The 288,358-nt window shown below is 43.8% G+C and overlaps 12 protein-coding genes across 20 annotated transcripts; 1 reads left to right on the top strand and 11 right to left on the bottom strand.

Annotated features, from left to right (window-relative positions):
• Positions 1 to 6,166: 6,166 nt before the first annotated feature.
• LOC115203161 (AFG3-like protein 1) lies at positions 6,167 to 16,957 on the bottom strand. The gene is made up of 17 exons (XM_029767584.1): positions 16,572 to 16,957; positions 15,547 to 15,634; positions 15,322 to 15,390; positions 15,084 to 15,205; positions 14,467 to 14,616; positions 14,204 to 14,278; positions 13,830 to 13,954; positions 13,357 to 13,627; positions 12,930 to 13,067; positions 12,511 to 12,664; positions 12,212 to 12,319; positions 10,464 to 10,589; positions 9,985 to 10,095; positions 9,609 to 9,724; positions 9,229 to 9,429; positions 8,947 to 9,141; positions 6,167 to 6,788 (listed from the first exon to the last, which is right to left on the bottom strand). Exons 1-17 carry the CDS (start codon positions 16,698 to 16,700, stop codon positions 6,594 to 6,596), a joined length of 2,373 nt encoding a protein of 790 aa, XP_029623444.1. The 5' UTR covers positions 16,701 to 16,957; the 3' UTR covers positions 6,167 to 6,593.
• Positions 16,958 to 17,548: 591 nt separating this feature from the next.
• On the bottom strand, positions 17,549 to 35,449 carry LOC115203160 (differentially expressed in FDCP 8 homolog). Of its 3 annotated transcripts, none has more exons than XM_029767580.1 (12): positions 35,267 to 35,449; positions 30,865 to 30,990; positions 28,724 to 28,821; positions 28,347 to 28,508; positions 26,045 to 26,186; positions 25,548 to 25,712; positions 24,908 to 25,035; positions 24,444 to 24,557; positions 23,875 to 23,955; positions 19,544 to 19,684; positions 19,287 to 19,396; positions 17,549 to 18,982 (listed from the first exon to the last, which is right to left on the bottom strand). In XM_029767580.1, the coding sequence occupies exons 2-12, from the start codon at positions 30,974 to 30,976 to the stop codon at positions 18,889 to 18,891; spliced, it is 1,347 nt and encodes a 448-aa protein (XP_029623440.1). In that variant the 5' UTR covers positions 30,977 to 30,990; positions 35,267 to 35,449; the 3' UTR covers positions 17,549 to 18,888. The 3 variants fall into 3 exon arrangements, with proteins under 3 accessions (XP_029623440.1, XP_029623441.1, XP_029623442.1); XM_029767581.1 differs by having other exon boundaries at positions 28,347 to 28,496; XM_029767582.1 differs by lacking the exons at positions 30,865 to 30,990; positions 35,267 to 35,449 and having other exon boundaries at positions 28,347 to 28,496; positions 28,652 to 28,770.
• Positions 35,450 to 42,417: 6,968 nt separating this feature from the next.
• LOC115203159 (tubulin beta-3 chain) lies at positions 42,418 to 48,470 on the bottom strand. The gene is made up of 4 exons (XM_029767579.1): positions 48,242 to 48,470; positions 44,448 to 44,556; positions 44,102 to 44,212; positions 42,418 to 43,809 (listed from the first exon to the last, which is right to left on the bottom strand). The coding sequence occupies exons 1-4, from the start codon at positions 48,296 to 48,298 to the stop codon at positions 42,737 to 42,739; spliced, it is 1,350 nt and encodes a 449-aa protein (XP_029623439.1). The 5' UTR covers positions 48,299 to 48,470; the 3' UTR covers positions 42,418 to 42,736.
• Positions 48,471 to 54,826: 6,356 nt separating this feature from the next.
• Positions 54,827 to 58,891, bottom strand: LOC115203158 (melanocyte-stimulating hormone receptor-like). The gene is made up of 2 exons (XM_029767578.1): positions 58,564 to 58,891; positions 54,827 to 58,397 (listed from the first exon to the last, which is right to left on the bottom strand). Exon 2 carries the CDS (start codon positions 58,370 to 58,372, stop codon positions 57,353 to 57,355), a length of 1,020 nt encoding a protein of 339 aa, XP_029623438.1. The 5' UTR covers positions 58,373 to 58,397; positions 58,564 to 58,891; the 3' UTR covers positions 54,827 to 57,352.
• A 9,431-nt stretch (positions 58,892 to 68,322) lies between these two features.
• LOC115203157 (transcription factor 25) lies at positions 68,323 to 100,694 on the bottom strand. 2 transcript variants are annotated; one of them, XM_029767576.1, is made up of 19 exons: positions 100,335 to 100,694; positions 99,768 to 99,905; positions 99,551 to 99,619; positions 99,243 to 99,364; positions 99,042 to 99,107; positions 98,874 to 98,956; positions 91,974 to 92,104; positions 91,278 to 91,377; positions 89,732 to 89,825; positions 89,499 to 89,591; positions 85,792 to 85,897; positions 85,521 to 85,680; positions 85,231 to 85,318; positions 84,896 to 85,054; positions 81,264 to 81,354; positions 79,155 to 79,234; positions 76,653 to 76,728; positions 69,370 to 69,559; positions 68,323 to 69,044 (listed from the first exon to the last, which is right to left on the bottom strand). In XM_029767576.1, exons 1-18 carry the CDS (start codon positions 100,548 to 100,550, stop codon positions 69,392 to 69,394), a joined length of 2,040 nt encoding a protein of 679 aa, XP_029623436.1. In that variant the 5' UTR covers positions 100,551 to 100,694; the 3' UTR covers positions 68,323 to 69,044; positions 69,370 to 69,391. The 2 variants fall into 2 exon arrangements, with proteins under 2 accessions (XP_029623436.1, XP_029623437.1); XM_029767577.1 differs by having other exon boundaries at positions 68,323 to 69,039.
• An 806-nt stretch (positions 100,695 to 101,500) lies between these two features.
• On the bottom strand, positions 101,501 to 104,555 carry LOC115203156 (cytochrome b-245 light chain). The gene is made up of 6 exons (XM_029767575.1): positions 104,319 to 104,555; positions 103,815 to 103,884; positions 103,484 to 103,558; positions 103,234 to 103,317; positions 102,928 to 103,009; positions 101,501 to 102,547 (listed from the first exon to the last, which is right to left on the bottom strand). The coding sequence occupies exons 1-6, from the start codon at positions 104,374 to 104,376 to the stop codon at positions 102,350 to 102,352; spliced, it is 567 nt and encodes a 188-aa protein (XP_029623435.1). The 5' UTR covers positions 104,377 to 104,555; the 3' UTR covers positions 101,501 to 102,349.
• A 5,197-nt stretch (positions 104,556 to 109,752) lies between these two features.
• LOC115203155 (diphosphomevalonate decarboxylase) lies at positions 109,753 to 114,427 on the bottom strand. Of its 2 annotated transcripts, XM_029767572.1 has the most exons (10): positions 114,229 to 114,426; positions 113,865 to 113,935; positions 113,645 to 113,759; positions 113,396 to 113,542; positions 112,988 to 113,187; positions 112,793 to 112,867; positions 112,481 to 112,699; positions 111,322 to 111,437; positions 111,139 to 111,247; positions 109,753 to 110,585 (listed from the first exon to the last, which is right to left on the bottom strand). In XM_029767572.1, the coding sequence occupies exons 1-10, from the start codon at positions 114,302 to 114,304 to the stop codon at positions 110,505 to 110,507; spliced, it is 1,209 nt and encodes a 402-aa protein (XP_029623432.1). In that variant the 5' UTR covers positions 114,305 to 114,426; the 3' UTR covers positions 109,753 to 110,504. The 2 variants fall into 2 exon arrangements, with proteins under 2 accessions (XP_029623432.1, XP_029623433.1); XM_029767573.1 differs by lacking the exon at positions 112,481 to 112,699 and having other exon boundaries at positions 114,229 to 114,427.
• A 369-nt stretch (positions 114,428 to 114,796) lies between these two features.
• LOC115203154 (programmed cell death protein 5) lies at positions 114,797 to 128,631 on the bottom strand. 2 transcript variants are annotated; one of them, XM_029767570.1, is made up of 7 exons: positions 128,440 to 128,631; positions 120,696 to 120,725; positions 119,904 to 119,947; positions 119,526 to 119,587; positions 119,306 to 119,397; positions 115,947 to 116,018; positions 114,797 to 115,869 (listed from the first exon to the last, which is right to left on the bottom strand). In XM_029767570.1, exons 1-7 carry the CDS (start codon positions 128,503 to 128,505, stop codon positions 115,822 to 115,824), a joined length of 414 nt encoding a protein of 137 aa, XP_029623430.1. In that variant the 5' UTR covers positions 128,506 to 128,631; the 3' UTR covers positions 114,797 to 115,821. The 2 variants fall into 2 exon arrangements, with proteins under 2 accessions (XP_029623430.1, XP_029623431.1); XM_029767571.1 differs by lacking the exon at positions 120,696 to 120,725 and having other exon boundaries at positions 128,440 to 128,630.
• A 146-nt stretch (positions 128,632 to 128,777) lies between these two features.
• LOC115203153 (5-hydroxyisourate hydrolase) lies at positions 128,778 to 131,196 on the bottom strand. Its single transcript, XM_029767568.1, has 4 exons — positions 130,973 to 131,196; positions 130,491 to 130,630; positions 130,058 to 130,193; positions 128,778 to 129,826 (listed from the first exon to the last, which is right to left on the bottom strand). The coding sequence occupies exons 1-4, from the start codon at positions 131,024 to 131,026 to the stop codon at positions 129,737 to 129,739; spliced, it is 420 nt and encodes a 139-aa protein (XP_029623428.1). The 5' UTR covers positions 131,027 to 131,196; the 3' UTR covers positions 128,778 to 129,736.
• A 1,366-nt stretch (positions 131,197 to 132,562) lies between these two features.
• Positions 132,563 to 202,254, bottom strand: LOC115203152 (RNA-binding Raly-like protein). The gene is made up of 7 exons (XM_029767567.1): positions 201,970 to 202,254; positions 178,801 to 178,876; positions 143,643 to 143,693; positions 135,653 to 135,822; positions 135,177 to 135,290; positions 134,379 to 134,530; positions 132,563 to 133,772 (listed from the first exon to the last, which is right to left on the bottom strand). Exons 1-7 carry the CDS (start codon positions 202,007 to 202,009, stop codon positions 133,734 to 133,736), a joined length of 642 nt encoding a protein of 213 aa, XP_029623427.1. The 5' UTR covers positions 202,010 to 202,254; the 3' UTR covers positions 132,563 to 133,733.
• A 20,104-nt stretch (positions 202,255 to 222,358) lies between these two features.
• Positions 222,359 to 241,427, bottom strand: LOC115203151 (C-type lectin domain family 18 member A). 4 transcript variants are annotated; one of them, XM_029767562.1, is made up of 12 exons: positions 241,144 to 241,427; positions 240,171 to 240,262; positions 228,729 to 228,959; positions 228,372 to 228,469; positions 228,087 to 228,208; positions 227,309 to 227,416; positions 226,655 to 227,137; positions 225,533 to 225,639; positions 225,255 to 225,384; positions 225,016 to 225,112; positions 224,369 to 224,460; positions 222,359 to 222,893 (listed from the first exon to the last, which is right to left on the bottom strand). In XM_029767562.1, exons 1-12 carry the CDS (start codon positions 241,268 to 241,270, stop codon positions 222,856 to 222,858), a joined length of 1,725 nt encoding a protein of 574 aa, XP_029623422.1. In that variant the 5' UTR covers positions 241,271 to 241,427; the 3' UTR covers positions 222,359 to 222,855. The 4 variants fall into 4 exon arrangements, with proteins under 4 accessions (XP_029623422.1, XP_029623424.1, XP_029623426.1 ...); XM_029767564.1 differs by having other exon boundaries at positions 227,045 to 227,137; XM_029767566.1 differs by lacking the exon at positions 226,655 to 227,137.
• A 4,488-nt stretch (positions 241,428 to 245,915) lies between these two features.
• LOC115203150 (fibulin-7) lies at positions 245,916 to 257,542 on the top strand. Its single transcript, XM_029767561.1, has 8 exons — positions 245,916 to 246,387; positions 250,367 to 250,526; positions 251,398 to 251,568; positions 252,395 to 252,520; positions 255,653 to 255,835; positions 255,959 to 256,096; positions 256,509 to 256,644; positions 256,729 to 257,542. Exons 1-8 carry the CDS (start codon positions 246,322 to 246,324, stop codon positions 257,090 to 257,092), a joined length of 1,344 nt encoding a protein of 447 aa, XP_029623421.1. The 5' UTR covers positions 245,916 to 246,321; the 3' UTR covers positions 257,093 to 257,542.
• The last annotated feature ends 30,816 nt before the right edge of the window (positions 257,543 to 288,358 follow it).

The following is a 288,358-nucleotide window of genomic DNA, read 5'->3' as shown; positions in this document are numbered from 1 at the left end:
TATATTGGTACAGGTGCTGTTAGGCCCGAGACTAAGTGGAGGGCCGGCAAACCGTGCCAATATATGCTCCAAACACCGGCTTCGAAGGCATTATCACTTTTATACAACGGGTTACCAACATATTATGGGCTCTCCAGAGGGTGGTGCGGTCTGCACAACGCATCACCAGGGTCAAACGACCTGCCCTCCAGGACACCTACAGCACCCGATGTCACAGGAAGGCCAAAAAGATCATCAAGGACAACAACCACCCGAGCCACTGCCTGTTCACCCCGCTATCATCCAGAAGGCGAGGTCAGTACAGGTGCATCAAAGCTGGGACCGAGAGACTGAAAAACAGCTTCTATCTCAAGGCCATCAGACTGTTAAACAGCCATCACTAACACAGAGAGGCTGCTGCCTACATACAGACTTGAAATCAGTGGCCACAAATGGATCACTATTCACTTTATTAATGATGTTTACATATCTTGCATTACTCATCCCATCTTGCCTATGACACTCGGTCATTGCTCATCCATATATTTGTACATATTCTTAATTTTAATCCATCCTATTACTTAGATTTGTGTGTATTGGGAAGTTGTTGTGGAATTGTTAGATTGTTGTTGCTATTGCTGCACTGTCGGAACTAGAAACACAAGCATTTCGCTACACTCGCATTAACATCTGCTAACCATGTGTACGTGACCAATAGAATTTGATTTGATATTCAAACAATGATTGACAATTTCATTAAAAACCTTATTTGCATTCATTTATTCCTAATATTTCATCCTTCCACAAGATATACTCCTGTTACAAATCTAGGGTTGCTACCCAAACCGGCTGGTTGTTCGTTCTATCGGTTTGGTTGCCAGAGACGCAATCCAGTCGTTCAGCCTTTTTGTTTTGTATCTATGAACGTGACCCAGTTGTTCATTCTAAATGTTCCATTGCCATACATTCTTATCCCTTGCTTGCTAGCTGGCCAACTACGGCTAATTTACAGTCACGTCAAAAAGTAGCAACATGTATAGGAACCACAGGAGGCTGTTGAGGGGAGGACAGCTCATAATAATGGCTGAAATGGAGTGAATGGTATCCTTGGCAGCAGATAATGGGGATCCATAAGTAATACAAATACCATTTCATTTATGCCGTTACAGCCATTACTATGAGCCCATCCTCCCCAATTCAAGGTGCCACCAACCACCAACACACAGAGGCATGGACTGTGTACACATAAATGCCAAAATAAAGGAAACCTGAGGAATGAGTAAATGAGGAATACAAAGTATATAGAAAAAAGGTGCTTCCACACAGGTGTCGTTCCTGACTTAATTAAGAAATTAAAATCCCATCATGCTTAGGCTCGTGTATAATATTGCTGGGAAAGTCATTATTTCTGGCTACCATCCACAGGGCAGGCGTGCTCAGTGAATGGTTTGATGAGCATTAAAACGATGTAAACCATATGCCATGGCCATCTCAGTAACCAGATCTCAACCTAACTGAACACTTACGGGAGAATCTGGAGCGGCGCCTGAGACAGCATTATCCACCACCATCATCAACAAAACAATTCCAAATTATGGAATTTCTTATGGAAGAATGGTGTCACATCCCTCCAGTAGAGTTCCAGACACTTGTATAATCTATGCCAAGTTGAATTGAAGCTGTTCTGGCTCGTGGTGGCCTAGCACTCTACTAAGACCCTATGTTGGTGTTTCCTTCATTTTGGCAGTTACCTGTACACTACTGTATATAAATCAACACAAAATGTGCCCCCTGTTCCTACGGAATGGAATTCCACATCCAGTATAACCAGTGGCACCAATACCCCTGATTTAGGTCATCATTACAGCACTGTGAGGTCAGACAACTAATAATAACTCATAGTTAAGCATTCACACTGGGTCATAAATTCTTGTTTTTATTGGTGAATGTCAGATGTTGATAATATATCACATACAGTGGGGGAAAATAACAACAACAAAAAATCCAGAAAAACGCATGTCAAAAATGTTATAAAATGATTTGCATTTTAATGAGGGAAATAAGTATTTGACCCCTCTGCAAAACATGACTTAGTACTTGGTGGCAAAACCCTTGTTGGCAATCACAGAGGTCAGACGTTTCTTGTAGTTGGCCACCAGGTTTGCACACATCTCAGGGGGGATTTTGTCCCATTCCTCTTTGCAGATCTTCTCCAAGTCATTAAGGTTTTGAGGCTGACGTTTGGCAACTCGAACCTTCAGCTCCCTCCACAGATTTTCTATGGGATTAAGGTCTGGAGACTGGCTAGGCCACTCCAGGACCTTAATGTGCTTCTCCTTGAGCCACTCCTTTGTTGCCTTGGCCGTGTGTTTTGGATCATTGTCATGCTGGAATACCCATCCACGACCCATTTTCAATGCCCTGGCTGAGGGATGGAGGTTCTCACCCAAGATTTGACGGTACATGGCACCGTCCATCGTCCCTTTGATGCGGTGAAGTTGTCCTATCCCTTTGCAGAAAAACACCCCCAAAGCATAATGTTTCCACCTCCATGTTTGACTGTGGAGATGGTGTTCTTGGGGTCATAGGCAGCATTCCTCCTCCTCCAAACACGGTGAGTTGAGTTGATGTCAAAGAGCTCCATTTGTCTCATCTGACCACAACACTTTCACCAGTTGTCCTCTGAGTCATTCAGATGTTCATTGGCAAACTTCAGACGGGCATGTATATGTATTCTTGAGCAGGGGGACCTTGTGGGCGCTGCAGGATTTCAGTCCTTCACGGCGTAGTGTGTTACCAATTGTTTTCTTGGTGACTATGGTCCCAGCTGCCTTGAGATCATTGACAAGATCCTCCCGTGTAGTTCTGGGCTGATTCCTCACCGTTCTCATGATCATTGCAACTCCACGAGGTGAGATCTTGCATGGAGCCCCAGGCTGAGGGATATTGACAGTTATTTTGTGTTTCTTCCATTTGTAAATAATCACACCAAATGTTGTCACCTTCTCACCAAGCTGCTTGGCGATGGTCTTGTAGCCCATTCCAGCATTGTGTAGGTCTACAATCTTGTCCCTGACATCTTTGGAGAGCTCTTTGGTCTTGGCCATGGTGGAGAGTTTGGAATCTGATTGATTGATTGTTTCTGTGGACAGGTGTCTTTTTTACAGGTAACAATCTGCGGTTAGGAGCACTCCCTTTAAGAGTGTGCTCCTAATCTCAGCTCGTTACCTGTATAAAAGACACCTGGGAGCCAGAAATCTTTCTGATTGAGAGGGGGTCAAATACTTATTTCCCTCATTAAAATGCAAATCAATTTATAACATTTCTGACATGCGTTTTTCTGGATATTTTTGTTGTTATTCTGTCTCTCACTGTTCCAATAAACCTACCATTAAAATTATAGACTGATCCTTTCTTTGTCAGTGGGTAAACGTACAAAATCAGCAGGGGATCAAATACTTCTTTCCCCCCACTGTAGCAAACTTCACAATTCTGGATGTATTTTAGTGTTGACTTTTTTTCATTGAAACAGTCATATACACATTCCTTATAGTGCTTTAAGCAAGATCACTAGATAAGCTGAGCCACAAGAACCAGCAGTCTGTCAATCAGGCAGAAAAGCAGGATTGAAATTTAAACACAGTTTAGGCTACACCAAGACATCTGGAATGTACTGTAAAAACATTGTGTCTTTTTTGTTTATGCTAACCCACACAACTAGGCATAAAAGTAGAAACATATTTTTTCATACATATGGTCTGGAGTGTAACAATGTTCATTTTATGTATAAATCCATGAATCAATGTAGGTAATTGCAGAGTTCCAAAAACTGTCAGAAATACTGAGATTGAGTGAGGTAGTGACACCTTTATTTTCAGCAGTAAAAGGTAAAAAAGAAAATACCTTCAGAAAGTGCAATGCAGATCGGTATGACATCATCTCATTACTTCTCCCAAAACCATCTATTCTGAGAAGTGAAAACCAAAACCCCTCTACAGGGTTTCTCCGGGGGCATGGGAGTAAGCACGGCTCGGCTGGCGTCGCTATGGAGATATACAGTACTAGTCAAAAGTTTCTACATTGTAGAATAATAGTGAAGACATCAAAACTATGAAATAACACATATGGAATCATGTAGTAACCAAAAAGTGTTAAATAAAAATACATTTTGTGTTTTGGTTACTACAGGATTCCATTGTTTTGAAACAGGGGACTATTTCTGTCTGTAATAAAGCCCTTTTGTGGGGAAAAACGCATTATGATTGGCTATGCACACCCAGGCCCACCCATGGTGCGCCCCTGCCCAGTCATCTGAAATCCATAGATTAGGGCCTAATGATTTTTTGGGAATCAACATATTTCCTTATATGAACTGTAACTCAGAAAAAAAATTGAAATTGTTGCATTTATATTTTTGTTCAGTACACACACACACACACACACACACACACACACACACACATCTCAATACTTCACAAAAGACGTGTGAAGTTCATCTGTTGTCAGTTGACTTGAGTTATAGCAACACAGAGAGCATAAGAGGTGAGGTAGTGTACACTAGCTGTACTCAGAAATAAAGCTTGTCAGAAGCTGTTTTCCTGTGGGGGAAAGTGGGCAGGTAGAGGTGTGGCTGTTGTTTTTCGTAAAAGACTGAAAAATGACATTTGGAAGACGTGTTTTCTTCAATTAGGCCTAGTAACAGTTTGAACCTCAACCAGAAAGAGGATAAAATACAATGTAAATGTCATACTGTCCCAGTGTTACAGTCTGATCTGCATGGACTGGATTTCTGCTGAGCTTTCTGAAAACCCTCTGCAGTCACATGGCTGTTTAGTTAACAAGTGTCAATGACTGAAGAGAGACATGGGAAAATGAAAACGTCGCTGAAATTCAGTAAGGTCAGAAGGTAGCAAAAACGTTGAAGATTAAATGCAACACGCACGCAGGGCGGCAGGTAGCCTAGCGGATAGAGCGTTGGAACAATAACTTAAAGGTCACTAGTTAGAACCCAGAGCCGACAACGTGAGAAGAAAAAAAATCTGCCAATGTGCCCTTGAGCAAGGCACTTACCTAATTGCTCCAGGGTCGCCGTTGATAATGGCAGACCCTGGCTGTGACCCCACTCTCCGAGGGTGTCTCAGGGGGAATTGAGATACGCAAAAAAAACATGTCCAATTCACACATGGTATTAATACACACTTGTTCATGTGTGAAAGAGGACATATAAGCACCCACCAAATTATTCCAACATGAAATCTAAAAGAAAACATCTCATATGAGATATGTACACGAGGGACGGGAAACTTTGATGGGGGTGGGGGCCACAAAAAAACCTGATCTCTTCATGAGGGGCCGCAGTTGCTCACAGGTCTGCATACCTACATCAATCCCGTTCCAGAGTACAGGCCTCGGTGTAACGCTCATTCCTTCGACGATAAACGCAAATCCAACCATCACCCCAGGTGAGACAAAACCGCGACTCGTCAGTGAAGCGCACTTTTTGCCAGTGCTGTCTGGTCCAGCGACGGTGGGTTTGTGCCCATTGGCGACGTTGTTGCCGGTGATGTCTGGGGAGGACCTGTCTTACAACAGGCCTACAAGCCCTCAGTCCAATCTCTCTCAGACTATTGCGGACAGTCTGAGCACTGATGGAGGGATTGTGCGTTCCTGGTGTAACTCGGGCAGTTGTTGCTGCCATCCTGTACCTGTCCCGCAGGTGTGATGTTCGGATGTACCAATCCTGTGCAGGTGTTGTTACACGTGGTCTGCCACTGCGAGGACAATCAGCTGTCCGTCCTGTCTCCCTGTAGCGCTGTCTTAGGCGTCTCACAGTACGGACATTGCAATTTATTGCCCTGGCCACATCTGCAGTCCTCATGCCCCCTTGCAGCATGACTAAGGCACGTTCACGCAGATGAGCAGGGACCCTGGGCATCATGTTTTTCAGAGTCAGTAGAAAGGCCTCCTTTTTAGTGTCCTAAGTTTTCATAACTGTGACCTTAATTGCCTACCGTCTGTAAGCTGTTAGAGTGTTAACGACCGTTCCACAGGTGCATGTTCATTAATTGTTTGTGGTTCATTGAACAAGCATGGGAAACAGTGTTTAAACCCTTTACAATGAAGATCTGTGAAGTTATTTGGATTTTTACGAATTATCTTTGAAAGACAGGGTCCTGAAAAAGGGACGTTTCTTTTTTTGCTGAGTTTATAAAAACAATATATTTTCAACGTGACAAAGATGTGACGTCCATGGTCTCTAGGGCCTTACAATGACCACACAGGCCCTGAAATGCACTATGGTCAGGATAAAGGAGGAACATAGTACAGCAGGGAATCTCTAGGGAAAGAAAGGAATGGCATGGTGGAGTGGATATCCTTCACAGATTGATGAATCTCATGCCCTGCAAAACCAAAATACAGGAACACCTTTTTGCATTCCCATATGAATAAAAGAAGTCTACATGAGAATTTGCACAATCTAGGCTGTTGGAGCAGACACTAGATGTTCTGGGGGGGGGGCAGTGCCCCATGTCCCTCCAGTGGCCTGGTTGGGTGGAGGCCAGGTCAGACGTGGTGTCAGTCTACAGGTAAAGAGCCTGTTTGCATTGCTGCTCCTAGGGAGGCTCTTCCATCCCCCTGTCCCTGTTCCAGTTCTTGAGGCCCTCTGGAAGGGAGGTGTCCTCCTCCATGGCCCCCGTCCCCTCCACAAACTCCTCATACGTAGACTTCTCCTCGTTGGGGCGAGGACCCAGCAGCTTCAGAATATCAGCCTTGTCCAGGACCTCCTTCTCCAGGAGACGCCTCCCCACCTGGAGGGGAGACACATGGGAGCAGATGGAGGTTAGACCACTTTTCAACCATGTTCTACAGTTGAAGTCGGAGGTTTACATACACCTTTGCCAAGTACAATTAAACTCAGTTCTTCCACAATTCCTGAAATGTAATCCTGGTAAAAATTACCTGTCTTATGTCAGTTAGGATCACTACTTTATTTTACGAATGTGTAGTATTTGGTAGCATTGCCTTTAAATTGTTTAACTTGGGTCAAACGTTTTGGGAAGCCTTCCACAAGCTTCCCACAATAAGTTGGGTGAATTTTGGCCCATTCCTCCTGACAGAGCTGGTGTAACTTAGTCAGGTTTGTAGGTCTCCTTGCTCGCACACGCTTTTTGAGTTCTGCCCACAAATCTTCTATAGGATTGAGGTCAGGGCTTTGTGATGGCCACTCCAATACCTTGACTTTGTTGTCCTTAAGCCATTTTGACGCAACTTTGGAAGTATGCTTGGGGTCATTGTCCATTTGGAAGATCCATTTGCGACCAAGATTTAACTTCCTAACTGATGTCTTGAGATGTTGCTTCAATATAGCCACATCATTTTCCTTCCTCTTGATGCCATCTATTTTGTGAAATGCACCAGTCTCTCCTGCAGCAAAGCACCCCCAGGGCATGATGCTGCCACCCCCGTGCTTCACGGTTGGGATGATGTTCTTCGGCTTGCAAGCCTCCCCCTTTTTCCTCCAAACATAACAATGGTCATTACGGCCAAACAGTTCTATTTTTGTTTCATCAGACAAGAGGACATTTCTCCAAAAAGTACGATCTTTGTCCCCATGTGCAGTTGCAAACGATAGTCTGGCTTTTTTATGGCGGTTTTGGAGCAGTGGTTTCTTCCTTGCTGAGCGGCCTTTCAGGTTATGTCGATATAGGACTCATTTTACTGTGGATATAGATACTTTTGTACCTGTTTCCGGCAGCATCTTCACAAGGTCCTTTGCTGTTGTTCTGGAATTGATTTGTACTTTTCGCACCGAAGTACGTTCATCTCTAGGAGACAGAATGCGTCTCCTTCCTGAGCGGTATGACGGCTGCGTAGTCCCATGGTGTTTATACTTGTGTACTATTGTTTGTACAGATGAACGTGGTACCTTCAGGCATTTGGAAATTGCTCCCAAGGATGAACCACACAAGGATGAACCACACAATTCTTTTTTTTCTGAGGTCTTGGCTGATTTCTTTTGATTTTCCCATGATGTCAAGCAAAGAGGCACTGAGTTTGAAGGTAGGCCTTGAAAAACATTCACAGGTACACCTCCAATTGACTCAAATGATGTCAATTAGCCTATCAGAAGCTTCTAAAGCCATGACATCATTTTCTGGAATTTTCCAAGCTGTTTAAAGGCACAGTCAACTTAGTGTATGTAAACTTCTGACCCACTGGAATTGTGATACGGTGAATTATAAGTGAAATAATCTGTCTGTAAACAATTGTTGAAAAAATTAGTTGTGTCATGCACAAAGTAGATGTCCTAACTGACTTGCCAAAACTATAGTTTGTTAATAAGACATTTGTGGAGTGGTTGAAAAACGAGTTTTAATGATGTCACATCCTGACCTGACCAGTAAAAGGGGTATTTGTTATTGTAGTTTGGTCAGGACGTGGCAGGGGTGTGTTTGTTTTGTGTTGTCGGGGTTTTTGGGTATTGTTTTATGTTTTGGATTTCTATGTTCGTATTTCTAGTATTTCTATGTTAGTTTTGGGAACGACCTCCAATTAGAAGCAGCTGGTTGTCGTTGCTTCTAATTGGAGGCCATATTTATATGGGTTTATTTTCTCTTGTGTTGGTTTGGTGGTTGTTTCTTTGTATAGCTGGTAGCCTTACAGGACTGTCGTTCGTTGTCTTGTTTTGTTTAGTGTTCACGTTTAGTAAATAAAAGTATACGTATGGACACTTACCACGCTGCGTATTGATTTCTCCTCTTCTCAAGACGAAGCTTATGACAAATGACTCCAACCTAGGGGCATGTAAACTTCTGACTTCAACTGTATATACCTTTCTGATACATTATCGATGTGATTGGCATCCTATTTCTCCCCCTCTTAGGGTTAAGAGATTTGGGCCTCCTCTCTTGATATCTCACTCCTCTGCCACCATCTCTCTCCTACATACCCCTCCCTCCCCCTCACCTTCTCCACCACATCTCTCTTCTCAGTGATGAGCTGGTGTGTGCGTTGGAAGGCAGCGTCTATGAGTGAACGGACCTCCTGGTCTATGAGCTGGGCCGTGGGCTCGCTGTAAGGCTTCTCCATCACCATCTCTCCCTGCCTGGGGAGCTCAAAAGACACCTGGCCCACCACCTCACTCATCCCAAACTGAACCACCTGAGAGAGGGATCGAGGGGGCGAGAGAGAGCGAGGTTAATTAGAGAGAGTGTGTGTGTGTGTGTGTGTGTGTGTGTGTGTGTTTACCTGTGCGTATGCAGACTGCGTGACCTTCCTGAGGTCATCCTGTGCCCCTGTGGTGATCTTCCCAAAAAAGACCTGCTCTGCCACACGTCCTCCCAGCATCATACACATCCTGTCAAACAGCTGCTCCCGCGTGAACAGGTACTGCTCCTTAGGAAGGTACTGAGCATACCCCAAACCCTTCCCCCGGGGGATGATTGACACCTGGGACAGGAGAGGAAACCAACAGGTAAGATCCTACATTCTGCTCAGGGTGAAATTGAGGGATAGGTAGGGTAGGTAGAACAGGGACAGTAAGGACAGAGAAGAGACAGTGGGTGGGGATAAAAAGGTATTAGAAGAGGAGAGAATGCTATTGAGGAGGGGAGGAGATGGCCACACACCTTGAGCAGAGGGTCAGCGTGTTCCAGGTACCAGCCCACCACAGCATGGCCAGCCTCGTGGTATGCTACAGTGGTCTTCTCTAATGGCTGTAGTACCTGGGTCTTCTTCTCCAGACCTGGGGGGAAAGGAGGGCATGTTTACAACCACAAAGTGTGTGTGAGTTTCATGTCTCAAGGCTGCACTTGTGTGTGTTAGGGGAGGGGGCTTGGTTACTTGTTCAGGAGTGAAAGAGTGGCCTCACTGGCCCCGACAGACAGGGCAGAAAGGTCATGTCAACACCAGCCAGTCTGACAGTTACATTCCAAAGATGAAATCCCTGTTTGAGCCCTGACATCCACTCTCCCCACAATCCCCCAGTCAGTGACAGTAGCTTACCTCCGATGACCCTCTCGATGGCCTGCTCAAAGTGCTTGACGTTGATAGACTCGTTAAGGTAGCGTGCTGCTATCAGGGCCGCCTCATTACACACGTTGGCAATATCAGCTCCTGTATGTTGAAAGAACCATGTACTGTGTTAATTTCATCATTACTTTTAAAGGGATAGTTTGGGACTTTGGCAAATCCCTTTATCTACTTTCCTCACGAGCAAATTCTAACTAGATTATCGCAAAGACTGGAAGTATTTGGGTAAAGCTAGCGCAAAGACGAAGTCTCACTAATGCTAGTTAGCATTGGCCTGCAAAGCCACCTCTAACTTCCTTCCTACTGGACACAGAGACATAAAAAATGGTATCCATGAGTTCATCTGACTCTACGGAAGGAGATAAAGGGCTTCATTTCCAAAATCCAAACTATCCCTTACACAGCTAGCTGTCAACGTGCACACAGACAAACACACCTGGCCCTGCACTCACCAGTGAAGCCAGGTGTGAGGGCAGCTAGTTTCCTGGCCAAAGCTTCAGATTCTATACTGGAGTCCAGCTTCAGAGGCCTCAGATGGACCTTATAGATGGACGCTCTGCCCTTTATGTCTGGTGGACCTGAGAGGAGAAGGGGAGAGAGAGAATTTGAATTAGTGTAGGGATAGAAAGGGAAAAAGAAGGGGGATCAGGTTTGACAGGGAGGAAGTGGAACATATTTATGGGGACGGATCACTGGCCCAGGCAGGAGAGGGAAAACATTGACACCCTAGTCAGAAGGCCCAGTGGAGCAGCTTGCCTCCTTTCCCTAATGGTTACTGTCCCCCGGTTACATAACCTTTCGGTTTATAGAAGCTCTCACTCGGGCTGCAGTTAGTTTCCATGACAGACAGAAGAATGCAGGCCAGTGAGGCCAGGCCAGAGCTGCCTACCATTGTACAGCTGGACTGGACTTGGGGGAAAATGGATCCCAGCCGTCAGAAATAACCTAGATCAGCCATCTCACCTCACTCACAAAGAGTACAACCACATGACATAACATGTTACTGCAATGTTGGGCACAACTCAAATCAGACCGCTATCGACACAGATAAGGCAATTAGGCAAGTTATGACATCACTGATAATGGCAAAAACATTTTGCAGTCAGTGCTTTTGCACCTGTACTTTTGCCAAGAATGTGACCAAAAATATGTCTGTGCACTTAAAGTTCTCACTTCTAAAATGGCTTGATTACAAGGACTATTTGCGAGTAAAAAAACCACAGGCAAGCTTTTACTGCATTGCTGAGATGGGGTTCAGTCAAATTCTAATCATGTCGGCAAGGGCTGTAGGAAGTGGTTTCACGACCCAGGGAAAGGTGACAAAAAAGCCTTAACCACATTGATTTCAGCCAGGGTTGTATGTGACTAGAATATGGAGACTAGACAGTGGTCTCACATAGATAGACCAGGAGTTTTTCACTGACCACATGACCCAACCGCGAAAAACTCTGGCTCTAGTTAGAATTTATAGTGCAGGGTTTTTCCTGTTCAGGTTAAACTCATTTCCCTAAACTCACAGGGCCAGGCTAGCTCGTTGCTATGGTAATGGGGGTCAGGAGAGGTGGGACGGCACTGGACAGGCATGGCGTGCTAATGTCATGAGATATGCCGGCCGGCTCGGGCTGGGTAATCCCTCAGACTGCACTGAAGATGCTAATCCAATGACAGGGCAGAAAAGCTCCTTCTGTTTGTGGGCTGTTGACCAGAGAGGAAGAGTTGTCAGAGAGCAGAGCCAGAACAACACCAGAGCAAAGAAAGCAACGCTAATGCCACATTAATACACGTAAACCATGTTTAATCCAGGTAAACTACGCTCTTTGAGTCACAGTACTGAACACACTGATAAAGTACTGTTAAAGTAGCTTTTACTGTAGAAATAAACATCATTGTGTATACCCTATAGCGGCTAGGTAGCAGCATCTACCCAACTCCACATACTGTGACGTATATCTAGAATGCACTGTATGTGTGAGGTACTGATAGAGTTGGACTCTGAAAGAGGGGCCAATGAATTGTCTGATAGTCTAACAATGGCTGTGTTGATCTGTGGCGACAGGTAGACAGATTAGGCCCTGCTAAAGTTAGACTATCTGTACCTACTACAGTATTTAGATCATTGATATAATGTAGAGCTATGACAGAAATAAACAGTTCCAGGCCACACAGATGTTATTTATGGAGTGGACTGACTGTACCGTACCTATGTAAATCTGTCTGTCGAAGCGCCCAGGTCTCATCAGCGCCGGGTCCAGGATGTCTGGTCGGTTGGTTCCAGCCAAGACAACCACGTTAGTGCTGGTGTTGAACCCTACAGACCCAACAGAGAAGTGATGGGAAAAAACAGTTGAGATTGTATGGAAGGGTCACATAATAAACAGGACACATAACTATGATTAATTAAACATGGCACATTCATTGAGTGTCTTTGGGAATCATTTCCCTATTTTTGCTTCATTTAACCTTCAATTAACCAGTGTAAGACCACCAAACCAGACCTACCATCCATCTCCACTAGAAGCTGGTTCAGTGTGTTCTCCTGCTCACTCTGTCCCCCAAAGTTCCCTCTGCCTCTCTTCCTGCCCACAGCATCTATCTCATCGATGAACAGGATGCAGGGAGCGTTCTTACGGGCCATAGCAAACATATCCCTCACCTGGAAAAAGGAAAGGCATGGGTTACATTACTGGGTAGGTCCACAGCACAACAAATCAACACTTTAGCAAAGTTGATCATGCTTATTGTATAAAACTCATGCCAATACAGTGATTCAGAGAGTCATGTATTTATTCCCATAGAGGAGTGAAACAAGTGCGTGACCTCAAAGCAAATATTTAGACAAAGAGAGGAAAAGCTAACAGAAATCCACCCTGTAATCCAACTGTCCCTCTTCCTCCCCTCTCCCCTCGGGTAGTACTCACCCTGGCTGGGCCCACGCCAACAAACATCTCCTGGAACTCAGATCCGTTGACGGTGATGAAGGGGACATTGGCCTCTCTGGCTGTGGCCTTGGCTAACAGGGTCTTCCCTGTGCCGGGGGGACCCGACAACACTGCACCCTGGGAAGCGCATGGTCATAGCTGGTATAAGTGGGCACTCTTGTGAGTACTTGGAGGTTAGAGTGCAGTGGTGACTGAGATGCAAAGGAAATGTCTATGTAAAACAGCCAATTAACTATAATCTCAGCTCATCACACTGCATAGACAAATTCAACTGCACAGTGTTTTCCTGACATGGCCATGAAATCCAACACACTGCTATTTTTTATCTTGGTGAGCATCATCCTGTACAACAGGGTAATCTGAGTAGTGTTTCAGATGCTGGTAGGGTATCTAAGGAAAGAGTTACCTTGGGGATCTTGGCCCCCAGGTCCTGGTACTGCCGGGGGTTCTTCAGGAAGTTGACAAACTCTAGGATCTCCAGCTTGGCCTCTTCGCAGCCCGCCACATCCTTAAATTTCACGTCAATGTTGTCCTTCATGATTTTGGCCTTGGATTCGCCCATGCTGAAGGGGTTGCCCCGCCCTCCGCCACGGCCTCCTGCCATTGGTCCCTGGCGCATGGTGAAGAGCAGGAGGCCAACCAGCAACATGGTTGGAAGAATGCTCATCAGGAAAGTACTACATATAAATAAAAGGGAGAGATTAGCATTAAGGGGCCAATCAATCTATCAACATCTCCAGGGTCAGTGAGCGCTTGATAGAGAGGACCTTCAAATGAGTTCCAACCCCACAGCTCCTAATCTGAACAACATTCAAATAAAGTCTTCCTGTTCCCACAGCTCTTCATCCATCCCATGGCCTAGATCTCATGATGTCTCACCCGTCACTCTCGCTTCCGTAGATCACAGGTACTCTGTGTGTAGAGTCCAGGCCCATCTCCTGCTGGGCCAGCTCCAGGTTGCGTTCAAACGTCTCCACGCTGCCGATGTTGAACCACAAGTAGCTCTGTGACACACAGAGAGACAAGGGGATGTGAACACACTTATAACTGTTGGCATTCCTCACTGGTTAAACTCTAAGCAAAACATTATGGAACGTAACCACATAAGACTAAATAATACATCTAAATCCAAATGCTTATCTTACTAACTTGTAAACTCTATACATGTCTTGAAATCCAAAAAAAGGGGACCTATGGATAGTGTAAAAAAACAAGACTCCCAAATGTCTCCCCTGTGATTATTTGGTACACACCACCTCTGACGTATTGACTCCATGCACTGGGATGACTCTGACACACTGTTTGTTGACTACCTCCAGACGGTCCACCTGACAGAGAACACATCAGACACATCAAAGAATGAAGACCTCAGATTCACTGTTCCACACACAAACAATGACAAAACAGCTCCAGGCATGAAAACACATGCAATAATACTTTACTTATGGGTCTTATAAAACGTTATTACATAGTAACTAGTGAAGAACTGTAATCTAGTATATCTCCTGTCTCTCACCAGTCTTCTGGCCAGGTAGCTATTTACAAAGTCCTTCCAGGAGACTTCCTTCCCAGTCTCTCGGAAGTAGAAATACAGGAACGCGGAGGCCATGCCGGCGAATCCGATCGCGACATTGCGCATGGTCTTCTCATCCCAGGGGAAATCATTCTGTCACATTCAGAGAAAACAATGAGGGGAAACAGGGTGGAAATGATGTATACAGAAGTCCATCTCATCAACACACGCACAAGCGAACACACACAGACACAGTGTCTGAATGGAAGCAGGCAGAGTGGGGCTCTGGCCACCGTCTGCCTCCCTCTCATGCCAACTGTCAACAACCCCCCCCCCCATTAGTAGTATGATAAAAGGTGACCCTTTATCCTCTTACACAGCAGCCCTTTATAAATAGAACTCTACTTTTTTTACTTCCCTCTCTCATCTATTACATAACAGGCTGCTACACAAGGCATTATTGACTGGCGTGTTTATATAGCGTCTCTGGTTCAGATCAGGTAGCTTAAGGGGTGGAAAATCAAATGAGTGATGACAGAGTGCTGTTGTTGTGGAGAAAACAGGCACACCTTGTTTGTTTACATGTCTGATCTGTAGAAAGCGGAGGCTTTGAAACAGACCTGGAAGCGTGTCCACCAGTCTGATTCATCCTTCCTTCCGCCTCTCCTCCTCTCTCTCTCGCCACCTCCATTTGGTCCCCCTTCTCCTCCGCCCTGAGATTCTGGCTCTTTGGTCTTCTCATCTAAACAAGCAAAATGACACAGGAAATTAAATCACAGACAACTGGCTGTCCATCATTGACATCCCAGTGTTAACAGTGGGCCAGCAGAGAGACAGGATATAGGCGATCAGTCATACCTCCGGCCTCTTCAGATGATTTGTTCACTCCAGGAGTGTCCTCACTCTTTGGGAAGAACTTCTCAAATCCTGAAGCAATTAAAACATGGAATTAGCATAGGGATTGAAGATGTAGGACGCAATCAAACAACAGCAACAATGAATTGCACAGTCATCCTTAATTGCCATGGTCATTACATGCACAGCTGATAACATCAACATATTCCTGGTGTTAGAGTGATTTACCTCGTGGGGGTTTGGAACTGAGCAATCGAGCCAATGTGAAAGTGCATTGATTTAATCCCATGGGATTGATTCGTTTTAATGCGGAACACTGAGGAGAGAGCAGGATTGGATTAACACAGCCTACCTTGAATCTCGTATTTGAAAGAGTTAAAATATCTGCATTAGGCTACTGATATTCAACAATACACAGTTGAAGACAATTCAGATGTTATTCACTGAATATTCTAATTATGCTCCCAAACATTTAAATGGGTATAGCAGCCGACTTTCTTTTTATTGTTTACTCTCTGTTAGTCAGCCCCTCTACAAAACATTTTTGGGTGTGCATTATTTTTTATATTCACTGAATATACAACACATCCACACATCATAATAACTGATTATTATTACAGTAAATAATATTAAAGTCCTTAATAAACAGATTAACTCATTGAACTGATGTTAGTATATAAAAGCATCGATTTGGCAAAAGGCCCTAGAATGTTTCACGCAATTTGGGTCAAGGGTGGAATAATACGAAAAGCTCCGATACCGTTGCGACGGGATGCAATTCGTCAAATTTACGTCAAATGTCGATTTTTTTGGTGCATTTTATCTAACCCTAACACATTGTCCTAACCTTAACCTTAACCCAATTATCCTAAAATGATAAGATAATTCTCCTAACCTGCTGAGTAAATTATCCTAACCTGCTACGAAAAGTCAAATCTGACGTTAATTTGATCAAAACTGGAGAGATCGCTTCTAGCCATGACCATGTGCTGCAGCTGAGACGCCCCCTTCCCCAGAACGCAGCAACTCGCTATGTTATGAAATGAATGAGGGGAAAAAAAGTTTCATAAGCAAGGAAGGGATCTTTATGCAAGAAACTCTTTATGACAAAGTTCATCAAGTAAAGGCAAACAAGGCTTAATCATGCATTTGTAAATATATTGTAAATCTGGCATCAATGTTGTGTGATATCATTACATGGTTATTTTGCAAGTTGACGGCAGACGGAATGATTTAAAGAAATGACACCCCACCTTCGATAATGCGCTAACGTTACTGTAGCGAAAAGCTGCAGGGATGGTGGCGCAGCCTCTGCCCCAAGCCTGCACCCCGTTCCGCAGGGGCCAAACACTCACTGAAAGCAGCCCCATCATGCGAACCATATTTAGGCTGAAGCAGACAGAGTATCCCCGCTGTTGCGGTAGACCGACTCCCGAGGCTCACCAGTTTAAAACTAGCTACGATTACACAGAGTGAGATAAACCAAATCATCAACCTTATATAAGCCTGACGTAAAATAATGTAAACAAAAAATAACATTCACAAATATGTATCTATGCGTCTATCATTGCTGTCAATCATTCGTTTTGTGAGTTGTACAATAAGGAAATTCGATTAATTCTAGTTAAATTATTCACATTTTAGTGTATTTATGTTCGTGCATACCCACGACCTCATCCGGTCCCTCGAAGGACCAGACCGCTACTTTGCGATTGGTCAATATGCGTGGAACGATAACAAGTGAAGTTTATGAAAATGAGGGAGTTCTATTAACCCAAGCTGCGGTGCACATGTCTATGAACGAGCAAAAGCGGTGGAGCGCCCTTCTCAAACTTTACAGTAATCTGTGAGGTTGTCAACAAGGTGGCAAGGTCCATACATGTACATTTCCTGTCCATAACATATGTTCGAATTTTCTAACTAGTTTTCATTGGGATGGGAAGGCAGATAAAGCGTTTTTATAAAAAATAAATCACTTGTGCATGTGAAAATACCGAATCCTACTCTTTACTCCACGTGCTTGATCTAGCCTCGGCGATGTCACTTTTCTTTGGAGCCGACTTCACCGTGGGCTTTGAACCACGGAGGTGGGAGGCAGTCCGGTTCCGAAACGAACGCACACCTGTCCAAACTCCTGCCACCAGGGTAACCCGGGCCAGATAATTGAATCCCCTCATTCACTGGTCACATTTTCCACGATGATCATCGGACAGAACCAATCTCTCAGCTGTTTCTTTTTAAATACAGTTTACTGTTGGTACACTGTTCAAAACAGCATTTAGTATGGCCACGGTACATAGTAATATTTGCATTAGCCTCTGCCACAGGCCTGGAGCCGAGGGCTACATTGGCAAAGGCTGCCACAGTTTCAGCTAAAACACTCCTCACAACAGAATTTATTAATACACTATTCATGCTTAACGTCACATGATCTTAGATTTCATGTTTATATCTGGATTTTCACTAACACATGGAACATTACACTTGCATGTTATCAAGATCATTACCTAGAGACAAACATAACACAGCCAAACACTCATTATTTTAAAACAAATAATTTGTCAACATAAACATTTACACGCTCATGTGTCCAGAAGTATCATTCGTCAGCTCAAAAAATGTGCCATACTTTGAGGCAGGCTACAAAACACCACACAAAAATACTGTTAAATTGATGACTTGATCAATGGGTAAATGCACAGTGTTCAATTAGAATTCCAGCACACAATGTCAACTTAAGATATAGTTAAATCAGCACATCATAATGAGCTCTCCTTGACTTTACCCTCTTGACATTGTTTACATGACTGCCCAATAATTCTACTGTAAAAAGGTACTGCATTAAAGTTGCCTAAGACATAACATACAAACCACATGTTCTCTTCTGAAGTGTTTCAGGCAGATCATTTTGTGGTGTTCAAACAAATAATCAAAACCAATTTTAGTGTCATTGTCCATCACGTAACACATTGTTTCACAACAGGGGGGGTGAAATACCTAATGCCCATAGGGAAGTAGTTTTGAAGAGCTACGACCTAACCTCATTAGAAATACCTGGCTCTTGTTATCGATGTCAGTTAAGGCCTGGAGGTGAATGGTAGTTTTGTTAAATTAATTTGTTAAGATGAATTTGGAATTTAACACCTACTTCAGGGTAGTTAAAGATATTAGAATGTTAAGAGGTAAAGACAGTTATGTGACCCACATTGCAGTTCATGCCTGCAGCATGATGCCCATACAGTACTCTCACACAGTAACACACATACTGTACAACATTGGTTTAGTGCTCAGGGTGCGTTTCTGTGGCTATACAATGCAGCCAGTCTCAGAGTATCACACTTCATTACCGGATCATATTAAACTCTAGTATCCTGCTACCATCTTCCGTAGTCCACTGAACTGGAACAAAGTACCTTAAACATCCCCACAAAAAAACAGAGAGAGAGAGCAAGAGGGAAAGCTAGTCATGTTTGTGTCAGAAAAATGTCTTGATGGTTCTCAACATAAGAAAAAGTGCCATGGTCGCTCCCACAGGTGGTCAGTCCCAGTGACAGGGTTAGATCGACAGGGCTACGTGTCTTTCGGATACGGCGGATCGTCATGCTTGCGTTCGGTCATCCGGGCACATTTCGGGCAAGTTGTGGAATTGTCATAGAAACAGTCCCTAAAGAGAAACAGCACACAGGAAATAGCCAAGTGTCAACCAATCACTGATATTATACATGAACACATGAACACTACATATGTCTTATAAACGTGTCTGCCAGTGGAGGCTGGTGGGAGGAGCTATAGGAGGAATGGCTCATTGTAATAGCTGGAATGGAATAAATGCAACAGAGTCGAACATGTGGTTTCCATATGTATGATGTGTTTGATACCATTCCATTTATTCCATTCATTACAATGGGCTCGTCTTCCTATAGCGCCTCCCATCAGCCTCCTCTGGTGTCCACAGATAAGGGACTGACCTGTGGAAGACAGCAGAGCAGTCGTGGCACACTGAGGTGTGGCTGTCAAACGGGAACAGGATGTCTCCCTCCTTACACAGCTCACACACAAAGCCTTTGGCTTGGCACCGCTGGAGAAGGAAAAAGACAGGGCACAGGTCAGTATCACAGGTCTCTACAGCTTCAGCAAAACATCTGCCTGTTCCATTGGTTTTCTCCCCAGAATGATTCGGGTTCTTCCTCACCTTTGTGACAGACAAGTACTGTATACAACTCACGTCACAGTCCAGTTTGATGTGCTTGGCAAAGGTAGTGTGGATCTCTGTGAGAGAGCAGCTGAGTCTGCCACTGGAGATGTCAATCAAATCCTGCAGCGAGTACATGTCATTGTTCTCCACAAAGTGCTGGCGATCATGGAGCTGAGAGAGGAAAGGAGATTCAAATATATAGAGAGACAGAGGGAACTGAAACATTTCCATATCCATTAAATTAGGTTAACTGACTCTAAACCAACTGAATGTTAACTAACAGAATGTAATAACTAAAAGCAATGCCTAAATTTGAGCCCCTTTCACTGTAAAAACAAACCCTAACTTTGGACAATATTTTCTAACACTTTTTCACATTTGCATATGAACTAGAATAATCCCCTCTGGTGCTGTATGTATCATAACTGCTCACAACTAAACCTACATACGACTGTATGCATGTAAGAATGTACAGTAGCTGTGTAACGTCGAGTTCACCCATTAACTCACATAACTTGCATATTGACATTTATATGTGGCCTAGCATTACCAAGACCATTACCTCTACCTAAACTCCCTGTCTTTCAAAGATCATTTGTAAAAATCCAAAAAACTTCACAGATCTTCATTGTAAAGGGTTTAAACACTGTTTCCCATGCTTGTTCAATGAACCATAAACAATTAATGAACATGCACCTGTGGAACGGTCGTTAAGACACTAACAGCTTACAGACGGTAGGCAATTAAGGTCACAGTTATGAAAACTTAGGACACTAAAAAGGAGGCCTTTCTACTGACTCTGAAAAACACCAAAACATGATGCCCAGGGTCCCTGCTCATCTGCGTGAACGTGCCTTAGTCATGCTGCAAGGAGGCATGAGGACTGCAGATGTGGCCAGGGCAATAAATTGCAATGTACGTACTGTGAGATGCGTAAGACAGCACTACAGGGAGACAGGAAGGACAGATGATCGTACTCGCAGTGGCAGACCACGTGTAACAACACCTGCACAGGATCGGTACATCCGAACATCACACCTGCGGGACAGGTACAGGATGGCAACAACAACTGCCCGAGTTACACCAGGAACGCACAATCCCTCCATCAGTGCTCAGACTGTCCGCAATAGGCTGAGAGAGGCTGGACTGAGGGCTTGTAGGCCTGTTGTAAGGCAGGTCCTCACCAGACATCCCCGGCAACTATGGGCACAAACCCACCGTCGCTGGACAAGACAGGACTGGAAAAAAGTGCTCTTCACTGACGAGTCGCGGTTTTATCTCACCAGGGGTGATGGTCGGATTCGTGTTTATCGTCGAAGGAATGAGCGTTAAACCGAGGCCTGTACTCTGGAGCGGGATCGATTTGGAGGTGGAGGGCCCGTCATGGTCTGGGGCGTTGTGTCACAGCATCATCGGACTTTGCTTGTTGTCATTGCAGGCAATCTCAACGCTGTGCGTTACAGGAAGACATCCTCCTCCCTCATGTGATACCCTTCCTGCAGGCTCATCCTGACATGACCCTCCAGCATGACAATGCCACCAGCCATACTGCTCGTTCTGTGCATGATTTCCTGCAAAACAGGAATGTCAGTGCCATGGCCAGCGAAGAGCCTGGTACTCAATCCCATTGAGCACGTCTGGGACCTGTTGGATCGAAGGGTGAGGGCTAGGGCCCTCTCCCTTCTCCAGCGCGCCAGTGGCTATCGAAGACGGTTACGATGCCAAACTGCAATCAGGTCAAGACCCTGGTGAGGACGTCGAGCACGCAGATGAGCTTCCCTGAGATGGTTTATGAGAGTTTGTGCAGAAATGCTTCGGTTATGCAAACCCACAGTTTCATCAGTCGTCTGGATGGCTGGTCTCAGATAATCGCGCAGGTGGAGGTCCTGGGCTGGCGTAGTTACATGTGGTCTGCAGTTGTGAGGCCAGTTGGACATATTCTCTAAAACGATGGCTTATGGTAGAGAAATTAACATTAAATTATCTGGCAACAGCTTTGGGGTGACATTCCTGCTGTCAGCATGCCAATTGCACACTCCCTCAAAACTTGAGACATCTGTGGCATTGTGTTGTGTGACAAAACCGCACATTTTAAAGTGGCCTTTTATCATCCCCAGCACAAGGTGCACCTGTGTAATAACCAGCTTCTTGATAATGCCACACCGGTCAGGTGGATGGATTAACTTGGCAAAAAGAAATACTCACTAACACATTTGTGCAAAGCATTTGAGAGAAATACGCTTTTTGTGCACATGGACAATTTCTGGAATCTTTTATTTCAGCTCATGAAACATGGGACCAACACTTTACATGTTGCGTTTATGTTTTTGTTCAGTATTTATAGCCAAGCTATCATTGCTCATCGTTATTCCTTGTGTTAATATTTTTTTTCTATTATGATTATAAACATGTACATTACCGGTCAAAAGTTTGGACACACTTACTTAGTCAAGGGTTTTTCTTAATTTTTGTATATTTTCTACATTGTAGAATAATAGTGAAGACATCAAAACTATGAAATAACACATATGGAATCATGTAGTAACCCAAAAAAGTGTTAAACAAATCAAAATATATTTTATATTTGAGATTCTTCAAATAGCCACCCTTTGCCTTGATGACAGCTTTGCACACTCTTGGCATTCTCTAAACCAGCTTCATGAGATAGTCATCTGGAATGCATTTCAATTAACAGGTGTGCCTTCTTAAAAGTTAATTTGTGGAATTTATTTCCTTCTTAGTGCGCTTGAGCCAATCAGTTGTGTTGTGACAAGGTGGGGGGAGGGGGGGGGGGCTATACAGAAAATAGCCCTATTTGGTAAAAAAACAAGTCCATATTATGGCAAGAACAGCTCAAATAAGCAAAGAGAAACGAAAGTTCATCATTACTTTAAGACATGAAGTGCAGTTAACACAGAACATTTCAAGAACATTGAAAGTTTCTTCAAGTGCAGTCGCAAAAACCATCAAGCGCTATGATGAAACTGGCTCTCATGAGGACTGCCACAGGAAAGGAAGACCCAGAGTTACCGCTGCTGCATAGGATAAGTTCATTAGAGTTGCAGCCCAAATAAATACTTCAGAGTTCAAGTAACAGACACATCTCAACATCCACTGTTCAGAGGAGACTGCGTGAATCAGGCCTTCATGGTCAAATTTCTACAAAGAAACCACTACTAAAGGACACCAAAAAGAAGACGAGACTTGCTTGGGCCAAGAAACACGAGCAATGGACATTAGACCGGTAAAAATGTGTCCTTTGGTCTGATGAGTCCAAATTGGAGATTATTGGTCCCAACCGCCGTGTCTTTGTGAGACGTGGTGTGGGTGAACGGATGATCTCCGCATGTGCATTTCCCACCGTAAAGCATGGAGTAGGAGGAGGTGCTTTGCTGGTGACACGGTCTGTGATTTATTTAGAATTCAAGGCACAGTTAACCAGTATGGCTACCACAGCATTCTGCAGCGATATGCCATTCCATCTGGTTTGGGCTTAGTGAGACGATCATTTGTTTTTCAACAAGACAATGACCCTCCAGGCTGTGTAAGGACTATTTTACCAATAATTCGAGTGATGGAGTGCTGCATCAGATGACCTGGCATCCACAATCCCCCCCGACCTCAACCAAATTGAGCTGGTTTGGGATGAGTCGGAGCAGCCAACAAATGCTCAGCATATGTGGGAACTCCTTCAAGACCGTTGGTTAAGCATTCCAGGTGAAGCTGGTTGAGAGAATGCCAAGAGTGTGCAAAGTTGTCATCAAGGCAAAGGGTGGCTATTTGAACAATCTCAAAAACAAATAAATATATTTTATATAACACTTTGATTACTACATGATTCCATATGTACTATTTCATAGTTTTGTTGTCTTCACTATTATTCTACAATGTAGAAAATAGTAAAAATAAAGAAAAACCTTTGAATGAGTATGTGTTCTAAAACTTTTGAACGGTAGTGTGTGTGTATATATTTTCTTTATTGTATTCTGCATTGTTGGGAAGGGCCCGTAAGTAAGCATTTTACTTAGTCTACATCTGTTGTTTATGAAGCATGTGATAATTTAAACTTGATTTGATTCTTATAGCAGTATGTTATTAATAAAAGGCCAGAGGGTGGCGCTGTTGCAGCACATACTATCAGCCATGACCTCAGCAAAAATTGGTTCCTCTGGGTTGTTTAACAATAAATACTGCTGCAAGACCCTTATGCAAGGCACTGGACACAAATGCAATATCCTTTATACAGATTTTGGAATGTGATATTTATGTGATATTACGGCTGTGGTGAAGATGTCGTGGGGGTGCTGGGAGGATATCGGGGTGATGTGATGATGTGTTGATATTGCGGGGATGTTGCTGACCTGCAGTAGCAGCCGTGCCTCCATGGCCTCCTTACAGGTGATGAAGTAGGGCTTCATCAGTAGGATGTCCTGACGGAGCTTCTGCAGGGAGGAACACATTCACACACTAGCCATCAGTCACACCCTGATTCCACGGGCCAATGTCAGACACAACATGTTCTTTGGGAAATCGCTTTTGAATGTGCCCCACACCCCATACTTCTAATTTCATGGAACTATTTTTATTATATACCATAAGCAAGCGTTTTTCCTTCTCTGGCCCTCCAATCTCCCCAATGACAGAAACAGCTGTCTATCTGCCTCAGTATTCTAACCCTCACCACAAAACACACTGGCACAAATAGAACTGCTGACTGGTGAGAATCTCCTGAAAACAAAAGCCAGGTCTACTGTTTGATAGTACAGACAAGGAAGAGCTCCCAAAACAAGTTCTATAGCAAACCCAGACTTCATCCCAGTTTATATGGAGTGGAAATAGAGGGCAAACCAAAAACTGTACAAAAAGACAAAAACACATTTTAATGAATTTATGGCACAAAAAGAGTCCCTGTTGCTGATATGTCACCTACCCTGATCTCCACTAGTTCCTCCACAAAGTTGAAGAGCAGTGGGTTGACCTCCCTCAGTTTCAGTACAGGCCGGGGAATCATCAGGGCCAGGTAACGCATGGAGGAACGACATACCTGACCAGAGAGCAGGGGACACACCGTTAGATAGAACTGCACAGAATGCAAATAGTCAAACACAGACGCTAAGAAAACACAACAGTGTTTTAATGTGTTCTGTCTCCATGTGATACACTGTGATAGGGTTCTATGCTCTCAACATCATAGGATCATTATTATTCCTGGCTTCAGGCCTGCTTCTTCAGTGATCTTTATCCATTACACGGTCACCAAAGGAAACAGCGGTGCATTCTCTTACCAGCTGCTCATAATGTAATATAATGTAGAGTTTGTTGAAGTTCCTGGTTGGGTAAAAAAACTATATTGATATGGAAAAACAGTGTTCCATTAGCATCTCTCTTTGGTACCTTGCGTGGCTCAAACTCCCAGTTGTGGATGACGCGTGCAGGGATGACAGCGGTGTCATTCCAGTGGCAGGTGCTACAGTAGTACTGGCCCGTGTAGTCACACTGCCTGGCCTCGCTGGGTACGCCCCCTACAGGACAACACAACACAGTGCAGCATGGGGCTCCGTGAGCGATTATAACACCACACAACTCTCACTGACGTAACTGTCTCAGAGACAACTCTCACAGTCACACACACAACTCACTGATCATGCAACTAACACTGTCACACAACACATTACAAAACAAATATTTTCCTAACCAAAACATAATTAAACTCTTAATGAGATACTACAACTCAACATAGCTGAGAATGACTAAGTGCTCTAGCTAAATCTCTTTAGATCCCCACAGAGGAACACTAAGACTTATTGGGCTCCAGGTTTATCTTGTATAGTACAGTACAGGTTTAGTCACAGTCTGTGAGAGGAGAAAAATGTCCACACAGCCCTACAGGCCATTGACCCAGAGGTTAGGCATTGCTTTTATAACTCTGTGTTATTAATACAACAAGGGTCCATAGAGTTCATGCCCATATATTTCAATTTGTGCTGACTGCTAATTGGCTATCAAGTCGATCTCATAAAGGCTGAACACTCACTTAGTGACACAGGCGTGCGGCACTCGGCACAGCGGTAGTCCTGCCGGTCCAGCCCGATCTCTGGGCAGATGCTGAGCTCGTACTCTGACTGGTGGCTGACCTTTGACCTCACACAGGGCTTGTTGATGAGGTTCAAGCACTTGCTATGGCAACGGTAGTAACAACCTGCGAGAGGAACAACCCATATAGTCAACAGTTACTACTGTTTTAAATTCAATATATGACTTAAGATTTTGGAGAGAAAGTTGGCCATACAGTACACCAATTCATTCAATTTCTCTCTCCAACTCAGTTAATTCATCAGGGCCACCGTTGACCAATAGAAGGCCTCAGGAGGGCAGTGTTGCCTAGCAACTGAACGCTATTCAGTTTTGGTTGCTTAGCAATGCTCTCTCTTTTATATGTTTACCCAAGTTCAACCATACAGCTGTAACAACTCATTGTCCATGAGGTTTTACCACTGAGAACATTTTGGCTTAGTTTTAATGCACTCCTACCTGCGCAGGTATACCAGGTCTGGATGAGGCCCCAGATGATAGTGCTGCACTTGTCACATGTCTGTTTCACACTCTTGCTCTTCTCCTTGGAGAAACGATGCTCCAATAGCACCCTCAGGTTTGGCTCATCCTCTTCAGGGTCCTGTTGAGTGACAAGGAGCAGAGCCAATCAGAATGCAGCACAAGAGCACAGCATTGTGTCAGAGGCCAACACTACAGTCTCTGTTATTAATCAACTGGACGAGTTCACTGCAGCACTTTCAACCCACACATTCTCAGTGTGTGAATGACACCAAAACAACCCATATTTAAAACAATTCAGGCAATCCCATCAGAATCCAGACACAGCATGAGATATAAGGGGTGGTTTCACATGTTCTTTTTTAAGTTAGATGTGACACAAACACAGAGAGAGTCTGACATAAAATGAGGAAACATGGACACGAAGAGCAAAACTAGACTTACAGTGCCTTCAGAAGGTATTAATACCCCTTGACTTATTCCACATTTTGTTGTTACAGCCTGAATTAAAAAATCTTTAAATTTATTTCTCCTCTCTCCCCATCTAAAGACAATAGCCCATAATGACAAAGTGAAAACATGTTTTTACAAAGTTTTGCAAATATATTGAAAACGAAATACAGAAATATCTCATTTACATAAGTATTCAGACCCCCCGAGTCAATACATGTTAGAATCCCCTTTTGCAGTGATTACAGCTGAGTCTTTTCGGGTAAGTCTAAGCACTTTGCAACCTGGATTGTTCAATCTTTTAAAAATTCTTCAAGCTCTATAAAGTTGGTTGTTGATCATCGCTAGACAGCCATTTTCAAGTCTTGCCATAGATTTTCAAGCTGATTTAAGTAAAAACTAACTGGGCCACTCAGGAACATTCAACGTCATCTTGGTAAGCAACTCCAGTGTATATGTAGCCCTGTGTGTTAGGTTATTGTCCTGCTGAAAGGTGAATTTGGCTCCCAGAGTCTGTTGGAAAGCAGACTGAACCAGGTTTTCCTCTAGGATTTAGCCTGTGCTTAGCTCTATACCGTTTATTTTTATGCTAAAAAGAACTCACTAGTCCTTGCCGATGACAAGCATACCCATAACATGATGCAGCCACCACCATGCTTGAAATATGTAGAGTGGTATTCAGTGACGTGTTGTGTTTGCCCCAAACATAACACTTTGTATTCAGGACATGAAGTTAATTTCTTAGCCACATTTTTTACAGTTTTACTTTAGTGCCTTGTTGCAAACAGGATGCATGTTTTGGAATATTCTTATTCCGTACAGGCATCCTTCTTTTTAATCTGGCATTAAGATTCGTATTGTAGAGTAGCTACAATGTTGATGATCCATCTTCAGTTTACTCCTATCAAAGCCTTTAAACTCTGTAACTGTTTTAAAGTCACCATTGGCCTCATGGTGAAATCCCTGAGCGGTCCCCTTCCTCTCCGGCAACAGAGTTAGGAAGGACGCCTGTATCATTGTAGTGACTGAGCGTATTGATATGCCATCCAAAGTGTAATTAATAAGTTTACCATGCTCAAAGGGATATTTCAATGTCTGTTTTTTTTTTTTTTTTTTTACTCAACTACCAATAGGTGCCCTTCTTTGCAAGGCATTGGAAAACCTCCCTGGTCTTTGTGGTTGAATCTGTGTTTGAAATTCATTGCTTGACTGAGGGACCTTACAGTTAATTGTGAGTGTGGGGTACAGAGATATGGTAGTCATTTAAAACAATTATGTTAAACACGATTATTGCACACTATTATTGATTCCATGCAATTTCTATGACTTGTTAAGCAAATGTTTACTCCTGAACTTATTTAGGCTTGCCATCACAAAGGGGTTGCATAGTTATTGACTCAAGACATTTCAGCTTTTCATTTTTAATTCATTTGTAAACATAATTCCACTTTGACATTATTGGGTGTTGGGTGTAGGCCAGTGACCCAACATCTCAATTTAATACATTTAAATTTGGGCTGTAAAACAACAAAATCTGGAAAAAGTCAAGGGGTGTGACCACTTTCTGAAGGCACTGTATGTTACACACTAATATTGTATTGACATTTCAAGAGGTAGTGAATGATTTGTGAATGGCTTTCATGCATACACAGTTCACAAGTAAGTGCTCTGAAAACATTATTATTATTATTTTTAAGTTGGTCGACTCGTCTACGTAGATACGACTACCTTCTTGCCATCTACCTCCCATTACTAATTTCTTACCCCCTTAACTCATGGCCTCTGGGTAGTTCAATACATCCCTCCAGCCTCCCCTCTCCCCTGGTCTTACCTTGAGCTCCTGTAGTTTGAGGCGTAGGTGGATGAGTTTGACCACAGTGTCCTTCTGTCTCTCTGAATGCTCAGGCAGCTCTAGGATTAATCTCTTACACTCCTCTATGGCCATCTTCAGCTGCTCAATGTCCAATGCTACAAACGAGTCCTGCACAGGGACATACAGTAGAAACACACAAACACACATAAGTCCATGCATGGGCAGACACGGGCACCAAATCTCACATTAACACATACTGATTGCCATTTAAACTGCACATAGACAAGTGTATCCATCACAGTCGTGTTTTCACTAAGAATTACTTTTCATGCAACCACACTGACTGGTCAGTGGTTCACCAACATCCAAAATGGCCGTATAAGGATTGTCCTTACGACAGGTCGAGAGAAGTGGTCCTCTGCCAGTCCCAGGTCCATGGCTCGGTCCAAACTCTGGCTTCGGCTCGCAGAGGAGAAGAGCTCAGGTCTCAGCTCTGAGGAAAGACAGACAAGAAGTACTGTAAGCATTGTTCTCCCTCTCGCACACACACACAAACAACCTTTTACAGAACACACATTAGTCTAAAAGGAGTTTCACTCTGAGTGGATAAAGCAGTCAGAAGATACTGTTTTTATATAAAATACGTGCTCTGTTTAAAACCAGAGGGAAACAGGGAAGGACTACTGCCTTTGAAGTGTTAAAGGTTACTAGGTAACAGACTTAAGGCTATACAGCCTCAAGATTAACAGGCAGATATGACTAACCTAACAGTCCCACTGTACGGATGTGGGTATGGATGTGGGCCAGACATCAGCTTACGCTCCCAGTTTCCACCTCACCTATTGGATTTAACAAAGGCTATCGTCCCTGATTTGCAATAATCTTATTCTTCTTTATAAAATTATTTGGGACACGTTTATGCTACTTCATTAAAGGGTTTGACAACAAAGAACTTAGAATTATAGTACAAAGGCAAGTCATGGCAGATAGAAGCTTTATTCTCTGACACCAACTCAAACGTGGGATTCTGTATTACCAGACTAATCACACAGATCAAAGCATTCTGACAATCTGATAAAGAAAGTTCTCCTTGATTTAGCTTGGCTCCCAACTTCAGCACCAGAACATACACAGTTCAGCTCTTCAGTCATTAAATCAAAGGGAGTGCTGGTAGGCCTGGGGGCATGCAAACTGATCAAATATTTAAAGCCTTAGAGGAACCAGAGAGAGGCTTTAAGTCATTTTGTGTAGTTTTGTGCCAGGGTACAGAGTACCAGATATTGGATGAGGGCTAACCTCTTTGAAGCTCTAAGCTTCTACATCGCCAAAGACCACTTCCTGATAAAAATGTGCTTCCCAAAGCTTTTACTTTTGGCTGTAACAGACGCCTCAACACAGTAAGAAACGGATCTATTAGGGCTAAAGATCCAGAGGGACAAGATTCCCCTCCGATCATCATAACACACACACACACACATACATATACACACATATATATATACACACACATACACATATATACATATATACACATATATATATATATATATATATATATTATGAAAATACAGAGATGCTACATGACATTTGCAATTACATCAACAGTTAGCCTGGACCACAAACAGATGTCTACCCCCGGCAAGAAGCATTTTGGATGTCTAACAACTGACTAGTTCGTCAGATAGACCTAAAGAAAGAACATATCATTACAAACAAACAACATTCAGCAGGTAGTAGTCTCAAGTTAGCCTGTATCAAGTAAACCCATAGCTAATCTCCCTATCTAGGCCTGCATATTGTTTGTACCTGCATACACCTCAGATGGCATCATGGTAGTGAGAGACAAGATATCCTGAGTCGCTGGCTGCCAGAGAGAGCTGGAGAGGCAGACAGATGCAGCTGAAGCCTAGACAGTGTTCTAGTGAACTAAGCTAAGTGTAGGCATATGATTACAGGAATCGTTCTGAACCACAGTACTACCTAATGCTCCTGTCTCAGTTCCTCTCATTACTTTTGGCCCACAACTACAGATCCAGGGTCAGTTGGTGTTGTTGATGAGCTCATAATGGTTAGGGCGCTGTTGCAAGAGTGGTACTAAATCAGATATTAAGCAACAGAGATATGGAAAAAACAGCAGCCTTCTTCCTCTTTCAGTCTATGCTGTTGTTTAGCTGTACAGTCAGTCACATCATTTCAAAATGTATAGATTGTTCCATCTCTTGCAGACTATAATTCTGCAGACAAAGCTTGCTCTGGTACAGGTTGCAGCTCTAATCTTGCAGATGCAGCCTGGCTGCACAGACAACATGAACTGACTTCACACCAGGCTACTGCACTACTGCTGCAGTGTCATCAGGTTGTCGGCCCATCCATTCCCCAGGCCTTTGCTGAGATGAGTAAGACACACAGAATCTGCCTCTGCATTCTCTTCTCATCACATGGCAATCACATTCAGCACTGGTGTTAATTCATTTCACATGTATACTGGGACCCATCAATGAACTAGGCTACTACCCAACCCACCAGTCAAACTCACCATCTTGAGGGGGGGTTTTACCCCCTGGGGGGCCGCCCTCCTCCTCCTCCCCCCGGTCAAAGGGGTTGAGGCGGGCTTGGCGAAAAGAAGCAGGTCTCTCATGATATTCCATCTCACTGGCTACATCTGTGGGAGACAACACATGGGCAAACAGTCATGAACCAGAAGGACGAGAGACATGGACTAGGCAACGTTCCACCAAGCCGGGGGGGGGGGGGGGGGGTCGCTCTCATTTGACACTCCCTCAAGGACAAAGTGGTTATTTTCTATCCAGTCAATAAGGCTGTATTGCCTTTTATTGCTTTGGTATTTGATACTGTGAGTGTTGATCTTCCCTGTTTTATAGATGAAGGTGAGCTACCATAAGCATGAGGACATGGGTACAGAGGATTGGTACTCAGGCATGGTTGATGTGCCATGTTATGATGTCTTGTAGGGATCAGATATTGACACATGTAATTTGAATTATCACAACAGACACATAACCGTAGCACAGTCATCAGAGCTGCAGGATCAGCTCAGATGAGCGACCGCACTGTCTGAAAACAAGCAAGACCCCCATTAAAAGTAATAGTTTAGGGGGTTGTCACTGTTTTTGCTTTGACTTAAAGCCTAAACATGTCCACAAACACTATTTTATTATTTTACATGCATTTTAGAAGGTATTTTATCAGAGGTGGGACCAAGTCACTATTATTCGAGTCACAAGCAAGTGTCAAGTCACAAGATGAGCCTCAAGTCGAGTCCCAAGTAGAACGGGTCAAGACTCGAGTCAAGTCCAAGTCGTGCATTCTAAGAGCAAGTCAAGTCTCAAGTTAAAAAAAATAAAACTATCGACGCAACGCCTTGTTCAACTACAAATCTTTGTTTATTTATTGAGTCTACAAAGCATACCTTTTGATTATTTTGTCTACAGCACATTCTGATGATGTAATTGTAAAATAGGGACCTTGCAGCAGTCATAAGGGCGTGACATCAGCAGAAGACACTCAACATGCTCGGAGTGTAGACCTATTTACATGTCTTGGTGATCCAATGGTGAAAGCGCCATATCATACAAAATATACAAATAGATTTACCTAATATACACCGGCAATAGCCCAAAAGAAATAGCCTCAGGGCAGGTTAAGCCTGATACACTCTGAACAGACACTCTGAACAGACACTCTGAACAGACACTCTGAACAGACACTCTGAACAGACACTCTGAACAGACACTCTGAACAGACACTCTGAACAGACACTCTGAACAGACACTCTGAACAGACACTCTGAACAGACACTCTGAACAGACACTCTGAACAGACACTCTGAACAGACACTCTGAACAGACACTCTGAACAGACACTCTGAACAGACACTCTGAACAGACACTCTGAACAGACACTCTGAACAGACACTCTGAACAGACAAGACACTCTGAACAGACACTCTGAACAGACACTCTGAACAGACACTCTGAACAGACACTCTGAACAGACACTCTGAACAGACACTCTGAACAGACACTCTGAACAGACACTCTGAACAGACACTCTGAACAGACACAGGTAGAACAGCCTCCCCTGAGAAAGCAAATTGAATCTAACAGGAGCTCAAACAGGTAGGCCTGCATTATATAAGCACTTGGCACCCAAGACCATACAATTAGCAATTACAACCAATAAACTGGTTCTAAAATGTAAAAGGACATTTCCACATCCGTCTTAAATCAGACTTAATGATTATTCATGATATTTCAACACCATGCATTCATGGAACAATCATTTGTTCACGCACAACAAACATGACAGAGACATATGACACAGACACACTGAACTCCGACATAACCCAGGGAATATGAACAAAGGAAACCATACATTTAATTAAATAAACAGAACTTCTACCTCATGAGTCTTACGAACGTCCACGTGCACTATACACATCGCGCCAACTCACAGCAGAGTAACTAACGGTTGGCTAAATGAAATGGTATCGATCGTATGTTCATCAAACCAGAAACAGAAATGTCTACGTGTTACAATAAACGGTATGGGATAGAATTATGAAACTTTAGCAATTATTTTAGTATTCGATGGAATATAGATTTACCTCATAGGACCAATGCATTTCAACGTGTGAAAGCAACAGCAAACGTTTAAACAACAGGAAAACGGGGGTGGGTATAATTTGTGGAACGTTCCAACAGGAATCTGTAACAAAAACTTTGTAAAGTACAAGGTTGCCAACAAACGCATACAAAGTAGCACGATCAATTCACCTAGCTTCCGAATAGGCATCAACTCACCACGTAACTTATTCTTAATGTTTGTCCATAGGCTACCAGAGTGTGGACAGACATTCTTCGGAATAAAACATGGTGAGTGAAAAACTTAATGAAATAGCCCACTCCCTACCCGGTATCTTTGGCTGGCCCTCGCTTCATAATCGTTGCCAAACCCACTGGCTCCAGGTCATCTACAAGACCCTGCTAGGTAAAGTCCCCCCTTATCTCCGCTCACTGGTCACCATAGCAGCACCCACCTGTAGCATGCGCTCCAGCAGGTATATCTCTCTGGTCACCCCCAAAGCCAAATCCTCCTTTGGCCGTCTCTCTTTCCAGTTCTCTGCTGCCAATGACTGGAACGAACTGCAAAAATCTCTGAAACTGGAAACACTTATCTCCCTCACTAGCTTTAAGCACCAGCTGTCAGAGCAGCTCACAGATCACTGCACCTGTACATAGCCCATCTATAATTTAGCCCAAACAACTACCCCTTCCCCTACTGTATTTATTTATTTATTTTGCTCCTTTGCACCCCATTATCTCTATTTCTACTTTGCACTTTCTTCTACTACAAATCTACCATTCCAGTGTTTTACTTGCTATATTGTATTTACTTTGCCACCATGGACTTTTTTGCCTTTACCTCCCTTATCTCACCTCATTTGCTCACATCGTACATAGACTTATTTTTCTACTGTATTATTGACTGTATATTTGTTTTACTCCATGTGTAACTCTGTGTTGTTGTCGAACTGCTTTGCTTTATCTTGGCCAGGTCGCAATTGTAAATGATAACTTGTTCTCAACTTGCCTACCTGGTTAAATAAAGGTGAAAAAAAAAATGACAAAAAAAAAAATCTTATTCTGCCGCTATACAACCTTGTATGCGTTGTTTGTTGGCAACCTTGTTATTTACGAAGTTGTTGGAACAGATTCCTGTTGGAACGTTCCACAAATTATACCCACCAGGTAAAAAAAGCGCTCTTCACTAGCAGGAGTTTGGAGAGCGCAAGTGAAAATCCGCGCAGGAGGCTATGGTGCGTCTTCGCCACAGTAATAATACATTTTAACAACAAATTCCCAATGCCAGCTTCATAAGTAAATTACCAATTTCAAGCAATAGTTACATACCAAAACACCAGTAGGCCTATGATAATAAGTGTTGCCCCATTGCTGGTAAGTTTACAAAGTAAACCGTTAATATTCTTGATCACCAATTTTTTTTGGCGCTGCATATTTATTATGACAATCGTCTCTTCCTACAATTAGACGTTTGCGCTGCACTCGATCGTATAGTTGCACAGCAAATCATCAATCGCTTCTCTAGCTCATCCGACCTGTGATGACTGACAGTTTGCTAGTCCAATCAGAGTGCCGCGTGTGCGTTTCACTAGCCAATCTGTTGCAGGTATTTTGCAAGGGCGACGCTGCAGCTTCTGTCTCTGGCTGCTTGTGGAAGTCAATCCACGTATACCTTGTGCCACAAAATGAGTGACAAAACATTAGAAAACCTGGCCAGATAATTTTAATTCATGAATCTCTGGCCAAAGTCGAGTCCTTTTATTTTCTATTAAGTCATCAAATTTGTTACTTGAGTCGAAGTCACTGAGTCCACGACTTTGTTGTATACAGAAAATTGGTATACAACCCGTATAATTGTATGACTATTTTAGGTTGACAATTCTATTAAATCATTTTTGATATCACATGCCTTACTTTTATTTTTCTGCATAACTAAAATCAGGAGTATGCCTCAACTGTCGTTTATTCAATTTAGACTGTTTTGGATATCTCCCTGACCAATATGGCTGCCATATCACTCCATACTGGAACTTCAAGGGTTTATACACAGTAGCCCTCTATCTAGTAATTTAATAGGATCTCAATTAGCTAGTTAGCTAACGTTACCTACGAAACGAAAGGGTAGCACGTAAGAAGGTTCCGAGTTTTAAAACAGTGGAAGAGTTGCATTAGCCAGGCAGCCAGCAACTTTAAACGGCAATGTTATCAACAATGTTAGCTATAAAAACTAAAATCACTGTAAATATTAATAGCTAGCTAGCTAGCTAGCAAAACTGTCGTTAGCTTAGCTAGCTAGACTACTTGCTAGCTAACATTCCCTAGACAGATACTTACCCCATTGTCGACCTCCAAACAACAAGATTTCATCCGTATATGATTGATGTTGGACACTTTAAACGCTGTGCATTCAATTTTATTCGCAAATATATCCTGTATCCTTCTTGGGTTTTCTGTCATCAGCATCACACAGAATGATGCCAATGTTTTCTCTGGATGTGTCAGCGCAGGAATTACTGCTCTGCAGCGATACCTCGCGAGCAGTTTATGTAACAACAGCCATGACTGGTGTTTTGCAGGCAGTATTGGTATGCACTTGATGCATGCGTGCATGATACAACATTCATAAATCAACCTGTATAACGTGGCATTTTGTTTCTTGTATCACTAGCTCTGGTTTAACGCCTCAAAAAAATGAGCTACACAAACCTGACTAGCATTTGGTGAAGATTGCTTTGGGACAGTGCTTTTTCGGGTTATTATCTGTTTGTTTTAAACCAACAGGGTCATCGTCAGCTCATGAATGCCAGAGCAAGAATGGAAAAGATAAATCTTGCTTTTGTGTTGGAGGGTCACATTATAGAGCCACCTCTCAAGTAGCTCTTCTCTCCTCTATAATGTGTTAACAGAACTAGATATGGCCTTTACTTTGCTAACAGTGTCAAATACTTTTCCTCTACCATTTATGGCAGTGTTATCTGGCTATAGCTTCCTTCCTGTGCCCCTCTATTATCATCCTTCCTCCTTGTTTCCTTTAGCAGGAGAGAACAAATAGTACCATCGAGGAAGATCTATCTAATGTAATTATTTCAACTGTTGTACTGAACTCTCCCAATTTCTGCTGGATCTTGCTGCTGGATTATCTAAAGCAGGAAGCACCATTCCCTCGGTCAATAAGAGCACAGTGGTCAGATGACGCAGATGCTAAATTACAGGACTGTTTTGCTAGCACAGAATGGAATATGTTCAGGGATTCCTCCGATGGCATTGAGGAGTGCACCACATCAGTCACTGGCTTCATCAATAAGTGCATCAATGACGTCGTCCCCACAGTGACTGTACGTACATACCCCAACCAGAAATAATGGATTACAGGCAACATCCGCACTGAGCTAATGGGTAGAGCTGCCGCCTTCAAGGAGTGGGACTCTAACCCTGACGCTTATAAGAAATCCTGCTATGCCCTCAGACGAACCATCAAACAGGCAAAGCGCCAATACAGGACTAAGATTGAATCATACTACACTGGCTCCGACGCTCGTTGGATGTGGCTGGGCCTGCAAACTATTACAGACTACAAAGGGAAGCACAGCCGCGAGCTGCCCAGTGACATGAGCCTACCAGACGAGCTAAATCACTTCTATGCTCGCTTTGATACAATGCAGATAGCCCGGTTAGCCACTGTGCTGGAGCACTGGCTGGTTGGCCCAATTGAGGTAGTATGTACATGAATATATAGTTAAAGTGACTATGCATATATGATAAACAGAGAGTAGCAGCAGCGTAAAAAGAGGGGTTGGGGCGGGGGGGCACACGATGCAAATAGTCCAGGTAGCCATTTGATTACCTGTTCAGGAGTCTTATGGCTTGGGGGTAAAAACTGTTAAGAAGCCTTTTTGTCCTAGACTTGGCACTCCGGTACCGCTTGCCATGCAGTAGTAGAGAGCTGGGGCTGGGGTCTTTGACAATTACTCCCTGTTCACCCACGACTGCATGGTCAGGCACAACGCCCTTGTGGAACGGTCGTTAAGACACTAACAGCTTACAGACGGTAGGCAATTAAGGTCACAGTTACAGTGAGGGAGTTTGCTACAGTGGGGGGAAAAAAGTATTTGATCCCCTGCTGATTTTTTACGTTTGCCCACTTACGAAGAAATGATCAGTCTATAATTTTAGTGGTAGGTTTATTTGAACAGTGAGAGACAGAATAACAACAAAAAATCCAGAAAAACGCATGTCAAAAATGTTATAAAATGATTTGCATTTTAATGAGGGAAATAAGTATTTGACCCCTCTGCAAAACATGACTGAGTACTTGGTGGCAAAACCCTTGTTGGCAATCACAGAGGTCAGACGTTTCTTGTAGTTGGCCACCAGGTTTGCACACATCTCAGGAGGGATTTTGTCCCACTCCTCTTTGCAGATCTTCTCCAAGTCATTATGGTTTCGAGGCTGATGTTTGGCAACTCGAACCTTCAGCTCCCTCCACAGATTTTCTATGGGATTAAGGTCTGGAGACTGGCTAGGCCACTCCAGGACCTTAATGTGCTTCTTCTTGAGCCACTCCTTTGTTGCCTTGGCCATGTGTTTTGGGCCATTGTCATGCTAGAATACCCATCCACGACCCATTGTCAATGCCCAGGCTGAGGGAAGGAGGTTCTCACCCAAGATTTGACGGTACATGGCCCCGTCCATCGTCCCTTTGATGCAGTGAAGTTGTCCTGTCCCCTTAGCAGAAAAACACCCCCAAAGCATAATGTTTCCACCTCCATGTTTGACGGTGGGATGGTGTTACATTTACATTTACATTTTAGTCATTTAGCAGACGCTCTTATCCAGAGCGACTTACAGTACTGAATGCATACATTTCATACAATTTCATACATTTTTTTTTCTGTGCTCTTGGGGTCATAGGCAGCATTCCTCCTCCTCCAAATACGGCGAGTTGTGTTGATGCCAAAGAGCTCCATTTTGGTCTCATCTGACCACAACACTTTCACCCAGTTGTCCTCTGAATCATTCAGATGTTCATTGGCAAACTTCAGACGGGCATGTATATGTACTTTCTTGAGCAGGGGGACCTTGCGGGCGCTGCAGGATTTCAGTCCTTCACGGCGTAGTGTGTTATCAATTGTTTTCTTGGTGACTATGGTCCCAGCTGCCTTGAGATCATTGACAAGATCCTCCCGTGTAGTTCTGGGCTGATTCCTCACCATTCTCATGATCATTGCAACTCCACGAGGTGAGATCTTGCATGGTGCCCCAGGCCGAGGGAGATTGACAGTTCTTTTGTGTTTCTTCCATTTGTGAATAATCGCACCAACTGTTGTCACCTTTTCACCAAGCTGCTTGGCGATGGTCTTGTAGCCCATTCCAGCCTTGTGTAGGTCTACAATCTTGTCCCTGACAACCTTGGAGAGCTCTTTGGTCTTGGCCATGGTGGAGAGTTTGGAATCTGATTGATTGCTTGCTTCTGTGGACAGGAGTTTTTTATACAGGTAACACGCTGAGATAAGGAGCACTCCCTTTAAGAGTGTATAAATTACAATGTCCGTACTGTGAGACGCCTAAGACAGCGCTACAGGGAGACAGGACGGACAGCTGATCGTCCTCGCAGTGGCAGACCACGTGTAACAACACCGCACAGGATCGGTACATCTGAACATCACACCTGCGGGACAGGTACAGGATGGCAACAACAACTGCCCGAGTTACACCAGGAATGCACAATCCCTCCATCAGTGCTCAAACTGTCCGCAATAGGCTGAGAGGCTGGACTGAGGGCTTGTAGACCTGTTGTAAGGCAGGTCCTCACCAGACATCACCGGCAACAACGTCACCTATGGGCCAGGGGCGAAAATCTGATATCAACTTTGGAGGGGACAATTACATTAAATTTTCTCAAGAGCAATTCTTGAGGGGGACACCAAAAGTAGTGCTGTAACACATAGCCTACGTTGTAATATGGTAAATGTATATTGAGGAACCAAAGAAATAAGGTGTTTGCCGTACTCCTAACTACCGGTACCCAAAACTACACAACTAATCACAACAGCAATACCATTGCCTTTAACAAATCTTAGTTCAGTCACCAGTTTAAGTTGAGAGTGGGGGTATCCATGGCATTTTCCAATTATGTTCCTATTTTACAAGTAAAAAAAATTGAGAACCTTTCATAATGTTGCTAAACAAAGACTCAACAAACTTACCTGAGACTCCCTGTCTCTGCCAGTCTGTCCCTGCATATCTGTCCCCAACTCTGCTGTCTGTGTGCCATCTGTTGCCTGCTCTGCCTAATGACATCATTGTGAAACATTTCCATTAGAATTTCATTTCTTTCTTATGAACATTTTATCAACTAGTCTTTGAGATATTAGGCTACTAGGGTTCTTACTTTGCGTTTTGGTGTACTGAAAAATACTCTGATGTCCGTCTTTTTTCTGCCATTTTTCTACCTGGCTGGCTACACACACAGTATGTAGGTTATTTACAGTAGGAGATGGGCTTCTATCATCTTATCTTCTATCATTCTATATGGGCTTCGATCTAAAAGGTAGCTAGCAAATGTGAAACGGATTGCAGTGACAAGAGTTGACAGCTGTATGAGTTCACCATTTACACAACATATGCTGCAACCTTTTGTAATTTTAATCGTTTGTTTCATATTGGCTGGCTTCTAACAATAGCTGAATTTGCAAAGCTAGCGAGCACCAATTCAGTGGTGTTTGCTATAATCTTTGCTACCCGGGTTAAATAAAGGTGAAATAAAATATATAAATAAAAGTTCCCTTGCGACAATTTAGCTTTTGCAACGAGACCATTAAAAATATTTAAAACAATGGTAGAAGAGAGTGTAGTTCTGTTCAGTATATCGCTAACCTTATCACAGGGACTTTGAAGCACTAACTTACATGCTGATCTTGGAATAAATTGACGATAGCAAAGATTCCATCTTTGACGACGCTACGTAAATGGAATAGGTACTAGCTAGCTTAATAGTTAATATTTGCGCGCTAGCTCTGCATATTCAGCTAGTGTGTGTGCGCGATTGACTGGATTAACCTCACGTCAGTTACGTGCATTGAGTGCCTTTCAGACAGTAGATACGACCTCTACGTTACCTAGCAAGCTAAGGAACTGGCAGTGGATCAAACCATTGTGAGGCAAAGGGTGGGGGGGTCGCAATCTTTTGAAACTTAAAAACACGCTATTAAGTGTCTATAATCAGCACAATTGCTTTCATTGCGTATTATTAATATTATTTAAATTACATAGTTATGTTTCGGTGATATATTGGGGGTGACACATCATATTTTTCCCAGGATGGGGGGGTCGTGTCCCCCCCGGGATTTCCGCCCCTGCTATGGGCACAAACCCACCGTCGCTGGACCAGACAGGACTGGCAAAAAGTGCTCTTCACTGACGAGTCGCGGTTTTATCTCACCTGGGGTGATGGTCGGATTCGTGTTTATCGTCGAAGGAATGAGCGTTAAACCGAGGCCTGTACTCTGGAGCGGGATCGATTTGGAGGTGGAGGGCCCGTCATGGTCTGGGGCGTTGTGTCACAGCGTCATCGGACTTTGCTTGTTGTCATTGTAGGCAATCTCAACGCTGTGCGTTACAGGGAAGACATCCTCCTCCTTCATGTGGTACCCTTCCTGCAGGCTCATCCTGACATGACCCTCCAGCATGACAATGCCACCAGCCATTCTGTTCGTTCTGTGTGATTTCCTGCAAGACACGAATGTCAGTGTTCTGCCATGGCCAGCGAAGAGCCTGGATCTCAATCCCATTGAGCACGTCTGGGACCTGTAGGATCGGAGGGTGAGGGCTAGGGCCATTCCCCCCAGAAATGTCCAGGAACTTGCAGGTGCTTTGGTGGAAGAGTGAGGTAACATCTCACAGCAAGAACTGGCAAATCTGGTGCAGTCCATGAGGAGATGCACTGCAGTACTTAATGCAGCTGGTGGCCACACCAGATACTGACTGTTACTTTTGACACCCTCTTTGTTCAGGGACACATTGTTCCATTTCTGTTAGTCACGTCTGTGGAACTTGTTCAGTTTATGTCTCAGTTGTTGAATCTTATGTTCATACAAATATTTACACATGTTAAGTTTGCTGAAAATAAACGCAGTTGACAGTGAGAGGACATTATTTTTTTTGCTGAGTTTATTTACAGCATGAGGAAGCTGGAGGTGGCAAGGCCCTGCTTTATCCTATTTTTCTAGAAGACTCCTTGTCATTGTATTACAATACACTGTCCCCGTTTCCACTAAAAACAACTTCAGAAACCCTGAACAGTGTAGCAAAATAAGATGTTGTATAATATTATTCATGTTTAATATCCCCAAACAAATCAATTACAAAGTAAGCTTGAACATGTTTATTGTGTTATGTGGGGATGCATTTTTTAGATTAGAGAGGCTATGACAGGGTCTGTGTGTTCTGTGATACTGTATAAAGAGCTGCTCTGTTCAGGGCCCCTTGCCACAGGCTCTAAGTGCTGAGGCATCGCCAGCATGTGATCCACCCAGCCGACTGGCCCCATACATTGTAGAAGAGAGAACACAAACAGCCTCCATCTCTCTAACCAGCGAGTGAGTCACTGCTCTTCCTGTTTCTTCAAGAAGTGCAGGTGTTCTCTTGGGATTGTTGATTCATTTTTGAATGTGTCAAATTTGCAGCACTCTCCACATTTTACCTGTTCCTCCTTGTCCTGCAAATCAATTGGCTCTAACCGTATGCACTAGAGTTCCAGCCTCCTTTTAGAACAGGGGTAAGCAACCAGATTTTGATCCAACAAGGCACCACACCTGACCATCTAAACTAATTGATCAGTTCAGTGATTGCCTAAATCCAACTCACCTGGTCTTCCAGGTCAGTTAAATACAAACAGGAGGTGCCTGCGACACTCCAGGACCAGGATTGCCTAGCTATTCTAGACCATACAGATACGTTTGTAATTGGAAGGCCATCTTGTAAATCAGAGGTGTCAAACTCATTCCATGAGAGCCCTAGTGTTTGCTGTTTTTTCCTTTCAATTAAGACCTAGACAACCGGGTGAGGGGAGTTCCTTAATAGTCAGTGACCTTAACCTAAAGTCAAGGGAGGAGCAAAAACACCCAGCCCTCTGTAGAATCAGTTTGACACGTTGTAGATCGTCCACCATCTTAGCTCCTCACAGCCTGTTCTATCCAGACTCCACCCATGCTGCCCAAGGTGTGCCTCAACCTCCAGGGGACTGAGATCCAGTATTTTTATCCAGCATCTAGGTCACCTCTACATGGGACAGTCATGCAGTGGAGTCCAAGTTCAACAAGGCCCTGCTTTATCCTATTTTTCTAGAAGACTCCTTGTCATTGTATTACAATACACTGTCCCCGTTTCCACTAAAAACAACTTCAGAAACCCTGAACAGTGTAGCAAAATAAGATGTTGTATAATATTATTCATGTTTAATATCCCCAAACAAATCAATTACAAAGTAAGCTTGAACATGTTTATTATAAGAAATTAGGGCTATTCGTCATCAGTTTATGAGACACTTTATTTCACCCATTCAACTTAGTGGTCTGTCTGGGAGGTTTTTATCAACAGGATAAATCAACAGGAGGCCATGAGTTGGTCAGAGGGCTAAGGGAAGTGGGGCTAACAGTTAGCAAAGACACAGTGAGAGCAGGGAGGGGGATATAGGAAGGGAGTGTTATACAGTACAGTGTACATGAGGCAGATAATAATCCTGCTACACACCGACAAAGCTCTGTCGGCTGGGTTTACACAAGCTTGGCTCCTCTTCCAAGGTGTTCACCGGGCCTGGCTCTCTGACTCTTCCTCATCGTCTTCATACATCTCTCCCTCCTCCTCGGTGGTGGCATCCTGGTACTGCTGGTACTCTGACACCAGGTCGTTCATGTTGCTCTCTGCCTCGGTGAACTCCATCTCGTCCATGCCCTCTCCGGTGTACCAGTGCAGAAACGCCTTGCGGCGAAACATGGCGGTAAACTGCTCGGAGATGCGCTTGAACAGCTCTTGGATGGCCGTGTTGTTCCCGATGAAGGTGGCGGACATCTTGAGACCGCGGGGCGGGATGTTACAGACAGCCACTTTGACATTGTTGGGGATCCATTCAACGAAGTAGCTGCTGTTCTTACTCTGGATGGCCAACATCTGTTCGTCCACCTCCTTCATGGACATCTGACCACGGAACACCATGGCCACGGTCAGGTAGCGTCCGTGACGCGGGTCACAAGCGGCCATCATGTTCTTTGCGTCAAACAACTGCTGGGTGAGCTCAGGCACAGACAGTGCATTGTAGCACGCACTGCCACGCGCCGTGAGGGGGGCGAAGCCAGGCATGAAGAAGTGCAGACGGGGGAAGGGCACCATGTTGACAGCCAGTTTGCGGAGGTCAGCATTGAGCTGGCCGGGGAAGCGGAAGGAGGTAGTAACACCGCTCATGGTGGCCGACACCAGGTGGTTGAGGTCTCCGTAGGTGGGCGTGGGGAGCTTGAGCGTGCGGAAGCAGATGTCATAAAGCGCCTCGTTGTCAATGCAGTAGGTTTCGTCTGTGTTCTCCAGCAGCTGATGGATGGACAGGGTGGCGTTGTAGGGCTCCACCACAGTGTCTGATACTTTAGGGGAGGGCACCACGCTGAAGGTGTTCATGATTCGGTCAGGGTACTCTTCCCGGATCTTGCTGATGAGCAGGGTCCCCATGCCAGAGCCTGTGCCCCCTCCCAGGGAGTGGGTGAGCTGGAAGCCCTGGAGACAGTCACAGTTCTCACATTCCTTCCTGACTACGTCCAGTACTGAGTCCACCAGCTCTGCCCCCTCTGTGTAGTGGCCCTTAGCCCAGTTGTTACCAGCTCCACTCTGACCTATAGGGCAACAACACACTTCAAGATAGAGCTTCAGCAGTTATCAACACTGCATTTGTACAGGAGCTACACATTTACATCATTTTAATGACATTTGGGAGCATTTACTGTAAGTAAATAGAAGCAAATGTCTTTAAAGGAAATATTACATCAGACTATTTATGTTGTTAGTGATAATGACAGAAGAGACTGTAAATGGCAGATTGTGGTCAGGCAGTAACAGCCACTCTTCTAATGCCATCACTGAGCACTGTGGCCATATTTAACCCACGTTGGACAGACTGATACTGACCGAAGATGAAGTTGTCTGGTCTGAAGAGTTGTCCGTAGGTCCCAGAGCGAACACTGTCCATAGTTCCTGGCTCCAGGTCTACTAGGATGGCCCTGGGGACGTACTTAGAGGCTGGGGAGACACAGCAGATGTTGTTACCTGCAACGCCCTAATAAATACTACTGTATATCACAGTCAAGTTCAGGACAATAGGATTAAAGTGGATATTCTAAAGTCTAGATAAACCCCAAAGAGTGAGACAATGTTCAACTGAAACAGGTCATTACAAGTATTGAGCAACAGGGCTTTTAGTGTTGTGTTGTTTATGGGATTGTGTAGATGTGTATTTAGTTCCAGTATCACTCACATGAGGCCTCATTGTAGTAGACACTGATCCTCTCCAGCTGCAGTGGGGAGTCGCCCTCATAGTTCCCTGTAGGGCTGATGCCATGTTCATCACTGATCACCTCCCAGAACTGCACAACACAAAGACAAACATTACCAGTAACACAGTTCTATACAAGCAAAGTGGATGGAAACTTCAGATTTATAGTCGGGACCATATTGAACTATCACTTGGAGGTGAAATTAGTGGGGGGCTCTAGTAAAAACTGTTAGTAGTGTGGGCCAATGTAAGTTGGGATAGTGGGCGTCTAGGCTTTGTCTGCCATCCGTCCTGGGTTCTGCTTCATTGATCCATGACCCCATTTAAGCCAACAGTTAGTCCAGCTGTCTCCACCCTCCCCCAGGGCCTTGAGTCGCTAGACTCATACTGAGGTAGAGGCCCTCTCAGGGGGGACGGACTCCATCTGGAGGCTCTCTCTGCTCACACACACACACACACACACACACACACGCTAGGTAAAGAGACAAAAAAAAGAGGACACTGCCTAATGAAGTCCCCTTGATCACTTAAAATATGTATACTGTCACTGAGTGTATAGGCCAGTGTGTATGTATCAGACAGAGAGAGACAGAGCCCTATGAAAATCTAAAATAGAAACAGACAGACACCCGCAGGCCCACAGACAGCACTATCAAGGGCAAACACAGGACATGTACTTGGAAGGAGGATGCCAAATGGCCATATCAAGTCACAGATTAGATATTGTCCATTTTACAGTTTCTCATTACTATGCAATGTGCAAAGTGCTGTTCTTTAATAAGCAAAAAACACCATCTGGGCATTCACAAAAACACCGAAAAGACACTGTACGCAATAACAATGGTCACTCAAAAGCCCCATAGTGATCCCATACTGGTATCAGTGTGTTGATCCCATACTGGTATCAGTGTGTTGATCCCATACTGGTATCAGTGTGTTGATCCCATATTTGTGTCACTCAACAGCGAGCCAGATGAAGTGACATTTACATGTTTTATTTCACCTTTATTTAACCAGGCAGGCTAGTTGAGAACAAGTTCTCATTTACAACTGCAACCTAACCAAGATAAAGCAAAACAATGAGACACAAACACCGATTTACACATAAACAAACGTACAGTCAATAACACAATAGAAAAGTCTATATACAGTGAGTGCAAATGAGGTAGGATTAGGGAGGTAAGGCAATAAATAGGCCATAGTGGCAAAGTAATTACAATTTAGCAATTAAACACTGGAGTGATAGATGTGCAGAAGATGAATGTGCAAGTCGAGATACTGGGGTGCAAAGGAGCCAAAAAAGAAATAACAATATGGGGATGAGATAGTTGGATGGGCTATTTACAGATGGGCTATGTACAGGTGCAATGATCTGTGAGCTGCTCTGACAGCTGATGCTTAAAGTTAGTGAGGGAGATATGAGTCTCCAGCTTCAGTGGTTTTTGCAGTTCGTTCCAGTCATTGGCAGCAGAGAACTGGAAGGAAAGGCGGCCAAAGGAGGAATAGGCTTTGGAGGTGACCAGTGAAATATACCTGCTGGAGCGCGTGCTACGGGTGGGTGCTGCCATGGTGACCAGTGAGCTGAGATAAGGTGGGGCTTTACCTAGCAAAGACTTATAGATGATAAGCAATGACTTAAAGATTAATCCAATATGGTGTCAGTGTGTTGACAAAAACAACCTTTCCTCTATCCAGACTGCTGTGACAAAGGGCACCACACCCAGTATGAAGACCATCTTAGGTCTGAGCTCTGACAATGGTGTCCCTCTTCCTCTCCCCAGGTGCTGTACTCCCTCCTTTCCCTCCTCTGCAGAAGATACTCTTTAAGTTCTCTAATTATCTATCCTGTCCCAAACAGATGTCCCCTGCCATCTAAATCGGTAATTAGGAGTTCCACTTGTTCCTTAATTATGGCTCTGTAACTCAATCTGGCAATATCTCTTCTAGGGGACAAACAAAGAAACAGAAAATAAATAAGAAAGGGAGAGAGATTAAAGGTAAACCGCTAGCGATAGAAAAATACAGCATTAGATGACTAAAGAGTCTGTAGGGAATTTGCTCTCTCATTCTTAGTTACTATCGCTACACTAGCAAAAGTGTAGAATTCTTCCGTTGTCATCGGACTTCATCCTGTACTGCATTAGCAATGGCAGATGTGTGGTGCTAGTAGACAGACTGCCACATCATAGTTGAGCATCAGAATGAGCTCACCATTGCAGTATATCAGATGACAAAAAGTCCCACTCCCAATACATTCTCTCCCCCTCCCCATCTCTCTGGGTTTCTCTTTGTTGGGAGTAACCTGAGCATTATGAACAAGTCATTTTCACAACAACTGCCCCATTAGACAAACGGTGGTCAGAATCAGCAAAAGAGCTGAGTCACCATTGAAATACTCCAGAGGGGAGTGAAGGAAAGTGGATACATGACACGTTCACTTGTTCAGCTGTGGTAAAACAAGTATGTTTCAGCTGACGCTGTAGTTGTAGATTTGGTTCTGGGTAATGATGATTATGGTAATGAGGCTGATTATGATGATGAGGTTACGTAGCTGTCCGAAATCACTACAGAGCCTCCTGAGGCTCAGAAAAGGCTGCCTTTAATCTTATGAATAATACATGTCCCATCAGGTTGACAGACAGTATCATTAGCCCCCCATGTCTTTCACTCTGAAATGATTGCCATTTATGATTCACCATGTTGAACAAATCCATGAGAAATCGTCCAGTAGACTCTCATAGATCATAGTGAACTAATGTAGTCTATCCCCAGATGGTCAAAACACAACAAAAGAGAGGAAGAACTGTAGACCTGTTTAGTTTTAGATGGCCACGTACAGCCAGCCAATCAGGTGATGTAAGTGCAGGTGATGCCATTCAAAACAGAGCAGCAACAAAATAAAAAGCTGTCTACTGTAGGCTAAAAAAACTGTCTCAGTCACACACAGTAAAAAATGCATTACAGCTTTAGACAGAAAAGCTTTCAGCATTTAGGCAATATCCTTCCTTAAGACTCACTGTGTAATAAACCATCAAAACGGACGGCAACCCAAACCACTAGTCCGTGCGATTGCAGTGGTAACTTTGGTCCAGTTATCATCATTTGAGCCTCCATTAATACAACTTTGATGTACTGATCCAGTCAAATAGGTCATGTGTCTCTCTATATAGGCAATCAACTACTACAGCTACTGGAGGCTGCTTTGAGAAAGAGAGTTATACTTGTCATTGTGACAGTGGCCTGTAAATTGTGTTCGGGCCCTAAGTGGAGTGTTTGCGCAGCTGGACAAGCGCCAACAGTCCGAGCCTTTGTCTGGCCCCCTGCAGTCCACCCGAGGGCGTGGTGGTTTTCAACAGTGTCTCACCACGCCTGTCTGTGCATGACACACTCGCAGTTTAAAAAAGATGGTGGATCTCTGTCCGTTAACCATTAAAACAAATGGTCACAGTTCCGGTCTGGTTAAAGTGTGGGCTCTCCCTGTTTACTGAACTGACTGTGTATGAACCAAAAAAAAGGAGCGAGTGAAATCCCCCTCTTCCTTTCCCGTCTCGGAGTTTAGTTCCATCTACTCATCTCTTTCGCAATCTGCGACACAGGCGGGGATCCCAAACTATTCAACTAACCTAACGTTACCGAGTAAACCCGCTGCCCCACAACTTCGGTGTAACAAAAAATATACGTATGCATTACATTAAAAAAAGATTACACCACAAAGCTTAAAATGGCACAATAGCACTTGCGTAAAAATATTTGAAATAGTCATATTTTGTTTATACCTTGGCTCCGATCTGGTTGCCACACTGGCCGGCTTGAAGGTGAACGATTTCCCTCATCCTGTCCTCTGTGAGTTATGTATGTCTTCTTGCGGATGTGGGCGAGTTGACTGGTGTGGGCGAGTTGGAGAGGGCGCTGGTCCCAGTCGCACACGGAAGCAAAGGGATTGGTAAGTGCTGAGTGGAGGTTTTATCTTGCGCAGGTCTGCTGTGTGGCGAAACGGGTACTATGTTCCTTCCACCAATTTCTGACGTAATTTATGTCCTGGAGAGAGACGGTCGCTGACCAATGGCAGACACCTGCGGCAGAGCATCCCAGTGCGAGTCAGGGGAAAACTAACGGGACGTGGCTGACTTGTAGACCGATATTTAATTTTCGAACTGGTTCAAATTTGGTGAAGGTAAAAACCTCTTAAGGTTTTAAGTAACAAGAACATTTCCCAGGACATAGACATATCTACTATTGGCAGAAAGCTTAAATTCTTGTTAATCTAACTGCACTGTCCAATTTACAGTAGCTATTACAGTGAAATAATACCATGCTATTGTTGGAGGAGAGTGCACAGTTATGAACTTCAAAAGTTATTAATAAATCAATTAGGCACATTTGAACAGAAATACAATGGTTCATTGGATCAGTCTAACACTTTGCACATACACTGCTGCCATCTAGTGGCCAAAATCTAAATTGCGCCTGGGCTGAAATAAGACAATATGACCTTTCTCTTGCATTTCAAAGATGGTACAACAACAAAAAATATGTTTGTTTTTTTTCTTTGTATTGTCTTTTACCAGATCTAATGTGTTATATTCTCCTACATTAATTTCACATTTCCCCAAACTTCAAAGTGTTTCCTTTTCAAATGGTATCAAAATTATGCATATCCTTGCTTCATATCCTGAGCTACAGGCAGTTAGATTTGGGTAAGTCATTTTAGGTGAAAATTGAAAAAAAAGGGGTGGATCCTTAAGAGGTGGTAAGGGTCAGTAATAGATTTTGGCTAGTCGTGGCTGTCAAAGGGATGCCGGTCAGAAACACACAGACACACCACACCATCAACAACACTACGACCACGACCACCAACATTTGAAAAATCCCAGAGTCACGTGAAAGCAACAACACAGCTTAGTTAGATGTCAGGGAGATGAGAGAGGAGAGAAAATGATCTTAAATACTGAACAGTGTTACTGATTATTGCTCTGTGTGCACATAGTCTTGTGGCATGGTGCAGTTTTTCTATAGACTAGGAGATCACTCACACCTACGTATCCTTAATGACAGAGATGAACAATTTCTGACAGCAAAATATTTTTTTACCAAAGTGAGTCCCATATTTGTAATCTCAGAAACATTATGATTCAGTATCGGCAGATTCAGAGAGGAAGAAGAATGGACCACGTTGAACACTGATGACCACAACCTTGCTGTGGCCCTTATTAGCATGAACACTGCAATCATTATACAGTGAATAGTCTGGTCCAAGGATGTTTATCTATGCTTCAACTCTCTGCAGTCTCTGCCCGCTGAGATGTGTATTGATTGCTGAGTCAGGTAGCAGTTGTGGTTAAGTGCTCTGAGGAAGACTCCAGTGGCGCTCCTCATGGACAGATGGCCTGCCTATGAAGAAGGTCCTGTTTGTGTGTGTGTGTGTGCACGTGTGTGTATGAGACATCTACAGTACATGCATACAGTACATCTCACACTGTAAGTTGCGTCTGTCCCAGTAGCTGTGTGTTCTGATTTCCAGGAACACGATTGTGATGAGCCATTCATCTATTTGGCCGTTTAGGCCTGCTTTGTCTTCACACAGAGCCTGTGGAGAGGATGACAAGCCAACACCCGTGAAACCAACAGCTGAGGAACCTCTGCTCAGAGCACAGAAACCAGTATGAGGCAGCCACCACAGCCCCCCCCCCCTCGTCTCTGCCCCCTCAGTGTCTGCCAACCACTGCTGCTTAGCAACTAAATCCACACAATGTGAGCGAGCCTCCGTCGCTAACCAGCCACATAGTGTGGGATAGCTGTTGATTTCCTGTTCATCTGCTAATACAGCTGAGCTAACTGTGCTTTAGCAGAGGGGCGTTCACCTGTTAGAACATCAATAAACCATAGTGTCCCTGTAAAGATGACGCTAACACCAATAATTACGCTATTGACCACACTGCCATAGACAAGGGAGTGGAAAGCTAGATTAGAGGGATTCTGTATGGAATCTCACTGGGTTAGAAAATTCTGAGTTGGTACTTTAATTAGACATTGTGAATAGTAGTCCTACTTTCACTGCTCTGGGTTACTGGTAGTCTGCTATGACTCTGTTGAGGATTTAATGAGAGTTGAATCATAGATTATGTCACTGTTCTTTAATCCCAAAAGTCTCCACATCCTGTGGGTCTGCAAGACCACGTCTGTAGAACACTGGCCTATGCACTGCCAATTCTGGGGATAATGAGAAAAACTGAAGCTAAATGTTTTGCCAGCACTGGTCAAGAGTTGCTTGTCCGCCCCTCCCATGTCTCAAAGCCAATATGGCCATCTAGTGGTCAGAAATTGCCAGAGCCTCTCTAACATGTTTGATATAAAGGGTCATAATAGTGGCAGGGGGCACAGAGTGTAGTGAAGCTGATCAAATCGATGCTACTGTCATATAACACTTCTGTCAAAATGATTAAATCATGCCTCTCATAACTTATATATCCTTCTCTGACTCTGCATTATCCCAGTAAGGTTAGAGAGGAGGATTGCCATGATGAGTCACACAGCACCAGTTGACTTGATGACAGGGTTATCTGGTCAACAGTTATAAAATGGCAGTTCACATCATGAAGCACTGTTGACGAGACAGTATCCATATTTGAAAGGCCTTAAGTGAGTTTACGACTCACTTAATTTGTTGGCTGGATCTGAGGGCCTCTCTTCTTCTAGACAAAACCACTTCTTAGAAGTATTTTGAATGTCCGATGGGAAATAAATTGTAAACCAATAAGTCTGAAACAACCTCTCATCTCAGAAAGGGACTGAATGTGGAGTTTTTGAAACAACCTCTCATCTCAGAAAGGGACTGAATGTGGAGTTTTTGAAACAACCTCTCATCTCAGAAAGGGACTGAATGTGGAGTTTTTGAAACAACCTCTCATCTCAGAAAGGGACTGAATGTGGAGTTTTTAAAACAACCTCTCATCTCAGAAAGGGACTGAATGTGGAGTTTTTAAAACAACCTCTCATCTCAGAAAGGGACTGAATGTGGAGTTTTTAAAACAACCTCTCATCTGGAGTTTTTTAAACCCACACAAACAAAATTCAACTGGGCACTTGGTATGACCCCATACCTAACGTTTTGTCTCCCTAAGCGTTTCAAACTGTCCTTTATCTAACCTCTCTTAAAAAATGAGCATACTAGCTAATTTCAGCATTTGTCAGTAATGTCTCACTTTGTAATTAACATATTGCTGAAGAGAATACTGTAGTTAGATTTTCATGGAAGCTCCCATGCACAGAACTCAAACAAATACTTGTGTGCTATTTTTTTGATTGGGGCCGTATCATACAGTGTACAGTTTCATACTTACGTGCAGTTCATTGTATAGACCATTGTTGAAAATATAACCTATACGGGGTTAGGCAGAAGGCATCAACAGGCAAGTAAGAATGTTGGTTACCTAATTTGATTCCAGTGTGACTAGGAGACATTGGGCTCAGACCAGACTTTCTTGGGGAAAACACGCACATGGAGCCTATACAATCAGGTCCTTGTCAGGATTTCAAGCGCTCATTTAGATGCCAGCCACTAAATGATTACTGCACCCATCTCATCCCAACCTCAGTCATCCATCCATAACCCCTACATGCCTAATCGCCTCTATCGATCTTCTCTGATTGGATGTGGTGACCTCAGAGGCATGGCAGGGTGATTATGTGCATGCAGAGACACAAGTACATAAGGGGTGTGTTCCAGATACACATTTTCTGAGAAGTTTTCTGCATAGACCCTTATATAATGTGTATGTGGTTCCTGAGATGTTGCACTTCTACTGTCATTGTACTGATATTCTGCACAGACCTGCATAGAACCTGTGTACCTGGAACGCACCCAAGGTCAACAGGGGTATGATTGAGGTTACACTATGTCCACATTGACTTCATCATGTACTACATTGTACTACACTAAAACCAAAACTATTATAAAGCACTATGATGAATTTTAGTTCGTAGAGGAAATATTCTTCATCTATAGGACTCATTTGTCAGGAAGGGGTTTAAGTGTCCTCCCTTGGGTTGCAACAATGAGGGCAAGCATGTTGGTTCTTCAAACCAAAGCAGTGGAAGATGTGAACAGAGCGGCTTTGTGTAGCAGAGCTAATGGAGAAGACATCAGTTGAGTGTCAGCCCCCTCCCCCCATTGCTTCAGTGAAGTGACAGGAATTCCTATTTGATGCCTAATATAGGGCAAAACAAAAAAATGTTTGTTGATATGAAAGCCCTCTTATTACAGTGCATTCCAGGCGCTCAGTCCTCCCAAAATACACAGCCTACCCCAGGGCCCACAACGACCGGCTACCACGTGGTGGACGGGGGGGGGGCTGAAGTCCGTGGGCCTCTGGCTCTGTCTCCTACTTCTAATGAGGATGTTAGGATACTATGTCCATCCAAACAAACAAATCCACAAAGTTCCAAAGGTTACAGTATCATCAGCACACTCTCAATCTCAGATGCTGCTCAACCAGTTTTCTGTTTATTTGATAGAAGGCTCCTGTCACATCTTTGCATACAGCATATGACTTTGGTTGACTTTGGTTGCCAATTGAAGTCATTCAACAAACAATAGTGCAAAGGAAATCTAGAAAGCTCACAGACAAACACGCTTTTCTTTTCACCCCGAAGGAAAGGAACTAGGTGATCGGTGAAGGTTAGAGTTCAAAGGCTTTCATTTTAAAACGGGGATCAGAAAATGATCCAACTTAATTAAGATGCCCATAAGCAGCTTTTAATTTTTCCCATCAGTTTAAAAATGTCTCCTTCCATTAAAAAGCACCCCGGGGTCAGCTAGTTGAATGGACCTTGTGTCTCAGTGGGCAGCTTAACTAAAAATAAATGCATTTTGCATACATATCTCTCCATATTTAAAATCCCTTGAAAAAATGTTTTGTCAATCCCATGACAGCAAGTATACAGCTTTATAGCCTGGCTCAAAACAAACTGTCCTCCTCTCTTCCTGGTCTTGTATCAGCCAGGCTAATACAGCTGTATATAATTGTATTCTTGTATTAAAAATAGTGTCATCAAATATATTGATACCTGAAATAGAAAAATGAAGTAATTATTATCTTTCAAAAGGATTTAATAATATATTAAAAGTGATTGAAGCTTTCTTTGGAGGACTTGTAGGCCTAGATAGAGAAGAGCAGTGGACTGTAGGCCTAGATAGAGATCTCTCCTCTTGTCTGAGAGGAGACAGTTAGACAGACGGTCAGCCCAGGTTACACTGAGGACAGAGAGCTTGTGGGCCTTTATATGGACAAGAGAGACACATACAGTATTTCAGAGGGAACTAAATGAATTCTCACATAACATCACTTGTGGCTTGAGAAAGGTTGAAATTACACTTTTGAACCAAAATAGTTTTTTTATATAAAAAAAAATATCCACAGGATCACATACTGACTAAAAGAAATGAGGATTGGCATCAACAAACATTACATGATTAAGAAATGTAGGACATGACATGACACTGTACATAAAATAACAAGAACAATAATATTTTAGGATTAATTATGTTATTATTAGTATTGCAATAATAATAGTAATGATTAATTATCAATATTACAACAATATTATAGCAACAAATGATATCATGACAACAATAGTGTTATAATTATATTGTTATCATGCGTACTATCATTGTCCTCATTGCTGATGCTGTTATTAAATAATACACCATCACGAGCTGAAATAACAAATCCCAGAAATGTTCCATACACACAAAAAGCGTATTTCTCTCAAATGTTGTGCACAAATTTGTTTACATCTCTGTAAGTGAGCGTTTCTCCTTTGTCAATATAATCCATCCACCTGACAGGTGTGGCATATCAAGAAGCGGATTAAACAGCGTGATCATTACACAGGTGCACCTTGTGCTGGGGACAATAAAAGGCCACTTTAAAATGTGCAGTTTTGTCACACAACACAATGCCACAGATGTTTTGAGGGAGCATGCAATTGGCATGCTGACTACAGGAATGTCCACCAGAGCTGTTGCCAGATAATTGAATGTCAATTTCTCTACCATAAACTGCTGCTAACGTTGTTTTAGAGAATTTGTCAGTATGTCCAACCAGCCTCACAACCGCAGACCATCAGTAACCACGCCAGCCCCTCCACATCCGGCCTGGGTGGTGGTTTGGCCTGGCTGGCAAGTGGTTGGGCCTATGCTCTCTAAGGCCCACCTATGGTTGCATCCCTGATTGGCTGGGCCTGGCTCCCCAATGGGTGGGCCTGGCTGGCAAGTGGGTGGGCTGCACCCCTGCCAAGTCATGTGAAATTCAACTGACTGATTTCCTTATATGAACTGTAACTCAGTAAAATCTTTGAAATTGTTGCATGTTGCATTTATATTTTTGTTCAGTAAATATTAGTACAACTTGACCATAGCAATATGTTGAAATACAGTAAAAAGTTATCAAATGTACACATTTACAATGAGATAAGTTTGAGCCTTGGTTCTGACACACAGCCATAAAATAGCATGGATTGTTTAAAGGGATGAATATTGATACCCTCTTGAGGCTTTTGAAAATTTTCGAAATATGTTGAAACATTCAAAGTGTTCAGTACATCCATAACACAATTAAAAAACATGGCTAGTCTACATTACATGGGCTACTTGTGACATAAACATTGAAATAAACATTTTTCTTCTGTCTATGCATACATTATTATTTGCATTAAAATGGTGAGGATAATCTTAAAATATCTGATCTGTTTCAAGATTGGATTTCATGTAAAAAGTTGTATTCCAAAAGTTTTTTTTCAATTTATAGGCCATTTTCGTCAAAGGCCTAAGTGGGCTAAGTTAGGCCTAAATCATACCGTGAAACTTCTTTGTACATACTTGGAAATTAAATGTAAACAAATAATGAGTGAATAAATAAAAATGCAACTCTCTATATAGACCAATTAGGCTATTATTGGACTTCACAATGCACTAATTTTATTTAATCAAAACGTGACAGAATTGTTTTCTTGTACAGAACACAACTTAATGACTCATATTTGTGCATCTTTCTTTGACTCCATACAAAGCATTAGGGCTAGTTTATATCAGTATGCCCATAGACTTTTTTCTTCAACAATAGCCTCTTTCAAACAACATTCTGGGAAATTCTTTCCTATTTTAAACAGAACACTTGCTATATCTTATTTAAAGTCTATTTCCAGTGTCGGCTGTACAATTAAAGCACAAATTACTATTTGTCCTACATAGTACACTGTAAAATAATCATGTTTTTATGCTAATTTACTGGCAGCCATTTACCTGTAAATTATTGTAAAAAAATGTACAGTATGTCACGATAAATTCCAAAGCAACTTTGGTTTAACAGTAATGTACTGTTAAACCAAAGTTTCTTGGTGCCTGAGAAAACTGGACCCGCAGCTTTTACACACATTGGCATCTTTGAAAACGTTATGTCAGTTGCTGTTATTTGGAGATGATAACTAAATAGCAAATTTGAGGGTGTTAAAATCACAGTGTTGAGGTAAAAAGTGTTGTGAGTGTTATATCTGAGTGTTGATTCTGGTGGGGATAACACCAGTGGGATTAAAATTTAAACCACCCACAGTGAATAAATTAAGTTACTTGAATCACAGTGGAATCAACACTGTGTGGTGTTGTTGTTACTCGGCTGTGTTGAGTTAATTTCCGTTAACTCTCTCAGATTGAAGACATGGGAGGGGCCATCATTATCATATTTCCCAGCATGCCTTGTTGCCAGTTGCTTTTTAGAATAGTTTGTTTTAATATCTAGGCCTATGTTTCTGCATGCACATTGATTGATAAATTGATCTTATACTAAACAAAGATAAATAAAATAAAAAATCTAAACTAATCCAATCTGTAAGTAGTTGGCCTTATTTCACCCGTTATTGAAATGGTTGTTCCAGTTCAGATGGTTAAGGAAGTCTCATTTATCAATCTTCCCTACCTTGGCAGTCATTCTAACTGCAGTTGTTGCTGTTGGATATCCTAACTCTGACTGGATTCCAATAGGAATTATACAACACTTCGAAAGCGAGTGACTAAGGTAACTTGCTAATGTGGCCTGTACTGGGCACAGACTTAAATTCAATCTACTCCATGTTGGTTCAACATAAATTCAAAAAAAGTAATGTATGTGTATTGACATAAATAATTACATTTTTATGATCAAATATTCACTTAGTCACTCACTTGGTGAAGGCTAGATGACTGAAAGCCATCGAATGCAACAATCATGTCTCTGTCACTAACAAACACACAGCAAAAAAGTAACCCTGGGAAATAAATGTGCAGTCTTTACACCCTAAAGTGTTAAAACAACACTCCAAAACGAGTTACTGTAACACCACATATGTTAATTAGCTAACACTGAGAAAGTGTTAGCAGCATCAGCTCTTATAAGGTGTTAATTTAAGTTGGAATCTTCAACACCCATTGTGCTAGGGACCAATCACTTTTGGGGTGTTGATTTATCAACACTTTTAAAAGTGTTAGTTTAACACTAGGCTATTTGAGATGGTTACATATGATTTCTAAGAAAGTGATACATTTAACACTGTGGAAGTTACAATTCTGATCACACATTTGCTGTGTATAATTAGATTAGATGCTTTAGATTATGGTTCAAGCATTTGTTCGACACGCAAGTATGGCATATATGTATGGCTTGGCCTGCAACATGGAAGAGGCCAGGGGTTGGTAAAAGGTCCCATACGTGGCACTGTGCCGTTGTGCGCAATCCAACCTGAGGTCTCATGGTTTATTAACTATGTATTTCAGTTAATTCAACAGCAATGGCAGGCATTCGCCTAATAGTGCCGCAAATATCAAATAATCTGTTATTCCTGAACAAATCCTGCAGTCACGTGAACTTCCATGGAAATAGACAGTCCAGTATGGAATCGTACCGAAAGGTGACGCAGGAGCAGAAGAGCAGCTCCTTGAGTGTCTTGCGCAGCTCCTGGCTCCTGTAGGCGTAGATGAGCGGGTCGATGAGCGAGTTACAGATGATGAGGATGAGAAAGAGGTTGAAGTAGCTGAAGAAGCAGGTGCAGAAGGGGGTCGTGGGGCAGGTAAGGATGAGAATAAGGTGGAGGAAGAAGGGTCCCCAGCAGAGGATGAAGACCCCTAGCAGGATGGTGAGCGTGATGGCGCCCTTCATGCTCGTGCCCTGGCGTCGAGACTTGTAGATGGCCATGATGCGCCGCGAGTGCACGTGCGCCAGGATGAACATGTGCATGTAGAGCACAGCGGTGAAGACAAGAGTGATGCAGAAGAAGGTGACGAGGCATACAATGACGGCGGTGTGCGAGTGGTAGACTATGAAAAATATGCTGGCGGTGATGCTGGTCAGCCACACCATCGCGATGATGGTCACGGCGCGCTGCGTGGTCATGATGCTGTGGTAACGCAGCGCGTAAAAGATGGTGATGTATCGATCCGCGGCGATGGTGCACAGGAAGGACAGCGACGACACCACCGAGCTGCAGGTCATGATGTCGATGACGTTGTCCAGGTGCCGCAGCATTTCAGGTGTGACCACTAGCAGCCCGTGTTCGGTGAGCAACATGACTATGGTCTCCACTACGTTGGCGACACTGACCAGCATGTCGGAGACGGCCAGGCAGCATATGAAGTAGTACATGGGCGAGTGCAGATTGCGGTTCTTGATGATGGCCAGCACCACTAAGATGTTCTCCACCAGACTAATGAGGCCCAGCGTCAGGAACAGCTCCTGTGGAATGCGGAGCGAGCAGGTCGTAGAGTTCTGCTCCCTGGCGCTGGTGTTGTTGTCGGTGCTGTTCTCGCTGTACATGGTGAGGGCGCTCAGCTCCATGTGGTGGTGCATGATGAAGTTATGTTGAGACGTGTTGTCCGTCATGTCTGCTGCTCTCTGCTGTAGTAGGCTATTGGATAAGGTGGAAAGAAAAAGCCTTACAATATTTTCTTTGTGGTCTCTATAGTGTAACAGAATGAACTAGTTATTCTATAGGCATCATATCCTATTCAACTGGGCTGTGACCTCAGGAAAAAAGAGCACAGAATGTGTGAGGTGAAGGTAGTTTAGCTCACGTTTATGTCGCAACCCTGAAATTGGAGTGATGTTTTCCCACAAACGGAGGTCTCCAGAACGAACTTTAACACAGAGCGAAGAGTACAGATGCTCACAGTGGAGAATCATCCATGTGAAATTGTCTCTTTCCCAAGTAACTGTTTAGATTCAAAGGTTTATCCAACTGTATTTTGCACATAGCCCATGTATGGTATTTCCAAGTGATGAGAATCCTAGTCTGAGTCTGAAAACAGCTCATTGGTGCTGGATCGCATGAGAGAAAATCCTCTACCATTTGGACGTCCAAGTAGGCTCCAAGCAATCCTAATGTGTGAACTGAAGCCTATCCAAGTGAGCTCTCAGGCGCATAAAGTGACAGTGTGTTCTTAAAAGGGTCCACCGCCTTTCTAACTCCTCCTTTCTCATAGTGAAAGCCAACCGCATGATTCTTAGACTGACACAAACTCTAATGAACGCGTGATCCCGCATGGAAATATTTAACAAGATTAGGGAGTAAAATGGATGGAGAGAGTGTAGTATTGATATACTTACTAATCGCCTGAGCAGAGCATAATAATAATAATAATTCAAAGACATAGTTGAGAACATGTTCCTCCAGCACTAAAATGGAATTTACCGCGCACTGTGCACAACTGATGTGACCAATTGATTTAGACAATGCATACTTCACGTGCCTCAAATACACAGTGTGCAAAACATTAGGAACACTCCACACACTATGGAAGGGCTATTATTACACATGCATCTGCCTCGGCCGTGTATCTTGTCTAGGATGTGGTGGTCATGGTATACACTGAGCAGACAAAACATTAGGAACACCTGCTCTTTCCATGAGATAGACTGACCAGGTGAATCCAGGTGAAAGCTTTGACCCCTTATTGATGCCACCTATTAAATCCGCTTCAATCAGTGTAGATGAAGGGGAGAATACAGGTTCAAGAAGGATTTTTAAGCCTTGAGACAATTGAGACATGGATTGTGTATGTGTGACATTCAGAGGGTGAATGGGCAGGACAAAATATTTAAGTCCCTTTGAGCGGGTATGGTGGTAGGTGCCAGGCGCACCGGGTTGAGTGTGTCTAGAACTGCAACCCTGCTGGGTTTTTCACGCTCAACAGTTTCCCGTGTGTATCAAGAATGGTCCACCACCCAAAGGACATCCAGCCAACTTGACAACTGTGGGAAGCGTTGGAGTCAACATGGGCCAGTATCCCTGTGGAACGCTTTCGACACCTTGTAGAGTCCATGCCTCAACGAATTGAGGCTGTTCTGATGGCAAAAGGGGGTGCAACTCCATATTAAGAAAGGGATTCTTAATGGCAACCGACAACAATGATCAGTTAATTAAAAAAAGGACACGCTGCACTCATGTATCTGTATTCGGACGGGAACTTTACGCACAGTTCGCAATTGTAAATGCATTCATGATTATGACTCAAACTGTTGCAGTATTTTTCTTCTTCGATATAATTGCGAAATACATTTGTAATTACAATAAAGTTTTAAGAATAAATGTTGTAAAGGCTCGCAAACATGATGTTTGTTGTCTGCCAAAACAGCGGTAACGCGCGCTATTAACCAAAACAAATGGGAGGGGATTTGGATAGACAAACCCGATTGAATGGGTTGGTCCATTACGCATGAGGGTTTTTGTAGTGACCTAGTTGCAGCAGAGCCACTTGGCATTTTGACAGGTTTTGTGTGTGTATGTGTATGGGGGACTACCTGTCCTGCGTACCGAACTGATTAAAACAGAAGGGCGGGCTCTTTTCTCCGCTGCATTGAATCGTATGTTTTTTTCTACTTCATTACAATCTCTATTTGATGTTTTTATACCGTGTCGTTGAGCAATCAAGAAAGCGTTTTTTTCCAACTTCAGAAACCCTTCGCAACACTACAAGCGGAGCCTCAGGTTCATGATGACGCAAGAAGCTGCCCTTCAGGGAACACGTAGGCTACAGTAGCCTGCCTACACATGGACAAATTGAGTTCGTGTGTTGAACCTCATCCCAGCCAGCCATTAACAATACACAGGGATCCATTCAGGACGGAGTTCCGAACTCATGAAGCAACATCACTTTAAACTAAACCAAACCTAAACCATAACAAAATTAAATATATAATTTAGTTGACAATGTTCATAAAATATGTCCAAAACAAGATATATTTGTTCAAACTTGTGACAGCTGAGAAGTGAATACTTCCCGCTGGAGGAAACCACATAAAGAGTTCTGAACAAAGTGACAAGTGTAATGGCTCCAGCCTTTGAAACAATCCTTCTCAGTGCTTGCATAACCAGCCTCTTCCTCTAGCGATTTCATGGGAGATATAACACACACAAACTGCAGTTTGTGCAAAAGGCAGCACTCTTTCACCTGTGGAGAGCAGCAGTGTCAACTGTAAACAGCCAGACTGTCCATAGTTAGAGTGTGATAGTGGGAGATAAGGAGAATCCTCCATTCACTCAGGGCCAGACCCAGATCTGTATCAGCCTCTAGCTGAGGAGCACCACTCCTACCTGGGACTACAACTTCAGACCTGACCAGACTGACTCAACATCTGGGCCTATCACACACACTCTGCAAAAGGGGCAGCCAACTCCCATATGTGTGTCTGGACTGTCACTGTCTGTCAAAGAGAGAGACACGAGGGGTTGGATGGGGTAGGGGGGACCCAATAGGACAGATGATAAGTGATGTGGCCAGTGGCGACCTGTCATTCAGGGCAGGTGGAGCAGAGCCCCACCTGTTTTGAGCCCCACCTGCTTTGAATGTTATTTTGGCATTAATACGATGTAAAAATGTAAACCATGCAAAAAAAAATAATAATAATTGAATTAAGAAAGCTGCATTCAAACGTGGTCTCTTTTTTGCTTTCTTGAGTAAGGCAGCTCCGAAATGCAGGTGTTTCAGCCTAACTCAGTGCTTTCTGTGGTGGTGGGGCAACCAGTGGAAAATATGGAGCTTAGGGGCTGGTAATGTTCTCTAATTGAGCTGTGATTGGCTCAGTGTTCGGTCACTCATGGGGACACCTCGTCACCACAAAATCTACAGGGAGAGCTCGAAAATTCAACCCCCTTGGGTGCTGCCATAGAGTTACATTACAATTGCCCACCCAGTAGCTCTTTTCCAAGCTTAAAAGGATAAACATTTAACATTGGCCATGCTGTCAATCCATAATGACTTCTGCCGTGCTCAAAACAACTGTAAACTCGGAACTGGAAAATCTCAGACTCAGTGAGTTCAAGACAACTGGGAACTCGGAAAAAAATGAGCTCCGACTGGGAAAATACGCTTTGAACAGTCATCCAACTCAGAATTGCATGTCGGGAACTCAGGCCTCTTTCTAGAGCTCCGACCTGAAGATCACTGACGTCATCATGATTCAATCTTGTTTCTTTTCCAAGTTCCCAGTTGTCTTGAAAGCACCAATAATCCAGAGAATGTCAGACTTTAATGACAAAATTTGCCCACGAAGGACCGCCGCGCCACCTTCCTGTTCAAGTGAGCACAGTACAGAGAGAATGCCAAGAATGTGCAAAGCTGTCATCAAGACAAAGGGTGGCTATTTGAAGAATCTCAAATATAAAATATATTTTGATTTGTTTAACTTTACTGGTTACTACATGATGCCATGTGTTATTTCATTTTTGTGATGTCTTCACTATTATTCTACAATGTAGAAAATAGTAAAAATTATTTTTAAAAACTTGAATGAGAAGCTGTTCTAAACCTTTTGACCGGTAGTGCACTTTAACCCCAGTTCAACCTCAGTACACCGTTAAAGGTCTATTACAAGTGCTGATCAATGCTCCTGCTGTTTCACAGGCTGTTTCTTAGAACAACGTCTCATAACCCAATATAGTTATTTTACAGTGGCCTTGAACTAACCATGTAATAGTACATCCCAGCAGGTAAAACTGTACCAGCTTTAACTTTAGAATTATAAACACTTAGAATCAGGGGTGGACTTGGAAGAAGTCTGGGAATTCACCATTGTACAAATCCCCCCCCACACACACACATTTTTACATGACAAAATGATTTCACTTTGGAAACTTTTTAGAGCATTCCCCACAATTCCACCCATGCTTATAATAAACCATTATTGCATGCTTCCTAAACCATTCGTAAAACATAATTATCACCTGTCTACATAACTATAGGTGAAAAGGACAATATGTATAAATCATTTAAACTTTTCTACCCACAGTTGGCAGAAGAAAGAAATATGGAGAAGGTTACAAGGAGAAACTGAATAGATCAAGATTTACTGAATTTATCGATTTCCCTGGATTTAGTTATTTACAGTTCTGAATGTTCAGTAGTTTATCTAATCCAATAGAGAAAGATTTACTCACATTGATTTCTCTAGATTTATCGATGTACTGTGATGTAGGCCTTCAGTTAATTCTGAATGTTAAGAACCTTTGTCTTGCCCCAGAGGGAGATTTATCTTACAAGTTATAGATATACACTACTCTTCAAAAGTTTGGGGTCACTTAGAAATATCCTTGTTTTTGAAAGAAAAGCACATTTTTGGACCATTAAAATAACATCAAATTGATCAGAAATACAGTGTAGACATTGTTCATGTTGTAAATAACTATTGTAGCTGGAAACTGCATATTTTTTTATGGAATATCTACATAGGCGTACAGAGGCCCATTATTATCAACCTGTGTTCCAATGGCACGTTGTGTTAGCTAATCCAAGTTTATCATTTTAAGAGGCTAATTTATCATTAGAAAACCCTTTTGCAATTATGTTAGCACAGCTGAAAATTGTTGTTCTGGTTAAAGAAGCAATAAAACCGTCCTTTAGACTAGTTTAGTATCTGGAGCATCAGCATTTGTGGGTTCGATTACAGGCTCAAAATGGCCAGAAACAAAAAACTTCCTTCTGAAACTCGTCAGTCTGTACTTGTTCTGAGAAATGAAGGTTAGTCCATGTGAGAAATTGCCAAGAAAGTGAAGATCTCGTCCAACTCTGTGTACTACTCCCTTCACAGAACAGCGCAAACTGGCTCTAACCAGAATAGTAAGAACAGTGGGAGACTCCAGTGCACAACTGAGTAAGAGGACAAGTACATTAAAGTGTCTAGTTTGAGAAACAGACGCCTCACAAGTCCTCAACTGGCAGCTTCATTAAATAGTACCAGCAAAACACCAGTCTCAACTTCAACAGTGAAGAGGCGACTCCGGGATGCTGGCCTTCTAGGCAGAGTTCTTCTGTCCAGTATCTGTGTTCCTTTTGCCCATCTTAATTTTTTTTGTTTATTGGCCAGTCTGAGATGTGGCTTTTTCTTTGCAACTCTATAAGGCCAGCATCCCGGAATCGCCTCTTCACTGTTGATGTTGAGACTGGTGTTTTGCGGGTACTATTTAATGAAGCTGCCAGTTGAGGACTTGTGAGGCATCTGTTTGTCAAACTAGACACTTTAATGTACTTGTCCTCTTACTCAGTTGTGCACTGGAGTCTCCCACTGTTCTTACTATTCTGGTTAGAGCCAGTTTGCGCTGTTCTGTGAAGGGAGTAGTACACAGAGTTGGACGAGATCTTCAGTTTCTTGGCAATTTCTCGCATGGAATAGCCTTCATTTCTCAGAACAAGAATAGACTAATGAGTTTCAGAAGAAAGTTCTTTGTTTCTGGCCATTTTGAGCCTGTAATTGAACCCACAAATACTGATGCTCCATATACTCAACTAGTCTAAAGAAGGCCAGTTATATTGTTTCTTTAATCAGCACAACAGTTTTCAGCTGTTCTAACATAGTTGCAAAAGGGGTTTCTAATGATCAATTAGCCTCTTAAAATGATAAACTTGGATTAGCTAACACAACGTGCCATTGGAACACAGGAGTGATGGTTGCTGATAATGGGCCTCTGTATGCCTATGTAGATATTCCATTAAAAATCAGCTGTTTCAAGCAACAATAGCAATTTACAACATTAACAATGTCTACACTATATTTGTAATCAATTTTATGTTATTTTAATGGGCAAAAAAGGGCTTTTCTTTAAAAAACAAGGACATTTCTAAGTGTCCCCAAACTTTTGAAGAGTAGTCTCTCTGATAGTCCCATCCACCTCTGACACCGAGGCTCACATAGAGCTGGGAATGTACTTCATATCACAGTGAACACTACCGACCATGTTGCTTGTGGGGACATGTCTTAGCAGCGAAGAGGGTAGATCTCACATGAACACCCCTCGTGACCAGGCACTGCAGTAGCTCCAGGTAAACTCTGGAACAAGGCTCTCGTTTGAGCAGCAGTCTACTAACTGCACCCACAGCATTACACCATGTGGTTCTATTCAAAAACATTACAGAGTGGATGTATGTGTGTTGTTGATGTGGGTGTCTTTTAAGCGGGTACGGTTTTGAGTGTGTGTGTGAGCGGCGGTGTACCCTTTGACTCTGCTTTCATTTATACATCCTCTGATAGGAAACAGCATATTTCTGGACTATTTCAAGGGAATGAAAACTAGGCAATTACGCAAATGAGTATCATGGGATGGACTTGGACTCTTTTAAACCCCCAGGCAACATCTCACTTATCAAATTACTTGGAATAATCAACAACACACAACCAAAAGACGGAGGAAATAATGCATCAAAAGTAATACGGAACAGTGGTGGAAAAAGTACCCAATTTGTCATACTTGAGTAAAAGTAATGATACCTTAATAGAAAATGACTCAAGTAAAAGTGAACGTCACCCTTTTGATGCATTATTTCCTCCGTCTTTTGGTTGTGTGTTGTTGATTATTCCAAGTAATTTGATAAGTGAGATGTTGCCTGGGGGTTTAAAAGAGTCCAAGTTATTGTTCTTGAAAGACCATCTGGCAAAAGGAAGAGACCATCCCATGATACTCATATTTTCGGCAACTTTTACTTTACTACATTCCTAAAGAAAATAATGTACTTTTTACTCCATACATTTTCCCTGACACCCAAAAGTACTCGTTACATTTTGCCAGGAAAATGGTCCAATTCACACAGTTATCAAGAGAACATCCCTGGTCATCCCTACTGCCTTTGATCTGGCGAACTCACTAAACACAAATATTTCGTTTGTAAATTATGTCTGAGTGTTGGAGTGTGCCCCTGGCTATCCGTCAATAAAACATTTTTTTTGCCAATTGTGCCATCTGGTTTTCTTAATATAAGGAACTTGAATTGATTTATACTTTCACTTTTGATACTTAAGTACATTTTAGCAATTCCATTTACTTTTGATACTCAAGTTTATTTAAAACAAAATACTTTGAGTTTTACTCAAGTAGTGTTTTACTCTGACTTTCACTAGAGTAATTTCTTTTAAGGTATCTTTACTTTTACTCAAGTATGACATTTTGTGCTTTTTCCACCAATGGGAGACAGAACGTTTAGTTGAAAATAATCTAGAATATTCCCCCCAAATAAGGAGTGTAGCCAGCTAAAGGAGGACACGTGGCATCTTGAATTCATGAGAAATGACTGAATACAACACACCCCATTTTAACTAATGAAGTTAATACTGAATATCATAAAGCTTCGGTGGACAGATATTCCGTTAGAAACAGGTTAGTTAAGGTCACCAACAAGATCAAAGCAATGCTGTCAAAACAACTTTCGACACCCACGAGACCAGACAGAGAAAAAGAGTGCTCATGAATGCAGGTGGCAAAATATGACTAATAAATATCCTGGTCATTCCAGGGTCATAAAAGGACACTCGGGGTAGAGAGTAATTTCCCTAGTAAACTGATATTGGAACAAGCACCAATAGAACATACAGTTGAAGTCGGAAGTTTACATACACTTAGGTTGGAGTCATTAAAACTCGTCTTTCAACCCCTCCACAAATTTCTTGTAAACAAACTATAGTTTTGGCAAGTCAGTTAGGACATCTACTTTGTGCATGACACAAGTAATTGACACATGACACAAGTAACAATTGTTTACAGATTATTTCACTTATAATTCACTGTATCACAATTCCAGTGGGTCAGAAGTTTACATACACTAAGTTGACTGTGCTTTTAAACAACTTGGAAAATTTTAGAATGATGTCATGGCTTTAGAAGTTTCTGATAGGTTAATTGACATCAGTCAATTGAGGTGTACCTGTGGATGTATTTCAAGGCCTACCTTCAAACTCAGTGCCTCTTTGCTTGACATCATGGGAAAATCAAAAAAAATCATCCAAGACCTCAAGAAAAAAATTGTAGACCTCCACAAGTCTGGTTCTTCCTTGGGAGCAATTTCCAAGCGCCTGAAGGTACCACGTTCATCTGTACAAACAATAGTACGCATGTATAAACACCATGGGACCACGCAGCCGTCCTACCGCTCAGGAAGGAGACACGCTCTGTCTCCTAGAGATGAACGTACTTTGGTGCGAAAAGTGCAAATCAATCCCAAAACATCAGCAAAGGACCTTGTTGAAGATGCTGGAGGAAACAGGTAAAAAAGTATCTATATCCACAGTAAAACGAGTCCTATAACGACATAACCTGAAAGGCCGCTCAGCAAGGAAGAAGCCACTGCTCCAAAACAGCCATAAAAAAGCCAAGCTTTAACTTCCTGACTGATGTCTTGAGATGTTGCTTCAATATATCCACATCATTTTCCTCCTCATGATGGCATCTATTTTGTGAAGTGCGCCAGTTCCTCCTGCAGCAAAGCACCCCTACAACATGAGGCTGCCACCCCCGTGCTTCACGGTTCGGATGGTGTTCTTCGGCCTGCAAGCCTCCAACTTTCTCCTCCAAACATAACGATGGTCATTATGGCCAAACAGTTCTATTTTTGTTTCATCAGACAAGAGGACATTTCTCCAAAAAGTACGATCTTTGTCCTCATGTGAAGTTGCAAACCGTAGTCAAACCGCAGTTTGCAACTGCATATGAGGACAAAGATCGTACTTTTTGGAGAAATGTCCTCTTGTCAATTAGCCTATCAGAAGCTTCTAAAGCCATTACACCATTTTCTGGAATTTTCCAAGCTGTTTAAAAGCACAGTCAACTTTGTGTATGTAAACTTCTGACCCACTGGAATTGTGATACAGTGAATTATAAGTGAAATAATCTGTCTATACACAATTGTTGGAACAATTACTTGTGTCATGCACAAAGTAGATGTCCTAACTGACTTGCCAAAACTATAGTTTAACAAGAAATTTGTGGAGTGGTTGAAAAACGAGTTTTAATGACTCCAACCTAAGTGCATGTAAACTTCCTACATCAACTGTATGTAAGATTCTCTATTGCAGGGTTTCCCAAACTTGGTCCTCAGGACCCCAAGGAGTGAACGTTTAGTTTTTTCCCCTAGAACTACACAGCTGATTCAACTAATCATCAAGCTTTGATCATTTGCATCAGCTGTGTAGTGTTAGGGCAAAACCACAACGTGCACCCCTTGAGGTGCCGAGGACCAAGTTTGGGAAACACTGCTTTATTGTAACGGGAACCTGAGAGGCAGTGTCCTCAGATTGAGTAAGGGCAGATGCATTAGCAACAACTGACTGACTGCATATCAGATAATACCTACCAGTTAATCTTCTCAGCATCAAAGACTTCAAGAGAAGTGAAAGGACAGATATTTTTGGATGGTAGACACAGATAGCCTTGTAATTTCTAGACTGATTACCACTCACCGTGCAGCAAACACTCATGATCAGGCGGCTTGGGAGGCTAAGACAAAGAATGAACCCCCTATTGGCCTGGAAAGAGATGAATTATGAAATATAATGTATTTTTACTCAAGTCAATATTGAACCATATGCACATCAAGTTTATTGTCTTTACATTAGCTTGTGTAATAAATGATTTCTAAGCAGAGTATTTACAGTAGTGGGTTGGATATCATGCAATCCTTTCCTGACATTAACAGATGACTTGGGCCAGGAGTTTTTCCTGCCAACGTGACCTCATTGGGACCAACTTCGGGCCCTAGTTAATAAACAGCCTAGAATTGAATTCAGGTAAGGTCAAAAATATCTCTTTATAGAGAATCACAACAGAGAAATATCCTGATCAGTTTGAATTTTATCCTCAAAATCAGATTGAATATAAAATGCTGTTGTCTTAGCAATGATGAACAGGGTTAATTGGGAGTTGAAGTTAAAAATCAAAGTTGTTATGGCCAATATTAAAAATGTAATAAGAAGTTAAGTCCATTTGTTCCACTCATACTTTTATCAGACGCTCATTAACCTTTAACCTGACTCTCATCAACCCGTATAGCAGTAGACTGTCAATGTGTGTACGACGTTGGGTTGCTAAGACAACACCATAGGGATTTATTCAATCATAAATGATTCCACTTCAGATATACTGTAGCAGTAGGGCATCCTTATCCTTCTGATGAAACACAATATTCATTTTTTGATAAGCAATGTTCTTTTAAAAAAGATTTAAAGAAAAACTGAAGAGGGAGTTTCTTTCTTGATGAATGCAGCCTCCTGATCTTCTTGATCAGTAAGAACAACTGTCCTGAGGAAAGAGAATGGGACAACATGAGGAAGGAGAGTGGGCTGATGGACTGTCTTGACGATGACAGGAGGAAGAGGTGATACTACTGTGCCTATATCAGAAAGGGAGAGTTTGTTTGATGTTTGGGTCATATAGATGACCTGCCATTTCTTTCTTTAAGGTTACAGTATATCTGTTACTGCTACCCTCACTGAATCTATTCCCTCACTCACTCTTCATCCTCCTACCTCCCTGCTATATTCCATCTCCATTCATCTTAATCAACCTTTTATTTTCTTCTATCTATTCGCATCTCTATGTAGCCCTCTCTCAAGTCTCACTCCACCTCTCTCTGTGTCCTCCTCATCTCAGTCCCACTCCCCCTCGTCTCTGTCAGGGTTGTTGTCTCTAGGTGGCTCCTGAAACTGGATATTGGCCAGCATGTCCCTCATGGCCACCATCAGACGATTTACTTCCTGGTTCAGCTCCCGACCTGCCTGAGCTACTTCCTGGTCATCCTGCGGCATCGGCTCACCCTGCAGAGACAGTGACTAGAGAGTGAGCAGTAATTCTAATCATCACTGAACATGACAATATGGAAGTGTGTGTGTGTGTGTGTGTATACACTGCATTCGGAAAGTATTTAGATCCCTTCACTTTTTCCACATTTTATTACATTACAGCCTTATTCTAAAATGGAATAAATAATTTTTCCCCTCATCAATCTACCCACAATACTCCATAATGACAAAGCAAAAGAAGTTATATATTTTTTTAAGTATCACATTTACAGACCCTTAACTCAGTACTTTATCGTAGCACCTTTGGCAGTGATTACAGCCTCAAGTCTTCTTGGGAATGACACTACAAGCTTGGCACACCTGTATTCCTCGGGTTCAAGTCGGGCTCTGGCTGAGCCACTCAAGGACATTGAGACTTGTCCCGAAGCTACTCCTGCATTGTCTTGGCTGTGTGCATAGGGTCGTTGTCCTGTTGGAAGGTGAAACTTCGCCTCAGTCTGAGGTCCTGAGCACTATGGAGCAGGTTTTCATCAAGGATCTCTTTATTTTGCTCCGTTCATCTTTCGCTCGATCCTGACTAGTCTCCCACTCCCTCCCACTGAAAGACACCTCCACAGCATGATGCTGCCAGGTTTCCTCCAGACGTGACGCTTGGAATTCAGGCCGAAGAGTTCAGTCTTAGTTTCATCAGACCAGAGAATCTAGTTTCTCATTGTCTGAGAGTCTTTAGTTGCCTTTTGGCAAACCCCAAGCGGGCTGTCATGTGCCTTTTACTGAGGATTGGCTTCCGTCTGGGCACTCTACCATAAAGGCCTGATTGGTGGTTCTTGGTCACCTCCCTGACCAAGGCCCTTCTCTCCCGATTGCTCAGTTTGGCCAGGCAGCCAGCTCTAGAGTCTTGGTGGTTCCAAACTTCTTCCATTTAAGAATGACGGAGGTCCTTGTGTTCTCGGGGACCTTCAATGCTGCAAAAAATGTTTGCTACCCTTCCCCAGATCTGTGCCTCGACACAATCCTGTCTCGGAGCTCAGACAATTCCTTTGACCTCATGGCTTGGTTTTTCCACTGACATGCACTGTCAACTGTGGGATGTTACATAGACAGGTGTGTGCCTTTCCAAATCATGTTCAATCAATTGAATTTACCACAGGTGGACTCCAATCAAGTTGTTGAAACATCTCAACGATGATCAATGGAGGGGCCTCCCGAGTGGCGCAGTGGTCTAAGCCACTGCATCGCAGTGCTAGCTGTCAGTCGCCAGGTGTACTGTGTTTCCTCCGACACATTGGTTCGGCTGGCTTCCAGGTTAAGTGGGCATTGTGTCAAGAAGCAGTGCGGCTTGGTGGGTTGTGTTTTGGAGGACGCACGGCTCTCGACCTTCGCCTCTCCCGAGTCCATACGGGAGTTGAAGCGATGAGACAAGACTAACTACCAATTGGATAAAACGACATTGGGGAGAAAAATTGGTAAAAAAATATAAAAAATACATAAAAAAGGATGATCAATGGAAACAGGATGCACCTGAGCTCAATTTCGAATCTCATAGCAAAGGGTCAGAATACTTATGTAAATAAGGTATTTGAAAAAAATATTTAAAAATGAATTTACAACAATAAAAATGTTTTGTTATTATGGGGTATTGTGTGTAGAAAATGTATTTAATCCATTTTAGAATAAGGCTGTAATGTAACAAAATTGAAAAAGTCAAGGTGTCTGAATACTTCCCGAATACACTGTATGTGTTACTTAAATTCACCAGGAAAAGCACAATACCATCTCTTAAGAACACCACATTACTCTCTCCTGTCTCACTCAGGTTCAAAATCTTTCAAATGTTGTAATAAGGTATCACGCGTAAACAAATGAATTTTAAGAGACAAACAGGAGCTTTGTACGACCCTAGGTGACATACAGTAAGTATGTCAGTGTTTTGTGTCGAAGTGTTTTGGGATTTTCACACAGAACATACATTTATTAGATTCATTTCATTTCCAACACGCCTAAATTGTGATTTCAGACCTGTTGGATAACACTGTAGCTATTCTAACAGTGCAATAAAACAACTGCAAGCAGACAGCATCTCTTCCTCCTAAACTGTCTCGTTCTTATCCTAATTGCATCTCTTCCTCTTCCTAATCAGATAAGTCTCAAGATGGTTTAAAACTAGCTGCATAAAAAAAGGTGGTCCCTCTTGGTTAAAACGCTGGGCATATGTGTTTCTGTTTGTCAGTGGATGTTTCTGGAACTTGCATGGTCAGTTGTGGCACAGGAGGACCTGAGGACACTGGAGCGCCCAGGTTGGTGGTCCACATTAGTGATTATCTTTACAATTAGCCACATGTCCTCTGATCACTAGCATGGATAGCTACAGTCCGAACTAGCATGGACATTGGAGAGTGATTATAATAGGAGACGATGCTTTGCTTCCTTCACACCACGTCGCATCTCACTGCACAAGGTTACATGGCAACACACTGCCAGTCAGTGTGGGACACCTCATTAAATATAAAAATCACTCCCACACATGTATACTGTCCATTGATGTTTTGATCATGTGGATCTTTTTTTATAGACAAGTGAATGTTCTGAAGTAGGTCAACATGACGAGAGACAATGTGGTGTGTAAATATGGGCTATCCTCTGGTTGCTGGTGCCAGACTGAGTGCTTATCCTCTCCTCTCCAGGGGTGTTTGTCACCATCTGTCTCTTGTGTATTTCACCCTGTGTGACACTACCCACTCTTTACCTCCTCTCCACTCTGCCTGAGAAGCAGGGGGCAATGGGGCAGACAGTACATTCCCTCCTTGTTGGTTGCCATGGACAACACTAAGTCAGAGAGGAATCAAGACTCTCTCTTGAAATGCAACAGTTGTCTGTTCTGCTTCAACAGGACTCAAGTAACGCACCATTAAAAACAGTGCATCAAAGAGAGGCTATGTTAGCCAATCCATAGCAGTAAACGGTTTCAAATCAAGTTAGACCATACAAAACACGGAGTCAAGAGTTCTTGTACCAAAAGCCAAGTTTGCCTCGTCATCCTGTCTCCACGATCTGTGCTGTATCAAATGATAAAGCCAAACTTTGTTCGGCCTCGTCACAAAGTGTTGGTTGTAGATCGTCATCAGATTGTGTTATCGGTCATCAGATAGAGATCAGAGTCAGAGTCACATAACATCATCAATGGGTCAACATTGCTCGGACCTGTCCAAAACGCACCAGTAAACACTATTTCAAGAGCATGTTCTTACATTTACATTTTAGTCATTTAGCAGACACTCTTATCCAGAGCGACTTACAGTAGTGAATGCATACATTTCATATGGAATCGAACCCACAACCCTGGCGTTGCAAACACCATGCTCTACCAACTGAGCTACACGGGGCCATATTGGTTAGTTCCAACAGAGGAACCCGTTTTTCTGTGGCAAAGTTACGCTACTGTAGACTTAATGTGGTTAAGCTGCTGTAGATCTAGTGGAGTAGGAAACTACTCAGAAGCACTTTCTCAGGCTTGGCCACGGAGCAAATAGGCATGAAATGAGTCGTATGGTTAATCCATTCAGAAACCTCCAGAGTGTTAGGGAATATCTACCTAAACCTAAATATCTACCTAAAGCTAATCAATGTTCCCTTCCATCCTGTCAGAACCCTTGTGCCAACAGTAGCCCAGGATGTCTCCATTAGCTCAGCCCAACAGTAGCCCAGGATGTCCCCATTAGCTCAGCCCAACAGTAGCCCAGGATGTCTCCATTAGCTCAGCCCAACAGTAGCCCAGGATGTCTCCATTAGCTCAGCCCAACAGTAGCCCAGGATGTCTCCATTAGCTCAGCCCAACAGTAGCCCAGGATGTCTCCATTAGCTCAGCCCAACAGTAGCCCAGGATGTCTCCATTAGCTCAGCCCAACAGTAGCCCAGGATGTCTCCATTAGCTCAGCCCAACAGTAGCCCAGGATGTCTCCATTAGCTCAGCCCAACAGTAGCCCAGGATGTCTCCATTAGCTCAGCCCAACAGTAGCCCAGGATGTCTCCATTAGCTCAGCCCAACAGTAGCCCAGGATGTCTCCATTAGCTCAGCCCAACAGTAGCCCAGGATGTCCCCATTAGCTCAGCCCAACAGTAGCCCAGGATGTCTCCATTAGCTCAGCCCAACAGTAGCCCAGGATGTCTCCATTAGCTCAGCCCAACAGTAGCCCAGGATGTCCCCATTAGCTCAGCCCAACAGTAGCCCAGGATGTCTCCATTAGCTCAGCCCAACAGTAGCCCAGGATGTCCCCATTAGCTCAGCCCAACAGTAGCCCAGGATGTCCCCATTAGCTCAGCCCAACAGTAGCCCAGGATGTCTCCATTAGTTCAGCCCAACAGTAGCCCAGGATGTCTCCATTAGCTCAGCCCAACAGTAGCCCAGGATGTCTCCATTAGCTCAGCCCAACAGTAGCCCAGGATGTCTCCATTAGCTCAGCCCAACAGTAGCCCAGGATGTCTCCATTAGCTCAGCCCAACAGTAGCCCAGGATGTCTCCATTAGCTCTGCCCAACAGTAGCCCAGGATGTCTCCATTAGCTCTGCCCAACAGTAGCCCAGGATGTCTCCATTAGCTCAGCCCAACAGTAGCCCAGGATGTCTCCATTAGCTCAGCCCAACAGTAGCCCAGGATGTCCCCATTAGCTCAGCCCAACAGTAGCCCAGGATGTCTCCATTAGCTCAGCCCAACAGTAGCCCAGGATGTCTCCATTAGCTCAGCCCAACAGTAGCCCAGGATGTCCCCATTAGCTCAGCCCAACAGTAGCCCAGGATGTCTCCATTAGCTCAGCCCAACAGTAGCCCAGGATGTCTCCATTAGCTCAGCCCAACAGTAGCCCAGGATGTCCCCATTAGCTCAGCCCAACAGTAGCCCAGGATGTCTCCATTAGCTCAGCCCAACAGTAGCCCAGGATGTCTCCATTAGCTCAGCCCAACAGTAGCCCAGGATGTCCCCATTAGCTCAGCCCAACAGTAGCCCAGGATGTCTCCATTAGCTCAGCCCAACAGTAGCCCAGGATGTCTCCATTAGCTAAGCCCAACAGTAGCCCAGGATGTCTCCATTAGCTCAGCCCAACAGTAGCCCAGGATGTCTCCATTAGCTCAGCCCAACAGTAGCCCAGGATGTCTCCATTAGCTCAGCCCAACAGTAGCCCAGGATGTCTCCATTAGCTCTGCCCAACAGTAGCCCAGGATGTCTCCATTAGCTCAGCCCAACAGTAGCCCAGGATGTCTCCATTAGCTCAGCCCAACAGTAGCCCAGGATGTCTCCATTAGCTCAGCCCAACAGTAGCCCAGGATGTCTCCATTAGCTCAGCCCAACAGTAGCCCAGGATGTCCCCATTAGCTCAGCCCAACAGTAGCCCAGGATGTCTCCATTAGCTCAGCCCAACAGTAGCCCAGGATGTCCCCATTAGCTCAGCCCAACAGTAGCCCAGGATGTCCCCATTAGCTCAGCCCAACAGTAGCCCAGGATGTCTCCATTAGCTCAGCCCAACAGTAGCCCAGGATGTCTCCATTAGCTCAGCCCAACAGTAGCCCAGGATGTCCCCATTAGCTCAGCCCAACAGTAGCCCAGGATGTCTCCATTAGCTCAGCCCAACAGTAGCCCAGGATGTCCCCATTAGCTCAGCCCAACAGTAGCCCAGGATGTCCCCATTAGCTCAGCCCAACAGTAGCCCAGGATGTCTCCATTAGCTCAGCCCAACAGTAGACCAGGATGTCTCCATTAGCTCAGCCCAACAGTAGCCCAGGATGTCCCCATTAGCTCAGCCCAACAGTAGCCCAGGATGTCTCCATTAGCTCAGCCCAACAGTAGCCCAGGATGTCTCCATTAGCTCAGCCCAACAGTAGCCCAGGATGTCTCCATTAGCTCAGCCCAACAGTAGCCCAGGATGTCTCCATTAGCTCAGCCCAACAGTAGCCCAGGATGTCTCCATTAGCTCAGCCCAACAGTAGCCCAGGATGTCTCCATTAGCTCAGCCCAACAGTAGCCCAGGATGTCTCCATTAGCTCAGCCCAACAGTAGCCCAGGATGTCTCCATTAGCTCAGCCCAACAGTAGCCCAGGATGTCTCCATTAGCTCAGCCCAACAGTAGCCCAGGATGTCTCCATTAGCTCAGCCCAACAGTAGCCCAGGATGTCTCCATTAGCTCAGCCCAACAGTAGCCCAGGATGTCTCCATTAGCTCAGCCCAACAGTAGCCCAGGGTGTCTCCATTAGCTCAGCACTCCCACAAATGTTTTGAGATTATTATGATGACGTCTCATCCCGCTGACCGTGGCCTAGCAACAGCGTGGGCTAGTGTATGTGAGGAATCTGGGAGCCCTGAGGAAGCGACAGACCAGGTTCTTTGACTCTCGGTACACTTTATGAATGTTTTCATTGTCTGCTGAAGCAACATGCCAACTGAAATATCCTGTGAGTTATAATCTTTTTTTACACTTTTCCGTGTGTGGGAGGTCATATGCCTCAACAGCTGATGTTCCCTATTGGTCTCCCATTGGGAAAGGCACGGTGGAGATGCTAGCTATATTATCATTATGAGACTGTTTCCCATGCCATTTTATTCAAGGTCCTTGCCCTATGTTAAAACACACAGACACACACACACACACACACACACACACACACACACACACACACACACACACACACACACACACACACACACACACACACACACACACACACACACACACACACACACACACACACACACACACACACACAACACACACGTTGGTTTATGAGGTCATTAACGGGAGATGGGACATTGGGGTCAAAGGACAAGCAGTCATGATATTCTATGAAGCAGGGGACCTTTTCTTAGATTTGCCATGCTGGGGGGCATGCAGCTCTGTCCTCAGGGACCACAGTGTCTGCTGATGTCCTCTTCCTCTGCTACTTCTTTGTCAAATCCATATCCATTAATGTCACTGATTGGAATCAGAGTTTTCCAGATCTAAATAATCAGGCACGGACTTGAATGAAAGAACCCAGCCATCTGCCTGACACTGCAGCTCCCGAGGACCATGGTTGCACACCCCTAGTCTACTGTAGCTCACCCTCGGCCTAGCTCACTCACTTACCTGCAGGTTGAAGTTTGGCAGCAGAGAGCGGAAGAACAGTGACAGGGTGCTCTCATTGGAGGCTCCCACACTCTGCCTGCAAACACAGAGACAAGTGAGAAAAGCTAACAAGATAACACAAGCATGCAATACATTTCTCACACTCTTCTGCTGATAAGGATTCTCCCATGACCATAAATTATATCAACCATCATATACAGTGAGGTCCATGTTTTGTTGTTTTCGCTCTGTACTCCTGCACTTGGAATGTGTGCATAGTCAACGCATTTTAGAGAACCAAAAGTATTGGGCAAATGTACTTATATGTGTATTAAAGTAGTCAAAAGTTTAGTAATTGGTCCCATATATTTGGTCCTGACTACAACAAGCTTGTAATACTCCAAACTTGTTGGATGCATTTGCAGTTAGTTTTGGTTGTGTTTCAGATTATGTGTGCCCAACAGAAAGACATGATAATGTATTATTAACCATTCCAACAAAGTGTCACTGTCTAAGTACTTTTGGACCTCACTGTAGATCATTATAAGTAGGTCCAATAGTTTCTCTAAACCCAAAGAATGCTCTGCTTTTATGTTGCGGTTACAGATCCAGTGCTAAATTGTAACCAGTAACCCCCCCACCCATTAATAAAAATCATTACTTCAACCACTTACACATCCCAGTTATTTATCAATCAAAACACTTCTCCGTGGCCATGTTTGTAAAGCTTATGAGGAACAAGCAACCATCAGGCAGAAATAGTAGGGCTGTCCTCAGACATGGGTGGGCTGTCATTCTAAGTAGTTCTCACCAGAGATCATCAGGACAGGGTACAGTATGTACAGTGTGCTCCACACAACAGCCCTCAGGACATTAGGAGGTCTTCCCCACTTAAAACAAATGCTACACTTTCTCTTGACTGGGGGTCAATTTGTCATGTTATCCGTTGTCACCGTATTCGCCTCTCTGATGGTTTGATGCCTCCCTACCATCCACCAGTGACTCTGCTGGTTAACAGCTATCACAAGATGGGAAGGAAAGAGGCCTCACCCAGGAGCCAACAACACTCCTGTAACCACATGCTATTTCACAGAAACTGATGACAGCGAGAGGGGAGAAGAGAGAGATTGAAGAGAGGGATATGTGGGAGGGAGAAAAAGAAGGGAGGCAGAGAAGGAAGGGTGTGTCAGGGATAGACCATTGAGAGGAGAGATGCAAGCTGGTGAAATCAAGGCTATTCTTTATGCAAAATTTACATCAATGGCTGGATTCTGGATTTTTTGTTGTTATTCTGTCTCGCACTGTTCAAATAAACCTACCATTAAAATTATAGACTGATCATTTCTTTGTCAGTGGGCAAACGTACAAAATCAGCAGGGGATCAAATACTTTTTTCCCTCACTGTACACTACCATTCAAAAATTTGGGTTCACTTAGAAATGTCCTTGTTTTTGAAAGAAAAGCAAAAAATTTTGTCCATTAAAATAACATCAAATCAATCAGAAATACAGTGTAGACATTGTTAATGTTGTAAATGGAAACGGCTGATTTTTTATGGAATATCTACATAGGCGTACAGAGGCCCATTATCAGCAACCATCACTCCTGTGTTCCAATGGCACGTTGTGTTAGCTAATCCAAGTTTAGCATTTTAAAAGGCTAATTGATCATTAGAAAACCCTTTTGAAATTATGTTAGCACAGCTGAAAACTGTTGTGCTGATAAACGAAGCAATAAAACTGGTCTTCTTTAGACTAGTTGAGTATCTGGAGCATCAGCATTTGTGGGTTCGATTACAGGCTCAAAATGGCCAGAAACAAAGAACTTTCTTCTGAAACTCATCAGTCTATTCTTGTTCTGAGTATTCCATGTGAGAAATTGCCAAGAAATTGAAGATCTCGTACAACGCTGTGTACTACTCCCTTCACAGAACAGCGCAAACTGGTTTTAACCAGAATAGAAAGAGGAGCGGGAGGCCCCAGTGCACAACTGAGCAAGAGGACAAGTACATTAGAGTATCTAGTTTGAGAAACAGACGCCTCACAAGTCCTCAACTGGCAGCTTCATTAAATAGTACTCGCAAAACACCAGTCTCAACGTCAACAGTGAAGAGGCGACTCCGGGACGCTGGCCTTCTAGGCAGAGTTGCAATGAAAGAGCCATATCTCAGACTGGCCAATAAAAAGAAAAGATTAAGATGGGCAAAAGAACACAGAGGAACTCTGCCTAGAAGGCCAGCATCCCGGAGTCGCCTCTTCACTGTTGACGTTGAGACTGGTGTTTTGCTGGTACTATTTAATGAAGCTGCCATTCTACACTATATTTCTGATCAATTTGATGTTGTTATTTAAATGACAAAAAATGTGCTTTTATTTAAAATACAAGGACATTTCTAAGTGACCTCAACATTTTGAACGGTAGTGTTTATATTTTGTGTACTATGTAAAAACCTGCACTGGTACATACCCTACCTTGCACAAGATATGTATAATGGCACAAGTTAGGACATGTTTGGAGGGTTACCTCTCAGGCCGGGTGTATGAGGCCACTGAGTCCAGCGGGGGGAGAGGATCGAACCCCATCACCGACTGAGTGGTCACCTCCTGGGAGAGAACACACACAACTCACCATTACAGTAAACATATTGAAGGCCTATCCTCACTACCACTCTGTTACTGATGTAATTGTCATGCATCCAAAACATCAACGTTGATCTTGTTTGTGTTATGAGGACCTCTCGATGAGGAGGTCCAATCATTATATTTGATTGGGTTCTTCATGGAACCAATAAGGTTCCATGCCAGTTGTTAATTCTCTCTTTGAACTAGAGGACTACATTCTCAGCATAATTTGGCATGCTCTGTACTGTAGTGGTTGTGTACGTGTATGCTACTCTCCTGCAAACCACATTTACTCTGTGGGACGTTTCATGTTATACAGATATAGGATATACAGTTGGGGAAAAAAGTATTTGATCCCCTGCTGATTTTGTACGTTTGCCCACTTACAAAGAAATGATCAGTCTATAATTTTAATGGTAGGTGTATTTGAACAGTGAGAGACAGAATAACAAACAAAAAAATCCAGAAAAACGCATGTCAAAAATTTTATAAAATGATTTGCATTTTAATGAGGGAAATACGTATTTGACCCCTCTGCAAAACATGACTTAGTACTTGGTGGCAAAACCTTTGTTGGCAATCACAGAGGTCAGACGTTTCTTGTAGTTAGCCACCAGGTTTGCACACATCTCAGGAGGGATTTTGTCCCACTCCTCTTTGCAGATCTTCTCCAAGTCATTAAGGTTTTGAGGCTGACGTTTGGCAACTCGAACCTTCAGCTCCCTCCACAGATTTTCTATGGGATTATGGTCTGGAGACTGGCTAGGCCACTCCAGGACCTTAATGTGCTTCTCCTTGAGCCACTCCTTTGTTGCCTTGGCCATGTGTTTTTGGTCATTGTCATGCTGGAATACCCATCCACGACCCATTTTCAATGAGCTGGCTGAGGGAAGGATGTTCTCACCCAAGATTTGACTCTACATGGCCCCGTCCATCGTCCCTTTGATGTAGTGAAGTTGTCCTGTCCCCTTAGCAGAAAAACACCCCCAAAGCATAATGTTTCCACCTCCATGTTTGACGGTGGAGATGGTGTTCTTGGGGTCATAGGCAGCATTCCTCCTCCTCCAAACATGGCGAGTTGAGTTGATGCCAAAGAGCTCCATTTTGGTCTCACCTGACCACAACACTTTCACCAGTTGTCCTCTGAATCATTCAGATGTTCATTGGCAAACTTCAGACGGGCATGTATATGTATTCTTGAGCAGGGGGACCTTGCGGGCGCTGCAGGATTTCAGTCCTTCACGGCGTAGTGTGTTACCAATTGTTTTCTTGGTGACTATGGTCCCAGCTGCCTTGAGATCATTGACAAGATCCTCCCGTGTAGTTCTGGGCTGATTCCTCACCATTCTCATGATCATTGCAACCCCACGAGGTGAGATCTTGCATGGAGCCCCAGGCCGAGGGATATTGACAGTTCTTTTGTGTTTCTTCCATTTGCGAATAATCGCACCAAATGTTGTCACCTTCTCACCAAGCTGCTTGGCGATGGTCTTGTAGCCCATTCCAGCCTTGTGTAGGTCTACAATCTTATAACATTTTAAACATGCGTTTTCTGGATTTTTTTGTTGTTATTCTGTCTCTCACTGTTCAAATAAACCTACCATTAAAATTATAGACTGATCCTTTCTTTATCAGTGGGCAAACGTACAAAATCAGCAGGGGATCAAATACTTTTTCCCCCCACTGTACAGTGTACAGAATGAATGAATACAACTATTCATGATCATGTGGTAAAGCAGTAAGGAAATTATACTATGACTAGATTAGTCACTCTATTCCCCTATATACTGTGTGCTACTATTGACCAGGGTTATGGCTGGTCAAAAGTCATGCAATATAAGGGGATAGGGTGCTATATGAGACCCAGACATAATAATAGAGTAAAGCTGGTTGCCAAATCTGTTTCTGATTGAACAAACAACAAACAGCATGACAATGGATGACTGGGCTAAATCAGAAACAGAACTGGTGACCAGGGTATAGTAGAGTGGCTGTTGCCTGAGTCTCTCACCAGCGGTAGAGTGGAGGTGGCCTCTTTGATTTCAGACAGGATGACGTGGCGATGGATGTTCAGGGGGGCACTCTGGTACCTCTGCTTCCTCCTAGGGGGGTGGAGGAGACAGGAGGGGAAACCAAAGTCAGAGACACATAGGCCAGGGCCTCCCAAGTGGTGCAGCAGTCTAAGGCACTGCACCGCAGTGCTTGAGGCGTAACTACAGCCCCGGTTCGATCCCAGGCTGTGTCACAGCCAGCCGTGACCGGGAGACCCATGAGGTGGCGCACAATTGACCCAGCTTCGTCCGGGTTAGGGGAGGGTTTGGCTGGCCGGGATCACAAAAAAGGGGTAAAAGTACAACAAATATATACTGCTCAAAAAAATAAAGGGAACACATAAATAACACATCCTAGATCTGAATGAAAGAAATAATCTTATTAAATACTTTTTTCTTTACATAGTTGAATGTGCTGACAACAAAATCACACAAAAATAATCAATGGAAATCCAATTTATCAACCCATGGAAGTCTGGATTTGGAGTCACACTCAAAGTTAAAGTGTAAAACCACACGACAGGCTGATCCAACTTTGATGTAATGTCCTTAAAACAAGTCAAAATGAGGCTCAGTAGTGTGTGTGGCCTCCACGTGCCTGTATGACCTCCCTACAACGCCTGGGCATGCTCCTGATGAGGTGGCGGATGGTCTCCTGAGGGATCTCCTCCCAGACCTGGACTAAAGCATTCACCAACTCCTGGACAGTCTGTGGTGCAACGTGGCATTGGTGGATGGAGCGAGACATGGTGTCCCAGATGTGCTCAATTGGATTCAGGTCTGGGGAACGGGCGGGCCAGTCCATAGCATCAATGCCTTCCTCTTGCAGGAACTGCTGACACACTCCAGCCACATGAGGTTTAGCATTGTCTTGCATTAGGAGGAACCCAGGGCCAACCGCACCAGCATATGGTCTCACAAGGGGTCTGAGGATCTCATCTCGGTACCTAATGGCAGTCAGGCTACCTCTGGCGAGCACATGGAGGGCTGTGCGGCCCCCCAAAGAAATGCCACCCCACACCATGACTGACCCACCGCCAAACCGGTCATGCTGGAGGATGTTGCAGGCAGCAGAACATTCTCCACGGCGTCTCCAGACTCTGTCACGTCTGTCACGTGCTCAGTGTGAACCTGCTTTCATCTGTGAAGAGCACAGGGCGCCAGTGGCGAATTTGCCAATCTTGCTGTTCTCTGGCAAATGCCAAATGTCCTGCACGGTGTTGGGCTGTAAGCACAACCCTCACCTGTGGACGTCGGGCCCTCATACCACCCTCATGGAGTCTGTTTTTGACCGTTTGAGCAGACACATGCACATTTGTGGCCTGCTGGAGGTCATTTTGCAGGGCTCTGGCAGTGCTTCTCCTGCTCCTCCTTGCACAAAGGCGGATGTAGCGGTCCTGCTGCTGGGTTGTTGCCCTCCTACGGCCTCCTCCACGTCTCCTGATGTACTGGCCTGTCTCCTGGTAGCGCCTCCATGCTCTGGACACTACCCTGACAGACACAGCAAACCTTCTTGCCACAGCTCGCATTGACGTGCCATCCTGGATGAGCTGCACTACCTGAGCCACTTGTGTGGGTTGTAGACTCCGTCTCATGCTACCACTAGAGTGAAAGCACCGCCAGCATTCAAAAGTGACCAAAACATCAGCCAGGAAGCATAGGAACTGAGAAGTGGTCTGTGGTCCCCACCTGCAGAACCACTTCTTTATTGGGGGTGTCTTGCTAATTGCCTATAATTTCCACCTGTTGTCTATTCCATTTGCACAACAGCATGTGAAATTTATTGTCAATCAGTGTTGCTTCCTAAGTGGACAGTTTGATTTCACAGAAGTGTGATTGACTTGGAGTTACATTGTGTTGTTTAAGTGTTCCCTTTATTTTTTTGAGCAGTGTATATTAATAATAATAATAATAATAATAAAATAAAAAGAGACATAAGCCAATATGCCTCATTTCAGGAGGACCCCTCTCTATGTAACCTCTCTCTTCTCCACTCGTGAGGGGTCATTCAGATGACTCTGATTAACATGGGGTTAACAGATATACAGTACAAACACTGACCCTAACCTCGGCAGCCTAGGTGCAAGTGGGAAACGGAGAAATCGATTGACAGACCGTTAAGCAGGGTGAGAGAGGGGGGAAAAAATAAAGGGATATGTGGGGTGAGAGAAGGAAAAGGAAAGACAACGTGGGAGAGGGTTAAGTAGGGATGAGCGAGCAGAAGGAGAAAGGGTTAAGAGGAGTTAAGAGTAAATGTTGGTGGATAAGGCCCATTTGAGGCAAAGGTAGATGATTGATTGGACTACAATGGTGGATCCTACTGGGTGGTGGGGATGAGGGGTAGGCTTAGAGAGCTTGGGGGTGTACATTTTATTCCAGGGTTAGGTTCAGACTTTTTACCTTGGCTTTGCTCCTTTGATATTTCTTTTTGATCCTAACAAACTCTCAAAGCCCTGCCGGTGACAAGCATACCCATAACATGATGCTGCCACCACAATACTTGAAAATACAGTGGGTTTCACTCTGTGTTGTGTTGTATTGGACCCAAGCCTGTAGTTTTTAATTCAGGCAAAAAAGCACAATACTTTGCCGTGTTGTCTTCCAGTACTACTTAACGGCCTTGTTGCAAACAGAATGAATGATTTGAAGTCGACTGTACCACAGGCTTCATTCTTTTCACTTTGTCATACATGTCAGATATGTGGAGTGAATGCAATGTGGTTTATCCTCTGTATTTTCAAAGTTATGTGCTTGCAGCATCATGTTATGGTTATGCTTGTCACCTGCAGGGACTGGGGAGTTTGTCAAGACCAAAAGAAATGTGAAAGGAGCAAAGATAAAAAGTTAAAGGAAACCCTGTCTCAGTCTTCTGAACACATAACCCTGGGAAAGACTTTTATATTTCAGCAGGACAATTACACAAATTGTAATGCCGTATTTGTAATGCCAAAGACACACCAGAATGGCTTTCCAAGAGGTGTTGAGTGTTCCTGAATGGTCCAGTCTCAGTCCTAATTTAAATCTGCTTGAAAATCAGAGACAAGGTTTGAATATTGCTGTCCATCAATGACTTCCAACCAAATTTACTGAGCTTGAGCGAATTTGGAAAGAAAACAATGGATATATGTAGCCCTAACATCTGTTCAAAGTTGGTAGATTCCTATTCCAAATGTTTTTTCAGCCAAATGTGCTTCCACCAAGTATTAACCCTGGGGTGTGAAGACATATGCAATCCAGACATCTTATTTTAATTTTATTAATTTGATAAATGTTCTATAATTTTTCTTTCACATTGGAAATGTAGAGTAGGTTGAGTACAATGGTAGAAAAACGATGTAATTTATTTTTGTATTTCATTTTAAGGCTGCAAAATGTGTAAACTGTGCAAGGGGTAAGTAGACCTTCGGAATGTTGGAGGTGAACTAGCCTGGAATCCACACTGAACATTGCTCCACTGAATCAATGAATATTACTTATTGAACAGAAATACTCAGTGTGAATTCCAGGATAGAGGTGAATGGGGTAACAAGGAACGGTTTGGACGGTTGGAAAGGTAATAATGCCAGTGGTCTAGAGTCCAAGTGGCTCTTACTTGTTTTGGCAGTCCTCCACCAGAGGGTCTTTAGTGTCGACTCGTCGTAACACCTCCCTCACACACTCCTCCAGCCACAGCAGGACCCCTCCCTCCCTCCACAGGGTGTGTGTCCGCCCCACGTACAGAGACACCAGTTCAGCCAGGGCAGGAGACTGCCTAGAAAGAGGGAAAGAGATGGGAGGAAGGAACAATTCAATTTGTCACTCTAATACAATTTCATGCCAATAAATAATGATTCAATTCCATTAGGCTGACTGACACAGAAGATGTGCATAAAGGGAAGACATGACAGACAGGGAGACATGATGCCTCGGTTGAAGCAGATGTTTTACCCCAACTGGCTTCTGGGTCCAAAGAAGTCATGTGACGATACAGCAGCGTCTGGCTGCACTGTGCACAGGTCCAACAGAGGCATCAACACTGGGGAACACACAAACAAATCAGGCATAGGTCTCTTTTCTCTGTGTGTGTGTGTGTGTGTGTGTGTGTGTGTGTGTGTGTGTGTGTGTGTGTGTGTGTGTGTGTGTGTGTGTGTGTGTGTGTGTGTTCTATATAAGCATCCATGGTGGAACACATTCTGATGGCTGTCCCTCTCAGGCCTGTGTGTGTGTGTGACTTTAACCTCCAGGGAACATGATGAGAGCGTTCTGCAGCAGCAGGTCAGCCTTGTGTTTGAGCCTTTCCCTCTCCTCTGACTCAGTCTGATCCTCCTGACTCAGGTGGAAGTGGCTCAGAGCCACAGAGAAGGCAAAGTTTGGCAACTGGGACAGGTTCCTGTGCACCTGGGAAACACACACACACAGGAATCAGACAATACACACACAGAAATCACACACACACTGGTATGAGGTCACACACACACAGGGAAAATCTTGCGCACACACTCGTCTCACCTCCCAATCCTGGTATAGCCGGAGGAGAAAGTTGTACTCTCGTGAGCGCAGGGAGAGGAAGTCAATGAGCAGAAGCATACAGAGGGGATCACTGTCGGGGTCCAGACTTGGGAGAGAAAGGATATGACGGAATAAAACACACAACAGCTCCTCTTCTTCAATGAATACTTAATTCAGTTTCGCCTACATAACTAAGACCACATAACTGCTATATAAATAAACATTACAGAAATAAAATAAATGGTTTCTTTATTAACAGCGGACCCATGACAACCCGTGACCAGAATCTGTGTCATTGCTGGAAACACTCAATATCCTGGGGATCCTAAATACAGTGACACTATACATAATGGAAATGGAGGCACTGTGCTTTTACTGGTATTTCAAGCTTCATTCAGTAGTGTTGCTGCAGGTAGAAAATCCTAGGAAATGTTATTTAATTGACACTGTCTCCAATCAATCAATGCCTGGTTGTGCGTGTGATATTATTATTTACTATAATTTGGCAGGGAATACTATTTGTAGATCAGTGATTCTACACCTTATTTTGCTCAAGCTGATCCTCTCCAACAGACTTGGAAGTTGTAGCTAAAAATTGGTCAATTAGGGGCAGTTAAAGGGTTGATTAAATGAAACCAACCATTGAAATACACTGTATGTAATTCAGGGGGTATCCCCAACAGATCCAAACCCGGATCCAGCGACTATAAAATCAACACCTGTTGGCCTGACAGTCACTGGGTTTGTGGATTTGCGTTTGAGTCCCGGTCGGGGCTACCCTCCAAATTCACTACATTGGTGTCAGAAGTGGGATGGTGCCCATGAGGCCATCGAGTGTCATGTACTCGTGAGGGAGTTGGTATAGCTTGGGGACACACTCTCCCGAAGGAAGGGGGTAGTGAAGCGACAATAACCCAACACCTAGCGAGCTCATCAAGAGGTTCGGGGTTCGGACCTCTTGGGAGTAACAGGTGAAGGGGTTGGCTTGGCAGTCGCTGGACCCGGGTTCAAGTCCCAGTCAGATATTGATTGGAGACAGCTTGTGTCAATGAAATAACATTTCCTAAGATTTTCTACCTCCATCAACACTATTGGATAATGCTGGAAATACCGGTAAAAGCACAGTGAATCCATTTCCGCAACAAAAAGCAGGGCCCTGTATGTGGTATATGACAGAGCTGCTGCGGGCAGCAGGGCTGTTCATCTGGTATTCCTATCAGTCATCTACTGAAGCAGAGATAAGGACCTCCTGATCATAACACAGCAGGCCTGAGAGGGACAGCCGTCACAATGTGTTCCACCGTGGATGCTTATACAGAGCAGACACACACCACCATGAGGGGAGGAAGCCGGTGTTTGAGGGGAGGAAGCCAGTGTTTGAGGGGAGGAAGCCAGTGTTTGAGGGGAGGAAGCCAGTGTTTGAGGGGAGGAAGCCAGTGTTTGAGGGGAGGAAGCCAGTGTTTGAGGGGAGGAAGCCAGTGTTTGACGGAAATCATAAATAAACACTGAGTATACAAAACATTAGGAACACCTTAATATTGAGTTGCACCCGCTTTTGCTGAAAGTGTTCCACACATATGCTGGCCCATGTTGACTCCAATGCTTCCCACAGTTTTGTCAAGTTGGCTGGATGTCATTTGGGTGTTGGACCATTGTTGATACACATAGGAAACTGTTGAGCGTGAAAAACCCAGCAGCGTTGCAGTTCTTGACACACTTAAACAGGTGTGCCTGGCACCTACTACGATACCCCATTCAAAGGCACTTAAATCTTTTGTCTTGCCCATTCACCCTCTGAATGGCACACACACAAGTCATGTCTCAATTGTCTCAAGGCTTAAAAATCATTCTTTAACCTGTCTACTCCCCTTCAATAAATGACATCAATAAGGGGTCATAGCTTTCACCTGGTCAGTCTATGTCATGGAAAGAGCAGGTGTTCATAATGTTTTGTACACCATGCCCACCACATCCTAGATAAGATAAAGGTTAAAGGCCTAAGACACAGGGCCGAGGCAGATGAATGTGTAATAATAGTGTGTGGCCTGTCCCATGGGTGTTGTTCTGTCCTACTGCTTAGACAGGTTTAATGACCAGTAATGGAATGCAGCCACCCTGATCCATTTAGACGAGTCATTCCTGGGTAAGATATGGACATCTGACTCAAGTGTTATGTTTGTTTAGTTGATATGAAGTGTGGTAAGACCTTTATTATTATAATATATGAGAAGGAATCTTTATAAGAGGAAATTTTAGATAACAATTGGGATCGGGCACAGATTAGCACAGCGCAGCCTTGTGCCATTTAATAAACTACAAATATCACATCATTAATATATTTAATTTAATTGATTTAACAATCTGTTTTTATACTTTATATATATATATATACACATGCACACACTACATATATATACACACATGCACACACTACATGCTTGTCGAACATCCCATTCCAAAATCATGGGAATTAATATGGAGTTGGTCCCCCTTTACTGTTATAACAGCCTCCACTCTTCTAAGAAGGCTGTCCACTAGATGTTGGAACATTGCTGCGGGGACTTGCTTCCATTCAGCCACAAGAGCATTAGTAAGATTGTACACTGATGTTAGGCAAATAGGCCTGGCTCGCAGTCAGCGTTCCAATTCATCCCAAAGGTGTTCGATGGAGTTGAGGTCAGGGCTTTGTGCAGGTCAGTCAAGTTCTTCCACACCGATGTCGACAAAACATTTACGTATGGACCTCGCTTTGTGCACAGGGGCATTGTCATGCTGAAACAGGAAAGGGCCTTCCCCAAACTGTTGCCACAAAGTTGGAAGCAAGTTAAGATTTCCCTTCATTGGAACTAAGGGGCCTAGCACGAACCATGAAAAACAACCCCAGACCATTATTCCTCCTCCCCCAAACTGTACAGTTGGCACTATGCATTGGTGCAGGTAGCGTTTTCCTGGCATCCGCCAAACCCAGATTTGTCTGTCGGACTGCCAAATGGTAAAAGCATGATTCATCACTCCGGAGAATGCATTTCCACCGCTCCATAGTCCAATGGCATGAGCTTTACTCTACTCCAGCCGACGCTTGGCATTGCACATGGTGATCTTAGGCTTGTGTGCGGCTGCTCTGCTATGGAAACCCATAGCAGCTTCAGCACTTGGCGGACCTGTTCTGTGAGCTTGTATGGCCTACCACTTTGAGGATGAGCCGTTGTTGCTCCTAGACGTTTCCACTTCACAAGAACAACACTTACAGTTGACCGGGGCCGCTCTAGCAGAGCAGAAATTATATAAACTGACTTGTTGGAAAGGTGGCATCCTATGACAGTGGATTGTTGAAGTCACTGAGCTCTTCAGTAAGGCCATTCTACTGTCAATGTTTGTCTATGGAGATTGCATGACTGTGTGCTCGGTTTTATACACCTGTTGCAACATGCAACAATTTCAAAGATTTTACTGAGTTACAGTTCATATAAGGAAATCAGTCAATTGAAATAAATGTATTAGGCCCTAATCTACATAAAAAAAATTATAATATTTAAATGCACACACTATTTGTCTTGATCTGCACTGTTTGTCTTTCTTGTGCGAATAAATAAAAAACAGTCCGTCGCTGTACTTCTTTCCATTATGCAATTCACACCTTCCCTCTACCCCGGACACCTGGGGTGCACACTGTGCGCACACACACACACACACAGTCTCCCATGTACCTCAGGATGAGTCTGCAGTACTCCAGGGCTGTCCGGGGGCATCCCCTCCTCTCCAGGAACATCATGTGCTTATAAACAGCCAAGTAGAATGCCCTGCAGAGAGGATAAATATACAGACAAAGGAGAGACATATAAACCTTATCAAATCATAAATTCAATGGAACTTTAAGAGAAAGGCCCTTGCATAAAAGCGTTTGTGGATTGACCTGAATAGCAGAGATTTATTATCTAACCTGTTTTCTGGTCGCAGGTAGTCCAGTCTGCTGGTTCCTGACGTCAGGCTGCACACAGGGTGGAATGCACACTCAAAGCTGTACAGGGCGCGCTCTGGAACACACACACACACACCACACAGTCATTTATCAAAGACAAGTGAAAATATAGAACTTTAGCCAGCACTACCTGGCTGCTAAACAGTCTCAGTGATTCTCAATTGGTAGATCACCATACCCTCCTCCATGCTCCTTCCACCTGCCTTTGTTTGTCTTTTGTAAAAACATAAATGTCTCCCTCTGCTGGAAGGCATGAAAACAGCTTTAAGTGAAACCACTCACCTTCTCCCTTGCAAGTCCCAGTGTCAACTACTACATCAACAAGACTAGCTACCTAGAGGTAGCAGCATTTCTCATTGGTCAAAACACTGGTAGGATCCCAATGTACTAAGCCCTTGCAAACTAAGACTATACATCTGTATAAAAAAATTCTAGAGCTGCTGTAATGAGTTGATTTGAGTAGGACCTCATTAACATGATCAGGAGCAGTTGACAGGACGAGAGGGGCGACACCCACAAGAATCTTGACATGCACCTTCAAATGACTATATCTGAACAATCAGTGGGTTGTTTGAATGTATTGTGTACAGTGCAAACATGTGGCTAGATAACCAATAAATATTTAGATGGGTTCAATTCAGTTACATGTGGTTGAAAATGTACTTTCACATTGGAGGTCAGAGAGAAGTCACTGTAAATGGAAGCTGCTTTTGCTTGCCCTCTGTATTGATGTGATTTAGCCCTGACCAAAGCATGCTCTGCTCAAACCTTAACTGTATTTATCAACTCATTTATAGATGATGATAGCAGGCTAGTAGCGACAGGCTTGGAGTAACAGTATGTTAACATTTCCTGCCTAAATGCATTACCTGAGGAATCTGAAATACCCTACTTTGCATGCTGGCCCCTTGTTCTTTTTTCCCAATTTAGAGTCTTTCAGAGAATAAACATGCTGTAGATACAGCAGACTCAATTTAACTATTAAACCTTATCTAGATCAATTGCATAAGGCAGAGGTTCTTAAGCTTTTTCAGCGCAAGACCCAAACAAGAAATTTACTGTCCTCGAACCACCCAAATTAAGAAGAAATAGTGTGTGAATAAATGTTTACTCCTAACTCGCGACCCACCACTCACATGCTCAGGGCCTACTTCGGGTTCCAAACCATAGTTGAAGAAACCCTGGCATCAGGTAATATATGACATACTAGAGCAGTGTGTGGTATAGGTATGTGTATCAAATAACCTATTAAACAGAGGACACCGATGTTTATCAAGAATAATGTTACATAAACTTATTCCAACTATTTATCTGGGACCTAGATTAAATTGTATAAGGGTCCAAGGAAACATACCAAAGGGGTCTCAAGACACATTTACAAACCTTGAGCAAGAGGATACAGCAGAGAGGATCCCCAACTAACCAATCAGAGCTTTGAGTATGACCCTCCTTGCCAACCAGAGCAAAGACAGGAGTCCCACTCACCAATCAGGTCCCTGACACTCACCGATTAGGTCCCTGGCCATTTCCTGGTCCTCCTGTATGCGGCAGACATCAGAGAGTTGCAGCAGGGAGTCAATGTGGTAGGGGTTCATCTGTAGCAGGGCCTGGGGAGAGGGTAGGGTGGGGGTGGACAGGGTGGGGGAGACAGGGAGGGGGTGGGGGAGACAGTGGGAGAGGAAGACGGGGAGAGAGTGGGGTGGACAGGGGGAGTTTGGGGTAGACAGGGAGAGGGAGACAGGGAGAGGGGGGGAGGTTGTGGAGACGGGGAGGTTGGGGAGACAGGGGGACAGGGGGAGAGTGAGGGACATGGGGGAGGGATGGGGAGACAGGAAGAGGGTAGGGGAGACGGGGAGGGAGATGGGGGAGGATGGGATGGACAGGGGCAGGGTGGGGAGGGTGGGGAGGGTGGGGGTGACAGGAGAAGGGTGGGGGGGACAGGTGGGGAAGACAGGGAAAGGGGTGGGGGAGTTATGGGGGAGACAGGGAGGAGGATCACCGTTTGTCTAAAGATTAGAAACCATGTATGTCCTCAACCTGAAATTTCAACTGAATTTACCTCTAGTTTCTCATGCCGTGACCTAGAATCTTAGTCAGGATTTATCTAGAATCTAAATTAATGCGTATCAGTTGTCCTAGATATTTGAGACATGCATCACGGCTTTGCTGATCAATCTCCCTGAGTCCGTGGGTGTAGCCTTACCACAATGTTGTTGGGATCCATGGACTCCACTGAGTCCAGGAACTTGAACTGAATCTGCTGGTAGTCCCGGCTGTGCTCGAAGGTGAAGTACTGTAGACCATCCCTGGACTCCCGTAGGGTCATTGAGATACCTGAGGGGGGAAATATTACGGACAGTATTATTCTATGTGAGTTTCATGCAATGACGTATATAAACCCTGGATTGCTGATGCTATGTATTGCCCATTCAGATGCTAAGTTTCTACAACTGGGTCCTGGACTTCCTGAAAGGCAGCCCCCAGGTGGTGAAGGTAGGAAACAACACCTCCACTTCACTTATCCTCAACACTGGGGCCCCACAAGGGTGCGTGCTCAGCCCCCTCCTGTACTCTCTGTTCACTCATGATTGCATGGCCAAACACACCTCCAACTCAATCATCAAGTTTGCGGACGACACAACAATAGTAGGCTTGATTACCAACAATGATGAGACAGCCTACAGGGAGGATGTGAGGGCTCTGGGAATGTGGTGCCAGGAAAATAACCTCTCACTCAACGTCAACAAAACAAAAGAAGCTGATCATGGACTTCAGGAAACAGCAGAGGGAGCACCCCCCCTATCCACAGACAGGACCGCAGTGGTGAAGGTGGAAAGCTTCAAGTTCCTCGGCGTACACATCACTGACAAACTGAAATGGTCCACCCACACAGACAGTGTGGTGAAGAAGGCGCAGCAGCACCTCTTCAACCTCAGGAGGGTGAAGAAATGTGGCTGGGCACCTAAAACTTTTACAGATGCACAATTGAGAGCATCCCGTCAGGCTGTATCACCGCTTGCTACGGCAACTACACCGCCCGCAAACTCAGGGCTCTCCAGAGAGTGGTGCGGTCTGCCCAACACATCACCAGGGGCAAACGACCTGCCCTCCAGGACACCTACAGCACACAATGTCACAGGAAGGCTAAAAAGATCATCAAGGACAACAACCATCTGAGCCACGGCCAGTTCACCCCACCATCATCCAGAAGGTAAGATCAGTACAGGTGCATCAAAGCTGGGACTGAGTGACTGAAAAACAGCTTCTATCTCAAGGCCATCAGACTGTTAAATAGCCATCACTAGCACATTAGAGGCTGCTGCCTATATACATAGACTTGAAATCACTGGCCACTTTAATAATGTTTACATATTTTTAACATTACTCATCTCATATGTATATACTGTATTCTATCCTACTGTATCTTAGTCTATGCCACTCTGACATTTATATATTCTTAATTACATTCCTTTAATTTGTTTGTATTGTTGTGAAATTGTTATATATTACTTGTTAGATATTACTTGTTAGATATTATTGCACTGTTGGAGCTAGAAACACAAGCATTTCTCGACACCTGCAATAACATCTGCTAAACATGTGTATGTGATCAATAAAATGTGATTTGAAGCCACCAGTCGGCAATATTGGCCTTCCCTAGTAGGAGCAGTCCTCCACATGAATGAATGGAATTCGACAGTATTTCAATTAAAAGGACAAAATGACATGTATTTAAATATTTTGTTGTTGTAGTGGAGACAGTAACATTAGTACCACCAAAAAAAATGCTTTAAGGAAAATGTTATATATTTTTTCATTTTTATGTTTAGCTCACATAATACAACCTAAAGGTATGCATTAGAGTGTCTGTATTAGAATAAATCCAAAACGAATATAGACAATAATAAATGCATTTCAAGAGCTTCCAAAATCCAACATTTTTACAATTGAGGAGGAGTACCAAGATGGCTGCGCGGTGGCTTCAATACAGCGCCCCATCAGTCATCCAGGATCTATACACATTATTGGTTAAATGTGTATACAGTTGCAGTATGTTGAAATTGCATTAATTTGATATAGATGTGCATGTGGAATAAAGATAATGATAAGTCAATTCGATATAGATATACAGTGCATTCGGAAAGTATTCAGACCCCTTGACTTTTTCCATATTTTGTTACATTACAGCCTTATTCAAAAATGGATTAAATTGTTTTTCTCATCAATCTACACACAATACCCCATAATGACAAAGCAAAAACAGGTTTTTAGAAATATCACATTTACATAAGTATTCAGACCCTTTACTCAGTACTTTGTTGAAGCTTACAGAGATTACAGCTGAGTCTTCTAGGGTATGATGCTACAAGCTTGGCACACCTGTATTTGGGGAGTTTCTCCCATTCTTCTCTGTAGATCCTCTCAAGCTCTGTCAAGTTGGATGGGGAGCGTCGCTGCACAGCTAATTTCAGGTCTCTCCAGAGGTTCGATTGGGTACAAGTCCAGGCTCTGGCTGGGCCATTCAAGGACATTCAGAGACTTGCCCCGAAGCCACTCCTGTGTTGTCTTGTCTGTGTGCTTATGGCTCTTGTCCTGTTGGAAGGTGAACCTTCACCCCAGTCTGAGGTCCTGAGCGCTCTGGAGCAGGTTTTCATTAAGGATCTCTCTGTACTTTGCTCCGTTCATCTTTCCTGTGACTAGCCATCCAGTCCCTGCCACTGAAAAACATCCCCACATCATGATGCTGCCACCAGAATGCTTCACCATAGTAATGGTGCCAGGTTTCCTCCAGACTTGACGCTTGGCATTCAGGCCAATCTTGGTTTCATCAGACCAGAGAATCTTTTCTCATGGACTGAGAGTCTTTAGGTGCCTTTTGGCAAACTCCAAGTGGGCTGTCATGTACTTCCATTTGGCCACTCTACCATAAAGGTCTGATTGTAGAAATGTTTTGGTATCCTTCCCCAGATCTGTGCCTCGACACAATCCTGTCTCGGAGCTCTACAGACAATTCCTTCAACCTCATGGCTTGGTTTTTGCTCTGACATGCACTGTAAACTGTGGGACCTTTTATAGACAGGTGTGTGCCTTTCCAAATCATGTCCAATCAATTGAATTAACCACATGTGGACTCCAATCATGTTGTAGAAACACCTCAAGGATGATCAATGGAAACAGGATGCACCTGAGCTCAATTTTGAGTCTCATAGCAAAGGGTCTGAATACTTATTTGAATAAGGTATTTCTGTTTTTTATTTTCAATTCATTTCTAAAAATCTGTTTTCACTTTGTCATTATGGGGTATTGTGTGTAGATTGATGAGGAAAAGTTAAGGGGTCTGAATACTTTCCGAATGCACTGTAGATATTTAAGTGGAATAAAAATTGCAATCTGTCCCACTCATTCTATGCCCATGTACAGTCAGTATAGCACCCTAGAATTTGAATGAACACACTTTGGGCTAAGGAGAAGTGGATTCAGAGGGAAGCATTTCATAGTGACACAGCAGTCATGGTGTACCACATACAAGCTAAGGCATTGAGACTACTCAAAATGTGAGAGGTAAAATATAAATAAATTACCCATCTATATTTTGGGAGGGAAAATATATTTCCCAGACCAAATCTCCAGTCAGGTGATTGCATAAGACTTGAGTTTGGGGGAGCTTTAACACCCTGAGGAGTAGGGTGTTAAAGATGACATAACAGAGACTGACATAACAGAGACGGATTCTTCTCCAACCTCAGCTCTGGGTTAAACAGCCCAGTATCCCACAACACCCGGGGTACTATGGACCCAAATATCAATGGAGTCTTTCCCAAACATCAATAGCGTCTTTGAGCCAGAGGGCTAGGCAGCATTTGATTAACGATATGCAGTGATTGGACTGTTTTTTAACAAGACGTCATAGGGCAACGTTTAAGAACACAGCCTTTAGTGTGATCCTACCCAGAAAAGCTGTCTCTGTCAACAAGGCTTCAGGCTGCTCACTGCTGTTAACATGCACTTTTTTCTGCTGCTACTTTTGATTGGTTACATGCTACCCAAACTGAACCAGGATTCTTAGAGTCCGATGAGAATTCCAAATGTGATAATGGAGATACACTGTTGCCTTGTTGCGCAACACAGAGGCGCCAGCCCAGGGAGACGGGAGTTAAATAAAGCATAATTGATTAAATCCTAATAAATAGAAACTGGCCATTCAAAATGTATTTCAGAGAACTGGAGCTACAGTATAGTGAAGTCTGGCGCTATAGCGTGGCTGGCCCTTAAATGTACACTACACAGAGAGCTAATTTCAAAAAACATGCCTGTCAATCTCTCCTGGCTCAAAGTAGAGGAGAGACTGGCTGCATCACTACTTGTCTCTGTGAGAGGTATTGACATGTTGAAAGCACCAAACTGTCTGTTCAACAGCTAACACAGCTCAGATACCCATACATACACTACAAGACAGGTCACCAGGGGTCTCTTCACAGTCCCTAAGGCAGGGGTCTCCAACCCTGTTCCTGGAGAGCTACCCTCCTGTAGGTTTTCATTCCAACTCCAGTTGTAAATAAGCTGGTTCAGTTTACCAACCAGCTAATCATTAGAATCAGGTGTGCTAGATTAGGGTTGGAGTGAAAACCTGCAAGACGTTAGCTCTCCAGGAACAGGGTTGTAGAGTCCTGCCTTAAGTTCAGAACAAGGTTGGGAAACGCACAGTACTTCATAGAGCCAAGACTACATAGAACTCTCTCACATCAGGTAACCCAAACTAGCAGTAAAATCAGATTTCAAAAACATAACACCCCACAGCACAACGTGGACTGCGAAGAGACACACACACACACACACTGTAATATTGTATTGTTGTAAATTTTAATGGTAGAGCAGTGTGAATGTGTACAGTACACAATGTTTGTTTTGATGTATTGATTTATTTATGATGCAGACTATTGTTTTGATGTGTTGTTTTGTAGGGTTGGGCAGTGTCCCGATTTTCATACCGTCTCTGTAACATATCGGGATATACGGTATTACCCAAAATGCACATTACATTTACATTACATTTAAGTCATTTAGCAGACGCTCTTATCCAGAGCGACTTACAAATTACACATAAGGGGCGCCATTTCAAATAATAATGAATATAAATAAATATATATATTTTTTTATTTATTTACACACACAACCATTTAGTCAACATGGATATTGATCCAGGAAGGGATTGAATGTCTCTGCTGTAACCAAGAAGCATGATCTTGACATCTAGCAAGAAAGTTAGCAAACCAAATGCATTATTGGATCCCTGAGCTGGATATAATTTACTGACACATCTTAGATTTCTTATAGTTATACTGAATTTATAGTTATACTTAAATGATATTTATAAGCAGTGGAGTAGTACGCACCCTTAACGAGGCGGAGGTGCCCTTAACCCAAAAAAGTGTTACTTCTTTTTGGTATTATTAATTTCTGAATGGTATTGAAAATCATACCGTCGGTATATTGAAATATAACGTTTATACTGTATACCGGGCTTACTTTTCTGTTTCTGTTTGGACCCCAGAAAGAGTAGCGGCTGCCTTGGCAGCAGCTAACAGGGATCCTGCCATGCCTCTCGATTGTTCGCATGAACTTAATTTATGCCATCATAGTTACAGTACATTAGTGTATGAGGAAGGGCTGACCCCATTTAGTCAACTGGTCGACTGTTTAATCGACCGAGATTTCTTTAGTTGAGCAGAAGCACATAAACATATGTGTGTGTATATATATATATATATATATAACAGTCATGCTGTACAAGACACCTGTCTGATTGGCGCCTGTTTCAGTGGACTGATCCATTGTGGAGGCCGTGGGGATGGCACAGTCCTTCACTCTAAGACATGTGACTGAAATTGTATTTGGTTATATTATGTAAGAACAATAGTGCAACAAAAATAAAATAATATTATTTTATCACAAATGTGGTTTCTCCTGCGTTGACCATGTTGCTAATAACAAAGCCGGCATATTGGTGTTGATAACAATGCGACAGAGGCAGCAGCAGAGTTAGGAGACAAGAAAACAGTCCTTGCCTTAATTGACTAAGTGAGGAGAGAGGAAACCCCCACTTAATTAGGTCTATAATCAATAGCCTAACTGTTAAACATGCCTGGCTTTATAAATCACCATATATATCTACAGAAATAAGGCAGTTCCTGCTTCTGTTGAGTGTTTGAGTGTTTGAGTTACGGTGTTTGTCTATCATAATCACGTCAATAAATTGGTTATAACAAACTCTGAACACCATAAGACAAACACCGTAACACAAACACTCAAACAGGCAACAAAAGCTTATTTCTATAGATATATATGGATGATGATATGCTACAGGTCAGGCCCTATTGGTCACGTGCATGCGAAGCATACATGTGTCACGTAGAGATAGAAAGGGTTGAGGGAATAGGGAATGTTTTTCCTAAACAAATTAGGGATTTCTGTAACATAACTTTTCAGTCAGAAATGGCTTCAGCAACACACTGTTGATGTGTGTCTTAAATATTTCATGAAACAGTTCGCTTAAAGCATCAGACAAGCTCAGTGCATATAGTTGATTTCATTAAAACACATAGGATGTGTCTATAGTATATATAAATATATACATATATATATTTTATTTGTTTTTCCTTTATTTAACTAGGCAAGTCAGTTAAGAACAAATTCTTATTTACAATGATGGCCTATACCAGCCAAACCCGGACGACGCTGGGCCAATTGTGCGCCCGCCCTATGGGATTCCCAATCAAGGCCGGTTGTGATACAGCCTGGATTCGAACCGGGGTGTCTGTAGTGACGCCTCTAGCACTGAGATGCAGTGGCTTAGACCGCTGCGCACTCGGGACCCCAAAATATATGGGAAAATGCACCTTTTCAAATTTCGACCAATCGATTTGTCGAAAGAACAGACGACTCTTGGTCGACCGATGTTTTGTGACTTTGTCATGGGAGACACTTAGTTACATTTGCATCCACAAAAATATTTCTGTGAAATGTTGCATAAATAGTATGTATTCACAAGGCTTTCAGCATTCTGAGCGGCTGCCGAGTGTGAGAGGTTGAGTGTAGGTCTGACCTGGGCGACTGAAGCGTGGCCAGGTGTCTTTAGGGATGGTCATCCAGGTGCTGCGATGGAACTGTCTCTGTCTCTGACGAGGTCTGAGGAAAGAACGAAGAGATGGCCAAACACTGTAACCTTTAATAGTAGCAGTCGCACTGATAAGGAGTTCTGTGAAGATCTTACCTTTGATCTCCAAGAACTGCTCGAGCTCCAAAGTATCTCTTCAACTCCGTCTCAGGGTTCAGGTTCCTAACAAACAAAAGAGGGTAAGTCCCAATAAAATTGATCACTGATAAATGACTGCCATAAATGATGTGTATTCTGATTGGATGACGTTACCCCACGGAGAGTCCTGATGTTGTGCTGTGCTGTGGACCTCCTCACCTGTGTTCCACATAGAGTACAGGCCTGTTGTCTGAGCCTCCACAGCCCTCACTCTGCAGGGTCAGTCCATTAGACTGCTCTATGGTCTCCAGCAACGCGTCGATGTCATCCCCAGCTACCTCCTGACAACCACACATAAGACAGAGTAGCCTATGTGAATGAGTGAGACGGCATCAGGGCAGCACCCCCATAGCCTCAATACACAATAAAATGCTGCTAAAGCAAGTGGTTAATATGGCATTGTGCACAACAGTGCCCTCACATTGGGGGACATATGTGTAAGTGATTTGTCAAGATGGACTGTATACCTGTTTATCTCCTGTAGTGTTCTTTTTCTTCTTCTTTTTCTTCTTTTTCTTGCTCGCTTTATCTCCGGACTGACAACATAAAAACTTTTAAACAACTCTTCAAAACATTTTGACTAGATCAATCATGCATAATAACAACAAGACTGAAGAGGAAGGGGCTCACAATACCCCATGATACTGTGGAGGCTACAGTGTATCAGGGGCGTCCGTCTCTCACCTTCGCAGCACCTGTCTCAGGCTGGGCATCTCTCTTCTCTGTTTCCCTGCTGTCACTCTTCTCCTTGCTTTCATCACCATTCTGTTCTTCTGGCTTCACTGTGTCTTCATCAGTCGTGGCTTTCTCTGCATCACATATCTGCAGCGACATGGTTCCAGCAAGAAGAACGGAAAGGTTAAGGTTAAGGTTGTATATCAGAGACTAAATCTCTACATTGCACATAGTTTTAATTCATCTTTGGTCAGTCTCTGCCTTTTTTTCTTGTTCTTGCGGGAGCATTGGGATTCCAAACCATCCTAGTGACATTCATATGGTCAAGGCAAGAGGGTGTACTGTATGACTCCTGTCTGGCCAGGCAAAATCGGTTAGTCAGTATAATGCTGGTTTGATTTGTTGACATTGTCTGCATATGTCAATATGTCCTGCTGCTTTTTTCATTGACTAGCATAACAAGCTAGCTAGCTCTGTCACACAGTTATGTAGCCTAGGGGGTGGAGCTACGTGGCAGTTAGCGAGACATTTCTTAAACATTTTGCAATGTGTGTTAGAAAAAGATAAACACTCCACCAGTTCGTAAATGTTGCTTAAGTTTTTCTTATTCTTCTTAGCTTTTCTGATGCTGCTCTTAGCAGGCTGGAGAACAGCTTCTGCCAGTTCCTCTTCCTCAACATCCGCAGCCTGCTCCTCTGGCCCTGGCTCTTCACCTGGGACAAGATCCCCAAGGTCCAGGGCCTCCTGCCCCCGCTGTTTCCCCTTCAACCTCCTCAGAGCACGACTCGACATCTTCCCGGGACAGAGTTGTCACGAAGATGGGCTATGGTTTAATTTGGGATTTGACCCAGCTCCAGCCATAAACAACATGAGAGCAAAATCCGCATGCCAAAGAGTTTATTCTACGGGTACTCCATGTAGACAATCTTGGTGCATGCCAACTATTTTCGTTTTGATAATCAGAGTTCGCTGCCGTTAACCTTTGTACCACTAGGTGGGAGTAGTGCGTAAGGACAAACGCTCTGAAAATGCCTGAAATTAGTTAACACAAAAGGGAACTAACGACTTTCAACATTTCAACTATTATTTGCATGCTGGAGAAGCGGCAATCACTGTCAAGGCTGTTGCTGTAAAGCCAGTTAATGGTTTCAAAGCCTATGACCAATGCATCTTTTTGTTGTTAACAAGGGTTGCCCTGGGTCTATCAATACCTTTTATGTGTTATGGTGTCAAGAAATGGCCATTATAACTAATAAATTAGACTGAGTATAACACAGATAAACAAATAAGGAAGTTGCACCTGTTCCTGCTGCTGTTATGATGTAATGGTTGCCAAACCCAGAGCACTCAAGGAAACACACATTGCATTCCTCATTCTTGAGGTAAAGGTCAACTGTGACCATAGGAATGAAGAAGGTGCTTCATGTGGAGGAAAGAAATGTACATGTATGTCACAACAACTGGAAATGTCTTTAGGGTATATAAACATAATCTGTATAATCTGTTATAACTAATGTATGACATCTCTGTGGCTGAGTATGATCTGAATAGTGCAGGAATTTCCAGGGTGTCGTAATAAAGTGTGTGAGCGCCTTTGCGTGTTGCGCTGTGAGAAGGAACGGTTAAATGCATAGGGTTCATAGGAACTATTAGAAAAGAGGAAATGTAGAACTTGAGACATGACACGTAATTGTCATTCCAAACCCACAGTTCATCAATGATGAAACAGACACAAACATTCATTGTAGTTATATGGTAAACGTGCACATTTTAAATAACTAGAATAACTATGTTTATTTTCAGATTGTATCAAAAGCATAACAAGCATAAAATATAGACATACATTATTTTGTAGAGAGGTGAATACACAACTGTCCATAATACAGCTAGTTGGCCACTGACATAGTAAACCGGCCAAAAAGAGAAAGAGATAACGCAAAACAGTGCTTGCTTATAAACAATTAACATTCCAGTGTAAAAGAATTCAGTATATTCTGAGGATACAAAATGTATAAATAGCTCTTCATTCTCTTTTAAAATCATTTCATTATGTCTGTGCCAGTAAATGTGGTGGATTCTCATCTACATCTATTCATCCAATTACTCACAAAATAACTTACTGTCACAACAAGAATACTAACTTTTCCATTTACATTCCAAAGCCTTTTGGGGACCAAAATGATTGTAACTGAAAGAGTTGTAGCAGGTGGTGCAGAGATATAGGACACAAACCTTTTGCAGTAACTAAGGCACAGCAACATCTCAGTTCAATACAATCCCTTATACATCATCAAACATCAGCAGCAGTGTGTCCTCTCCACAACCCTCTACTCTCCGAGGCCTGATTCCTAACTTGATACCAATCCATAAAAAATTCCCATTGACGCCAATGCCCAATTTACACAAAACCTAAGTTACGCAAGCTTATCTATCTCAATTTAGGATTCGGCCCTCAGCCAATGGCAGTCGGAACTGAGCATGGCCTGGGTGGGGCTCCACTGTAGATCTGTTTTGGTTGGGGCTCAGTGGAACCATAAGCTAACCTGAGTGAGCTTAGCCCAGCAGGCCTGAAGGAAGGACAGTAAGGGGATCTATTCATCGTTGGCAGTGACAGCGATGGGGTTGACATAGGCAGCCGCCTCCAGGTCCTCTGCCCGTTTCCTGCGCATCTCTGCGGGTGGACGTGGTGGAGGGTTCTGGGGAGGGAGCTTGATGCTCTCTCCCACCGGCTTACGGGCACTCTCCTTCCTGGGCAGGATGGGCTCCCACTGCTCCCCTCGGATGGCCGCCTGGAAGACATACAGACACAATAGACAAAAGATCATTCAGGCTCCCTCAATAACATAGATAAATGGGTTGCTTTGGTGCTGCTCTCTAGAAACATGCATGCAGTGAATTCCCAACAACAATAGGTGATAACAGCCAAGTCACTCCCCTGACAGCCTGGGTTTCTTAACTAGCTAATAATGACTCAATAAAAATACCAGAGGGCAAACAAACGCTTCCTTGTAAATCAAGGGCAGTAGGTTCATACAGGAAACTTGAGTGTTGCATCAACTGATAGCATCAGCTGATATTGCACCAATTAGATTTATCAAACTACCTTTATATGGCGGTCAGACAACAACACTACTTGAGTCAAATACTTTCAAATACTTGAAATACTAACCGCAAGGTAGATGAGGCTAGCTATGCCGAGGCAGACACAGCCAAGAACAGTTGCAAGGATGAAACCACCAGGAACGCAGATCCTATAAACACACACACAGATACACAAACACACACACACACAGATACACAAACACAGACACAGAAAAAGAGTGTTACAAAGGCAAGGCACTGATAACATGCAATGTGATATTTAAACAATGAAGATGGTGTTGAGAATGACTGCTACAGCTGGAAGGAGACAGTGAAGGGAAAGAATGTTGTCTCAGCCCAGAGATCTGACTAGACTGACACACAATGTACTCACGCTGCATGTAGAAACGCTCTGACATAGTAGTTCCTGGTCAGTGGGCCGAATGACTTCACACAGACAGTGAAGCAGTACTGACCCCTGGAAGAATCACAATATTAAGACTTATTTATCGTGAACTTTCAAACTTTCAGTGATGAAGACTTGCTTATGACTTGCTTTCAACTGGTGGAATCATATCTGTTGCATCACTGTTAGAGTGACATTACAGAAACGTTAGCTTGGTATGGTGTATGTGGGTACTCACGTTCTTTCTACACTGGTGCCCTTGTTTCTCTTGCCCCTTGGGTACTCTAGTAGACAGACAAACACCCCTGCAGCTCTGGGCACATCAGTCAAGGTTACTCAACAACAACAGGTACACGTGGACCTCACTATACAATGCAAATATACATTTGGGTCTCATCTGGACATAAATGCACAAATAAGATAAATTATGGTGTAGATGCCTGTAATGCATCTACAAACATTTCCTTGTGACGTGTCAAGGGTAAATCAGCATTTAATCACGACAATAGATACCATTTTGTGCATGGAATTATACCGTAAGAGACAGCTCTGCCCCAGTGAAAGGATACATAGCATAAGCAGCAAACTCCCAGTCCCTGAACTGGCCGGCCACCCCCACTATGCCACCAGTAAGGAGAACTGAAATGAGGAAGTAGGAAGAAGAAAATATTTAGTTTATCAAAACAGTTCCTGCAAGTCACAGATGAAGACACTTTTTTTGTATCCTGTAACTTTCAAATCGAAATGTGCCAAGAACCAAATAATTTGTACACTTCTTTTCCCCAAGTTTATTTGATTTAGTGTTTTATACAAATATGTTTTCTTTTTACAAATATTCTCACTACCAATATAATTTAATGACTTGTAATAATTTTGTCTGGAACAATTTATACATTTTGTTTTTGGTCGGTTTTAATGAATAATGTTTGTTAGGCATACAATTCTGGAAAAACACATATATTCTTATACAGTAATAACTCAAACTAATGGGATTACACATTCCTTTAACAGTTGATACCATTATACAAATACCAAACTCAGATGTCTAAACTTGGCAAAAGTTCTCTACTCACTGAGCCCCGCCGCCAGAGCCTGTTCATTGGCCCACATAGCCCATTCTATTTTCCCCATTCTGTCTCCGTTCGGACCCGACAGAACCCCTCTCTGTGCTTGGCAGTTATCCAACTGATTGCGGTTGTCACGTTCGATTATTATGGAAAGTGAAAAAGTATAAATTTTGGAGGAACAAAGGTGGGTGGTAGCAGCCGCCTGGTCCGGCCCTCGGTCTCGTAACGTCTGAGCGGAGCGATAGAAAAAAAGGTTGGGGATGTGACCTGGGAGGAGTAAACCTTAACCAGAGAGGAAGAGGCGAAGCGAGAGCACAAACTCCGCCAAAAATCTGTATTATACAAGCAGATGACGTTGTTTCGTTTCTTTCGCTCACCAAGTTGTTGTATGGAGGCAAATAAGCGTTTTGAATTTGGTCCACAAAAAATGTAATGGCTTATTTGCTACGTGAGGTTTATTTGATCGAATAGAAATTTCGTAATGCTTAAGTTATGAGTGTACTAATATAAATAGGACACGTGACATCACGGCAACTTTGAGAAAAAAGCACTTTATATCAGTTGTTTCGAGATGGCTATGCATGTGGCTAGCAGCATCTCTCTCAATTGAATAACGGCGGTTTGACGTCAACAACCCTCATCTAATATTCAAACATTTTTTAAATTATGAGATGTATCCACCAATCCAAAGAGAGGATAGGCAGAAACTGGACAGCCACCTATGCTTATTAATCTGTACTGCTTTGTGGACAACGACTCCATGTTAGGGCAGAGAGACAAGTATCTCGAGTATGGTCCAAACACTAAAAAGACACACCCTATCCCCTAAGCCCTCAAATTAAGTGTACACTTCTGATGACGTGTTTTATTTCTACAATTTCCAAAAGATAACCAAACAAAAACAGATGTACTTTTTATGAGACGTGTTTGTGCCGTCATGTGCATATACCTTGTCTACTGCTGTCTTGGCTAGTTCTTATTGTTTTATTTCACTGTAGAGCCCCCAGTCCCGCTCAAAATGCCTTATATAGCTCTTTTGTCCCACCCCACACACATGCGGAGACCTCACCTGGCTTAACTGGTGCCTCCAGAGACGAAACCTCTCTCATCGTCACTCAACGCCTAGGTTTACCTCCACAACTCACATCCTACCATACCCTTGTCTGTACATTATGCCTTGAATCTATTCTACCACGCCCAGAAATCTGCTCGTTTTATTCTCTGACCCCAATGCACTAGATGACCAGTTCTTATAGCCTTTAGCTGTACCCTTATCCTACTTCTCCTCTGTTCCTCTGGTGATGTAGAGGTTAACCCAGGCCCTGTAGCCCCCAGTTCCACTCCTATTCCCCAGGCGCTATCATTTGTTGACTTCTGTAACCGTAAAAGCCTTGGTTTCATGCATGTTAACATCAGAAGCCTCCTCCCTAAGTTTGTTTTATTCACTGCTTTAGCACACTCCGCCAACCCTGATGTCCGAGCCGTGTCTGAATCCTGGCTGAGGAAGGCCACCAAAAATTCTGAAATTTCCATCCCCAACTACAACATTTTCTGCCAAGATAGAACTGCCAAAGGGAGTGGAGTTGCAATCTACTGCAGAGATAGCCTGCAGAGTTCTGTCATGCTGTCCAGGTCTGTGCCCAAACGGGTAGAGCTTCTACTTTTAAAAAGCCACCTTTCCAGAAATAAGTCTCTCACTGTTGCCGCTTGTTATAGACCCCCCTCAGCCCCCAGCTGTGCCCTGGACACCATATGTGAATTAATTGAACCCCATTTATCTTCAGAGTTTGTACTGTTAGGTGACCTAAACTGGGATATGCTTATTAACACCCCGGCCGTCCTACAATCTAAGATAAATGCCCTCAATCTCACACAAATGATCATGGAACCTACCAGGTACAACCCTAAATCCGTAAACACGGGCACCCCATAGATATCATCCTGACCAACCTGCCCTCTAAATGCCCCTCTGCTCTGCTCAACCAGGATCTCAGCGACCACTGCCTCATTGCCTGCGTCCGTAATGGGTCCGAGGTCAAACGACCACCCCTCATCACTCTCAAACGCTCCCTAAAACACTTCAGCGAGCAGGCCTTTCTAATCGACCTGGCCCGGGTATCCTGGAAGGATACTGACCTCATTCCGTCAGTAGAGGATGCCTGGTTATTCTTTAAAAGTGCTTTCCTCACCATCTTAAATAAGCATGCCCCATTCAAAACATTTAGAACTAAGAACAGATATAGCCCTTGGTTCACTCCAGACTTGACTGCCCTTGACCAGCCCAAAAACATCCTGTGGCATACTGCATTAGCATCGAATAGCCCCGTGATATGCAACTTTTCAGGGAAGTTAGGAACCAATATACACAGGCTATTAGGAAAGCAAAGGCTAGCTTTTTCAAACAGAAATTTGCAACTTATAGCACAAACTCCCAAAAGTTCTGGGACACTGTAAAGTCCATGGAGAATAGGAGCACCTCCTCCCAGCTGCCCACTGCACTGAGGCTAGGAAACACTGTCACCACCGATAAATCTACGATAATCGATAATTTCAATAAGCATTTTTCTACGGCTGGCCATGCTTTCCAGCTGGCTACCCCTACCCCGGTCAACAGCTCTGCACCCCCCACAGCAACATGCCCAAGCCTCCCCCATTTCTCCTTCACCCAAATCCAGATAGCTGATGTTCTGAAAGAGCTGCAAAATCTGGACCCCTACAAATCAGCTGGGCTAGACAATCTGGACCCTCTCTTTCTTAAATGATCCGCCACAATTGTTGCAACCCCTATTACTAGCCTGTTCAATCTCTCTTTCGTATCATCTGAGATCCCTAAAGATTGGAAAGCTGCCGCGGTCACCCCCCCTCTTCAAAGGGGGAGACACTCTAGGCCCAAACTGTTACAGACCTATATCTATCGTACCCTGCCTTTCTAAAGTCTTTGAAAGCCAAGTTAGCAAACAGATCACCGACCATTTAGAATCCCACCGTACCTTCTCCGCTATGCAATCTGGTTTCTGAGCTGGTCATGGGTGCACCTCAGCCACGCTCAAGGTCCTAAACGATATCATAACCGCCATCGATAAAAGACAGTACTGTGCAGCCATCTTCATCGACCTGGCCAAAGCTTTCGACTCTGTCAATCATCGCATTCTTATCGGCAGACTCAACAGCCTTGGTTTCTCAAATGACTGCCTCGCCTGGTTCACCAACTACTTTTCAGATAGAGTTCAGTGTGTCAAATCGGAGGGCCTGTTGTCCAGACCTCTTGCAGTCTCTATGGGGGTGCCACAGGGTTCAATTCTCAGGCCAACTCTTTTCTCTGTATATATCAATGATGTCGCTCTTACTGCTGGTGATTCCTTGATCCACCTCTACGCAGACGACACCATTCTGTGTACTTCTGGCCCTGCTTTGGACTCTGTGTTAACAAACCTCCAGACAGGCTTCAATGCCATATAACACTCCTTCCGTGGCCTCCAAATGCTCTTAGATGCAAGTAAAATTAAATGCATGCTCTTCAACCGAGCGCTGCCCGCACCCACCCGCCTGTCTAGAATCACTACTCTGGACGGTTCTTATTTAGAATATGTGGACAACTACAAATACCTAGGTGTCTGGTTAGACTGTAAACTCTCCTTCCAGACTCACATCAAACATCTCCAATCCAAAATTAAATGTAGAATCGGCTTCCTATTTCGCAACAAAGCATTCTTCACTCATGTTGCCAAACATACCCTCGTAAATCTGACCATCCTACCGATCCTTGACTTCGGCGATGTAATTTACAAAATAGCCTCCAACACTCTACTCAGCAAATTGGATGCAGTCTATTACAGTGCCATCCATTTTGTCACCAAAGCCCCATATACTACCCACTACTGCGACCTGTATGCTCTCGTTGGCTGGCCCTCGCTTCATATTCGTTGCCAAACCCACTGGCTCCAGGTCATCTATAAGTCTTTGCTAGGTAAAGCCCCGCCTTAGCTCACTGGTCACCATTGCAGCATCCACCCGTAGCACGCGCTCCAGCAGGTATATTTCACTGGTCATCCCAAAAGCCAACTCCTCCTTTGGCTGCCATTCCTTCCAGTTCTCTGCTGCCAATGACTGGAACGAATTGCAAACATCACTGAAGCTGGAGTCTTATATCTCCCTCACTAAATTTATGCATCAGCTGTCAGAGCAGCTTACTGATCATTGCACCAGTACATAGCCCATCTGTAAATAGCCCACCCAAGTACCTCATCCCCTTTTTATTATTTATTTTTTGCTCCTTTGCACCCCAGTATCTCGACTTGCACATTCATCTTCTGCACATCTATCACTCCAGTGTTTAATTGCTAAATTGTAATTATTTCGCCACTATGGCCTATTTATTGCCTTACCTCCCTAATCTTACTACATTTGCACACACTGTATACAGACTTTTCTATTGTGCTATTGACTGTACATTTGTTTATCCCATGTGTAACTCTGTGTTGTTTGTGTCTCATTGCTTTGCTTTATCTTGGCCAGGTCGCAGTTGTAAATGAGAACTTGTTCTCAACTGGACTACCTGGTTAAATAAAGGTGAAATTAAAAAAGTAGCACAATTTGAATTATGGGGAGTTTCAGGCCCCGGAGTGAACATAATTGTACATTCGCAAAGCCGATTAAAAACGAGGGCTGAGGTGCTTACGTTTCAAACTTCCCTTACTTGGCTAATCATTTGGACCGCCCTCCAAGATGGCAACGGGGATTCCCCCAAGGGCATAAGGTGAGGGTAAGTGGACGAGGGTGTGTCTTTTAAGTGTTTGTACCGCAACCCTTGTCAGTCTATCCATAATCTTTGCTTTAACTAACTTTGCTGCCTGATATGATTTGGTCAAGGGGGAAACGTTCAGCTGTTGTAATATGGAGCTTGCTCAACTTGCCCGGCTGACATAAATTGTCCAACTTGCACTTAAAACTCGGTCCTGGGGCCCCCACTGGGTGAACATTATTTGAATCCACTACACAGTGGATTCAAATAATCAAAGCTTGATGATGAGTTAGTTATTTGAATCAGCTGTGTAGTGCTGGGGGGAAGGGGCACAGGACCATGTTTGGAAACCCTGACTTAAAACAATGGGGGATGAACCAGAAAGATCAGTTTTAGGCTACGCCTATTGGAATTCCTTACGGTATCGTTGTTTTCAGTAAAACATTTTTAGCTGGGCCAACTTTAGAGCAGACTCAACTTGCCCGACTGCTCAGTTCACTTGCCCCGGGCAATAGGCCAACCCTTAAGGTCCCTGCTACAACCAGGTTGTAGAGTTTTTGTAGTTTTACCTGGTTACCACCAGGAGAGAAGAAAAATGGACCCACCACTCTGGGACCTGTGGTGCCACCTCCGCTATATATCCAGCTCTCATACTAAAGCACTGACATTGTTCTCAATACTGTCATTTATAATCCTTTAAGGGTTTTAACAATTTTAATTAGATTGTCTTATGATTCACTCACTCTAAAAGGTTACTGTTAAACCATTATACTTTAATAACATGTACATAGTCTACTTCGAAAATCAACATAGATACATTTGAAATAGTTTTCTACAGTTATCAAAGTACTAGAACATTTCTGATCGTTCTCACAAGGCATCCCCTCATCTTAAAATTAGAAAACATTTCATCCAAACTCGCAATAGGAAAAGTGTCCGAATGAAGCACTAGTCAACAGTGTTAGAGGTATTCAGCCGGGTGTGGTTGTTTCGCTCCAGTTAAAGGGGCAATCCTTAGTTTTGGCAAAAAGCTGAGGGATGGGGCTGGAGAAATGTAAACACTCAAAATTATAGACAGAGCTATAGATAAAAGGACTTACCATCCATGAAATCTAAATTATAGTTATAACCATGTTTTAAATGTTTGTTTACATTTACTTTGTTTACCAACATTGTAGTAAAACAAGCTGATATTTTGAGTTCTGATGGGGTATGACAGTTTAACTAAGCTCATGAGGTATTTACAAGTTATATTCTTCAAGAATCAATGGTTACATATAATTAATTTATAAGTCCAAAAATGTATATAGCAACTGCAGATTGCCCCTTTAATGACTAAGTCTTTGCATATGTATCCAATTGATTGAATTTGAATTGTTGATTGTTAATATGTCTGGTCTTTCTTTTCACCAAAGAGTTCTGTCTCTGCCCAGCTGGGAGGCTGGCTTGTATCATGCACTCTCCTTGGGCAGCCCGTCAGATCCAAGCAGATGCTCACTAGGGTCCTCCACCACGCGAGGTCCAGGTCCAGCCTTATACACAAATCAGAAATAATCACTCAGACAAACCAACTTAATATCACATCAAAATGTAGCAGATCCAAACATAATGTGTATGTTTATAGGATCTGCATTCCTGGTGATTTCCCGTAAGCTGGTTGGAGAGAGCACCAAGCTCGCTCCCCAAAACCCTCCACTATGCCAACCCGCAGAGATGCACAGGAAACGGGCAAAGGACCCAGAGGGTGCTGCCTATGTGTATGTGTCTATGTATGTATGTATGTATGTATGTATGTATGTATGTATGTATGTATGTATGTATGTATGTATGTATGCATGCATGTATGCATGTATGTATGTATGTATGCGTGTATGTATGCGTGTATGTATGTATGTATGTATGTATGTATGTATGTATGTATGTATGTATGTATGCATGCATGTATGTATGTATGCGTGTATGTATGTATGTATGTATGTATGTATGTATGTATGTATGTATGTATGTATGTATGTATGTATGTATGTATGTATGTATGTATGTATGTATGTATATATGTATGTGTGTGTGTGTGTGTGTGTGTACCTTAGTGCTGATTATATAGCTGATTCCCTTCACCATGGGCTCCATACCAATGGCCTGCTTCAGCTCCTCAGATAGTGTTGTCGGGGCTACCGGAAGACCCTTTAGAAACCTGATGTGGGACAGGTAAAGTCACAGGATGGAGTGTTGTCTGACTGCTTGAGTGTGTGTTTGTGAGAAACTCACTGTCCTCCATTGATCTCTGGTGGGAATAAGTGTTTGACCACCTGGACAAACTCTTCCACATTCTGCTGAAGAGTGTAGATCACTGCATTGGGACCTGCATCAAACGTGTATGCCACCTGGTGGAGAAGAGAAAACATCATCGGTCACTGCTTATACTCAGGAAAAGAACTCTGGACCAAAGTTATAGCTTTGTTACAGCAGTGTTATAACAGTGTCAGCAGAAGGAGGGATGTGATGCTGCACTAGTCCTCTGAGACTCATGAAGAAGTACTAGGTCATAGACACGGTACAGAGGTCAATAGAACGCAGACCATGGGGGATAGAAGAAGGATGCCAGATTGGTGCACATTCAACAAATCTGATCTAACAAAGTGGATATTCGTCAAATCCGCCATGATCAATGTATTGTAACAGGCCCACAATGTGTTTACAAAGTCCGATTTGGATATACTTGATGGTTTTCAATGCATAACATTTAGAAGTAGTTCCTTTTCAGGTTCAGAAGAAGTGACTGCTAAATGCTAACTCCCGTTCGTATAAGCTGGTAGCATAGAGAAATCAGTGGTGGTAGTCAAAGTCATTTTTTAACTGTAATGCAGTTGATTGGTGATGATGACATGAACATGTATTGAAGTTGACATCAATACAAGCATTATACTCCGATTTTTACCACAACATTGTGTGAAATACACATAAACAATAGCCTAAATGTAGGCTAATTTCGCTTAGGGGAAATAAGGACATTCTGGATCTTTCCATGGCATTTCCACTGTTTTGGTCAGGCTCCATTGACTTCTTTACCAGATCTATCCTTGGGCATGTTAACACATTTTCTATTCCTCTTGAACTGTAGAAATACTACCAGTTTCATATCTTTATTTCATTATCTCAGAATATCAACAATTACTGCACCTTGTTCTGCTTCTTAGCTTAGACCCATTTTTACATTACATTTTAGTCATTTAGCAGACGCTCTTATCCAGAGCGACTTACATTTCATACATTTCATACATTTTTTTTTTGGTACTGGCCCCCCGTGGGAATCGAACCCACAACCCTGGCGTTGCAAACACCATGCGTTGCAAACACCATGCTCTACCAACTGAGCTACAGGGAAGGCCAGGAGGGATGAAAGGACTAACTCCCTGATGGTGCTCACCTTTGTTTCCCTGTAGTGACGGTTATAGCGGTGCACAAGGTTGATAACGTGGCGCGACACGTCGTTGAGGTAGAAGATGGGTGGGTAGGTGTCCAGGCAGGTGGCATGGAACTGATTGCTGTCCTTCATGGTCAGCTCAGCGAACGCAGTAAAGTCCCTCTTATGTACAGCCTCAATCATCTCCTTCATCCTGGCTGGGACCACAGAGTCTGCCCGGTGCTGAGGGTGAGAGCGCAAGGGTTAAGTGTAAGGGTTAATAACTTTGTGTGTGTGTGTGTGTGTGTGTGTGTGTGTGTGTGTGTGTGTGTGTACCTTCAGGAGACTGCTCGTCTCTACACTAGTTTGCATGCCGGAAGTGCTGCCAACTGGTTTCCGCTCAGAACTGACCTAAAAAGAGAGAGGGAGACAGAGAGATGGGGGTGTTGAGATTATTAAAAAGACATGGGAGAAATGTATGTCAACATTTGCTCCAGAAAAAGCCATCTTCAGTAATGATCAGAAACCTACCACCAGTACAAGGACCCTGAGCTCAGGCCAGTGAGTCTCTGGCTCCACCTGCTGGGCCAGACTGTCCTTGCCATCTCCTTGTTGGCCCATAATCCACTGGACGAAGCCCCCATACATACTCCTACAGGCACTGCCTGAACCCTGCCTAGAAACCACAGACAACTCCCCCTCCACTCCCATCACCCGGGACAGGGTGTACACTGGAACAGGAGAATGGAGTGAAGAGACAAGATGGAGAGACAAAAGGAAAAGAAGGAGTAAGGAGAAGAGGGATGGGGAGATGGAGACATTACTTAAGTTCCCAACATTTAAAAAGCATAAAACTAGTTTCACACAAGCTTTTACTTCATTTGATCCATTTAATGCTGTGTTAGGTACAAACCATTATGATAGGACACAGTCTCTTACCCAGACAGGCATAGCCGGCAGCAGAGGAGGCCAGTCCGGCTGCAGTTGGGAAGTTGTTGACAGAGCAGATGTGGACTTTATGGGACAAACCGGCTGCGTCTACATCAGCCTCCCCATCACTACGTCGCTTACGGGCCAGGCGCCGAACTGAGGAAGGAAACCACCAACAACAACACATCATTTCTTGTCCTCCCCTTTGCCCTCTCTTACTCTTCCCCCTCTATCATATCATTGCATATAATGACTCACTCTCCCTAAGGCAGGACTGTAGTCTGGGCTGGGTTATGTCCTCCTCTTTGCCGTTGAGCCAGATACAATCCTCCTGGAACGACCTGCTGCACGCCACTGTTGTGGTCGTTTTGAGCTGGGAGGAATAAGGACACAAGGCAGAAATCGTTTTTGTTGTTTTAACAAAACAGTAATATTTAGCCACTTCCTGAGTGTCTGGTGTACAGTATTACAGTCTTACCTGGTCTTGATGTAATGTGACACTCAAAGATGAATTTATGGGTAGAATCAACTCTTCATCCCTCTTCCCCCCTTTGAAACAGCAATAACAACAAAGCATTTACAATTTAATACATAGTTATTTTCAAAGATTGTACAGAGAAGATTCCTTTCACATCATTGTGGCAATACATTTGTCATGTACCAATGCACACACACCAAAGCGTGGCTAGAAGTGGCTACAGTGTTGCAAGCAAGCACTTCAATGATTCAATCACTGTTACAGTTTTACATTACATTAAGCTAGATGTGGTTGCCAGTGTTCTTTGGTTGACAGTCAGACGATCAGATGTCTGTATTGGATTATACGAAAATACAATACTCACAGTATTTGATGACAGCGATATTCACAGGCGCACTGCATGTTACCATGGTGAGCTTGTTGCCGCTGTCCTCGGGCATTTTGATAAAGTAAAATCAGGAGCAATAAAATAACAAAAAAATACTATAAACGCAAGACTGTCTACTATTTCGAGATCCACTGACACAGTAGTCTGCACTTTACAAAACGTCTCTGTGGATTGGAGGGGGTAGAGCACATGACTAAACCTCCCACCAATCAGAGCCACTCATGTTCCGTGACTGAAACAAGGCAGCCAATCCTTTTGATCAGACCACGGTCGCCTGAAAATGAGGCCAGAGCCACATTTAGGGGGCGTATCATGATCACAGCCAGAAATGCAGTCGTGACCGGATATTATGAATGATAGTGCGGGGTATATTTACCATGTACCGTATATTAACAGCTCTTGTGTTATGTTTTTCTTTTATATGAAATTATGGTTACAGAGGAAAGAAAAACACACACCCTGTGTATTAATGTAATCTAGTGTATAATTATTGTTATTATAACAGGAACACTTGTTTTATGATCAAGAAGAATGACTCCTTGTCTGCTTTATCAACGCTGACATTGATTTATTGGGGTGAACATGAAACCAAATCTCCCATGAACTTATCTCCAAATATTCAGTAACATCATGCTTGTAAGAACATCAATGTACTGTCAGATATTGAGAATTACCTGTGGCAGGTGTACAATAGAATCAACCATTCATATATCTGTGGTCTCACCATACACCTGTTCAATACAAGTGAAGCAGGAAGTTCTTCAAGTGCTGTTGTAGACTAACGATTGAGAAAATGTAACAAATCCTGCTACAAATACATGTCTCAGCCTCTTAATGCACATACTGCATACATTTCAGCAGAGTATTTGAACCTAGTGAGTCAAAGCAACTATGTAATGTCAGCCTATACATTAGGATAGCCTAAGACACTACCTAGGAGGCCTTGTAAAGAAGATTGACTACATTTTAATACAAACTATATTTTTCTTACACCATTGCTCTTAAGTGACTATACTTTTTTATGAAAGCAAATGTAGTGCAAACCCATATGACCAATCAATGAGTCTTCAAGCACTCAGCTCAAAGACAAAATATCATGATAAAACTGTTGATTATTTGTGGAATAAGCATTCAAATGTAAGGTTTTTTAATTTTTTAAATGTAAACTGTTGGATACAGGTCAGCAAAAATTTACCAAAAAAAATGAATATACCCATGTGCTCTGTCCAATCTGATGGTTTCACTATTTACTGAGTTGCAGCAGACAGTATTCACAAAGCAGTCTCTAGAAAAATGCATCAGCAGTAATATACCCTAAGTTGAATTTTGTTCTGCTTCTTGTGGTGGAGAAAAAGTAAAATGTGGTGAAAATGGATATAAGAGAGAATATAGTAATGAGTTCCAGATGCACACAGGGGCTGATGTGATATCCCTGGGTGCATCACTAATGCAGGGCCCTTGGCAAATCAAAGATGGCCGCCAACGAACAGAGCCCTGCTCCAACCTATCCAGTCCTGAATCCCGCCCTAAGCCAGCCGTCTGACTGGCTCCTGAGCTCCTTTCAACGCATCAATCATCATCCTCATCATCTGAGTCCATCACCTTTCGTCGGTTGAACTGTGGGGAGGAGAGGGGATGCAGTCAGTTAAAAGTCTGTCTGAGATTGTGATATTGTATTTGATCCGTGGACTCACCTTGACAGTTGTCTTTTTTTCTGTTTGCTGACTAACTTTTTCTAGGATGTCGATCAAACCAGTCTCTGAAATCTGAAAAGAGACTATCCAAATGTAAGGAAGAGCCAATAGCAGATGGGTCAAGTCAGTGCTTTTCATAGGGAATTTTTCTTAATGTTTGAATGATAAGAAAAAAATCTGAAATTGCATGTGAATTCACGGGGCAAAATATGGTCCTGCGTTTGAATGCTCGGGGGCAATGCAGTCACTAGTGAAGAGAAAGAACCAGCAGGCTGTCTAAGTGGTTTTTTTTCAGGTCGCGTAAGTCAAAACAGTGTAAAAAAATATACACTGCTCAAAAAAATAAAGGGAACACTTAAACAACACAATGTAACTCCAAGTCAATCACACTTCTGTGAAATCAAACTGTCCACTTAGGAAGCAACACTGATTGACAATAAATTTCACATGCTGTTGTGCAAATGGAATAGACAACAGGTGGAAATTATAGGCAATTAGCAAGACACCCCCAATAAAGGAGTGGTTCTGCAGGTGGTGACCACAGACCACTTCTCAGTTCCTATGCTTCCTGGCTGATGTTTTGGTCAATTTTGAATGCTGGCGGTGCTTTCACTCTAGTGGTAGCATGAGACGGAGTCTACAACCCACACAAGTAGCTCAGGTAGTGCAGCTCATCCAGGATGGCACATCAGTGCGAGCTGTGGCAAGAAGGTTTGCTGTGTCTGTCAGTGTAGTGTCCAGAGCATGGAGGCGCTACCAGGAGACAGGCCAGTACATCAGGAGACGTGGAGGAGGCCGTAGGAGGGCAACAACCCAGCAGCAGGACCGCTACCTCCGCCTTTGTGCAAGGCGGGGCAGGAGGAGCACTGCCAGAGCCCTGCAAAATGACCTCCAGCAGGCCACAAATGTGCATGTGTCTGCTCAAACGGTCAGAAACCGACTCCATGAGGGCGGTATGAGGGCCCGACGTCCACAGGTGGGGGTTGTGCTTACAGCCCAACACCGTGCAGGACGTTTGGCATTTGCCAGAGAACACCAAGATTGGCAAATTCGCCACTGGCGCCCTGTGCTCTTCACAGATGAAAGCAGGTTCACACTGAGCACATGCGACAGACGTGACAGAGTCTGGAGACGCCGTGGAGAACGTTCTGCTGCCTGCAACATCCTCCAGCATGACCGGTTTGGCGGTGGGTCAGTCATGGTGTGGGGTGGCATTTCTTTGGGGGTCTGCACAGCCCTCCATGTGCTCGCCAGAGGTAACCTGACTGCCATTAGGTACCAAGATGAGATCCTCAGACCCCTTGTGAGACCATATGCTGGTGCGGTTGGCCCTGGGTTCCTCCTAATGCAAGACAATGCTAGACCTCATGTGGATGGAGTGTGTCAGCAGTTCCTGCAAGAGGAAGGCATTGATGCTATGGACTGGCCCGCCCGTTCCCCAGACCTGAATCCAATTGAGCACATCTGGGACATCATGACTCGCTCCATCCACCAACGCCACGTTGCACCACAGACTGTCCAGGAGTTGGCGGATGCTTTAGTCCAGGTCTGGGAGGAGATCCCTCAGGAGACCATCCGACACCTCATCAGGAGCATGCCCAGGCGTTGTAGGGAGGTCATACAGGCACGTGGAGGCCACACACACTACTGAGCCTCATTTTGACTTGTTTTAAGGACATTACATCAAAGTTGGATCAGCTTGTCGTGTGGTTTTACACTTTAATTTTGAGTGTGACTCCAAATCCAGACCTCCATGGGTTGATAAATTGGATTTCCATTGATTATTTTTGTGTGATTTTGTTGTCAGCACATTCAACTATGTAAAGAAAAAAGTATTTAATAAGATTATTTCATTCATTCAGATCTAGGATGTGTTATTTTAGTGTTCCCTTTATTTTTTTGAGCAGTGTATATAATATACACTGAGTGTAAAAAACATTAGGAACACCTGCTCTTTCCATGACATAGACTGACCAGGTGAATCCAGGTGAAAGCTATGATCCCTTATTGATGTCACTTGTTAAATCCACTTCAATCAGTGTAGATGAAGGGGAGGAGACAGGTTAAAGAAGGATTTTTAAGCCTTGAGACATGGATTGTGTATGTGTGCCATTCATATGAGAGGGGACGCAGTCCCTATGTTGTATTGTTGTCTCTACCTTCTTGCCCTTTGTGCTGTTGTCTGTGCCCAATGTTTGTACCATGTTTTGTGCTGCTACCATGTTGTTTTCATGTTGTGTTTCTACCATGCAGTGTTGTCATTTGTTGCTGCTTTGCTATGTTGTTGTCTTCGGTCTCTCTTTATGTAGTGTTGTGTTCTCTCCTGTCGTGATGTGTGTTTTGTCCTATATATTTCTTGTTGTTGATCCCAGCCCGTCCCCACAGGAGGCCCTTTGCCTTTTGGTAGGCCGTCATTGTAAATAAGAATTTGTTCTAAACTGACTTGCCTAGTTAAATAAAGGTAAAAATAATTTTAAAAATTGGGTGAATGGGCAAGACAAAAGTTAAGTGCCTTTGAACAGGGTATGGTAGTAGGTGCCAGATATTTGCAGTGCTGCTGGGTTTTTCACGCTCAACAGTTTCCTGTGTGAATCAAGATTGGTCCACCACCCAAAGGACATCCAGCCAACGTAACAACTGTGGGTAGCATCGGAGTCAACATGGGCCAGCATCCCTGTGAAATGCTTTTGACACCTTGTAAAGTCCATGCCCCGATGAATAGAGGTTGTTCTGAGAGCAAAAGGCGGTTGCAACTGAATATTAGGAAGGTGTTTCTAATGTTTGTACACACACATAGTTGAAGTCAGAAGTTTACATACACCTTAGCCAAATGCTTTTAAACTCAGTTTTTCACAATTCCTGACATTTAATCCTAGTAAACATTCCCTGTTTTAGGTCCGTTAGGATCACTACTTTATTTTAAGAATGTGAAAATATCAGAATAATAGTTTACATACACTAACAACAATTGTTTACAGACAGATTATTTCACTTATAATTAATTCACTGTATCACAATTCCAGTGGGTCAGAAGTTTATATACACTAAGTTGTTAGTGTATGTAAACTATTATTCTGACATTTCACAATCGCAGGAAATTAGCTTTAAAACTGCAAAAAGTTATTTCAGTTCCATGGAGAACTTTGTAGAATTGTAGGAAATTGGCTTAAAAATGTACAAATCTCTCTACACCGCCAAGATGGGGGCCTCTAAAATGTTCTCGCCCCCTACCTCACCCATAGCCTAAGCCCCACTTTTTTCAGTTAGGGATTGTTTTCTAAGCATTAACAATCCTAATTTTGTTTAAACGTAAGTTCAATGATATATGTCCACATATGCTTTAGGTCCAGTTCTCTCACCTTTCCTCCCAGCTGGCCCATGCGGGCCATCTGTATGAGGTAATTCTCCACGGCTTTGGCCTTCTCTGGCTTCACCAGAGACAAGTTACTCACTGCAACGCAACAAAACATAGCAGGCTTTTAGGCAATGGCGCCACCTATTGCTAACCAGGCGTAGGTACTGAAAGTTCCAATATCAGATCAATGATTCATTCAAAGCAGGGGGATATGAAAGACCTACATCTGGCGCGGGCGGACTGGTCTAGAACCTGAGCCAGTATGGAGTTCCTCATCTCTGTTTCCCTGTGAAAAGACAGTACAGAAGATTATAGTTAGGCCACAATGGCTACGTTTACACATGCAGCCCAATTGGGCTGCCAGTGTAAATGAAGCCAATTGTTTTATCACATTGACTAACTTTATAAATAGTCTGTTACATAGTTCTTCATAAACCAGAGCTGCAAACTGCAGGTCAAGACATGCAACATTAGCAAACTACTGTGAACTAAACCAACAACAGGGGAGACATCTGTGTCTCTGAAATGTTGCTATACTCAGCGCTGAGTTGTGAATGCATGACAGGAATACAAGTTTAGATGGATAAATAATGAAGACTAACCTCTGTTTGGCCTCCTGCTGCCCTTGCTGGTCATTTGAAGAGTCCTGGGAAGGGAGGGGAGAAAAGAGGCCACACCTTTCTTTAGTTGTTTAAAAAGATGTATTTTTTACAAGAGAACAGACCAGCCAACAGGCTACTGTATCACACAGCCATGCTGAGAGTGCACATCAGCTCTCTATTGAAGAAGTGTAGCCTAATATTGACATGAATTTTTCACACCCTTGGCAAAGGGACTAGATCTTTGAACAACAGTTTAACCTGTACCAAAACGTGATTCAGAAAACAACCCGTTGCCCCCTCCCCTATCCTTACTCCTTTGGAGTTTGCAGATCTGAAAGAGCCTATTGGTAGACTGGGTGGAGCCATCCCCGTATTGATTACACCTGCCCAGTTCCTTCAAATCTAGCCTACCTCAAGAGGGACAGGGATGGGGAGTGGGACACAATTAACTGTAGTATAGTAGAATACAAAGTTAATATTTACAGGTTTCTGGAAAATATTTTTTATACAAAGCTTTCGAAATAATACAAAAACATTTAAAAAGAAATGTTAACATATAAGCTTCACTCAAGCTTGACCATGTCCCAAACCATTCAGAACACATCATAGTTCTGGCATTCAAACATTTTGCTATTCCTTTATTGCAAACATACTTGGGTCACATTACTCAAGGAGCACAGACAGAACTGGCAGACATGCGGCATTGCTCAGTCCAGGTCATTAATTATACAGCCTTTTGCCATGTCACCGTCATCACACAATGTGCAGTACAGTAGCTGTACAGCAGCTTACCCCTGGATTCATTTGGTTCCAAGACAGACTCTGAAAAATTAGCAACTCAAACTCAATCAAAACATCTCTGTTGGAGGAAAGGATTCCTAGTGTGTCTATGTCCATCCCATTCCCAATCTTTTGATTGATAATCTCTGTCATCATGTTACTCATATGTCATGACGTTGGCCTCTTTGGGTACAGGAAGGACAGTTGACCCCCTCCCCTTTGTTCCATCACCCAACCTACCTTCCCCCCCAACCCAGGGTTGTAAAAATTCCAAGAGGAGAATCTACTACAACATGTTTCATAGAGAGACAAAGGAAATTCTTCCAACTCATAGAATTGGAGAACCTAGCGACATGTGTGTTCTGGAGAAGATATGGAAGATTGATGAAGACTCCAGCTACGAACTGATCCGCTTGGTACAATTTTGTGATACTCAGAAGAGACAATATAGCCATATTACCCTAAAACGGTCTACATGATAGCCTCAGCGATGAGACTGAATCCACATGGGTGTATACAATGTATTATTAAGGATAAAGCTATTTGTAATACATTGAGATGCTATGTACTGATGTTAATGTGATAGAATTATATTTCTGTAACCAAGTCTAGCTCAGTCATAGGCACGCCCCCAGGGACACATACAGGACCAGGCGTCATTTGACAAGCCTGTTCTCTGGGTACTATAAAAGACCCCCTGATTTACATTTCAACAGACCAGGCCTACACTCCATTGCGAGTTGGCTCATAGGTTTGACCATCCAAGTACTCTACTGAAAGTGAACTATACCACGTGGTTAACTTTTACTATCGAGACCGACAGAATAAGAACAAGTCTTTGATATTAATTATTAGTCTGCAGCTAAGTAAATTATATCATCGAACGCGAAGACCAACCACATCCATTCTATGACGACATTCATGAATGTCGCTCTGACAGATCCATTCTAACCGAGAGAGAGAGAGAACGCTGACAAACTCTCCATCAGAACAAAACTCTCCAACAAGAATCCCGACGACACATGAGCGTAAATATATATTGATTGCAAACGTTCTCGAATGAGTGAGCCTTCAATTGTCAATTGTTAATATTAATGAACTCTGTGTAACTTCTCAGCTTACCGTTTTATGACCCATTGTCTAACAGACCAGCCATGCTTGTTAGCCAGTAGGGCCCATTCCCCTACCAATCCTGTGTGACGATAATTACTGTTTGTATTTTTTCTGTTAATTACTTAGTGTAGTAAATAAATGATTTTAAGACAATTGATGTATGGATGATTTTAGTAAAGACTGGGTTCGTGCAGATAACCAAGAATTTACAACTTTCATGATGAGACTGAAACAACATACGGGTTAAGATTGACTGCTATCGATGTAAAATATTACTAAGTATTTTAAGAGTTTATTCAGAGGATAACAGCTCTATAAACGTTCTTCTGTGGTGCCCCGACTTTCTAGTTAATTACATTTACATGATTAGCTTAATCAGGTAATATTAATTACAGAGAAATAATTGTATAAGTTAGCATGTCATATCACTTAATCCGGCATAGCCAAAGACACGACACATATTTAGGTATAACCCATTCATAGACACTAACTACCTTTAGCGCCTATTGACAATAGTATCTTCTAGCCGGGGGAGTTTTGTTAAGAGCCCCGACACTCGTTGCGGATGTTCAAACGCATTGCTTGCGGTACGGTTTTGGAAACATAAGTAACGTGTCTTTCATATATGCGAGAAATAATAATAAATACAAAAAAATAAAAGGTTAAATTACTACACACCTTATTTTTATTTTTTATTATTAACCTTTATTTAACCAGGGTCTCATTTCCAATGGTGCCCTGAGAACAACAGTTCAAGCAATGTGAACAACAATTCCAGCATGATCACTACAAAGTTACAGTTACAACATTTCAAATTGTTACATTCAAAAGGTTAGTAGAAACAAATATATACAATCAATCAAAACCAGTGCAGTTTTCATAGGCCACATTTTTTATTATAGCCATAAATTCACCTTTTGGAACCAAATAATCAAGTTTTAGAGTGACCTGTAGGTCATTCCAGGACTGAGGGGCATAGTAACTAAAAGCAGCCTTCCCTAACTCAGAGGAGACCTATGGAATCTCTAGTACCAACCAGTCTTGACAGAGAGTATTATACTTACCAGATTTCCTATTTAGAAGTGAGATGAGGTAGTATGGGAGTTTCTGGAGAAGTGAGATGAGGTAGGATGGGAGTTTCTGGAGAAGTGCTTTATATATTAACATTAGCCAATGTTGGGTCCTTCTGTTACTCAGAGACTCCCATCCAACAGAACTATATAAGAGAAAATGATGTGGACAGAAATGATAACCAATGATAAAACGAAAGGCTGAGTGGTAGACTGTATCTAGAGGTTTTAACACAGAGGTTGCCGTATGCATGAAGATGGAGTCGCCATAGTCAATTACTGGGAAGTGTTGCTTGAACAATCTTCCCCCTATCTTCAAAAGTGAGACAATTTATTTCTATACAGGCAGTGGCGTTTATACTTGTCACATATCAGTTTGCAAACAATGTAAAAAAAAAAGGACTTAATAAAGCTGCATACGAACATGGTCTCTTTTTTGCTTTCTTGAGTAAGGCAGCTCCGAAATGCAGGTGTTTCAGCCTAGCTCAGTGCTTTCTGTGGTGGAAGGGCAGCCAGCAGAAGACATTGAGCATAGGGGTTGCTAATAGAGGTCGACCGATTAATCAGAATGGCTGATCAATTAGGGCCGATTTCAAGTTTTCATAACAATCGGTAATCGGTATTTTTGGGCGCCGATTTGGCCGATTTTTTTCTTCTTTTTTTACACTTTTATTTAACTAGGCAAGTCAGTTAAGAACACATTCTTATTTTCAATGATGGCCTAGGAACGGTGGGTTAACTGCCTTGTTCAGGGGCAGAACGACAGATTTTTACCTTGTCAGCTCGGGGATTCAATCTTGCAACCTTACGGTTAACTAGTCCAACGCTCTAACCACCTGCTTTACATTGCACTCCACGAGGAGCCTGCCTGTTACGCAAATGCAGTAAGAAGCCAAGCTAAGTTGCTAGCTAGCATTAAACTTATCTTATAAAAAACAATCAATCAATATCACTAGTTAACTACACATGGTTGATGATATTACTAGTTTATCTAGCCTGTCCTGCGTCGCATATAATCGATGCGGTGTGCATTCGCGAAAAAGGACTGTCGTTGCTCCAACGTGTACCTAACCATAAACATCAATGTCTTTCTTAAAATCAATACACAAGTATATATTTTTAAACCTGCATATTTTAATTTCTTTTAACTAGGGAAAATGTGTCACCTCTTGCAACAGGGTCAGGGTATATAGAGTGTGAAGACTATTTCTTCTTAAAAAAGACAGCCAACTTCGCCAAACGGGGGATGATTTAACAAAAGCGCATTTGCGAAAAAAGCACAATCGTTGCACGACTGTACCTAACCATAAACATCAGTGCCTTTCTTAAAATCAATACACAGAAGTATATATTTTTAAACCTGCATATTTAGCTAAAAGAAATCCAGGTTAGCAGGCAATATTAACCAGGTGAAAGTGTGTCACTTCTCTTGCGTTCATTGCACGGAGAGTCAGGGTATATGCAACAATTTGGGCCACCTGGCTCGTTGCGAACTAATTTGCCAGAATTTTACGTAATTATGACATAACATTGAAGGTTGTGCAATGTAACAGGAATATTTAGACTTGGGATGCCACCCGTTAGATAAAATACAGAACGGTTCCGTATTTCACTGAAAGAAAAAACGTTTTGTTTTCGAGATGATAGTTTCCGGATTCGACCATATTAATGACCTAAGGCTCGTATTTCTGTGTGTTATTATATTATAATTAGGTCTATGATTTGATAGAGCAGTCTGACTGAGCAGTGGTAGGCAGCAGCAGGCTCGTAAGCATTCATTCAAACAGCACTTTACTGCGTTTGCCAGCAGCTCTTAGCAATGCTTCAAGCATTGCACTGTTTATGACTTCAAGCCTATCAACTCCCGAGATTAGGCTGGCAATACTAAAGTACCTATTAGAACATCCAATAGTCAAAGGTATACGAAATACAAATGGTATAGAGAGAAATAGTCCTATAATAACTACAACCTAAAACTTCTTAACTGGGAATATAGAAGACTCATGTTAAAAGCTTTCATATGTTCTCATGTTCTGAGCAAGGAACTTAAACATTAGCTTTTTTACATGGCACATATTGTACTTTTACTTTCTTCTCCAACACTTTGTTTTTGCATTATTTAAACCAAATTGAACATGCTTCCTTATTTATTTGAGACTAAATTATTTTATTGATGTATTATATTAAGTTAAAATAAAAGTGTTCATTGTTCATTCAGTATTGTTGTAATTGTCATTATTACAAATATATATACACATATATATATATATATATATATATATATAAAAATCAGCCGATTAATTGGTATCGGCTTTTTTTTGGTCCTCCAATAATCCCGTATCGGCGTTGAAAAATCATAATCGGTCGACCTCTAACAATGAGTTTGCCCCACAAAGATTTACATGCTAAAATCGCCACTGTATAAAGGAAATCAATCTTTACTTGCAACTTTTTGTTTTTTTAAAGGCCAACTTATCATCAATCCAAATGCCTAGCTACTTATAAATGGAGAACTAGCTCAATTTGGGCTCCTCTCAAGGTCTTTAGAATCAATTTTACAAGACCTGGAGAAAAACAAATTTGGTTTTATCAACATTCATTTAAGATCGGTGATGGATTCTTGAATTGAATCAAAGCCAAGCTGAAGGTCATGAATGGCTTGCTGCACTGAGGGGGCACGTTAATAAATTACTCATCTGCATAGAGATGTAAGCCCCAGTTATTATTATTCAGGGACAAACCAACATTATTTATGTAAATAGTGAACAGTAAAGGGCCTAGTATTGAGCCTTGTGGCACTCCTTTGGTTATGTTAAGAAAAATAGTGTCATGACGTTGGCCTCTTTGGGTACAGGGCTATCAGTTGACCCCCTCCCCTTTGTACCATCCCCCAACCTTGCACCCCCACCCAAGCCCTGTGTGAAAGGGTTGTAAAAAAACTCTAAGAGGAGAATCTCCTACCACATGTTTCATAGAGAGACAAAGGAAATTCTTCCAACTCATAGAATTGGAGAACCGAGCGACATGTGTGTTCTGGAGAAGATATGGAAGATTGGTGAAGAATCCAGCTACGAACTGGTCCGCTTGGTACAATTTTGTGATACTCAGAAGAGACAATATAGCCATATTACCATAAAAATGTTTATATAATAGCCTCAGCGATGAGACTTGCATCATAATGGTTGTATAACATGTATTAATAAGGATAAAGCTATTTGTAATACATTGAGATGCTATGTACTGATGTTAATGTGATAGACTTGGTTACAGAAATACAATTCTAACTCAGTCATAGGCACGCCCCCAGGGACACATACAGGACCAGGTGTCATTTGACAAGCCTGTTCTATGGGCACTATAAAACACCCCCTGATTTACATTTCTATAGACCCGGCCTCCACTCCATTGCGAGTTGGCCCATAGGTTTGACCATCCAAGTACTCTACTGAAAGTGAACTATACCACGTGGTTAACTTTTACTATCGAGACCGACAGAATAAGAACAAGTCTTTGATATTAATTATTAGTCTGCAGCTAAGTAAATTATATCAGTCTGCAGCTAAGTAAATTATATCATCGAACGCGAAGACCAACGAAACATCCATTCTATGACGACATTAATGAATGTCGCTCTGAAAGATCCATTCTAACCGAGAGAGAGAGAGAGAGAGAGAGAGACCGCGGACAAAACTCTCCATCAGAACATAACTCTTCAAAAGGGATCCCGACGACACATGAGCGTAAATATATATTGATTGCAATTGTTCCCGAATGAGTGAGCCTTCAATTGTCAATATTAATTGTCTAACAGACCAGCCATGCTTGTTAGCCATTAGGGCACATTACTATACCAATCCTTTGTGACGATAATTACTGTTTGTATGTTTTCTGTTAATTACTTAGTGTAGTAAATAAATGATTTTAAGACAATTGATGTATGGATGATTTTAGTAAAGACTGGGTTCGTGCAGATACAACAATTTACGACATTTGGAATGAGACTGGACGCGAGGTAAAATACACCATTCAAACCAGAAGATAATCGGCCTATATTATAATATAGGAAAGTTATATTAGGAAAATTATAACTTTGTAATCGGAATATTTTTCTTGGTGCCCCGATCTCCTAGTTAATTACAATTAAACGATTAATCAGTTTAATTGCGTGATAATAATTACAGGGAGTTAATTGATAAACCTATCTTCAGTTTAATGGTACCCAAAGACACGACAATAGACTGAACTCAATCAGAAGATATACATTTACTTCTGTCGTGCAGTTGCCTGGAAACCGGAGGTTGAATTGCATTGAATCCTACGTTGGGCAGAAATTTGCATTTCAGTCAAGAAAGTTTCCTCCCCCGACCTCTACAAGCCAGAATGTTGAATAAAATAATATTATAGTGTACTTAACCGGTTGTCCGTGCAGTTGGTCCTTTTGGCAGTAGTAATGTGAAACAATATATCCACAGGAAAGTATAATTACATAAATGTTTCAAAGTGCTGGTAATGTGTTCAGACTTCTATCACATGAAGCATGAGGAGAACAATGTAAACACATGCACGAGCTCGGCAAGTACGCACACATCTCGTGCATGTGTTTTTATCTTCTGTGAATGTTTCAGGTGATTTGCGCTTCAAACACCTGTGCGTAAACGGAAGACGGACACCACAAACTTGTTGTCACTGAAAAAAAATACTGTCAGCTGCAACTGTTTTAAAATGTATTTTAATGTGATATGAAAGTTGAGGGCTTTGTGTTTCTAGAACCATACTGCAATTGAGAATCGATTCAAGTTTTGATGGCTGTTTTGGCTGCCAGAGCTAACTCGCCTCTAAACAGAACATGTAAGGTCCTTGGACTAAAAGGAGTGATTTTAGGCTCATTTAGTCCAATATTGGGCTAATCTAGGTATATCTATTCAGTAAAGTGTTTTGCTTAATGAGCTTTAGAAATCAGTACCAAACAGGCTTGCTAGATAATCCAGACAGAGGGCGGGCTACTAACAATGATGTTCAGTTGATTGCTACAAACTAGGTCTGAAAAACTGACATTCACACTACTCTCGCACATGTGCACCTAAACACCTGGGCACATGCACGCGCACCAGGGGAGCGGTAGGGCGGGCACGCGATTCTCAACGCCTGAGGAGTGGGAGACGCGAGCGCCAAAATCAACTAGTCATTGTCCTGTTCATAAATTAAATGTATGTTTATCTCGCCTATTCGTTGAAGTGTCTGCTATTCATAAATGTTGATTAAATCACATCATATAGCTTACTAGCTAGTGGTAGTATAACTCGTGTCTCGCATGAGTTTACTAGCTAACGTTAGCTAGCTATCAAGCTACAGTATCTTATTACTAACTACTTTAGCTAGTAAACTAGGTACTGAATTATCTGGCAGCTATGCAATGAACAGTAATAGAGAATTCGTTAAAGATAGTGATAGGTTAAAATACTCTAAACTTGAGCTATAAGGCTAACACTAGCTAGCTAGCGACAGAATGAACAGTGGATCTCCATATATGGTCGGAACTATGCATTTTTGGTCCCCTCAGGTTCTCTCCTTACCCCATGTTTTGACTGCAGTTCGGCCATGCGTTGCTGCCTGATAGCCTCCAATTCGTCGTCTGCCATTGTTTTCGAATGTATAGAAAATAGGGCTTATCAGTGGTAAAATAAGAAAATCTGTCACTTCACGAGTCTTGTGGAACTGTTTCGTTAGGGGCCGGGCCCTGCTTCAGTATAATGTAATCGATCTCAGAATAATCCAATATGCATCCAGAATAAAGCAATCGAGCCACAAAAGGATGATCTCGTAGAAATGATGAGTGGCTGGAAACTAGGCCTGCCCATCAACCAGTCACACTTACAACATAAAATATAATTAAATTAGTCATACATAAACATAAGATTGTAATAGTTTATTTTGCTATCTAGATTTTCCAAAATGAATTTCAGGACACCAAAATAGGTAATCAATATTCTGAAGGAAATGGCACACATCACAACCCCACTGTCCAATAAAGCTTAGAAATTATGTTAACATCAGATCAAACATAAAAAAAGTGTTTGCTGTCATCTATTGGTCCAAAAAGGCAAGTGAAACAAATGACTGGGATCTCTCAGAGAGCCTTGGATGACAGGAGCACATAACAACTGTTACTGGTAGAAATGTACCACATAAAGGATATTGTTCTTGTGTTCTGTACTCAATAACTATAATAGTATAACTAGTATTACAGAAGAGTGCTTTCTTCGGTACATTTCTACCTACAATAACTGAAGGATGACTTTCAACCACCTGAATAGGCCCAGGTGACAGGTGCGGGTCACAGTCAGCCAGGGGCGCGTTCAGCAGGACACAACGCTTTGGAACGTTCAGATGTTTATTCTTCATAACATATTTCTTCTATCTGACATGTAGAATAAGGAATCATGTAGACTCTGGTCATGGCATTTCTATCTGCAACGTTCAACAATGTTTCATCTCTCGTGGACAGACTACGTAAACATAAATGGTCCCGTACATCTGGCATGATAAACGGGATGAGTGAGATAATGAGCAGCATTAGTTCCGGTGCTTTGGACTAATCACGATTTCACAGGTGTTAGCATCTTTCAAATTTTGGAAGGGGAGGAGACATTTGAACCATAGACTTGCCCGTAACTTGCAAAGAGAGAAGGGTGGAGCTCTTCGTTCCAGTTCCGATCTCTTCCCTTAATACATATGGACCCGGAACTTAATTAATCAAGCATCTGACAATTAAGCAAGACGTTAGTTCTGGGTTAACCGAGATTTGACAACGTTTGACAACTGAATGTGGCCCAGGTGAGAGATGGTGAGTGGGGGTGAGTGACAGACTCTCTAGCTCCCCCGGTAGGTAGTGTAGGAGAAGCGGCTGCAGAGCAGAGGAATATGGAACTTCTGACTGTGGTCCGTTATGGTGAAGACTATCTGCAGATAAACACAGACCACCAATGTGTTAGTAACCACTCAGCCAACCAATAGAAGCTACCGAAACATTTAGCGTTCAGTTAGTGATCGCATCGTTGACAAGGAAATAAACAGAAGCTGATTCTGTAGATATAAAGAAACATTTATGACTAACTTCATATGTCCAACAGTCATACATTTAAATGCACCCATTCTTTATGATAAAAGCATTGAAGACTGTCTTCAACTAACCTCGACGTATGGGTAGAAAGAGGTCTCTCCCAGACTCTCCCAGTATTGGCCCGTCTCAAAGCGCATCTTGTACACCGCTGGAGTGAAAGTTTCGCTGGTGATGAGTCCTGGGCAGCGCCCATCATCATTAGTAGTGCTGAGAAGAAATTATTTAAAATTATATAAAATACTGAATACATTGGACATTGGTTTGATGTGATCCTGAAATAAGCCTTGGCTAATTAACATTACTACCGGTATATATTCATATTTGATAATATTATGCAGCCCTACTGAAAGAGGCTGTAGAGGTGAATCTGAAATTGATAAAATAAATACTAAATGTGTATTTGTCTACTATATTGATTATTATGGAGCTGCTAAGAAATGATTGTGTTAATTTCCTTTCTATGTCTGTTAACTGGTGCTGCAGCACTCTCTGTGATGAGGTTACCCTGTGGTGAGAAGGTTCCAGAGTGAAGTGGAGGGATCCATGCGATGCAGGCTGAGGGCCATGCGGGCTCCAGGGACGCCCATCCCGGTGTTCAGGACGTGAGTGGTCAGTGGGCTGTATGGAGCTGCCATCTCTGCACACTACAGCGCATACACCGAGAGCATAGTGAGTAAACATTATGGACATATGGCTACTGTAATTTTGCACACTATATACAGAAAGCTGTAGGTTAACTGTAGCCTATAAATGATTTATTATTTGGGTTAAAATAGAAGGTAGGCCTAGCTGAACCCTTAATATCTATGAGCTGAACTAACCCAACATTTGTTATATTTTCCCATCTTTTACTTTCGCTTTATTACTTTATTGAATTTCATAACAATCCTGCAGACAAACGAAGTCACACGTCAATAATTTCGGTTTATAATATTGTAATACAAAAAACACTATTTCTGAAAATCAAAAGCAATATATTAGCCTACCGTGTATTCACCCAAAAGATGATCCTTTATGTGCTGTAATCTGCTGGTACTCATGCGCGCTGATTTCAAAGTCGTCCCAAACCAGTTTCCCCCTCTAGTGAAAAGTATGGCATTTACGGTGAATTAACTGTAACAGATTTTAAGCACAAGTTCAAAACTCACGAGGTTATTCATATGACTAGGGCTGCTCTGTTTGCTGTTGCAACTTACATATCTCGTTGGGAGGAACATCAGCATTTGTTAATGGTTAAGAGTATGCAAACATCCCAGTCACAATTGTCCTTTTAACGTTTTTGGAAACAGGCTTGGGTCAATGTGCGTTTTAGCACACTAGATAAGTCCTTAATAATGATAATAGTGAGGATTGTAGGCCTAAATGTCATTATTAGCATAATTGTGTAGCCTAATATCGGTTCAGTCAGGGTGAATAACATAGCTTAAAAACATCCCAACACTGCTCTATGAGTTGCTTTATTTTCCTTTCAATCCAGTTTAGAAGCTAGTTATATATAATGTACAGTACATTCAGAGGAATTCAGATCCCTTGACTTTTTCCACATTTTGTTAGGCCTTATTCTAAAATTGATTACATAGATTTTCCCCCTCATCAATCAACACACAATACCCTATAATGACAAAGCAAAAACAGTTTTTGTTAGAAATTTTAGCAAAAATAAATAAAAACGAAAAAATGTAATTTGCATAACTATTCCGACCCTTTACTCTGTACTTTGTTGAAGCACCTTTGGCAGCGATTACAGCTTCGAGTCTTCTTGGGTACGACACTACAAGCTTTGACACTACAAACATTTGTTTTTGCTTTGTCGTTATGGCGTATTGCGTGTAGATTGATGAGTAACATTTTTTATTTAATACATTTTTGAATAAGGCTGTAACGTAACAAAATGTGGAAAAAGTCCAGGGGTCTGAAAACTTTCCAAATGTACTGTATGTAAACTTTGTTGAAACTCCACTGTCTGTATTCTGTCTCTAAATGTTGTCTATCACTAGCAGCTGCAGCACCATATCATCAAGTAAAATTCGGAGTATGTTTAAATGTACTTGGCGAATAAAGGTGATTCTGAAAGATAAAAAGCATCTTGCTTTCCCCATCCTCTCTGTAACACTCACATACTGTATACACACAGTTTACACACATTCCGCTGTGTCTGATGTTGAGCTTTACAATGTTTGTTGTTCAGTCAGCATTAGTTACACACACTACAGCATTGCCTTTTATCCTGTTTCCCTTTATTACACACACAGACACGGGAACCAAACAACTGATTCCTATTTTCCCTAACCCTTAACACCAAACCCTAAACTTAAACCTGACTCCTTACCCTAATTGTAACCCTAACCCCTAAACCTAACCCCTATGTCTAAAATAACCAATTTTCTTGCGGGGACTGGCGAAATGTCCCCACTTGTCCAAATTTTCCTTCTGGTCCCCACAAGGATAGTAAAACCAAACGCACGCACGCACGCACGCACGCACGCACGCACGCACACACACACACACACACACACACACACACACACACACACACACACACACACACACAATGATAAAGAAAACACTCCCAGAGATGTTTTTAATCAATATGAAAATACCTTTACTACTGTGACAGTGTGAGTAGTGTTTCCACTTGGCTTCTTCATGAATGCAAACAGAACTAACAAAACATCTAACACCACTGGAATTATAATAAAACAATTATCATTGTTGTTTTCTTCTCGCTTTAAAAAACATGAACAAATAAAAAACCCTAAAACAAAATGCTGGATTAAAATCGTACAACTGACCAAATACAGTAAAGTTTTACAGTAATACACAATATTACACATGGACCGGGCCGGGGCCACTCCTCAGCTCATAGCGCCAGGTACATAGAGGAAGAGATGGGCTACTGTTTCCTCATACCTTATAGAGACAGGTAGTAATACAGCAGAGAGATAACATTACACAGACATAACCGGGGGGATTTTAACTGATGGACAAGTATAAACTGATGAGCTCATGCTCTGGTACTGATATGACATACAGATAACAAAATAACTCAAGTCACTGAAAAACTATGATTGTGACATCTATAGTATGCTCATTTAAAAAAACCTCAGTCTCTCAATATGCAGGTCAAATTTATACGGACTGGTAATCAGAATGTTTTTCAGGAAAATATGAAGACGTGCTAAAAAGAGCATAAGAAAATTATAAATATGGAAATTATTTCACCTTCCTGTTCTGGTTAATAATTACACTCTACAGATAAAATGTGTTTTGTTTGTGTGTTTGTGTGTGTGTGTGTGTGTGTGTGTGTGTGTGTGTGTGTGTGTGTGTGTGTGTGTGGTGAGCTGATCTCAGTGGGGAATATCCGAGGGAGATACATGGAGTTGATTTCTGATAAACTGTAATTACAGTGTGTGTGTGTGTGTGCCTGTGTGTCTGTGTGTGTGCTGTTCACACATACAACATATGCCCTTACCAGACAGAGAGAGGAGGAATAGATGATTTAGAACCTAAAGAGGCTAACGAATATAATGGCAGGATTTATTAACTCTGAACACAAAGTGATGTGCGCAGTAGTGTGTCTGTGTGTATTTCCGTTTGATGTATATGTGGATGTAGAATACAATGTAACTGGTTGGTTAGACAGGAGTGGAGCCTCTGAATCAGTTGTTGGCATGGTAACTTCTTGACAAGACAGATGTTCTCTTCCTCTATGTCTGGCGCTCCTCCGTTTCTTCTCTGTTTCCATCCTCACATCTCGTCCTCAGGGTCAGAGCTGTGGTTATTCATCTGTAACACACACACTCAATCAGCAACAGTGTGTCAAAACACCGAAGAGTGTTTTGTTCAGGTAAGGCCCCCCTCTCCAGGGTGATTATACACAGTGATGAGGAAGGTCTGGAGGATAATAGTCTTCTATATAAACACCCACTCATCTGTCAGGGTAAGAGCTTCCTGTCCTGCTTTCATTTGTCCTATTTTCAATCTCTCATTCTTTCTCTCTCTTGCTTTTACTCTCAGATTTTCTTTGTGTGTTTGAGTTGAATGTCAGTTATGATTGTGAACTGTGTGTGAGATGAACCCAGAATGAGATCTTCAAGTGGCATGCTATTGATTTGTTTATATTACTCAAAATGGCTATGGATTTGATGCTCTTGCCAGTGTTCTCTTTGTGTGTATTTGTGTATGTGTGTGTTTGTGTTTGTGTGTGTGTTTCTGTGTGTGTATGTGTGTGGAGATAAGCACTATTTCTGTTGCATGGCAAATCACTCTGACAGCTACTAAATCACAGCCAACCATAGGACATGCTTAGGCCCTCATGTCGCTCTGAGACAAGGAGAAAGAACTCCCACTCACATCCAGAGATTCTCCACACACAGACATCAAGCCAGTTACCGTGTGATCATCGTCGCTGGCCTCCCCCAGTTCGGGGCTCTCTCTCTGGATGCAGCGGCGTGGGGGGGACAGGGGGGAGGGGGAGCGCTCACCGCTGCTGGCGGAGGGGGAGTACGGTGACCCAGCCAGGCTGCCCTCCCTCACAGGAGACCCTAAAAAACACGGAGAGAGAGGGAGTGAATAGGAGTGAACATTCACTAAGTTCCCTCTACAGGGCAGATCAGTGTTGGTGTGCCTGTGCTCACTTTCAATCTAAACCATTGATGGTCAACTGCAATGCACGATTTGACAGACGAGAGGAGAGAACAAGAATGACCGGATGAGGGAGAGATGGGGCGATAGAGAGAGAAATAGGAGAGGGGAGAGGGAGACAGAAAGTAGAGATGAGGTACAGTAGTGGAGGAGGATCGTAATTTACGTTGGAATAAATAAATATGGAGATGAGATCAGTCAACCACCCAAAGGCATCGTGTACAGATAAGAGATAGAAAGGATGAGATGACACACACATTTCTTTTTTTATTTGTCGGTATGGTATGTGTGTCGTAGAAAGGAGAAAGATGCAGTTTGTCCATGTGGCCACATGAGGGCAGCAGCAGCTTCAACACTTCCCTGAAGGGCTTTGTATTTATTCTCCTATAAGCCTTCTTTCGCCATCTCCTTATCTCACTGTCATTCTTCTTCGCTGATTCGTAAGAACTGGACAGGTTAAAGCACACACTGTGGCTTCCCATATCATGCTTTACTGCTGTTTCACCTGTCCACTCCTCTGTCTCTCTCTCTGATTGGTTGTCTCACCTGTGTGGTCCTGCCTCTGTGTGTCCATCCTGTCCAGGTTGTCGAGCAGCCCGTCAATCTGTGTCTTTATCAGAGTCAGCTCCCTCTTAATGACCTGCAGCTCCTCCATCCGCACTACAAGGAGGGAGAGGATGAGGGAGGGAGAGGGACGAGAGATATAGAGAATGAGAGAGGGGGAGAGAAGGAATAAAAGGATCCAAAGCAAGTTTCTGTGAGTGTGTTGGTAATAAGGACTATCAAGGTGATGAGGGTGGGTATTAGAACAGCATATACACTGCCTATTGGTTCTGCTCTGTTGATTTGGGCTAATAATGCAACCTGATTGGCTAGGATCCATTAAGGAAAGAGGCTGCTATAGAAGTGTTGTAATGAGAGAACCATCTTGAGTGTAGTGTGTAACTGTGTGTGTGTGACTGTGTGTGACTGTGTGTGTGTGTGACTGTGTGTGTGTGTGTGACTGTGTGTGTATTACTCACACTTGGCCCTGTTGGAGCTGGTGGAGTGGGCTCTGGAGCTCTTGGAGGGGGGCCTGTCTCGGCTGCGTCTGTGCCCAGAGGAAGTGGAGGAGGAGCGGGGTCGTTTGGCCAGGCTAGGTCCCTGGGACAGGGGAGGTAGGGAAGCTGGCACACGCTGGTAGTCATACATCCTGAAGAGGGAAACATCCACACACACCACCTACTAGTACTTTGTGTAGTATTGTCAGTGTGACTAGATGTGTATGTGTACGCATGTCAGAAAAGTACAGTGACAGGATGTTTGTGAGTGAGTGTGTGAGCAAGCAAGCATGTGTGTGTGTTTGCGTGTATGGACAGTGATGTCTATCACCTGGTTGGATGGATGTGTGCACGGGTGGGTGTGTGTATTTGTGAATGTATGTCTCCTATGATGAAGGACACAGGGGGAGAGGGTTGACAGGATGGTGTAATACGATCTGACAAGCAGAGAGAATATACACACACATACAGAATGTGTACACAAGTGAGAAAATAATAAGAAATAGTATCTGATAAGGTGAGGCAGAGGATATCCCAGATAGGGAATGAGGAAATGAAGTTGAGCAAGTTGAAGACCCCTGGTACTCCTCACACAACCATTATAGTATTACCCTACAGGTTGAAGACCCCCGGTACTCCTCACACAACCATTATAGTATTACCCTACAGGTTGAAGACCCCTGGTACTCCTCACACAACCATTATAGTATTACCCTACAGGTTGAAGACCCCTGGTACTCCTCACACAACCATTAAAGTATTACCCTACAGGTTGAAGACCCCTGGTACTCCTCACACAACCATTATAGTATTACCCTACAGGTTGAAGACCCCTGGTACTCCTCACACAACCATTATAGTATTACACTACAGGTTGAAGACCCCTGGTAGTCCTCACACAACCATTATAGTATTACCCTACAGGTTGAAGACCCCTGGTACTCCTCACACAACCATTATAGTATTACCCTACAGGTTGAAGACCCCTGGTACTCCTCACACAACCATTATAGTATTACCCTACAGGTTGAAGACCCCTGGTATTCCTCACACAACCATTATAGTATTACCCTACAGGTTGAAGACCCCTGGTACTCCTCACACAACCATTATAGTATTACCCTACAGGTTGAAGACCACTGGTACTCCTCACACAACCATTATAGTATTACCCTACAGGTTGAAGACCCCTGGTACTCCTCACACAACCATTATAGTATTACCCTACAGGTTGAAGACCCCTGGTACTCCTCACACAACCATTATAGTATTACCCTACAGGTTGAAGACCCCTGGTACTCCTCACACAACCATTATAGTATTACCCTACAGGTTGAAGACCCCCTGGTACTCCTCACACAACCATTATAGTATTACCCTACAGGTTGAAGACCCCCTGGTACTCCTCACACAACCATTATAGTATTACCCTACAGGTTGAAGACCCCTGGTACTCCTCACACAACCATTATAGTATTACCCTACAGGTTGAAGACCCCCTGGTACTCCTCACACAACCATTATAGTATTACCCTACAGGTTGAAGACCCCTGGTACTCCTCACACAACCATTATAGTATTACCCTACAGGTTGAAGACCCCTGGTACTCCTCACACAACCATTATAGTATTACCCTACAGGTTGAAGACCCCCGGTACTCCTCACACAACCATTATAGTATTACCCTACAGGTTGAAGACCCCTGGTACTCCTCACACAACCATTATAGTATTACCCTACAGGTTGAAGACCCCCTGGTACTCCTCACACAACCATTATAGTATTACCCTACAGGTTGAAGACCCCTGGTACTCCTCACACAACCATTATAGTATTACCCTACAGGTTGAAGACCCCTGGTACTCCTCACACAACCATTATAGTATTACCCTACAGGTTGAAGACCCCTGGTACTCCTCACACAACCATTATAGTATTACCCTACAGGTTGAAGACCCCTGGTACTCCTCACACAACCATTATAGTATTACCCTACAGGTTGAAGACCCCCGGTACTCCTCACACAACCATTATAGTATTACCCTACAGGTTGAAGACCCCTGGTACTCCTCACACAACCATTATAGTATTACCCTACAGGTTGAAGACCCCCGGTACTCCTCACACAACCATTATAGTATTACCCTACACGAAAACAGTGCCACTGGATTTGGAAGTCTCACCACATCATGTGACAAAACACAAACAAAATACAAGTGACTAATGAGTGTAATGACTACTAATGACTGAACATACTGAAGGATAGGAGAGGTATGGAGGGATGGAAGGAGAGGAGAGGTATGGAGGGATGGAAGGAGAGGAGAGGTATGGAGGGATGGAAGGAGAGGAGAGGTATGGAGGGATGGAAGGAGAGGAGAGGTATGGAGGGATTCAAGGAGAGGAGAGGTATGGAGGGATGGAAGGAGAGGAGAGGTATGGAGGGATGGAAGGAGAGGAGAGGTATGGAGGAATGGAAGGAGAGGAGAGGCACGGAGGGATGGAAGGAGAGGAGAGGTATGGAGGGATGGAAGGAGAGGAGAGGCACGGAGGGATGGAAGGAGAGGAGAGGTATGGAGGGATGGAAGGAGAGGAGAGGTATGGAGGGATGGAAGGAGAGGAGAGGTATGGAGGGATGGAAGGAGAGGAGAGGTATGGAGGGATGGAAGGAGAGGAGAGGCACGGAGGGATGGAAGGAGAGGAGAGGTATGGAGGGATTCAAGGAGAGGAGAGGTATGGAGGAATGGAAGGAGAGGAGAGGTATGGAGGGATGGAAGGAGAGGAGAGGTATGAAGGGATTCAAGGAGAGGAGAGAGACGGAGGGATTCAAGGAGAAAATGGGAAAGGAGATGAGATGTGGAGGAGGGGAGAGATCTACTATGTGACAGAAGTTAGATTTGGATCAGTCTCCACTGTCAGTCCCCCCCTCTCCTCCCTCGTTCCCCCATCGCCTAGCTCCGTATCCCTATCTACAGCTAAATCTAATTGGTTCTGTCAGGGCCAATCAAAAGCTCTCTGGCAGCGCAGCGGAGCAGGTGACAGGAGAGAGTGTATCACACACTCGCTTTATAGCAGTTACAGAAACATGGGAGAGTGTATATTATGTGTGTGTGTGTGTGTGTGTGTGTGTGTGTGTGTGTGTGTGTGTGTGTGTGTGTGTGTGTGTGTGTGTGTGTGTGTGTGTGTGTGTGTGTGTGTGTGTGTGTGTGTGTGGAGAGGCCAGAGGCTGTGACAGAGAGAGGTGGCATTTTAATCATGTTGATTAAGACAGTCATTGATCTCCACCCCCAATACCTCCCTGGAGAGACGCGACCACTCACTGGTCATCCATCATCAGCCAGGGGGAAGGACACATGTCAACCTACTGGTAAAGGCTAAAAACTAACCAATAAGACTCCCGAAAAGGGTCACAGGAGCACAGTCAGCCAATCAGATTCCTCCGAGGGGTCAGAGCTAGGCAATCACACACAACACACACTTTACAGGAGTCAGCACTCCAGTCAGATAACAATAATGGGCTGTAAGTCAATTTCGTCTCAGCTTGACTGGGACCTATGTTAACCTGTAGGCCCTATAACCACAGCTTTAATGAAAGTCTTCCACTCTGAAATGAAGTACAGGACTGTCTACCTGGCTCCAGTCTACAGTATTTAAGGGCTGGCTTTCATCCTAACCTCTTAATAAGCTCTGCCACCTAATTTAATCCTGTGAGACTGACTGAGTCAGACTGAGTCACATTCCAACCTGAATGCCTTTCATATGGTATCTGCTTATAGCATCAGAGAGCAATTAGGGCTGAGAGCCAGACAGACAGAGACCTGGGCACTGGCTCCAGCTCTTAAAAACTGAGAGAGAGGAGGGAGGAGGAGGGGGAAAAGGAAAGTAAGAAAGAAAGCAAGAGAGAGAGAGAGAGAGAGAAGGACACATCACCCTCCATACACACCAAGAAGATCCTGCACCACCAAAACCCACCCCAGGAACCATAGCCCTGTTCTCCTGTGCCCTGAGTGTAGCCTACAGCAGAGCAGGGCTCAGAGACTCATGGACAGATTGGTTAGTGTTTATTTACATGTCCTAAGTAAGCCTGAGTGGCCTTTACATAGGCAGGGCTGTGTGGAGATAGCCACCCTCTCTGCAGTAAGGCTCCAGGCAGACTGCTGAGGAGAGAGAAACACACTTTAATCCAGCTGCAAACAGGATGCCAGTCGGGAAGCCTTGAGGTGTGATGTCAGTTTGGGTTCAGTGATTGAGCTGCAAGTCGCTGAGAGAGACAATACTTTAGCGTTCAGTTGAGGAACGTGTGTTACCCCTTTACCTAAATCTATCTCACACTTCAGTTCCCCTGTCTCAGGAGAATGTATTACCATTATATAACCAGATACAGCCACCTCACTGTGCATGAAGTATATCAACCGGCCACCAATGTAGTGAGAGGGCTGCGACCGTTGCCTTTGAGCCGAGACGCTGTGAGACTAAAGACTTCTGGGAGTTTAAAGTCCTTTAGTGGAGTTTGCAGAAGGAGATAGACAGTGTGATGCTACAACGACTTTGAAGTGTAGTTTCAGAGAATAGGAGCTGGTGAAACAGACAATGAGAGACTGGATGTGTGAGGATTAGAGAAAACAGAGCGAGAGTGTGTTTAAGTGTTTGTGTAAGTGTGTGTGCGTGTGCGTGTGTTTGTGTGTGGATTAGAAGAGATATTATAAGAGAGGCTTTGTCTCTGCTAGAGCTGTTATCGGTGTGTGTAGAGGCAGACATTTTCTCATATGCACACAAACAGATGCAGACTCACACGCACACACACACACTAACACACACAAGCTGTCGATGGAGCTAGCCAGCCACATAGGGCAAAATCATGTACCGTGTTTGAAGCAAATTGAAAATCAGTGGTGAGGGTTTTTTCCTTTGTGAAGACAGAAAAATGCAGAGCGCGGCAAAACAACAAAATGCAAAGAAAAGATGACAGTGTCAACTCACAGCTACAGTACTGTGTGTGTGTGTGTGTGTGTGTGTGTGTGTGTGTGTGTGTGTGTGTGTGTGGGTGTGTGTGTGTGTGTGTGTGTGTGTGAATATGTTTAACTAGAAGTCCCCACAAGAATAGTAAACAAACAAATATTTGACCAAATGGGGACATTTTGTTCGTCCCCATGAGGTCAAATGCTAATTCTAGGGGGTTTAGGGTTAAGGTTAGAATTAGAGTTAGGGTTAGAATTACGTTAAGGATTAGGGTTAGGAGCTATGGTTAGTTTTAGGGTCAGGAGCTAAGGTTTAGGGTTAGGATTAAGGTTAGGTTTTTGGGTTAAGTTTAGGGTTAGGGTAAGAGTACGGGTTAGGGTTATGGTTAGGTTTAGAGATAGGGGTTAGGGAAAATAGGATTTTGAATGGGACTGAATTTTGTGTCCCCACAAGGTTAGCTGTACAATACTGTGTGTGTGTGTGTGTGTGTGTGTGTGTGTGTGTGTGTGTGTGTGTGTGTGTGTGTGTGTGTGTGTGTGTGTGTGTGTGTGTGTGTGTGTGAGAGAGATAGAGAAAGGGAGGTGGAGGTGTAATCTCTATGTTGGACAGCCTGTTTCTCTAACCATCATCCTTATACTCTCTTATTTTCTTTCTGCATGTTTGTTTAAACTGAAGATAGAAATACAAACACAGAGGACGTCCTCAACTCTTCTGTGCATGCCTACATCTACAGCATCTGAGTACCTCACACAGAGGACAACAAGGTTGTTCAGAGTGTGTTTGTGTGTGTGTGTGAGAGAGAGAGAGAGAGAGAGAGAGAGAGAGAGAGAGAGAGAGAGAGAGAGCACTCTTTATTCAGATGTGCTGAGTGCTGTGTTTATGAATGAGCCATGTCACCTTCAGTGTGCCTGAGGGAGGTGGAGAGCTCCCACAGCAATTACCTGAGTGACTGACCTGGGTGACGAACCAGACAGAACCGGACTCAACTGGACTTGGCATAACTGAGTCAGACTGAACAGGACTGGCCTGGGTTAAGCCATGCGGAACTGGACTAAACCGGACTGATATGGACAGAATCCGACGGGATCAGAGATCATCAGACTGAAAGGTATTGAGCAAGACTGGAGTGGAGTGAACGGGATTGAACTGTGAACTGGGTAGGGCCGCACTAAACTTAAATGAATTGTGTTGAACCGGACTGACTGTCAAATTCTGGCTTGGAATCTGAACTGAGGTCATGATCTCTTGGCTGGAGCTGTAGTGAAAACACCCCACAACTCCATGTCAAAACACAGTACCATCTACAGTACTGTAGCGCTGGAAAGTCAACTTAATGGCAGTTTTCCAGCCTAGAGTTAATTCTCTATATGCTTCAGTTACTGTAATGTAGCCACCCTGACCCACGGCCGAACATCTGCTGTGAGCCACAGAAAACTAACCTGAGCTTTAATGGGACTTGTAATATAAGCTGCTGCACTAAGAACAGTTTAAGCTGATTCATAATTATTAGAGACTCAGCTAGGGTTAGAGTGGCTTACAACCTGACTGGATTCCTTATAGAGGCCACACAGCACATAGCAACTCTCTGTGTGTTTACATTTACATTTAAGTCATTTATCCAGAGCGACTTACAAATTGAGTTGATGTGTGTGTTTTGGGAGTGTTTATCTTTGTGTGTGTGTCTATGTGTGTGTGTGTGTGTGTGTGTGTGTGTATGCTTGCACATGATCTGTGTTCGTGCACAGGATGTATGTGTGTGTGTGTGTTTGTCTATGTGTACACTACCATTCAAAGGTTGGGGGTCACTTAGAAATGTCCTTGTTTTTGAAAGAAAAGCAAATTTTTTGTCCATTAAAATAACATCAAATTGATCCGAAATACAGTGTAGACATTGTTAATGTTGTAAATGACTATTGTAGATGGAAACGGCAGATTTTTTTTATGGAATGTCTACATAGGCGTACAGAGGCCCATTATCAGCAACCATCACTCCTGTGTTCCAATGGCACGTTGTGTTAGCTAATCCAAGTTGATCATTTTAAGAGGCTAATTGATCATTAGAAAACCCTTTTGCAATTATGTTAGCAAAGCTGAAAACTGTGCTGATTAAAGAAGCAATCAAACTGGCCTTCTTTAGACTAGTTGAGTATCTGGAGCATCAGCATTAGTGGGTTCAATTACAGGCTCAAAATGGCCAGAAACAAATAACTTTCTTCTGAAACTCGTCAGTCTATTCTTGTTCTGAGAAATGAAGGCTATTCCATGCGAGAAATTGCCAAGAAACTGAAGATCTCGTACAACGCTGTGTACTACTCCCTTCACAGAACAGGTCAAACTGTTTCTAACCAGAATAGAAAGAGGAGTGGGAGGCCCCGGTGCACAACTGAGCAAGAGGGCAAGTACATTAGAGTGTCTAGTTTGAGAAACAGACGCCTCACAAGTCCTCAACTGGCAGCTTCATTAAATAGTACCAGCAAAACAACAGTATCAACTTCAACTTGTCCTCTTGCTCAGTTGTGCACCGGGGCCTCCCACTCCTCTTTCTATTCTGGTTAGAAACAGTTTGACCTGTTCTGTGAAGGGAGTAGTACACAGCGTTGTACGAGATCTTCAGTTTCTTGGCACTGTATTTCTGATCAATTTGATGATATTTTAATGGACATTTTTTAAATTTTCTTTCAAAAACAAGGACATTTCTAAGTGACCCCAAACATTTTAACGGTATTGTATGTGTGTGTGTTTGTTCGTTTATATACGTGTGCCTCAAACACCTGCCAGGCCGAGTGGAGCGAAGATTTACCAAGGTACGATTAGTGGGCAGTAACAGGCAGCTCTATTAGCAGAGACACATGACTGACAGTTCAGTGACAGACAGGGGGAGGGGGAGGAGGGAGAGGGCCAACAGGAGACAGGGGAGACAGGAGGGTTAAGTGTGTGTTTTAGACTTTTCCTCTGTCTGACTCTGAACATTCAGGGTTTGTGTGAGAGGGGCTGTGCAGAGCGGGCTGACAGTACCTGTCATAGAGGTCCTCCTGATAGCACTCATAGTCCAGGTCATAGTCAGATCTGCAGAGAGAGAGGAGGGGGGGGAGGGGAGGGGGGATGGAGAGAGAGAGAGAGGAGGGGTGATAGAGAGAGAGGGAGAGAGAGAGGGGGATAGAGAGAGGAGGGTGGGATGGAGAGAGAGAGAGAGAGAGAGAGAGGAGGGGAGGATAGAGAGAGAGGGGAGGGGGATGGAGAAAGTGAGAGAGAGACAGTGAGTTGACAGTGGCCTGACACAAAGGCTCACAACTATCTTCACAGCTGACTGACAGAGGTATTACTGACACACATGCACGCACACGCACGCACGCACGCACGGCGCACACACACACACACACACACACACACAAACAAAGTCATCCATCCTCTGCGAGAGCAGAACGTTAAGACAGGCTGATGAAAAACTGAGAGATCAAACAACATCTATCTATGATACAAGCAGCCTTTCAGATCTGTTCCTTATAAGGTGAGCTAAATATACTGTGCCATCAGAGATATTCCACTCTGTAAGCAGGCTGCTGGAATAGAGTGTACATAGTTAGAGCAGGGCTCTGGCAAGTGGAAGGAATATGCTGTTCATGATTTCTAGCCAGCTGGAAAAAGACATTGGAATTGTTGTGCCACATCACCCAAGGTGGAAAATCCATAGAAATTGTCCTGTGTTATGCATCAATGACCACAGGCTGTGCACTCTATGTGTTTCTACATATTCCAGCTCATTTACTGTGAAGTTGGATGGACTGTCAGGTGTGTGTGTTTTGGTGTGTATGCACCCATCTGTGTATGTGCCTGTGTGTGTGTGTGTGTGTGTGTGTGTGTGTGTGTGTGTGTGTGTGTGTGTGTGTGTGTGTGTACATGTTTAACTAGAAGTCTAGTTTGTGCATCTCTGTGTGTGTTTGTTTGTGCATCTCTGTGTGTGTTTGATTAGACTCAAATTGCTCACACCTTTGCCTACAATATATGGGCAGAGTTTGCTGTAGGTTGTAGTTTCTAGATTACCCTATACGGTTTGGTGTGTAGAGAGGACCAGGGCAGAGAGAGGAGTGACACTAAGCCTAATGGTAAGTAGCTCGTACCCTGGTGTGTAGTTAAATAGAGCTCAGCATTTCTCTGTGTGTTTAATCCCTGCCTGACCACTGATACCCCAGCCCTGAAGTCTACACACACACACACACACACACACACACACACACACACACACACACACACACACACACACAAACATAGACATTATCAGCAAATACCCTCCACTTTTGCTTCTGTAAAACTTTCAACCATAGAGAAGCAGTGCATTTATAGGTGCCTGAAAGGTGACTCATGTACCCATACTAATTCCTATTTATTACACATATATTAATACACTGTATAAATAGAACCATCAGCATGGCCTCTACTGAATCTAATACATGATCACCTCAAAGTGAGTAGCATACAGTACGTGGGCGATACAGATGGTATCAGCAGGGTTCATCAGAGTCTCTCAAACAGATGGATCAAACCAGACACACACACACACACACACACACACACACACACACACACACACACACACACACACACACACACACACACACACACAAACAAAATCACACCCACGTACACACACAGAGGAATGACAGACACATAACACACTCTCATCACGTCCACACTCACACACACACACACACACACACACACACACACACACACACACACACACACACACACACACACACACACACACACACACACACACAGACAAAATCACACCCACGTACACACACAGAGGAATGTCAGACACATAACACACTCTCATCACGTCCACACTCTCTCTCTCTCTCACACACACACACACACACACACACACACACACACACACACACACACACACACACACACACACACACACAGACAAAATCACACCCACGTACACACACAGAGGAATGTCAGACACATAACACACTCTCATCACGTCCACACTCTCTCTCTCTCACACACACACACACACACACACACACACACACACACACACACACACACACACACACACACACACACACACACACACACACACACAGACAAAATCACACCCACGTACACACACAGAGGAATGTCAGACACATAACACACTCTCATCACGTCCACACTCTCTCTCTCACACACACACACACACACACACACACACACACACACACACACACACACACACACACACACACACACACACACTTAAAGCCCCTCTGTCCTATCTGTCTCTGCAGGGGACTGGTGAGTCTGAGTGCTGTAATCATGCTGTTGACTGGAGGAAAGTGATGTATCAGTAAACATGTCAGGAAGTACAGCAGGAGACTAAACGTAACACTTTTTCACAGCTAAAAACATACAGTACACACATGCATGAGTGCAGACACACAGACAGATGTGCTGCACACACATACACACACTTTCTCTCTCTCACTCTGTATGTAAATGTGATTCAGAATGTAGCAACCCTGTCTCTGAAGTGTCGAGATAGCTAGCAGTGTTGGTATAAAAGTGTGTGTTTGTGTACCTGAGGTGTGTGTGAATTCCTAATGAATTCTCCTCCAGCTACCCGCAGCCAAACTGTTTCTGGTTTTCTCCCCTCGTCTGAAGACAGTTGGTTTTTCTGAGCTCCAGATTCTGACAGCTTCAAATAATCTGTAATAAGTGTCAACATTTACATCTCATCACGCTCTTCCCCAACTGTGTTTTATGATTTAGCTCGAGGTCTGATCAATTTGCAGAAAGCCTTCTGTTATTCTAAATACCGGTAGGCCTTTCATGTGAAATGGAAGACATCAATGTTTCCCTACACTCTGGTTGAAGGTTTCTTTCCATGTCCAAATGTGTGTGTGGGTCTGCACAGTACAGGGTTGGCTGTGTGGATTAGGGTTTATGTGCGTTGTACTACTGAACCAAAACAAAACCACTCTACTTAGCCAGTTCCAAGACCCTGACAAAACTGTTCTACTTAGCCACCATTGAAACTGAACTCAAACAGAACCTTTCCACTCAGTCTGCTAATAGGACCCACCTGAACACAACACAACCTCTCAACCTCTACCCGCAGATTCCCTGTACTCAGCAGAACACCATGAGCTAACAGATCTGGCGGCCAACAGAAGTTCTGTGCTCAGGCAGGGAGGAGAGACGGAGTGAGCAATCGGGAGAGAGAACAGCGCCACGGTCCCCGGCACAGATGAGGGGCTCTGTGTTCTAATGGGGAACTCGAGCGGAAGACAGAGAAAATAACAACTATTTGCCAAACTCTCACAGCAGGAAAACTAAGACAGACTGACTCACTCTAACTCTCTCTCTCCCTCTTTTTCCTCTATCATTTTCTTTCCCTGCAGCAATGTTCTAGTTGGTAATCTGTGTCATTTAGCACTGGGAGGAGAGAGAGAGAGTCAGAACAGAAAACAATTTCCATTTCCTCTTCCATTATCCAAGCCATCTTCTGTTATTAGAGTGGCTAAACTCTTCAACCAAGTCTGAGACAAGCAGACAGACATGTCAGGTATTAGTGCCTTCCTGCAGTTTGAAAACACAGGAGACCACATAGTGCATTACAGTATCATCATCCTTTTAGCTGAGCACTACGGAGAGGCATTGTGATTGCAACACCACCTGCCTGGGGAAAAGACAGATTCCCTGCTCCAGAAGGGTCACCATGACATAAAATGACTGCTGTGAGACCATAAATCAGTTGTATTCTCCTAATGGGGTTGCGGGGGAACTTCAATGGGGTAGCCAATTTTGTATATATTTTTGAATGCAATGAATTGAAGGTTATTTGTTGATGTAAAATTTTAAATGTACCAATATTAAGGTTTTAAGGTTTAAGGTTAGATTTGGCGTGGGGTGGGATTTTGGGGGAAAAAATGGGGTCCCCAGAAATTATGGTGAAAAAATGGGGTCCCCGCTGAAAAAGTTTGAATAATACTAGACATAAACAGTATCTATTAGAACCACAGCACATTTCTCGACCATAATGTTGAGCGATTAGTGCTTTTTGAGATCGGTTTGGTTTTGGATCGATTCTATGAAAAAAAATCAACGTTTTTGATTTCGGTTTAAAAGGATATATTTTTTTATTAATTGCACTATGTGTTATGTGGGTTGAATGCTGTAACAACAGATAATAAAACAAGTCCCATGATGGTAGTGACTGCCGATTACGGCTTATCACTTATTAACCATCGTTTATTCACATTCATTTTATAAAATACTTCAGTTGTGTATATTACATTTGTTTTATTTGATGACTTTATTATTTAATTCTAAGTCATTCTCTCATCTCCATAGAGCTGCTGCCTATGCTGTCTGACAAAATCACTATTTTGGAGTTTTTCAAAGTAAATAAGGCATACTTTTATGACTGCTGAATACCAGCTATCACTCACTTATATCATGTATTTTCAGAAAGAGATACCTAGCAAAATGTTGGTTAATCGCTCAGCACTACTCATCCAGCAACAACCACCTGGAGTAAACCAATCACACTCTGGATTGTCTCTTTAATGACATAATGGTCTCTGGAATGGAAGCTTTGTTGCATTGACAAAGTCCTTTCTGAAAATGATTATTTATTTAATGTGATTAGTGATTCATGTTAAGGTAAAAATGTAAAAAATGTCAACCCTGTTACGTGAACTGAACTCTTGTTTTAATACTGTATGGTGAAACTATTCCTTTTCAAATAATTTAATCAAAAGAAACATTGAACATCTAATAGTCAAATCCTAGTTTAAAAGCAGGTGGTTGTACTCTTTTTGGCCATTTTTGGGTGTTTTGTGAAAACTGAGTGGGTCGAGCATAACACGTCAACCCTGTTACCCATACATTGGTCACCGGTCATTCAGGGCAGGTGGGGCTGTTTTGAGCCCCACATATTTAGCAAAAAAAACAGGCTTGCCTGTTTTACATGTGATTTTGGCATTAATACGTGTCACATATTAGTTTGCAAACAATGCAACAACAAAAATATATAATTTAGTTAATAAAGCCGCATACAAACATGGTCTCTTTTTTGTTTTCTTGAGGAAGGCATCTCCAAATCCAGGTGTTTCAGCCTGCCTCAGTGCTTTCTGGGGTGGTGGGGCAAGCCAACAGAAAATACAGAGCGTTGCGCTATGATTGGCTCAGTGTTCTGTCACTCATGGAGACACTACGTCACCGCCAAGTCTAAGGGAAGAGCTCGAAAATTCAAGCCCCTTGGGTGCTGCCATAGAGTTACATTAAAAGCGCCCATCCAAGAAGGCTCAAGGTCATTGGCCACAGATAAAAAGACGTCAAATCATGTTATATCTACAGTGGCTTGATTGTACTGATCTTAGCTAGCAGTCATCATCATGAATCAAGTCGACAAACTACTGCCAAATCCTTTTAAATCCTTGTCAATCCTTGTCATATGAAGATAAATAATGAAGAGAAATTATAGATACAACGTATCGGTGCTCATTGGGCATAAACATTACACAACAAGTTGGAAATCGCTAATTCAACAATAAGTGGTTTGGAAGGAATCAGTGGCTAACTGCAAGTATAGCAAAGCAATCATTAGCCTGCTATTCAGTGGAATGGCTGTGTGGTCCCAAGTCTAAGATTAAGGGTCTCTTTTCCTCATTCAACATTGGCCATGCTGTCAATGAAGCATGATTTGTGCCGTGCTCAAAACAACTGCTAACTTGGAACTGCAAAATCTGACTTTAGTGAGTTCAAGACAACTGGGAACTCGGGAAAAACGAGCTACAACTGGGAAAACACGTTTTAAAACTTTCATCCAACTCGGAATTGAAAATCGGGAACTCAGGCCTCTTTCTAGAGCTATGACCTGAAGATCACTGACGTCATCATGATTCACCTTTTTTGTTGTTTTTGAGTTCCCAGTTGTCTTGAAACCACCATAAATCCAGAGAATGCCAGACTTTGATGACAAAGTTTGATGACAAAATTTGCCCACGAAGGACCGCCGCGCCACCTTCCTGTTCAAATGAGCACAGTACAACAAGGTGAGTCCAAAAATGTATTGTATGCTGCTGCATAAATTATGTAATATGCCAGGGAGATATGTATACTATAGCTAAGAAAGTAATACTAAGTGTATGTTATGTAGTAAGCTGTTAGTAGCCCATGTGCATCACCCTAATAATTTTGTATATTTTCAACTATACATTTTTCTTACTGTTCTGACTTGGTGGTGCACATAGCCTATAACCTGATTTTGAGAAATGTAATCATTAAATATTGTAAGAGCTTTCATTGTCTGCTTATATGCCCCCTTTATTTATCCAATGGTTCTGACTTGGTGTACAGGGAAAACACTAAGAATGGCCCATGTTTTGAATTATATTGCTGTACATTTCAAAAGTGCTGAACAAATAGTTATATTGACTACGTCTGTCCTACCTCACTCATTAATGTCTTAATTGAAATTACAGATTGCCTCTTGTACTCTTGTTGTCCCCTTATGCCATAACTTGTACATCTCAATTGTCAGTAGAAACCACATTTGTTTAAGCAAGTCAGCCATATTAGCTATGTAGATGAGGCTGAATGAACTGTTTCTCTGCCAGACAAGGCTTCGCTGATAGCCAGGTGTAGCATTGGTATAGTGCAACATATGTATTGTTTAGTGTTGTGTTGTGTTGTGGCTTTGCTGGCATGCATCCCACATGTTGTTTTTTTGCCCCACCAAGATTTACATGCTAAGTTCGCCACTGTAACCACAGGCTAGACATTTTTTAACAATCTCATTTGTTTTGTGAAGCTTGCATTCAATTGCCCCTGCACACAAGAAGCTTCCCTTCCCCCTGTCGCAAGGGTATTTATAGCTCTATAGAGCTGCTGCCTCTGCTGTCTGACAAAATCCCTATTTTAGTAGTTCTTCAAAGTTAATAAGGAATAATGTTATGACTGCTGAATACTATCAACTATCAATCACTTAGATCATGTATTATCGGATAGAGATACCTCGTGAAGCAACTGCTCTCTATCTCTCTCGAGCACACGTTCTTCTGTCTTCTGTCTTTGTCTCCCACGCATAGATCGGACAAGTAGGCGCGCAAGGGATGGTGGTCATTGTAGTTAATTGCCACGTGTTCTGTGCTAAACTAGTAGAATATTGGCCTGTTGGAAACTACAACTACCTACTACATTACACAGTTCGGGCTTGATCTGATTTATTTCTAGAGAAAATACGCATTGAGCTCACAGAAAAAAATGTGAATTCTAATAACTGAACCAACGTTGGTCAATTAATTGTTTAAAAAACAAAAAATAACTGACATTTCTGTTAATCGCTCAGCACTACTCAACCAGCAACACAACCACCTTGATTAAACCAATCACACAATGGTTCTCTTTAATGACATAATGGTCTCTGAGTTTGTGAGTGGAAACGTATTTGAGAGAGAGAGAGAGAAAGAGACAGAGAGAGAAAGAGAGAGAGAGAGACAGAGAGAGAAAGAGACAGAGAGAGAAACAGAGAGAGAAACAGAGAGAGAAAGAGACAGAGAGAGAGAGAGAGAGAGAGAGAGGCAGAGAGAGACAGAGAGAGACAGAGAGACAGAGAGAGAAAGAGAGAGAGAGAGAGGCAGAGAGAGACAGAAAGAGAGAGAGAGAGGCAGAGAGAGAAAGAGAGAGAGGCAGAGAGAGACAGAGAGAGACAGAGAGGCAGAGAGAGACAGAGAAAGAGAGAGAGGCAGAGAGAGACACAGAGAGACAGAGAGAGAAAGAGAGAGAGAGGCTCAGTGAGCACAGCCTTGCCATTGAGAAGGGTAGACACAGGAAAACCTGGCTCCCTGTAGAGGAAAGGCTGTGCAACCACTGCACAACAGCAGAACCTGAGACGGAGCTGCATTTCCTGACAAAATGTAAAAAATATAAAACAATTAGAGAGTGTCATTTCCCCAAATTTGAAATCCTTATTCAAGGTTTTAAAGACCTCTCTGATGAGGATAGGCTACCCATCCTGTTGGGGGAGGACGCAGAGAGCTGTGGGTTGGCAGCGCACTACATTGCTGCCTGCCATAAGTTGAGGGACAGTGTCTGACAGACCAATAAACCTGCACATGTCCTCAACTGTATGATTATTGTTATTGTTGAATGTATGGTTATATTGCCCGTTGGTTATTGTTGTTACTGTTGTCCCGTTGACAATTTTTGATTCTCATTTTTATTTATTTTTTATATTGTAAATATCCAAAGTAAGCTTTGGCAATATGTACATTGTTACGTCATGCCAATAAAGCGAATTGAATTGAATTGAATTGAATTGAGAGAGAGAGGCAGAGAGAGACAGAGAGAGAAAGAGAGAGAGAGAGGCAGAGAGAGACAGAGAGAGACAGAGAGAGAGAGAGGCAGAGAGAGACAGAGAGAGACAGCGAGAGAGAGAGGCAGAGAGAGACAGAGAGAGACAGAGAGAGACAGAGAGAGACAGAGAGAGACAGAGAGAGAGGCAGCTCAGTGAAGGGGCTGTTGTCAGTGTGCTCCCTCTCCAGCCTCTAGGTAACCAGGCTGCTCGTTATGGCACACACACACACACACGTGTCACCATCGTTACGCGCATCTGCGCATAATGACACTCACCTGGACTCCATCACCTCCTTGATTACCTGCCCTTTATATGTCACTCCCTCTGTCATGTTGGTGCGCTGTTCGTGTTTCTTGTTGGGTTTGTTTATTTCTTAAATGTATTCACGTCCTGAACTTGCTTCCCGACTCTCAGTGTACTGTACATCGTTACAGCTGTGTGTGTGTGTGTGTTAAAAGGCAGTGCAGGGACAGCAGGGTCACTAAAGGCTGATTCATTTATTTTCATTATTTCTTGAGTGCCCTGGCAATCCATTAGACATGGCTGGCTACAAATCATCTCCCCTTGCTGGTCGCATAGCATGTGTGTGTGCGTGCAGATGTGGAAGGTGGAGGTGCTGTCTGTGGTTCTGTGGCATTGAGACTTCCCCTGTTAACACACAGCGTATACTCACACATCCCTACACACACTATATGTTGATATAAACAGGATGCCATGATCACCAGGTCCTCTATACCAGGCGGTGTCAGAGGAAGGCCCTAAAAAATGTCAAAGACTCCACCGACCCTGGTCATAGACTGTTCTCTCTGCTACAGCACGGCAAGCGGTACTGGAGCACCAAGTCTAGGTCCAAGAGGCTTCTAAACAGCTTCTACCCCCAAGCCATAAAACTCCTGAACATCTAGTCAAACGGCTACCCAGAATATTTGCATTGACCCCTCTCCTCTCCACACCACTGCCACTCTCTGTCATCTATGCATAGTCACTTTAATAACTTTACATGTACATACTACCTCAACTAACCGGTGCCCCCGCACATTGACTCTGTACCGGCACCCCCCTGTATATATTATTTTTTACCGCTGCTCTTTAATTACTTGTTACTTTTATCTCTTATTCTTATCCATATTTTTTTTAACTGCGCTGTTGGTTAAGGGCTTGTAAGTAAGCATTTCACTGTAAAGTCTATACCTGTTGTATTCAGTGCATGTGACTAATAACATTTGATTTGATTTGATCAATCCCTTTGATCAGAAAACTGGCCTCATGAGTATGTGCTCATTGCTCTTAGGGGATTAGCCTAGGGAGGAACATGTGCCCTCATCTACTCTCTTCACACTAACAGCCAAGTCATCCCATGGCATAAGGACACAACCTTACTCTCACTCCAACTCCCCTAGAACCAAACACTCATAAATATCCTGCCCTCCTCCCCCCTCTCATTCTGTCCCAGTAGTTTGTCGTCATCAGTGTAATGGTGTGCGTCAAGTGTTCATATTGATCTGTGTTTGACGAGCCCCAGAGAAGAGTGAGCACAGTCCCACATCATCCACAGGATGGATTGCAGCTCACGAACAAATGCACACACGTACGCACGCATGCTTTCTCACTTTCTTCCCCCTTTCCCTCTCCCCCCTCCCTTTTCCTCTTATTCTCGCTCTCTGGTTTTCGCTGTGATGGTTAATTGCTCATCTGGCTGGGGAGTGGGGCAATGGGCCAGACAGAGCACATATTTCTGAATGTATTCCAGAGCACCAAGCCCAATCTGCCCCCTCTGTCCAATCACACGGCAGGGGGGAAGGGTCAGAGGGCATTTTGCCCAATCACACGGCAGGGGGGATGGGTCAGAAGCCACAGAAGACTGATTTCAGCGTAATAATTGTTCTGCTGTTCCGGGTCGTTCCATGAAATGAGACCCTTTTGCGTCCCTTTGATATTTTAAGTAGAAATTGTGCCCCAATATTGAATTTTAAAAGCCTGTTATATTAAATTAAGTTTCTTAAATATAACCCACATGGATAATTCAATAAATACGATTTTTTATATGAATAAAGACTTGCTAAAGTGCCAAAATTCAGCATTTTGACATTTCACTCTGTGCACCCTCTGTGACATCTACGAAGATTTGAACTCACTCTAAGGGGCAATCTGCAGTTGCTTCATCCATTTTGGGACTTCTGGATTAATGAAATGTTCCCATATTGAAGAATATAATTTATAAATGCCTCATGAGCTTAGTTCAACGGTCATACCCCATCAGAACCCAAAATATTACGTTTGTCACTCCAATGTTTGGAAGCACACACTATACAGCCTCAAAACATGGTTAAAACTATCATTTTGATATCATGGATGGTCAGTCCTTACTTCCATAGCTCTGTCTATGAATTTGAGAGTGGTTATATTTCTCCAGCCCTATTCCTCAGATTCTTACTGAAACAGGGGTGGAGAAGAACTCGTAGATATTTTGTTGCTTTGACAAAGTCATTTCTGAAGAGTATTATTTATTTCATGTAATTAGTGATTCATATTAAGGTTAAAAAAATAAGGTCAACCCTGTTGCTGTCACGCCAAACCTTTGCTCCCCCTCCCTGGCGCATGCAGGCGCCAGGCTCCCCAGCATTACGCACTCCTGCCACCATCATTACGCACACCTGCCTTCCCCCGTCACGCACATCAGCAATTATTGGACTCACCTGGACTCAATCACCTGTGTTATTACCTCCCCTATATCTGTCTGTTCCCAAACTTTGTTCCGTGCTTCAGCATTAATGTTCGTATGTCGTTATGTTACACAGTGCCGATGCTGTCCCTGTCCTGTTTACTGTCTGTGCTATATTAAATGTTGACTCCCTGTACCTGCTTCTCATCTCCAGCGTCGGTCCTTACAGCTGCATGAAATGATTTATTGTTTTAACATGGTGAAACTATTCCTCCCAAAAAAATCTAAAGAAACATTGAACATCTAATAGTCAAATCCTATTGTAAAATCAGATGAGCTGGTTCTACTCTTTTTGGCCATTTTCTGGTGTTCTGTGGTGGGAAACTGAGTGGGTCAAACATAACACGTCAACCCTGTTACCCATAGACAGGCTAGAAATGGTTTAATTTAATTTATATTGTGAACCTTGCATTCAATTGCCCATCCCTGTTGCACACAAGCTTCCATTTATGACTGATTTAAGATTAAATCGTCAACCCTGTTATGGTCAACCCTGTTAAGGTCAACCCTGTTAAGGTCAACCCTGTTATGGTCAACCCTGTTAAGGTCAACCCTGTTATGGTCAACCCTGTTAAGGTCAACCCTGTTATGGTCAACCCTGTTAAGGTCAACCCTGTTAAGGTCAACCCTGTTATGGTCAACCCTGTTAAGGTCAACCCTGTTATGGTCAACCCTGTTAAGGTCAACCCTGTTAAGGTCAACCCTGTTATGGTCAACCCTGTTATGGTCAACCCTGTTAAGGTCAACCCTGTTATGGTCAACCCTGTTATGGTCAACCCTGTTATGGTCAACCCTGTTAAGGTCAACCCTGTTACTTTATTTGGCACTTAATAAGCACTTACTATAGTATTATTTATTTAACCTCTTGAGATGGGAAAATGTGTTTTTTATTAAGTTGAATATGTGCTCTTCATGACGGAATGTAAAAATTAAGTAAAATAAAAACAAACATTTCCCCCCACCAAGTGACACAAATTTTCCCCCACCAAGTGACACTACTCAAAAGGGACTAATTTCGTAGAACAATCCTTCCACTGTTTGCTCTCTTCCTCCCACCTTCCACCCCTTCCTCCCTCTCTCTTTCAACCTCCTCCTCCTTCCCTCTCTCCTTCCACTTCCTCCTCCCTCCCCCTCTCCTTCCACTTCCTTCTCCCTTTCTCATTCCCACTCTCCCCTCCCTCCCTGGTGTATTAGTTGTGAAGTGCTGTCTCCCTCCCTCTCTTCCTGGAGGCCCTAGTAGGCAGGTATCAGGTGATTTATGTTCAGATAAAGTTCCCACTCCGACCTGAGCCGTGCTGTGCTGGTGTAAATCATATCAGTCTAATGCAGGGGAATGGAACTAGCCTCTTAAACACAGGGGAGGAGCATCAGCCCTGAGTTATGACTGCCAACGGTCAGAGACTCGTACAATCATGCTCACACTCAACTCTTACAAGAGAATGTCCAGAGAGCCCAGTCCAAGTCTCCAGTCTGACACAGAAAGGAGAGTGTGATAGAGGAATGGAACACTCTGAAGCCTTAACTCAGGTGTGTTTTACTGAGCTTGTTGCGCCTCACTGCTCTCTGCCAGCTCTACACTTCTCTTTGATGTACTGAGCCTTTCCTGCTGGCCGTGCAGGACATTTCCGCTTCTTGCTACTAACGTGGACGTAGTGGAGGTAAGAGACATCAATCTCACTGCTGTGGCTTGTCCAGTGCTGTACGGGCACGCTAGGTTATAGAGTTGGGGGAAACACTATAGCTGGCTGTTTTAGCTGGCTGTTTCTCAGAGTAGAATGGTGGTCAATGCATCTCAGAGTAGAACGGTGGTCAATGCATCTCAGAGTAGAACGGTGGTCAATGCATCTCAGAGTAGAACGGTGGTCAAGGCATCTCAGAGTAGAACGGTGGTCAAGGCATCTCAGAGTAGAACGGTGGTCAAGGCATCTCAGAGTAGAACGGTGGTCAAGGCATCTCAGAGTAGAACGGTGGTCAATGCATCTCAGAGTAGAACGGTGGTCAAGGCATCTCAGAGTAGAACGGTGGTCAAGGCATCTCAGAGTAGAACGGTGGTCAAGGCATCTCAGTGCCAATCCAGAAGGCAGGGGGGGTGGAGAGAGGGATATGAAGAAGAGAGAGCAGGGTAATGCCCTTGTTGACTGTTTCGGTGTGACTGTTTACCTGAGTACTACCTCAGAGACCAGGGAGAGGGTTCTCTTTCACCTCCCCATGTCTCTCTCTCTCTCTCTCTCCACTGGGGCTGTGTTTAGAGGGCTATTAGAGAAAAGTGCTGACCGCTCCTGCGTTGGTAAACGGGGGATTTAGCAGGGCTCCTCTGCGCTCTGGCACAACTATCTGTACTGTACACTCTGAGATTAGACTGTGCACAGCAGGGGGGCAGAGTATCATGCAGTGTCAAACACACAGTGAAGAACAGTACACACAGTGAAGCACAGTACACACAGTGAAGCACAGTACACACAGTGAAGCACAGTACACTGACATTTTTGCACTGTATATAGTTTAGTACTGAACACAGTCCAAGTGGGTGCATTCTATAGGCTCCTACACAGAACATTTGAGATCAGAATTTTAAACACCCACAGTGTTCCATTTAACACTTTCTTAGTGTGTATATCTAACCCACCAAAATAGTGTTAAAGTAACACTTTTCAGAGTGTTGATAAACTAACACCCCAAGGGTGTTCTGTCCCTAACACCATGGGTGTTGCAAATTCCAACTGAAATTAACACTTTATAAGAGCTGATGCTAACACCTGTGGTTATGCCTAATTTGTATAATAATTTCCCAGGCTGCCTTTTAAGTGAATTTTCTAGGTACCAGTACCACCCATGACAGTGTTTGCTAGTGACAAAGACATCATTTTAGCATTCGATGGCTTTCAGTCCTGTAGCCTTCACCAGGTGAGTGCCTAAGTTAATATTTTATCATAAAAATGTCATTATTCATGACAATACATTACTTTTTTTGACAATATCATACTTTGACAGCCTAGTTTTACCCTAACACAGTGGTCTGAAACAGCTGGTTTGCAGGCCACATTGGCAAGTCATATTATGCTGTCTTGCATGGTGTAATATACAGTGCCTTCAGAAAGTGCTTCTACAAAGTATTGACTCAGGGGTGTGAATACTTATGTAAATGAGATATTTCTGTATTTAATTTTGTAAAAACATTCTCTCACTTTGTCATTATGGGGTACTGTGTGTAGATGGATGATAAAAAAAAGGCTGTAACACAACAAAATGTGGAATAAGTCAAGGTGTATGAACACTTTCTGAAGGCACTGTAATTCCTATTGAAATCCAGCCAGTTTAGATATTCAACAATTTGAACTTTTAATCACCCACAATCTGCCATTAGAATGACTGCCAAGGAAGATTCTTAAATTAGACTACCGAAACTATCTAAACTGGAAGAACCATCTCAATAACGGATGTGTCACGCCCTGACCTGAGAGAGACAGTTTGTTTCTGTATGTGGTTAGGTCAGGGTGTGGGGTGGGCATTCTATGGTGTCTATTTCTTTGTTTTGAGCCGAGTATGGTTCCTAATCAGAGGCCTATCGTTGTCTCTGATTAGGAATCATACTTAGGCAGCCTTTCCCCACCTGTAGTTGTGCGATGTTATTTTTGTACAGCTTGTTAAGCCAACAAGACGTGACGGTCGTTTTCATTGTTTATTCTTTTTTGTTTGTAGTGTTCTGAGGTAAAATAAATACAACGATGAACACTTACCACGCTGCGCTTTGGTCCACTCCTTTAGACGATCGTGACAGGGTGAAATAAGTCCAACCACTTACAGATTGGAAAAGTTTAGAAAAATTTATATTGTTTATGTTTGTGTAGTATAAGATCAACTAATCAATCTGCATGCAGAAACATTGATGTTAAGACAAAATATTTTTAAAAATCTATCTGCAACAAAGCATGCTGGGAATTAAGATAACGAGGCCCTTCCAATGTCTTTTTCACTCTGAGAGAGTTAATGGAAATTAAGTAAACACATTCAAGTAACAACATCACCACGTGGTGTTGATTCCACTGTGATTCAAATAACACTTCATTTATTCACTGCAGGTGGTGTCAATTTCAATCCCACTGGTGTTAATCCCATTAGAATCAACACCCTCATATATAACACTCACAACACTTTTGACCACTTTTTTAAAACCAAGATTTTTTAACACCCACACATTTTCTGTGTATGATAAAAGCCACATTTAGCACAGTGAGAGCTATACGGAGGTGGGCTCAGAGATAAGAGCTCTCCACTCTGTTTGTTTCTCCCTACCATTCTCTCTCCAACACTGCCCCCTCCACGAATCTCCCCTCTCTTATCCCTTCTCTATGATCTCCTCTCAATCCTCCCCTTCCCTATTTTCTCCCTACTTTTCCCTCTCCTGTCCCCCTTTCATTCCATCCCCCTCTCCTCTGCTCCTGTCCTCTCCCTCAGTATGGTCCCTGCAGTGTATCTATCTGTGGGACAGGCCTAATGGACTCTAGTTGGATTAGCAGAACATTGAATAGAGTCAAACTATTTCACACTGACTCATCTGATAATCTGTTGATTCTAGCCAGAGACTCCAGGCAGATAGACAGATACACACAGAGACAGACAGCTGCAGAGATACAGCAAACCTGGAGGGGAGGGCATTTCCGCATCATCAGCCAGAGCCAGAGGAATATGTTATTGTTTTGTTGCTGTGGCCTTTCCAACTTTGCACCATGTGCCCAAGAATGGTCCCTCGTAAGCCCTTGATCACCCACTGTGAGCCCTGGGTAAGAGACCGGCCCAGGCTGGTAGTGCTCTGTGTGGTGCTAGCTGTGCACCCTGCCCAGCACTACTATTACCAGTACCATGCTGCAACTAAACTAAGCATCCAGCTGCAGAGCTTTACAAGGCAAGGTGTTTTCAGTCTGGGCTTTCTGTGTAATTCTCTCCTTTTTTGACATGCTCTCCATTTTTCTCCCTCTTTACAACTCAATGTTTTTCTATAAACTCTACCACTTTCTCCCCCACCCCACCTCATATGCCCCTTTCTCTCGGCTTTCCTCCAATCTCTGTTTTCATCGTTCTATCTCTATATCTCTCTTATTTTGCCATTTTCAGAGAAAAAGCATAGAGGAATCCATGCGCTGCCAGTGCAGCTTACAATTTCTCCTGCCTTCTTTCAGATGGTATATCTGCCCCTGGCTCTCTCTCTATCAGTCATATCCTCAGCCTCTATCCATCTCCATCATCTCGTCCAACACCATACATCAAACCACAAGGGAAATGGACTGATAATGGAAAGAGAGAAAAACCTCCCAGAGAGGCTCTGTATCTCATATAGTCATCATCTCTCATGGAGTCTCTCTCCCTGAGTCTTTCTCTAACATAGACAGAAAGATGAACATCAGTGGGCACTGTGCATGCTAAGGGATAAAGAATTCCCTCTTAAATAATACACTAACCTCAATGCTTCTGTCTGACTGTGTCTGAGTTGCAGAGTGACATATGGTGACTTCAGGTTTTAGATGTGAATGAGCAACTAAGGCCGTGTCCAAAATCTGTCTTGTCTACTACAGTCGTGGCCAAAAGTTTTGAGAATGACACAAATATACATTTTCACAAAGTCTGCTGCCTCAGTTTGTATGATGGCAATTTGCATATACTCCAGAATGTTATGAAGAGTGATCAGATGAATTGCAATTAATTGCAAAGTCCCTCTTTGCCATGCAAAAAAACATTTCCACTGCATTTCTGCCCTGCCACAAAAGGACCAGCTGACATTATGCCAGTGATTCTCTCGTTAACACATGTGTGAGTGTTGACGAGGACAAGGCTGGAGATCACTCTGAGTTCGAATAACAGACTGGAAGCTTCAAAAGGAGGGTGGTGCTTGGAATCATTGTTCTTCCTCTGTGACGACTTCAACCGAAGGTGGTTCCTCTCCCTGTTCGGGCGGCGCTCGGCGGTCGGCGTTGCCAGCCTAATAGTCATCACCGATCCCTTTTACCTTTTCTGTTTGTTTTGTCTGTGGTTCTTTCACACCTGTTTTCATTTGCCTTAATTTCTGTTTGTATAATTACCCCTGTTTGCCTGCCTAGGTTTGTGCAGGATTGGTTCTCACGTATTATACATAGTGTGTATAAGTTTAGGAGCGTTGTTTTTTGTTTCCCTCTTTCAATGAGTAACTGATTTTCTCTGTTGTCAAGAGCGTTTTGTTTTGGTATTGTACCTGACCTGAATGTTTGTGGGACTTGCCTATTAAATACGCATCGCGGACATCTCTGCTCTCCTGCGCTTGACTCCTTCACCTACCTCTACACAATCCCGTCACATCCTCTGTCAACCATGCTTACCTGCAAGGAAACACGTGCCGTCATCATTGCTTTGCACAAAAAGGGCTTCACAGGCAAGGATATTGCTGCCAGTAAGATTGCATCTAAATCAACCATTTATCGGATCATCAAGAACTTCAAGGAGAGCGGTTCAATTGTTGTGAAGAAGGCTTCAGGGCGCCCAAGAAAGTCCAGCATCGCCAGGGCCGTCTCCTAAAGTTGATTCAGCTGCGGGATCAGGGCACCACCAGTACAGATCTTGCTCAGGAATGGCAGCAGGCAGGTGTGAGTGCATCTGCACACACAGTGCGGCGAAGACTTTTGGAGGATGGCCTGGTGTCAAGAAGGGCAGCAAAGAAGCCACTTCTCTCCAGGAAAAACATCAGGGACAGACTGATATTCTGCAAAAGGTACAGGGATTGGACTGCTGAGGACTGGGGTGAAGTCATTTTCTCTGATGAATCCCCTTTCCGATTGTTTGGGGCATCCAGAAAAAAGCTTGTCCGGAGAAGACAAGGTGAGCGCTACCATCAGTCCTGTGTCATGCCAACAGTAAAGCATCCTGAGACCATTCATGTGTGGCGTTGCTTCTCAGCCAAGGGAGTGGGCTCACTCACAATTTTGCCTAAGAACACAGCCATGAATAAAGAATGGTACCAACACATCCTCAGAGAGCAACTTCTCCCAACCATCCAGGAACAGTTTGGTGACGAACAATGCCTTTTCCAGCATGATGGAGCACCTTGCCATAAGGCAAAAGTGATAACTAAGTTGCTCGGGGAACAAAACATCGATATTTTGGGTCCATGGCAGGAAACTCCCCAGACCTTAATCCCATTGAGAACTTGTGGTCAATCCTCAAGAGGCGGGTGGACAAATAAAAACCCACAAATTCTGACAAACTCCAAGCATTGATTATGCAAGAATGTGCTGCCATCAGTCAGGATGTGGCCCAGAAGTTAATTGACAGCATGCCAGGGTGGATTGCAGAGGTCTTGAAAAAGAAGGGTCAACACTGCACATATTGACTCTTTGTGTCAACTTCATGTAATTGTCAATAAAAGCCTTTGACACTTATGAAATGCTTGTAATTATACTTCAGTATTCCATAGTAACATCTGACTAAAATATCTAAAGACACTGTGGCAGCAAACTTTGTGATAATTTATATTTCTGTCATTCTCAAAATTTTTGGCCACGACTGTACTTACTAAAACTGTACTAATCGTACTAAATAGTGTTTAGAATGTACTGTTTAGTAAAAACGTATGTAGTAAGCAACAAATATCAACATACTAGCTTCATCTATACTGAGAATGTGTAATCTAATGTACAATTACATTGTTTTATCGCCATATGTTCATTTTGGTACAGCCACTCCCCTTACCTGATCATCAGCTGTTGTCAAACACACGTGGGTCTGAAAAGACGATTCTCTTCCTAAATAACATGCAGGCATTTCATTCTAGATACAAACCTGAAAGGAGTATGGCATCCCGGTGTTTAAAGCATACTCAATCGAAATGTGACATAGTATAAAACATCATATTTTCAAACACCAAATCACCCTACTATTTAGAATGCAAGTATGGATTGTGGACACGACCCAAGAGATGTCCCTGCTCAAAGTGAACATAAATATCCCCTCTTTAGGAAATAATTAGATATTTATTTCAATGAAGGATGAAATAGAATGAAGGATGAAATGGGTAAAAGGAGATGGAACTAAACATGCTGCTGGAGAAAGGCTGGTACATTATGTGAACTAAACATCACAGCAGGCCACATTATGAAGAAAGAAAGAAAGAAAGAAAGAAAGAAAGAAAGAAAAGAAAGAGAGAAAAAACTAAATACTGAAAATTAAATACTGGTAGCTACAGGTCAGTATGACCCAGACATAGATGAAGAGAGGTGTGGGTGGAGGAGGAGGAGGGCAGTGAGGCAAGGGATTTCAGACCAGCCTGTTCTCCTAATACAGCACACACTCTGGGGAGACCCTCCGGACAAGGCTAATCTACTCTCCCCCTCATTCAATCACTCTCTCTCTCCCGTTCTCATCTTCTCTGGTCTTCTCTCCTTTACTCTCCCCCCTCCAGACACACATTTTCCCACCATATTGAGAAGAACAGTCAGAGACACACAACACGTCTACAATTCAAGACGTTAGGTCCTGAGAGAGACATCAATAACACACCACAATGTTTTTATTTGTATTTATTTAACCTTTATTTAACTAGACAAGTCAGTTAAGAACAAATACTTATTTACAATGACGGCCTACCCCAGCCAAACCCTAACCAGGACGATGCTGGGCCAATTGTGCCCCGCCCTATGGGACTCCCAATCATGGCCGGTTGTGATACAGCCTGGAATCAAACCAGGGTCTGTAATGACGCCTCTAGCACTGAGATGCGGTGCCTTTGACCGCTGCGCCACTTGGGAGCCATGTAATCTAGTGCTCAACATCCATTACTGACCGACCCACTGGTCAGCAGCAGAGGGACACAGGGTGGTCTGGCTGCTGAACATAGGCTCTGGACGATCACAGCAGCATCTTTTAGTACATAGTGTAAATCTCCCTGTTACATCAGTGCATGATTGATGCAAAAGTCTGAGACACGGATATGGATCTGAAGAGACGATTTGTCCCTGAGAGAGTAAGGGAGTGCACCACAAGAGGCAAGTGATGTATTAAGTCAGGATAAATGCAGTATTCATCATTAGCTACTACATTAGCTAGAGCCAGACTGAGTGAATGAAATAAAACCTCAACCTGTGTCTGCTCCTCTGTACTGAGTAGGCCTGACTGATGCCCCTTCACAGTTCGACTAGAAGAGCACAACTAAAATAGAAGTTAAAGATGTCGATAGAGAGGAATGGGAGTGTGCTGCATTGATAAGGCATTGGAGCTAGAGTAAACGCTGGGCCTGGAGCAGCACAGATAGGGCAGACTCAGCTGTGCACTGGAACACAGGAGACTGGGACAGAAAGACAGACACAGAGGAACAAAGGAAAGAGTTTAGGATAGGAGGTTGTCTGTAGGGTTTGGGTCTTGAACATAGAATGCAGGTATGCAAGCACGGACACGACACACCAACGCGTGCACACACACGCACGCACACACACACACACACACACACACACACACACACACACACACACACACACACACACACACACACACACACACACACACACACACACACACACACACACACACACACACACACACACACACACACACACACACACACACACTGGGGGGTTATTGCTGTTTCCTGAGAATGAGATGACAAACCAACTGAGAATGACCATCCAGTGTGGTGTGGGTGTGTGTTTGTGCAGAGAGTCAGATTGTCCTCTCTCTCTGTCTGAGTATTGATGGTTAACAGTGGGGGGCCCTATCCTTTTCCCACAGTGGGAGCCCCTGCCCCCTGCTCCTCTGACATTCACCTGCTACTGTCTCACCAGTCACTCCCCTCTCACTGCCCTGCTCTACTGTGTTGTGAGGGAGCAGGACTGTTACTGCTTATGCATCCTTATTCCACATAGAACCCACCACTGGTGTGCGTGGCTAAAGAGCTCTATTTTCATACAATCAAACAAATGTAAATGCCTGGTGTTTGCTAAACGGGATTGGCACTTGGAACCGGTGCTATGGTCAGACGACATAAAAATAAATCTCTTTGGCCATGCACACCAGTACCTACTGTAAAATATGGTGGTGGATCTTTGATGTTATGGGACTATTTTGCTTCCACTGGTCCTGGGGCCCTTGGTAAGGTCAACGGCATCATGAACTTTACCAAGTAAAATCAACATTTTGCAATGGCCATCTCAGCCTCCGGATTTGAACCCCATTGAAAACCTGTGGTTTGAATTTGCAGTCCATACGTGCAGACAAAGGATATCAAGGATCTGGAAAGATTCTGTATGGAGGAATGGGGGTCTAAGATCCCTCCCGATGTGTTCTCCAAACTCATACAACAGTATTGTTATCCCAGCAAGGTGAGGTATTGAAAACAGGGGTGCCAATAATAATGACCCATATCTTTTTGAGGAAAAAAAACATTACTTGATATAGACATTTTCTGAGCAATTGTATTAGAATAAAATATGATTTGAGAGATAATGTAACAAATGCTTTTTACAGAGGTAAAATATTAAGAGAAGGGGGGAATAGAAAAAGAAAACAGGAGATGAGGAAGAGAGGAGATAAAAGAAAAGAGAGAAACAATTAAGTCAAAAAGGAGAGAAGAAGAGGGAACAAGAGGTCCAAATGACTCCCTCCATAGTGTGTGTATCAAAGCGGTACTGTGGTCCAGTGTATGACAGTATATTTTAGAGAGAGAGAGAATGAATGCTGGGCAACAACAGCTCTGGCATGTTTAAACAACAGATTAGCATTAATCTGCCTTTCAAATCAGCCCAGGTTACAGGTGTTTACTGTGATTACCAACCAAACGCTATTATTATAATTACTCACTCAGGCTCCTGGCAGAGAGAGAGAGAGACAGAGGGGAGAGAGAGGAAGAGAGAGAGGGGGATATATGCATACCATCCTGCCTTTTCTTGGTGGAAACACCTGCAGGTAATCAGATTAAATGATAGATTGAACTAATCTCTTTGTGAAACAGGAGAGGACGACAGGAGGCTGCAAACAAGAGGGTGCTTTACTCTAAACACTCGCAACAAAGGAAGTACATCTTAAGGCATGTTGTCACAGCTGTTCGAAGGAGCGGACCAAAATGCAGCGTGTTCATAGTTCCACATATTTATTAAACTGAATGCAATACACTTAAATACACAAAAACAACAAACCGTGACGCAGAGAGGAAAACACACTATTCAAAAGATAATAACCCACAAACAGGAAGAGAAAAACCCCTATTTAAATATGATCTCTAATCAGAGGCAATGAGGATCAGCTGCCTCCAATTAGAGATCAACCCCAAACAATCCCAACATAGAAATAGACAAAGTAGAACTTAAACATAGAACCCAAAACACCCCCTGTCACGCCCTGCCCTACTCTACTATAGAAAATGACATATTACTAGGGTCAGGACATGACAGTATCCCCCCAAAGGTGCAGACTCCGAATGCAAACAAACAAACAAAAAAACCACAAAACACAAAGGGAGGGTAGGGTGGGTGACTAATGTCTACGGCGGCGGCTCTGGTTCCGGGCTTAGTACCCCCATCGCCCGCTGATCCCCCCGCTTCTGTATGTCCAGAGGAACCAGACCATGGATCATCGCCGGAGGCTTCGGACCGCCAACCGTCGCTGAAGACTCCGGGCTGCAGACCGCCGCCGGAGGCTCCTGACTGGGGAGCGTCGCCGGAGGCTCCGGGCTGAGGAGCGTCGCCGGAGGCTCCGGGCTGAGGAGCGTCGCCGGAGGCTCCGGCCTAGGGATGCGCACTGGAGGTCCGATGCGTGGGACTGGCATAGGTGGCGCAAGACTAGTAACACACACCTCAGGGCGAGTGTGGGAGCAGGCACAGGACATACTGGGCTATGAAGGCGCACTGGAGGGAGAGTGCGAGGAGCAGGAATCGGTCTCACCGGACTGGGGAGATGCACTAAGTGCCGAGTGCTCACAGCAGGCACTGGCTGTACCGGGTTATGGATGCGCACTGGAGGTCTGGAGCGTATGGCTTGCACAACCCACCCTGGCTGGATGCTCAACTCAGCTCGACAACTGCAGGGTGCGGGCACAGATCGCACCGGCCTGTGAATGCGCCCTGACGACACAGTGCGCATCAATGCACAACGCGGTGCCTGCCCCGTCACTTGCTCCCCACAGTAAGCACGGGGAGTTGGCTCAAGTCTCCACCCTGACTCTGCCAAACTTCCCATGTGCCCTCCCCCCCCAAAAAATTGGGGGAATGCCTCTCGTGCTTCCTTCGTTGCCTTGCCTGTTGATCTCGTCGCTGTACTTCCCTCGCTGCTTCCACCTGTTCCCATGGGAGGCGATCCATTCCGGCCTGGATTTCCTCCCACGTCCAGGATCCTTTTCCCTCCAGTATGTCCTCCCATGTCCACGACTCCCACTGCTCCATTCCACGCTGCTTGGTCCTTTGTTGGTGGGTTATTCTGTCACGGCTGTTCGAAGGAGCGGACCAAAATGCAGCGTGTTCGTAGTTCCACATATTTATTAAACGTGAAACTGAATGCAATACACTCAAATACTTGAATATACAAACCGTGACGCAGAGAGGAAAACACACTACTTAAAAGATAATAACCCACAAACAGGAAGAGAAAAACCCCTATTTAAATATGATCTCTAATCAGAGGCAATGAGGATCAGCTGCCTCCAATTAGAGATCAACCCCAAAACAATCCCAACGTAGAAATAGACAAACTAGAACTTAAACATAGAAACAGAAAACATAGAACAACCCAAAACACCCCCTGTCACGCCCTGCCCTACTCTACTATAGAAAATGACATCTTACTAGGGTCAGGACGTGACACGTGTGTTTGTATCAGAGACATTCCTCTTTTCGTTTTTCACAGACTAGATTCATCTTTCTGGAGGCGGAGGGCCGTTTGGTGTGGGATGAGACTGCATGGCTAGAGACCATCTGGACATCTGCAGACAGAACCCACAACATCCTCAGGCTAACTTTGAGATAACTTTCATCTAACTTTGGCAAAGAATCCAATATGTTTTGCTCATTGCCACAGAAGAGGGTTAGTTAAATCTAGAGAGAGAATGAAGGGCCCGTTATGGTGTCATTATTGTCGTCTTACCTCAAGAAAGAGAGCTTTTTGGCCACTCAGAGCTTCGGTACCCTCTTCCACTGAGAGAGAAAGTGGAATGATTACTGTATTTGACAATGATAAAGCACCAGAGTCATCTCACTAAAACACCCCCTATGTATGGAAGAGGAGCACAGTCTACAACATCTCGTACTGCTTGTCTGTCCTAAACAATGTACCTCAGATGGCATCCTAAAAGCCTTTGCTCCCGAGAGACCCCCCCCCCCCACCCCCTCTCTCCAAACCACCACTTTCTCAGTCCAAAACCATCATACATTCAACTGACTTAACAATCAGGTATAGTATGACCCCGCTGTAACCATGGTGACGCATGACCCTCATAATTTTCAGCGAAGATTATGAGTGTGTGTGTGAGCCTCCTCTCCAGTCCCAGTCAGAGCTTTGTCCCTTTACGGTCTGTCTGAGCCCAGGAACAAGGGACAGAACAGTAATTGGACATTTCAAAGATGAAAAGCATTCATTAGGATGGTTAGTGTTAATTAGGAGCATTAGACAGTAGTAAGGTGACGAATGACAGTGGGGGCGACAGTGGAGGGTGGGTGTGTGTGTGTGTGTGTGTGTGTGTGTGTGTGTGTGTGTGTGTGAGAGAGAGAGAGAGAGAGAGGATACTGTTCAGGGAGATCAGGATGTTCTCTGTTAGAGATACCTTAAAATGTCAATTAAAAGGTTGTCAGAAACTGGCGTCTGTAATTATTCAAACTAGCCCTTTTAATATAGCATACCCAGACAATGGAGAGTTTAGCTTTTTCATGTCCCTCTAAATTGTTCTCAAATGATCTAGCAACCCTAGTCTATGACTATGTCCAAATCTTCCTAACTTGACTGAACTACTGAGGGTGAGACCCCATCTGTGAACCCCTCTACACATCCTCTTTAAGACAGAAACCAGCCCCGGCTCCTTCAGTTCCTGACCCTTTAAGAAGGACAGTAAAGCATCAGCTTAACACTAGAGGAGAAAAAGGGGGGAAAAAAACATCTAGGGCAAATAATAAGCTGTCAATCAGAGCAACCTCAGGAGAGCTGTCAGGGGTTTAGCTGTGATTGACAGCTGTGACATTTGCTGAGTCGACCCCACACTGCAGTCTGAGATCCTCACAAGAGGAGACTTCCACCTGGGTCAAGAGAGCTCTCTCTCTCTCTCTCTCTCTCTCTCTCTCTCTCTCTCTCTCTCTCTCTCTCCTCTCTCTCCTCTCTCTCCTCTCTCTCTCTCTCCTCTCTCTCCTCTCTCTCCTCTCTCTCCTCTCTCTCCTCTCTCTCATTTCAGGGGCTTTATTGGCATGGGAAACATATGTTTACACTGCCTAAGCAAGTGAAATAGATAATAAACTAAAGTGTAATAAACAATAAAAAAATGTACAGTAAACATTACACTTATGTCAAATGTCATATTATGTTTATATACAGTGTTGGAATGATGTGCAAATAGTTAAAGTACAAAAAGGAAAATAAATAAACATAAATATAGGCTTTATTTACAATGGTGTTTGTTCTTCACTGGTTGCTCTTTTCTTGTGGCAGCAGGTCACAGATCTTGTTGCGGTGATGGCACACTATGGTATTTCACCTAATAGATATGGGAGTTTATCAAGACTGGATTTGTTTTCAAATTCTTTGTGGGTCTGTCTAATCTGAGGGAAATATGTGCCTCTAATATGGTCATACATTTGGCAGGAGGTTAGGAAGTGCAGCTCAGATTCCACCTCATTGTGTGGGCAGTGTGCACATAGTCTGTCTTCTCTTGAGAGCCGAGTCTGCCTACGACGGCCTTTCTCAATAGCAATGCTATGCTCACTGAGTCTGTACATAGTCAAACCTTTCCTTAAGTTTGGGTCAGTCACAGTTGTCAGGTATTCTGCCACTGTGTACTCTCTGTTTAGGGCCAAATAGCATTCTAGTTTGCTCTGTTTTTTTGTAAATTCTTTCCAATGTGTCAAGAATTGAACGTCTCTTTTCTGGATTTTGATAATTAGTGGGTATCGGCCTAATTCTGCTCTGCATGCATTATTTGGTGTTTTACGCTGTACATGGAGGATATTTTTGCAGAATTCTGGTGAGCAGACCACAGATCTCACAACCATAAAGGGCACTGGATTCTATAACTGATTCAAGTATTTTTTGCCAGATCTTAATTGGTATGTCGAATTTTATGTTCCTTTTGATGGCATAGAAGGCATTTTGCCTTGTCTCTCAGGTTGTTCACAGCTTTGTGGAAGTTACCTGTGGCGCTGATGTTTGTGTGCTCCAGGGCAACGATGTCTAGATGGAATTTGTATGTGGTCCTGGGAACTAAACCTTTTTTGGAACACCATTATTTTTGTCTTACTGAGATTTACTGTCAGGGCCCAGGTCTGACAGAATCTGTGCAGAAGATCTAGGTGCTGCTGTAGGCCCTCCTTGGTTGGGGACAGAAGCACGAGATCATCAGCAAACAGTAGACATTTGACTTCAGATTCTAGTAGGGTGAGGCTGGGTGCTGCAGACTGTTCTAGTTCCCTCACCAATTCGTTGATATATATGTTGAAGAGGGTGGGGCTTAAGCTGCATGTCTCTCTCTCTCTCTCTCTCTACCTATATTGTCTGTCTGTCTGTCTGTCTGTCTCTCTCTCTCTCATATACACGTACACTTTTTTCACAGCACAGAACACACGCACGCACACACACACACACACACACACACACACACACACACACACACACACACACACACACACACACACACCTGTCCTAGAGCTAAGAGAAACCCACTGAATGCCAAAACGTCCTAACACACCTTCACTGAGAAGTCTGACTAAAAAGCGACAGAGAGAAGGGGGTGGGTGGGTTTAAAGACAGAGCTGCTGTAGAATACAGAGAGGAGCAAGGAGGCCTGCTGCTATCAGAGCCAGATAACAAATAACAGCCATTAACAGAGAGCTGCACAGTGTCTCAGGGCTAATGCAGCGGAACTAAAAGCACAGATATGGCCCACCCCTACTGCAGCTCTTCCTTTGTATATGGAAATGTACTGTGAAGAAATATGAGTGTATGAGTGTGTGTGTTTAGGTTTTTGCGGGGGTACAAGTGGTACACAGATAGTGTGCATAGTGTGTGTGTGTGTGTTGTCTGAAGGACATCTATGTGTTCATTGGTAGGCACCTCAGGTCTGTAAGTGGGAATACATGGAGTGTGAAGCAGGAGAGCAGGGGGGGCTTTGAGAAGACAGGGTGTGTGTGTGTGTGTGTGTGTGTGTGTGTGTGTGTGTGTGTGTGTGTGTGTGTGTGTGTGTGTGTGTGTGTGTGTGTGTGTGTGTGTGTGTGTGTGTGTGTGTGTGTGTGTGTGTGTCCTTTGTGGTGGCCAAAGATCACCTGGGGTCAAACCTAATTTTCCTGCAGCATTAATTACCAGATGCACACACAATTACCAGACGTGTGTGTGTGTGTGTGTGTGTGTGTGTGTGTGTGTGTGTGTGTGTGTGTGTGTGTGTGTGTGTGTGTGAGCGTGTGAGCATGCGAGTGTGTGTGTGTGCCTGCCTGTAGGGTTAGATTTTTCCCTGGTGTCAGTACTGTAGTCCTGGGTACACGCATCTCTGATGGGGTCACTGGCACCACACAACAACACACACACATACATTCACCCCCATTACCCCACAGTGCTGACTGGGAGCTTTTACAGGACAGGCCGCTCAAACGCTGACACACTCAAACTCCCTCTGTCTCACTCTCTCCCTCCCTCTATTGCCCTTTTACTCAATTCCTCCATCACTCTCTCCCTCTGTCCGTCCCTCACTGGATTGAACTGGATATTATTTTTAGTGTGTTATCATTTCTGATCAAGCACTCTTAAAAGCATGTCAGCTCCACTCTGGTGACCTAAGCACCTCTGACAACAAAGACAAAACAAGCTCCAGCTCCTCCCAGCAGCCTCCTCTGGTGCTGTAGCCACAGTGTTCCAACAGGAGCTGAAGTATTCTCCTGAAGTTGTTATAACCCAGGAAGGTTAGACTGTGTCTTTTCTCTCCTTTTCTTGTCCTTGACATAACGATGAATGAGAGAGATGTAGGAATGTATTTATGTTCAGGCTTTTATGTGCACTGCCTTCCCTTGATATTTCATGTTAGACTACAATAGAAGCACCTGGCCATGTTTCCTCAGTCTTCGGGGATGTTCTGAAAGTCAGTGTTTATTTATGAGAGAGAGAGAGAGAGAGAGAGAGAGAGAGAGAGAGAGAGAGAGAGAGAGAGAGATCACCCACCCCGGGCCTCTCTCAGAGCAACACTAAGGCCCGCAGGTCTCAAATCACACCTGTCTGACTCATCATAAATCCATATGTAGCGCTCCTGTTAACTTTTCAGGACGTAGTCTTTGGTTGTGTACAGGTGACAGGGTTGTGTACAGATGACAGGGTCGTGTATGTGCCTGTTTGTTTGTGTAGTTGGAAAGGGAGTGTGCGCGAGAGAGATTCTGTGTCTGTTTCGCCTGGGTGTGTGTGTTTTTGGGTTATGGTATGTAGTGTACTGTGTGTTCGTGTGTGTGTTTGTGTTTGTATTTGGGGCCAAGATATACATCTGTATGTATGGAGAAACATTTAACAACGTGTATCATGTGTGTGTGCGCTCGCGTTGACTTAAGTGTGTGTGCGTGTGCATGCAGTGTAGTGTGTGTGTGTGTGTGTGTGTGTGTGTGTGTGTGTGTGTGTGTGTGTGTGTGTGTGTGTGTGTGTGTAGCAGGGAGCTGGTTGGGTCCCCTTGCTGCCCTGGGGCTTCAGAGCCCATTTCCCGTTGTGCAGTGTGATAAGTTTCCCTGTCAGATCCTCCCAGCACCACTATATTTCTGATAAGCTCCGCTGCTAGTTTTCCAGACCTCTGGCACAGAGATCAATTTGAGATTGATTCGGAATGCCCTGCTGGGCCGAGCTGGGAGATCAATTTGAGATGGATTGTTCACGCCAGGGGGCAAACGGCACACAGCTCTCTCTCTCTCTCCCTTACTTGCTTTCTTTACCTCCCGTCACACTGCCCCCTTTCTCCTCATCCCTCTCTCCCTCCCTTCTGATCTATCTTTTTCTCATCCTCTATCACTCTCCCCATTTTCTACATTGCTCTTCTCTCTCTCTCTCTCTCTCTCTCTCTCTTTCTCTCTCTCTCTCTCCCCCCTCTCTCTCTTCTCTCTCCTCTTCCCCCTCTCCCTCTTCCGGGGTGTGTATGTGTGTGTCAGGCAGACTGAGGAGCAGTAGGGGTAGGAATGACTCCATTAGCTCAGGGCCAGCTCCTGTGGAGTGATAAGCCTCAGGCCACCACAGATAACTCATCTGGCTTGGTAATGTACACACAAACAGACCACAGAGAATACGAATGGATACCCCCTGGCCTCACAAACACACAACCGCACACGCACAAGGAATCACACACACATAGCATAGGCCAGTTCCATTCTCCCCAGACAAGTGACCATGGTCAGCCAACCTCCTAGCCTGTCACCCCCACTGGATTCTGAACTTATCTCCACACAAGTCATCAGGCCCAGGGCAGACCCATCTCCATCCGTTTATCCCTCCATCCCTTCACCCCATATCCACTCCTCCATCCTTTCCACCAATACATCCCATCCATCGCTGCATCCTACCACCCCACCATCCATTCACCCCATCCGTTCCTCTAATTCCTTCTCTCTGCCTCTCTTCTCTGGCCCAGTGACCAGTGCTATTACCACATGGAAACCTCCTTCCTCTATCTCTATCTAGACCCTGAAATTATCTCTAACTAGATCCTGACCTTATCTCTAACTAGACCCTGACCTTATCTCTAACTAGACCCTGACCTTATCTCTAACTAGACCCTGACCTTATCTCTAACTAGACCCTGAAATGATCTCTAACTAGATCCTGACCTTATCTCTAACTAGACCCTGACCTTATCTCTAACTAGACCCTGACCTTATCTCTAACTAGACCCTGACCTTATCTCTAACTAGACCCTGAAATGATCTCTAACTAGATCCTGACCTTATCTCTAACTAGACCCTGACCTTATCTCTAACTAGACCCTGACCTTATCTCTAACTAGACCCTGACCTTATCTCTAACTAGACCCTGACCTTATCTCTAACTAGACCCTGACCTTATCTATATCTATACCCTAAAGTTATCTCTAACTAGACCCTGACCTTATCTCTAACTATATCCACATCTTATCTCTATCTACATCCTGACCTTATCTCCACACCACCTCTGGAGCCCACAACACTGACTGGGACTGTTACTGTAGACAGCACTGACCCTTACCCTCAGTCTAAGGATGTGGAACACTGTACAGCAGGAAGGCTGCATCTATGGAACAAAGGAGGAGGAAGACGAGTGTCCGAGCAGTGTAGTGTGCAATGTTTGGGCCATGTGATCTCAGAGAGCCCTCATTTACCTATTGACCTGACCCTGTTAGCAGTCAGGACCATACTTTATCTAGACAAGCACAGGGAGAGAAGACGTGAGACAACAAATCCCAGAGACTAACCTTACACCCCTGGCTTGTGGACCACCAGGGAAGGGGGCTGATGTCATGAGCTGTAGCCCAGTATGTGTGCCCTTGGCTGGGTTGCCCATGCAGCCAGAGTCCCTGCAGGGAGATGGAGCCTCCACATCTGGGTGCCTCTATAAGAGCCTGTCACCACTCTATTAATCAGACTGTAACCTGGACACCCGGCCTGGGCTGAACAGTAACAGGACCCAGCGCTATGTGACACCTCATTACACTAAAGGTTTTATTCTCTCTCATCCCGGGAGTGACCACCCTCACCTCCCAAATACCACACTAGATATTATATTATATTAAACCCACCACACGCCTACCCTCCTCTTCCCCTTCTACTGCCCTTTTTTCCCAAGAGTGGCCACCCTCATCCCAAATAACACACTCGCTAATCCCCCATGGCACCTTCCTACCCCGTGCCCCCTCCCTGCCCTCCCAGAGAGCTCGGGCCCTAACCAGCCAGTCTAATAGGGCGGTGTAGTATTTTAGTGGGCCATCAGCCCCAGCAGCTGTAGATAGTTCATGCCCCTATGCCCCCCTTGCGCCCACCCCCCTGACCCCCTTTCCCTTTCTGAGCCTGTGACAGATGGGTCTGATCTATTATTACCCCCCCATCCAATCGCCAGCCCCCCCCCCCCAGTAATGAAAACAGATGATGCCACAGTAGAGGAATGGAACGCAAAGAGGGAGAGCAGAGTGAAAATACACAGGACCAGATGCCTAGCACACACTGCCCTGTGTTCAGACCCTCCTCTCCTGCCTCCTCTCATTCTCTCCACTGAGGGAAAATGGAGTGGACAGTAATGGTCGGTGTAATTCCAGGGTCCAAGCTGGACCTTCATATTTACAAGTGACTGCTTACATGGCCACAGAACAGTGCTGATGAGTGTTGAGGGTTTAGAGTTGCAGTGACTCCCTATGGCCTCAGATGAAAAGGCAGGGAATTCTTACTGTAAATGTCCATGTTAAAACGTTGAGCATATACAATAATTACACAATATCAAATGTGATTGTAATACAAACTGATTCTACATGTCTTCGCTTTCACAAACACATGAAAAGCTATAGTTTGGAGCATTTTTTGTTCCTAAATACGTTACAAATGTATTGGAAACAGGTTATCAAGTCCTTTTACATGCCATGGAACATGTTAGAATGGCAAATGGAAAGTGTTCATTTTGTGAATTTCCAGTAGGGAGAGGTAATAAGCAACATTTGTGGCTCTATGCGAAAAACAAGGACTCATTTGAAGTGTAGTTAGTCTTCACTCCCCTGGGCAGTTGTTTCATCCTAGTGATTCAGGGCTCTGAACTACAAAGATGTCCTATTAGACTCCCAACATTCCTCAACCTTTATAAACTCACTTACTAAAACATCTGCTGTTCCATAAAAGCACAATTAGAGAGAAGAGCTGTTTGCTCATACAATCATTTACTGCTTACATGCTCCCTGCGCTGCCTCAAACTTCCAGCTCTGTGTGCCATGGGAATGTGTGTGCGTGTGCGTGTGCGTGTGTGTGTGTGTGTGTGTGTGTGTGTGTGTACAATCGTATGTGTGTAGAGAGAGAGACTGTTGGCCTTTCATAGCACCTGAGTCTCTGTGTACAGGACAAACAGTACAGTGAGCTTTTGTAGCAGTGCACTGGTGCGAACGAGCAATGGCAGCTGTATCTCTGCCTGAAACAGTGTGAAACTGTGCCCCCATCCCTCATCCCACAGCTGGGCCACGCAGAGCCACACAGCCCCTGTCACCGCCTGCAATCCTGGAGGAAACAAACGATGACAAAACCCATCCACTGTCAGGGTCATCCAAGAGCACTGTCTTCAGTGAGACAGATGACAGAGAGCGAGAGAGAGCGAGGGAGAGCAAGAGAGAGAGAGAGAGAGAGAGAGAGAGAGAGAGAGAAGAGAGAGAGAGAGAGAGAGAGAAAGGCTATAATATGACGTGATGTGTGTGACCAGGTCTGTTGCTAGGTGTTTGATGTCCATTCTATTTGAAGTGTCACACTGGACTACATGTATGAGTTGTGTCATGGTGGGAATGATGCCTGCCTGAATGTCAGGTGTCTCTGCTCTACATTCCATCACTGAAGTGTGCCTTTGCTATGTTCAAAGCCATGTCTATGTCTGTTATCCCAGGTGTGTTACATGTCTTGTCCAAATCAGTGGAGACCACTCTGTTGGAGAGAGGTGAGGGTGACATGTGTAGGGGGGAGGGGACTGGGGTAGTGTGGGAGGGGGTGGGCTTGGAAAGAAAAGGGGCTCCATTGGTATGAGAGGACAGCGGGTTGAGGGTTAGGGTTGTGATTGTGATTGAGGCTATGGTTAGGGTTGTACCAGGATGTGGACATGAAGCTAGGGTTAGGGTTGTGATTGAGGCTATGGTTAGGGTTGTACCAGGATGTGGACATGAAGCTAGGGTTAGGGTTGTGATTGAGGCTATGGTTAGGGTTGTACCAGGATGCGGACATGAAGCTAGGGTTAGGGTTGTGATTGAGGCTATGGTTAGGGTTGTACCAGGATGTGGACATGAAGCTAGGGTTAGGGTTGTGATTGAGGCTATGGTTAGGGTTGTACCAGGATGTGGACATGAAGCTAGGGTTAGGGTTGTGATTGAGGCTATGGTTAGGGTTGTACCAGGATGTGGACATGAAGCTAGGGTTAGGGTTGTGATTGAGGCTATGGTTAGGGTTGTACCAGGATGTGGACATGAAGCTAGGGTTAGGGTTGTGATTGAGGGTTAAGTTTGCACCGGGAGTTGGACATGAAGCTAGGGTTACGTTAGAGTTGTGGTTGAGGCTAGGGTTGAACTGGGATGTGGACTTGAATCTAGGGTTAGGGGTTAGGGGACAGGGCAGGTCAGACAGAGAGAGGGTGTGGTAGAGAGCAGAAGGAGGTGTGATGCAGATTAAAGGCACCTAAAGGGCAGGGTGTGGGCGGAACATTCCTGCTATAACCACATACGATACACCAGGGTGAATCCCATCCTTGGGACGATCCCTGGAGCTCCCCAGGATGGACAGGGAATACTGGCATCACCATAGTAACCACACAGTTTTAAAACGAGAAAACAGAACATTCTGCTCCATTTCACTCCATTGTAAAGGGTGGCAATATATTTGACCATGAATGTATAGTGTTGCTGTCCTGATATGACATATATTCCTCCAGCTATCTCAGCACAGTTACCATAACTCTGGTGTAGCTGCAGGGCTGCCTATCCAATGGCTAACAGTTAACCATAATCAGATCCAATCACATGCATGCACTTTATCAACAGATTGATTAAAACATTGACTAAGACAGCCCAGATAGAACATAATCAACTCAGGGCTTGGCGTTCTATGGAAAATAATGCATGACGTGGAAGGTGTGCTCCCCAACGTGTAGCGGAGTGGAACTGACCTTCCACGGAGTTGCATTATTTTCCAGAGAACGCATAGAGCCCTGAGTTGATTGTCCCTTTTATACCATGACTATAATTTAACACATTTGCTGCTGTAAATGTGTTCAATCTCCACTGCAGTAGGTAGCAAGTTTACTAGATAACTACAGTAGTTGCCTTGGTAACCAAACAAACAGACTTGCTAGTTTAGCTAACTAAACTGTTGTGGAAAATTTGATCCAAAGATTAAGGCAGAGCTATTTAATTGTATAATAGAAAAATCTTCAATCAAGCAGCTGCATGGGAGATCTATGTCTGATTTCACAGGGAACAACTCAAATAATAAATGGCTACATGTCCCTTAATAGGAGGTCATAATACAATCATACTGTTTACACAACAGTTATTTTCTAAGAGCAACAATTTTAGGGCGTCGACATAACAGGAGTCTATGCAAGGCATAACATCACAGTTCAAAACAGAATATGTTCCTTGAGAAGTTACAACAGCTCATCCCAGATTCTGCTACAACAAAACCATCAGTCCTAGCTTGCTATTAGGAAAATTGAAATCAACAATGCCAACAATGTTTTTAAAGTGACTTTTGCTTTCAAACATAGAACATGTAAGAATGAACTAAAGCCATTTAATTCTACCCTGCAAATATACCGTGCCTTATAGGGAAATAATGCACGCTCTAGAATGTCCTTCAAGCCAATCAGAAACGAGTAGTCAACAATTCCATGGTATAAATTATTATATAGGATAACAGATATTGCATTGGCAAATATGTGTGTGTGTGTGTGTGTGTGTGTGTGTGTGTGTGTGTGTGTGTGTGTGTGTGTGTGTGTGTGTGTGTGTGTGTGTGTGTGCGTTTGTGTTTCTCTGGTTTATCCCCATTTTTCAACAGGGGCAAACACACCCAGCAGCAACCTTATTTCTTTACCCACAACCAATCACCAGCTGGGATATTTACCACGGCAACAGGGGTGCTGCTGTAGGGCACACATAACAGAGAGAAGAGTGTGTGTGTGTGTGACACGCAGGTTGGCAGTCTAAAGGGATGTGAAAGTGTATAAACTGATATGAGACTCACCCGTATGGATTGCTGCTGGGTCTCTTGCTGCCGGTCTTGGAACGGCTAGACTTCAGCTCTCCACTCATGCTAATGTCTGTAAAGAACAACACAACCAGTCAGGTATGAAAAGGCATGGCACAGTATGGCATAACTAGCTCCAGCACTCCGTACACCAGGCTGTTTCTGCTTTAACCAACCATATCTTTTCTGTTTTTACTCTAGCAATTTACTTTGTTTTTGTCTTCATGTGGCATGAAAAGGACAGTGGTTGGCAGAAACAGACTGGCACCCAGGCTGTCTATCTACACACTGACACTAACTGTGTCTCTGTTGGCGCCAACCAGCATCAGAAACAAACATTTCTGTACATCAAGAGACTCTTGTTACAGCACATTAGCTCACTGGCGTTGAGACACATGGCACTGGTCATTCCGACTTGCACACACACATTCACACACACACAAACAAATACACACACACAAACAAATACACACACACACAAACAAATCATCCCCACGGCTCAATTATACAGGAGCCATCTTGATAATTGCACATGCCAGAGCAGCTCTCCCTCCATGGCGTGTGAGGGCGGATGGTGGTTCAGAGAAGAGGGAAGAGAAGAGAGGCCATTCTAATATGGGCAGATGGGAGAGGGGACTAAAGCGTGACTGAGCCGGCTGCAGAGAGAGAGATGTGATGGGGGAGTGTGCATCTTTGTGTGTGTGGTGGGCTTGTATTATTATCCTTGTGGGTACTGGAAAACCCCAAAAGTACCCACAAGGATGGTAAAACAAGGAAAATTCCCAGGTCCCCATGAGGACAAAGGCTATTTTAGATTTAGGGTTAGGATTACAATTATGGTTAGAATTATGGTTAGGGGTTAGATTTATGGTTAGTAGTGTGTGTGTGTGTGTGTGTGTGTGTGTGTGTGTGTGTGTGTGTGTGTGTGTGTGTGTGTGTGTGTGTGTGTGTGTGTGTGTGTGTGTGTGTGTGTGTGTGTGTGCATTTGTGTAGGTTTGCCCTCCCCTTTTTATCTCCTGACCAAGCCTATTTGCCTGTCTTCCAGGGTCTGGGTGTGACCTAGGTCTCCTCCACCTAATGGCCCGGCTCGGGCTCTCCCTGCTGGGGTCGGCAGGGTGGGTCAGGCTGGCAGAGTGGCAGTACTCTGGAGCTCAGGCCCAGGGCCGGCCTAGCCTCCCACAGTGACAGCATGTCTTATAAACGGAGCTGTGTTGCCTAATTGCCCTCCGTCTGTCACAGGGAAATGTATGGGCTCTCAGTCTGCAGAGCTTTGACAACGCACCCCGCTATCCACTGCCTCCTGTCCACATCCAGTGGCACACATGGGTCAACAACCACCTACAGACAGATACAGTATGCACAAACAAGTAAAGTATACACACTGATGGTAGGAATATGCCTTGGTAAATGACATTTCTAACTATTTTATGTCTTCTGAAGAGACATTTAGAAGAGCATTTGAAACCACCCCCCAAGCCCACAGCTATACCCTATCAAAATGAAGTCAGAATAAGCCATTAGTAGCATTGAGATGCATCACTATAACATTAACCCCACAGGCTTCAGTAGTGACTACAACAAGGCTGGGGGAATACTGTACCTCATGTTATGTTTACTGAGCTAATCGATTACATGATAAAGCCTTGAGAGAGACAGAGAGAGAGAGAGAGAGAGAGAGAGAGAGAGAGAGAGAGAGAGAGAGAGAGAGAGAGAGAGAGAGAGACCATGCATCCTGCTCTACAGGAGACCAGCCTCAGGAGAGAGGGATGTGCTGTTTGGTAAACACACTACAACACAAGGCAATTCGATTTCCCTACTGCCTTCTCCATTGGAACACAAAGCAGGATGCCTCTCAACGCTAAAAAATACAACTACAAAGCTTTCAATGTCTGCAGGGGATAGAACATGATTAGCGTGCCAATAATTTTGACTTTGTTGTTGATGTGTTCTTTTGTTTGGCTGTTTGAGAGACTTTTCGACTCGTAAGCAACCTGACCAGTGGTGAGTGGGTGGTTTGAAGTACAGTAGACCAACATGGAGCCTAGAGGAAACCCATCACTCTCACCAGTATGTTGCTACATTTTCATTCAATTTCACATCTTGCAACTCTCAGTGTCTCATCTCGCCATAACTCTGCACTACAGAAAACTCCTGGATAGTTTTTGATCATTTCAAAGTTCTCATTTTGAGTGGGCAAGACTGCTGCCAAGCCACTTGGTTCCGTATAGTTAAACCTAGAATAGTGGAAATGGGGAAGAAGAGGAGAAGATCTTCATGTCTCTGAGATGGGTGAATGAGGCAGACTCTGAGCTTGGGGAATGAGATAGGCTATGAGCTGGGAGAATGAGACAGGCTCTGAGATGGGTGAATGAGGCAGACTCTGAGCTAGGGTAATGAAACAGGCTCTGAGCTGGGGTAATGAACAGGCTCTGAGCTGGGGTAATGAACAGGCTCTGAGCTGGGGCAATGAAACAGGCTCTGAGATGGGTGAATGAGGCAGACTCTGAGCTTGGGGAATGAGATAGGCTATGAGCTGGGAGAATGAGACAGGCTCTGAGATGGGTGAATGAGGCAGACTCTGAGCTAGGGTAATGAAACAGGCTCTGAGCTGGGGTAATGAACAGGCTCTGAGCTGGGGTAATGAACAGGCTCTGAGCTGGGGCAATGAAACAGGCTCTGAGATGGGTGAATGAGGCAGACTCTGAGCTTGGGGAATGAGATAGGCTATGAGCTGGGAGAATGAGACAGGCTCTGAGATGGGTGAATGAGGCAGACTCTGAGCTAGGGTAATGAAACAGGCTCTGAGCTGGGGTAATGAACAGGCTCTGAGCTGGGGCAATGAAACAGGCTCTGAGATGGGTGAATGAGGCAGACTCTGAGCTAGGGTAATGAAACAGGTTCTGAGATGGGTGAATGAGGCAGACTCTGAGCTAGGGTAATGAAACAGGTTCTGAGCTGGGGAATGAGACAGGCTCTGAGATGGGTGAATGAGGCAGACTCTGAGCTTGGGGAATGAGATAGGCTATGAGCTGGGAGAATGAGACAGGCTCTGAGATGGGTGAATGAGGCAGACTCTGAGCTAGGGTAATGAAACAGGTTCTGAGCTGGGGAATGAGACAGGCTCTGAGCTGGGGTAATGAACAGGCTCTGAGCTGGGGCAATGAAACAGGCTCTGAGCTGGGGTAATGAGACAGGCTCTTAGCTGGGTGAATGAATATGTGTGACTAGGCCATTGTTTTACTATGTAGTAATGTGGGACAAGTTAAGAGGGAGAATTGTATGATTGAGAAAATAGAGGCTGGTAGACTACACATGATAACTCTGAAAAAGCTGACAACAGGAGGGCCCTTCCAAGGCCTCTCTAATCTAGGGAGGAGAGGAGAGAACGGCTAGAAACTGCCAAGGCTGGTAGAAAAGTGATAAAACTGTCTGTGTGGTGTGTGTGTGTGTGTGTGTGTGTGTGTGTGTGTGTGTGTGTGTGCGTAGAGGGAGTTATAAAGACTGTTCAAATTTCGGTTGACTTTAGAACGTTCTCTGAATAAAGCTTACGAACCTTTTGCAGAATCTGAGTCTTTGCCTATTATTAAACCCAGGGTCTTACAAACCTCGAGGATTGGTCAAAGCTTAAAAAATTGTTTCGTTATCATCATTGGGATTCAAAATTCTCGTGACAGAGCTGGGGTAATGAAATGGGCTCTGAGCTGGGGTAATGAAATGGGCTCTGAGTTGGGGGAATGAGACAGGCTCTGAGCTGGGGGAATGAGACAGGCCCTGAGCTGGGGGAATGAGACAGGCTCTGAGCTGGGGGAATGAGACAGGCTCTGAGCTGGGGGAATGAGACAGGCTCTGAGCTGGGGGAATGAGACAGGCTCTGAGCTGGGGTAATGTGACAGGCTCTGAGTTGGGGGAATGAGACAGGCCCTGAGCTGGGGGAATGAGACAGGCTCTGAGCTGGGGGAATGAGACAGGCTCTGAGCTGGGGGAATGAAACAGGCTCTGAGCTGGGGGAATGAAACAGGCTCTGAGCTGGGGGAATGAGACAGGCTCTGAGCAGGGGGAATGAGACAGGCCCTGAGCTGGGGGAATGAAACAGGCTCTGAGCTGGGGGAATGAGATAGGCCCTGAGCTGGGGGAATGAGACAGGCTCTGAGCTGGGGGAATGAGACAGGCTCTGAGCAGGGGGAATGAGACAGGCCCTGAGCTGGGGGAATGAAACAGGCTCTGAGCTGGGGGAATGAGATAGGCCCTGAGCTGGGGGAATGAAACAGGCTCTGAGCTGGGGGAATGAAACAGGCTCTGAGTTGGGGGAATGAGACAGGCTCTGAGCTGGGGTAATGTGACAGGCTCTGAGTTGGGGGAAGGAGACAGGCTCTGAGCTGGGGGAATGAAACAGGCTCTGAGCTGGGGGAATGAGACAGGCTCTGAGCTGGGGGAATGAGACAGGCTCTGAGCAGGGGGAATGAGACAGGCCCTGAGCTGGGGGAATGAAACAGGCTCTGAGCTGGGGGAATGAGACAGGCTCTGAGCCGGGGGAATGAGACAGGCTCTGAGCCGGGGGAATGAGACAGGCTCTGAGCAGGGGGAATGAGACAGGCTCTGAGCTGGGGAATGAGACAGGCTCTGAGCTGGGGGAATGAGACAGGCTCTGAGCTGGGGGAATGAAACAGGCTCTGAGCTGGGGTAATGAAACAGGCTCTGAGCTGGGGGAATGAAACAGGCTCTGAGCTGGGGGAATGAGACAGGCTCTGAGCTGGGGTAATGTGACAGGCTCTGAGCTGGGGTAATGTGACAGGCTCTGAGTTGGGGGAAGGAGACAGGCTCTGAGCTGGGGTAATGTGACAGGCTCTGAGTTGGGGGAAGGAGACAGGCTCTGAGCTGGGGGAATGAGACAGGCTCTGAGCTGGGGGAATGAAACAGGCTCTGAGCTGGGGGAATGAGACAGGCTCTGAGCTGGGGTAATGTGACAGGCTCTGAGCTGGGGTAATGTGACAGGCTCTGAGTTGGGGGAAGGAGACAGGCTCTGAGCTGGGGGAATGAGACAGGCTCTGAGCTGGGGGAATGAAACAGGCTCTGAGCTGGGTGAATGCACGCGTAACTGTAAGTCGCTTTGGATAGAAGTGTCTGCTAAAATGGCATATATTATTATATTCCCAGCTCCTGAACAATTAACAGATTACCAAACCATATTCCCCACCCCTGAGCAATCTACAGACAACCAAACCATCTTACCCACTCCTCAGCCATCTCAAAAATACCAAAAAGGCTGTGCTTACACAGGCAACCCAATTCTGATGTTTTTTTTTATTCGTCTTTTGACCAATCACATCAGATCTTCTCATATCAGATCTTTTTCAGAGCTGATCTGATTAGTCCAGAGAGCAACTAGGGGGGAGGGGGAGGGGGGATCTGAATTGAGCTACCTGAGTAAATGCAGCAAAAGTCTTCCCCACTCCTGAGCCATATACAGCAGACCACACTGCATACACCTCCCTCTGAGCGAGACCAACTGTCACTCATCAGGAGCTGCCAATCAGTGGGAGCACTATCTGGGCGCGTTCTGCTGCCAAGTTGGTAAATTGCATCAACAAATGGTGAATTCCTGCCAGTTCACGCTGGGTTAAAAAAAGTGTTACAGTTGTCCACTAAAAAAATGACACTGCTGACTGAAGTGGAAACGGCTTCAAATTGCTCATTGAACAAAGGAATATTTGGGGGAGTGTTGTGCTAATAATTGCCATCTACACGGGAGGTGTGAATTGCAGACAATTACCACGTGCCATGTGCTCAGATAGAAGCCATAGCTATTAGCCCAAACAAACAAAACCATGTTTTAAAGTGGCACTCCAGTCAGCTTTTCACCTCATTTATCACCTGATTTACAAACAGTAGCAGTGCCTGGGTAAAATAACTAGGGAAGCCTATTACATGTACAGTAACAGACAGTTACATGATCTACAGCATGGTCAAGCAAGTTAATGTTTCCCACATTTTCGGACCACTAAACAACTATTGATTTAGAACCACAGAGAGTTATCGCAAGTCGCAAGGAAAACAGGAGCTGCCTCCACTATTCCAGCACCATTTCAACATCATCAAATAACCTCTGCTTAGTCTAGTACAGTGACAACAAAAATATACCAAAAATAATTTTGTCCAATCAACATAAGCTAAATATGATGTGGCTTTCCATGGTTCTGATTTCTGTGCATGTGTGTGTGCGTGCGCGTTCGTGCAAGTAGAGAAACATGTTGACTCACCCTACTTGTAGAGAAACGCCAATGCCATCCTCCTCTCTTTCATGTTGACGAAACGGTCTATGACTGTCATACAGTACATGCTTTTATTTGTTGTTGTCCTAGGTTACCTGCTAAAATGCTTGCTCACTAGCCTAACTTCCTTTCATAGGCAACGTTAGCTAGCTAACATTAGCCTTCTACATCCAACAATTTTCTGTCAATAACTTTCAGTGGGATTTGATAGGAGTGATGCCAAATCCAAGCTGGCTTCCCTTGACACATTTTTTTGGTGTGCCAGGACCATTCACAGTTGAGCTCGCTCAGTATAGCTCAATGCGGCTTGGCAAATTTTGTATACTATTTTTGTCAAGGGAGGCCAGATGCTCGCTGGCTTCCCATGCCTTCAATGCTACGGGAGGCAACAATGTCATACTTGTTTGGACCAGACAGCATCAGATAGATGGCCTACACATATAGAGACATAGGCGCGCTTTCTCCTGTGATATACATTCAGCCTATTGCGAATTGAAGGAAAATTATGAAACACAGAGAGACGAAAGATACATTATTTTATGTTTTTTTCTTGATACATTTTTTGAGGAAGCCTGGCTTCCCTTGGCATCCATTAATACACACCACTGTTTACAAAACAAAAGGCACATCTCAATAGGTGGTCCAGGTAAGTCATGACATTGCAGTGGTGAGGTGGGGCTTTCCTCTTTTGTTCTCTACTGCTCCTCTATTGTTCCTCAAGCAAGGGGGAGGCCGATGACATCACGGGTTCCCATCAACCAACTCATTGAAAGCCCTACTCCTTGAAGTTTACAGTTGTCTAAAAAGCACAATTTTACTCAAAACATAATGTTTTACCCTTTAGTGTCTGCACTTTACTGTATTTATACTAGGGATATCACTTTTCAACAGTAAACGTTCATAAATTGCTGGAGGATGTCTTTAAAATGTATGTGCATCCAGGTGTACTTATGTGGGTGATTCAATTTATTTGAATGACATTATTTCCCTTTCCTGCAGTCAAATGACCAAATCGCCCTCTAGTGGCTTCATGGGTGGAATATTATTCACATTTTTCATAAATCCATAATTAATAAACATGATTAAAAAACTAACGCCAAAAATCTGGTGTTTCTATATCAAAAAGTTGTGTTATATTTCAGTCTTCTGTGATGTATGTAAAGTGTAATATTGGAATGCAAACTCAAAATGTAACACATTTCAACTTTATATCTGACATGGTACAGGTGTGTTATTTTTTTTTAAGACCATAACCATCTGTGTGATGTGTATACTTTTGTTTTAAAGTAGATTTGTTTGACCACCAAGAAACACTGTTTGAGCCTGATTTAGCCCACTGCAGATTAACAACGTGTGCTCCATTTGAAGTAGAAATCATTTTTTACATAAAACGTTATTACATAAAACAAAACATTTAATAATTTTAAGACTACAGGAAATAGATTGACTGCTATGTTAAACAACTGCAGTCATGGCTGCTTTGACTGTAGAAAAACCGGGTCTCTTAAAATACATCCTCCAGGGATTTATTTTACTTTTCCTGTTGAAGATAAAAGTTTCCCCTGATCGACTTCTCACTTCCGTCTCTGCATTTAGCTATTCAGATATTCTGTATCTTTATTGATTTTGTAAGAACAGACATTGCAATGTTTTCAGCTGATGGCAACCTACAATGGTGTTATGCAAAGTGTGCTTGTCAAACATGATGTGAGTATTTTTTCCTTCCATAACTAATGCTACGATGAGAACATGTACTATATATAAATGGCTTGTAACAGAGTCAAATGCAATATGACAATAAAACTCTATTGGTTTCAAGGAACAACAATAATGACAGGGAGAGATGAAAGGAAACAAAAGCAATACAATGCAATTAGCTTTCCCACTGTGAAGTCAATCCAAACACATTCCAGGATGCCTCTCAACACTAAAAACATCTAAAAACACTACCACAAAGCTTTTAATGTCTACTGGGGATAGATTTTTGACACTTATGTGTTCTGTTGTTGTTGTCTAAATGGCAGGCTTCCAGAGGTGGTATTAGCACTATGGGGGTGGAAGAGCATTATGTGTTGAGGGGTTTGTAAACAGAGGACCCACCTGCACAGCGGAAACAGATTGAGAGTCTATTAAGGGAAAACCAGGGAGGATTCTAACAGACTCAAAGGGACTCAATGTGGTCACATACACATACATGGATGAGGCTATAGGACAGTCACCACAGTGCAGCCAGTGCACACACGGGTTGGCCTGGCACCCTGAGCAGATTAGTCAACACAGAGTCAGGATGTGGGATGGACACACAAACACGTGTAGGGTTGCAAAATTACAGTAACTTTCCCAAAATTCCGTGGTTTTCCAGAAATTCCGGTTGAAAGATTCCTGAAATCAGGAGAGAATGAGCAGAAATTCCGGAAACCTTCAACCAGGATTTCTAAAAAAACCTGGGAATTTGGGCAAAGTTCCTAGGATTTTTGAAACCTACACAGATGGCACTTTAAAACATGAACACAGGCCTACAGTAAAAAACAAACAGTCATCGACAAGATGTTCTATGCATATTTTTCTATTCAATTCCTGGAATTTCTGATTAGAGAACAACAGCAGGGGTAGGAATTAACTATTGTAACAAACATTAACTCCACTTTTTCAGTCCCACTATTAATGTAACATGGAAAACACACAAATTCCAATTCACTTCCTAATCTGACAAAATGAACACTGCATTGACCTCGATTCTGATTATCCCTTGTTCATGAGTTTATCTCCACAATCTCTGTGTTGAAGTCTGTGAACATGATGACAAAGAGGCCAGACAGGGTGGAGGACTCGGTATAGAATCTCATCAACCACAAAAGAGAAGCGTCATCAAACAAGCGGCTGCAGCCAGTGACTGTCTGTCAGTGTGACCAAATTGTAGCAGAGGTCACAAAACCAAGGTCACATGAAATGAGTTGTAATCATAACCACAGGATTATAAATCCATAATCCCTACTGCCGTGTACTGACTGAATGTTGGCTCCTGCCTCTCCCACCGACCTCTAGTCTGCCTCACCACCAGCTATGGTAAATGCTCATATTTAAAGACAGCTTAATCACATTACCTGGAAGAGAGGAGGATATGCATAAGCAAAAACATCCTACTTGGAATTAGGCTTTATTTTTTAATAGTATTCTACTCAGGCAAATACTGTGACCTCTTAAACCCGGAGTCAATGAGCTGTGGAGTGGACTGGAGTGACATTTTGGCAGTTTTGTGTGCTCCAGGAACAGATGAATTGTGGGGGATCCTGCACAGCGTGGAGCCCTGTGTGTTTTTGGCAAGTGGCACCGCCTATCACACACACACGAGGCTGGCATTCTGCAGTGGCAGAGTGGGTAGTTTGTCAAACGGGACTGTTAAAGCACAGCCCACCTGTCTGTTCATATCATGCTGACAAGCAATTCAACGTCTCTACCATCGTGCTGTTCTCAGATCTGACTTCCTGGATCCATCCCATCTGCTTTCTCTGACAGCAGTCCTGGTCCATTTGATCTCAGATCAGAGTCTGCTGACAGGCTTCTTACTGACGATATCACAAGCTGAGCAATCACCAACATCACTGTCATAACAATAGGCCTAACAAAGCAGCATGACGGGGAGTGGGCGTGAGAGGGAGAGAGAGGATGGAGAAAAAGACGGGGGTGCGACAGTTGAAAGAGAGAGAAAGGGGGTAGAGGGAGAGAGAGAGAGAGAGAGAGAGAGAGAGAATAGGTTAGAAAGACAGTAGAGGAAGTACATCACAGCGTTCCTGACAGTTGAAAGAGAGAGAAGGGGGGAGAGAGGGTGAGAGAAAGAGAGAGAGAGAGAGAGAGAGAGAGAGAGAGAGAGAGAGTATAGGTTAGAAAGACAGTAGAGGAGGTACATCACAGCGATCCTGACAGTTGCATTATTTCCTTTACAAAACATCACATGAAAAAATCACATTAAAAAAACACATGATTTTCAGACACGTGTGAACAAATCACATGAATTGTTAATTATTTTGACATTTTCATGGTTTTCGAACATGAGTAACACATCGACGGCCACATTTTCAGGTTAGCCTACTGTAACTATAAATCTCTTCTTATGTCATCATAGAAAGTGTGCATGTTCAAGATAGCATGCAAAGGTCGCAGGTCTGTTGAGATCTTCACAATGTCTATAATAATCTGCGCAGAGTCTTGAACAGCATTGATCACTTGCGCTAGGCCTATGTACTTTTAATGTCATCTCAACTACAATCCAGGGCATTTGGTTGTGCTGTTAGATGAAGCACAGTGATAACACATTAAGTTGTATAAATACAAAATATCTGCCAGTTGTATTCCCATTTCAACTTTATTGTGCTTTTAAATGGTTGAAAGCGCAGTGATAACACATTTTGATAACAAGTAAACAAAAAAATCTGTTTTTCCTTTGGAATTTGGTTGTGCTTTTAGATCAGGGGTAGGCAACCCTGTTCCTTGAGTGCCGCAGGTACTGCAGGATTCTGTTCCAACTAGTCACCACACCTGACCAACTGAGCTAACTGATCAGTTCAGTGATTGCCTAAATTCAACACACCTTGTCGTCCAGGTCGGTTAAATCAAAAACATGAAGTGCCTGCAGAACTCCAGGACCAGGGTTGCCTACCTGTGTTTTAGATGGTTGAAAGCATAGTGATAACACATGGGGAATTCAACAAACTTCTGGCTGTCTTTTAGAGTGGGTGAATAAAGGTTGAAATCTCATTGATCAACGTCTCAACCAAATATTACCCAAATGTTGACGTTGAAATGACGTGGTGTGCCCAGTGGGGACATATTCTATTCTCTCCTCTTCTAATAATTTATGTTCAATGAGGTTTTCTTCTATTTTTAAGTTTTGGCATATTCATTCCAGCACCATAGCACCCTACATTTCACTGCTGGTTTGCTTCTGAAGGTAAGCATGGTCAGTCCAGATGAAGCTGAAAATAAACATGTGAAAATAAAAGTCATGTTTGTAGAAAAAAAATCATGAGGAAATAATACATGAAAATGAACATTAACATGAACATTAACATGAACATCAACTGTGTGACATGTTCATTTTCACACCACTTCCAGTCTCCCATCCAGGGACCAACCAGGACCAACTGCATAGCTTCAGAAGCAAACCAGCTGCAGGGTGCTATGTTGCTGGAATGAATGTGCCAAAACTTAAAAATAGAAAAAAGGCAGCAAAAGCCAAGGCCAGGGCAACCTAACCAAAGATAGGGAAAATTGTCAGGAAAAAGGGAGCCGTTTTATTGAATTGCGTTATCATAACAAATGTTTCACTGCAAATGTTTTTTTTTCATCCATTTACAAGGATGAGGGATGGGGCTGGAGAAATGCAACCACTCTCAAATCCATAGAATACACTGTTGGGTGCAAGGACTGACCATCCATGATATCAACATATCATTTTTAGGCTATACAGTGGTTGTTTACATTTACTTTGTTTTCAAACATTGGAGTAAATCAAGCTTATATTTTGGGTTCAACTAAGCATGAGGAACATACATTGCCTTCAAAAATTATTCATACCCCTTGACTTATTCCACATTTTGTTGTGTAACAGCCTGAATTCAAAATTGATTCAATATTTAAAAAAAGATCTGCCATATAATACCCGATGCCCATAATGACAAAGTGAAAACATGTTTTTAGAAATATTTGCAAATGTATTGAAAATTAAATATAGAAATATCTAACTTACATAAGCATTCACACCCCTGAGCCGATCCATGTCAGAATCAAATTTGGCAGTGATTACAGCTGTAAGTTTTTCTGGGTAAGTCTCTAAGAGCTTTGCACACCTGGATTGTACCATTTTTGCACATTCTTCTTCTTTAAATTTTCCATGATCTGTCAAGTTGGGTGTTGATCTTTGCTAGACAGCCATTTTCAAATCTTGTCAGATATTTTCAAACCAATTTAAGTCCAGACTGTAACTACGCCACTCAGGAACATTCAATGCTTTCTTGGTAAGCAACTCCTGCGTATATTTGACCTTGTGTTTAAGGTTATTTTCCTGCTGAAAGGTGAATTTGTCTCTCAGTGTCTGTTGGAAATCAGACTGAGCCAGTTTTTCATCTATGATTCTGCATGTGCTTAGCTCTATTCCATTTATTTTCATCCCCCCACAAAACTCCCTAATCATTGCTGATGACAAGCATACCCATAACAGGATGCAACCACCACCTTGCTTGAAAATATGAAGAGTTGGACTCAGTCATGTGTCGTGTTGCATTTGCCCAAAACATAACACTTTGTATTCAGGACATGAAGTTAATTTCTTTTCCACATGTTTTGAAGTTTTACTTTAGTGCCTTATTGCTAACAGAATGTATGTTTTGGAATATTTTCATTCTGTACAGGCTTCATTCTTTTCACTTTGTCATTTAGGTTAGTATTGTGGAGTTACTACAATGTTGTTGATCCATCCTCAGTTTTCTGCTATCACAGCCGTTAAACTCTGTAACTGTTTTAAAGTCACCATTGGCCTAATGGTGAAATCCCTGAGCAGTTTCCTTTCTCTCCGGCAACTGAGTTAGGAAGGACGCATGTATCTTTGTAGTGACTGGGTGTTGACACACCATCTAAACTGTAATTTATAACTTCACCATGCTCAAAGGGATGTTCAATGTCTGCTTTAAAATGTTTTACCCATCTACCAATAAGTGCCCTTCTTTATGAGGCATTGGACAACCTCACTGGTCTTTGTGGGTGATTCTGTGTTTGAAAGGCACTAATTGACTTCGGGACCTTACAGATAATTGTATGTGTGCGGTACAGAGATGCGGTAGTCATTCAAAGATCATGTTAAACACTATTATTGCACAAAGCGGGAGTCCATGCAACTTATTTTGTGCACATTTTTACTCCTGAACTTTATTTAGGCTTGCCATAACCGGTGGTGTAAAGTACTTAAGTAAAAATACTTTAAAGTACTAATTAAGCAGTTTTTGGGTGGTATCTGTCTGTACTTTTCTTTACTATTAATATTTTTGACAACTTTTACTTATATTTCACTACATTCCTAAAGAAAATAATGTACTTTTTTACATTTTCCCTGACACCCAAAAGTACTAGTTACAATTTGAATGCTTAGCAGGACAGGATGGTCCAATTCACACACTTATCAAGAGAACATCCCTGGCCATCTCTACTGCCTCTGATCTGACGGACTCAATAAATGATGATGTCTGAGTGTTAGAGTGTGCCCCTGGCTATAGCCCCTGGCTATCCGTAAATAAAAATTAATTTAAAAAATCATGCCATCTGTTTTGCTTAATATAAGGAATTAGAAATTTGATACTTAATTAAATTTGAGCAATTACATTTACTTTTGATACTTAGGTATATTTAAAACCAAATACTTTTAGACTTTTACTCAAGTAGTATTTTACTGGATAACTTTCACTTTTACTTGAGTTGCTTTCGATTAAGGTACGGTATCTTTACTTTTACTTAAGTATTTTTCCACAACTGGCTATAACAAAGGGGTTGAAAACTTATGGACTCAAGACATTTCAGCTTTAAATTGAAGAACATTTTTAAACATAACTCCACTGATTATGGGGTACTGTGTGAAGGCCAGTGACAAAATAAATCTCAATTTAATCCATTTTAAATTCAGGCTGTAACACAACAAGATGTGGAAAAAGTCAAGGAATGTGAATACTTTCTGAAGGCACTGTATATTCCTATATTCTTCAAGAATCAATGGGTACATATCATTAATTTATAAGTCCAAAAATGTATGTAGCAACTGTGGATTGCCCCTTTAACCGGAAGTGACCTTCATACAGCAGAACCATGTCCCCATTTCAGTGTGACCCATTTACCTGCCCCCCAAAAAAAATTCTGTCCACTGTTCCACAAATGTCACTCAAAATCTTTCCCTTGTCCCGTATTTTGGTTTTTAAGATTTGGTCACCCTAATTCCAACCGGTAGAAACATTGCAAACAGAAGAAATTCTTATTTTACAATGATGGCCTAACCCGGCTAAACCCTCCCCTAACCCGGATTACGCTTTTTTGTAAGGGTGTATGTAGTGAGAGTCGTTAGAGTAGATCCATTAGAGAAGAGGTGGTATGAATAAATAAACACAGCAGCACCAGCATGCTCACCAGACAGACCCCTCGAGACTGGTCCACCCAGAGCACATCTCCCCACAGTGCCACCCTGCCCTCCCATCTCTCCCTTCACACCAGGGAGAGCCCTACACGGCTAATATCTCTCTAAAGCTCTCAGAGGGCAGAGTGTGTGGTGTCCTTACAGCATACAGTATACCTGTATATTACTAGAAAAAGTCATATGGAACGTTGAATGAAGTATGTCTAAGAATGCGATGAGAGAGGTACGGCCAGGCAGCTTGTATCAGAAACTCAGCCGCTCCAGTGGTTCTGCTCTTTGTGTATGCTGCGTTGCCATGCCCCTGAGCCAGTGTGTGTGTGTATGTGTGTGTGTGTGTGTGTGTGTGTGTGTGTGTGTGTGTGTGTGTGTGTGTGTGTGTGCGCCCATGGCTCCCTGTCTCTATGTGAGCTGACTGACAGACTAACTGACTGATTGACTGACTGGTTGACTGACTGATTGACTGCGTTCAACACTAGGGAACTAGGTGGGGCAATTCTATGGGAAAGGAAGTGTTATTTATTGAATCTCAATTAACATAAATGATTCAAAGAGGAGACAATAGAATAGAGGCTGTGGTACGTCCCCATTAGGCACACCACGTCATTTCAACGTGGAAATGATGGTAATATTTGGTTGAGACGTTGATCAATGAGATTTCAACCTTTATTTACCCACTAAAAAAGACAGGCTGAAGTTTGTTGAATTCCATGTGTTATTACTATGCTTTCAACCATCTAAAGGCTCAACCAAATTCCATTGTAAAAAGAATGTCATATTCCTGGTTTAGTTGTCATCTAAATGTGTTATCACTGCGCTTTCAACCATTTAAAAGCACAATAAAGTTCAAATTGGGATACAACTGGCAGATATTTTGTATTTATACAACTTAATGTGTTATCACTGTGCTTCATCTAACAGCACAACCAAATGCCCTGGATTGTAGTACATAGGCCTAGCGCAAGTGATCAATGCTGTTCAAGAGTCTGCGCAGATTATTATAGACATTGTGAAGATCTCAACAGACCTGCGACCTTTGCATGCTATCTTGAACATGCACACTTTCTATGATGACATAAGAAGACATTTATAGTTACAGTAACTTTAAAATGAGACCATGGATGTGTTACTCATTTTAAGGTTGAATAAATACTGTTACATTAGTTTGTAAGATGCCTTAACTTTAGGCTATTTACTGTATTACAAAAGTCATATTGAATTGTGTTTGGATGACAAAGCAACCAAACATCAACATTTGAATTATATCTAATGCTTGGATAGGTTATTCTGAGCCACTGGCTTAATCATATTCTTTAACTTTCATTTTTGGTTTAGTTGGAGATGTGAATCCAACATAAGCCTATCATTGTTAACTTGTTGGCATGTTAATAGGCTACTTACAGTATTTCAAAGTGTAATTGAATTGCTGTTTGTTATCAATGCAAATAAATAAACATTTGAAGGAGATTAGTATTTTGTACCACTGATTTAGTCTGGCTTTAATTCCAGTTTGTCTACTAATTAATCCCTTATATGTTGGATTCATGTTTCCATCTCAACCAATAATCAAAGTTAAAGAATATGACTAAATTAATTTAAATTGCATTTAAAGTTTGATTTGATTTAATTTAGTCCTATTTTTTAACTTTGGGGATTTTGGGTTGAGATGGGGATGTGAATCAAACATATCAATTAATACATTTGTAGACAAACTGGAATTAAAGCCAGAGTAAGTCAGTGGCACAGATGGAACTATCTAAGCAGATCTCCTTCAAATGTTGATATTTGGTTGCACTGACAACCAAACACAATTCAATATCCAGTTTGTCTACAGATTAATCATTTATATGTTGGATTCATGTCTCCATCTCAACCAAAAAGTTAAAGAATAGGACTAAATCTAATCAAATTTTAAATGCACTTTAAATAAAGCTTGATTTGATTTAGTCGTATTCTTTGTCTTAGATTTTTGGTTCTGATGGAGACATGAATCTAACATATCAATTATTAATGTATAGACAAACAGTGAATGTATTTAGTTATTAAGAGATCTCTCCATAACCATTATCACTATAGCACATTGGTAGTAGTCAGTGACAAATATAAATATGGATTTGGTTAAAACCCTGGATGGGAGAACAAAGGAATAGTTGTAGATCAACTCTCCAGTAGGAGGTGCTTCCCAGCCTACAGTTTCTTTCTGAAAGTGGATATAATGTTGAAGATCTAATGTTGTTTCAAAGGTTCAACATATTTTGCACAAGGCTGGTCTATGTTGAAAATCGGTTACAATGATGGCATAATGGTGTGGTTGAAATTTCACCCTCAAAACAAGTTTATCTTGATGTTTAAAAAAAATCCTATGTATTATCCACGTAGATCCCACGTCAAAATATGGTGACAAATTACATTGCTGATTCAACCAGTTTGTGGGTCCTAAGTTCATGTGCTTAGTATACTAAGCACATGAGAGAAGAGCATATGGATCAAGTTCTATTCCAGATCTCTCTCTATCTTTCTCGCTCTCTGAGGACTCTTCCTCCCTCTCTCATCCTCTCACTCTGTCTCTCTCTATCTTTCTCGCTCTCCGAGGACTCTTCCTCCCTCTCTCATCCTCTCACTCTGTCTCTCTCTATCTTTCTCGCTCTCCGAGGACTCTTCCTCCCTCTCTCATCCTCTCACTCTGTCTCTCTCTATCTTTCTCGCTCTCCGAGGACTCTTCCTCCCTCTCTCATCCTCTCACTCTGTCTCTCTCTATCTTTCTCGCTCTCTGAGGACTCTTCCTCCCTCTCTCATCCTCTCACTCTGTCTCTCTCTATCTTTCTCGCTCTCTGAGGACTCTTCCTCCCTCTCTCATCCTCTCACTCTGTCTCTCTCTATCTTTCTCGCTCTCCGAGGACTCTTCCTCCCTCTCTCATCCTCTCACTCTGTCTCTCTCTATCTTTCTCGCTCTCTGAGGACTCTTCCTCCCTCTCTCATCCTCTCACTCTGTCTCTCTCTATCTTTCTTGGTTATTTTACTAAATAATTTTCTTTCTATGTTCCAAGCTCTACAACCCTTAAAGGTACAATGCATCTGTTTTTTTTGTCTCAATATCGAATCATTTCTAGGTAACAATAAAGTACCTTACTAACTAGACTTCCATCCAATTGGTGACAGATTTGAATGTGGATACAAAAAAAGTATATGTGCATTTTCCCACCAGAGGTTTCAATCAAACTGACTTTTTAGGCGATAAAATGCTGAATGTGATGACAGTCAAAATGAAAGCACTTTTACACTTAAGGCCTAGATTCAATCAGATCAAGAGTTAACCTGCGATAGCAGACGACAGTATAGCGATGTTTTGGCAGTGTCGGCTGCCAAATCACTCGAATAAGAAGTTCAAAACGAGAAAGCGTAGGATATATGGAAATAATGACTCTTAAATTGAAAAATCATTCAACTAAATAATGAGGATTTCTATCATCCTAATCAAGGTGTAGATTATATCTCAAATTCCTGTGTTCCAACTTGTAAACAAGGCTGTTAATTCGACACCGTGCCGCCAATGGTAATGTCCACTTTAGGTATAATGCCTAGAGCCACTTGTGGATTTGACAGCTGTAATGCAGTTCCACCTAAGACATGGTCAAAACAACTGCCATGTGGATGTTGGCTAAAGCTCCAGAGTGGGCGGCGGTTTAAGGCACGGCATCTCAGTGCTTGAGGCATCACTACAGACACCCTGGTTTGAATCCTGGCTGTGATTGGGAGTCCGATAGGGCAGTGCACAATTGGCCCAGTGTCATAAGAATTTGTTATAAACTGACTTGCCTAGTTAAATAAAGGTTAAATTCACTACTGTTCAAAAGTTTGGGGTCACTTAGAAATGTCCTTGTTTTTGAAAGTAAAATTAAAAATTAAAAAAATAAAAAGAATTGTCCATTAAATAACATAAAATTGATCAGAAATAGTGTAGACATTGTTAATGTTGTAAATGACTATTGTAACTGGAAATGGCAGATTTTTTTATGGAATATCTACATACAGTAGGCATACAGAGGCCCATTATCAGCAACCTTCACTCCTGTGTTCCAATGGCACGTTGTGTTAGCTAATCCAAGTTTATCATTGTAAAAGGCTTATTGATCATTAGAAAGCCCTTTTGCAATTAAGTTAACACAGTTTAAAACTGTTGTCCTGATTAAAGAAGCAATACAACTGGTCTTCTTTAGACTAGTTGAGTATCTGGAGCATCAGCATTAGTGGGTTCGATTACAGGCTTAAAATGGCCAGAAACAAAGAACTTCCTTCTGAATCTCGTCAGTCTATTCTTGTTCTGAGAAATGAAGGCTATTCCATGCGAGAAATTGACAAGAAACTGAAGATCTCGTACAATGCTGTGTACTACTCCCTTCACAGAACAGCGCAAAATGGCTCTAACCAGAATAGAAAGAGGAGTGGGAGGCCCCGGTGCAAACCTGAGCAAGAGGACAAGTACATTAGAGTGTCTAGTTTGACAAACAGACGCCTCACAAGTCCTGAACTGGCAGCTTCATTAAATAGTACCCACAAAACACCAGTCTCAACGTCAACAGTGAAGAGGCGACAAAGGGGTGCTGGCCTTCTAGGCAGAGTTCCTCTGTTCAGTGTCTATGTTCTTTTGCCCATCTTATAATAACATTTTTATTGGCCTGTCTGAGATATGTATTCTTCTTTGCAACTCTGCCTAGAAAGCCAGCATCCCTGAGTCGCCTCTTCACTGTTGACTTTGAAACTGGTGTTTTGAGGATACCATTTAATGAAGCTGCCAGTTCAGGACTTGTGAAGCATCTGTAATTTTAATGGACAAAAAATGTGCTTCTCTTTCAAAAACAAGGACAATTCTAAGTGACCACAAACTTTTGAATGGTAGTGTATATACAGTTGAAGTTGGAAGTTTACATACACCTTAGCCAAATACATTTGAAGACAGAAGTTTACATACACTTAGGTTGGAGTCATTAAAACTCGTGTTTCAACCACTCCACAAATTTCATGGAATAAACTATAGTTTTGGCAAGTCAGTTAGGTCACTTCGACTTTGTGCATGACACAAGACATTTTTCCAACAATTGTTTACAGACAGATTATTTCACTTATAATTCACTGTATCACAATTCCAGTAGGTCAGAAGTTTACATACACTAAGTTGACTGTGCCTTTAACCAGCTTGGAAAATTCCAGAAAATGATGTCATGGCCTTAGAAGCTTCTGATAGGCTAATTGACATCATTTGAGTCAATTGGAGGTGTACCTGGGGATGTATTTCAAGGCCTACCTTCAAACTCAGTGCCTCTTTGCTTAACATCATAGGAAAATCAAAAGAAATCAGCCAAGACCTCCACAAGTTTGGTTCATCCTTGGAAGCAATTTCCAAACGCCTGAAGGTACCACGCGTACTGTTTGTACAGATGAACAAGTATAAACACCATGGGACCACGCAGCCGTCATCCCGCTCAGGAAGGAGACGCGTTCGGTCTCCTAGAGAGGAACGTACTTTGGTGCGAAAAGTGAAAATCAATCCCATAACAACAGCAAAGGACGTTGTGAAGATGCTGGAGGAAACAAGTACAAAAGTATCTATATCCACAGTAAAACGAGTCCTATATCGACATAACCTGAAAGGCCGCTCAGCAAAGAAGAAGTCACTGCTCCAAAACGGCCATAATAAAGCCAGACAATGGTTTGCAAATGCACATGGAGTGTATGTTAACTTCTGACCCACTGGGAATGTGATGAAAGAAATAAAAGCTGAAATAAATTTCACATTCTTAAAATAAAGTGGTGATTCTAACTGACCTAAGACAGGGGAGTTTTTACAAGGATTAAATGTCAGAAATTGTGAAAAACTGAGTTAAAATGTATTTGGCTAAGGTGTATGTAAACGTCCGACTTCAACTGTACATTTAAACTCAGTTTTCACAATTCCTGACATTTAATCCTAGTAAAAATTCCCTGTCTTAGGTCAGTTAGGATCACCTCTTAATTTTAAGCATGTGAAATGTCAGAATAATAGTGATGAGAATAATTTATTTCAGCTTTTATTTCTTTCATCACATTCCCAGTGGGTCAGAAGTTTACATACACCCAATTAGTATTTGGTAGCATTGCCTTTAAATTGTTTAACTTGGGTCAAACAATTCAGGCAGGCTTCCACAAGCTTCCCACAATAAGTTGGGTGAATTTTGGCCCATTCCTCCTGACAGAGCTGGTGTAACTGAGTCAGGTTTGTAGGCCTCCTTGCTCAACATTCTTTTTTAGTTCTGCCAACAACTTTTCTATAGGATTGAGGTCAGGGCTTTGTGATGGCCACTCCAATACCTTGACTTTATTGTCCTTAAGCCATTTTGCCACAACTTTGGAAGTATGCTTGAGGTCATTGTCCATTTGAAAGACCCATTTGCGACCAAGCTTTAACTTCCTGACTGATGTCTTGAGATGTTGCTTCAATATATTCACATAATTTTCCATCCCTCATGATGCCATCTATTTTGTGAAGTGCACCTTTCCTTACTCATGATGCCATCTGTTTTGTGAAGTGCACCAGTCCCTCCTGCAGCAAAGCACCCTCACAACAGGATGCTGCCACCCCCGTGCTTCACGGTTGGGATGGTGTTCTTCGGCTTGTAAGCCTCCCAGTTTTTCCTCCAAACATAATGATGGTCATTATGGCCGAACAGTTAAATTTTTTGTTTCATCAGACCAGAGGACATTTCTCCAAAAAGTATGATCTTTGTCCACATGTGCCATCCCAACCGTGAAGCACGGGGGTGGCAGCATCCTGTTGTGAGGGTGCTTTGCTGCAGGAGGGACTGGTGCACTTCACAAAAGGCTCAGGTGGGTTGCTGGGTTGAAGGCTCAGCTGGGTTGCAATCCGTAGTCTTGCTTTTTTATGGCGGTTTTGGAGCAGTGGCTTTTTCCTTGCTGAGCGGCCTTTCAGGTTATGTCAATATAGGACTCGTTTTACTGTGGATATAGATACTTTTGTACTTGTTTCCTCCGGCATCTTCACAAGGTCAGCAGGGTAGCCTAGTGGTTAGAGCATTGGACTAATAACTGGAAGGTTGTGAGATCAAATCCCCAAGCTGACGAGGTAAAAATCTGTCCTTCTGCCCCTGAACAAGGCAGTTAACCCACTGTTCCTAGGTTGTCATTGAAAATAAGAATTTGTTCTTCACTGATTTGCATAGTTATTAAATAAAAAATGGTCTGTTGTTATGGGATTTATTTGCACTTTTCACACCAAAGTACGTTCACCTCTAAGAGACAGAACGCGTCTCCTTCCTGAGCGGTATGATGGCTGCGTGGTCCCATGGTGTTTGTACTTGCGTACTATTGTTTGTACAGATGAATGTGGTACCTTCAGGCGTTTGGAAATTGCTCCCAAGGATGAACCAGACTTGTGGAGGTCTATACATTTTTTTCTGAGGTCTTGCCTGATTTATTTTGATTTTCCCATGATGTCAAGCAAAGAGGCACTGAGTTTGAAGGTAGGCCTTGAAATACATCCACAGCTACACCTCCAATTGACTCAAATGATGTCAATTAGCCTATCAGAAGCTTCTAAAGCCATGACATCATTTTCTGGATAAAACACAGGTGAATCATGTTTTTGACTGCAGTTGGCTTTTAATAATGTCTTCTCCCCCCTCGCCCTTTCTCTTTTTTTACATACACGCATTCAGTTACTAAGACGTGCAATAGAAATAGCATCTTTCCCTGTGCACCGATGTAATCCCCCTCTCCACAGTTATTGACAACCCTATTGAAGGCTCAGCTGGGTAGAAGGTTCAGCTCTACTCCTCAGGTCCTGAAGACTCTCGCTCTGTCCTCTCTGCTCCAGTGAGAGAGAGCTGACCCTGTGCCCTTATACTTCCTCCTGGGCTGCTCTGGTCTTGGCTGAACCACAGGATCGAACCACAGGAGAGCCTGTCAAGCACACAGCCTGATGCCTCAGAGAGTCCAAATCCAACACCACTCTGTTGGCCAACACACTATCACAGTTGCGGACATCTGTCATAATGCAATCTCATGCACCCATGCTCACACATACTGTAACATGTATGTGGACACACATAAGTGATCTGTTTCTACCTCTCTGTCTGTCTCTCTCTCTTTGTCTATGTCTCGCTCTCGCAAGCACCCACACCCAGATAAATGACAGACACATAACACGCTCTCATCACGCTCACGTCCTCTCAAACACACCTCTCCAGTCCTTGGCTAAGCTCAGCTGTGTTCGGAGAGTAAACAGCCAAGTTCCTGTCACCTCAACTCAGGATCCTTTCACTACCTCACTCACTCCTTCGCTCTCTCTCTCCTTCTGTCGCTCGTTCCATTAGACGGGGTTATCCTTCGCTAGGCGTATGGGTCGGCATGAGGAAATACCAGAGGGAGAGAGAAAGGGGGGATAGAGTAAGGAGAGGGGAAATAGGGACGGAGGGATTTAGGGAATAGAGAGGCAGTGGGAGAGAAACCAAGAGAAAGTAGTGAGGAAGGAGAAAAGATGTGAAAGAAAGGGGAGTGAAAAGTAGAAAAAGGGGGGTGAAGAAAGGGATAGACGGGGAGAGACAAAAACAGGGAGGGAGGTATAAGGTAGAAGGGAGGTAAACGCGGAGAGAGAGTGAGTAGGAGATGCGTACATACACACTGAAACATACTGACACAGACACACATAGAGGGGTATCTATAGCCTGGCATACTCACATCGTGGGCTGCGATGGTGCTCACTTTTGAACAGGGTCATATCAGGGACGCCAAACAAAAGAGGGCGGCTGTGGCTTTCAGACTGGAGACAGACAGATGGCTGGATGCTTTCCCTGCTTCTCTCTCTCACAATCACTCTCTTTTCCTCTCTCCTTATGTCCTCTCTTTCTCTCTTCCTGTTTTGGCTCTCTCTCTGCAGGCAGGCAGGCTGTGGACTGACGACTGTGTTACTACTGAATCAATGACAGAGCAGTTAGAGCAGCACCAACAGTATGTACCATCTGTCCCTCTGCAGCGGGGGTGGACAGAGGAAGCACTGGGTTAGCCCATTAGCTCCAGCAGGCAGGGGGGGTTAGTGGGAGTGTGTCAATTTATTTTTCACAGCAACAGGAGCCTGGCTGGGGCTCAGGGCTTATAGAGTCTGCCCAGGCAAAGAGAGAGCTGCCAAGAAGTGTGTGTGTGTGTGTGTGTGTGTGTGTGTGTGTGTGTGTGTGTGTGTGTGTGTGTGTGTGTGTGTGTGTGTGTGTGTGTGTGTGTGTGTGTGTGTGTGTGGTGAAGAGAGGGTAACTCTATCCACAGCCGGGGGCTAAGGGAGTGAAGGGGGACAGGGGAGGGCAGGGGTCTAAGAGAGGAGCATGAATCTGAGGACACAGCAGAACAGAGATGACGAGATGACGAGAGGAGCTCACCACTGACCTCATATCACACAGGGATGGCATTATACACAGGCACTCCCACACACCAAACACACACACGTCATACAGAGAATGTGGGTGTTGTGGGTGACAACTGGATGAGTTAACAGTGGAGATACTTGAGTATGAGGGGAAAGAGGGAGGGAGAGAGGACGGGGAGAGCGAGTGATAGAGAGAGAGGGGGGAGAGGGAGCAATAGAGGGGGGGGAGAAAGAGAGAGGGGGAGAGACTCACCTCCCTGTTGTGGAGAGAGCAACATTAATTAAGCCTTATCTAAAACAGAGTCATTCTACTGAGGCTAAGACACACACACACACACACATGCACGCAATCAAATGCTGAACACACACTCATACACATACAGTATAAACACAGGCAGTGTCCCTCGAGTGCAATGTGATTAGGGTGAGGAGATAGAGATTACAGACAGGTATAGCAGACCTCTGGTGTTTGTTTCCCTCCACTTGATTAACCAGTAATTTACTCAACAACAGAAACACGTCAATTTAAATTTTTACTTTTTTTTATATCACCTTTATTTAACAAGATTGGCCAGTTGTGAACAAGTTCTCATTTACAACTGCAACCTGGCCAAGATAAAGCAAAGCAGTGCGACAAAAAACAACAACACAGAGTTACACATCGGATCAACAAAAGTACAATCAATAACACAATAGAGAAATCTATATACAGTGTCTGCAAATGGAGTAAGGAGGTAAGGCAATAAATAAATAGGCCATAATAGCGAAGTAATTACAATTTAGCAAATTAACACTGGAGTGATAGATGTGCAGATGAGGATGTGCAAGTAGAAACACTGGTGTGCAAAAGAGCAAAAAAGTAAATAAAAACAATATGGGGATGAGGTAGGTAGTTGGATGGGCTATTTACAGATGGGCTGTGTACAGCTGCAGCGATCGGTAAGCTGCTCATATAGCTGATGTTTAACCTGTTGGGGCTAGGGGGCAGTATTTGCATGGCCGGATAAAAAACGTACCCGATTTAAACTGGTTACTACTCTTGCCCAGAAACGAGAATATGCATAATTAGTAGATTTGGATAGAAAACACTCTAAAGTTTCTAAAACTGTTTGAATGGTGTCTGTGAGTATAACAGAACTCATATGGCAGGCCAGAACCTGAGAAGATTCCATACAGGAAGTGCCATGTCTGACAATTTGTTGTCTTTCTGTTGCATCTCTATCAAAAATACAGCATCTGTGCTGTAATGTGACACTTTTTAAGGCTCCCATTGGCTCTCTAAAGCCGGCAGAAAGTGGAATGGGGTGTCTGCAGTCTCTGGGCGAAGAACAGCAGGAGAGTTTGTGAGTGGTCAGCCTGGGGACAGTGAGACTGAGATGCGCGTTCACGAGAATTCTCAATTTTTTTCTTTCAGCCTTTGAATGAATACAACATTGCCCGGTTGGAATATTATCGCTATTTTACGAGAAAAATAGCATAAAAATTGATTTTAAACAGCGTTTGACATGCTTCTAAGTACGGTAATGGAATATTTAGAAATGTTTTGTCACGAAATGCGCACGTGCGTCACCCTTCGGAGAGTGACCTGAATGCACTAACAAAACGGAGCTATTTGAATATAACTATGGATTATTTGGAACCAAAACAACATTTGTTGTTGAAGTAGAAGTCCTGGGAGTGCATTCTGACGAAGAACAGCAAAGTAATCAAATTTTTCTAATAGTAATTCTGAGTTTAGTGAGTCTCAAACTTGGTGGGTGTCAAAATAGCTAGCCGTGATGGCCGAGCTATGTACTCAGAATATTGCAAAATGTGCTTTCGCCGAAAAGCTATTTTAAAATCTGACACAGCAATTGCATAAAGGAGTTCTGTATCTATAATTTTTAAAATAATTGTTATGTATTTTGTGAACATTTATCATGAGTAATTTAGTAAATTCACCGGAAGTTTTCGGTGGGTATGCTAGTTCTGAACATCACATGCTAATGTAAAAAGCTGGTTTTTGATATAAATATGAACTTGATTGAACAAAACATGCATGTATTGTATAACATAATGTCCTAGGAGTGTAATCTGATGAAGATCATCAAAGGTTAGTGCTGCATTTAGCTGTGGTTTTGTTTTTTGTTACATATATGCTTGCTTTAAAAATGGCTGTGTGATTATTTTTGGCAGGGTACTCTCCTGACATAATCTAATGTTTTGCTTTCGCTGTAAAGCCTTTTTGAAATCGGACAATGTGGTTAGATTAACGAGAGTCTTGTCTTTAAAATGGTGTAAAATAGTCATATGTTTGAGAAATTGAAGTTACAGCATTTTTGAGGTATTTGTATTTCGCGCCACGCGATTCCACTGGCTGTTGACTAGGGTGGGACGCTAGCCCAGGGAAGTTAAAGTTAGTGAGGGAGATATAAGTCTCCAACTTCAGCAATTTTTGCAATTCATTCCAGTCATTGGCAGCAGAGAACTGGGAGGAAAGGCGGCCAAAGGAGGTGTTGGCTTTGGGGATGACCAGTGAGATATACCTGCTGGAGCGTGTGCTACGGGTGGGTGTTGTTATGGTGACCAGTGAGCTGAGATAAGGCGGAGGTTTACCTAGCAAAGACTTATAGATGACCTGGAGCCAGTGGGTTTGGCTACAAATGTGTAGCAAGGGCCAGCCGACTAGAGCATACAGGTCGCAGTGATGTGTGGTATATGGGGCTTTGGTGACAAAACAGATGGTACTGTGATAGACTGCATTCAGTTTGCTGAGTAGAGTGTTGGAGGCTATTTTGTAAATGACATCGCCGAAGTCGAGGATCGGTAGGATCGTCAGTTTTACGAGGGTATGTTTGGCAGCGTGAGTGAAGGAGGCTTTCTTGCGAAATAGATTTAATTTTGGATTGGAGATGCTTAATATGAGTCTGGAAGGAGAGTTTACAGTCTAACCAGACACCTAGGTATTTGTAGTTGTCCACATATTCTAAGTCAGAACTGTCCCGAGTAGTGATGCTAGTCGGGCGGGCGGGTGCGGGCAGCGATCGGTTGAATTGCATGCATTTAGTTTTACTAGCGTTTAAGAGCTGTTGGAGGCCATGGAAGGAGTGTTGTATGGCATTGAAGGGTCAATGCAGAGGGGACCCCACCAGACAGCTCCACAGTGTGGACACTCATACTGTCACGCTCTGACCTAGGAGAGCTGTGTTTTCTCTGTTTAGCTAGGCCAGGGTGTGATAGATGGGTGGGCATTCTGTTTGTATTTCTATGTTTTGTTTTCTATGTTTTGGCCGGGTATGGTTTCCAATCAGAGACAGGTGTCTATCGTTGTCTCTGATTGGAGGCCATACTTAGGCAGCCTGTTTTTCCTTTGGGTTTTGTGGGTAGTTGTTTTCCGTTTTGTCAGTGTACCTTACGGAACTGTTGTCAGTCGTTTTATTGTTTTGGTTCGAGTTTCTTCATTAAAAGTTTAAATATGAGCACTATACACGCTGCGCTTTGGTCTACTCATTCTGACGTTTGTGACACATACAGTGCCTTCAGAAAGTATTCACACCCCTTGGCTTTTTACACATTTTCCAAAGCCCAAATTTAAAATGTATTACATTTAGATTTTGTGCCACTGATCTATACACAGTACCCCACAATGTCAAAGTGGAATTTTGTTTTTTGAAATGATTACAAGTTAATAACAATGTAAATCTGAAATGTTTTGAATTAGTAAGTATTCAACCCCTTTGTTATGGCAAGCCAAAATAATATATGTTCAGGAGTAAACATGTGTTTCTGGTCTGGCTGTGTTGTTGTCCTGCAGTAGCCAGCTTGCTAAATCTGACCCTTTCCTAAGCCATGGATGGAGATGGGGATTTGGCCTTGTGGTTTTGACTTAATTCTCTGTACAGGCCAATGATTATGACGGCGAAGATTATGAGACGATTGAAGTTCAATATGTAGCCTAGTAGGTTCAAGTTAACTAGCTAGCTAACTTAGCTGGTTCATTGTTGCCCATGAAAGGAAGTTAGTTTTTGTTGTCCTAGGCTACCGAGCTAAAAGTGTACTTACTCTATGATAGAGCCATAGACCATTTTGCCAACATGAAAGAGAGGAGGATGGCATTGGCTTTCAACTAGTCTACAAGTAGGGTGGGTCAAACTTTTTTTTTACTTGTGCACACACACACACACACACACACACACACACACACACACACACACACACACACACACACACACACACACACACACACACACACACATACATACATAGAAATCAGTACCATGAACAGGCACATGATATTTAGGAACATTGATTGGACTCAATTGATTTTGGTATCTTTAAGTTTGTCTTCACTACATTAAACTAAGCATATATAGTCTAGTTGTTTGATGATGTTGAAATGGTGCTTGAATAGCAGAGGCAGTGCTCCTGTTGTCTTTGTGCTGACTTGCGGTAACTCAGTGGTTCTAAAGCAGTAGTTGTTTAGTTAACTGTCGAAAACATTAACTTGCTTGACCATGCTGTAGGTCACGTAACTGTTTGCTACAAGCAATATTTGCTTTGTGGAGTTCCCCGGACAGATGTTGCTCTCCAGGTTTTGTAAGAAACACATGTATTCCTCCTCTGTGTGACTGTCTTTTTGTTGTCTCGGTCTTATGGTATATCACAGTGGCGTATGAACGAATGGGTTATAGAGCAAACAATACAATTATCACAACATAGGGTGTAATATGGCTTTTTTACTGGCTTGGCTTGGCTTCCCCAGTGATTTTACTGCTCTGTGTGAAATAATAGTGGTTAACATGATTTTTGAATGATTACCCCATCACTGTACCCCACGCATACAATTATCTGTAAGGTCCCTCAGTCGAGTAGTGAATTTCAAGATTCACGTACAAAGGCCAGGGAGGTTTTCCATGCCTCACAAAGAAGGGCACCTATTGGTAGATGGGTAAAAAAAAAGTAGACATTGAATATCCCTTTGAGCATGTTGAGGTTATTAATTAGACTTGGTCTATCAATACACCCAGTTACTACAAAGATACAGGTGTCCTTCCTAACTCAGTTGCCGGAGAGGAAGGAAAACGCTCAGGGATTTCACGATGAGGCCAATGGTGACATTAAAACATTTACATCGTTTAATGGCTGTGATAGGAGAAAACTGAGGATGTACAGAATAAAAATATTCCAAAACATGCATCCTGCTTGCAATAAGGCACTAAAGCAATACTGTAAAAAATGTGTCAAAGAAATAGACTTTTTATCCTGAAAAGCATTATGTTCAGGGCAAATCTAACACAACACATCACTGAGTACCACTAGGACAACCAGTAGGACAATAACCTAAAACACAAGGTCAAATATACACCGGAGTTGCTTACCAAGACGACATTGAATGTTCCTGCGTGGTCTAGTTACAGTTTTGACTTAAAATCTTGAAAATCTATGGCAAGACTGTCTAGCAATGATCAACAACCAACTTGACAGAGCTTGAAGAATTTAAAAAAATATGGGAAAGGAGAGAGAAAAAAATATTGTACAATCCAGATATGCAAAGCTCCTAGAGACTTACCCAGAAAGACTCACCGCTGTAATCGCTGCCAAAGGTAATTCTAACATGTATTGACTGAGGGGGTTGAATACTTATCTAATCAAGATATATTAGTGTTTAAGTTTCATTCATCTTAAAAAATATATATAATTTTTCTTCCACTTTGACATTACAGAGTATTTTGTGTAGATCGTTGAAATAAAAATACAATTAAATCCATTTTAATCCCAATTTGTAACACAACAAAATATGGAAAAAGTCAAGGGGTGTAAATACCTTCTGAAGGCACTGTATGTACATGCATCTATGCAGATATAGGCAAGCAATCTTGCTCACGTGCACAAACACACACACACACACACACACACACACACACACACACACACACACACACACACACACACACACACACACTGTATAAATCAATCCATGAAGGCTGAGCCTAGGATAAATACTTCTGCTGTAGCTCCCTGCATCATTAATATCACTTAGGCCTGTGTTTACAATCATCATAACCATTAACACCAAAATCAACTGAATCAATCTGTAACCATCAGCATCGTTAATAGTTGTTCCTTTGTTTAGTGTACTGTTGTGTATACAGGCCTGTAGAATGTAGAGCTGATGGTCCCAGGGTAGAGGCTTTCATCTAGGTATTTAATTAGGCTATTAAAAAGTCAACACAGAGTAGACTGGCTTTAGGCTGAGAGGCTGTTGTTGTCAACACTAAATAACACTTTGTAAAGCCGTAAGAAAATCTCAGATTTCTACTGATCCGTATGATAACAGTTGGGTTTGTTTGCTTGACTTGGGGTTGTGGTTTGGGAGGGAAATGGTAAACACACACAGACACACACACCCACACACACCCACACACACACACACACACCCACACACACACACACACACACACACACACACACACACACACACACACACAGGTATTAAAGGGTAGGAAGCATGAGTTTTTACTCACCAAAGTAACAACACAGTTTGGTCAAAGACTTAGTAACTTAGTTGTAGTCACAATCTATATAGTTACCTATAACTACAAACATAGTTATGTTTTAGCGTTTTTACATATTTCTTAGCTTATTTCCGGATATTGTTGGAACTACCCACAATGAACTAATTCTCAAAGTCATATGGAGAACCGTTGCTACCTAGCTAATTCCAGCTGGCTAATGTTCACTACTAGCCATGCTAGCATGTAATTACATTCCAAACCAAGTGGTGGCGCTGGTGAGCTACAATGTACATCCACAAAGAAGAAACCATATAAATGAATGTGGAAAAACTGCAACTTTCTCTCCTGTGCATTTGATAGTGGAAGCTGAGCGAGTGAGTGTTGTAGTAGTTTTGTTGTTTGTAACTAGTGCAGTAATACCCACAAGGACTGGGTTACTACTTATTTGTGGCCCACTCATTTGTGGTCCAAAAACGAGTAGCAAGCTTTGAAGTCGGAATGGTTTGTCCGGTTGAAACGAGCAGATTGGAGAATGGGAACCATGCACATGTCTACTGTATGCGATGCTCATTTCACCCCGGAGGACTTTTGATGGCTTAGTATGACCAGTGGAAGGCAGGATTCGGAATTAGAATCTAACCAAAGTTAGTTATAACTAAAGTTAGTTATTTTAGCCTGCTAGCTAGCCTAGCCAGCTAACTAGCCTAGCTAGCCAACCACCACGGTCGACATTGCTAAGTAGTTAGTCAGAAAACAACCAAAGATGGGGTTAGTTATAAATATCTTGAAACAACTAGTCTAGCACAGGCAGAAACCCACAGAACACAACAAAAAAGCCAGCAGATATAAAGAACAGGGGGACTTCAGAAGGAGCATCAGCTTGCTGATCCAATATCGATATAGTGAAGTAAATCCACATTGAATTTACCCGGTTTATCTCCACCACTGCTGACACTCGCAATGTACCGGTAGGTCTGTAGGAAATAGAGGTCGGGCGAGAGGTGGGCGTGGTGGGAGAAGAAGGAGAGAGGGGTAGGAGACAAAGGAAGAGAGGCAAAAAGGAACAGGCATTGGGAGAAGGTGGGACAGAGTGTGAGTGAGGGAGAGAGTTGGAGAGGCAGTGAGACAGAGTTAAGGGATAGAGGGAGGTGAAGGTGAAGGATAGGGAGAGAGGAGGAGAATTGGCATGATAACTCAGAGGTAGTGTGGAGGAGAAAGAAAGTGGAGAGAAAGAGAGAGGCACAAGGGAAAGAGAAAAATATAGAGGAGTGTGGGGGAAGGAGAGCAAGCACTGAGGAACAAGGCCAAAGAGTAGGGGAAAGGGAGGGAGGGAGGGACGTAATATGACCAGGGAGTAGGAAAGGAGGGCAGTGGTGCTTGCTATGTCTGGATGCATCTATTCTCATCATAGGGGAAATCAGAGCCAGTCGCACACACACACACACACACACACACACACACACACACACACACACACACACACACACACACACACACACACACACATAAGTAAAAAAGTTAGCACATGCACAACTGAAGTCGAGTGTTCACAGAGGTATTACTGAGTCTTGACATAATAATCTTCTCTTTAAATGCACCACTACTCCCCTCCCAGCTGCTACAGATCAGAAAAGGCAGCTCATACATTATCATTGACTACCTTTCTCTTTCATTTCCCTTCCCTTTCTCTCTCTTTCACTCCCCCTTCCATTCTTTCTCTCTCTCTTCCTCACCCTCTAACTTTTACCCCTCTCTCACACATTCTCTCCGTTTCTGTCTCACTCTGTCTGCCTGTGTCTCTTGCTTTTTGTTTTTCTCTCTCTCTCCCTCCCTCCACCCCCCACTTTCTGTCTGTCTACCTCCATCATCTCTGGCTGGTGTTCTGTGTGCGAGTCTCATTATGTCCGGTGCAGAGCTGCCATCTCAAGTGGACAGAGAGTCAGAGTCTGGGTCTCTAAGCCATGACCAACCATCTGTTAAATCTTGCCTGGACGAGAGGGGAGTATGTGTGTTTGACTGTGTGTGTGTGTTTCAGATTGACGCCACTTGATCAAAGAGCGGGGGACGGGACGTTGGGTAACCGTGGCAGCAGTGAGTGTTGGAAGGGCTAATTGGAGAAGGACTGCAGCCAAGCTTTCATTCCACTAGAAAGCTCTAACCAAGTGATCCAACCCAACCTCCCATTCACTCTACAGTCCACACTACAGTACCTCCCTCAGTACAGCCCACTACACTGTACATGCAAACCTGCACTGTATATCACCTGCTGTCCTGTAGGGCTGTTTATGATGGAGTTTCACCCTCCATACTGCAGCCCTTACTACACTGTCATTAATAAGACAACGGCCCTGCTTGAATACATCCTAAGTGCATCATTCCTTCCCTCTTCCTTTGACTGATCACTGATCTGACAAGACTGGGTCTGTAAAACCTGTAATGGAACTCTGCCTTTCACCCATCCAATCGTGTTAGATCAGTGATTACTCAAGGAAGATAAACAGGGTTACAGAATATAACATATGGACAAAGCCCACTGCAGCACAGCGGGACTGACATCTGAAGTTACACTACAAACCCATGAGATGTATATATGGTTGTATACTGGATAGATGGATGCACGTGAATGTTCAAGGGGATTTTGATCAGAGTCCTGTAGGCATTGTGGAGGTGCACCCTGGGATATGGGACAGTCAGACTGCCCAACAACACTTTCCAAACTTGTGATGTGCTGAACAAAGAGAGCAGGCCCAGCCAAGCTCCAGCCGAGCCAGGCCCAGCTAGGTCCCTCAGTGGAGAATCCATCATTTAAAGAAAAGTGTTTCATGTGATGACGAGTTAGCTAGGGGGAGGCAGGCAGATTAAACTATGTTTTGGCGTGGAGAGAGATGGAGAGATTTCTTAATTTACATTTTTGGGGAATTGTGTGTATTGTTTTGTATTGCTAGGTATTACTGCACTGCTGGACTTAGAAACACAATAATTTCGCTGCACCTGCGATAACATCTGCAAGTATGTGCATGCGACCAACACGATTTGATTTGATTTGATTTGAGAGAAGGAGAGGCAGTTAACTTTGCATTAGCACCTTCTTGGTCGCGACAGAGGGCTGGCTGGGTCTAATGAGACAGAGGCAGTGAAGAGTGCAGCGGAGAACGCTTTAGAACAGAGTAGCGTTCACTGACACCCCATTTATCATCCTCCGCAGCCCTGTCTCTCTCTCTGTCACGCCAGTGCCTGGTAGGCTCTCCCTCCCCTCCCGGCCAGGACGATAACACTCTAACCAGACATCTCTAACAACCAGCGCCACGGCCACAGAGCCTGATGAAAATCAGAACGGAGGGAGAGAGGAGAGGAAGAGGGGGACAGAGAGAAAGAGACACTATGTGGGAGAAAGGGAAAACAATATACAGCCAAATTGAATAGATATTTGATGGGTTTCATCTGCAAACACAGAAAATTAGAGGTCAAATACAATTAGTGAGTTGTTTTTCAGAGTGTAAGGGATATGTCCCTACACAGTGGCTCACAGGGAATCGCACACTGAGGAATGCACACACAGATGCACACATACACACGCAGACACACACGCAGACACACACACACACACACTGATCCACTGAGACAGCAGCTCTGAAAGAGAAGAATCTCTCTAATCCTCGTAGCAGAAGTGATTATCTGATTCTGCCGGCTCATCTCTCTCCTTTCCCACTTTATCTCTCTCTTTTTCACTCTCTCTGTGCAGAAGAAGAGAAGGATGATTAGCTGGGGAGAAGTGCGGCCCACTAATATAATAAGCAGGAAAACTCTTTTTCTAAGTGGGAGGAAGATATTAGGTGCCTTGTAAGTCCAATTTGCTGCCACCATCAAAACTAATGATCATCTCTGTCTATGCAAAAGAAATCAAAGCGCTGATTATGTGGAAGAGGCTCTCGGTCTCCGAATAGTGTTGGAAATGTACATGCTTATGGATGGAGGGTTTTGTGTGTTCTGAATAGCATACTTGTGAAAGCACACAGAAAGGACACAGAAACTACATGTATGATAGTGGCTCTAACACTTATCAAATTATTTTTATTTATTTATTTATTTTACCAGGTAAGTTGACTGAGAACACATTCTCATTTACAGCAACGACCTGGGGAATAGTTTCAGGGGAGAGGAGGGGGATGAATGAGCCAATTGGAAGCTGGGGATGATTAGACAGCCGTGATGGTATGAGGGCCAGATTGGGAATTTAGCCAGGACACCAGAGTTAACACCCCTACTCTTACGATAAGTGCAATGGGATCTTTAATGACCTCAAAGAGTCAGGACACTCGTTTAACATCCCATCCGACACTCGTTTAACATCCTACACAGGGCAGTGTCCCCAATCACTGCCCTGGGGCATTGGGATATTTTTTAGAGCAGAGGAAAGAGTGCCTCCTACTGGCCCTCCAATACCACTTCCAGCAGCATCTGGTCCCCCATCCAGGGACTGACCAGGACCAACCCTGCTTAGCATCAGAAGCAAGCCAGCAGTTGGATGCAGGGTGGTATTAAAGCCATATACCACATCAACCTATATCCTAATCATTTGTGTTTCTATTGCACATTTTTGGTCGTTGCATTTTTGCGTTGATTTAATCAAGTTTGTCCCAAGGGTTTCTGCTTGTGTTGGCTGATGGTTCTGTGCATGAATCATATTGTTAGTTGCTCTGGATAAGAATGCCTGCAGAGTAAATGAACAGGAAAGTAATGTGAATGAGATCCAGGTCTATGTGTGTGGTCCTTTACCACACACATACACACACACACTGTGAAATCATCTCAAACCAGTGTCACTCTTTTCATTGATGGATAACCTTTCACAAAATAGCATTCATTCTCTCTTTCTCTCTCTCTCCCTTTTTGTCTGATCATCAAGTTGAAGGTTGCTCAGTTACAGCTGCCCACTGTTGAAGCTTTTCCACCTGCCTGGTTTAATAGTTTTACACCTTCATCCTCTCTGACGCGTCTCTATTCTCGCCACAACCTAACGATCCACTCCTTCTCTCCCTGCTGTAAGTGATCTCAGCACTGTCAAGGTCAGCTGCAGTGTGTCCACACTACGCATGAGGAGCCCTTACCAGAACTCACTGTAAAGGAGAGTGAATATAGCAAAAATATCTCATAGTTTCCCATCAAAATTTGATGTATTAATGGATGAACGTCTGTGTTTTATGAATTATTTCCGCGTGGTTACAGAGTTAAAACAGAAACAACTCAAAAGGTTACGTTTAGGTAATCATTCTGAGTGGTTAAGGTTAGGGCTATTGTAAGGGGTGTTAAACTGGCGGCAGAGAAGTCAGACGCAGGAGAGAAATAACTGTTTCCAACGCCGCAGTTTATTACAAAAAACCCACCGGAAAACATAATAATAAAAATCAATGTGTAAACATAACCCGACGCACACCAGTACAGACGTACACAAACACTTACAATAAACAATCTCCGACAAGGACAGGAGGGGAAACAGAGGGTTAAATACACAACATGTAATTGATGGGATTGGAACCAGGTGTGAAGGAAGACAAGACAAAACCAATGGAAAATGAAAAATGGAAGATCGGTGACATCGACCGCCGAACACCGCCCGAACAAGGAGAGGCACCGACTTCGGCGGAAGTCATGACACCTATGGTTTGGGAAAGCTTAAAACAAAATAATTAAAAACAATGCACTATTACTATCAGGTATCATCAGTATTCACAGTATTTTAGCGGCTTGCTAGAGCATTGTGAACTGCCATAGCGCGGTGGTCTAAACAGTGTGTTCTGGCACCGAGCATCAACAGTTTGCTCAGTGCTGGGCAATCGCCTACATTTTTTGGGGTGAGCACTGAGGAAGGCATATATTGACATTCTCAGGACCTCTTCAGACGTCCGAAATCGCAGTGTGTTTCTAGTGATCAGTCTGCAACAGTCTGAATAGTGAGGGATGTATGAGGAGAGTGGTGGGATGAATATGGGGAGTTGTGAGTGTTTGTGTGTTTGCTGTGGAACAGGAATCAACATACAATCAGATAAAAAGAAGTATTGAAAATATGAAAAATGAAAATGAGAAAATAGGGACAGAAGGAGTAATGGAAAGAATGGGGCTGTTTTCTTTGGATATTCAAATAGCCAGTTTGTCCAGCGTTTTTGTCTTTCTCAGACTGAATGGAATTCTCCTTCCCTGCCTCTAATCTGACCTAATCCCACCTCAATAATCCTGTTGGTCTTCATTGATTTTGGCTAAATAAACTGTGAAGTCACTGTGTGTGCGTGTGTGCTTGTGTGTGAGTTTGTGTGTGTATCTGTGTGCTTGCACGGGTGTATATGTGTGTCTTTTCCCACCACTCTATTCTCCTCACGTCAAGACACCCGGTTTAAAATGTGGTCTTTCCAGCACTGAGGGGAAATCAATATGGCACGACGCTAAATACAACAGAGACGACTAGCTCCACACAATAGAGAGCTGAATTAATGCCCCAGAAAAGAGCAGGAATCTCACCACAGAGTGGAGCTCTATCCTCATACCAATGGACCTTTGATCAAGACTACAGTGTTTAGCTACTCTATCAACGCATGGATACTCTGTGGTATGAGTTGGTGAAAGACAGGGAGGGGGTCACTTTGGAAGAGGAGAGAGAGAGAGAGAGAGAGAGACCGAGACCCATACTGAGTGAGAGTACTTGGAGTGGTGACTGATGCTGTTCTTCGCTGCAGGGAGTAGAGTAAGAGAGCTGTGTAAAGTCATGCCAACCACTCCTCCTGTCCAACCGCCTGCACAAACAAACAACAACAAACTCTGTCAGCCTTCTTTCACAATCAACTCATGAAGAGGATCAAAGACAAATAAATGTTTCAAAAGATTTATCTGTCATCCAGCTCCATTCTTGTCTGCTCCTCTCACTCGTAGGTCAGAGTAGGTGGGTGGGTGGTATCCCTTTACACAGGATTACACCCTTTCATCCTCTCTTTCCCTCCTCATCCTCACCCTTCCTCACCCCTCTCCTTCCCGTTCCTCCCACTTCGACTAACGATACCCCACCCCCCCTCCCGTCGCACTGCATCGCCCTTTGAAGTTAATAAGACAAACTATCAGCCGTACCCATTTTAATTAGAAAACGGACAGAATGATTACATTTTTAATTGAAGCTGTCATTTTCAATTAAGATATGACGTCCTTGAGAGGCCCTCTCATCTCTCCCTCTGTTATTTATTCATTTATTGGCACACTCCCTCGCTTTTCTACTCCTCTGCCAGATCCCCTTCTCCCCTCTACCTCTCCTCTTCCCCAGAGCTAAAGACCCGACTCATCAGTTGACCAGGTGCACCTCTCCACTGTAGAGGACCATCCTCTCTCTCCTCTATGCCCCTTTTCCACCCTTCCTCTCTCTCTCTCCAGTCCAAGTCCTCTCTCCTCTTATCGCTTCTCTTTTCCCCTCCCATCTCCTCTGTTTCTGCCTCACTCTCCGCTCCATGTTTTTGTTTCCTCCCTCACTCCTCCATCTCACTCCTTCTTTCCTTGCTTCTCCCTGTCTCGTTTCTCCTTCTCCTCCACATCCCACTTTCACTCTACTCTCCTCGTCTATCCCTGTATCCCTCCCCCTCTCCAAAACTCCTCATCCTCCCCTCCCTCCTCTCCGATAAATGGTTCTAATCAGAGAGCTGAAGAGATACATTAGCCTCTCTGGCGTGTCTGAGACGAGCCCTGTCTCTCCACCTCGCCATCTCACGAATCAGCTCCACACACACACACACACACACACACACACACACACACACACACACACACACACACACACACACACACACACACACACACACACACCACACACACACACACACACACAGCGTTCCAAGTTAGACTGCATTTAACAGAAGTATGCTTGCATCTGATTTGATTTGATTTGATCGGAGCCTGATGATTATTTCGTATCCTCCTTGAGGCCATTAAGTGTTTATAAATCAAATGCTAAGGAATACTTTACTGGGAGGAAGTAAACAGCAGGTCAAATCTATTATCTTCACAGTAGAGGCTCATAGACATTCTGAAATGTTCTCAATGTCCATAAAGACACTGGGACTTAACGTTGGAAAAACAGAAAGTCATGATAGATGCTCATTAAAATAAATAGATGTTACACTTTGCTTATGAGAATGATGAGTTCTATGAGTTGCAACGAGCCTAGTCTGTCTCTCATGGCTTACTATCATCAGGCAGAACTAATGCATCTAAAGCAAACCAATCTACTCTCTTTCCCATGTCCCACTCCAGTGCATGTTGAATGTCTTGGCCTGAGCTGAACACGACCCTCTTATAAAGAGTGTGCTTAGAGGTCCCATCCAGGTTAGCTGCTGTAGATTCTGAGGACTGGGGATGCCATTTTGAGATGAAACCTGCCGCCGTAATGGAGAACATGTAAACAGAGGGAGAGTAGGTTAAATGGTTAATAACAAGACAAAATGGTCACTGACTGAAAACGTACTGTTCCTCCTCCCTCTCCGTTATCGTCCGACGTCTTCCCCTTCCTCCCCTTCCTCCCCATCCTCCCCATCCTCCCCTTCCTCCCCTTCCTCCCCATCCTCCCCATCCTCCCCTTCCTCCCCATCCTCCCCTTCCTCCCCATCCTCCCCATCCTCCCCTTCCTCCCCATCCTCCCCTTCCTCCCCATCCTCCCCATCCTCCCCTTCCTCCCCATCCTCCCCATCCTCCCCTTCCTCCCCTTCCTCCCCATCCTCCCCTTCCTCCCCATCCTCCCCTTCCTCCCCATCCGCCCCATCCTCCCCTTCCTCCCCATCCTCCCCTTCCTCCCCATCCTCCCCATCCTCCCCTTCCTCCCCATCCTCCCCTTCCTCCCCATCCTCCCCATCCTCCCCTTCCTCCCCCCTCCTATTGCCAGACACACAGTAGGTAGAGTGGGCAGTTCTTTTCTCTCCATCTTGTGGTGAGGAGGCTCTCAAGAGCTGCCAGGGCCATTCTGTCCTCACAGCACAATGCTGCTTTCTCATTAACTCTTATCAAAGTTCATCTGGCATCCAAATGCAATGTGCCGGGCGCTCGGTCTGCAATAAAGAGAGGGAGAGAGGAGTAGACAAAGACAGAGGGAAGAGAGAATAGAGAGAACATGTTCCCATAATGTAGATAAAGGGCTAAAAGATATTGGTTTAATGATGAGGGGAACTGTAGCGTATTCACAAGCTCCCTTTGAATAGATTCAGTTATTGGTTTGGGCTAAAATTAGTTACTGTTCCTATTAGGCAGTGGGCCTTGATAATTCTCTCTCCCCATAACCATATAATTGGCTTTGTGTGTATGGATTTGCAGGGCTGGGAAATAAATGAGAAATGCATTAGTACCTTAGAGAGAAATAAAGATGCAACCTTATCAACCTATCCTATAGAGTGTTTCTCTGAGCAGTGGTGTGTTATTTACTCTTCAACTAGTTCTCCCAAACACAATGAGGTTATACAGGGGACAAGGTGTTCACATCTGTGTGGCTCTCGGGGGCAACAGTCTCTGATGCTGGCCCTTAATTTGGCAATCAGGGCCATTGATTGGTTGGAGAATCCACTCACCTGGTGTCTCAGGTCTTAATCAGTTAATAAAAGGTAGGGTTGAAAACCAGAACAAACTGCATCCCCCAACGGCTGGAGGGACATAGGTTTATGATAACTCTGCAAATGTCTATCCCCTACCATCAGCCTCCCCATAAGAGTCGTAATCAGACCCCCCCCCCCCCCCATCCCCTTCGCCCTCCCTCCTCGCAGGTGGGCATTGGAGCCCTCATTACCATTGGAATGTAAAAGGCTTTAATTGACTACCGATTGCAGCCTTCAGTAGCCCTGCTGCTTTGAGATACTTATACACACACACACAGAGAGAGAGAGAGAGAGAGAGAGAGAGAGAGAGAGAGAGAGAGAGAGAGAGAGAGAGAGAGAGAGAGAGAGAGAGAGAGAGAGAGAGAAACACCTCCAGAATAAATGAGCCATAGCGGAGGAGAGGAGAGGAAGGGTTGGGTCTGAAGGGGAGCTCAGTTATCTGTGAGCTCTGAGTAATTGGCTCTATTGTTGTGTCTGATTATCAGCCGCTGGTTTAACCAGACTAATCTGGAGCTCTCCTCCCCGCTGAAAGGCCCACATATCTCCTCCACATGCCGCCAGCTACCACTACGCTGCTATTCAGGTACTTTATTCTTCTTCTGTGAAAGAGAGCAGTGAACGGCGTCACCATTTGTACCCCTGGCATCCTCCATGGTGATTCACGCGGCACTTCGTTGTGTAGATAAATATCTGTAGGAATCAGAGGAGACTGTCTGATCCCATAAACACCACAGGAGCGTTTAATCATGACGGATGGTGTCTGTGGGAGTGGATCCATGCAGCTCAGACCAACCCCCGCTGCATTATGAAGTCCACAAACCCAAATACTTAAACGTGTTCAAATGAATAAGTCCTGAGACTCGGTGTAACGTTAAATCAAACTCCGCTAGAGTTATGCATGTGAGAGAATTCATTTGTGTGTGTGTGTGTGTGTGTGTGTGTGTGTGTGTGTGTGTGTGTGTGTGTGTGTGTGTGTGTGTGTGTGTGTGTGTGTGTGTGCGTGCGTGTAAGAGCTGTGGGTTGTGGGGATGCTGCTCTTCCCCTGCTCCCTCTTTAATTGGCTCCTGGCCCATTGGCCTCGCTTGAATGGAGAGTCATTTAGAGACTTTCCCTCTCACACACAACAGTAATTGTCATCCTCCTTCCGCTCGCTGCCCCGGGAGAAATTGCATTCCTGTTTCCTTACAATGGTGGGTCGGTGGCGGAGTAGGGCAGTAATATCACTATTACCATGACAATGGGAGCTAATTCCACTGGCACTGCTTCCATTCTAAGGCGAGCTACGGCGCCAGCTTATCAGAGGGCACCATGAGACCAGCGGGCTGCAGGCCGGCCAGCCACGCTAACACTGGCTCTGGGATAGGGCTCTGTCTCTCACATGGAGCATGGGTGCACAGTCACACACACACACACACACACACACACACACACACACACACACACACACACACACACACACACACACACACACACACACACACACACGTGCAGGCACTCTCGTACACACAGACACTTATAGAACATGGGCAAACACACTCTTTCTGTAACATGCATGATACACACATACACGAGTATATCCAGTGCACGCTATGGCTGGGTGATCACATTCATTTGGTTATTTCAAATGTACATTTTTGCGCGATATTCCAAATGTCTGTATAACATTTTCATTTTAATGAGCATTTATGTCCTCTTGTTCTCATGCTGTTTGGTCTTGTCTCCTTTCCTCGTTCTGTGCTGTGTCAGAGAGGAAGAGGCGAAGCTAGAGGTTTGACTCTCTCCAGAATCTGTCCAAAATAAACCCAATGCGTTTCTATGGGCTTATTTTGGACCTAAGCTTGTCACCGTCCTTCCCGCCTATGGGACAATGACTCCCATTGTTAGGGCGGAGACATGAGTATCTCATCATTATATACAGATCTCTGGCGGTGTGCACCGTCCCATTTACACACACACCAAGCCCCTTCCCCTGCCTCTCAAAACAAAGATGAGATCACTTCTTCCTCTCTGATAAGCGGTTTCAACACGCTATTTGCATTTGAGGTTTGGTCCAACAGAATCAGTCATATGGACACCGAAACACATTGAGACATTATTTTACTGTAATAGAGTAGAAGGTATTGATACTCTTTTTATGTCTCAACATTTTTTTAAACTGGAGTCTCGATGAGCATTGATTCTGGAAATGTAATGCTCTGCACAGAATGCCAGTGGACAGGCTAACATGCTGGTCAAACAGTTGGAGACGGACAGAAGGATGCGTTCATAACAATTGAACGGTTTTGCCTTGTAAGCTAGCAAATACTGTAGATCCAAGTTGGCTAAACCTGAAATATAAAGATGAGTTTGAGGCCTGTGTTAATTTTATATAATGCCTGCTACAATAAGTTAGTCATTATTAGTGAATGTACATTATGCATGGTTTTTAACAAAAACGGCTTTCTCATAGACAGACTTGAAAGCCAGATCAGTGATTATTGAGAGAAAAAAAGACAGTTAAACTATTTAGATAAAATAATTATATTTAGCCTAGTCATCATTTCACAAGCCCTGAATTCATTAGATTATTGCTGACTGTTTGAAATGCAGTGGATTTGACCTTTAATTGTACAACAAAGCTTAGCTAGAAAAACCTTAAAATAATCTAGATACTGTATACCATGAATCGCCCATAAGTGAAAAAAATGGATATGATTTGTAGGCCATATCAGCCAGCCCTAGTGCACCCACACACTTTACATGCATACATGTAACTGAAGACTCAGTCGCAGCACACGCATTGTCATGTAAACAGTTAGAAGCTCTAAAACCAGTTTCATCTGCATTATGGCAGGCACGTCTATCACACAAAGACATGAACACAGTATCTACATTTCTCTCTGCATCTACAATCAATACCACGTTATCAGTTTGTTCAATGTAGAGCAGAACAACCCTGACTATGACCTACTGTAAGTCAAAATGCCTCCCTGTATTCTTGACTATACTGTAAATTCAGTGATTGCTCAAGTCTGATTGCTGTGTGGTGAATATGGGTGATTGTACTTCCATTTTAAAAACAGCTATTTCTGTAGTTTTGTCTTTTGTACCAATCAGCTGTTGAGTGGCAGAGCGACTATGCAGTGGGCTTGGCATTAACACCACTGATTAATGCAGGTATGGTAAACACACACACACATACACACACTGTTATTGCTCGTCTTCTTCCTCCACTGCCCACCTGTTGACCTTCTCCCTGCTTTGTTCATTTGCAGGATTCCACTGCAGCACTGCAGGTTGGTTTAATCCCCCTCTCTGCAGCCGACTCCTCCCCTCATCCTCCCACCCTCATCCCCCTCTCCCCTCCTAGCGCCAGACAGCTGAACACACTCATCCCTGGTCCATAGGGATTCCTGGACACTGTCTGTGATGTCACCTCAGAGATGCTCCCAACACACAGGAGTAAAACTGGCCTCTTCCCAAACTAGTGTAAAAAGACACAGTGCAACGTTCACAAACTATTCCAAACAAACACTCACATACTAGAACACAAGTTCCACTAAACATCACACACACTCACAAACACAGAGACCAATAGAATTACCCAGTCTGGAAAAATACCCCACAACACATTGTAGCAAACCATTTTAATTCACTTACTGGATGATTGAGAAAACAAGAATAGTGGTTGTCATGGTACTGTACATTCAGTGCTTTGGGGAGAATTGTACAATCAAACTGACAATGCAGGGAGGCAGTTATGGCAAACATCACAAATTAATCATAATTTAGCTAAGTCTGAGAAAAGAATATGCAATACAAAAAACAGTACAGTACAAAACACAGATGTGTGCTGCCATGGACCATCTACAGTTGAGCTCAAACTCTGTTGGTTTGGAAGTTCTCCCATTGTGTGCTTTTTTCCTGCACTGGTTAGACAGGCCCAGTCCTGACCAGCAACAGGGGATATGTGCAATATGTGTTGGCGTGAAAAACACTGGATGAAATAAGACCAATAAGACCAGCTTCTGCTTGACACACACCCAGACCGGGTCCAACGAACGGCCCAAACGACCCGCCTCCCCAGCCCCTCCAATGCTGTGCTCTCCACCCTTGAGTGCCGGGTTCATCACCGGCCAACCTCCCACAGGGCAACGTGCTCTGGAGCTGTGGATGTACACACACACACACACACACACACACACACACACACACACACACACACACACACACACACACACACACACACACACACACACACACACACACACTGTATCTGGGTAATTGTGTGGACCCCTCAGGCTCCCTGTGCTTTCAGCTTATCATTTTATTGCCAATTAACAGAACACATCAATGCAGCTTCACAATTATACCTTCAGGGGGTACGAGATAGAGGGAGTGTGTGTGTGTGTGTGTGTGTGTGTGTGTGTGTGTGTGTGTGTGTGTGTGTGTGTGTGTGTGTGTGTGTGTAGGGGAGCTATTAATCACAGTCAAATCCATTCATTTCACTCTTTGTTGCTCCAATGAATCTTTTGTTTTAGTTAGAGTGCTTGTGTAGAGGGAGTTGAGTAAAACCTGCTCCCCTCTAGTCCAGCTGTGTTCTCATGTGTTCTGTTTTCACCAGGCTTATCACTCCACTTTGAGCTCTGGTCAGGTCCATTCCACACACACACACACATACCCACCTACCCACACACTCCTCTCCAATCCTCTTTACTGACCCTTCTCTACACAAAGGCCTCTCGCTCTAAGAAGCCAATGGTTTTCCATCAAGATTAAGAGCTTTTAAACGGTCAGCTGTTAAAAATGTCCAGCAACACTGACTGGATTAGGATGGCCCTGGATGATCAATATGAGATTGCAGAGCTCGCCACCTGCCTAGAACACACACAATTAACCAAAACCAAACAAACAATACCACCCTCCAATTCTGACTCCATCACACTGGTGAATTATAGAGGGGAGAAATGTGTGTGTGTTTGGTTCCATTGTAGGCCTGACGTATATCGATCTCTAAAAGGCTCTTTATGAGGAGCCCTGAGTGCCATTGATTCCAGCTGAGTGTATCATTAAAATGTGTGGGCCGTGTCACACAGCCTCTCCCTCATAAACACAGATGGTAAACACTGCACCCAGATCAGGAGTTAGGGCTGTGATGTGTTTATGTGTTCTCTGCTTGGGTTTTATACTGAACACTCACTTTGACTCCAGCATCCCTCAGCCAGAGAGACCAGGTAAAGATTTAGGGTCCTGATGTCTTTCCCTTGCATGCTGATCTAAGGTCAGAATGTGGGGATCCTAGATCTGTGTGTACTGGTAACTTCTACCGATAGTGTTTGAACTCCGCTCTGTCTGTCAGGATTTTTTACGAGCTACTGTCAGTCTCTCTTAATCTGTTGTCACGGTGATGTCAATGTCCAACAGATGTTTTAAACCACCTGCAGGTTTAGAGAGTTTTAATATATATCAGTGAATGCTACATCTAATGGTAATGAGTCTGGATGCAGTGTGAGGACAGATTTCCTTGATTAGAATATCTCAGCATCTCTCTGTGTTTCTCTCCACCTCTCTCTCCCTCCCTCTCTTTTCACCTCTCTCTCTGTCTCTCTGTCTCTGTCTCTCATAGAGTTGTATTCTCTCACCGTACTGGCAGATGTATCGGTTGCGTGTTTTACAGCGCTGGTCGTTCCAGTTGAAGGCGCTGGATGCCTGCAGCTCCACACAGTTCCCAAAGCTGCAGGGAGAGAGACACGAGAGAGAGGAGAGAGGGAGGAAGAGTGAGATGGAGAGGGGACACAGAGACATCTGGTGGTCAGACAGAAAATGACAGTTCTGCTTTCAAACACAGTAGCCTCAATGTCCAGGGCCCGTATCCACAAAGCGTCTCAGATAAGGTGTGCTGATCTAGGATCTGTCCATATAATCATATTCATTTTGATCTAAATGAAAAAACTGATCCTAAATCAGCACTCCTACTCTGAGATGCTTTGTGGGTATGGGCCCAGGCTTCTCTCCTCCTGACAGAGGGTGAGGTGATGATGTTAGGCTACGTGAGACTATACCTGTGTTCCACACAGTATAGAATAACCATGATGGTAACAATATGTTCATTCCAGTGAAAAATACAGTGGAGTCGCATTTGCAGTGCCTCATTCCACCTGCTTACTGTTGATTCTGACTACAATAATATTATTTTATGATTATCCAATCAACAAGATGACATGATAATACAAAGTTATAATTGTTGTTACTATTATCATCAAGTTGTCAAAAGTTATGACTCTCTCACCCCTGGTTGTCAGGCTGTCCAAAAGCGAAGCTGCTGTATGTGGGGATTTCTCCTGAGTTCCAGCGGAAAGAGTCCTTCAGAGGTTTATATGTCAGCCCTGGACACAATACACACAACCTTACAGGACGCTTATCCTTATCTCACCTTGACACATCTCAGTGCTGCTCACACAAACTCCCAAAGTCAGTTTGTCTAAGCTATTTGGCTGTACGTAGAGAAGGACAGTGAAAGTGACGTACCGATCCAGAAGTTGCGTGTCTCAAAGTCGGGGTCTGTGACCTCGTTGCTGGTCTCCAGCTGGCTGAGGTAAAATGCCAGGATGTCCTGAACCTTCTGGTTGTGGATCTGGGCCAGAATCCCCCCTCGCTCCTGGGGTCCAAACACACACCACAACATGGGTTACACATATACACACACACACACACACACACACACACACACACACACACACACACACACACACACACACACACACACACACACACACACACACACACACACACTCTCTCTCTCTAACCTGACAGCGGGTCTTGGCTCCATAGTAGGTGTTGACCTCTGGAGACACCATGAAGCACTCTCCATCTATCCTCATGTCACAGCTGTGGAAGGGAAACTGCTGCTTCTCTACAGAAACATAAGCAACACACATTAGGCCTGGAGACACTAGGCATTGACCATCCATCTTGGCTCAAACTTAGTGTACAGACCGCAGTCCCTTCTGGTCACAATAAACACTATGACCTTTTATCATTTCCATTTGCTCAACTCCTGCGTCCTCTCTCCTCCGTCCTCACTCGCCTCCTTTTGAAAACGTTCAAAGTTAATCGAGGAGAGTCGGCGAGCAGAGTGAACGTGGATGAAAATGTGCTTGCTTGAAATGAGATGGTCCTTCTGCAATCGCGCGTCAATAGGCAAATTACGTTTACAGAGGTGGATCCCAAAATAAATGTGTAAAATTATCAAAATTAATGAAGTTAGTTGTGCAAGACATTTTATAGACACAACTATAAGTAGCATATTGTTTTTAAATGTGTGCATGTTCTTAGTCTCTGACAAAACAAAAGCTGATTCAAACGGGGGTGTGACAGATTTCAAAACTCTTCCATGGTAGGATACATGAGTATCCTCGATGAAAGGTGGCTATCGAGGAGGGGAGGACACTCTTCCTACTGACAAATTGACACACTGCTCGACGACATGACCACTTACCGGTTTCCAGGTCTAGGAGGAGAGAGGATGGAGGAGAGAGGACGGAGAAGAGAGGACGGAGGACGGTCTTTTGCCCAAACAAGAAAAACCCCTGAGATGCATATGGCTTGATAACACAGTAAACATTGGAATCCATACTGGCTCAAACTAGCAGATACAACTTGAATCTAATCAGGCTGAAGCTTAATAGAAAAGAGGGTGCATTGGCTTAGATACAATGATGATAGGAGTCTGGTTCATTCTGGTTTAAAGTAATGGTGTGAAAGTAGCACATTGGCTAACTAAACGTATTCCCACCAGGGTTAGGGTCAATTCCATTTAAATTAAAACAGTAAAGAATTGGAATTGGAATTTCAATGTACTTCCTGAATTGACTGGAATTGAAATGGAATTGACCCCAACCCTGATTCCCACACACATACACACTCACCTGCACACTCAGCACCCCCATAACCAACATCACACTCACCTGCACACTCAGCACCCCCATAACCAACATCACACTCACCTGCACACTCAGCACCCCCATAACCAACATCACACTCACCTGCACACTCAGCACCCCCATAACCAACATCCCACTCACCTGCACACTCAGCACCCCCATAACCAACATCACACTCACCTGCACACTCAGCACCCCCATAACCAACATCACACTCACCTGCACACTCAGCACCCCCATAACCAACATCACACTCACCTGCACACTCAGCACCCCCATAACCAACATCACACTCACCTGCACACTCAGCACCCCCATAACCAACATCACACTCACCTGCACACTCAGCACCCCCATAACCAACATCACACTCACCTGCACACTCAGCACCCCCATAACCAACATCACACTTGCAGGAGCACTCCTCTTCCTTGTAGCGGCCGTGCACACACTTCACACTGCAGCGCACTGAAACACACACACACAGTCACACACACAGTCACATACAGTATATCGACCATGATGCGCCTACAGAGATACCTGAACACACACTGCAGAGCATGGCTAGTCAGACACACAGAGAGAATAATGACTGTAGTAGACTGTCAGACTGGTAAACACAGGCACATAGACTGGTACCCTGACAGAATCGTCCGGTGAACCTAGGTCCACAATGACACTGGCAGGAAGAGATGTTCAGACGACCATGCTGCCCACAGCTCATACGACATGGGTTCCTGGGGGTCTCTGGAACACAGATACAATTTTCTAAATACCTATGCTTAAAAGTCTTCATTTTTCCATGAATAAATTTAGCCTCCAGTTGGGGCTTGTTCTCTGACAAGGCCATCATTGCATGGTAAGTGGTTAAGTGTTGGCTATACTGTTAAACCGGATTAAGTGAAAACCCCTTCACATGACAATACTTCAGTGATGCAAAAAATACACTTAACGTCTTTGGCTCACAATAGATGATGAACTGTCATCCTCAATAGAGGTGATACGTCGCTTTTAGTGCACTAAAGAGATTCTAAGACAACAATCTGTAGAGAACAGAGTTGGTTGAAATAGATACTACTTTGAGTAAGGAACAGCTAATATGATTAAAATGCTAACATTTTTCACAAATTTAAAGGTAGACCCAGCTATATGCAAAAAGTAAACAGCATAGTGGGTCAATTTCCACAACAACTAAGAGCGTTGAAGTGCGAGGCTAAACTTCACCGCTGTTTTGGTCCCGTGGCTCCCACGCTGTAACAGTGTGAAGCAAACCCATGCACATGCGCAGATACTGGGAGACTGGGAGAGAAAAGTCTTGCATCTCACTCATCGCAAAGTCTGCGGTGCTGCTCATGGCAATATCATTTCACTGAGTCTACCTTTAAATGAATGAGAGTGTTCTCTATAGGGGTCTCACCACAGAGTCCTCCCACATGGTCCCACAGTCTGAAGCAGCCTGACATGGAAGAGGTGCAGAGAGAACAGGAGAAACCAGCCACATAGGGCACCACCAACCTCCCATTCACCTCCCAGTTACCCCTGCAGAGAGACATATATCACACACGTATACGTGTACGCACATGCACGCACACACGCATGCGCACGCACGCACACGCACACACACACACACACACACACACACACACACACACACACTATAACAGGAGAAGTCTGACATCAGGTATATTAGTAGTGTTCTTACCCAGGGGAGTATGCACAGACAAACAGTTCCCAGAGAGCATCACCCCTCAGACACAACTGTCTGGCACAGCCCACATTACTGGAGGTGGCCCACACCAACTACAGCAGAGAGGGAGAGCGACAGAGAGATCGACAGAGAGAGATCGAAAGACAGGACAGACACACAGACAGAGTTAGAGAGAAACAGAGTGGGAAAGGGAGTATATTGGCAACACAATGTATTAGCAAGTGGGCAACACAAACTCAGTCACGCCAATTAGCCAAATTGAAATGGGAGTTGAATTGAGACTTCTTGTTTTGACACCAAGTTACTTAGGGTTGCTGCAAAGTTGACAGATCCAGTACTGTTAACCATTACCTGTGTGTAGTGTTGGCAGGTAGCATTCTCTCTGCATTGCCCACTCAAGTACATGTAGTCCCTCCCTTCCTCGAACCATGAGTCAATGACATTAGCAAATGAAATTGTGGCATGGGCTGAGTGATGGGTGTTCCAGCCAATGTGGCGGAGCTGTTGGTCCTGAGGAGAGGGGTCTGTGTGGCAAGACTCCGCCCTCTCCTGGGCAAGTAGAACCAGCTTCTCACTCCAGTTCTACAGATATGGGGAAGGGGGAGAACACACACACACACACACACACACACACACACACACACACGTTTAAGCTAATACAATGGGGAACACACTTCCAATGACTGAGGGTGACAGACCGACTTCCTCTCTTTGTGACCTGAAGGGCCCTTTTTCAGGGACACATTTTGCATTTGGGACACTCCCATGCCAGGCCCTCCATTTGGCCTCCCATTGTTAATGTTCACTGACAAGGTTTCTTCTGAAGACTTAGTCGCAGAGCTCTGGAAATATATAGCCTAAAATGGATACGATATTTGGGCAGGGACTGATGGGGAGATCGATTAAAAGACAGACTGCGTGGGAGTATGGGAGGGAAATAAATGAATAAAGTAGGTTGTATGAGCACAGACCATGGCACAGTGACTCTGCTGCTCTGCCAGCTGACCATTAGGTCACTGAGTATACTATCTCATCCTCATAGGCCTTAAATAGATCAACAACAGCAAGTGTGCTATCCATCGCTAAAGGCCAGCACAGGCCATGTGATGGTACCTGATCTTAAACAGGACAGTCCTGTTTTACTGCTTGCATCAGTTACTTGATATGGAATAGAGTTCCATGTAGTCATGGCTCTATGTAATACTGTGCGCCTCCCATAGTCTGTTCTGGACTTGGGGACTGTGAAGAGACCTGTATTTAACATGAGATCCTCTAAGCTTTACAGGAATGTGGTTCTGAATATTAACAGCAACACCTCCACCAAATGTTATAACCTTGTATTGCTGCCACTATATTAAAGGTATTATCAATAACCTTGTTTCTTAAGCTACATATGTTATCGTGGGATATTTTGAGCACTTTTCTGGGATGCTTACTTGTTTTCATTGCTTTACTGGAAAGCTTAGCAAAAGTAGATATGCACTTGTTATTTATGTTAGTGCAGGGTGAGCTGCACACAGTGGACTTCCTACTAGGGCACATTGCCTCAGTGCTAACAGTATAACTCTGCTTCATAGGCACATGATTACGGCATACAATAGCTGTAGGATCAGCAGAGGCAGTTAGAGGGACATCAATTAGGTTACTTACATTGTGCCTTCCAATGCCCCTGGTATAATATACATTTGCTTAAGCATTATGACAACTCAGTGTCACAATGTTAGAGTGTAACTGAGCTGGGCTTGGGTCATTGATAAGTCATTGTCTCAACGCAGCCTTGTAATGCTGTGAAAGGATCCAGGAACCCAAATGATTTGGGTGGATCCCATCCTCCTTATAAAACATGTTTTGTTTCCAAAAGGTATCGAGATTGTCAACAAAGGTTAGACCCACTGAGCTCCTCTATGTCTCTCCTCTCACTATGAGAGGAGAGACATAGACACTGGTGGACTGGGATGTAGGGGGAGAGAGAAGTAAGGGGAGTTGGAGAAGGGGTCATGGAGTGTAGGGGTAAATGGGGGGTGGGGAGTAGGGGGCCAGAGGCGGGACAGTCTGGACGGGTTAGTGTCCTTTAGTCATGCCCTGGTCTGGTGAGAGGTGCGTGTCTCTAAAGTGGAGGGATCAAATGAAACCCCAACGTCACACCTATTAACATTCTCTCCTCTCCTGGCACAGAGCCTGCTACCACATAGAGACTCACAGGGTTATGCTTAAAGACACAGTACAGTCAGAGACATGATGGGCCTGTCAGTATCAAGTACTGAGTTGGGATATCCACCCACTAAAGAGACACAAGGCACTGAGGCAGATGTAGAACTTAGTGTCTAAACAGTGTCCCAGTAGACACATTTATAAGCACACAGTGCATTCGGAAAGTACTCAGACCCCTTGATATTTTACAGATTTTGTTACTTTACAGCCTTATTCTAAAACAGATTATATTGTTTTTTTCTCTCATCAATCTACACACCATACCCCATAATGACAAAGCAAAAAGAGGTTTTTAGAAATGTTTGCAAATGTATAAACAATTGGCGTGAGGATATATCATTGTGTTCTTGGGGACCTTCAGTGCTGCAGAAATTGTTTTGGTACCCTTCCCCAGATCTGTGCCTCGACACAATCCTGTCTCGGAGCTCTACAGACAATTCCTTCGACCTCATGGTGTCAAAAGCGTCGATGAACGGTGACCAAAATGCAGCGGGTATAGTGCTCATCTTTCTTCTTTATTTAGAAGAACACTCAAAACAAAATAAACAGACGACAAAAACAGTTCCATAAGGCACACAGGCTAAACAGAAAACAACCACCCACAAAAACACAGGAAAAACAGGCTGCCTAAGTATGGCTTCCAATCAGAGACAACGAAAGACACCTGCCTCTGATTGGAAGCCATACCTGGCCACACATAGAAAAAGAAACATAGAAATGGAAAACTAGAACGAAAATCCCCTAGAACCAAAAACCCCAAAACACACAAAACAAACACCCCCTGCCACACCCTGACCATACTACAATTACAAATGACCCCTTTACGGGTCAGGACGTGACAGTACCCCCCCCCCCCCAAAGGTGCAGACCGCAACTGCACTTCCAAAACATAAAACCCCACAAAACCAACCCCAAACCTAAAGGGAGGGAAGGGAGGGTGGCCACCGTCAACGACGGTTCTTGTGCTACACCCCCCCTTTGCCAATCCTCCCACTACGGAGGTGGCTCTGGCTCTGGGCGTAGCTCCCGTTCCAAAGACTCTGGGCTGAGAGGCGTCGCTGGAGGCCCCGGGCTGAGAGGCGTCGCTGGAGGCCCCGGGCTGAGGAGTGTCGCTGGAGGCCCCGGGCTGAGGAGTGTTGCTGGAGGCCCCGGGCTGAGGAGTGTTGCTGGAGGCCCCGGGCTGAGGAGCATCGCTGGAGGCTCCGAGCTGAGGAGCGTCACTGGAGCCCTCCTGCGTGGAGCTGGGACCGGTCTCCCCGGACTGGGAAGATTTACAGGAGACTGGGTGCACAGAGAAGGCACGAGGCACACTGGGCCGTGGAGGCGCACCGGAGGTCTGGAGCTCAGGGCTGGCACACTCCGTCCTGGCTGGATGGTCCCTGTAGCCCGGCACAGGCAGAGTGCTGGCAGAGGGCGAGCTGGGCTGTGCTGGGGGATGAGGGCTGTCGTGCGTAGAGCAGGCGCAGGATAAGCTGGGCTGAGGAGACGCACTGGCGGCCAGATGTGCTGAGCAGGCACACTCCTCCCTGGCTGAGTGCCAACTCTAGCACAGCAACGCTGTGGAGCCCGTACCGACCGCACCGGACTGTGCGTGCGGATGGGCGAGATAGTGCGCATCACTCCGTAATGCATCGCTCGCCCCTCTGCATGCCTGCTCAGTCGTGCCCTCTCTGCCAGTACCTCCTTCCGGAATCTCGCAAGCTCGGCGCTCGACTCCTTTCTCGGCTCTGGTTTGCTCCACGGCTCCCTCCGAATAGCCCGGGAAGTTAGGTCAGGGTTCCCCCCCTGACCCAGCAACACTCCCCTTTTGCCCCCCCCCCCCCCCCCCCTCCAAAAAAAAAATTGGGGGCTGCATCTTCACCTCCTGAATAGGAGGATACAATGCCTCGTACCTCTGTCGTTCCCTCTTTGCTTCCTCCAGCTCCGCCTTCAGGTGCTGGTACTCCCCAGCCTGGCTCCATGGACCCTTGCCATCGAGGATCTCCTCCCACGTCCATGACTCCAAATACTTCTGCTGCTCCTTCTTCCGCTGCTTGGTCTTCTTTGGGTGGGTGGTTCTGTCAAAAGTGTCGATGAACGGTGACCAAAATACAGTGGGTATAGTGCTCATCTTTCTTCTTTATTTAGAAGAACACTCAAAACAAAATAAACAGACGACAAAAACAGTTCCATAAGGCACACAGGCTATACAGAAAACAACCACCCACATAAACACAGGAAAAACAGGCTGCCTAAGTATGGCTTCCAATCAGAGACAACGAAAGACACCTGCCTCTGATTGGAAGCCATACCTGGCCACACATAGAAAAAGAAACAGAAATGGAAAACTAGAACCAAAACAATTACAGTGACCCCTTTACTGGTCAGGACATGAAACATGGCTTGGTTTTTTGCTCTGACATGCACTGTAAACTGTGGGACCTTATATAGACAGGTGTGTGCCTTTCCAAATCATGTCCAATCAATTGAATTTACCACAGATGGACTCCAATCATGTAAAAACATCTCAAGGATAATCAATGGACACAGAATGCACCTGTGCTCAATTTCGAGTCTCATAGCAAAGAGTCTGAATATTTATGTAAATAAGGTATTTCTGTTTTTTATATGTAATACATTCACAAACTTTTTTTGAAAACCTGTTTTTGCTTTGTCAATATTGGGTATTGTGTGTAGATTGATGTGGATTTTTTATTTATTTAATCAATTTTAGAATAAGGCTGTAATGTAACAAAATGTGGGAAAAGTCTGAATATTTTCTGAATGCACTGTATAAGCAGCATATAAACAGTGTGGATTCTTCTGTTTTGCTGATGAGAAACTGATGAGGTAGCCTCTGCCTCAGTTAGGACAGGGAGACGGACAGTGGCTGTCACTCATTGGCTAAGCCGTTTGACCCCTGTCTCGTCATGTGCGCGTCGAGTGGTAGCAGAATGTCTCCGCTCAGCGTTAGCTGCCCCGGCAACCGCAGCCAGTTATCGTGGAGACGGCTGTCAGCACTCAGGACCAGAGCGTGAAAGGGGCGTGTTTCCACATATGCCGTTTCACGACTGGCCCCCAAAGAAGGGGTCCTGTTTCAGAGATGGGGAGAGGGGACAGAGGGGGAGGAAAGGGGGAGGTAGAGAGGGTGTCCTGGCACACATCAGTGGGATGTCATGCAAAGCTATCCGACTCCCACTCGCTCTTCAGAGAGATCTAAAAGTTAGCCAGGCCGTCAACATCCAACCATCTCTCCATTTCACTGACCCCCGTCTCTTCTCCTTCATCATTACTACAGCCCCCACCAGTCGCATCTTTCCACACCTTCTCAACGTTGCTCCTCAGAGATTCTGCCAGCCTTCCATCACCTTGAGAGGGCCCCAACACAAACAGACTCTCCAGGCCACTCCTGTCCTACTGATAGCCACAGCTCACAGCCTGCCTGTGTGTACTCAGCAGAGCTCACAGCTGGTGTTTTCACCTGAATGTGTGTTATATAAAAACACCCCCCTTAGAGGGGAGCCAGAATGAGACAGCCAAACAAATCAGTGTCATTTCCTCCACAGTGGCTTTGACTGGGTCCACTGACGGGGTGAAAAGAGGGGAGTTTTCATCTTGTCACCTTTTAAGTTAATCTTCCTCTGGCACATGTGTGTTAATATTTAAGGGCCTTCTAAATGGGAACACTGACCCGTTTGTCAATTATTCAAACTTGCAGTGAAGTAAGAGATCCTCAATACTCAGAAACACTAACTGGAGCCATGTGTTTCAATTTATTAAGGAAAATACCTACTAAAACTCAGATGAAGGTCTTATGACTGACACATGAAAACATTGGAGAGAATACAACAGGCCCAGTGTCCTCCTCCCAGAGTGCTAAGAGCCTTGGCGTGACCCTGGACATCACCCTGTCGTTCTCCGCTAACATCAAGGCGGTGACCCGATCCTGTAGGTTCATGCTCTACAACATTCGCAGAGTACGACCCTGCCTTACACAGGAAGCGGTGCAGGTCCTAATCCAGGCACTTGTCATCTCCCGTCTGGATTACTGCAACTCCCTGTTGGCGGGGCTCCCTGCCTGTGCCATTAAACCCCTACAACTCATCCAGAACGCCGCAGCCCGTCTGGTGTTCAACCTTCCCAAGTTCTCTCACGTCACCCCGCTCCTCCGCACACTCCACTGGCTTCCAGTTGAAGCTCGCATCTGCTACAAGACCATGGTGCTTGCCTACGGAGCTGTGAAGGGAACGGCACCTCCGTACCTTCAGGCTCTGATCAGTCCCTACACCCAAAGAAGGGCACTGCGTTCATCCACCTCTGGCCTGCTCGCCTCCCTACCTCTGAGGAAGCACAGTTCCCACTCAGCCCAGTCAAAACTGTTCGCTGCTCTGGCACCCCAATGGTGGAACAAACTCCCTCACGACGCCAGGACAGCGGAGTCAATCACCACCTTCCGGAGACACCTGAAACCCCACCTCTTTAAGGAATACCTGGGATAGGATAAAGTAATCCTTCTAACCCCCCCTACCCTCATCCCAGCCAAAAAAAGATATAGATGTACTATTGTAAAGTGGTTGTTCCACTGGATATCATAAGGTGAATGCACCAATTTGTAAGTCGCTCTGGATAAGAGCGTCTGCTAAATGACGTAAATGTAAAGGTATGGGAGTATACATGCCATACTATAAAGAGCTTGAAAAAGATGATATTGCTTCCTGTAGGACTAACTTCATCATTAGCACTACTTCCTCATCATAGGACATTTGTTGTTTGATGAGTGACAGCTTATTAAGAGTGTGCTAAGCCCCTTTGAACCCATTGTTCACTCTGATGTCCTCTGGTCAAAATCATCAGCGCACGCTTGATGCCACCAGAGGGGAGCAGGGTCACCGGGCAAGTCCCCTTCTTGAATGTTCCATTTTCACGTCACAATGCATCAGTGCAAGGAATTAAGTAACTACAGGAGTGAAGCAAAGACCAGACATATGAATATGTTTAGTCTTACTCTGTAAATTCAACAACTTATAGCTGAGGAATTGATGTTGGCAAGGAGTGTAGTCCATAAAATAAGCCAAGACAGCAGAGCTTTTAATAGCAAAGTGACAATCAGCAGGAACACTGTTTCCCAGGCGATGTTTTCATGCCCACTCAAAACTGTCTTTTAGCCGTGGGAGTCCTCAGCTAAGTGGAGACATTAAGCTGGTTGAACTTTGACCTAATGTACTGTAAATTACTTAGCTACAGACGCACACATAGCCTATACACTTTCTCTCACACATACCCAGCAGGCAAAACTTGAAATGACGTCATTCCAACGAGAAAACGAGTTTCTGCAATGAGTAGACGTCAAACAAAACACCTCCCTCTCCTGTCTTACACCAAAAGAAAATACCTTATTTCCATGTCTGTATTTGAAGCAAAGTACCTCCTATTGTCAGACAGGCTTCCCCAGCCCTAGGTGAACCTCCAGAGGGCATGGACTGAGTACAGAGAGAGAAGAGCCTCATTTGTGAAACTGTGAAGCGCTGCTCTTTTATCTCCTGAAGAGAAGAAGAAGAGGGAAAAGAGGGAGGCTGCTGCAGGGCCACACTATAATCTCTTTACCGACACAATCAGTCAGCGCTTACCCACGCCTGCTGCCCTGCCTGGGTGGAAATTCCTCAAAGAGAATCACAAACGCAGCTAAAGCCCTGAGCCTTTTAAGCGTTTATCAGTAAAGCTCCTTAATATGCTTCTTCAGCTCGCCCGGGATTCCTCCATCGGCCTTCGCAAGCAAATTACCTGTAATACCACAGTCCTGAATGCAGCATGATAATATCCACATCCTCTTTTTCTCATTACGTGTTATCAGCTATGTGCAGTTTGTCGATGCTTAGCAGCAATCTAGGAACTCTGCTCTATCTGTATACATGGGCTTTGAGAACGCAATCTATGATAAGTGACGGTTTTGGAAAAAACGGCCATTGGGCCTCTAGGACATACTATTCAACCCCACCGTTGTGTGTTTCATTATCCACTGATTGTCCTCTGTCTTCGTCTGTCCTCATGCAATGTAAGCAAAGGGAGATAAGACTGGCACAGTAATAGATGAGATCAGATATAGAGAAAATGCCCAGTGGATTATCATTGAAGGCTTGTCACACATTCTTGTTGTTACAGGCTGCACAGTGCCCACCCACACTATTCACTCAGTCCTTGGGTCACATGCTTGTTTTGTCTCACTTTATCTGAGTGTTTAAGTGGAAATCATCAGACTATACCTGAGACTGTTAGTTTGCATTACCTCAGTGATGAAAACTACAACTTCATCAATTAAGTTCAGTTAAGATTAATTTACAGTGCCTTCAGAAAGTATTCACACTCCTTAACTTTTTCCACATTTTGTTGTGTTACAGCCTGAATTTAAAATGGATTACATTGAGATTCTTTTGTCACTGGCCTACACCCAATACCCCATAATGAAAAAAATATTAACAATTAAAAATGAAAAGCTGAAATGTCTTGAGTCAATAAGTATTCAAACCCTGTGTTATGGCAAGCCTAAAGAAGTTCAGGAGTAAAAATTTGCTTAACAAGTCACATAATAAGTTGCATGGATTGACTCTGTATGCAATAATAGTGTATAACATGATTTTTGAATGACGACCTCATCTCTGTTCCCCACACATACAATTATCTGTGAAGTCCCTCAGTCGAGTAGCGAATTTCAAACGCAGATTCAACCATAAAGATCAGAGAGGTTTCCAATGCCTCGCAAAGAAGGGCACCTATTGGTAGATGGGTAAAAATAAAAAAGCAGACATTGAATATCCCTTTGAGCATGGTGAAGTTATTAATTACACTTTGGATGGTGTATCAATACACCCAGTCACTGTGTCCTTCCTAACTCAGATGCCGGAGAGGAAGGAAACTGTGAATGTTCCTGAGTGTCCAAGTTACAGTTTTAACTTAAATCTACTTGAAAATCTACGGCCTGAAAATGGCTGTTGAGCTATAATTAACAACCAATTTGTCAGAGCTTGAAAAATTTTGAAAAGAATAATGGGCAAATGTTGCACAATCCAGGTGTGGAGAGCTCTTAGAGACTTACCCAGAAATACTCACTGCTGTAATCACTGCCAAAGGTGTTTCTACAAAGTATTGAATCAGGGGTGTGAATACTTACGTAAATTAGATATGTATGTATTTCATTTTCAATAAATTCGCAAACATTTCTAAAAACACGTTTTCACTTTGCCAATATGGTGTATTGTGTGTAGATGGGTGAGAGGAAACAAATGTATGTAATCCATTTTGAATTCAGGCTGTAACACAACAAAATGTGGAATAAGTCAAGGGGTATGAATACAGTTGAAGTCGGAAGTTTACATACACCTTAGCCAAATACATTTAAATACATTTAAACTCAGTTTTCACAATTCCTGACATTTAATCCTAGTAAAAATTCCCTGTCTTAGGTCAGTTAGGATCACCACTTTATTTTAAGAATGTGAAATGTCCGAATAATAACAGAGAGAATGATTTATTTCAGCTTTTATTTCTTTCATCACATTCCCACTGGGTCAGAGGTTAACATACACTCAATTAGTATTTGGTAGCATTGCCTTTAAATTGTTTAACTTGGGTCAAACGTTTCGGGTAGCCTTCCAAAAGCTTCCCACAATAAGTTGGGTGAATTTTGGCCCATTCCTCCTGACAGAGCTGGTGTAACTGAGTCAGGTTTGTAGGCCTCCTTGCTCGCACACGCTTTTTCAGTTCTGCACACAAATTTTCTACAGGATTGAGGTCAGGGCTTTGTGATGGCCACTCCAAAACCTTGACTTTGTTTTCCTAATGCCATTTTGCCACAACTTTGGAAGTATGCTTGAGGTCATTGTCCATTTGGAAGACCCATTTGCGACCAAGATTTAATTTCCTGACTGATGTCTTGAGATGTTGCTTCAATATATTCACATAATTTTCCTACCTCATGATGCCATCTATTTTGTGAGGTGCACCAGCCCCTCCTGCAGCAAAGCACCCCCACAACATGATGCTGCCACCCCCGTGTGTCACGGTTGGGATGGTGTTCTTCGGCTTGCAAGCCTCCCCCTTTTCCTCCAAACATAACGATGGTCCTGATGGCCAAACAGTTCTATATTTGTTTCATCAGACCAGAGGACATTTCTCCAAAAAGTACGATATTTGTCTCCATGTGCAGTTGCAAACCGTAGTCTGGCTTTTTTATGGTGGTTTTGGAGCAGTGGCTTCTTCCTTGCTGAGCGGCCTTTCAGATTATGTCGATATAGGACTCGTTTTACTGTGGATATAGATACTTTTGTACCTGTTTCCTCCAGCATCTTCACAAGGTCTTTTGCTGTTGTTCTGGGATTGATTTGCACTTTTCGCACCAAAGTACGTTCATCTCTTGGAGACAGAACGCGTCTCCTTCCTGAACGGTATGACGGGTGCGTGGTCCCATGGTGTTTATACTTGCGTACTATTGTTTGTACAGATGAACGTGGTACCTTCAGGCGTTTGGAAATTGCTCCCAAGGATGAACCAGACTTGTGGAGGTCTACAATTTTTTTTCTGAGGTCTTGGCTGATTTCTTTTGATTTTCCCATGATGTCAAGCAAAGAGGCACTGAGTTTGAATGTAGGCCTTGAAATACATTCACAGGTACACCTCCAATTGACTCAAATTATGTCAATTAGCCTATCAGAAGCTTCTAAAGCCATGACATCATTTTCTGGAATTTTCCAAGCTGTTTAAAGGCACAGTCAACTTAGTGTATGTAAACTGTTAGTTTGAGTAGAGACAGAGAGACACAGTATGTAATCCTTCTGGTCCCTAACAGATATATCTATCTCAGAGCCCCAGGGACAGATCCCAGATCCACCCCACACAGTGTTTATGGCCTTCAGCATTAACACCCTGCCAGAGACAGCACCATACAGAACAGCTGTGGTGTCAGTGCCTCTGTGACTGGAACATGCACTGTCTTCGTTAAAACACTGATATTCACTGTCTCTCACTGTTGGGAATATCAATATTTCAACAGAAGATACCCTGTGAGAAATATCTGGTGTCACTGCCTTTGTTTAGTTGTTAGAGATGGGGAAATGGGGATACCCTCAGAGAGAGAGGAACTATGACTACTTATGAGGATACGATTTCAACTGATCTGTACAGTACCTTTGGATATAATATATAGCTCTGTTATAAATCATGGATCAAATGGAGGGCCTTTACCGAGGGCTCGGTTAACCAAGAGACAGACTCTGTGACAAACTGTAATTGGGAGCATGGGAAAGAGCACAGGGGAGGGTTTCTGGCAGGGCTCTATTTCAGGTGACCTTGGTGTCCAGCAGGCAGCAGCAGCCATGTAACTCAGTGATGTGTTTCAAAGTGGCCAGCCTGCATGGCAGCACGGCAGTCGGCCGAGTTACATTTGCTTACAGCTCCGGGTAGAAGTTGCCCTTATAGAGCTAGGACCAGCCTATCCTCCCAATCAGCCTATCCTCCCTATCCTCCAATCAGACGGGCAGACAGACAACCAGACAGACAAACTGACACACACACATAAAATAAATATAATGAAAGGCAGGCAAGGCAACTAACCATTTTTTGCATGTTAGCGGCCATGGGGGTGACCCAGCTGCGCAGCCTATTGTGCTGTGTAACAATCAGAAAATGCTCCTTCAACCCAAGCCCTGGAATAAAGAAAAGCACACAATTATTTAGGACTGGTCGCCATGGCAATGGAATGCAAGTGTCTGTAAGGGGTGCAAGGGGGTTGGCTGTAAGGTCTGTTGATACAGTAGCACTCCACAACATTGGGACTGTGTATATCCACAGCCTGTACATGTGATAGGCTAAACAAATGTGTATGGCCTATCATTTGGAGAACAAAAATGTGTATGGCCTGTCATTGGAGAACTAAAGTTTGTTTGGCCTATCATTGGAGAACTAATATCTCTATTCAATATATAGGCCTTGTAGCCTTACTGAGGATATTTTCCCCAAATAGGATTCTGACAGAAATATAACAAAATCTTAGTTTTCACAATCCTATAGCATTCTTTATTTTATTGGGAGAGAAGAAAAATCCCATAGGTTATTTTGAGTGGGGGATTAAACGTACCATGGCATAATTTACTAATGAATGTCCAATGTTTAGCCTATATGCAAATCACATTTGAGCAATTTACAAAAGTTAAAGATGGAATGTAGGAAACAGATGACAACTTACAAGTTGTATCTGCTTCAAATTAGTTGGTTAGTCCAGCATGGCTCAGTTGATAGAGCATGGGTTGTGGGTTCGATTCCCACGGGGGCCCATTATGAAAATGTAATCACTCATTACGATAAATTGCTCTGGATGAGAGCGTCTGCTAAAATGTTAACCTATATCCACTGTAAATTAAATAACATCCTGCATTAATTATAATAGTTTGAGGTTTCTTTGCAAGAGAAGTTAATAAAAACAACCACACTTTTCTTCACATATACTGTATCGCGTGCATCAGCCACCCTGCTGTTTTCCTCTGACTGGTGCTGAGCCGAACACAGAACTGTCGACGCGCGCTCTTACCGCTCTCAGATGAATCAGCGCGGCCCGGTTTCTCCGTGATTATCCTATTCGCGTGGGTGAGGTACGGGATCTGGAGGGTCACCATGAAAAACAGAAGCAGACACGAGGGTCCCGTTAGAGACCCCATGGCTACTGAGGTAAATAGTGCCAAGTACTCTAAAGTCCTTGTGGACAAGTGGCTCCCTCTTTTACCCTGCTCTTCTCTCCCTCTCGTTCACTCCCACTCACTCTCTCTCCCCTTCCCACGAGTTGTCAACATTTTGCAACTGTTCTTATCCCCTCATGCGCACAAAGTTGGCCGCTACTCAAACTTTAGTTGAATGAATGATACACGATCTGCGATAAACCCACATGGACAACCAAACTTATAAAAGCTTGATTGACCTTTCAACCACACAATATTAAGTATCATGCAGTGGTGACCCGGTGGGCTGTTTAGCTAAAAAATATATATACAGTACCAGTCAAAAGTTTGGACACACCTACTAATTCAAGGGTTTTTCTTTATTTGGACTATTTTCTACATTGTATATTAATAGTGAAGACATCAAAACTATGAAATAACACATTTGGAATCATGTAGTAAGCAAAAAAAGTTTTAAACAAATCAAAATATATTTATATTTGAGATTCTTCAAAGTAGCCACCCTTTACCTTGATGACAGCTTTGCACAACCTTGACATTCTCTCAACCAGCTTCACCTGGAATGCTTTCCAACAGTCTTGAAGGAGTTCCCACATATGCTGAGCACTTGTTGGCTGCTTTTCTTTCACTCTGCGGTCCAACTCATCCCAAACCATCTCAATTGGGTTGAGGTCAGGTGATTGTGGAGGCCAGGTCATCTGATGTAGCACTCCATCACTCTCCTTCTTGGTCAAATAGCCCTAACACAGCCTGGAGGTGTGTTGGGTCATTGACCTGTTGAAAAACAAATGATAGTCCCACTAAGCGCAAACCAGATGGGATGGCTTATCGCTGCAGAATGCTGTGGTAGCCATGCTGGTTAAGTGTGCCTTGAATTCTAAATAAATCACAGACAGTGTCAACAGCAAAGCACCCCCACACCATCACACTTCCTCCTCCATGTTTCACGGTGGGAACCACATATGTGGAGATCATCCGTTCACCTACTCTGCGTCTCACAAAGACACGGCGGTTGGAACCAACAATCTCACATTTGGACAGATTTCCATTGGTCTAATGTCCATTGCTCGTGTTTCTTGGCCCAAGCAAGACTCTTCTTATTATTGGTGTCCCTTAGTAGTGGTTTCTTTTGCAGCAATTCGACCATGAAGGCCTGATTCACTCAGTCTCCTCTGAACAGTTGATGTTGAGATGTGTCTGTTACTTGAAATCTGTGAATTATTTATTTGGACGGCAAATTCTGAGGCTGGCAACTCTAAGGAACTTATCCTCTGCAGCAGAGGTAACTCTGGGTCTTCCTTTCCGGTGGCGGTCCTCATGAGAGCCAGTTTCATCATACCGCTTGATGGTTTTTCTGCAGTGATACGCCATCCTATCTGGTTTGCACTTAGTGGGACTATCATTTGTTTTTCAACAGGTCAATGACCCAACACACCTCCAGGCTGTGTAAGGGCTATTTGACCAAGAAGGAGAGTGATGGAGTGCTGCATCAGATGACCTGGCCTCCACAATCACCCGATCTCAACCCAATTGAGATGGTTTGGGATGAGTTGGAACGCAGAGTGAAGGAAAAGCAACCAACAAGTGCTCAGCATATGTGGGAACTCCTTCAAGACTGTTGGAAAGAATTCCAGGTGAAGCTGGTTGAGAGAATGCCAAGAGTGTACAAAGCTGTCATCAAGGCAAAGGGTGGCTATTTTGAAAAATCAAAAATCAAAAATATATTTTGATTTGTTTAAAACCTTTTTGGTTACTACGTGATTCCATATGTGCTATGTGTGTGTGTGTGTGTGTGTGTGTGTGTGTGTGTGTGTGTGTGTGTGCGTGTGTGTGTGTGTGTGTGTGTGTGTGTGTGTGTGTGTGTGTGTCTGTGTGTGTGTGTGTGTGTGTGTATATATATGTGCATTTGATGAGACTGGGCTACCAATGACTGGCATAGTTTTGATGTCTTTACTATTATTCTACAATGTAGAAAATAGTAAAAATAAAGAAAACCCCTTGAATGAGTAGGTGTTCTAAAACATTTGACCGGTACTATATATATAAATATATGTATATTAGCTAAACAGATCCCCATCTGCCCTGAATGACAGGTCGCCACTATAAAACACATAGGGTGTGTCTATATATGGAAAAATACACCTTATAAAATGTCCACCAATCGACTGGTCGAAAGAGCAGACAACTTTTGATCGACCAATAGTTTTTTTTTGTCTGGACCATCCCTAAGGCCGATGTATACCCTGTGTAAAACAATCAAGAAAACATAAATTAAAAGCCAAAGGTGGCTGTCAGTAGGTTTATCTGAGTGATCCCAGGTGTAGTGTAGGGCAAGCTATATACAACAGTAGGCTCCACCCCATGTTAGCACAAGTCAGTTACTGTAGCCTAAAGTCTTTATAAACAACAGATACCGTACTTGACAGATAGACAAGGAGCTCAAACCGAGCAGACATCAGTGTCACTGATCCATGAGAATAACATTTCCAACTTCTACAGACTCACAATGAAAATATTTATGTTTCACTGAAGGCCACAGACATAACAAATATCTGACATGTGGCTTTTTTAAATTAAGGTTTTCCAAATAACAGATATTTTGTGTGTGTGTGTGTGTGTGTGTGTGTGTGTGTGTGTGTGTGTGTGTGTGTGTGTGCATTTGATGAGACTGGGCTACCAATGACTGGCATTACAGTCCTAACTATGGCATACATTTGGAGAAATCTGCACCACTTGTCCTATTTCCTCAGGATAGTTAACTACAGTGATTGCAGGGTGTAGCGCTGAAAGAAATAGCTCAGTCTGCCTTTATGCAATAGTGGTACAACTATAGAACGAGAGAAGTTTCAATAATCAGGGATGCTCACACACCACGACGAGAAATCTCACCCATCTTTTTATACAGGAATCCTTTGTTACGTAGTGGTCTACTACAGCAGTAGATCCCCACAAAGTCAGCAAGACAATATAATCACCACAGTGAAACTATGAAACGTCTGCTGAACAGAAGAGTTCTGATACCCAATCATTCTCCATCATCACATCAAACCCCAACGTTTCCAACTACACCCCGCCGCACGACACACAAACACATCAAATGTCTTGACCATTAGTAGCAAATAATATGCGCAAATGTAATAAAAAACGGCATTTCACAATAAATCCCTCCAAACTTGAGTCTTCTCAAGACTCTGTGATTTAATTTGAGGGTCCATACTGTATGTGTGTGTTCCCCACAGAAACTGAAGGACGGGGGTAGGGGGGGGGGGTGTATTGGGGAACCAGTTTCAACAGAACCTCAACTAGCTGCGCTGTTCTGCTTCTCATTACAGAAGGATCTCACAGGATTGAGAGCCATCTCGTGTTTCTGTATTAAATTCTCAAAGATATAAAAGAACAGACATTGTGGAGAGAGACCCCCATGCAGTGAGGCACCAATCAGTCACGAACCACTCACTGGTCATGGGCTATCGATTCTACATGCAGCTCTCTTCCCATTATCCTCCCATAGTGACATCACCTACTAGGATTAGGGAAGGTACTGTAGTAGTGCCGAGTCACCTCAGTGAGTAGGACAGAGATTCAGACATGGGAGTGATGCTGATATCACATCCTGGGCCTAGTGAAGGGCTTTCAGTAGGATGGGGTACTGCACATGGGTGAGTAGGTGGGTGGGTGGTAGTGGGGTACTGTTGTGTGACTGTTGTCTTCAGTGCTGTCCTGAGGGATTTGAGACCATCATGTCAATGAGTCGTGAAAGAGACAGAGCTTTTACCTAAGAGGACGGGTGCAGAGGTCCCTGTGATGAGTGATGCAGAACCACAAGCCCTGGAATAGAATGGAATGTAGAAGGGATAGATGTGTATCATAATGGACAGTGGGAGAGAACTATAGCTGAGCAAGGAGCAGTAAAGTAGAGGCCAGTAAATGCAGTACAGTTCAGTGCAGTCACAGTGGGTCTATACAACGTGGGTGGGTGGTTGAGAGGGAGGAGAGCTACAGGTGGAATCAGATCTAACTCACTGACAGGTCTGTGATGGCCCATCGCGGGGAATGAAACAGGACTCCTGATGCTTCAGCAGTTGGTGATTTACTATCTGATTATGTCATGAGAATGTTTTTATGGTATGAGAACGTTCACCAGGCTGGGGGTACGACAGAACAACTAACCTCAGCTATACTTCCATGGTAGTGGTGCTGTTAGGTGTGTTCTGCTGGGGAGATGAGAACAGAACCGTTGTATTAGATGATGGCAAGGTGATGGACACTTACTACCTGCAGAGGGCACACCTTCCCCACTTTCTATGCTCATTCAACAGTACGCTTTTACTCACAGGATATCTGCCATTCAAGATAACAGAAAAACACATTGGAACACAGACTCATTGTCGATTAGGCTACTGTAATTACTTGGTAATAAGCACAAGGCTGAGTTAATTCAACTAAATGTGTGTGCTGCTCAAGTAGGTTATATGTATCCCTGTGTAACATAGTTATTTCCCTAATGAAAGATGGGTCTACATTTCCTCGTAAATCATGAGAAGATGCAACCTGTATGAGTTGTGTCTCACATTACCCTGCTTGTCACCTTCCCACAGTGCCCACTGCCCACTGCCCAGTGGAGCTTGCCTCAATCCATCCAAGCTTCCTGCTAAATTTGTTTTTCTCTTCAGTTTACAAATTCCACATCTGAGAGGCTTTCATGAGGGAGGAAATTTGCCATGTGCCTTCCAAAAAAAGGAAAAGAGTTTGAAGAAAATACACATGCCTACGCAATGGTTCTTTAGTAAAATGTGGTCAACAGGTCTTCTAGTCCCATAACCTGATTGGTTCTCGAAGAGTAAACCCTACATTCCATAAAGTTTCGCTTTGGCATCTTGTCTGACATGTGAATGAATTAATAGCATTTCTCACAAATACCACTGAGGTGCTTATAAGCGCATTTTACACACTGGAAATTCACTGTACCCGGAAGATACCCAACCCAGCGCGCTTCGGGACTGAGTGTAAACGCAGTACAGGATTAACTGAAAATGATTTGGACGCACGCTGTCATTGTGTTCCTGTGTCTTTGTCCAATCCACACTACATTTGGGCAGGTGAGTGTTTCCTGAGCTTGTCAGTGTCATGAGGGCACCTTGGCCACTATTAACAGACAGCATATGGTGTTTCTTGGATTTATTTTGCACAGCTGCTTGGTCCAAACAAAAATGTAACTGATTTAAAAGCACGTATCACACTATATATCACAGAGTAAAACGTCAAATCTAAGTAAATGACTGTATTTGATATGATCATGGGTTACCATTATAATCTCTATGAGTGTGTTACGATTTAATGTAGGCTATTGTGGTTTCTGACGTGTTTAGGTAGTCCATTAACGTAATAAACGCAGAAAACATTTCCAGACCAATTCATTATCACATATACAGTAGCCTCAGGACATAGTTAAAATTCTTGCCATTATCTGTAATGACCTGAAAAGACAGTGGGTAAATATCACACAAGATTTACAACTGAGAAAATAGACCTGAGAGAAAGGTTGTCTGAATGCCCTTTTCATGGACAGGCTTTAATTCAACATCTAACACTGAGGGATGCAGCATTGATGTCTGGGTGTTGTTGAAGGTCAAAACGCATCAAGCTGAAGTGACAATCTCTTGTCAAAGTCAGGAGCCTGCAAGTCCAGCTATAAGGTCATTATCCATGCATCATGACATGGACAGACACCCATTGATAGGACTGGTGTTTGGTCGACCTCAATTCCCAGGCAAGCTGCACAAACAATTACTAAGACCCCTTGCATGCATGTCCAGACACCGAGAGGCCCATCACTATGAATAGACCCAACACCTCTGACGTGTTTCAGCACAAAAGTGCTAAACCTCTCTACCTTGTCAAAGGGCAAGGGTCTATATTACGGCAGGCTGGTGTGTGTGTGTGTGTGTGTGTGTGTGTGTGTGTGTGTGTGTGTGTGTGTGTGTGTGTGTGTGTGTGTGTGTGTGTGTGTGTGTGTGTGTGTGTGTGTATGCTATGCTGTACTCTTTCTGTTGTTCAGTTAGAAATGGAATGACATTGTGGAATGTCAAATTGGGACTCAATTTAGTTTTTGTCCACGTTTGGTTAAGATCATGACATACTGTGTGGTAATGAGCTGTGTGTATGAGGAGTCTGTTCAGGTCTCATTAGTGATCTTTGGCTTGTTCTTGTCATGGCACAAGTCACACTGCAGAACTGAAGCCATGCAGTGATTACATAGTTGAACAAGGTCAGCCAGAGTATTATTAGCTACAGGACACTTTTCCTTTTATGCAAAACCTTTCTGCATCACAGAATTCACTTAGAACAATCTAAAATCCTTGGATTAGATCACCATGCTACTTTGGCCTTCATCATTGCACTGCACACCTCTCGATTCAAAGAGCAGCTCAGAAGTTACTGAAGGAGACTATAGGTATGTTACCTAGGCTCACCAAGATAATGTCACAGATACATGAAATGCAAACGCATGAAATGTTTTGCAGCGGAGGCAGAAAAAGGACATTATCGCTGGGGCACACAAACAGCAGCCTTTCCCTCCCTCCCTCCCTCCGTCCTGACTGATGTCGCTCCAGCAGCCCAGCTCCCTGCTCCAGTTTCAATCAGCCAGGTGTTTTCACAGGATGACCAAATATTTACTTTTCTTACATAACCTCTGCCAGATGAAAACACTAATTGGCTTTCTGAAAACATCCATGAGCAGACAGATTGGAGGAGGGAGAGAGTTGAAGTTTAGGGAAAATATACTACTAACGCTCCCTGATTTTCTCAGTCAATGGGAGGAGAGGCTGTGCCTCATACACAGGTGATGTTTACCCTCTGGGTGTTTATACCACACCATCTGACCCCAAACAGCCTCTCCAACCTACAATACACCCACCCCTGCATCAAACAATGAACGCTATGAGCAAGCAACAATTTTTTCTGCCTCCAAGGAGATCATTCCACTGACTGTCAGAACTTCCACACACTTCTGGGCTGAATAGACAGAACAGCAGAGATAGGCTGGGATATGAGAGAAGAGAGACTGGGAGGGAATCTGTTGTGAGAATGAGTCCAGATAGGATCGGAGCCACTCTTTCTCTCATGGAGTGTGTCTTTAGTGTTTCCCAGCAACCCCCTTAGACCGTACAGGAGGCCTACAGGACTTCTCTCTGGCACCATCAAGTAACACCACCAGGGGCATAAGCACACAACCTCCAAAACATAAAACTACTACCACTAGAGAACAACTCACTTTGCACAAAGGCAAAAGCCTACCAACACTACAGCCACCTCTGACTTAAAGCTCCCCAGCTGGTGGTAGGGGTTGTTGAGATGCCCATGCGTGCTCAGAACTCTTGGTTCACGTGTAGGGCAGACAACCAGGGGGATGATGTCGCCGCTCAATTCATTCATTGACCATTCACCACATTAACTAGGCTGCCTACTGTGGACAGTGAGATTAAAAACATGACCCTCTGAGTGCTGATGTAGTGTTGAAGCAGGTATGTCTACTCTGATGTCTCTCCTCTGGTCTCCCCATAAACTCAGACCAGTGACCACATGCCTTTGTAGAAACGTTTATGTACTGTACACTACATTATTTTCCTTTCAGTGCTATCTTAGGAAAACCCCTCAAATACTTTCTAAATGCAGTAATAATTCCCTTCATGTGGCTCACCAGCTCCTAGGTTATCATTCATAACTCAAGCCAATGTACAGTAGCTGCTGTACTTCCGTCCTGTTATTCCAACATTAACTTGTTGGTGAGGTAATTTCTCTGTTCTGTCCAGTGATTAAGTTGCGAGGACATTTGCAGTGTTTGCAGTGAACGTGTAATGAACACGATGGAAGACAGAGCTGGTTTCAAGCGCAGGGTGAAGCAAGTTTAATTGTAAAGGACCACAGGAAGAGGCAGGTAGCTGAGTCCAGGGGCAGGCAGAAGGTCATACACAGGGGGTCCAAAAGGCAACAGTACAGGCAGGGAAAAGGCTGGTAACGTCGTTCGGGAGATCAGGCAAAAAGTAGATAACAGGAAATCCGATAGGCTAAAGTACAGGCAGGGAATAGGCAAAAGGTGTCATTAGTGAGGCAGGCAAAAACTATCATACACGAGAGGATTACATTATGGGAAAACCAGCGCTCCCAATAGAAATGTGTCACAAATCAAACAATACCTCACAATGATGGGGTACAAAGAACTGAACTAAATAGTGTGATAATGACATACAGGTGTGTGAACAGGTGATCAGAATTCAGGTGATTGGGATCTGGAGCGTGAGCTGCATTCAGGGGATCTATGTCTTTGAGAGTGTGAGCTGTGTTCAGGGGCTCTACGTGTTTGAGAGTGTGAGCTGGAAAGTGAGCTACATTCAGGGGATCTATGTCTTTGAGAGTGTGAGCTGTGTTCAGGGGCTCTACGTGTTTGAGAGTGTGAGCTGGAAAGTGAGCTGTGTTCAGGGGATCTATGTCTTTGAGAGTGTGAGCTGTGTTCAGGGGCTCTACGTATTTGAGAGTGTGAGCTGGAAAGTGAGCTGTGTTCAGGGGATCTATGTCTTTGAGAGTGTGAGCTGTGTTCAGGGGCTCTACGTGTTTGAGAGTGGGAGTTGGAAGCAGATGTTACAGAATGTGGTCTGTATAACTGAGTGATGTCAAAATCTAGGAAGCTAATGTAAGAGTTAGTTCTGCCTCCATCCTCTGACCAAGTCACCTGTGTCTCACGGTCCCTGACTTGAGTTGAAATTAGGCAGTCATCTATCAACTGCATTTCATTAGGCTACACAGAGCACATTCATTGCCTATGTCAGTATAGGAAAAATAAGCTTGCATACTCAATGTTTTAATGGATCTTACAAACCCATGTTTGTAACCTGCCCCTTTGCTAAAATGCAATTAAGATCTTCCTGTATTACAGATTTTTAAAATACAGTAACTCTGCAAATGAATTGCCTTTTGGGGATGACTCTCTTGTCAAGTTGTCCCTGTATAGCACTTTTAACTGTTCCGCTGCCCCTGGCTTCCCCTGTTTCACCTGCTTACCATGCCCTGTCCCTGTAGGACTGTCCCAGCAGACAGCACATGCAGAGCTCCCTAAAGCAGGTCCAGAAGCTATTGTCGACCCACGAGGCTGCATATCTTCAGAGCCTCCGCACCCTGAGGAAGAAACTCAACTTGCTACAGAACACAGCCACCAAACAGACTAGCAAAGTAAACAATGGTAAGTCTGCACACAGCCAGAACATCGGTCAAAGAAGCAACATGCAGCCTACCATTTTAGCCATAAGCTTAAATTAGATTTCTTCATGTTCTTTTTAAGTACACTGAAATGGCTTTTAGTAGGCCTGCTGCTTTTTATTTAAAATCCAAAAAACATCAGTTGCAGGAATGTGAAGGTTTGTATGACTAATGTTCTTGCTATTGTTGTCAACCTCATTGTCACAGGCGTCGTATTGAAGAGACCAAGGCGCAGCGTGTTGAGTGCTCATCTTTTAATGAAAGCACTTCACAAACGACAGCCAAACAGTTCTGTCAGGTATACTAACAAACTAAACAGAAAGCAACCACCCACGAAACCCAAAGGAAAACAGGCTGCCTAAGTATGGCTTCCAATCAGAGACAACGAAAGACACCTGCCTCTGATTGGAAACCATACTCGGCCAAACATGGAAAACCAAACATAGAAATAGAAAACTAGAACAAATTCCCCTAGAAACAAACCAACCCCAAAACACACAAAACAACCCCCCTGCCACGCCCTGACCATTCTACTATGGCAGATGACCCTTTTCACTGGTCAGAACGTGACACTCATGAACGAGAACCAATCGTGATTCAGTAAGTTGTGTAGGCCTACACACAGCACAGCCGGACCAAGTAGTTGCGGTAAAAATGCTATTAGCAGCGTCACGCTGCGTTCTAAAAATGTTAACTCTGGTGGATTGTTATTCCTTTGCTACTACTGGTATGTCATTTCACATTTGGTGGTTAGCGGTAGGTAGAAATGTTAAATTGAGCTCCTATGGAGCTATGGCTGGAGAGTTAAGTCTTGGCTTATGTCCCCCTACCAACCACCCTCCACCGCTTTACAGGTACCTGTCTAAAGCTGGACACGCCTGCCAACAGCAGAAAGTTGGGAAAGGCGCAGAGCCCAGGTCACGAGGTTCACTTCCTGTGTGATGTGGGTTATGAGTTGGTGGGATCAGAGAGCAGGACGTGTCAGGAGAGCCTCACCTGGAGCGGCCAGCAGCCCACCTGCCGCAGTGAGTGACCCTACCATCTGCTACAGATTACCCCACCCCTAATCCAAACGTTAACCATTAGTGAGATTAACACATCTGACGTGAAATCACTATCTTTTGTCAACTACCATCTACTTCTCTTTCTCTGGCTCCTGTCAGGTGTCCCCCCCCCCTTATCTTCTCCTTTCCTCTTCTCTGTCCCGTCACTCATCTCTTTATCTGCTCTACCATCTCTCTCATGTCCTTGTCACCATCCTCTTTGTGTCCCCCACTCTTTTCTTTATCTCTCTTTCCCTCATTTTAAACTTCATGCATATTACTAACATTTATCTAGATAAGATGGCCTGCATCCATATGCGTTTCATTATCAAATTTCCTTTTAATGTATTTTCATGGCCATCCAGAATGGGTTATTGAATCCAGTGACTGTGACACATAGTGATAGCAGCCCTCTGTCTTGACAGCTCGCTAACATTTAGATAACACTTCAAAGACATTCTGTGAGACTAAAAGTCAGGCCATCCCTTTCGCTCCGGTTAGGTCGAGTACTCACACACACGGATGCACACGTACATTCATGCTCACGCACGGAAGTGTGCGCACGCACACACACACACACACACACACACACACACACACACACACACACACACACACACGTACACACACACACACGTACACACACACACACAGAGAGAAGGAGCTTTTCTCTTTTGGTTCATGCATCAGAGCTATAAGGTTCCACCTGTGATTGTCAGTGAGTTAGCGAGCCAACATTTACAACAGGGCTAATATTACTTCATTCTCCTCTCTTGACTAATCTCTTACTCCTCCTGTCTTTCCTCAGACATAAATGAGTGTGTCTCGTCTCCTTGTCTGAACGGGGGGACATGTGTGGACGAGGTGAACCAGTTCTCCTGCACGTGTACCAAAGGCTGGGCCGGAGCCACCTGCCAGAGCCCTGTGCCAACATGTAGGTAGAGATGCTTAAGAAGCAATAAGGCCCAAAGGGGTGTGGTATATTGGCCAGTATACCATGGTTAAGGGCTGTTCTTATGCACGACGCAAAGTGAAGTGCCTGGACTCAGTCCTTAGCCGTGGTATATTGGCCATATACAACAAAACCCTTGAGGTGCCTTATTGCTATTATAAACTGGAACCAGGACTTACAGTCCTATGTATCTTTATGCTATGGCTAACTAGTAACAACAACACACAAGGGCCAGACACCGAGGGAGATCCAGGTCCACTCCCTCTCGCTGGTTCTGGCTGGCTGGGCTATCATACACACTCAGGGCTCCAGGCAGAGCCAGCGACTCAATACGGCCCAGTCTGGTTTTGTTTCTCTCTGTCTGTTTGTTTTCATGTCTCCCCCTGTGTACAGTACACTGCTGTAGGTGAGAACCACACACAGACCAATGGGGATTTGGATGGACTTTGACCATGACTAACACTGCTTGCACTGTGTGGGAGCCTTCTATAAGTCTATCATCCCACTCACACACAGCCCACTGATAGAGGGCTGCATGGTGCAATGGATGTGAACACTGAGGTCAGGAAATGTTGGGAAACTACAGTGTTGCATGAAGGTTTAATTTAATTAATTTTAAAAAGTTGAATGTAACCTAACATAAGTTGCAAGTCAGTCTAAACCAGTGTTGTAGTGCTCGAGACCGTCCGCCCACCTCACAGCTTTCATGCCACACAGCCAGGTCAATCAAGGTGTGGATGGAGGACCACCAGATCAAGACCCTGTCATGGCCAGCCCAATCTCCAGACCTGAACCCCATAGAAAACCTCTGGAATGTGATCTAGAGGAAGACGGATGGTCACAAGCCATCAAACAAAGCCGAGCGGCTTGAATTCTTTTGCGCCAGGAGTGGCATAAAGTCACCCAACATCAATGTGAAAGACTGGTGGAGAGCATGCCAAGAAGCATGAAAACTGTGATTGAAAATCTGAGTTATTCCAAATATATCTCAATATGAAATATTGATTTGTGAACTCTTCCTAAGTTAAAACATTAGTATTGTGTTGTTTAAAAATGAATATGAACTTATTTTCTTTGCATTATTTGAGGTCTGACAACACTGCATCTTTTTTTTGTTATTTTGACCAGTTGTCATTTTCTGCAAGTAAATGCTCTAAATTACAATATTTTTATTTGGAATTTGGGAAAAATGTTGTCAGTTTATAGAATAAAACAAAAATGTTACTTTTACCCAAACACTTACCTATAAATAGTAAAACCAGAGAAACGATCATTTTGCAGTGGTCTCATAATTTTTTCCAGACCTGTATATTCACATGTGCGCAGCACACACAGCCTAGTTTCAGCGGAATGTCATCTGCAGGCAGCAAGAGTGCACAGCTCTCAACAGTTTTTTTGGCATAGAGCAGCTCACAGAAAAATGACATTGATAGCCTGTAGGGTAGGTAGGAAATACTTTTCAATGTATAATATCTACCAGTAAATGCTATCTAAGGCAACAATGGGTATGCAAACAAGGTATTGAAAAGGTTTGGTCTGAAGTCAGTAGGGAATTTGTGATGAGCAATTCAGTCATCATGCCCTGTTTGTATCAGTGGCGTAGGCATAGGTGGGCCTGGGTGGACACAGGCCTACCCACTGGGGGGCCAGAACCACCCAATCAGATTGAGCAAAAACAGAAAAAGAATACATGATTATTATTACAAAAATAGTCTTATATATTTATATTGTCAGACCTCCAAAAGAGTCTCCTGATGTGGTTTAAGCATTGTTGTGGACTTAGAACGTCACCAAAAGCATTTTCCTTTGCTGGGCAGGCCATTTGAGATGTTTTTACCAAATGTGAGTATACCCACTTCTCCAGGCTCCACTACACCACTGCATAGGGCCGATGGAAAGACAGCAGTCACACACAGCATGATGTTAAAGAATAAGCAGTCCAATCACTCTGACATAGTAAGCCAGTGGGTTCCAATCATAAGAATACTAAAACACAACCATTAGGCTAAGCATTTCTTAAACCAAATGTTCAACTATTACTTTCCATTGCAAAAAACAGTTCACGTTTAGCACACAAAGTAACCGGTGACCTAAAGTTTAAATGCAACAATGTTTCACACTCAAGTTATTTTCAAAGAGATGGCTAACAACGGCAAGCGAGCTGAAATAAAATAAACACAGTTCCACTCAATAGATGAGGATAAATTTAAACTTATTCAAGAAGTTATTCTTGAAAAAAGGAGAAGCTAACAAATTAGTAACAACATCCTCTTCTATAACACCTGCTGCAGCCGCTAAAAACGAGATAAAAACAAAAGATACACCATAGTAGTTTTCCTATCTAGCTTCTGATGGCCAATGGCTGACTTAGCTAGCTAGATTTATCTCCCCAGACCAACAAAGAAAAAAGATGTTTTCTCTTCAGTATTAACCCTTTCCTTTCCAACAAAAACTGAAGTGATTTAAATCAGAACGCCATTGAAAATAATAATATAATTATAATTATTATTGTTATAATAGTTATTTTATAAATCCATTAGCCCTTCTCTGAAGCTGTATAAGGTCCATTCTTCCCCACTGTGTTTGGGTTAGTAATAATTTGTAGAAGTGGCTCTATTTTCCCTCAGCATGCATTTATTCACCATTCTGAATGTATAAAGAATCCATATGTTGTTCTGAAATATGAACACAGAAATACTGGACATTTTGAACTCTTATTATGGTGGCGATTGACAAAATTACAATCATGGTCTTGAATTGGAATCAAATTTTTCTGGACTTAGTCTCGTACCCCTTGTCCCCCTCCGGTCTTGGTCTTGACTCGGACGAGATTTGCTCCGATCTTGGTCATGAATTGGTCTCGCTTTAAGTGGTCTCGAACACAACACTGGTCCAAACACGGGTTAGCCTTGTTAATTTGTAACTCTTTGTTCACATGGTAACCATAGTGTTTTATAAAGAAATAAGCTGCATTGTACCAATTTGAAGATGGAGATGTTTCGATGGCCATGCCCTCAGACTGCAGTCAGAAACCTCCAAACCAATGAGAATCATCCTTAGTTTCACGCTTCTCCTCATTCGTCTCTCATTCTCTCCTCTTTCTTTTTTCTCCAGTCTTTGTCACCATGACGAACACCTCGTCTGCCACCTCCTCTGCGGCTGCTGCCATCTCTCCCCCGGCTGTGACTGTTGGTCCGTTTTTCCGTCCATCTCACTGTACGCATGTCCAGGGCACCACCCACTGCACCTGTGACCCCGGATACACCATCTCTGGGCGTGACAGCACCACTTGCAAAGGTATACTGCAAACAGCTACCATTGCTATGGTAACATCAAAAGACACACAGTCTGACCGCATAATGTTATATACTGTAACTGACATCAATGGCAATTTTAACTGTGTGTGTGTGTGTCTTTCAGACATTGATGAGTGTGAGTTGTTCCACATGGGTCAGGCTGGCCGGCTGTGTTTACATGCCTGTGTTAACACCCCTGGAGGCTACCGCTGTACCTGTCCTGCTGGATACAATGTCACCCGTGATGGACGCAACTGCAAAGGTGAAGACCACACACACTGTACCAAAGTCTCAAATGCTCCTGCAGCGCTGAACACACGCACTCACACACACCATCAAATCCTCTGGCTCAAAACATGCCAGTTATGCCAGATAAATACTACACATTTGAATAGTCTACCACAAAGAGAAAGAAGATAATTTGGCTGAAGGATAATGAGTGTTTCCTATTATTTCCTATCCGTTGTATCTGTAATTCCATGCAATTCTGTTATCCACTGGCTGAATAATTAAACAAACCATACATCTGGTCTGAATAAATGTTTGTTTTTGTAGACAATTACAATAAATCAGTTATTTCTCTGTCTCGCTCTCTCTATTTTCTCTCCATCTCTTTATCTGTCCCTCCCTCACTTTTACACACATTATTCTCCCTCTCTCTCCCTGGCCTGTAGACATAGATGAGTGTGCCACCAGACAGAATAACTGCACCCGGGACCAGATGTGTATAAACACCTACGGAGGGTTCCAGTGTGTACGTGTGGACTGCCCCCGCATACGAAACGCCACCTACAGCAAAACCTCACCCCTGTGAATACCTCCTCTTGATAACTCTTTTTATCAGTCTCTTGCAATAATACCCTCTTAATGCCTGTATCCTTCCCTGTTCCCCAGGCGATGTGAGCGTAACCCCTGCTCTGTGGACAACAGGATGTGCTCTCAGGCCCCTAACTCCATCTCCCACCACTACCTGTCTGTTGTATCCAACCTGTCAGCACCACGCACCATGTTCCGTGTGTCGGCCCTCCGCCTCATGGGCGACACGCTGCGTTTCTCCCTGCTGGGCCGCGGGCAGGCCCGACGCCACTTCACGGTGCAGCGGTCGGACCGCCAGACAGGCCAGCTGGTGCTGGGGAGCCCGGTGCAAGGCCCTGCTACACTGGAGGCAGAGGTGGAGATGACCGAGCTGGAGAAAGGGGTCCAGTTGGGGCGGTACATCACCAAGATCACCATGTTCATCTCCCAGTACGAGTTCTAGAGAGGGAGAGAGAAAGGGAGGGATGTAGAGGGAGGAAAGAAGAGGGAGGCCAGCTGGAGTTGGATGGAGAATGGAGGGAAGAGTGTGGATAGGGTGAAAGGGGGGGTGGGTATGGAGAGGATTTCAAAGAGACAATAGTTTAGATAAGAGTTTGGACAAAGGGCTGTTGGCAGAGGGGTGCGTGGAAGGGTACTGTGGTAAGAGTTTTGGAGTGGGGCAGTGGCTAGGGGGCTGGGAGGGGGGTAGAGAGGGGTGAGGCACTAAGTCCTAAGGAACAAAGAGGGACTAAAAGGAGGGGAAGAGGAAGTCTAAGTTGAGTCGAGACATACAGGTATGGCAGGAACGGATGCATTTGGTGGAGTTGTATCAATTCTAATGACAGAAAGGGAAGGGTTCAGTTAAGGTTTAGGGGCGTGAGAAATTAGGAATGTGGACAAGGGGTCAAAGACATGAAAATGAGAAAATGGCCACTTGTGGTGGAGATTGAATGTTTCCTCGCTGTAGGAGAGAGAGTGAGAGAGAGCTGGGCTTGTAAATACGAGCTGGAGTCCTTAACTGGTTTTATTGTTTTACATCCAACATATGACTAAGTGACAATCAGTATCTGTAAGATGAGAAGACATGAAGCTACACATTGACAATCCTATATTTCCTGGTCTTGTGTTAAACTTATTTTGATATACAGTTGAAGTCGGAAGTTTACATACACTTAGGGTGGAGTCATTAAAACTCGTTTTTCAACCACTCCACAAATTTCTTGTAAACAAACTATAGTTTTGGCAAGTCAGTTAGGACATCTACTTTGTGCATGACACAAGGAATATTTCCAACAATTGTTTACAGATAGATTATTTCACTTATAAATCACTGTATCACAATTCCAGTGGGTGAGAAGTTTACATACACTAAGTCGACTGTGCCTTTAAACAGCTTGGAAAATTCCAGAAAATGATGTCATGGCTTTAGAAGCTTCTGATAGGCTAATTGACATCCTTTGAGTCAATTGGAGGTGTACCTGTGGATGTATTTCAAGGCCTACCTTCAAACTCAGTGCCTCTTTGCTTGGGATCGTGGGAAAATCAAAAGAAATCAGCCAAGACCTCCACAAGTCTGGTTCATCCTTGGGAACAATTTCCAAATGCCTGAAGGTACCACGTTCATCTGTACAAACAATAGTACGCAAGTATAAACATCATGGGACCACGCAGCCATCATACCACTCAGGAAGGAGACGCATTCTGTCTCCTAGAGAGGAACGTACTTTGGTGCGAAAAGTGCAAATGAATCCCATAACAACAGCAAAAGACCCTGTGAAGATGCTGGAGGAAACAGGTACAAAAGTATCTATATCCACAGTAAAACAAGTCCTATATCGACATAACCTGAAAGGCCGCTCAGCAAAGAAGAAGCCACTGCTCCAAAACCGCCATAAAAAAAGCCAGGCTACGGTTTGCAACTGCACATGGAGACAAAGATCGTACTTTTTGGAGAAATATCCTCTGGTCTGATGGAACAAATATAGAACTGTTTGGCCATCATGACCATCCTTATGTTTGGAGGAAAAAGGGGGAGGCTTGCAATCCGAAGAACACCATCCCTAGCAAGAAGGACGGGGGTGACAGCATCATGTTATGGGGGTACTTTGCTGCAGGAGGGACTGGTGCACTTCACAAAATAGATGGCATCATGAGGGATGGAATATTATGTGGATATATTGAAGCAACATCTCAAGACATCAGTCAGGAAGTTAAATCTTGGTCGCAAATGGGTCTTCCAAATGGACAATGACACCAAGCATACTTCCAAAGTTGTGGCAAAATGGCTTAAGGACAACAAAGTCAAGGTATTGGAGTGGCCATCACAAAGCCCTGACCTCAATCCTATAGAAAATGTGTGGGCAGAACTGAAAAAGGGTGTGCTAGCAAGGAGGCCTACAAACCTGACTCAGTCACACCAGCTCTGTCAGGAGGAATGGGCCAAAATTCACCCAACTTATTGTGGGAAGCTTGTGGAAGGCTACCTAAAATGTTTGACCCAAGTTAAACAATTTAAATGCAATGCTACCGAATACTAATTGTAAACCTCTGACCCAGTGGGAATGTGATGAAAGAAATAAAAGCTGAAATAAATAATTCTCTCTTATTATTCTGACATTTCACATTCTTAAAATAAAGTGGTGATCCTAACTGACAGGGAATGTTTACTCGGATTAAATGTCAGGAATTGTGAAAAACTGAGTTTAAATGTATTTGGCTAAGGTGCATGTAAACTTCCGACTTCAACTGTATTTATGTTGAAGGTGTTGTTAACCCCTCTTTGTGATCTGCTTTTTATTTGTCTGAGAAAGCACTATTAAACGTTTAATCAAAACACTACTGTTTGATTTCTAGGGTTTAATTATTTACTTTTCCTATATATGTATGTCTCTACACAGGACTGAATAAGGGGCTTGCCTTGTAGTATGACCTGTAGATGATCTTTTCATCACAGAGTCTAAAACAGGAGTATGATGTACAGTATGAGTAGTGCAGGTCTGGGGAAGACATCAGGCATGGCAGTACAGAGCTACACTGTCCAGCAGACAGACAGCCAAAGACACTCCGCTCAAAGAGCTACTAGATCCTTACAGTATATGCATGAGCTAAACCAGCAAACACAGTGTATATTGTTACTTAATGAGATATGACAAATTGAGATGCTCTTTTCCACCTTTTTAGCACTGGGTGTTTGGGGGCTTAGGAGTACATGCCTGTGTGTTTGTGTGTGTGGGATTGCGAGATGTACTGTAGATTCGGCTGATGTTGTTGTGGCGTGGGTTGTAGAGGAGGCAGATGAAATGTTTCACCCCTGTGTCAGGCTGCCCACAAACCTTCCCCACTCGCTGACATCTATCATCTGGACGGACGTGAAACCCCTGGTTAACACCACGCCACACACACGGCCAATGCCACAGACACACACGAACAAGATCCAAGTGAGCAGTGGTGTGAGAACGCATACACACAAACTCTTACACAATAAATGACCAGTAGTGTATAAGATATCCCACGCTCCCTCAACATGGAGCACCCTGCAACGACCACAGCACAGTGAGTGTACTCTATATCAAATCAAAGTTTATTTGTCACGTGCGCTGAATACAGCAGGTGTAGACCTTACAGTGAAATGCTAACCAATAGTGCAAAAAAGGTATTAAGTGAACAATAGGTAGGTAAAGAAATAAAACAACAGTAAAAAGACAGGCTATATACAGTAGCGAGGGTATAAAAGTAGCGAGGCTACATACAGACACCGGTTAGACAGGCTGATTGAGGTAGGATGTACATGTAGATATGGTTAAAGTGACTATGCATATATGATGAACAGAGAGTAGCAGTAGCGTAAAAGAGGGGTTGGTGGGTGGTGGGTGGGACACAATGCAGATAGCCCGGTTAGCCACTGTGCGGGAGCACTGGTTGGTCGGGACAATTGAGGTAGTATGTACATGAATGTCTAGTTAAAGTGACTATGCATATATGATAAACAGAGAGTAGCAGCACGTAAAAAGAGGGGTTGGGGGGGCACACAATGCAAATAGTCCAGGTAGCCATTTGATTACCTGTTCAGGAGTCTTATGGCTTGGGGGTAAAAACTGTTGAGAAGCCTTTTTGTCCTAGACTTGGCACTCCGGTACCGCTTGCCATGCGGTAGTAGAGAGAATAGTCTATGACTGGGGTGGCTGGAGTCTTTGACAATTTTTAGGGCCTTCCTCTGACACCGCCTGGTGTAGAGGTCCTGGATGGCAGGCAGCTTAGCCCCAGTGATGTACTAGGCCATACGCACTACCCTCTGCAGTTGTTGTTACACACAGCTGCAGTGTTCCCCAAATGCCCCATAATAACCACACACATACTTTGGAATCTATGCTACTAATCAGAGCAAGGAATGAATTTCCATCAAAGACTGAAGTGGGACTGTAGCCTGAAAGAGAGCAACTCTCCGTTTGGGCTGATCTGTAACCTGGTAGCACCTCCACTGCTGAATGAGGCAGCCTCAGAGTTACACACAAGGGAACTTTAATGCCGTACACACATACAACAGAGAGGGAATAGTTGTGGGAAGGATGTGGTTTTCTGCACTCCAATCCACAAGTCCACTCAGACAAGTGAGGAGATAGTGGCCTGCACAGTCTGAAGTGCTGCCGGGTGTCCTGGCCCCTAACAACGTGCCCCTTAGCAACCAGGGCCAGGTCACACAGTTCAGGGAGAGTTTGAGAGGACGGTCTAAGGTGCCCCTACACCCTCAGGCTCCGGTCGTGGGGGATTGGGAGTGGAGTGTGCAGCTTGGAAGGGCTGTGAGGGGCTGATAACAGTCACCAGCAGGGAATTCATATCACCTCGATAACACCTTCAATAGAGAACAGAGGAAGGGGGAGAGACAGGGTGGGACAGGGAGGAATAGAGGAATAGAGAATGACACAGTATCAGAACAGAGTCCCGGGGAGAGGAGTAACGGACAGTTAGAGGTCAGATCAGAACAGTTCCTCCCCTTCCCCCACTCCACTCCACACCCACCTTCCTTACACCCCCACATTCTGTTTGCCATACCTGGCTACATGTGTTACCTGCTCCTGGCTCTAGGACTGGGGGATTGACGTGGGCACAGTCAGGGCTTTGTTGGCCCTGGCCGTACTTCTCACAGACCTCCCATTGTAACAGCTGGGCACTGCTACCATGCATACCAACCCCCCTCACCTGGCCAGCGCGCCCGCCCAGGTTGGGCCTGTGCCAGCCAAACTCTGGCTCTAGATCTAGGCCATGTCTCAGTTTGCCTGGGCCCAGTCAACAGACAAGGGTCTGGGCCCCAACTCTCCTTCCTTCCCTTAAACCTACGACAGGGACGGAGTGTCCCCTTTCACATACAATCCTGATGTCTGACTGAGAGGGGCCTCAAAGAGGACTAGGTAAAGGCTTATAGGAGTATAAGCTCTTATTGCGTGGGGAGGCCGGACTGGAATGAGGATATTGATTTCAGAGAGTTGGCACCGCTGGCACTCAGAGGTTTATCTGCTCAGAGGGTGACTCATCCACCACATCAGACAGAGAGAGAGAGAGAGAGATAAAAATGGAAGATGTAGGGAAAGAGAGAGAGAGAGAGAGGCAAAGAGAGATGGAGGGAAGGAGAGACACTCTAGACCTGACACATGGGCACCCACAGACAGGCTGTGATAGATGAAATCATCAGAGCACCCTGTTGGCTGTACTGTGTGTGTGTGTAGTGTGTGTGTGTGTGTGTGTGTGTGTGTGTGTGTGTGTGTGTGTGTGTGTGTGTGTGTGTGTGTGTGCGTGTGTGTGTGTGTGTGTGTGTAGGGGGATACAGAGGAAGAGAGCTTGGATCTTTTTGATGTTGTTGGAATGGAATGGTGGTCTAAGGTTACTAATAGATAAAGAGTACTGGAACGCTCTCTACTGTTTCCAACTCTGTTTTCAGCTCAGACCCAGGGTGTGTTTGGGTGTGTGTGTGCATGCGCCTGGGTGCTCATGCATGTTTGTCCATGCTTGTGTTTTAAAGGCCCAGTGCAGCTGATGAAACTAACACTGTAAATGTGTGAAAAAAAATGTATCAGTGTTATCCCTCTCGGGGCGGCAGGTAGCCTAGTAGTTAGAGCGTTGGGCCAGTAACCGAAAGGTTGCTGGATCGAATCCCTGAGCTGACAAAGTAAAAATCTGTTGTTCTGCCCCTGAACAAGGCAGTTAAAGAGTTATAGAGTTATACATTTCAAGAAAAAAAAATGGAGCTGGGGGTGGGTAGTTGACAGTGGGGACAATATCCCAGTCTCAAACCAGTTAACCTAAACTGAAGGCTACTGTTCCCTGGTAGGCTGTCATTTGTTCTTAACTGACTTGCCTAGTTAAATTTAAAAAATTGTTGCTGGATTAAAATACAGTCTTCAACACAGGTTTGTATGGGCGGGAGTTTCGGCTTCCCATGGTGACATCACCATGCGGTAAATTAGTTAATAGACCAATTAAATTCTTGCTTGAGAAATAGTTTAGAATTTCTGCCCATTTGAATGGAATTCTATTACAGTAAGGTATTTATGTGTTACCCAAAAATGACTTGATATTGATATAAAAAAAACAGCTGCATTGGGCCTTTAATGTGTCTGTTTGGCGTCTGAGACAGATTAAAAAGAGGAGAGGAGTGAGGTCCAGGTGTAGGGTTCGTATTCAGGACAGGAGGGGGAGCGGGTGAGATACAGGTAGTCCTGGGTGGGCAGAGACAGGAGGGTTAGGAGAGGGTGAGGAGAGGAGAGATGTGGAGGGGGTCAGAGAGGATGTGGGGACTGACTCATCACCACATCAGCTTTCTTCCTCCCCCGGGGACAGACAACATTGGGACAGGCTGCCATTCAACTATACATCTCCTTTCTTCCTTTCTCTTTCTGTCCCTTCCTTTCATCAAGACAGAAAGGGAGAGAGATACAGACAGAGTGAAGAACAACGAGGGGTCTCTTTCAGAGCAGAAAGAGAGACACTGGTCTCTTAATTCACAGTAGCCTTCAGCCGATGACTGACTAACTGCTGTCAATTGCTAGCTATTCAGACCACTCTATTCAGCCATCACTCTCTCTCTCTATCTCTCTTTATCATTTCCCCCCGTCCCTCAGTGTGCAATCTTATTTTGGGATCCTCACCCCCCCTGTGGTCCCCTAGTGGGTCTCAGCCAGGCCAGGTGAGCCCCCTCCTCGTCTCTCTCTCAGCCCAACAGGGTGACTCCGAGGTGGGGCTGGGTTCACCGTGTTAGTGCCTGTTTGTCTCCACTGATGCACACTGCCTGGCTTTGTGTGGCTGCACTGGGCTGGTTAACCCCTCACACTCTACACCTACATCAATGCCTATATATGCGACTGTGTGATCACGCTCTCCGTAGCTGACGTGAGTAAGACCTTTAAACAGGTCAACATACACAAGGCTGCAGGGCCAGATGGATTACCAGGATGTGTGCTCCGGGCATGTGCTGACCAACTGGCAGGTGTCTTCACTGACATTTTCAACATGTCTCTGATTAAGTCTGTAATACCAACACGTTTCAAGCAGACCACCATTGTCCCTGTGCCCAAGAACACAAAGGCATCCTGCCTAAATGACTACAGACCCGTAGCACTCACGTCTGTAGCCATGAAGTGTTTTGAAAGGCTGGTCATGGCTCAGATCAACACCATTATCCCAAAAACGCTAGACCCACTCCAATTTGCATACCGCCCAAACAGATCCACAGATGATGCATCTGATCATGATGATCTAATCAAATGGCTACCCAGACTATTTCCATCACAATTGTTATTTTACTGTGGCTCTTTAACTATGTGTTACTTTTATTTCTTATGTTTTTCAGTATTTTCTTAAAACTTAATTGTTGGTTAAAGGCTTGTAAGTAAGCATTTCACTGTAAGGTCTACACTGGTTGTATTCGGTGCATGTGACAAATACAATTTGATTTGATTTGATTTGAAGATCGGTTTACCAGTCCGTCACATGGAGCTTCACTGCTCCCTAGTGACAATTACAAGGCACTTTACCAGCCTGAGGGGAAGCATGGGTTTATGTGGAGGCATCATATTAATGGAACAGCACGATACCTCTCACCAAACATGCCTCCCCTATAGATCTGATGTCAAATTATTAATTACAGGGTGTGTCAGATTGGTCAATAATGGTGTTATACCACAAGGTGGCAGCACCAGCTAACATTGATTCACTATTATGGTAAAAGGTGAACTGAGCTGCCAGCTCTTCTCCACAGCTCCACAGCTCCTGTTTCCCTTGCTGTGAATTCAATATCACTTTAAAAGGACTCACATCTCACAATCATCTCATCAAATTAATCAATAAAGTACTCGTAACACTAAAGTCTCTCCTGTTATTGATCCTAAATGTTGATATCAGGTTAATCAATGGTTTCAGAGAGGGTGATGTTGTTTCCTGTGACTGCAGCATGAGAGACTCAGGTTGTTTTCCATCTATTAGCTGTTGTTCATCAGCAAATGGAGCCTGCAGTATGTTTCCTCTTCTAGTTTGTTATTCTTCCTCATTCCTCTCGTACTACCTCCATCACTTATTAGACAGTCAAGCTCACAAACAGGTGGTCGTTCACATCTTTCTACCTTTAGTGTGTGGGAGAGAGCATGTATGTGTGATTACTGTGGCTCAGTGACAGAAATAACACAAGCTTTCCCAATTACAGCTCCAGAGTTAGGCCACCTGTTTCTTCCTGAACATCATGGGTAACTGTACCTGCAGGTATGATGGCTTTAAATACCTTAACCCATTTGTTCCCACATTTTTCACAGACATGACACTATGCAAATATTTTGCACTTAGTACACCTAACATGTAAGCCATATTGACTTTTTTATACATATTAAAAAATATATACACTACCGTTCAAAAGTTTGGGGTCACTTAGAAATGTCCTTGTTTTTAAAAGAAAAGCACATTTTTCATCCGTAAAAATAACATAAAATGTATCAGAAATACAGTGTAGACATTGTTAATTTTGTAAATGACTATTGTAGCTGGAAACGGCAGATTTTTTATGGAATATCTACATAGGCTTACAGAGGCTCATTATCAGCAACCATCACTCCTGTGTTCCAATGGCACGTTGTGTTAGCTAATCCAAGTTTATCATTTTAAAAGGCTAATTGATCATTACAAAACCCTTTTGCAATTATGTTAGCACAGCTGAAAACTATTGTGCTGATTAAAAACACCAGTCTCAACGTCAACAGTGAAGAGGGGAGTTCCTCTGTCAAGTGTCTGTGTTATTTTGCCCATCTTAATCTTTTATTTATATTGGCCAGTCTGAGATATGGCTTTTTCTTTGCAACTCTGCCTAGAAGGCCAGCATTCCGGAGTCGCCTCTTCAATGTTGACGTTGAGACTGGTGTTTTGTAGGTACTATTTAATGAAGCTGCCAGTTTAGGACTTGTGAGGCGTCTGTTTCTCAAACTAGACTCTCTAATGTACTTGTCCTCTTGCTCAGTTGTGCACAGGGGCCTCTCACTCCTCTTTCTATTCTGGTTAGAGCCAGTTTGCGCTGTTCTGTGAAGGGAGTAGTACACAGCGTTGTACGAGATCTTCAGTTTCTTGGCAATTTCTCGCATGGAATAGCCTTCATTTCTCAGAACAAGAATAGACTGACGAGTTTCAGTAGAAAGGTCTTTGTTTGTGGCTACTTTGAGCCTGTAATCGAACCCACAAATGCTGATGTTCCAGATACTCAACTAGTCTAAAGAAAGCCAATTTTCTTGCTTCTTTAATCAGTACAACAGTTTTGAGCTGTGCTAACATAACTGCAAAATGGTTTTCTAATGATCAATTAGCCTTTTAAAATGATAAACTTGGATTAGCTAACACAACGTGCCATTGGAACACAGGAGTGAAGGTTGCTGATAATGGGCCTCTGTATGCCTACTGTATGTAGATATTCCATAAAAAAATCTGCCATTTCCAGCTACATTAGTCATTTACAACATTAACAATGTCTACACTGTATTTCTGATAAATTTTATGTTATTTAATGGACAAAAAATGTGCTTTTCTTTCAAAAACAAGCGACCCCAAACTTTTGAACGGTAGTGTATGTGTATATATATTTTATTTTTTTGTGTTTTATTCTCGATCACAATCTTGACCAATGGGAACATACAGTGCTCTGCCTATAATAAGATTAACAGACATTTACCCATATTCCTCAGCCCCAACATCTATATTCCTCAGCCCACTTTCCCACACACCTAAACCTAATTATCCACACACCCCAGCCCATGTCCTAACCTTAACACCCACATGCCAATACCCTAATAGTGATACAATCAAGTACCGATACACCCATTTCCTAGCCCTAAATGCCCTATTTGTTACTCATAGACCCCAGTTCCTTTGCCAATACACATCCTCCCTGTTACCCACTTTCCTTTGGCCTGTATTATCCAAGTCTCCAACAGTAACCTACTGTATATCCACCTATTCACTGCACACCCCAACCCTGTTATTTGCATATCTTAGTCCTGTGACCTCTGACCTGTATACACAAATCATTTCATAGCTAAACTCATATTATAGTGGTATACCACAGGTGCCCCAGCCTAATTCACATTTTTCCTACCACAAACGTGTTGAATGGACAATAGACATCCATCCAGACCCATTACCTGTATGAGCCTTGTGTATCCCTACACCCCATTACTTATATAAACCAGGTCAACCCATGGGCATACACATATAAACCAGGCAAATCCATGGGCATACTCATATAAACCAGGTCAACCCATGGGCATACTCATATAAACCAGGCAAATCCATGGGCATACTCATAAACCAGGCAAATCCATGGGCATACTCATATAAACCAGGTCAACCCATGGGCATACTCACATAAAACAGGTCTACCCCAGTGACCAAGTCTCAACATTCATATTAACCTGGTCTGCACTCATACTTCAGCCCCAATATTCTTGCAGACCAGGTGTACACCTGCATGTCCAACCCAGTACTGATTTAAAAAATAAATAAACAGGTCTACTGCTTCCTGTTATCCCCAATTGTCATAATAATAAGTGTACTTCTGCATTTCAGCCCCAATACTCATACAAACCAGGTCTACGCCTGTACTTTAGCTCCAATTTTACATACCTACAAAGTCTGCACCTTTGCTTGAACCCAATTAGTCAACTAAGCCAGGTCTAAATATGCCGAAGCCTGAATACTCATAAACTGTAAACCCGGTCTACACCTTTGTGTCATGTCCTGACCAGTATAAGGGTTAATTGTTATTGTAGTTTGGTCAGGACGTGGCAGAGGGTATTTGTTTTATGTGGTTCGGGGTGGTGGTTTTTGTAGAAGGGCATTTGATTTATGTATTCCGGGGTTTTTGGGCACTGTGTCATATTCATGTATTTCTATGTTTTGTCTGGTGAATTTGTTTCTATGTTTAGTTAATTGGGGTTAGGACTCTCAATTGAAGGCAGGTGTTGTCTCTTTGCCTTTGATTGAGAGTCCTATATATTAGGGTGTGTTTGGGTTTGTATTTTGTGGGAGATTGTTTCTTGTTTTGCCTGTTTCTTGTTTAGCGTGAGTAAGCCTTACAAGACTGTTTCGTTGATCGTGAGTTCATTATTTTGGTGTTCACTTCGTTATTTAAATAAACGTCAAGACGAGCATCCACATACCTGCTGCATTTTGGTCCTCCTTTCCCGATGACAACCGTGACACTTTGACTTAGTTCCAATACTAATATAATATGGTTTGTATCTACATACAAACCAGGTTTACACCTGTGGCTATGTCCCAATACTCTGATAAAGCAGGTTTACCTTTGTAACTATTCAGCAGGTTTTCCAATGCCTCACAAACAGGGCACATATTGATAGACGGAGAAAAAAATGTAAGATATTGAATATCCCGTTGAGCATGGTTATAAATTACATTTTGGAATGTGTATCAATACAAAGATACTGGCGTCCTTCCTAATTCAGTCGTCAGACAGGAAGGAAATCACTCAGGAATTTCACCATGAGGCCAATGGTGACTTTAAAACGGTTACAGAGTTTAATGGCTGTGGTAAGATAAAAAACTGAGGATGGATCAACAACATTCTAGTTACTCCACAATACTAACCTTAATGAGAGTGAAAAGAAGCCTGTACAGAATAAAAATATTCCAAAACCTGCGTCCTGTGAGCAACATGGCATGCTCCCACGGACGGACGCACACACACAGACATAGACACACACACCATCCACAAACAGCCAGCTCTGCTGTGGTCTGGTCGGAATGCGTCCCTGGAGCAGAGCAGAGATGAAGACACACTGAGCATGTGATGAGGCAGTGAATGGCTGCGAGCGGCGGGAGCTCTGAGTGCTAGGGGGAGAGGTATGGGGGCTCAGAGGAGCACTGGAGCAGTATGGGGGGCTGAAAGGAGCTTTATAGGGGGCTGTGGAGGGACTGTGAGGAGTGGTGTGGTGGGCTGTGGGGGGACTGTGAGGAGTGGTGTGGTGGGCTGTGGGGGGACTGTGAGGAGTTGTGTGGTGGGCTGTGGGGGGACTGTGAGGAGTGGTGTGGTGGGCTGTGGGGGGACTGTGAGGAGTGGTGTGGTGGGCTGTGGGGGGACTGTGAGGTGTGGTGGGCTGTGGGGGGCCTGTGAGGAGCGGTGTGGTGGGCTGTGGGGGGACTGTGAGGAGCGGTGTGGTGGGCTGTGGGGGGACTGTGAGGAGCGGTGTGGTGGACTGTGAGGAGCGGTGTGGTGGGCTGTGGGGGGACTATGGGGGGACTGTGAGGAGCGGTGTGGTGGGCTGTGGGGGGACTGTGAGGAGCGGTGTGGTGGGCTGTGGGGGGACTGTGAGGAGTGGTGTGGTGGGACTGTGAGGAGCGGTGTGGTGGGCTGTGGGGGGACTGTGAGGAGCGGTGTGGTGGGACTGTGGGGGGACTGTGAGGAGTGGTGTGGTGGGACTGTGAGGAGCGGTGTGGTGGGCTGTGGGGGGACTGTGAGGAGCGGTGTGGTGGGCTGTGGGGGGACTGTGAGGAGCGGTGTGGTGGGCTGTGGGGGGACTGTGAGGAGCGGTGTGGGGTGCTGTGGGGGGACTGTGAGGAGCGGTGTGGTGGGCTGTGGGGGGACTGTGAGGAGCGGTGTGGTGGACTGTGAGGAGCGGTGTGGTGGGCTGTGGGGGGACTATGGGGGGACTGTGAGGAGCGGTGTGGTGGGCTGTGGGGGGACTGTGAGGAGCGGTGTGGTGGGCTGTGGGGGGACTGTGAGGAGCGGTGTGGTGGGCTGTGGGGGGACTGTGAGGAGTGGTGTGGTGGGACTGTGAGGAGCGGTGTGGTGGGCTGTGGGGGGACTGTGAGGAGCGGTGTGGTGGGACTGTGAGGAGCGGTGTGGTGGGCTGTGGGGGGACTGTGAGGAGCGATGTGGTGGGCTGTGGGGGGACTGTGGAGCGGTGTGGTGGGCTGTGGGGGGACTGTGAGGAGCGGTGTGGTGGGCTGTGGGGGGACTGTGAGGAGCGGTGTGGTGGGCTGTGGGGGGACTGTGAGGAGCGGTGTGGTGGGACTGTGAGGAGCGGTGTGGTGGGCTGTGGGGGGACTGTGAGGAGCGGTGTGGTGGGACTGTGAGGAGCGGTGTGGTGGGCTGTGGGGGGACTGTGAGGAGCGGTGTGGTGGGACTGTGAGGAGCGGTGTGGTGGGCTGTGGGGGGACTGTGAGGAGCGGTGTGGTGGGACTGTGAGGAGCGGTGTGGTGGGCTGTGGGGGGACTGTGAGGAGTGGTGTGGTGGGACTGTGAGGAGCGGTGTGGTGGGCTGTGGGGGGACTGTGAGGAGCGGTGTGGTGGGCTGTGGGGGGACTGTGAGGAGCGGTGTGGTGGGCTGTGGGGGGACTGTGAGGAGCGGTGTGGTGGGCTGTGGGGGGACTGTGAGGAGCGGTGTGGTGGACTGTGGGGGGACTGTGAGGAGCGGTGTGGTGGGCTGTGGGGGGACTGTGAGGAGCGGTGTGGGGTGCTGTGGGGGGACTGTGAGGAGCGGTGTGGGGGGACTGTGAGGAGCTCTGAGTGCTAGGGGGAGAGGTATGGGGGCTCAGAGGAGCACTGGAGCAGTATGGGGGGCTGAAAGGAGCTTTATAGGGGGCTGTGGAGGGACTGTGAGGAGTGGTGTGGTGGGCTGTGGGGGGACTGTGAGGAGTGGTGTGGTGGGCTGTGGGGGGACTGTGAGGAGTGGTGTGGTGGGCTGTGGGGGGACTGTGAGGAGTGGTGTGGTGGGCTGTGGGGGGACTGTGAGGAGTGGTGTGGTGGGCTGTGGGGGGACTGTGAGGTGTGGTGGGCTGTGGGGGGCCTGTGAGGAGCGGTGTGGTGGGCTGTGGGGGGACTGTGAGGAGCGGTGTGGTGGGCTGTGGGGGGACTGTGAGGAGCGGTGTGGTGGACTGTGAGGAGCGGTGTGGTGGGCTGTGGGGGGACTATGGGGGGACTGTGAGGAGCGGTGTGGTGGGCTGTGGGGGGACTGTGAGGAGCGGTGTGGTGGGCTGTGGGGGGACTGTGAGGAGCGGTGTGGTGGGCTGTGGGGGGACTGTGAGGAGTGGTGTGGTGGGACTGTGAGGAGCGGTGTGGTGGGCTGTGGGGGGACTGTGAGGAGCGGTGTGGTGGGACTGTGGGGGGACTGTGAGGAGTGGTGTGGTGGGACTGTGAGGAGCGGTGTGGTGGGCTGTGGGGGGACTGTGAGGAGCGGTGTGGTGGGCTGTGGGGGGACTGTGAGGAGCGGTGTGGTGGGCTGTGGGGGGACTGTGAGGAGCGGTGTGGGGTGCTGTGGGGGGACTGTGAGGAGCGGTGTGGTGAGCTGTGGGGGGACTGTGAGGAGCGGTGTGGTGGACTGTGAGGAGCGGTGTGGTGGGCTGTGGGGGGACTATGGGGGGACTGTGAGGAGCGGTGTGGTGGGCTGTGGGGGGACTGTGAGGAGCGGTGTGGTGGGCTGTGGGGGGACTGTGAGGAGCGGTGTGGTGGGCTGTGGGGGGACTGTGAGGAGTGGTGTGGTGGGACTGTGAGGAGCGGTGTGGTGGGCTGTGGGGGGACTGTGAGGAGCGGTGTGGTGGGACTGTGAGGAGCGGTGTGGTGGGCTGTGGGGGGACTGTGAGGAGCGATGTGGTGGGCTGTGGGGGGACTGTGGAGCGGTGTGGTGGGCTGTGGGGGGACTGTGAGGAGCGGTGTGGTGGGCTGTGGGGGGACTGTGAGGAGCGGTGTGGTGGGCTGTGGGGGGACTGTGAGGAGCGGTGTGGTGGGACTGTGAGGAGCGGTGTGGTGGGCTGTGGGGGGACTGTGAGGAGCGGTGTGGTGGGACTGTGAGGAGCGGTGTGGTGGGCTGTGGGGGGACTGTGAGGAGCGGTGTGGTGGGACTGTGAGGAGCGGTGTGGTGGGCTGTGGGGGGACTGTGAGGAGCGGTGTGGTGGGACTGTGAGGAGCGGTGTGGTGGGCTGTGGGGGGACTGTGAGGAGTGGTGTGGTGGGACTGTGAGGAGCGGTGTGGTGGGCTGTGGGGGGACTGTGAGGAGCGGTGTGGTGGGCTGTGGGGGGACTGTGAGGAGCGGTGTGGTGGGCTGTGGGGGGACTGTGAGGAGCGGTGTGGTGGGCTGTGGGGGGACTGTGAGGAGCGGTGTGGTGGACTGTGAGGAGCGGTGTGGTGGACTGTGAGGAGCGGTGTGGTGGGACTGTGAGGAGCGGTGTGGTGGGACTGTGAGGAGCGGTGTGGTGGGACTGTGAGGAGCGGTGTGGTGGGACTGTGAGGAGCGGTGTGGTGGGACTGTGAGGAGCGGTGTGGTGGGCTGTGGGGGGACTGTGAGGAGCGGTGTGGGGACTGTGAGGAGCGGTGTGGTGGGACTGTGAGGAGCGGTGTGGTGGGACTGTGAGGAGCGGTGTGGTGGGCTGTGGGGGGACTGTGAGGAGCGGTGTGGTGGGCTGTGGGGGGACTGTGAGGAGCGGTGTGGGGGGCTGTGGGGGGACTGTGAGGAGCGGTGTGGGGTGCTGTGGGGGGACTGTGAGGAGCGGTGTGGGGTGCTGTCAGAACCTGTGGGAGGCCTTCCACTCCTCACCCAATACATTCACAGCCTGCATCACAAGCGACAGCACTCAATTTAATATCAGCTGTCAGCAGTCCATGCGTCTTCGTGTTGTAACAGGCCTCTCTTCAGGTGGCGATCACGCTTTCAAAGACAACATCAGTACTGAGATATATAGCTGCTATGAAATAATGAAATACATGTGGTGAGATCAATAGTTGGGGGCAAACTCCTCCTAAGCCTTCATGTTCTAGTCTTGACAACAGGGTGTGAGAGGGTTCAAGGGGACGGTTCTAATGCTGTTTATTTTCCCTCCTCCAATTAGTCCTTATATTTTAAGTATTTAGCTATTTCCCCCGATGTTCTGCTCTCTCTAACTATGTTTTTCATGCTTCTTTTTTAAAATGACATTTTAAAAATCAGTGTCTATGTGACAGCGACATCAGAGGAAAGGGAATAGAATCATTGATGATGAATATGTCAGAGCCAAACGCACAGGGGAGGGTCTTATCTCCTAGTTTGTAAATAAATGCACTGTATGCACTCCCTGCTGGTGTCAAATGATTTCTCTGTGAAGAGAGAACAACATAATCAAAACCGGAAGTATGGTGTGTCAATATAGAAGATTTAAATATGATAACGCTGTAGAGAAAAAAATACCAATAACTACAGGGGTCCATGTAGTTGATACACAGTTGGTAGAATAAGTGATTCAATCTTTTATTTCTCTTTTGTCATACATTTATCTATCAACGTAGATCGTGAACGAGAATGCATTCTCATTTCCAACAACAGCTAGCTGGAGACTTGCAAGTGAGTGTTAAGGGGTTGAATGGGCCAATTAGAAGCTGGGATGATTAGGTTGGTATGATAACACTGTATGAAGGGCCAGATTAGGAAGCTAGGAAACCGGATCGATAGCCCCTCTAATGACAAGTGCCATAGGATCTTTAGTGACCACACAGAGTCAGAAGCTAAGCACGTAACACAATCACTAAAAAACAGATTTTTCTGCGAGGTATCCGATCCAAGTAGTTATCCCAGGCCCTGCAAATTAGTAACAGATTGAAAATAACAAGTTAAGAGTTGCTGGTCACATACAAGGGTTAAATGTAGAAGGACTAGAGGTGTTCGTCATTAACGACAACCGTATTCCTCTCAATGGGTGCTCCCCCGTCACACTCTCACTCTGTAGGACCCAGGGGAAGTGAAAATTACATACCTCCTTCTCTACGGGACAGAAGGGACCCTGCCCTCTGGTAAGAAACACTCAATAAAATGCCATCTCTCATTAAACCACCTTCTCTTCCTGTTGGAAGTGACTGGTGAGATAGGGATTTCTGATTAGTGTGGTTCACATAGAGAAACACTGCCCTTATGTCTGGAAGTGTTGTTATCTTAAGACAAGGGTCATGCTACAGTCAGAGATGTGTATTGTCATGGATTTGGGTCATGCCAAGTCAACCAATCCAGTCTCAGGTGGCTAGGTCATGTACTGAGGATGTAATCAGATGTCAAAGTCAAGACAGTCCTTTGTTGGACACCACAAAGGAGACGACCCCGGGGCAGGTCAAGGACCCTTGTGGCGTGGGTTTGTTGCAGACTTATGCTCAACAAGGAGCAAAGAGGAGGGAGTAAGAAAGTAAAATCTCACAAACTGTACATACACAACATGAACAAATTCTGAATAATGTGTGGTCCATGTTCAAGATTGAGCAGTGTACACAAATCCAACACCAACAGGAGCAGTATATAAGTATATAGTTGAATACCTGCATGCTATGTTTGTCAGGCAACTACAGTAAGTGGTTGAAACGTTGCTATTAAACCTGGGAAGTGTTGAAACAATGACGTTATTCTACTTGTTGCACATGTAAAAGATTGACAATTAGCATTTGGCCCTAGAATCACAGAATGTTGGTTTTGATGTTGGGTTAGTGATGCAGTTGTCGAAGGCTCTTGTTGTTGATGACATGACCTGTTGCTATTGTTAAATCAACCATTGACATTGCAGTTAGGCAACCTCTATGGTAACAAGTGATTGCATAAGTGGAGGCACAGCAGGGTTAAATCATATGGACTTGGCAAAAATCAACACACTGCAGTTTACCACGAGGCCATAACAAATTGCCATCTTTAAGACAAAACCAGAATAAGACCACTTGTAATTACTGAGACTGTGTGTGAAGAACACAGTAAGAAATTCGTTGTTCGTCATCCATCATTTCTTTGGGCCATATTTCATTGGAGGCCTAAATGTATTTTTGTTATCCATATATATATATATATATATATATATTTACATTCATTCAAATACTAATTTAACGACAGCACATCCTCCCGTACCCCAGCTCTTGGAGAAGTGCATGGTATTTTAGGGCTGCATCTAAAAAGGGTTAAGATTCTTGCCCTTTCCTACTATTACATCAGCTGCTTCATTGCCATGACAACAGCAATTAGCAGGAACTCGGTTTCCAGGCAGGCAGTGAATAACTCTGTGCCTTGTCACCATGGCAACCAAGGTCAGGGCAGCCACACACACATCTGTTTGAAGTGAAAAGCAGCCATGATGGTGTGGAGCAAAGCACATGGGCTTCTCTCTGTGGGGAAGGATACAATTTATGAAAATACAACTATCTAAGCTAAGCAAAACCTATAGTGCATGAAATAGCAGCTGCATTAAATATTGGATCAGTTCATTTTATTCCTTTGTGTAGTCATATCACCCTTGGCTACTGAAGAGATTTCATGCCATATTTCTTTGAACCCCTACCATTTCTGCCTACAAAATACTAAAATGTACAAAATTATATTTGATTCATGGAGCATTTCATATCCAATACTTATTTGTATGACTTATTGAAAATGATCCATGCATGGCTGCAATAATGCATAGCCTCATATAATTTCCAAAGACAAAAGTAGAAATATTAGATTTAAAATATGTGAATACACTGGAAAAATGGTAAAACACGAGCACAGTAATTACTCTATATTTTAGCCCATTGTTAAGAATAATAATTATTCTACTGATCAGACTAAATAAAGTAAATAGATAATCAAATATCCTAAAGACAAGATTACAAACATTTGCCCCTATACCCTAACCAAATAATTTTTCGATTCATTGTTTCCCCTATAGAATCAAACGTACACTTATGGAATCACAACTGTTTGACAAAATGATATTCATGGTTATAAATCAGTTCACCCTACCTAACTTCCCTGCTAAAACATACTGTAGCTCTCTGCTGCCTTTTCGTTGTCACAACCTTAATTCCAATCACCAAACGAGGGGACTAATGCAAGTGTGGATTAAATCGACTTTAGTACATGCTGTCAAAAGGCTGCATTCTGCAACAGGGACGGGAGTAGCAGCAACCAAGTTTTGTTGTCCACACTGTACATAAAACAGCGCTACCATACTGCTCTTTTTACAGTTTTATAAACTCAGCAGAGAACGTTCTTTCTCTCAATTCAGCGTCACTCTAATCTTGAGGGGCGTTCCTTTAAAAACTGCCTCCAATCCCCTTGATCCCTTACATAGCTAGACCAATCATATGCTTCAATGTGCCGCGGTTCATAATGCTGTGGTAAGACAGAACAATGATAGAGATTCCGCCCGTGATGTTAAATTGCAGTCGCAGATGCTCCGACTTCAAAACGATTTGGAGATCAGTTGAAAAGTCAACGCGCTGACTATATAATGGACTAATTACAAAAATAAAAGCAGTACTTTTCAACGCGTGAGATATAAGAGGTGTGCCGCGTGAGCGTGAGAATAGGGTAAAATACGTGTGTCTCACAGCCAATGCATATGAGTTGGCAGTTAGGATGTTACATTATCTTTTAGTTTATGTGGCATGATATGATGGCCGCTCACCGGAAACGTTCATGGGGATGATACATGTCTTAGTGTGTGTAATGTAATATGGGAGGTCGTCACTGTTGATCAAATCTACTATATTTACTCAAGAGAACCATAATAATAAAGAAGTGTCTACTGTTCATGCTGTTCACATCACAAGGTCAAACATGACCAAAATACACAGCCTGTATGCATAAGGCCTCAGTGTGCCAAATGCATATGGTAAATGTAGTGAAACATTAATGACAACAGGTTTCAGTTTTTAAAAAACATTTGAGATTACTGTTTCATTGCACAAATGTTATTTAAAGCAGCTTACAGTTAAGCCATATACTGTATAGACATGAATGCAAGCACCATGCCTCAACAACCTGAGCCATCGGGAACCAGATTTGACAATTTAATAAAAACTGTGGACCTTCAAAGTACATATGGACTTAGGAAATACCCCCAACCGTGAGGGGAAACTTTTATAAGGTCACTATGCGATCGTAATTTTAAAAATCCACTTTCATGTCATTTGCTCTTGCATGAAGTACCTGCAATTCTAACTTTGCCCAAATGAGAGATGGGCTGAAGTGATTAGACTGAAATAGGGACTCCTGTAGGGTTTTCTGTTTCATATTACAGGTCTGGCATCCAGGTGAAATCAAATGGAAAGCATTCCACATGCGGACGGACACCCTCACACACAAGGAGCCGCTGTAGAATCACACCTCTCAGAGAGAGAGAGGGTAAGTGAGAGAAAGAGAATTAGAATTGTACACTATCAGTTCACCTCACACACATAACACAATCAAGGCAAATTCACAAACACAGAATATTCCAATCAATTATCAACCAGCTCATAGAACAAATTCAACCCTAAAATGAGGGCACACCAGCTCCACTAACACTGTCTTGGCATCTCTTGAGCCCACTCGCTCTAAATTGTGTTTTTTTCTTCCAGATGGCCATCCTGTCCTAAAGAATAGTTTAACAGTCCTTCCTCCTAAACGTGTATCTTAGTTCCCCAATGTCCTCCCCCCCTTCCTACCGAATGATTAGTGTCTGTTAGCAACAGTCCTGTGAATAATCCTTCACTGTAGAACATACTGTATGCTTCTGTATGGAGGGCTATCGAGAAGGATTCAGGTCAACACAGGACAATATCTCATACTAGGGTTGGGCAGTATACAGATGTTCATACCTTCATACCGTTCCTGTACCATACCGGGGTAAACGGTATTACGTGCAGTGCACACAACGGGCACTATTTTTTTCCAAAGTTAAAAAAATACCTATGCTAACAAGCGAACATAAACTAATTGCAAGGGCAGACAACCCAGCTCATAAAATTATACAACTACTGTATCTTCAAAGGCTACTCACAGTTTGGTGCATGAAGAAAACTAATTGGGGTGGACATGGAGTTGGCCACTTTGGTCAGCGCCTGCTTGATGTCTGCATAGCGAAACCGTACATATTGAATGGCATGATATCTGGATGCCCATCACGTGGGGCACAGTCTTTTCAGGGTCGGTTTGGAGAAGTGGAGGGGATTGATTGTCTCTGCTGTAACAAAGAAGCTTGATCTTGCAAGCTAGCCACTTAGTTAGCATGTTAGCAAACCAAATGCATAGCTGGAGCCCTGAGCTGGAGATAACTATCTAAGATTTGCCAAATAAATTAACTTGTAGTTATATACACTGAGTTTACAAAACATTAGGAACACCTGCTCTTTGCAGGACATCATAGACTGACCAGGTAAATCCAGACGAAAACTATGATCCCTTATTGATGTCACTTGTTAAATCCACGTCAAATCAGTGTAGACGAAGGCGAGGAGACAGGTTAAAGAAGGATTTTTAAAACCTTGAGACATGGATTGTGTATATGTCATTCAGAGGGTGAATGGGCAAGACAAAATATTTAAGTACCTTTGAACAGGATATGGTAGTAGGTGCCAGGCCCACTGGTTTGAGTGTGTCAAGAACTGCAACACTGCTGGGTTTTTCACGTTCAACATTTTCCTGTGTGTATCAAGAATGGTCCACCACCCAAAAGACATCCAGCCAACTTGACACAACTGTGGGAAGCTTTGGAGTCAACATGGGCCAGCATCCCTGTGGAATGCTTTCGCAGCCTTGTAGAGTCCATGCCGTGACAAATTGAGGCTGTTCTGAAGGCAAAAGTGGTGCAACACAATATTAGGAAGGTGTTTCTAATGTTTTGTAAACTGAGTGTGTATAGAGAGTTGGACCAATGCAGTTTCTGTCTGAACGTTCCGATAGTGCCACTTTTTCCTCCATAGCCGTTGCTAAGTGATATGTTAATTGACACTTCTGCGTTGTCCTGTTTATTTCTGAAAGTTTTCAAAACCTATGAAAATGTCCAACCCCCGAATACCATGGGTATTTCAAAATACCCCGGTATTCGGTATATACGGTATACTGCCCACGCCTTTTTCATTCCATTTAAAAACCTTGCAATGTGCTAAGGACATACAGTATGTCACAGCATTGGGTATTTGTTTCAGGATAGGTTTCAATGGAAAGGTAAGACGTCTTGTGAAAGGCCTTAATGCAAAGTCCACAATGAAAAGTCTCCTTCATACAGTACGCAGTTTTACCGCTTTCTCATACAATTGATTTGTCCTACAATTTTCATGAATTCCTTTTTTACATTGGACGTACCCAACTATTATAAGCCCATGTTCTTTCAACCCTTACATGTGTCTGTTCGTCAAATATGAACAAGAATGGCATTTTAAACTCTTTTATTATCCAATATAGCATTCTGTTATTGTATTGTATTTTATTCTATTATATTTAATATTACATTTTTTAAGGAATAACATATTGATTTGAGATTTTCTTTATAAGAAAAAGAAAACACAAACAAAAGAAACGGTCTTCTCAGCCCCCTGTTTGATCTTGCTCTGTGATTCAGTGCGCTGTTCCATCGATGGATGTGTGTATTAAAAAAAACACAAAAAAGAGCGAAAAAGGCTTAAAGCAGCGGGAAGGACTGCACGCATGGCCTTGAGTGCAGCAAAATGGGTCTAACACCAATTATCCCTGTTCCACGCATGGCCACTCTACAACTTATAATTTTCTTTGCTAGCAGCATGTTATAGTACAGGCTAACATTAAAAACAGACTTTAAAAATGAGGGAAAGAACATTAGAGTTTCTTAGTGAACATTGCCGTATGTACTGTGGATTCTCTCTAATAGGGGCTATGGGGACAAAAGGTCTTCATCTTTTCATCAGGGTAAAACTCACATCCTGGACGTGGTATGGCTATATCTGTGCCTGTCCAGGGTTGTTCTGAGGACACACACATTTGGCCCAGCGTTTTCCTGAGTACATGACGTTATTAGTGTATTTCTAGAAATGCAATTATACTAGTCTTGCTCGCTCAGGCTTTTAGCAGAAGCCTGAGATGTATTATGAAGATTGACTAGACCTGTGAGTGACACAGTGAGAAGGAGCGAGAGAACAGTACTTGTGCCATCAACGGAGGAAGGCAAGGGGGCCTACTTGAGCTCCATTTGGTGACTCTCACCTGCCTCTCTTCTGTGAAAAGCTCCTTTGTTCTGCAGGGGACCATGCGGGAGGTTGGAGGGAGGATGCAGATGCTCAGGAGGGGGACTGTATTTGTTCCTCCAGCGTTGTTTAGACATGGTGGTGGTGGGCCAAGCCATTTTAGAAAAGGCAAATTATGAAAGGAAATTAAATTCAGGTACGGTCGGGGATCTGTGATGGACGTGACTGAAAAGTTTACTATTGATGCTAAAAAGCTTTATATTATATTAATATATACAGTACCAGTCATAAGTTTGGACATACCTACTAATTCAAGGGTTTTTCTTTATTTTTTTACTATTTTCTACATTGTAGAATAAAAGTGAAGACATGAAAACCACGAAATAACACATATGGAATCATGTAGTAATAAAAAAAGTTTAATCAAAATATATTATATATTTGAAATTATTCAAAGTAGCCACCCTTTGCCTTGATGACAGCTTTGCACACTCTTGGCATTCTCTCAACCTGCTTCACCTGGAATGTTTTCCAACAGTCTTGAAGGAGTTCCCACCTATGCTGAGCACTTGTTGGCTGCTTCACTCTGCGGTCCAACTCATCCCAAACCATCTCAATTGGGTTGAGGTCGGGTGATTGTGGAGGACAGGTCATCTGATTCAGCACTTCATCACTCTCCTTCTTAGTCAAATAGCCCTGACACAGCCTGGAGGTGTGTTGGGTCATTGTCCTGTTAAAAAACAAATGATAGTTCCACTAAGCGCAAAGGAGATGGGATGGCGTATCACTGCAGAATGCTGTGGTAGCCATGCTGGTTAAGTATGCCTTGAATTCAAAATAAATCCCCAACAGTGTCACCAGCAAAGCACCCCCACACCATTACACCTCCTCCTCCATGCTTCACGGTGGGAACCACACATGCAGAGATCATCCGTTCTCACAAAGACTCAGCTGTTGGAACCAAAAATCTCAAATAATATCCATTGCTTGTTTTTCTTGGCCCAAGTCTCTTCATCTTATTGGTGTCCTTTAGTAGTGGTTTCCTTGCAGCAATTCAATCATGAAGGCCTGATTAACGCAGTCTCTTCTGAACAGTTGATGTTGAGATGTGTCTGTTACTTGAACTCTGTGAAGCAGTTATTTGGGCTGCAATTTCTGAGGCTGGTAACTGTAATGAACTTATCCTTTGCAGCAGAGGTAACTCTGGGTCTTCCTTTCCTGTGGTGGTCCTCATGAGAGCCAGTTTCATCATAGCGCTTGAGGGTTTTTGCGACTGCACTTGAAGAAACTTTCAAAGTTCTTGAAATGTTCTGGATCGACTGACCTTCATGTCTTAAAGTAATGACGGACTGTCCTTTCTCTTTGCTTATTTGAGCTGTTCTTGCCATAATATGGACTTGGTCTTTTACCAAATAGGGCTTCTGTATACCAACCCTACCTTGTTACAACACAACTGTTCGGCTCAAATGCATTAAGAAGGAAAGAAATTCCACAAATTAACTTTTAACAAGGCACACCTTTTAATTGAAATGCATTCCCGGTGACAACCTCATGAAGCTGGTGAGAGAATGCCAAGAGTGTGCAGCTGTCATCAAGGCAAAGGGTGGCTACTTTGAAGAATGTAAAAAAATATTTTGATTTGTTAACACTTTTTTGGTTACGACATGATTCCATTTGTTTTATTTAATAGTTTTGATGTCTCCACTATTATTCTACAATGTAGAAAACAGTAGAAATAAAGAAAAACCCATGAATGAGTAGGTGTGTCCAAACTTTTAACTGGTACTATATATATATATATATATATATATATAGTATATATATATACTTTTTTTGTGGGGACCGGATAATTAAAAAAATACATGTTTTGTTATCTAAAAAGCAATGCCTGACATTTTGAAGAAAGCCTCATTCAGAAGTTAACTGAATGACTCACTACATCCTCATCAAATTGTGTAGTACATGAGTGAATAAAAATAGTTTTAGCTTGCATAGAATTACATTTTTAGAATGTTCTAGACAAAATGTGTTTGAGTAAATGATACTGGTTTATTCAGATTTATTGAACAATTATCTCCCCTTGGTAGCGCCACGCCATATTACTCTAAAGCTCAGAGAGAAGATACTGTAGTTGTTCGGCTGTGAAAGTCACACAAAATAAAGATACCAAAAAATATATAGAAAAATATAAAATTGGTGGGTGTTTATATTTGTCCTGTTACACACAAGTATGTAATGCAAATGGGTTTCTTGCATATCTCAAGTCCCCCTCAGACACCCTCTGGAAGTGAGGTGGCCAAGGTCACCATTGTTCTACGCCCCTGTTGAACCATAATGACTCAAATAAACCTTTGAGCCCGCCATTGGTTCTTTGCAGTTCAGAAAAGGGTTATTTCCTCTTTCTGTCATAATTAATATGTAGGGGCGGCAGCTCATTATAATATTTTGAGGTGTGGTCTGCGCACAGCTTTTTTTGTGCAAACGTAAGTGTCATTCCAGTTTATCAAATGTGTTGTCTTATACCATTAAATGTTGAACATGACTACAGCCAGAAATTGTGTCTCGTGAAAGACTCACGTAAGGCCTTGTGTCATGAGAACTGTTGTCTAAATCAGTGATTCTCAAACCTCTTCCTGAGTTCCATGTAAATGATAAATTCCAGAGCTAGCTCACCAGATGAATCAACTAACACTATAATAACAACAATGGAATTTTAATTTAAGAGAAAACAATACAATATGGCTAACCAGAATAAATAACCCTGCATGGTTTTCAAAAGGCTATTGATTCTCCATAAAGGTAATATACAGAACAAAAGTTAATTTATAGTACCAGAAAAGGGTTGTGATGATTTTTTGTGCTATATATATATATATATATATAGTATGGTTCTTTATGGAATCTTAGGAAAGGATTCTTAATAGCACAATAACACTGGGGAGTTGAGGCGGCAGGTAACCTAGTGGTTAGACCGTTGGACCAGTACCTGAAAGGTTGCTGGATTGAATCCCAGAGCTGACAAGGTAAAAATCTGTCGTTTTGAACAAGGCAGTCAACCCACTGTTCCCTGGTAGGCCGTCATTGTAAATAAGACTTTGTTGTTAACTGACTTGCCTAGTTAAATTAAAAAGAAATAAAGGTTCCATTTAGAAATGTATGAGCATGGTTCTTTATAGAACCTTTAAAAACGAGTTCTATATAGCACCTAAAAGGGTTCCGGTATTTTTATATCCAAAAAATATGTAAAAGTGTGTACAACACACGAGTAACGTGTGATATTTAAAAGTAACCGTCTCTGTCTGTTTCCCCACCCAGTCGGAGGTACTAGTCCTACACCTCACGCCATGCCTGTGTTGCTTCATCCTGTTCCCTCACTGAAAAACAGCTCAGGAAAATATTGGTTGCTTTTTACTCTAATGCTGGTTGCCATGGAAATAGATATGTGCCAAACAAAGGACAGAGGGAGAGGGAGAGAGAAACAGGAAGGAAAGGAGATAGCTTAACAACTCACGTGATGTGTGTGTGTGTATGGTTTGTTTTGCATCCAGTAAAAGAGTTATTCAGGTGTGATGGAGTAATTGTGTATATTTGCTTAAAGGAAGTTCAAAAGCCATCAAGACACCTATAAATATTTGTGAAACGTCTTGGACTTTTGATTGGTTTGATTGATTGGTGTTTAATTGGCTACTTTTATGTGTATGTTAAAGAGGAAGAGAGAGGAGGGGAGAGAAAGAGGGAGAAATTGAGTGAGAGAACGAGAGAGACCGACCATGTGTTTGTGTGGGTGTTACGTGGGCGTCCTAACAGATTGGATGACTACGCTCTTGGTGGTGCACAGTTGTTTGCTATTAAACTAGTCTTCTCTCATGTAGTGAGCTATGTACTCTGTCAGTATTCTTTGATATTACTATGAACTATGAAGAGGCATAGTATTGAAAAGTGTTTTACTCTGAAACATTCAAGGAGTATATCGCCTACTCCAGTCACGCTGAAGGCTAAATGAATGTTTGTATCGCCTACAGTCATATCACCCACTATAGTGAAGTCTGATACTGATCTTTTTTTGCACTGCACTACTACATAAATGCAATTAACTTACATCTTTTTCTTTTTCCACGCTGTCTTTTCGAGAGCTGGTGCTGTTGGAGTGTGGGGTGAACAGTAGGAGAACACTGATGAGAGTTTCAGGGAGAGGAAGGTACTACGCAAAGGAGGAGAAATGGAATAGAGATTGGCCAATCAACTATTCCCTCCATTTTCTAAATGAAGAGCAGAGCAGTAAGAGGTCAAGCAGCACTGTGGGTGGGCTGAAGTGAGAACAGACTGACACCTGAACTCAACAGGAGAAACAGTGGGGAGTCGGGGGCTCATATTCACAATGGGGCCATTTGGAGGGAGTAGTCTACTCAACAAAACATATTACCAAAATTGGACTACCAGTGGTTCTCCTTTCATTTGCCACATGACATCATGCTGCCGTTATACCCAAAGAGATCAAATCAATCTGATTCTCAGTTAGGTCTTAATCTCAGTTAACCCAGAACAAAAATCTTGCTTAATTTGGTCATGGTGACCTAAATGACCTAAATGAAGGTCATGGTTCTGCAGCATGCATTGCCAGGCTGGAGAGCATTAGCCTTGTTTGAGGTTTTACACCCTACCAAAGAAAAGGTCATTAGCTGATGAGGGCAGTTACCTGGAAGAGAGGCACCTGGTGGGTGATCCTGCTTTCCTGTTGGCTGGAGAGATAGAAATCGAGAGAGAGAGAGAAAGAGAGAGAGAGAATACATGAGCAGATGCTCACTCTCACGCAGCACAGTGAATTACCCATACCCAGCCTAAACAAACCCAGCCCATCGCAGACAGGTGTGTGTGTTGTAGCACTGATACCGAGTACAGACATCTGTTTTAGTGACCTTTGAACCCCAGCTCTGTTTTCATGGCAAGTAGCAAAGCCCTTATCATCTCCTGATAACTCCGAGTGGCTGATTGAAACCATCATGATGAACCATGGTGTATAAACACAATGTGAGCCACTCCCTCTGGTCCAGGCTTTTTATTCATTGTCTCATTAAGCACTCTTTATACACAGGGATTAGAATAGAATCGAATCAAATTGTATTTGTCACATGCGACGAATACAACAGATGTAGACTTTATCGTGAAACGCTTACTTACAAGCCCTTAACCAACAATGCAGTTCAAGAATCACACGCTTACAGAGAAAATGATGGTATCGACTGGTATTGTAGAAATACTACACCAATATCATAATAACCAGAATGTTTCAGTAATAATGTTTCATACATGAAAGAATATCTAGATCTGTGATATTCAGATGTGTTTTCATCGACTACAGTATGTCAGACCCGAACATTTAGTGCCACACAATAAAAAATGTGTATATTATATCGAAGTCATTAGTTTAACGCTCGACAAACTATATTTCTGTGCGCTCTTCATAAGATATATTTCCATATGTCTCATTTATACCCACCAAGACACTTGCATACAAATCCAAGCACATTTCTTTGGACAAAATACAAAATTCAGGTGTTCATTCAATCAGGAAAAAACTATAACTCTACATATTTTGAGTAGATAATACTGTTTAAAGCAGCATATTGACATCTGAAAAGATTACATGGTCTCTTGCTTTGTGAAACATTATGAAACTGCTAAATGCCAGTTACAGGCTCTTTGCTGCTGTCCTGGATAAAAGAGAGGAAATATGCACGTAAAAAGCCCAATTTGAGATGAATACAGAGAACAATTTGCCTCCATGCGTTCTTCCTGAGGGTGGAGACACTGTGTTTAAATACAAGCTGTTTCTTTGAAAGGCTGAGGTGCTGATCTCCAGCGGAGAATGGAGGTGATGTTCTGTATACTGTAGTCCACACACAGTGGGACAAAGCAGGAGCAGATCAGCCAGATGTAGTCAGGCAAGCATGCTGGTCCGCTACTATACAGCTACTTGTTTAACAGGACAGGAATACAGTGAGACAGTGGTCAACATGAACAGAATAGTGTGTGTCTTATTTGAACAATAAAATGCCTTGTGAATAATACATATAGTGACTTTTATCACATTTAAAAGGAACTACATGATTTGTCACAATTATTGATACAGTTGCTAATTTCCCTATGATTATCAAGGCATAAGAATATAGATGCAGTCTTAATGCATTAAGGGGTTAATTGGAGGTGTTTTCAATTGGGTTTTCACAATGCATGCAAAACATGTGGAAGGGGTTTAACCAGATCTAGTCCCAACAGGCAACAGCTGTGATATCTATCTCTCTAATATGAACAGGTATATAGTATATTGCATATTCAAATATATATGTTGAATGGCTCGGTGGAAGATTGGCTGGAGTTGTGGTGTGATTTTTTTTTTTTAAAAATCTTCAGGGACTTTCAAATTCAGTCTCCTCGATGGTGACGTCACCGATGTTCAGAATATTGACAGGCCACCTGTCGGGCGAGCTGCTCTTTAAAGCGGCAGGACTGTAACAACGCTAGACTTCTCTCTCTACACATGGCAACGAGACGGGCCGTCATCTTTCTTCCTCAACAGATAGCAAGAGAGTCAGCGACAAGTAAACAGAGGAACAGAGGTAGAGCAGGTAGACGGAGGGAGAGAAGGAAGTGCTATAGGTTGGCGCTAATTCATGATGTGCAGTTTATACCATCTGAACATGATAGTCCTTCTCAGCAAACCAGTGACGCGTGAGGCATCAGCAACCAGGGAGGATTGAAGGAAGAAATGCACGCTGTGTCTAAGTACTCTGAAGGTAAGATACTTCTATTTATTGTGTGTGTGTGAGAGAGAGAGAGAGTTTATGTTGGGGTCGGGGTGAAAGGAGAGAGGATGCCGGACAGTGCAACAGGTCGGCTGTAGCAAGCAAAAACCAAGCACTCACACGGCTTTTTCCTCCACCGACACAGTAAGCTACTTGGGCTACATTCGCAGGTCAAAAGCATTGGTAAAGAGCCCCCGATTGAAATAGATGTATTGTAGGCTAGGTACCGTTTATATATTTCCCATAAACCATGACCTTTCGAACCGTAGACTACATTCTATATTTATTCACGATTCCTAGGATTAGGTTTGAGCAGCTGTAGTGCGCCTCTATCAAACGGATTTCCAAGTAATTATTTGTAAAAACGTCTGCTACTTTGCTTTCCGATAAGCAGGCTATATGTAACCATTGCCATTTCTGACACGTCATTTATTATTGCTTTATGCCACTTCCGATAGATACACCATCCATAACACACACAGCACTATCATCTGCGGTTCAGCACCACCGATGTGGACAGCTCCTTTCTCTAGATGTTGGTTGTAATTGGCCTGTTAGTTGCCCACTGTATATGATCCACGGTAAACACAACAAAACTAGTAGATATATTTTCTAGAAATCATATTTGCATAACAATTGAAGGTTAACGAGTATACCTGTTCGTTGTTCCTGTTTAACCAATTGAAGTGGCAGAATAGGGCACCTGTACTTATTGATGAATTATGTTAAACTGGTTGAGAAAAGGAGTAGCATATAATATGAGCAAACATGTTTAACAAACAGGTTAGTTAAATGAATTCAGTGGGTTTGGAACAAAGCAGTATACATAAATGTAGAAATGAACCAAACCAATTGATCAGGAGTCAATCTTTGATGTGTGATTGTTTGTGGAGAAATGATTTATCATATTGATGCCTCTGGCCCCCTCAAGGCTAAACAGATATGTGCAAGCAGGGATGCATCTGCCAGGAGCACATCACGAGAAATTCAGTCTCAGCTCTAACCTTGAAGAGGGCAATCTGCTTCTGAAAGAGCAGCTCTTTTGAAGCGCCACAGGGTACAGAAAACACACACATACACAAAAACAGGTCTAAATGTATTTTTATGTGTTGTGTGGGTGTGTGTCTGAGAGAGTGTGCATGTGTGTGCGCCTGTGTATGTCTGAGAGAGTGTGCATGTGTGCGCGTGTGCGCGCGTGTGTGTGAGAGAGAGAATGGATGCCATTTAAAGAGAGACATTTGAAGTGCAGTCCTAGTAGTTAATGCCCGAGTGGCCGGTTTGTATGTGTGTCCCCATGGAGCCCAGGGGAGGAGCCCCAGCATCTGAACTGTCCTTTCATCAGCCTGTCAGGGCAGGGAGCTGGTCACCCACACTGAGAAAGAGCACCCAGACTCCTCATCACCACACAACTCAGATATATATAGAGAAAGAAGAAATCCACAACAGCCGAGATGAAATGAGACAGGAAAGAACACAGCTGATCAGAGGAAGGG

Source organism: Salmo trutta, chromosome 12 (assembly GCF_901001165.1).
Source record: "Salmo trutta chromosome 12, fSalTru1.1, whole genome shotgun sequence".
Lineage (NCBI taxonomy): Eukaryota > Metazoa > Chordata > Actinopteri > Salmoniformes > Salmonidae > Salmo > Salmo trutta.
Note: the sequence above shows the minus strand (reverse complement) of the source record. Positions and strands in the feature narration are given on the sequence as shown.

What these genes read in the sequence shown, in the direction of transcription:
- LOC115203161 (XM_029767584.1), bottom strand. Translation starts at nt 16,700, where the DNA reads ATGGTTCGCATGATGGGGCTGCTTTCAGTGAGTGTTTGGCCCCTGCGG. An exon ending in ACTGGTGGACACGCTTCCAG is followed by an intron (nt 14,617 to 15,083) that starts GTCTGTTTCAAA and finishes TGAATGTGACAG; the next exon opens with AATGATTTCCCCTGGGATGA. An exon ending in GCTACCTGGCCAGAAGACTG is followed by an intron (nt 14,279 to 14,466) that starts GTGAGAGACAGG and finishes GTTCTCTGTCAG; the next exon opens with GTGGACCGTCTGGAGGTAGT.
- LOC115203160 (XM_029767580.1), bottom strand. Translation starts at nt 30,976, where the DNA reads ATGGAATATCATGAGAGACCTGCTTCTTTTCGCCAAGCCCGCCTCAAC. An exon ending in TAAAACCCCCCCTCAAGATG is followed by an intron (nt 28,822 to 30,864) that starts GTGAGTTTGACT and finishes GTCTTTCCTCAG; the next exon opens with AGCTGAGACCTGAGCTCTTC. An exon ending in CCGCACGCCTGTGTCACTAA is followed by an intron (nt 25,036 to 25,547) that starts GTGAGTGTTCAG and finishes GTTGTCCTGTAG; the next exon opens with GGGGCGTACCCAGCGAGGCC.
- LOC115203159 (XM_029767579.1), bottom strand. Translation starts at nt 48,298, where the DNA reads ATGAGGGAAATCGTTCACCTTCAAGCCGGCCAGTGTGGCAACCAGATC. An exon ending in GCAACCAGATCGGAGCCAAG is followed by an intron (nt 44,557 to 48,241) that starts GTATAAACAAAA and finishes TGTGTTGTGCAG; the next exon opens with TTCTGGGAGGTGATCAGTGA. An exon ending in CTACTACAATGAGGCCTCAT is followed by an intron (nt 44,213 to 44,447) that starts GTGAGTGATACT and finishes GTGTCTCCCCAG; the next exon opens with CCTCTAAGTACGTCCCCAGG.
- LOC115203158 (XM_029767578.1), bottom strand. Translation starts at nt 58,372, where the DNA reads ATGACGGACAACACGTCTCAACATAACTTCATCATGCACCACCACATG.
- LOC115203157 (XM_029767576.1), bottom strand. Translation starts at nt 100,550, where the DNA reads ATGTCGAGTCGTGCTCTGAGGAGGTTGAAGGGGAAACAGCGGGGGCAG. An exon ending in TAAGCAACATTTACGAACTG is followed by an intron (nt 99,906 to 100,334) that starts GTGGAGTGTTTA and finishes ATGTCGCTGCAG; the next exon opens with ATATGTGATGCAGAGAAAGC. An exon ending in GGCTATACCAGGATTGGGAG is followed by an intron (nt 85,681 to 85,791) that starts GTGAGACGAGTG and finishes TGTGTTTCCCAG; the next exon opens with GTGCACAGGAACCTGTCCCA.
- LOC115203156 (XM_029767575.1), bottom strand. Translation starts at nt 104,376, where the DNA reads ATGGGGAAAATAGAATGGGCTATGTGGGCCAATGAACAGGCTCTGGCG. An exon ending in GGCACCAGTGTAGAAAGAAC is followed by an intron (nt 103,318 to 103,483) that starts GTGAGTACCCAC and finishes TGATTCTTCCAG; the next exon opens with GGGTCAGTACTGCTTCACTG. An exon ending in CTAGCCTCATCTACCTTGCG is followed by an intron (nt 102,548 to 102,927) that starts GTTAGTATTTCA and finishes TATGTCTTCCAG; the next exon opens with GCGGCCATCCGAGGGGAGCA.
- LOC115203155 (XM_029767572.1), bottom strand. Translation starts at nt 114,304, where the DNA reads ATGCCCGAGGACAGCGGCAACAAGCTCACCATGGTAACATGCAGTGCG. An exon ending in TATCGCTGTCATCAAATACT is followed by an intron (nt 113,936 to 114,228) that starts GTGAGTATTGTA and finishes GCTGTTTCAAAG; the next exon opens with GGGGGAAGAGGGATGAAGAG. An exon ending in TCAGGGTCCTTGTACTGGTG is followed by an intron (nt 112,868 to 112,987) that starts GTAGGTTTCTGA and finishes CTCTCTTTTTAG; the next exon opens with GTCAGTTCTGAGCGGAAACC.
- LOC115203154 (XM_029767570.1), bottom strand. Translation starts at nt 128,505, where the DNA reads ATGGCAGACGACGAATTGGAGGCTATCAGGCAGCAACGCATGGCCGAA. An exon ending in CCAGTCCGCCCGCGCCAGAT is followed by an intron (nt 119,398 to 119,525) that starts GTAGGTCTTTCA and finishes GTTGCGTTGCAG; the next exon opens with TGAGTAACTTGTCTCTGGTG. An exon ending in AAAAAAAGACAACTGTCAAG is followed by an intron (nt 115,870 to 115,946) that starts GTGAGTCCACGG and finishes TCCTCCCCACAG; the next exon opens with TTCAACCGACGAAAGGTGAT.
- LOC115203153 (XM_029767568.1), bottom strand. Translation starts at nt 131,026, where the DNA reads ATGAGTACCAGCAGATTACAGCACATAAAGGATCATCTTTTGGGTGAA. An exon ending in ATCTTTTGGGTGAATACACG is followed by an intron (nt 130,631 to 130,972) that starts GTAGGCTAATAT and finishes TATGCGCTGTAG; the next exon opens with TGTGCAGAGATGGCAGCTCC. An exon ending in TGGAACCTTCTCACCACAGG is followed by an intron (nt 130,194 to 130,490) that starts GTAACCTCATCA and finishes ATTTCTTCTCAG; the next exon opens with CACTACTAATGATGATGGGC.
- LOC115203152 (XM_029767567.1), bottom strand. Translation starts at nt 202,009, where the DNA reads ATGACCCTGTTCAAAAGTGAGCACCATCGCAGCCCACGAT. An exon ending in CAGGAGGACCTCTATGACAG is followed by an intron (nt 135,823 to 143,642) that starts GTACTGTCAGCC and finishes TTCCCTCTTCAG; the next exon opens with GATGTATGACTACCAGCGTG. An exon ending in CCAGCGACGATGATCACACG is followed by an intron (nt 133,773 to 134,378) that starts GTAACTGGCTTG and finishes TGTGTGTTACAG; the next exon opens with ATGAATAACCACAGCTCTGA.
- LOC115203151 (XM_029767562.1), bottom strand. Translation starts at nt 241,270, where the DNA reads ATGGGGTCTCTAACGGGACCCTCGTGTCTGCTTCTGTTTTTCATGGTG. An exon ending in CGCTGATTCATCTGAGAGCG is followed by an intron (nt 240,263 to 241,143) that starts GTAAGAGCGCGC and finishes TCTTTATTCCAG; the next exon opens with GGCTTGGGTTGAAGGAGCAT. An exon ending in GACACGCAACTTCTGGATCG is followed by an intron (nt 225,113 to 225,254) that starts GTACGTCACTTT and finishes TATTGTGTCCAG; the next exon opens with GGCTGACATATAAACCTCTG.
- LOC115203150 (XM_029767561.1), top strand. Translation starts at nt 246,322, where the DNA reads ATGATTTGGACGCACGCTGTCATTGTGTTCCTGTGTCTTTGTCCAATC. An exon ending in GACTAGCAAAGTAAACAATG is followed by an intron (nt 250,527 to 251,397) that starts GTAAGTCTGCAC and finishes ACCGCTTTACAG; the next exon opens with GTACCTGTCTAAAGCTGGAC. An exon ending in TGACAGCACCACTTGCAAAG is followed by an intron (nt 255,836 to 255,958) that starts GTATACTGCAAA and finishes TGTGTCTTTCAG; the next exon opens with ACATTGATGAGTGTGAGTTG.